Consider the following 241,636-nt stretch of genomic DNA (forward strand, 5'->3'; position numbering starts at 1 on the left):
TTGCAGGGAACTCCGAACCTTTGCCCGTCTCGTGAACGCCCTGGATGACGGACGAGAGCGTCGCTCGGTCCATCCTGAAATTCAACTTGGAGTCAACATCTAGGATTGTGGAGGTCTTCCAGAGATCAGCAGGGAAGGAGATCCGGGAGTCCGAAGCGAAAGCAGCCTCAAAGCAACCTTGGGAAGAACTTGGATCACTGGACAAATTGTTCTAAGCTGCCCTTTGTAGCTATTTTTTTTTTCTTTCTTTCTTAGAGGAAGCAAATCTACTTGGACTTCAAGCGTGTGCGTTGATGGTTGTTCTTAGGCTTTGCATATTTGGGCAACTATTTAGGGGTGTAGTGTTTTAAGGACAAAGCAGAATAAGCTTATCAGAAAAAAACCCATGTGAAGTGATAGTGCCGTGCCTTTTTTTCGGTTCTTTCGAAGACCCTTCCTTTCTGTTTTTTAAAAAATTCTGAATTATTATTTTTTTTAAAAAAAAACCCACCCACCCAGCCATCCCTTGTCTAGGCTGACACCAAAGTCCCTTCAGCGACCGAGTTCCACCGTGTGGAATGTGGGTTTCGTGTCCCGTCCCGTCCGTTCCCCCCAAATAATCCTTTCTGACTCACTCATCTATAGACCTGATTTTAATTTTCCTTCAGAAAAAAAAAGCAATATTACAGCAATATTTAGGATCGGTAACCATTGACTTGTTCATCACTTCAACAGGCGTCTGCTCTGTAAAAGCATCCTCGGCCTCTCTAGGAAAAACACAAATATACTTCGAATTCGTTCGGAGTGAGGGGGGCTTAGCATTTTGAGACAGACTTGGCAGGTTTGAAGCCTTCGACCTGGAACTTGGTAAAAATTGAAGCACAACCTCCAATTTTTTTTCTTTAAGCACAAAATTAGCCCGGGAGAAATCAAGGGGAGGCGTCTGGTTTCGTTCCGGGGATCCATTCCGGGGGATCGGCTGGCCCATTTGATGCTGTAGGGCAGCATTTCTCAAATCTTGGCCTTTTTTGGAGGGCTGGACTTCAATTCCCAGAATTCCCTCTAGCCAAAGCTGGCTAGGGGGAATTCTGGGAGTTGAAGTGCATCCATCTTTAAATGGCCAAGTTTAAAAACCCAGCCATTGGGGTAACTGCAATAAAAATTTGAGGAAGAGGCCATCGGCCCCAAACAGACTAGATCTCTTCTGCTCCGTTGGGAAAGTTTGGCCCAGCTTTTGGAAATAAGTTGCCCCAGCAACGATGTCCTCTCCGGCAGCTACAACCGGAGCGGCTCTTCAGCATCTGCAAGAAGAAATTAGTTCCATGAAATTAATGCCCACCAGATCTCATCGGGAAGCGGCAGGGGAACCACTTGAAATGGGGCGTCCCGGGAGAGGGCCCCCATCCTAATGGGGAGAGGTTGCTTCCCTTCATACTCAGCTCCAAGCCCTGGGAGAAGGAATCTGTGTCCCCATAGTGCTGGGCTAGTGGCTTTGGAGGGTGCTTCCCCACCCCACCCCCATGCGGTTTTACGCCCAACACAGTGGTGGCATTCCACCGGTTTGGCCTGGTTCTGCCGAGCCGGTAGCAGCGATGAACGGCGGAGACCGATCCGGTTTTCTCCGCCACTCGGCTGTCGGGCCCGCCTGGCTCCTATACTAAACTTTACGTCCTGCTTTTGAAGCGCAGCCGCTTTGTGTGGCACAGCAATGGCCACGTGGCAGCTGCTGAAGCGACGGAGCGGTGCAGGATTGCAGGAGGCGACTCAAAACGCCTCCGCACCAAGCCGCGCCCACCGAACCGGTGGTAGCAGTTTTCAAAACGCACCCCTGGCCCAATGGAGCACAAAATCCTGTTCTTCCGTTGGGAATTCCTTGTTCAATTTTTCACGAGCGGGAAGAGATCGCTCCAGCCTGACTTCCTTGCAAGCTGCGGGAGGAAATCCGTCGCCTCTCCCAGCTGACCATCGTGGGGACCTCGGGTGGAGTGGGAATGGGGGGGATCTAGCCCCAGGTCAGCCTTTCCTCCCCTCTTTGACCCCTGGAGGAAGACCCTCGGCCTGCTATGCCTTTCCACCCACCCTATCCACTCACAGCTGTCTGGATTGAGCTAGCAAGAACCGGGCCGGGCCGGACACATCTTACCGGCGTCCCCGTTGCCGACCCACCTTCGAAAGGGGCTTTCTTAACGTGCTATTTTGTAGCATCCCAGTTGCGCAGGCAGGGGCTGCCCTGGTGCCCGAGGCTGCTGATTTTGTGCAACGCTCCCCTCTCCCTCTTTAGAGGAGGGGTCTCCAGCCTTGACAACCTTAAGACTTGCCGAGGAACTCTGGGAGTTGAAGTCCACAAGTCTTAAACGTTGCCAAGGTTGGAGACCCCTGCTCTAGACTGCACAGGTAGCAAGAGATCTATTCCACGTGGGCTCAGAAGGGGACCAGGGTTTCCTTGTCACGTGGACTGAAGGCCAGGCCACCGAGCTGGTCTGGAGCTCCCAACTCTACTTCCCACTCTACTTGTGGCCACTTGGTGCAGATTGGGGGGGGCATCCTCCTCCTCTTGTTGGGAGGAGGTTGCTTCCCCTCTCCCCGACCCCGTTGTTGGGACCGAGCCTCTAAACCTAGTTCGGACATCCCCTCCATCTCTCCCTCCGCTTGCACAGTCTGTTGTGTTTCTCTCGCCCTTCGGGGTCTCTCCGACCGGCCGTGATCCGGGCGAACATGCGTTTCCCCAACCGGGCTCACCCTGCCCGCAGGAGGCCGCTATTCTCCTTCCTCTTCCCATGTCGCTGCCGCTTTCGTCCAATCTACTGTGTGGGTCCTTTCGAGGGAGGCTTTGTGAACGCTACTGTTTTTGTTTTGGTTTTTATTTTTAGGAAACAACTAGCTTTATCCGTTGAAAACGCAGGTCCCTTTGAAGAGACTTTGGTGAGATGTCGTCTTTTTTCGGGGTGGTGGGTGGTGGAGGGTGTTTCCCGCAATCTTTTACTCTCTGGAGACAAGTGCAATATGTGTGTGGTACGTTCTTTAGTGTATTTTTTAAGGAAACGAAGATTGAAAAGAGTTAAAAGGATATAGCCTTCACTTGGGGAAACCTGCACCAAGGTTGCCAAGGCCTCTTTTGGTGGGGAGGGCTCCCTTTGTAGTATTTACATGCCGGACTCTGTCAAAGCAATTGCAATGTATTAATGCAGAATAAAGAACTTGGACCTTCCTCTTTTTGGGGGGTGAGCTCTGTGACATCAGCTCCTGCTGTTCTGACCAAGGCTTCCTGAGACTAATTAAGCACACGGTTAGTTAATTCCAACGCTGGGAATTATGTTCATTCCCAGCCAGTAATGAGTCCCAATCAGTCCTTCGAGATAAGCACCCACCTTTCTCTCTTTTGAATTGCAGCCAACAACTAGAGTGCCAAATGAATTATAAAAAACCAACCGAAGCACAAAGTCTCAACAGAGCTTCAAGGTTGAATCTGAACAGAGCGAATGACTTTGCTTCCTGCAAAGGTTTCTCTACCTTTGCCTGTCATTTATATCTTATGGGAGAGCCAATCACCTCCAAACTTCAATCCCAAGTTGCCCCTTTTGTCTCAGCTGCTCTCGCCTTCTAGCAGCTCTGCGCACGTGCACAGTGGGAACAGGCTCCCCTGGGTCCTCAGCCCCGCTGCTGCCAGACTCCAAAGGCTCCAGAGTGAGCACACAACTCCCAGATGGTCCTGGCCCCATCTCTGCATTGGATGCAGGACCTTCATCTGAGTCCTCTCCAGACTCCCAGACTGGTCCCTGTTCTTCCCCACTATCCGATTCCACTGCCATCTGCACCGGCTGCCGGCGGACCACAACTGCTGTTTTGGGGCATCGGCAGCCTTTCTCTTACGGATCTTCAGGAGGCTGCTCACATAGGCAGGTGTAGTTATAAATCAAAAGTCCAGCAGCAGAAAGAACAGGTCGCCACCTTGATTCCAGGTACCTCCCAGGAGAGCTGGGAAGGCCCATCGCTGCAGTGGGTTGAGATTCTGACTTGCGAAGCAATAGCACTTGGACTTCTACGCCGTCTCGCCGTGCTTTTACAGCCCTCCTGCATTCTGACCACTGAGCCACCACGGCGCAAGCGATCTCACAAGCAAGTGCAAGTGCTACACCAGGATTTCTTTTCCAAGATTTTTCTTTTCTTTGGACTGTTCTCTGCAGCCAGTGTTCCCATTTACGATCTTTGCAGGCCTGCAAATCGAAGGAAAGCTGAATATTGTCAGCACAAATTCCAGGCTCCCTTAGCAACCACTTCATTTCACGTCCAAGTTGCCCGTTCCAATCGTGGTCACTCAGTTAGTGCCTCCTATTCTTCCTCTGAAGTTTTCCTTCCCTAGTTTGCTGTCCTAAGGGCAGCTTCTAGTGCTTCAAAGCTTGATGAGGTTTTGGTGTAGTTCAACCTATGCAGAATAGGAAGGAACCAGAGAATTATATAATTATTTTGCCAGGGCTTCGCTCTCCAAGCTTGTTCCAATTGAGTTTCTGAACATTTCATTACCAAACTAGGTAACATCAGCAGCAGGATTTTTCTTGTCCTGTTCTTAGCTTCTAAATGTCTGGTGTAATAACAACACATTATTATTTTTTTAATCAGAAGCCAAATGTTCAGTTTCCATTTTTTCTTCATTCTTCCCCTTGGATACCACAGGCTGCCAATAAGCAGATTGCAGCCTTCCTCCAGCCCAAACAACGGTGCAACTTAATCCCGTGTCAGTTTTAATTTCTATCTCGAGGATTATTGGACGGCATACGGAGCGCAAACAAGTCACTTTGCACGGTGCCATGGGAAAATAACGCTGGGGTTTTTGTTCTCTCTCTTGCGGCTAGAAATTCCATCTGTTGGGTGGCCTTGAGGTGGCAAATCGACTCAACAGGTTAAGATGCTGAGCTGATTTCATCAGAAGAGGCATTTTAAGGTGTATTTAGTGGCATTTAAGGGTAGTTGCAAAACATCTATCTCTTCTGTATTATGAGATAGAATAAATGACCAAAAATCAATTGGATGTAGTGATTAAAGCAGTGTTTTTCAACTTTAAGAGGGTGTGGACTTCAAGAATTCTGGAAGTTGAAATCCACTCCTCTTAAAGTTGCCAAAGTTGAAAAGCAGTGCCTTAGATAGCACCGTTCTGCAAAGCAACCTGTTTTATAATCAGTGCAGGATTTTTCACTCCATTTTGAACAACGTACAGCAGTGGGTTGCCCAGGCTTTTGTGATAAAGTATTATTTAAAAGGGGGGGATTCTGAGAGCCGAACCCATCTTTAAAAAGTTGCCACAGTTGAAACACACGGGTGAAGTCTCTAGCCTGGAAATCAGCAGATTTGTGAGTTTTAATACTCCCTTAGGCACCAAGCCAGCTGTTTGTTTCTTTCTCTCTCTCTCGTTCTCTCTGAAAGCAAAGGCAAACACTTCCAAAAATGCAGGAACTTGTTCAGGTCATTGCCAGCTATCAAGACTGGCTCTTAGACACACAAACACACACACACACACAAGTATAGAAATAGGCTGAGTCTGGAAAGGAAGCTTAGCGACAACCAATAGCCGCGTTCTCACACTGCATGAAGTCATCGCCTGGCTGGGTCAGTTTTGCCTGTTCTTCCGAATCGTGTTATTAACTTTTGCAAAGCACCACCCGTAAGAACGAACCTTAAAAAAGAGGAAAGAGATAGAAACAGAAGTGCAGAAAGAGAAAAGAAAAATGCACAATGTACCAAGAATGGCTTCTGGCTTCCTCCGAGCCTAGAATAAGCGTCAGCTATTTTGAGAAGGCTCTTGATTGTGGCTTTGTGCAATAGGTAAACCAGTGTGTGCGTGCACCACACGCACACAGCTGCAGTTGAATTATCATCCCTGAACAGGAAAGAGATCCTTGAGCTGAGGGTTGGGCTAGATGACCTACAAGGTCCCTTCCAACTCTGATTATCTGTTATCTCAACAGCAAGCTATGGGCAGCTGGGGAGGGTCGTGTGAATTGGCCAAATGTGTGAATTTGGCCAGAGGTGACTCTTCTCCCTTTGTGTCTGGGTGCAGCTGCCCCTCTGCTGGGCATCGCAACAGCCGGCTGGCCGCCTCAAGCTGGCCAATGGTCAGAAGAAGCCTCTGATCCTTTATCGCATGGGGATTACAAAGACCTCCTCTACTGAAGCAGATCCCTTCATGAAGCTTCATCCAGCTGGGCAGCTGGCAAAGTTCAGATGCGCCACTTGGACTGATGGCCAAAGAGGGGAAATTCTGGAGGTTTTGGTCCCAAGAGTTTGGATGGGACTCTCTTTCATTGGCACACTTTCTGGGCACCCAAAAGTTCCAACACAAGAAGGCCTCTTAATGTGTGTGTGTGTGTGTGTGTGATGACCGAGTGCGTGGCACAAAGGCAACACAGATAATCAGTACGAGTCCCTTTAGTACCTCCAACTTTGCCCCCAATGTCCTGGTTACCTTCTGGCTGGAGAAAAACTCTCCCAGGAACAGCCTTTGACTGCAGAGAATCAAGTCCAAAACATGGTCAACAGAAACTGTAACTTAAGTCCAATCAAGCCAAACTGAGGTAATTAGTTTGGCACGGCAGGAGCAAGAATTCCAGACGTGAAGGCACGGCAATAATACAACACGGTTGGGAAGACGTCAGGAACACAGATAAGCCACAACGATACAAGATAAAGTCACTTTTGCTCCCAACAGCTGCCGCAGTCATCATTCAGTTCTTATAAACTTTCATTCCCAGGTGTGGCAAATGAAGGGAATCAGGGCCCTTTCCTCCCCCATAAGCCACGCAACCCACGTTGCTCCCTTCTCCGTTCCTCCCTGCGTGCCCTAGGGTGAAGAGGGGGTGGGCCTGGGTCTTCCACTGAACTCCCTCTCCCTTGTTCTACCTCTTCCCTGCTCTGCCCAGCCGGACTGTGCCCTTCCCCCATTTCCTCCACAGCCAACGGAGCCACGCTCCCATTCCCTGTCAGCTGTTCGTCTTCCTCCTTGGATTCGGACTCCAATAGGGGCATGACTGTGTGTGTGTGTGTGTGTGTGTGTCAAGCCAGGGTGGGCTGATGTGCCCTCTGCCAATGATGGGCACCAAACAGCCCTCACGGGTAGCTCAAAAGCCCTTTTGGGCTCCTCCAGCAGCTGCCGCAAAGTCAAACTTTCACCAAGTGACAATCAGTGGAGCAGATGCATTGGCATGGCAACGGATGCAAGGAGACTGTGGGTATGTGCCCGTGATCACCTGGAATGGGGTGGGGGCTGCCATCCTCTCCCCCCCTTCCCCCCCCTACACACACAGGAAAGGCAGCCACAAATTGATCAGCCTGGATACTTCACGAACCTCACCCCTGCATGCCAACAAGAGCTCCAATACCATCCCCACAGGGCAGGGATCCCAGATGCCCCCCCCTCCCCCGAGGTCCTGGGTTCAACCTCGGCCTGCGGTCTTCTGCCCGAGCTGCAGAGCCTGACCCATCCGCAGCCTCCGGGGATCCTGAAGAGCAAAGACGGAATTTGCACCCAATGCCGGCTGGATGAATCCTGCTAACTGTAACTTGGCAACCAAGCTGGATAGCAAAAGAAAATTGGGGCATGAGATTTTTTTGGGGGAGGGGATCCCCCCCAGGACAGCCAGTGTCTCTTACAACTTCAATCTCCCCTCTGCAAATTGGCCCTCGGATTACAAAGCCCATAACTAACCCCTCCTCCCCGCAGGACCCGAGGTGCAGAGTTTAGCAGACTGGCCCGGGGAGGGCGGAGGTGCTGCTTCCATTGCTTTCCCCCCACCCCATGCAACTCCACCCCCTCAGCTGGTCTGGAGCATGGAGGGTCTTGGCTGCCGAGGAAGAATGACGTCATTAGCAGTAGCCATGGAAACCAGGTCCTACCCCCCTCCGCCCCCGATGGGAATCCTGTGGCTGGGCCTTTGGAAACCAGACACCAGTGCTGCAAATGCATTCTTCCTCCCCGCACACCCTACTTTTCCCAATCTGGCTTGGAAGGGAGCCAGCATCCACCGCCAGGCCTCCTTTGGGAGGGGGGGATTTCCTGCAGATTGGCAGGGGAGGGGCAGGGGGTCTTGGCTGGCTGGAGAGGAGCCGGTCCTTGACCTGGAAGGGCTGCCCAAGTTAGTGCAACCAAGCAGAGGGGGAGATGAAACAGGTGCTGAGTTCTCTACTGATGACCACCACCCCCACCTCAAAAAAATATAAATAAATCCAAAAATAAAGCCTTCCTGGTTTTGGCTCTTCCCCAGTCCAAAGGCCGGGATGTTGACCCCAAAGGAATCCTCTTGTTATGCCCCTGTTGGAGTCTGACTATGAGGGAGAGGTTGAGCAGCTGACAGGGAGTGGGAGTGTGGCTCCGGTGGCTGTGGAGGAAACTGGGGAAGGGCACAGGCCAGCATTCAGAAGAAGACCCAGGCCCATCCCCTCTTCATCCTAGGGCACGCAGGTAGAAACGGAGAAGGGAGAAATGTGAATGGAGTGGTCTATGGGGGAGGAAGGGGCCCTGATGCCCTTCATGGGCTGCAGCTGTGAGGACTGATTAAAGGATTGATTTATTTTGCTGGAGCTTCTTTGGATGGTGGTTCTGCCCGCTGGAACTCAGGCCTGGAGTCCAGATCTGGCAGTTTTTTTACGGAGGGCTTAGAGAAGGTTTTCTTAAGCTGGCGAAGAAAAGAACTCCACGTTGGTAGGTGAGGAAGAAACGCACTTGCAGGTGGCTAGGGACGATTTGTTTGTTTGTTTGCAGGAAATGACACTCCGCACAAATTCACTTGTGCGCTAGAGGCGGACGAGAAGTCACGTGTCTTCCAGATTCAGAATAACAGAGCTGGAAGGGACCTTGGAGGTCTTCTAGTCCAGCCTCCTGCTCGAGCAGGAGATCCTATACCATTCCAGACAAATGGCTGTTCAGTCTCTTCTTAAAAACCTCCAGTGATGGAGAAGGAAGGAAAACAGTATAACCGAATAACGGAGTTGGAAGGGACCTGGGAGGTTGTGATGACCCAGGGTGGGATACAAAAGCAACAAAGTCACAAAAACAGATGAAGTCCTTTTAATTCCTTCAACTTGGCTTCAAAGGTCCAATTACCATTGACTGGAGAAAAAACTCCCCCACAAACAGTTGCGCAAAAGGAAGAACTTCCGTTCAAACTCAAAATACATATAAATTATAAATAGAAAAAAAAAATAACACAACCCACACTGAAGCAATTGAGACAAGGCAAGATAAGGGCTTGAAGACGTCCACAGATATTGAAATACACACACTGGGAAGGATGCCAAAACTCAGATAAGAACGGAAAGACTACAATTATTTCACACTTTGCTTCCAGCACTGGGCCATGTGCAGTTTGTCCTTTTAAACAGTCCTCACAGCTGCAGCCCATGAAGGGGATCAGGACCCTTTCCTCCCCCGTAAGACCACGCCATTCATGTTTCTCCCTTATCTGCCCTAGGATGCAGAGGGGTCTTGCTCTGACTGCTCAGCTGGCCTCTGCCCTTCCCCAGTTTCCTCCACAACCTCCGGAGCCACATCTCCACTCTGTCCGCTGTTCCTCCTCTCCCTCAAAGTCAGATTTGAACCAGGGACATGACAGAGGTCTCCTAATCCAGCCGCCTGCTCAAGCAGACTGTTCCTTGGCCAATGGCTGTCCAATCTCTTCTTAAAAACTTCCAGTGATGGAGCACTGAAAGACGTTGCCCACCTCGTATTTAATTCCTCGGTGGTGGATTGCTAGGTGGTTAACGCACTTGGCTGTGGCCTGCCACACTTCATAAATATTGCCCACTGTTTAAAGTTGGACGCCTCTCGCCAAAATCCTCCGTGAAGCTTTTCGAAGCAACTTGAGCTTGTCTTTCTTCTTGACGGAATCAGCGCCGTCCTTAAAGCCCCTGGAAAAAGCTGCTGGCAAAGAGGAGGGGTGTGGGTGCTTTGATCCTGGGCAGGAACTGTTGGGGCGCTGGGATGTCTTGGCAAGCGGCTAAGCCTGCTTTTGACCAGCGCATGGTCAGGTTTGGAATGGGAAACCCACCAAATCAGCCGGTTGCCCATCTTGGCAGCGACGGAGGGGGCCTGCGTGCCAAGTGCATTGGCGGAACCGTTCGAGCAGCTGCGGCAGACAATTATCTGTCTATTTTCAGAAGATGCAGAGACCCAACCATTCGCAGACCGGAGCTAGAGCCAAAAAGGGAGGAAAGCAGGGAGGGAATTCTGGATCTTAGCAGCAATTTCTTAATCTAATCATAGTTTGGGGCTTCGGGATGATGTTGGTTCACGCCCCCCCATTGTATAAGCCAGTTGGGTCATTTTAAGTCACTTGAAAATCGGCTCGAGCTGTGATGATTTTCAGCTTTTCCCACCAGCCCCCCTCCTCACCCTCTTCTGCTCACCGCTGACTGCCTGGTAGGTCCCAAAAGCCATTGGGGGGGCGGGGGGGAGTGGGGAGAAGCGAGGAAGGGGTCCCGGAATTTAGCTCAAGCTTTCGGGGTGAACCTGATGCCCGATCTCTCTTAGGCAAAGCATTTTTTACAGCAAGAAAACTTGCAAAGAGTTTTTTTTTCTGCAGCCAGAAAAGTTGCATAGAATTTTTGTTTGCAGCCAGAAAAGTTGCAAAGAATTTTTGTTTGCAGCCAGAAAAGTTGCAAACAATTTTTATTTTTATTTTTGCAGCGAGGAAATATTTCATGCCCAGAGAACGGGGTAAGGTGCAGAGAGCAGAAGAGTACCTCGAAAAGATGCAGACTTCAACTCCCAGGATTCCCCCCGCCAGCTATAAACCAGCTAATTCTGGGAGTTGAAGACTACACAGCTTCAAGGTACCACGGTTGGGAATCTCTGCCTCTGAGGACACAAGGTCTCACAAGGTCTCTCTCGAGAATGAGAAGCCAACTTCCTTGCCACCCAGGCGAAACGGACGACTCATCGGACTGCAATTGTTAACTTTCCACTCAACAAAAATACGTGCAAATGCTCTCTTTGCCCCAGCTGGGTTTCCCAGAACAATGTCTTTCTATCCCGGACAGACTTGAGCAAAATTCACTTTTGAGGCCAGGTGAGATCAAGCAGGTGAGGTCGCCCCAAAGGACCAAACACACCAAAACGTCCTGCCATTTTAAGGTGGTTTTTTTTATGCTGGGCCTGCAAACTCAGGGAGCGAAGTTGGAAAAAGAGGCCTTTAGGTTTATAAAATGGTCACATCCTTGCAAGGGGAGATGAAGAGGTCGCCTTTAGGAATGTCAGGGGACCACAAAACAGTGAGGTGGTCGTTGTACCTAACACCCCCCCTCCCCCAAAAAACAACAACAACACACACACACAACCAGAATTAGAACTGAGTTAGACAAAAAGCTCAATTGATACGGTATGATACGAGACCATATTTACGGCTCTTTCCCAACGTGCATTGAATGAATCCATGTGGATCAGCACTGATAACATTCCTTAGTGGGGTCATGAAACGTCTGCAAGAAAACCACCCAGCTCAGAGAGCAGCAGAGACCCCCCAGTCTTCTTCCTCCTCCTCCTCCAACCCCAATTCTCCTAGCACTGATCATGTTCCCTAGCTGGGTCATGAAAAGTCTGCAAGAAAACCAGAAGGAGAACCCCAAGCACCCCACGGCCCATCTCCTCTTCTGCAAACCCTCCCCCACCTTGTCACACTGATGATGTTACTTAGCTGGGTCATGAAACGTTTGCAAGAAAACCACCAAGCTCAGAGAACGTCAAGGCCCCCTCGCACTGAATAATCTCATCCTTGGCCATGTTAATAATTGCAATGTGATAACAAGGACTCAGGTCTCCAGGTGTTCCTTGGGGGGAAGGTGGCATCCTGACCCTTCAGGCTGCCTATCTCTGCACCCAGAGGAACTTATTTGCAAGTCTTAACTCTTTTTTTGGCAGATGTGTAACTCTTTCCCCTTCTTGGGGGGGGGAGGGGCCATTCACTTCTATTTCTTTTTATTTCTACTGCTTAGACCTCCAAGTTTCCATCCTGCAAACAGCCCTTTCGTTTTCCCACGGTGAAACAACCTGTTCCATTTCTTCCACAATGCCAACTGGTTTTGGGTTTGTTTGTTTTTTGGCCTGCTGTAGGATCCGCACAAAACTCCACCAGGATGGATGTGTTAAATGGGAAGTGGGGGGACACACTAAGGCACCCCAGTCTTGCTTTCCTCCATGGGGATGGTGGTGGAAGGCCACACGGGGGACAGGAAAAGCCAGTTTTCTTTTTAATCAACACTGAAGTTTACAGACCCCGTACCGGGTGGGATGGAATGAAACGGGATTTCACAGCCAACAGTGGGGGGTGGTGAAGAAAGCGGAACAGCCAGCATTGGATGCCCACTCCCCAGATCCACAAACACAACCCGGCCAGATGTTTTCTTGACCAACCTGGCGAAGAGTCCAAAGGAAAATCCTTTTTAAAAAAGGTGGGGGTTTTTGTGGCGGGGGAAGAGCGGGGAAGAAAAGACGTCGGTGCTTTTGAAAACCAAAATGCACAATTTTTGGAAAGGGCAAATTATTTTGGCTCAGGCTGAGAACAAAGACCCTGTGTGTGTCTCTCTCTCTCACACACACACACACACAAAATGGAAGATGCATCCGGAGCTTTGTTCTTTCTCTTGCAGACCTTTAGCGGTGACCTGGCGAGGCGTCCGATGGAGGCGTTTGCTCTGGGTGGGGTGGGAGTGGGGCAAATAGATAGGCAGGGGGTGGGGAGGGTTGTGGGGTGTTTGGAAATGACCCCAGGCCCCCACAGCAGCCCTGCCCAGCCCAGCTCTGCTCTGCAGCCAGGAGTCCAGTTCTGCTCTTTTGGCTTCCTTAACCAGCATTAAAAATACCTGGTAAAATGTTTTCCCCCCTCTGTGTGTGTGTGTGTGTGTGTGTGTGTGTGTGTGTGTGTGTGTGTTTGTGAAAAGGAACCATTGGATCTTGTCGACAAAATGGGAAACCGTCACCAAGAGAGCAAGTTTTTCTTTCTTTCTTTCTTTCTTTCTTTCTTTCTTTCTTTCTTTCTTTCTTTCTTTCTTTCTTTCTTTCTTTTTCTTTTCTTTTCTTTTCTTTTCTTTTCTTTTCTTTTCTTTTCTTTTCTTTTCTTTTCTTGCTCTCCTAGGCCGGAACTCACAAGACTGGGGAGAGGATCCCAAAATCCGAAGAGGAGGCTGGGAGTGTCTCTTCTTCAACCCTTTCTAGGCTCCCGATTTCTTCCGTCCGAGTTTCGCCCGCCGAGGCTTCAAGATGGTGTAGTTCATGTAGTTTGTGTGCCGGTCGGAGAGGAAAGGAACGTAGAAAGCCCGGAACAACCTTGAGGATCTAAGAAGACGAAGAGAAGGTTTTGGATCGGGGGTGGGGTGGAGTCCCTTCCTTCAGGCAGCCGGGAGGGTCCTCCATCTTTGGCAGCTTGAAGTCTTGTGGACTTCAACTCCCAGAATTCCCCGCTCCTGGGGAATTCTGGGAGTTGAAGCCGGCAAGCCTTAAAGGGACAGGGACAGTTGATGCAAGGATGGTTTAGTGTTGACAGGGAAGCCGGATTTCAAGTGGGCTTGAGGTGAAGGAGGGCTGCTGACCTGCTGCCTTGGAAGCACTGGGGGTGGGTGGGAATTGGACGTGGGTGGAGGGCGGGGGAGGGCAGCTGGACCCCAGCTGGGACCCTCCCAGGCCTTCCTGATGCATTTCTCGGAGCCCAGCGAGAGCTGCCTTTGTGGCTCTCTTTGTGACGCCAGCCGGAGACTCTCGGCTGTCCCAGAAGCAGGAATCCGGCACAGGTGGAGGGATCCGGTCTCCCCCCCACCCCCGGAGGAGCTGAGCAGCCCTTGCAAGGAGGATGAAGGGCCCCCCTGAGGAGCTGCAGGGGAGTGGGGAGGGCATTCCCTCTTTCTGCATACTCCTCCGACCCCTTCCCTCCCTCCCTCCGTGTGTATTTCTCTCTTTCCCTTTCCTCTCCTCCCCTTCCTTCATCTCATTCTTCTTCCTTCTTTCTCTCATCTCCCTTTCTCTCTTCCTTTCCTCCCTCTCCTTCCTCCTCCTTTCTTCCTTCCCTCTTCCTTCCTCTCCTCCCTCCTTTCCTTTCCTCCTTTTTCCTCCTCCTCCTTTCTTCCTTCCCTCCATTCTTTTCACTTCTTCCTGCCTCTCCCCCTCCTTTCCTTCTCTCCTTTTTTCCTTCCCTCTTCCTTTCCCTTCTTCCTTCCTCTCCTCCCTCCTTTCCTTTCCTCCTTTTTCCTCTCTCTTCCTTCCTTCCTTCCATTTTTTTCTCTTCTTCCTGCCTCTCCCCCTCATTTCCTTCTCTTCCTTCCTTCCTCTCTCCATCCTTTCCTTTCCTTTTTCCTCCTCCTTCCTTCCTTCCCTCTTTTCATGTCCCTCCTTCCTCCCTCCCCCACTCCTCCTTTCCTTCCCTCCCTTCTCCATTCCTTTCCTTTCCTCTCCTCTCTTCCCATCCTCCCTCCCCTCTCTTTTTCCTTCCTTCCTTCCTTTCAATGGGGCTGCAAAGCACCAGCTGAGAAATGCCACCGGCCCCGGTGAACCAAGGACAGAAGACTGAACTGCCTTACGACAGATTTCCCTGGGGAAGAGGGGGGAAAGATTTGACCGTCTGTTCCCAACCTCCCTCCCGCTGCTCTCTCTCCCCAGGGGAATTCTCACCCTGCCTCTTCCCTTCTCCACCCCCTCACCCAGCAATTAGAGAGAGGGGTGGGAGGGGGAGGAAGGGGCTGCCAACCTCCGAGCCCCCCTCTCCTTCCTCTTAAGACTTCATTTTTCCCAGGACTCCTTTCACGGACAGACGGCACCCCCCTCTATTCCCTCCCCACCCACCCCCAGCAAGGGGAAAAAGGTGACCACAGATGGATGCAAATCCATAGATTCACTGGGTTAGGAGGGACCTTGGAGGTCTTCTAGTCCAACCCCTGACCTAGATGAGAAGGGATGGGATGGGGCGAACTCAGGGGTGACTGGGTTGCTACGGGTTCACACGGGTTCGGTTGATTCTCCAGCTAAGAATCTGTGCAGTTCGGCGAACCCGTAAATCTGGGGTCCCCAAACTTGGCAACCTTAAGACGGGTGGACTTCAAGTCCCAGAATTCTCCAGCCAGCTACGAAGTCCACAAGTCTTCAAGTGGCGACCTCTGCATTGGTGGACCTTCATAATCTAAACCAGGTTCGTCACCGTGGCATCAAATCCCACTGCGTGGATTATTTCATCCGCCCAATCAAACCCTGAACTTTGTCCATTTTAGATTGTTTCTACTGTTTAAGTCTTGTTTCTGAAGAGACCAATATTGCAAGTTGGGCAATTGGGTTTCGGGATCCGAGGTAAACATCCTTAAACCCGCATTTCAATGGAATTTTTATGGCCCTTTGGTCAATTGATTTCACCAGACCAAACTCTAAATATAAACTGATCTGGAATTCTGGCGGAGGAATTCTGGGAGTTGAAGTCCACGGGTCTTAAAAGTTGCGGGGTTTGGAGACCTCTGCCGTAAATCCCACCCCGGGCTGGCCCTGTCCGCACCTCCCCTCCCTGAGGTCCCCACGCAGCCCATTTCGGATGCCAGGTAAGTGCAGCGCCCGCATGGAGGCAGGAAATAGGCCGTGTTGTAAGGCCTCCGGAGCCCAGGGAAGGCTGTTTTCCCCCTCTCGGAGTCTCGAGAAAGGCCTCCGGAGTCTGGGGAGGGCTGTGGTTCAGGAGGCCAACTAGGCCCTGCCCACCATGGCCACGCCCACCAGAGAACCGGTTGCTGAATTTTTTGTAGCCCACCCCTGGGCGAACGCAATCACCCCACTCCAACCCCGAATCTCATTTGGCAAAGGGGTGGGGTGTGTAGAAAGCCTGGCATGCTGATGACCCACAGAGCTAGATCTCTAGCTGGGAGACCCAACCCTTCTTGGCTGCAAGATGGCAGCTGGTCTGACGTGACACCCACCCCATCGCCCAAGCTGGCGTCCGAGGTGCGTTTCCACCCACCAGGAGCCCGAGGGTTTCCCGGGCCAGCCTGGCCCTCGTGCCCTCTCACCTTAAGCTATCCAGGAAAGGCTTGTAAGCGATCGTGATCCACTCCTCCTTGTTAGCCGCGTACCTGGGCTCCCGGGGAGCTTCGTCGGGGCTGTCCAGATCCACCAGGTAGTGGCATTTGGAGAGGTCGAACTGCGGGAGGAAAGAGCCTCGGTGAGGGAGGGGTCTCTTTGGCTTCAGGAAGGCTGCTGGGCAGGGGGAGGGGGCTGCTGCTCTGAGCAAAGCTGCCCGAGCAGCAGGAAGAGGGCAGCTGGTCCCAGCCCTGCCAGAGGAACTCCTTCGGGCAAGACTGGTTTTCTTGCAGACGTTTCATGACCCAACTAGGTAACTTCATCAGCGCTGGAATGAATTAAACTGAAGAAGCTTCTTGAACTGACTGAACTGAACTAAATCCTTTATTGGCAAACAACAAAAAAAGGATTTATTAGGAGTGACCATGTCAGCATTACCTGGGTGCCGTCGACACTAAGACACATCCTTCATTTCTCCCTTAACCCTGGTCTTTCCCCCACTCCCTGGATGTATATTCTCCAATGGGACATATCCATAGCTCCCCAGTAATAATCTTGCGTGCCAACAGCTTCGGCTGCCTAGCAATTATCTGAAGCATTTAAGGAATGCACTGCTTTCTCCACTCCCTTTCTGCTGGCAACTGAAAAGACCAAAGAAGAGGGAGCCCCTTTTCGCTGGCAGGACGCTCAAGCCATCACAAAGCGCCCCCGACATGAGTGACGTCGAGCTGGCCACGCCCACCCGGGCCACATCCACCCCGGCCCACCGAGGTCAAACACAACGCCAATACGGCCCTCACTGAAATTGAGTTCGATACCCCTGCCCTAAGCCTACCGAGAGGGACAGAGCCCAGCAGTCAAACTGGCAAGACGTGGGCCCGCTTTTGCAGAGGGCAAGGTGCTACGCGAGAGACCGGCCCGGACGAATAGAAGACGGCTCCACTTACATATCTGGAAGGTTCTTCTTGGTTCTGATCATTCATGTTGGTGGGCACAAGGCGGGTGGCGCCCGGGCCTTTGGCAAACCGTTTGGGCAACTGGCCCCGGAATTCGGAGGCAATGAACTCGAGCTGCCAGCTGCGGGAAGGAAAGGGGGCATAGACGGTTTTATTAAGGGTGTTCCTGGGCTTTGAAGTGGGCAAGCACAAGATGGAGGCAGGCAGAGGGGTGGGGTGAGGGGTGGGGAAGGGCCGGCTGGCTGGTGGCAGGGGGGACCCTATTTGCCATGTGGGGCAAACGGGCAATGGAGCTGTGAGAAAGCAGCGAAGATGGGCACTTCTGCGTAAAATGCCAGTCTGGATTCTCTGCCCTTTTCTTCTTTCTCAGAAATGCAGCTCTGTCTTTCTACGGCTTCCTGCCTCCCTTGGCTTCGTGGCCCAGGCAGGGTCCCCTTTGTGCTGGCATGAGGGGTGCCCCCAGGCAGTCATCCAACTTCACTTTGGACCGGGAACTTACTTCTCCGGGAGGACGAAACTGCTGGGAAACCGATACCACTCCTTCCCGACACAGATGTGGACCGTCCTGCCTTCGGGCAAGGTGTGAATTGTGGGGTCAGTGGCAATTCTGTGGAACTCTGGGTACAGGTCTAGAGGCCCGTGGTAACCTAGGCAGCAAACGTAGCATTTGGGGGGGGAAAAAGAGGAGAAAAGTTGGCCACGGCTACTGAAAACCCCCTTAAAAATTAGCCGGTGTCCCCTTCAAATGCTTCTCCAACCAGATATGTTGAGGCAGAAAGTCCCAGAATTCCCCAAAGGCTCAAGGTTGGCTGAGGTGTCCAGGGAAGATACCGTCGCAACATCTGGGGAAGATCAGGCTGTGTGTCCGAACTCTTTTTTCACCTTTTAAGACAGGCAAGATTTCAACTCCCAGAATTCCCCAGCCAGAAGGCTGAAGCCATTGCTCAAGCTTGTTGCTTAGGGGATTCTGGGAGTTGAAGTCCACAAACTTCAGGTGATCAAGGCTGAAAGACACTTATCGAAGACCCCCCCTACACACACCCCTCCAAATTATGGACTCAACGTAGCTTAGAACTTTTCGGGGAGTCAGGATAGGCCTCTCTCCCTGCCCCCCAAAACCTATAGGGAATCAAGACTTAGAAAGCCATCTTAGACAAAGTCCTAGTCAATCATCATTGCTGAATGATGATTCCTAACCCCTCCCCCAAGAAGCTTGATTGTAATCTAGTGGATCGCTGCAGGAGTAAGGGTGGGGGTTGGGGAAGAGGAACCGATCCCTGCAGAAGAGCTACTGGTTAACTGCTCTGCGGGGTCAGAGAAGAATGGAAACCCAAGAATGGGACAACTTGCTTCAGCCAACTTGCTGGGTATAATTCACCATGGCCAACTCGCCATGGCCAAGTCAACATGACCAACTCACCATGGCCAACTCGCCATGGCCAACTCAACAAGACCAACTCAACAAGGCCAACTCCCTATGGGAAAACTCACTGCAGAACAATTTTAACTATTCTATTTCATGATTTGCAATAAATAAAAATTATTTTAATTTTTTGCCGTTCCCATTTCATTCTGCCCCTCCTTTTGCATCCTTTCTTTAATGAGTCTATTCCGCCAATCTCTTTGATATTAGTGTAACTGGCCGTGGCGAATGGTCGTTGACCCCAGGATGCCTCCTCGCCTTGCCTAAACCCACCTCTGAATAAAGCCACCGAGCGGGAGAAGGAGAGCAGGCCGAAGACCAGGACGGTGCCCAGCGCCAGCCAGTTGGAAGAGACGGTGTAATGCTCCAGACGGTACCGTTGGAAGACAAAGTGATAACATTTCTGGAGGGGGATGAGGGGGAAGAGAAAAACATGAGCGCTGGGGAATTCTGGGAGCTGAAGTCCATAAGTCTTAAAGTTGCCAAGTTAGGAGACCCTTGCTCAAAAGTAAGGCCGGGGTTGGCCTTCAAATAATTTAACAACCGGTTCTTTGCCCAACTGCTGAGCGGGCGTGGCCTAGTCAGCCTCCTGCATCACCCTGTTCGCCAAACTGGCCATAAAATTAACAACCGGTTCGCCTGAACCGGTGCAAACCGGTATAGCAGTCCACCCCTGAGAAAGATCCACCGGGAGAACCCCGCCCTGCCCATCCCTCCTCTCTTGCCCCTTGCCCCACATTGCTCCTGCCCCCAAAACGCACCTGGAGGGCCGAGAGCCCCACTGCTCCGCAGAGACAAATCAGGGGGTAGACGGGGTACAGAAACCTCTCCTCTTTGTGGGGCTGGCTGAAGAAGATCAGGAACCAGATGTACATGGGAGAAAGCGTCAGCCAGTACGGGCGGCCCAGGTTTTGGACTGGAAGAAGGGACAGTGGCAGATCAGTAGCGGAAGGAAAGAGCAACCTGGGTTGTTGTTCTTGTTTTGGGCAGAGTTGTAAAATGTCAGTGTGTGTCGTCTTAATGCTTTGGTTGTTTTTTTTTAATTTGTCTTTTTATAAGCTGTAAGCCGGACGGGGTTGCCTTATAAAAAATTGGATGAAATAAATAATAAGAAGAAATAAATGGAGCAGGAGGGTTCTTGGAGTGGATGGGACAGCCTTTTTTCCTGAACCAGGACGTTGAAGAAGGTCTTCTGCGCTTGGGAGGCTTCGCTCTTTGGAGGCAGGGGAAGAGGGGCTGGCCGAGTCTGCCCAGGGACTCTTCCCCATAACCCAGGTGTTGAGGTCTAAGGGGCTCACCACGAAACTTCTGCAGGAGGGTCTCCATCAGGCAGGTCAAGGGCAAAGCCAGCAAGGCCAGGATGAAGGCCACGTTGAAGTTCAGGAAGCCGTTGATGAAGTAGAAGGACCAGGGCTCCGTGCCTGCAAGGAAGGAAAGGAGAAAGAGGTCAGGACCTCCCCGGAGGCTCTATCCCAGCCAGTGTTGTGGCCGCCAGTGGCCGGTGGAGCTGGCGGTAGATTCGGACAATGAGGAGGAACATGGGCCAATCCTGGAGTCTGGGGAAGGCTCTGTATCAGAGGCAGAGATGGGACCAGAGCCATCCAACAGTTATCAGCTGCCTTCAGAGTCAGAGATCAGTGGGGAAGTAGAACAGCTGGAGCCTATTCCTGATGTACACATGCGCAGAGCTGTCAGGAGAAGAGAACACTTAAGGAATAAGGGTCGACTTGGGAGTAAAGGCACAGGTGGACGGTGAATGGCCCCTCCCTTAGGGAATAAAGAGGAACGAAAGGGGAATGGGGTTTGCAGGAGACCATTAGTTCGTTTAATTAGTGTGAAGATTTGTTCGTGCCTCTCAGAGACTCCTTGCCAAGTATCTTCTTGTACAGCGTTGCGCTTGGAAGCTATCGGCCTGGCAGCTCTCCAAGCCTGATAAGGACTGTGGTTGTAATCCACCCTTGAAAGACTGTTTGCCTGACTTTGCTGGATGTGAATGAGAGGAATTCACATTAGCCTAAATAAAAGGGATTTTGTCGGGATGATAAGTCTGCTTTGTGATTTTGGGAAGCCCAAGTCAGAACAGCCAGGAGTCTGCATGTGTGTGATACGATCGCCTTTTGTAACCACAGATGACTTCCAACATGCAAAGTTTTATTTCTATGGGGAAATAAAATCCGGGGAGAGGGGAGGAAGACCGTGTGACCACCCCACCACCGCTCCAAAACGCTTCCTCCTGCCCGCAGGTAGACTCACCGTAAAGGTCTGGCCCGTGTGGGGTGAAGACGTTATACAAGATGATGTTCAGAGGGGCTACCACCAGCTTCCCATAGTGGTAGCTATCGATGGCCACCATGGGCACCTTCGTGGAGAAACAAGCCACCCTTCAGAGCTTGGTCCTGCACTCTGGACCACATCATGCCAGCGTTTGGATTCCCCAGTTTGGAAAATGCAGGGTGGAACGGCTACTTTGCTTAGCGGAGGAAGGGCTGTTGTCCTCAAGGGCGAAGGGTGATGTAGAAGCCCGCCAGAAGCAAGGGTTGCCACGCTGACCTTGGAAGACTCACCAGAAACACCAGTAGAGACACCAAGGACCATTGCAGGAAACTCTTCCACCGTCTCTTCAGGACCAGCAAGTCGAAGGCAATTGGGAGGCTGCCCAATGGAAGACCGAGGGATGTTATTAGTGAAGGTGTTTAGCTCAATGTAATATACCTGATACTCCAATCAAGGAATTACCAGCTCAGTCAAATAGTAACCAACAGCCTACTCAAGGAAGCACCAAGGGGATTCCCACCAACACTGACAGAGCCAGCTACTAGTACATCAATAGAGCAAACCCCACTGCCTTCTAGCACTGATGATGTTACCTAGTTGGGTCGTGAAACGTCTGCAAGAAAATAACCAAGCTCAGAGAACAGCAAGAACTCCACAATCCTCCAACTTATTCCTCCCCTCCTCCTCCTCCTCCTCCTCTCCACAAAGCCTCCTCCCTTCTACCACTGATGATGTTACCTAGTTGGGTCATGAAACGTCTGCAAGAAAACCAAACTCGGGGAACACCAAGGAGCCCACAATTCTCCTCCTCCTCTCTTTCTCCTCCTCCTCCTCCACTCTTGCACACCCTCTTCTTTTCTAGCACTGCTGATATCACCTACTTAGAAAAATGGCGTTTGGGAAGCATCCTCCAATCCCAGTTCCCAAATGACCCTCCGGACCCGAGTTTTTCAACCCTGGCAACTTTCAGATGGGTGGACTTTCATTTCCCAGAATTCCCCCACCTTAAAGTCGCCAAGGTTGAGAAACACGCCTCTGGATGCTACTGTTCATTTCCTCCTATCCTGAACACTTCCTGAACCTCCCTCTTTCTGACCCCCTCTTACCCCAGCGCTGCGCTGAACGGCCAACCCACAATGGCTCCGGCGGCCACACCCAGGACTGCCAAGGATGTTCGGTCCATGTACCAGCCTGTCATGGCTACGACGGTACAATACATGCAGAAGCTGCTGGGAAGGAAGGCTGCAGAGAAGAAAACGCAGAATGTCAGAGTGTCTGCAGCGTGACTACTATTGTGAGACCAACCAGGAGCAAAACACAGCTCACACAGAGCCTTTGTCTTTTTAACGGCAGTTTATATACAAGACAGCTATATATATATTCATATACATGATAGGCAAATACCCGGCAATCAATCAATCTTCTTTACTCTGCGTGAAGAACCACAATGGAGACAGAACACAAGGGGAGACAGATACACCCTCTCATGACCTATCTTATATAGACAGCTTCTTAAAGTGGTAAAAACCTTGTGGGACCCATCCTCAGTCTTAAAGCGGCAATAACCACGATGATTCCTCCTCATTGCATCAGCCTTGTAACAGCCGGTCAGCTCTTAAATCACTTAGAGACTACAGTGGTTTACTTAATGACGGTGGCAAACAAGCTGTAGAATTGGGTGCGGTCTTGTCATGCCTTGCTTAAGAACGGCGCTGCCTAACGATGAATTTTTCCAGTTAGGCGATCGTCAGTTGAAAACCGGATGTACTTAATCGAACCGCAAAATTGGTCCCCCCCGGCCCCGGGTCCTTTCTTAGCTTACCTGAGGCCGAGCAGAACATCCCGGTGCTAAGAATCAAGAAAGCCAGCATAAGCCTGCTCACATGAAGCCCAAACTTCTTGCACACTGCCCTGGGAGACAGAGGAGAGAAAATGGAGCCTGTTTTAGGGGGGCGCCAAGCATTTCAGGATGGCTCACCTCGCCGAGATCTCCCAGCCTTGGAAAAGGCAGGCCAGGTATTCTGCACCAGCAGCTTCCGTTGTAGCTCAGGGACAGGACAGGTGTGCTGCTTGGGGAAGGCTCCGGAGCGGAAGGGAAAAGGGAGTGGAAGCGAGCGAAGTACCCCAGTGATCTAAAACTGTGCTAAGCTAAAACTAAGGGGCTGCCACAGAGAGGAGGGGGTCGATCTGTTTGCCGAAGCCCCTGAAGGCAGGACAAGAAGCAACGGGCGCAAACTAACCGAGGAGAGAAGCAGCCTAGAACTAAGGAGGAATTTCTTGACGGTTACAACAATTCATCAGTGGGATGATTTGCCTGCAAAAGCGGTGAATACTCCAAAACTGGAAGTTTTTAAGAAGAGATTGGATAATGATTTGTCTGAAATGATATAGGGTTTCCTGCCTAAGCAGGGGGCTGGACTAGAAGATCTCCAAGGTCCCTTCCAACTCTGCTATTCTGTTAAATTAAAACTGCTTCTGAGGTTACTGGATTTCAGAACTACTCAGAACTAACTAACCTCAACCAGAACTTACTATCTTGAGCCTTTCACACCTCACTCCATTCCTAAGAGGTCTGTAAGGAGGCGTGCATAAGCGCACCAGCGTGCCTACCGTCTCTGTCCTACTGTCCCCATTTATTCATACTCATTTATTATGTCTATGCTTATCCCTGTTTATACTTACACGCTTACATGTTATGTTCATGTTTTCTCATACAAGCTTGACAAACTAAATGAATAAATAAAATAAACAAACAAACAAGAGGGTCCTGGCTGATACTCACTTATAAAAATAAAGCTCGCAAACGCAACTCAGGAAGGCCAAAAGGCAGCGCAGGAAGTAGAAGATGAGGACCTAGGAAGAACAGCTCCCGTTACAAAATTTCTACAGACAGACAGTGGTTGTGTTCACAGAAACTGCAGAACGATAAAGCTACCAGGTTGTTGTTGTTGTTGTTTTTCAGTGTGATCCAGTTTGCCATTCGGTATGTCCGTTAGATTGACTAAATTATATTTTGATTAGACCTGGGTTGAGTAGGTCAGGGTGCAGAACTGCAGGCCTTGGGAGCTGCCTCCCTTCCATTAGGAGAACTCCCCCGCCAGCCTGAGCGTGGGGGTGTTGCCAACAAAGTCACAACTTCCCCCCAAAAAACACAGAGCCCAGCACGACAACACACAATGTTAAAAAAGGGGGCAACAGCTCGACCTGCTGTCCAGGAACACAAAAGAAAGGAAGGAGCAACCTCAGAGAGAGGGGACTGAAGACACAGCGGGCTTAAGAAAGAAAAATTAAGGCACAGAGGTAGTGCTTGACTTACGACCGGTCACTTAGCAACCGTTCAAACTTACGATGGACATTGAAAAGGGAATTATGACCTGCATTTGGGGCAACTGATACGTGACTCCAGTTCGTGTTACCTTGTTTGTTCGGAGCACTCTAGCATGGAAGAGGGCCGGCAGAGCATGGAGCCACAGGTACGCATAGGAGCGAATGGCATAAACCGGAGAATATTCCCACGTCTGGAATCCTTTGCCATAAACGAGGTAGTGCATCTATAAAAGCAACTCACAACAACAAAGATGCCCAATGTTTTGCTTTCTACAATGTATAGGCATACAAGGAAAAATACTAAGCAGTCAGCCAGGACTTCTCAAAGTGTCTATAGAGAGTCTCAATCATCCCGGTCAGGGATCCCCAAACTTGGCAACTTTAAGACTTGTGGACTTCAACTCCCAGAATTCTCCAGCCAGCTATGCTAGCCCTTGAGTGGGGTGTTCTGTTGTGGCTTCAAGTGGCTTCTACTGTACTGCCTTCAAATGGCTTCTAATGTATAGCATGATGTTGCCATAATGGTAATGGCTTCACAATGGCTTCCTCTGGTAAGGAGGAAAATCCAACATTAGAAACTACGTTTGTTCCGGGTTGCTGAAATCAGGGCTTTTCCTGTCTAATACAGGATTAGGATTAAATAAATACCAGGGCTACGCCAAGTTATCGGCTAGTATATGAATAAAAAACTTGACTTATGGGAGACATTTGGTGCCCTGATGACTGCCCTAAGAAGCTAATCTCGACAGGATCTGCGACCTGGTTTCAAAGGGTTCAAGACCTTTAAATCCAGCAAGTGATTAAAAGAGGCTGATGAAACCTTCGCTCTCCTGCAAGCTAATAAGAGGTATTATTACCACAGGCAAGGAGGATTTACTCACAGGCTCCCAGTAGTTGAAGGTTTCATCGCAGTCAGAGATGTTACTCAGCAGAGCTGCACAGAACCTGGCTGAGATTAGACACTTGAAAGCCGTTGATCCTTCAGGAGCCCAGACGTGGCCTGCTTTGGTTCCTGAGGACCTGACAGAAAAGCAAAGTGGCTGTTATTAACCCTGTAAATTAAGGAAGACGGAAAGCAAGGAGTGAAATGATGGAGAGGAAGAAAACGGTGCTGCTTGGACAGCTATCCTGGCTTTCGGACACAACGGAGCATCCAGAAAGGCCGATGGGAGAGAATCTAGAGGGCCAAATTGGGGCATTAAAGGCGTATAAGGCCAATCATGGGATGAAAATGCTCCCTTGGACCCGAACCTCACTCATTCTTTGCTTCAATGCTACCGAGAGCTTATTTTAAATCACGGCTCTTCAAACTTGGCAATTTGTGGACTTCAACTCCCAGAATCTCCCAGCAGTATGAAACTTGGGATTTCTGGCTGGGGAATCCTGGGACTTGAAGTCCACAAGTCTTAAAAGGTGCCGAGTTTGGAGATCCCCTGTTTCAAATCAATCCAATACTACCTGCATCAAGGTTTAAAACTGGCTTGTTCTAAAAAAGACCAAACCCTCCCCGTGTAGAAGAACCTGGTTAAAGGGGTGTGTGTGTATGTATATGCGTATGTATGTATGTATGTATACATATACACACACACACACATATATATATATACACGTATGTATATGTATGTGTATGTATATATGTATGCATGTGTGAAAATATGTGTATGTATGTATATACGTATGTGTATATGTGTACCTATGTATGTATGTGTATATGCGCGTGTGTGTGTGTGTGTGTGTGTGTGTGTGTGTGTGTGAGAGAGAGAGAGAGAGAGAGAGAGACAGACAGACAGACAGACAGACAGATCAAAAGTATGAATTATGGATGGGAGAATTTTTAAGATACCTTTCCTCTTGTTGATGTCAGAGGCTGGGCACCTTAAGGCTTGCCATTGAATGGATTAGATTTGAATTAAAAGGAGGTGCAATTCCTTTTAATTTAATTTCAATCCCATTCCTTCTCTCCCTCCCACCCAAATATGGGGGTCCTCCTTTCTGCCAGTATCTCCCCTCCCCATTTACCACCCCCCGGCCAGCCCATAATACCCTCGCCCCATTAACAGTACACGAAATGACAACCCGCTCCCCTTTCAAAGCCTGGGTTCTCAGAAGCGGGTGGGGGGGCAGTAAACTACAACTCCCATCAACCCTCAGTACCTTCACCCTTCTAATGGAAGGCTGAAGACACTGAGGGGTAATGGGAGTTGTAGTCCAGCCCTCCCGGAGCGCCCGCTGGGGCAGAAACCAGGCCGTCCCTTCCCGGCTCTCGGCCCCTACTCGGCTTTGTTCTCCTCGGCGGCCGGCTGCGGCGCAGGACCCTCGTCTCGCTGCCGGGCAGGCGCCGCCGAATCCCCACCGCCCCATCGAGGCCGCTGCCGGGCCCCCTTGGCTGCCATGCCGAGTGTGGGCAGGCGGCCGGGCTCGTGGCGCTCAGCGCGGGGACGCGACGCCGGCCGCCGCCATCCTCGGTGTGGGCACGGCGCAGGCGCAATTGCTCCTCCCCCCTTTCCTACATTTTTGCCCGCGCTGCGCTTTGGTGCAGCGACGGGCGACGTGGAAAAGGCACGAAGTCCCATAGGCCGGGCAGCAGGGCCTAGTGGGAAGAGCACCAATGTCATTTGCGTGTCTCTCCGTCCCTAAATTGCCTTCTCCGGGATTGGTTTTCTGCATGGGCACCCAACCCCCCACACCCATTGCAATGGCAAAGGACAACAATAATGTTGTTTCTGCAAGTTATTGCTATTGCTGCTGTTATGGCTGCAAAAATGTTACTGCCTTTATTTTAATAAGTCAATAAATAAATCTGCCCGTCGGGGAAAAACTGATGCTTTTATTTTATTTAAATTCCAGCTTTTATTATTTTGGGTAAATAACTCAAGGTGGCAAATATATTTTCTTTGATGTACACTGAGAGCATTTGCACAAAGACAAATTCCTTGTGTGTCCAACCACACTTGGCCAATAAACTATTCTATTCTCTATATTCCACACACCTCCCTCCTTTCCGCTGCCACTTTGCCCGCACCACCGGCCCCGCCAAGTCCTCCTCCTGGTCCCCCTACCTAACCATCACCCGGAGGCAACGCTGCAGTTCTTCCCTCAGCTCCTTCTGCATGGCTGCCGCCTGGGGGCGACCGAGCGCTTTGTCACACGACTGGTAAGTGAGCCTGTAGCACAGGCTGGTGGCGGGCGCTGTGCCCAGCCGCTGAAAACGGTCAAGCAGCCGCACAGACGCAACCGTGTCCAAAGACACATGCCTGGCAATGGCGTGAAACTGGACTTCACAGAACATTTCTGCCTCTGGAAGCCAGAAGCTGATGTCGTGGACGTAGCTCGGTGGATGGAGGGAAAAGCTCTGGAAAAGGCCTAAGCGGCCCCCTGAAAACTGGCTGCCAAAACGCTCGTCCGGAGTCCAGAGCATCCGCCAGTCAGAAATGCCACACGCGCACATGGCCAGAAGATCGAGGTTCAAGGAGATGCAAGCCATGTTTTGGTGAACGCTCGGAGGTCGCCAGCGAACGATGCTTATTGTCCCGACACGAAATTCCTTGGGGCCAGAATCAAAGCCCTGGCAGCTCACTGTCACGGCGTGTTTTGGGTTGAGCAGAAACAGTTCTGGAGAAGATAGAAAGGTCTTCTGCTCACTGCTTTCGGGCTCCTGGTTCAGAAAGGTCAACTTAACGTCAGATGACGGGAGTAAAGAGTTTAATGTGCCCACGAGGATCTCCATCAGGAGCTGTGCATCTTCTCCACCTTCCTTAAGGGCACAGATAAAGAGGGCCTCGTGAAAAACAGGAGGCACCTGAACAGAAATTTTACATTTTTTAAAAGCCAGTCCGCTGAGGGCCAACAGACTCTGAGGAGAAAAGTCTCTCTGTTTTACAATAGAATGAAGAAAAACCAACAGGGAAGGCCGAAGGTAATATTGTCCTAAGGTCCAACTCAAATCTTGATCAGTTCCAGGGTCATTTTTAGAAGCCGCAGACTTAATTTCAGGGTGACTTTTGGCAACAGGAATCACCCAAAAGGCGTCTGAGGTAGGAGAAGAAGGGTCTTTGAATACCAAGGGAAATGAAGAATTCACCTTCTGAACTGCGAATGATCTGCTGAGGCCATCGATTAGTTTTTCGTTTATGGTTCTGACAGGATGCTCCGAATTAATACCTAAGAAGTTCCTAGTTCAGATCATGGAAATATTTGGAAAAAAGAAGTGTTAAACAAGGCAAGCCACTAATCTCAAGATGTCGTGCTTTCAAAAAAACAGCAAATTATTGATGGAGCAGTAAATGTAAAAGGGTGTTACGATTTTTTTAGCCTATTACTTAGTATGATTCGAGTTTCTCAGTCCAAAAGGCATCTGGATACCAGAGGAAATGTAGACCCCGCCCTTAAATGCTCCATTTAAGAGCCCGCTCATCAGCCACGTTGATTACATTATGCAGAGATCAGACTCAAAGGACCTGGAAATTCTGCTGCATACCTGTTTATCTTATCTAGGAGCATCTGTGGAATTTGGCAGGACACGAATTCGCCTCCCAACTTCACTTTGCAAATCAAAGGTTGAGAATACAGAAATGGCGCGCTCCTGGTGAATATGTGATTCACAGCGCCTTCGATGCAGAAAGATTTATCCTGATTCCTAGGAAGAAAGCAAATGAATGAGTGCTTTTCATCTGTACAGTTGGCTGAACCAACTGAAAGCAGAACAATGGAATCCAAAATCCGGAAGGTAAATATTAGGCTGACTGAAACACCAGGCGAGATTCATGTTGAAAGGTATCAACAGAAGAACAATCCTCGTGAGACAAAGGAGCTGTAGTCCAACATAAGCAGAAAGAATTCAGTTAACAAAGGTTGTATAGGTCTGATTATTCCCAAAATTTATACAGAGTTTTATTAGAAATTTAATCTGTTCCTTCAATAAATTTGCCCCCACAAAGGCCTGAGAACCAACAGTCATATTTTTTTTCTGCTAGAGGTAATAGAAATTTAAATATGGGACGTATTAGTTTTATAAGAAATAAATTGTGTATGTGCAGTTCTCACCCACAGAATTTGCATGATGTTTCCCAAAAGAGACAGGAGCATTTGGTAAGAAGGCGCTTTCTTGGGCAACATCCAAGATGGCACCTGGCATACGATCGACCGCAGCTTACCTGTAGCCTGTACATTTATATCCACCGACATCTCTGATATCAAATGGCTCGATGCCACTCAAGATAAATCCTGCTTCTGCTGCCATCTCCACAACTTGCCAGCTGTTGTGCCACTCGCGCACCGGCTGGTCTGCAGGGGTGCCCCCTTGTCCTTTGCAAAGTGCCACGCGGACGTCTCCTTTCTCTGCCAGAACATCTGCACAGCTGGGACAAAGAAAAAAGAGGGGTACCATTGCCACACAGCCAATGTAGCAAGCTGTCTTTCTCAGTTTTCTTTTCTTTGTTTTAAGAAAAAGGAAAAACAGCTCTGTAAGGTCCAGACTCTCCCCTCTTCAGATGGTAAGAACGAACTTTTGAAAACTGGGTATTTCAAAAGGAATTCTTTATTGAAGACGGAAGAAAGCAAGTCAACATTCAAAGCAGGGTCTGATATCCTTCTGTGCATGCAGCTCAGACAAAGGGAGTTAGAACCCCTCCCCTTAGTCCGATGTGGATTTCGCCAATACGCAGAAGCAAACACGTTATTTTCCCCTCGTCTCTGAGAACGTAGCTAAGAAGAGATTCCCAGGAAGTTGGAATTGGAATTTATCTGGTCCCTTCTCCTCTTGCCATCTCTCTGAGGGGTGAGAAGTTTCCAGCCATCTGGGACGCCAGGCAATGGTTGACCTTGTGTAAAGGTCATACAGATTCAGTACAAGAGTTAGGATATTCATATTACATCAAAAAGAACTACTTGTATCAACCCTCCCTCCCCTTGTTCTTCCACTGAAGAATGACAGATACATGGATCTGACAAGCTCCAAAGGAGTCTTTTCAGCAGACTTCTGAAACATTGTTTTGCATAAAAATCTTTGTTGTTGGAGGAGCATGCAGGGATAGCAAGACCAAGAACCAAAGCCATAGAAATCCTCAATTATATTTCCTCTGCCCATACCATGTTCTATCCAGCAGCAATTTGCCCAAAGCTCTTAAGAGTAACAAAGATATTCCTGCTTGATTGATAAGTTCAAAAGGTAGCTCTATCTTCTTGGCATTTATATTTTGAGGCTTGTAATGCAAAATATAATGGTCTGGAAACAGTACGCAGCCTTGCTTTGTCTCACCTGCAGAAAAACTTGGCAAGAAGCTCCCTGTTCTTTTTTATTCCAGCCTTTTTTCCACAGTGAGGGAAATTGAAATAAATACGGTCAAAATTCCTCATAGCTGGCAAGAAGTATTCCTTCAGTTTTGTGCAGTTGACAGAAAAGTAGACTTCAGCACCTGGATTATTAAAAGAATAATAACGCACGGTGTAACAGTTGATTTTTCCCCCCAGGTAAACAAAATATAAGGACAACAAAAATGCAACAATACCGCTTGCCTCACACCTCACTTACCTTTGTCTCTCAGAAACTGTACATTAGATTTGGTGAAAGCTTGTTCAGATATAGACTCTTCACTACCGTAGCAGGTAGCAATAATATGAGTGTCACAGCCTCTTTCTTTGTACAGATGGACTGAGAAGGAAAAGTTTCCTTCTCCAACCAGGAGGAGACGTGCTTGTTGATGCTGCATGGAGGAAAATGGTCACCGTCAAAAGCCAGAGTTTGGGTTGTAGAAGACTTTAGGGGATTCTGCTCCTTTAGTCTCTGGCTCCTGAGGCAATCGGCTGGATCATTTTTGGAATATAAAATGAGGAGATGCAAGCTTCCAAATTCACTAGAGACTTTGTTCTATAGCAGAGAAGCAACCAAGCATCGCTCTGCGCCAGCCAGTATGGCTCATAGCAAGCAAACTGGGGAGCTGTGCCCCAAAACTTGCAGGAAGCACTTCAGGGTTCCTGCTGGATTAGAGAAAGATCCTGGTTCTCTGCAGAGACGACCTCCAAGGATGGTGCAGGAGTGAAACCAAGGAGGTGAACTGTCCCAGTCTAGGCTGCTTTTGCACAAGAAGCAATAGGTGGCAGCCAATCAAAGAGAAATCCAACCTGGAATTAAGCAGGGATTTCCTGAGAGCAAGAACAATTCGTCGAGGGAACAGCTTGCCTCCCAGAGTTGTGGTTGCTCCATGGCTGGAGGTTTTCAAGAGAAAAAAACTGGACAATTATTTATCCAGGATACGAGGTGGGGGAGGAGCGAAAATGGGCGGACTAGATGACCTCCAAGGTTCGTTCCAGCCCCATCAACCTACCATTTAATTCCACTGCTTTCTTTCAAATCACACCCTGGAGGTGGTATATTATTGTAATATATTATATTAATATATTATATAGTAGTATATTATGTTATATATTATATATTATTGTAATATATTGTAATATTATATTAATATATTATATTATTGTAATATATATTACATTAATATTCTTATCACTATTATATTCTGGATTCTTCGGGAGAGGAAAGAAAAGGACAGGTTGACGCCTGGCTGGGGATGATGGGTACGGCAAGGCTACAACAGCGCCCACACCCAGCAGGAGCAATAACGGCAGCTAATCTTCCCCCTTCCCAAATTGCCTTCTGACCAACCCCCCCCCACCCCCGCTTTTTTTTTAAATATAAAACAAATTCACGGAAAGAGGAGGGGAAAAAATATGATAAAAATATTTCCAAATTATCCTCCTAAACTTCCTCCTCCTCCTCCTCCTTCCTAGCCCCGCCCCTCCCACATGGCTCCGAAGCGCGGTCGAGCGTTTTTGACGTCACTTCCGGCGCGAGCGTCTGTCTCTCTCTCTCTCTCTCTCTCTCTCTCTCCTTCCTGTCGTGCAGCTTCTGCGGTTGCCATAGGAACGGCTCTCCTTTTTTCCCCACCCCCTCGCTCCCGCCCCGCCCCTTTCTGGGCTTTCCGAGGCTTTCTGGGCGGCGGGGGCGTCTTCGGCAGGTAGGAACCGGAGGGGGGGGGTCGGGGGGGGGTCGGGGGGCTGCAATTATTTCTTTTATTGCTGCTGTCAAGGTTGTTTTCGAGGTCGGTTGGGAGGGGACGGGGTTGAGACGGTAGCCTGGTGTGCGTGGAGCCTCCGTGTTCAGGAGCAGTCTATCGTCTTTTTTTTTTTTTTTCGCTTTTTTTTGGGTGGGTGGGAAATATGTATTTCGAGCGCAGCCTAGCTGGAGAGGAGAGAGCACATTTAGCTCAAAACGAGCCACCCGTGGAAGAAAACTCTGGCTTTTTTAAAAAAAGGGGGGTGGGTGGGAGGAGGAAACCTGAAAGATAAACAAATCTTTTTTTATTTAAAAAAAAAGAAGGAAGGAAGGAGAGAGGGAAGGAAATAAAGGAATAAAGAAGGGAATAAGGGAGGGAGGGAGGGAAGAAAAGAGAAGGGGCAGAGGGAGCGAGAGAAGGAAAGAAAGGAGGGAGGGAGGAAAAGAGAGAAGGAAGGAAATAAGGAAGGAGGGAACAAGGAAGGAAGGAAAAGAGGAGGAAGGAAAGAGAGAAAGAATAAAGGAAGTTAGGGAAAGAAAGAAAAAGAAAGAAAGAGGGAAAAGAAAGGAGGAGGAAGTAAGGGAGGGAGGAAAGAAAAAGCAGGAAGGGAGGGGATGGGGTTTTAGAGCCGGAAGGTACCTCTAGAGAGCATTTAGTCCACCCTTTTCCGAGCAATGGAGGGTGAGATGCAGGGTTTTTCTAAGGGGGTGCTTCTTATAGCACCCCAAGACCCTCTCGGTGTCTGCAAAATCGAAACAAGTTGCCAGTCTATATTAAAAAATATTACAACGTATGGGGAAAAAAACAACCATCGAAGTGTATCTTATTCCGAGTAAATTACACAGGTACTTTGAGCCACCCTCTGACTGAAGGGAGGGCAAGAAATCCGCTGTCTGGAGGTGCTTGTGGGACTTTTGTGCCCCCCCACCGCAACATCAAGAGGGGGCTGGCCCCCCACTGCCACCCCTCTCCTGCCCCCCCTCTCTTCCCACTCCCTACCTTGACCATGTTTATCCAGGGACAGCTAGAGACCACTTAGACATCTCTTCACTCATGGAGGAGGAGGAGGAGCAAGAGAAAGGCAACAAGACTTAAAATAACTTTATTGAATGTACACTAATCGGCATACATTACAATGAAATTCCATTGCATGCAGCTCTCAACCACCTCCAGTATACACTGCATAAACATTGTTGTGGTTCGCCGGCAGCCGGTGCAGACAGCAGCAGAATCGGGCAGTGGGGAAGAACTGGGACCAGTCCAGGAGTCTGGACTCGGACGAGAGTCCTGCATCTGATGCAGGGATGGGGCCAGGACCATCTGGGAGTGGGGTCCTTCGGAGCCCCGAGGCAGAGGAACAAGGGGATCCTGTTCCCAATGCGCATGTGCACAGAGCCGCTAGAAGGAGAGAGAAGCTGAAACAAAAGGGGCGATTCAGGAGTAAGGTTGGGAGGTGATTGCCCCTCCCATAAGGTATAAAGGACAGGCAAAGGTAGAGGAACCTTTGCAGGAAGCAACATCATTCGTTCGGTTCAGATTCATTCTTGAAACTCTTTGTACTTCAGTTGGTTTTTTTTTTTTCTAGTTCATTTGATACTTCTGCTATTGGCAGCACTTCACAGGAAAGAAAGGTGGGTGCTTATCTCGAGGGATTGTTTGAGATTCATTACCGGCCGGGAATGAAAACAATCCCCAGCGTTGCAATAAAACAAGACTTGTTTTTAAAATAAGCGTGTGCGTAATTACAGTTTAGGATGCCTTGGTCAGAACAAACATGACAAAAAAGCCCAAATAAATAAATTAAAAAACAACAACATGAAGACACAGCAGAAAAGTCCTGCCAGGCTGGTGGGCAAAGGGACCAAGTGACTTAGTGCCCACCTCCCTTGGCAAGATGCAGTTTGGAATAAAAGCCTCTCATCCCAACTTAGGATAGTGTCATCAAGCCCTCCCCAATGACCAGGAGATTACATCACAAACTAAGCAAATTGGGGGGGTAGAGGGGGGGTTGCCTGCCCCAGGTCCCCACCCTAGCAAGGCCCTGGGCACTTTTTAAAAATCCATTGATAGCTTTCGCACCCAGGTTTCTGAGGTGCGCCATTTTTCCCCCGAGATATTCCAATTGAGAAACGGGAAAAAGTAGCAAGGAAATGTGGGATTTGGACGAGACCAGCAGTAGCAGCATCACCACTACAACTTCGGACTCCGAGGTATTTCTGGCTGCTGAGTGTCCAGATTTCTTCCCATTCCAGGCTGAAGGATTGGGGACAGTTCCCTTATTCCTCTTTAATTATTCTCTTAGCCATCCATTTGCTAACCTGGATTAAAGTGACTCCCAAGCACTTGGACAGGGGACAAAATGCAGGTAGCCTTCAGCTTACAAGTTCGTTTAGCGGCCATTCGAAGTGCCAGCGGCACTGAAAAAGGGGACTTACGGCTGTTTCTCAAAGTTATGCCCTTTGCAGCTTCCCATGGATCACGTGATCAAAATTCGGATGCTTAACAAAGGACTCGTGCTTATGACGGTCGCTGCGTCCGAGGGTCACGCAGCGCCCTTTGATGACCTTATGACGAGTGAAGTCGATGGGGAAAGCCAGAATTAGCTTCACAGCCAGGTTACTAACTCATCAACTGTCCTGATTCACTTAACACTTGTGACAAGAAGAGTCACAAAGTGGAGCGATAAAACTCACTTATCCAATGTCTCTGTGATGACCCAAAAGGGCGTGGCACAAAGGCCACACAGTCAGATAATTGGTAGGAGTCCCTTTATTACCTCCAGCTTTGCCCCCAATATCCAGGTTACCTTCTGGCTGGAGAAAAACTCCCAAGAACAGCCTTTTGACTGCAGGGAATCAAGTCCAAAACATGGTCAACACAAACTGCAACTTTTAAGTCCAATCAAACCAAACTGAGGTAATTAGGCAGGAGGCAGGAGCAAGAATTCCAGACGTGAAGGCACGGCAATAACACAACACGGTTGGGAAGACGTCAGGAACACAGATAAGCCACAACGATTCAAGATAAAGTCACTTTTGCTCCCAACAGCTGCCGCAGTTAGCATTCAGTTCTTATAAACTTTCATTCCCAGGGAATCAGGGCCCTTTCCTCCCCCGTAAGCCACGCAACCCACGTTGCTCCCTTCTCCATTCCTCCCTGCGTGCCCTAGGATGAAGAGGGGGTGGGCCTGGGTCTTCCTCTGAACTCCCTCTCCCTTGCTCTCCCTCTTCCCTGCTCTGCCCAGCCGGACTTTGCCTTTCCCCAGTTTCCTCCACAGCCAATGGAGCCACGCTCCCTGTCAGCTGTTTGTCTTCCTCCTCGGATTCAGACTCCAACAGGGGCATGACAGTCTCACTTAACAATAGAAATTGGGAGGGTCATAAGTCATGGACTACCCTATACATGTTGGTTGCCTATCACTTGAGTTTAGTAGATCGTGTGACTGTTTGGTTGTAAATGCGAGGACCAGTCATACACCGCCTTTTGGGGGGGACGGGGCATTGTTGCAGCTTTGAACGGCTGTTAAACGAACATCTGTAAGTCAAGGACCGCTTGTAAGGGCTTTTTTGATTTGCCGTACAGCCCTTGGCCTGTTTTCCTGTCTCCCGCCAGGACATGTCCCTGTCGTGCTTCTTTAACCCGCTTCATGGCTGCTTGCTCCACGCCGATGGCCACGGGGAAGTCTGGACGGACTGGAACAGCACGTCCAAGTTCTTCCAGTATGGCTGGAGGTGCACCACCAACGAGGACATGTACGCCAACAAGACCCTCTTGGGGAACTGGAACGAGGAGCGTTACGACATCCAGAAGAGGAGGCAGCTCCAACCTCTCCCTTCCCAGGTCAGGCTGTCCTTGGGACAGGATTCTCTGCTCGCTCGGGCGCCACAAAAAACCGCAAATTATCCGGTGCTGTGGGGCTTTTCTATAATTCTTTCTTCCTTGGTGCTCTCTCAGCTTGGTTCTTTCCTTGCAGACATTTCATAATATGATCAGTGCCGGAAAGGAGGTGGGTTTGTGGAGAGGAAAAGAAGGAGGGAGGAAGAGGAGGATTAGGTTTTTATAATGTTATAATTTGCAAATCTCGGAAAGCCCAATTTTTAGAACTCACACAGGGCTGGATGAGATGCGCGTTCCTTCCTGGTCATAACTCTGCATACCCTGGAGGCAGGCAGCAGCATTGAACCTACCCAGCACTTGTTTCAAACCATGGTTTGTTGAATAATGTACCCTAAGTCATGACCTTTCAAAACTAGTGTAGGTGGCGTTCATGGATGACTCTCCTGCAAAACCCAGAAAATCCACATTAAGATTTTGTGCGGTGCGAGTTCTCTTTCAGCCTAACCTATCACCCGATGGGCATAAGAAAAGGTGGAGGAAAAAGCCAGCTCTCTGGGCCTCTTATGAGACATCGGGGTCGTTAAACAACGGCCACAGAGACCATCTTTAAACATCCCTGGGCCTGCACAGCCTCCGATCTACACGAAAAGTCGCTTTAAGATATCAAGGATTCTGAAAAATGTTGTGGAACACATTTCGCCTGTTATGAGCAGGAGGTTGGACTAGAAGACCTCCAAGGCCCCTTCCAACTGACCTATTCTGTTCTATTCTATTGTTTATTCTATTCTTATTTCAATTTAATTCAATTCAATTCATACTCTATTCTTAATTCTTTTCTATTCTAATTCAATTCTTACTTCAATTCAATTCTTCTGTTCTTAATTCTATTCTTAATCCTGTTCTATTCTTATTTATAGAGTAGAGTAGAGTAGAATAGAATAGAATAGAATAGGAATAGGAATAGGAATAGGATTCTTTATTGGCCAAGTGTGATTGGACACACAAGGAATTTGTCTCGGTGCAAATGAGTGTACACAAAAGAAAAGATTCTATTATTTCTCTTCTCTTCTTAATTCTCTTCTCTTCTTATTTCTATTCCATTCCATTAATATGTTATTGTTGCGTCTTAGTTCCTCTCTTCCATTCTGGGTTATTTTCATTGTCTCCCACCCTGCGTGCCCATTTTTTGGGGGCAGCAAACTGATTGAGCTTAGCCAGGCTGACTTCTGAGCTCAGGAATGTGGAGGGGATCGTGCCACGCTCCTCATTTCCCGCTGTGCTGGCTAAAGTCCCTGAGCCCCGGGGTTCGCTCTGGGGAGGAAGCCCCCCCACTGCTTGAAGGCTGGTCTGGGGTGAACCAAGGGGCCGTCTGAAAAAAGGGCGTGCACACTGACCCTGGGCTTTCCTTTGCAGTACACGCACTATTTCGAGTCCACGTACGCGTCCGACTATTCCAAGGAAAAGCCTCGCAGATTGAGAAGTAGGTGTACGAAACTAACACGCAGGAAGAAAACACGCAGCCGGGAGAAGCCAGGGCACCTGTATTTCCTCTCCCACCTCCAAAAGAATTCCTAGCAGGAGAATCGAAATGGGACAGATACAAGCCTTGGTAGCGTGTGAGCTGAGAGACCCTTCAAGGGTTCTCAGATCAGAGTCGATATCCCAAGCCAAGAGGCGGGAGGGGGCAGGGGTGCGATTCAGCTGGTGTAACAACCGGGTTGTGCAGCAAACTCTGCGTGTGAATCTGCTGAGCTTTGAAACCAGGGTATAAAGCACAGGCTAGAACTGGGGCAAGCGGGTAGGCCCAACAGCTGATCATCGGAGCTACCGGATCGCTCAAACCGGACCAAATCGGTAGAATCCCATCCCTGGGGAGGGGACCTTAGGAGCACCCCGGCACAATCAGTGAAACACGCCCAGGGGTGCAAGGGAGCCGTTGCTCCTCCCTTTTCCCAGCGTTTTTGGGGTTGGGGGATTCCAGTTAAGCCCCCCCTCCCCCTCAGGAGCCCAAATGCTTGGGCTGGCATAAGGGTCCAGGTGTGATTTTTTTTCCAAAGCCAGGAAGATACAAAAGCAGGCAGCCAACTACAGGCAGCCCTTGACTTATCGGCTGTCCGTTGAGTGACCGTCTGAAGTTACGATGGCACTGAAAAAAGGGGACTTACGACCGTTTTTCACCCTTACGACCGATGCAGCTTTCCCCACTGTCACGGGTACAACCTTGGCCACTGATCCATAGTTGTGACAGTTGCCATGTCCCGTGTGTGTGTGTGTGTGTGTGTGTGTGTGTGTGACATGATGCCCGTCTGACAAGCGAATTTGATGGGGAGCCCGTTTGGCTTAACAACCGTGTGACTAATTTAACACTGCGGTGATTCACTTAACAACAGCGGCAAGGAAGCTGATCAAATGGGGCAAAACTCACTTAACGTCTGTCTCGCTTACCAATAGCAATTTTGGGCTCAGTTGTGGTCGTAAGTCAAGGACTACCTGCATTGAAATTCTTGCAAAGCAGGGCATACTTATTGGCCTTTCAGGCTGTCCTTTTCCTTAGGGGGATTAGTTAGGGGGAGGTCCCCTTTCGTTAGGAGGACGCCAGGCCAGGGCTGCCTTGGGCTGTTGCAAAGGGAGCCCAGTGTGTGGGTTAAGTGTTGCAACACACCCACACACCCACACGCTTTGCTTTCCTGCCTTCCCCCGCCCTCTCTGTGCTCCTAGGGGTGACGCGAGAGCCTCACTGGTTCCCCGGACACCAGCCTGAGCTGGAGCCTCCTCCGATCAAGCCCACCGCTCGGTCGTGCTACATGATCGATTACGAGCCTCCGCACGGCAGGGCAGCCTGCTCCTTGGCCGAAGGGAAGCCCAAGGAGGCAGCGGAGGCGCCGCTGAAGCAGTAGGCCGCTGCTCCAGGATCTCCTGGGGCTGGAAAATCTCTGCCAGGGAGGGGTCTCCTCGCCCCACCACCAAGATTGGAAGCGTGGCGGATGGGCAGCCGTTCCTAAAATAAAAGAAATGCCCGCCAGGAGAGTCCCCGACCCCTTCGTGTTTCCGTTTCTGGTTCCTTCCTAGTTCTGTGTGTGACTCTCTTCGCGGTTCCACAGCTGGATTAATCCCTCCATTCAGGACCGAGCCTTAGCTAAGATTGACGCGGGCGATGAAGACTGAGGGGAGAAGCTGCCCCGCTGTTTATTTGTTACTAAAGAAACTCTCGTGCCTATCTTTGCACAGGGAAATAAAGAAAGAAGAATCGATTGGCCGTTTCGGTCCCGTGAAAAGCCTTTTTTCTTTGGTATTAAAAAAAAGGGGGGGTCTCTGGGGGTCTTTTTATTTCCTTGGTCCTGGGAGGAGGGCCGATTTTTCTTCCCGCATGACAGGGATGCTGCGCTCCGGGGTTCCCTTGAGTTTCCTTGGTCCGTTCACCGTCAGGACGCCATCCGAGGAGAGGGAGGAGGTGATAGTGAGCGGGTCCACGTCGGCTGGGATTCGGTACTTCCGGTTGAACTCGCGGGCGATGAAGCCATGTTTGTCCTTTGGGGAAGACAGGGAAAGGTAGAAAAGGCATGGCACGGTCAGTTTGGGAATCGTCCTGCCGGACCCTGTTTGGTCCAGTGGTGAAAGCGGCAGTCTAGAAACTAGGAGACTGGGAGTTCTAGTCCCGCTTTGGGCATGAAAGCCAGCTGGGTGACTTTGGGTCAATCACCGGGAGACGGTGAGTTCTAGTCCCACCTTAAGGACAGGAAAACCAGCTGGGTGACTTTGGGCAGATCACCAGGAGACGGTGAGTTCTAGTCCCACCTGAAGGACAGGAAAACCGGCTGGGTGACTTTGGGCAGATCACCAGGAGACGGTGAGTTCTAGTCCCACCTTAAGGACAGGAAAACTGGCTGGGTGACTTTGGGTCGATCACTGGGAGACAATGAGTTCTAGTCCCACCTTAAGGACAGGAAAACTGGCTGGGTGACTTTGGGCAGATCATCAGGAGACGGTGAGTTCTAGTCCTGTGTTAGGCATGAAAGCCAGATGGGTGACCTTGGGCCAGTCCCTCCTCCTCCTCTCAGCCCAACCCACCTCACAGGATGGTTGTTATGGGGGAAAATAGGAAGGAGTGTTAAGTATGTTCATTGCTCTGAAGTACTTCTAGAGTAATAAAGGCAGGATATAAATCTAATGAATAAATAGATAAACTAAGCCGCATCTTGCAGCGGAAAACTTCTCTGTTCAGCCTTCCAATTTATATCCAAAGAGGCAATTGGACTTTCTGGTTTTTCTTTGGTTTCCTGTGATTTCCCTTCCTCACCATCCAGCCAGATCTGAAGAAGCTTCTTGGATGAGAAGCGAAAGGTCTTCAAAGAAGAACCAGAAAGTCCACTTGTCTCTTGGGTAAAAAAAGCACCTTTGGGACAACCTGGAGAATCTCCATAAACACTTTCCAGTTTAGGTTCCTGGGTACCAGATGAAGAGCCATCCTCTCCCTGAGGACAAGCCACCCCGAAACAGCCTGGGCAAGTACTGATCTCGCGATTAACCTCGCCTCTGGCTGGTTTGAAACGAACGAATAAGGCCGTTAATTTGGCCTCCCTCCGTGCCCTGCTGTAGGCATCGTTTGGGGATCCCTCCAGATGCAGCTATTGTGGCTGGGCGACCTCTCCGGAGTCGCTTCGGAGGGTGAGGTGAGCGACGTGTAAACTTAATCCATTTCCCCCCCTCCTGTCGCTGCACCAAACGGGCCCATCCCCAGAGAGACCCACCTGGCGTTCCTGGTGCTTTCCCTGGACTTCAATCACATCTCCCCACACTTTGACCTTCAGCTCCTCAGGAGAGAAATGCTTCACGTCCAGGCTGACGGAAAACTTGTCGTCGTCCAGATGCATCTGATTGGCCAAACAGTTCGGGGTCAGGAAAGAAGGTTTCGTAGTTATCAGGAAGCCAGGAAATCCCAGGCACCAAACACTTCGGTGTCCTGTTGGACACCTCGTTGCAAACTTTGACCCCCCAAGTTACCATCAAAACATGTACAACATAAAAGATAATGGGTCTTTAGGCCCGTTGTCAGTTTTGCAAAATTTTGCATCTTGTGGAATTTGCTGCGTTGGGTTGGTTTTGCAAATACGTTTAATCAGATCAGTGCAAAAGGAGCGGGTACATTCTCATGACATCAGAAACTTGGCTTGCTTCATCTTTAGCTCACTTTTTTTTTTGTGGTTTTGCATGATGTGTGAACCCCGCCCGCATCTTTGGTTACTTAACAAACTTAGTCCAAATCCAGAAAACCCCAGATAACCCTTATTTCTGTGATTTCTCCAATGACCAATTGCATTCCAACTTTCCACATCTTTGAAGATTCTTGTTTTTATCATCCCCACTTTTTGATTTTTCCTTTATGAGGTCCAGTTTACTTGTTTATTCATTTAAAACATCTACATAGCCGCCCATCTGACAAACAACCCTGGGCGGCTCCCAAGCCCAGATTAAAAGACCTATAAAACCACAAGGAAGCTATAAAAATAAACCAGTCAAAACATTAACCCAACCTAAGATTGCAAGCAAGGTATGGCTTGTCTTTGGAGTGGAAAATACCCAGCTGTTTTAGCTGGTGGCATGGAAGGGAGCGATGCACCTGCCTGCCTCTGAACAGAAGAGACAGAAACCATGTTCATTACACAAAGAAGTGACTCCTCAGTACAACAGAAGAATTACTGCCTCCTGGTCATGGCCAGCTGGGATGGTGGAAATTGTGGGTGAGCCTGTCTCCACAGAAACTAACAGAGACACCCCAAATTAAGAGGCTTTCGCCATGGAGCCCCCACACCCTCAGTCTAACTGCAGGCAAACCTCACCGCAGCCAAGAGAGCAACCTACGTGGCTTGGGACCAGACTAGCTGAAGGACCATCTCTTCCCAGTTACGTCCATTGACCCATAAGGAACGGGGGAGGCAAGAGATGGTCTCTTTAAGGAGGTCCATCTGGTGGGACCAAGAAGAAGGGCCTTCTCTGTGGTGGCTCCTTCCCTGTGGAAGCGTCATCATTGTCATCCTTGCAGAAATATATTTGGCTTCGCTTTGGCACTCAAAGAGGCCCTGCAGATGTGGTTTTGCCATCACGCCTAGGGAGCTGGGGGTGGCATGGAGCCCCTCAAGTGGCTGGTCTGATCGTTGTCACTCTGTGTGTGTGTGTGTGTGCGTGTGGGTATGTGTGGGGTGGAGAGTTTATTGGGTTTCGTCTGGAGGTCTTGTAAGCTCCTGGAGTCAACCTGAGTGAGTTGGGGCCGCCGTATAAATTTTCTTCATGCAATAAATGCATAAGCGGTCAGCAGGTGACCTCCGTGGGCACCCTGGCATCAGCGCGAGGGGGAGGGTTACCTTGGGCAGTCCGTTGTCTATCCACCCGGCGTTCCGGAAGGCGAAGGGCCTCCCCAGGAAGGAGCCCAGGGGCCAGCCGCCTGCGAAGAGTTCGGACTCCACGAAGGGCTCCCCGAAATGCTGGCTGAAGACGGGGCTGGGCGAGGGGCCGGGGAAGAGCCGTCTGCGGAAGAAGGGGTGGTGGATGGTGACGTCCATCTCTCTCCCGTCCCCCCCAAGAAAGCGGGGTCCCCCGGTGGCAGTGCAGACGGGCGAGCCAAGCGCCTGGCTTTATATGCTTGCCCGGTGCCAGGCACTGCTGGCTAAATCCCTCCAAGCCATGAGGTCAGAGAGGCCTGATCCTGCTCTTCGGCTTGCGTCGGCCGGCCATTGGCTGAGGGGCTGGCAGAGGCGTCTCAGTGCCTGCATGGCGGACGGAAAAGAACACAGTGAAATTCTAGCTGGTCAGCAGAAACGGCTTCTCTTCCCACCCCACCCCCACCCGTCCTGTCTCTGGACAAGACAAGAAAAAAGAAAGGCTCAGCCAGCGTGATCCGCATTCCTGCTCCTTTGGTCACTGGCACGAATCCTGCCTTGACTATCTTTGTCTCGGAAAGAGTGCAGGGGAGCTGGCACCAGGCTGGCATTCGGTCATCTGGCCCACAACAGCCTCCTTCTCCTCCCGGGCTGAATGGCCAGGGGAAGAGACTCGGGACCTCACACCCTCCCCGGGGGGAGTTGAGTCATCTTGGCCCGAGGAAAGGAAGAGCTGCCGAGGGTGGCAGATGAGGTCACCCCCGTAACACGTGAGGATGATGGCCCTGGGGTTAGAGAAGGTAAGGGAAAGGGGGAAGAGAAAGGAAAGGAAGGGTCACCCTCCAAATATTTAACATCTGTTGTGAATGTCGCAGCAAAAGGGTAAACAATCAAGCGGTCTTGGGATGTTGCAAAGACTTTGGGTGGTAGTTAGACGTTGGGTTCAATGGATCCAAAACTATTTCCTTCCTTCCTTTCCTTTTCTTTCCTTACTTCCTTCACTTCCCTTCCTTTCCTTTCTTCCCTTCCTCTCTTCCCTTCCTTCCCTTCCTTCCTTCATTTCCTTCTATTTCCCTTCCTTCCTTCCCTTCCCTTCCTTTCTTCCTCCCTTCCTCCATTTTCCTTTCCTTCCTTCTCTTCCTTCCCTTTCCTTCTTCCCTTCCTTCCTTTCCTTTTTCTCTCTCCTTCCCTTCCCTTCCCTTCCCTTCCCTTCCCTTTCTTCCTTCAATTTTCCCTTCCTTCCTCTCCTTTTCTCCCTTCTTCTCTGACTGCCTTTCTTCTTCTCTCTTCCTTTCTTCCTTCCTCATTCCGCCCTCTTCCTCTTGCAGACCCCTGGCTTCACCAGAAGGCTTCGGACACAGCCTGGGTCATTTGTTTCGGCCTTGGGGACCGTGGAGAGGTTGTTTCCTCTACCTCACCCCTGAGCCAAATGTTGTTGTTGTTGTTTTTAATAGGACGGTGAGATAGAAGAGACGAATCATTTTTCCCACTGGGTTAAATTTAAACCTCTGTGCTCAGCTCCTACGTCAGGCTCCTGCCAGTCATGACGGCACCTCCCACTGAGTATGCCATGAATGTGGTTGGACCAGTTTCCCACGTCTCGCCTTCGTTTCCTCTTTCTTCACCCCCAACTACGTGGGGGTGTAAGCGCTGCCACGCCTTTTACCCCCGAGAGCCGAGAGTTCCTCCTTGCCGGATCTGGATTCATCCTTGCTGAGTCTGAATTACCCCGCATCGCAAGAACACCTTGATGCCAGGCGCTGAGAAGAGGCTGAATTAAATACGGCTTCCTTTGTCGTCAGATGCTGGCGGACTCAGAGCAATGGGCTCCACTCTGCAGCTCCCAGAGTAATTAGTAGTTCTTGGAAATAAGATCCTGGGATCACAAAGAAAGCGATGGGCATCTGAATAGAGGACCTGTCCATGGTTACTTGGAAATATGACCTGTTCCCTATGTCAGGACTCGCAACAAATCCACCACCGTTCAAATCATAAGTCTGTAGTCGCATCTCTCAGAATAAAAAAAAAATTGATTTATTAGGAGTGGCCATGTTGGTGTTAACTTGATGCAGCTGACACTAAAATACATCATTCATTTCCCCCTTGACCCTGGTCTTCCCCCCATCCCCTGGATGTATATTCTCCAATGGGACACATCCATAGCCAAGAGTCATCCATCATGCTCTCCAGTAACATTCTTGTGTGCCAAAATACTCCTTTGGTCTTTTATTCGCCATCCTAGTCGATTCCTGTCCTGGTGTTGTTTCATTCGACAAAGAACATCTGAGTAGGCCTGCATCCAGTCTCAGCAATAAATGGGCCTATTTATATGCAACGGTGAGGCCAATAAACACAATGTTGTGAAACTGTGAAAGGGTGGAGTGGACATTTAGCACCATTTGGTTAGCACTCTGAACATTTGAAAACCAAAACCAAAACCAAGAAGTTTCCAAAACTTTATGCAGGATAAGTTCCGAATTTACTTTTCAGGAGCCCTTTGAAATAAAGAAAGCTATGGTGTATTATTGAAAACTGTTATGGCAATAAAACCCTAAGATTATTCCTGGACAGGTAATAAAGTTTCCAGATGCAGTCACTGGCTGTCCGTAGTTGGGTGGGAGCAGTGAAGGTTTGCAGCCTGTAAGGAAGATTTATTTTTATTTATTTGTCAATTGCTTACAAGCAATAGGTATAAGTATAAACATGAGTAAGAATACAGGAAATAGGTACGAAGAAATGGGGACAATAGGACAGGGACGGTAGGCACCAAGACGTGGGAATCTTGACAAAAAAAGGGAATATTTTTGAAATATTTGAAATGCTGAAATATAGAACATCTGGAAGTGAATCAGATAGACATTTCTCTGATTCAGTGACATATAAGGAGGAGGAAGAGGAGGGAACGGTGGAGCCCCGTCAGGCTTGTAAAATTCTGCTATTACTGCCCATCTCATTACCGGTAAATGTAGCTTTCGCTTGCTTGTGACGTCAATTCCTTCTCCTCCGACTGCAGCAGAATTCAAGTGGGAGGAAAAACCTCATCGATCGCATTCATGCCACACACTAATTCCTAATCAGCAACAAACTAATGGTATAAGGGTAGCGCACAACACAACCACCTACCAGTCATAAGTAGTGGATGTGCGCTGTACCCAAGACTGAGATACGGTTAGTGTGTTGTTCCATGTGCCATACGTCCAGGATCTCTGGAGCTTTTCCGTGACAGCCGTGATCAGATGCCACCGAAGCCAGCCGAATGCCTGGTCTCTAGGGCAGAGGCAGCGGAGCAGAAGCAGCGGCAAAGTAGACAGATAGGCTCCAGTCTCCAATTTCACTGTGTGTAAACAAGGGGCATCTGTTACCCCAAAAGATGTGCAAGGAGTTTCTGGTTTCTGGGCACCAGCATCGGTTAAAATCCACAGAGTTTAAACACTGGTATTAAATAGGTTCCACATACGGATAGATAATATGACTAAGCTGTCGTTAGTATAGATTTAAATCTATACATTACACATTCCTTGGTTTATAGTGCTATCTCTACAAACACACACACACACCGCAACATTGCTTGTCAAATCTGGAAGGCTTTCTGCCGCCTCTTCCTTTTCTTCCATTCTCTTTTAGCTCTTCTATATTTTATGTATTTGCACGGATAGTAAGCTTGTTTCGAGTGGAGAGGCCTCGGCTGCTGTGCCAGAACACAATTCCCTTGTGAGGCCATCGTTGTGGCTTTGCACAAAGCCGCCATGGGTTGGGTTGGGTTTTTTAATTTCTTTGTTCCATGGTGTCTTCGGCCAATGGCGGTGAAGCGAGCCAGGGCTTCGGGCGATGGCCAAACCCAGCTCAGTCTCTCTGCAGGGCTACAGGTGGTGGTGCATGAAGCACGTGGGAAACCCGCCGTTGCGCGCATTTGGGAGGTCAGGTCTAGCGCGTTCGAGAAACCCTAAAGCCGTTTGATCAACGGACTGCATGATGCCAAGGAAGGAAACAGCCCAGCCTGTGCGGGATTGTCTGTCCCTCACCTCAAGTTGGGTGTGAAAGTACCCAGGGATTTTTGCACACTTCTGCGTGGGAAGAGCTCCCTAATTAAGCTTCATCCCCTTAACCAGGGGTGGGATGCAAATATTTTGACTACCGGTTCTGTGGGCATGGCTAGGTGGTCGTGGCCACCTGACTGGGTGGGTGTGCCTTTTTATTTTTTGCAGCATAAACCCCCTCCCCCACGCTCCATTTTTTTGGCCTCCTGGACTTCAGGCAAGCCTCCTCGGGAGCAAAAAACAGAGCGCAGCACACGCACACCCCGTGCACGCTCCTTTTTGCCTCCCGGGCATCAGGGAAGCCACCTGGGCGAAGCAGTAAGACAGCGAGGGGGATCCTGGCACAGCCGATTGTCAGGAGGAAAAAGAAATACCTCAAGGAGCGACTGGGCGGGGGAGAATGCCGTCAGCGATGTCGTGCATGCGCGATAAGGACTGACTAGGCGGGGAGGGGAGGAGCCGGCAGAGAGGGGCAGGGTCAGCCAGGGACACGATTTGCGGGTTCACTGAACTGCGCAGAATTGTAGCAACCGGTTCTATAGAACCGGTCCGAACCGGTAGAATTCCACCCCCTGCCCTTAACCTGGATGGTGGCAGCAACAACCCTAATGAGACCAGCCAGGCAGCATCTCAAGGCAGCTGCTGTCTGGTTTGAAATCCAGGAGTCACATGTGATCACCCCGTTTCCCCCAAGACGCTGCTGGTCCAAGAGGCTAGAAGCCACCCGACCCACAACGTCAGGGGCATCGCTCACCCCCAGTCGGTGTTCTCCTTGGGGAAGGAGGGTTTTTTTTTTTTGCAGAGCCACGAGCATCCGGCCCTCCCTGGGGGCTCAGCACGGCACGACCCCGCCTGTCTATTTCGGTCCATCTTTTTATCGCTTCCTCTCCCCACCCCAGTGGAATTTGCTTGATCCAAGGGTCCAGCTGGCCAGCTGCAAGCTTCCGAAGGAAGGCGTTGGAGAGCGAGGACATTCACGGCAGTTTTCTCACTATGGCTCAGCAACACAGCCTGCCCCACGCCTACCCCATGAGCCCGGAATGCGAGTTTGCTAACCCCAGCAAAATCTATGACCAGAATTTTGGAGAAGGTGAGTTGGGCAGGGACACCCTCTCTCAACCTTCCAGGTTGCAGGTTCCAGGTGTTTCCCGCTCTGGGATGGAGGGACCTTCCCGGAATAGTTAACCTGGGGTGCATTTCTCCCGCTCCCCATTCCAGTGTGCTAAAAAGTGCATCACGAGCCTCGTATGGCGGGAGTTGGATCTTTCCCAGGCCTTGGTTGTGTGGCTATGTAGACGAAAAGCGGGAGGTGATATTGGGCTCAGCAACCACTCTTATCGACTTATGGGCGATCCTATGTTTGGAAAGTTTGGGAAAGTTCTGGATCAGTTTGGGTTTATTTTTTTGGAGGAAGCCCTGCAGGGCATCCTACCACGGTCAGTGCTGTGTGTGTGTGTGTGTCTGTGTGTGTGTGTAGAGGGACAAATTTGGCAGGGAGGCAATGCTTCATTCTGGAGATCCCAGCCTTGTAAGGTGGGCCAGTTGTCCATCAGTAACTCTGTTTCGTAGGTGATTAGGACACACTTAGAAATTCCTTCTTTGCTGTAAAGTTTGTGGTTTTTTTTTTTTTTTATCACGCTGCCGGTTGTGTTTCACAGACTCATCGGATAGGGAAGCTTATCCTCCCTGCGTCTCTCGTCCCAAAGCTTCGCAAAGACGGAAGAGTTTTTCCAAGGGAAAGAGCTTGGCTTTGCCTTGATTCTTTGAAAGTTGGAAGGGTTCCCTTGAGGCCATTGAGCCCAACCCCTCCCCGCCGCTCAAGGCAGACAGACCCAAATGAAAATCTTTCCAACAGCTGGTCCTTTCTCTTCCACTTCTACAGGAAGGAGAGAACTCGCCGCTTTTGGTTCTCTCGTCGAATTCCTGAGGGGCCGGGAAGGTTGCTTGCCAGCCTGCCTTTCGGTGGTTAATTTGGATGCTTGTGGCAACGTTCTTTAATGATAGAGAGATTTGCTTTTCATTACTTGATTTTAGCTGCTGCCCAACTCCGGCCAGCTCACGATAGAGTAAAAATGCGATCGAAAGAGGAACGAAGTAAATAAAAGACCCAAAGTAAATAAAGGACGAAGGAAAATAAGTATTCTGAGAGCACGAGGGTGACGAAGATCTGTTTGCAAAGATTTAGATTTCTCCTTGGTGAGAAGCTAATAATAATCTCCATCTGGCTGTAGACAAGGAGATGTTTTTGCCCGGTTCTCCCCTCCCTGCCTTGTCCCTCCCCTTCCCTGGCACGAATTGAGCTGGTGGAATGCAGTCGGCTGGCACGAAGATGGAGCTTTTGGAGAGAAAACCAAAAACGCTGCTGCTGCTGCTGCTGCTGCTGGCAGGCGACTTTGGGAAGCCCACTTAAGCGCCCCGAAGCCCAGCTGGCACGCGAGGCTGAAACGCCCCTGGAAGGAATGCAGAGGCAGCCATCAGATCCGCCAGACACCCCCTGCTCCCAGCCCCATCGGGCAGCCTGCAGGGGATGGAGCTCTTCGCGTGAACCGGTGGAACAACTGTCTTGCACAAGCAGGGGGGGTGGGGGTGTCTTTTGTGCCCCAGCTAACCGTGCCAGGACCTCCCGGCGTATCCGGGATGGAGCCCACTTGGGGAAGAAGTTTCTCCTTAATTCCAGGTTGCTTCTCTCCTTGTTTAATTTCCATCCATGGCTTCTTGTTCTGCCTTCGGGCGCTTTGGAAAATTAGTTGACCCCGTCTTCTTTCATACCGCTTTCATACCGCTCCTTGTAACCTTCAGAAATTAAAATCCTTTGATTTCTCTCACGGGTTCCTCCCCCTGCTCAAAATTGCTTTCTCTCATCCCCCACTGCTTTTTCAGCCATAAAGTAATAAACAAACTATAACCCATAGAATATCTGTAGCTCAGGTCTGAAATGAGGGGTCCTTGGTGCACTGAGCTTGTTTTTTTTCTTTTCTTGCAGATGTTTCATGATCCAAGCACCATGCACTACACTGATAATGTTCCCTAGCTGGGTCGTGAAATGTCTGCAAGGAAACAACTGAGCTCAGAGAGCACCAAGATCCCCTTATAAACCATCATTTATGTTAAGCCACGACTCTTTGTTTCTTCTAGGCCTTTCCCCTGGAGACATTCTGGCTCCAACCTTGTACCACGGTTACTATATCAGGCCCAGGATTAACAAACAGCTGGAACGTGGGATTTCAGAGGTCACCCTCAATGAACACAAATTCCAGGTTTTCCTTGACGTCTGTCAGTTCACCCCCGATGAAATCGCCGTCCGCACTGTGGACAACCTCCTGGAGGTGACAGCCCAGCATCCTCAGAAGGTCGACCGACATGGATTCATCTCCCGTGAATTCACCCGGACCTACATCCTCCCCTTGGATGTCGATCCTTTCTCGGTCAAAGCTACCGTGACCCATGATGGCATCCTGAGCATTGAGGTCCGGCGGACGGGGAAGGCACTGAAGGCCAAAGTCAACGAGGTGGAAGTCACCTGGCAAGGACCACCTGAAAGGAAAGAAGGAAGTCCAGGAAAGACCTCAGATCCCTAAAACACCCTTCTAGGTAGGATGACCTGGTTTTGGGCTAGATTGAGTCGGTGAGAAAGTAGTCTTTCCTGGATGCGAAAAGGCCATATCCAGTTCTCCTTGGCCTCATCTCCTCCTCCCCAAATATCTAGGGCTTTCATTCCAAGAAGCTTTTCCCACAAGGTCTTCAGAGCTACAGCTTGCCTTTTCAGATGTCTTCTAACCCTCCTTTCATCAAAATATAATTCCCAGGATTGAGAGTGAAGGCCACTGCACCAGTTTGAAACCTGTGGTATGGGTAAACCAAATTCCTTTTCGTTTTTTTTCATTTTCAAGGGGGTGCCATAATTCCTACCCGTTTTTCTGCTCATGGGCCTCTTTAGGAGGATGGGAGTTGTCCGAAGCATTTGGAAGACCACTAGATTGGAGAAGATGGCACTCGCAATGTTGCTGGCATTAAGACCCTCTCAAATGGTTCAACCTTATTTTCCTTACTGAAGAATTAATCGGTTGCCCTGTTGAGATGGGCTTAGTTTAACAGTCCATCATAATTCTCTCCCTTTTTCAAAGGATCAGCCCTTTTTATTTCGGAATTCTGTAAAGCTTTATTTACCACCCTTTCTTTTGTTCTTGGCTGCTTTCACTCATCTGTTGATGATTAAATGAGATTTTAAAATAAAAATAAAGCAAAGAACCCGTTTCCAGAACTATTCATGAATCATAACTTGGAAGGGGAAATTAAATAAATAAATAAATGTAAACAGTTAAACACAGATACAATTTAAATCAAACCTTTATTATCAATGTACAACATGCGTACAATGAAATTCACCTAACTCTAGATTAGTTCGCTAAAATTTCCATCCAATAAACTTTTCCTATCATGCGACTATTGATAAAAAGCATTTTTTTCCTGTCTCTATTAACGATTAACTTTGATAAGCTGCATAATACGTATATTACTCGATACTGATTATGTTTAGCCGATCCAGTGAATCATAAGGGTTACAAATTAGTTATGTTCAGCCTACTAGGCTAAAATTTGGCTGGCAAGTTTGCCATTCCCTGCTTCAGCTGAAGAGTTTCTGGGTTCCTAAAGAAGTTTTAAGAGAGTATTATGCCTGTTGTTTCTCTTATAAGCTCCGATTTAAACATTTCTAAACCATTTCAAACCATGGTTCCTTGAAGACCAACAAGCCAGGGTCAAGCCATTCAGATATATATATGATGGTTTATCCTGCAAGTCCTTGGTCAGCATAGCTGTCCCTGCAGATGGAAGGGACCACATAGGCACAATTGTGCAATATGTATTAGACATCCAGATAATCCTTGACTTACAACCACAATTGAACCTTCTTGCTAAGCAAGACAGCTGTTAAGTCAATTTTGCTTTATCTTACGGCCATCCTTGCCATAGTTGTTAATCGAATCACTGCAATTATTCAGTTAATAACATTGTTGTGAAGTGAATCTGGCTTCCCCATTGACTTTGCTCGATCATGCGACCATGGGGAACGCCTGAACGGTCGTTAAGTGTGAAAAATGGTCATAAGTCACTTTTTTCAATGCCGTTTTAACCTCGAACGGCCACTAAACAAGTGGATCGAAAGCCAAGGATTACATCACTGTGGGAATTGTGTTTTTTGTGGGGCCTATGATCTTTGGGTTCGCACTTCCTGTGCCTCCCCATAAACCAGATTGTGATCTGGGGTTTTCTCTCCGTGTCGAGCGCATAGCAATCACAGACCCAAACTGTTGGAGCGACTTGGGGTTTTTGATGGTCTGGAGATTCAAAGGCCACTAGCTTATTTTCAGAGGGGGTGTGAACAATCTGCGGCTGGAGGGGCCCATCCAACTCACAGCTGTTTGTGTTTCAGTGCGATGAGAAAACAACCAGCCGTAAAGCCACAACCGGAAAGAAAGCACACCTGAGTTGCAGCCGCTGACCCACGGAATTCAGAAAGCTCATCCAATCACAACTCCGGCTGTGCAGAACCTGTCTGCAGTGCTGGATTCTAATTCTATTTGTGGTGCTTTATTTTAACATTTTTTTTAAAAAAAAAACTACCTTGTCCACTTTTGGACTTTCTGGGCGGGGGTTGAAGTGCGACGCTGATTGGAGCCCAAATGGACCTCTCTAATCATGGGAACATCTTCAGAAGAAGGTTTCCTGCTGGCTGTCAGAACCTCAAATGGGTTTTCACAAGTTTTAACAATCATCTAGGTCACCCTTGTTCCCTTTGATTCCAAGAGCAACACACTCGGTTTACCAGCTTTGTCCTGACAAAAATCTTGGCAGAGACAAATTGGAAAGACAAGGAAATTGGATCTCCAGAGAGTGAATGACAGGAGCCAGAATTTGGACCTGTTGTCTGTTGGTTGAAATTCAACGTGTTCCTGCTAAGAACGGCATTTGGGACAAGGCTAAACATTTGCGCCGCTGGTTAAACTATTCGCCATAAATTGGACTTTGCTTTCCCGAGGTCCCACGTCTTCCCGGACTCCAGACATTCCTGTGATCTGTTCTTCCACGGCTTGGCATAATGCCTTCTCCCATTGGCGCCCAATGATGGCTGACCTCTCATCTCCCACATGGACCTCCAGCCTCCACTCCACCCCCCCAAAAAAATCTCAGGGATTACCTTTGAATACCTGCACAAAAAGCACAAAAACGCACCCGAGGGCACTCTTCAGCGGGGGCTCTTTCTGTGCCCAGAGACATGTTATGAAAAGGGAATGTGATCCGGCAGCCAGGACTGGCTTGGTGGCTCAGGGAGGGGTGTGGGGAAGGAGTGTTGTTGAGAAAGCTTTTGTGTTTCTGCACTGGAGCTGAAAAGCGACTCCAGGGACACAAACCACAATGCCCCTGTCGGAGTCTGAATCCAGAGTCTGAATCCGAGGAGAAAGACAAACAGCTGATGAAGCGGCTCTGTTGGCTGTGGAGGAAACTGGGGAAGGGCAAAGTCCGGCTGGGCAGAGCAGGGAAGAGGTAGAACAAGGGAGAGGGAGGTCAGAGGAAGACCCAGGCCCATCCCCTCTTCATCCTAGGGCACGCAGGGAGGAACGGAGAAAAGAGCAACGTACGTTGTGTGGCTTACGGGGAAGGAAAGGGCCCTGATTCCCTTCATTAACCACACCTGAGAATGAGAGTTTAAAAGAGATGCATGCAGAGTGCGGCGTACGCTGGGACAAAACGTGAGTTTATCTTGTGTTCACTTCGGTTATCTGCATTCCTGGCATCTTCCTGGCATCATGTTAAGTTATTGCCGTGCCTTCACATCTGGAATTTCTGCTAGACTAATTACTTCATCTTGCCTTGATTGGATTTATAGTTACAGTTTTTGTTGACCATGTTTTAGACTTGATTCTCTGCAGCCCAAGGGTGTTCCTGGGAGAGTTTTTCTCCAGACCAGATGGTAACCAGGACATTGGGGGCAAAGATGGAGCTAATAAAGGGACTCCTACAGTTTATCTGATTGTGTTGCCTTTGTGCCACGCCCCTTTGGGTCATCACACAAACCCAGAGTAGGGACCGAGAGCAGCAGCCTTGCAAGACGTGGTTGTTGGGTTTGGTTTTCTTTTGGATTTTCCGGTCTGGCTCCATCGATTCCTTTGCTTCCTGCAAAGGTATCATCATCTTGGCCTGACCTTTATCCCTTATGGGAGGGGCGATCACCTCTCAGCCCTACTCCTGAGTCGCCCCTTTTGTCTCAGCTGCTTTTGCCTTCTAGCAGCTCTGTGCACACGCGCACTGGGAACAGGCTCCCTCTGTTCCTCTGCCTTGCTGCTGCTAGACTCCGGAGGCCCCAGAGTCAGCACCCCACTCCCAGATGGTCCTGGCCCCATCTCTGCATCGGATGCAGGACCCTCCTCCGAGTCCCCCCCAGACTGGTCCCCGTTCTTCACCACTGTCTGATTCCTCTGCCGTCTGCACCGGCTGCCGGCGAACCACAACAAATCCCAAGCGGGCAAGTTTGCATCCATTTATGTCAGGAGAAAGCCTCCCCCACCCCCCCACATCTCCTCTTGGGGTCTTCAGGACTTTCATGTCAAATTTTATTTTATAGATAGTCCTTGACTTAAGAACTGTCTGTTTAGTGGCCGTTTGAAGTTAGGACGGCACTGGAAAAAAGTGACTTACGACCGTCTTTTCACACTCATGTCTGTTGCGGCAGTAGTCTCTACGGTCACGTGACCAAAATTAGGACGCTTGGCAACTGGCTCATAATTATGAGGGTCGCAATATCGCCTTTTTGTGACCTTTTTGACAAACCAAGTCAGTGAGGGAAGCCGGATTTGTTTAAGAGCGGTATTCATGATTTAATGACTGCAATGTTTCACTTAGCAACCGCGGCAAGAAAGCTTGTCAAATGGGGTAACCCGCACTGAACGACTGTCTCGCTTAGCAACAGAAATTTGGGTCTCGGTTGTGGTGGTAAGTCGAGAAACTACCTGTATTTTATTCATTAATTAAATGTCTATGCCGCCCCTCTTGCCTAAAGGCAATCAATAAATCACCACTAGAAAACATTAAAATAATAAATGGTAGCAGTATTACTATTACTAAACCCAAGAGTGATGCGGTGGCCTAGAGGCAGAGCTCTTGCCTCACAATCAGGAGGCTGTGAGTTCGATCCTAGGTAGGAGGCAGATATTTCTCCCTCCGGGCACAATGGGAATATATCTGCCGAACAAAACTCCGTATTGGCAACAAGAAAGGGCATCCGGCCAGTAAACACTCGGCTCCATTCAGTTGCCCAGTCTTCACCCCTCCAGGGATTTATGGGGTCATAAAAAGTAGATGATGATTACTAAACACAACTGGTTTAAAATTGACAAATTTTAAGGGTAAACAACGCACAGGGGACAAGGTGGGGGGGGTCTTATCTCAGTCCGTTAACACCAACACCCCAACCCCATTGGGGTCCCAAACCAGTTGGCAGAGACAGGTCTTCATGCCCTTGCCAAAAGCCAAGGAGATGGGTGCAGATCTCACCTGGGGGGTGGGAGCACGATGTTCCAGAGCACATCTCCAAACCTTGGCAACTTTAAGCCTGGCGGACTTCAACTCCCAGAATAATTAACAAATTAATAATTAAATAAATCAATAATAAATTAAATAATCTGAGAATTGAAGTCCGCCAGGCTTAAAGTTGCCAAGGTTGGAGACCCCCCCATTCCAGAGGACGGGAGGAGGGGGGAAATGGATGTAAGTATTTTCCGATGTCTCCTCTGAGGTTTTGTCCCCCTGGCAGCTGCCCCCTCCTGTTAGAAAAGGGGTTGTCACTCAAGAAAGACACCCCGACAGGTGTCCGTCTTTCTCCTTCCACCTCTCCACCTCCTGCCAAATGACACAGGCTGGGCGCCTGGCAATGCGGGCCTCCTATCCAGGCTGTCTGGGTTGGGGGCTCCAGAGGAAGGGGCCACGTGTTGCGGCTGCCGTTCTCGGAAGGGCTGCCCTCCCCCCCTCCGGATTTAACAGCTGCTGCACGTATTGTAGGGAGCCGCAATCCAACAGGGCTGCCGCCCCCCTTGCAAAATGCAGCCTTTCCTGGCGGATGTCCTGTTTTTCTGCTTTCTTTGCGGATCTGGGGAAGGGGGGGTACGTAGGAGAGGATCTCCAGGGATCTGGAATGAAGCCCCCAGGAAGATCATCTGCTCGTGAAAAGCCAAGCGTAATACAGCCCCCTCCCCCCAAAAAAACCTCTGATTCCCCCTCCCCACTTAGAAAATCTTGCATTAGGAGAGGAAGTCATTAAGAAGATATTGGAATGTGCTGAAATGAGTGAACTGACATTTGAAACGAGAGAACAAGAAGATAAAACAATTTTATAAGATATGGGATTTATTTTATCATTGGTTAGAAAATAAAATATGCTAATGAAACATGTAGAATTTCACAATATAAGGAGAACAGAATTATACAGAATATCATATAAAGATGTATTATTATTGGGTGGATTTAGGATGATAATATGAATTGTTATATTATAAATCCATTTAAAACTTTGAATAACTTTGAATATAACATGAAGGAATAATAGTTTAGTCTAATAAATGAGTAATAATGATATTAATGTATACATATATATCTGATGGATAATATGAGAATCTATACAAACAATTGTAAGCAAGACTACGGAGAAGATGCACAAAAAATTTGTAACCAACCGACGTATGTGCGTAACTGGAAGATGGTTTTATGTTTTCTTTGTGTATGTTTGTCCAAAAGTTAAAAAACATTAATAAAAAAAGAGAAAATCTTGTATTGAGGAAATAAAATTTTGCCCATCAAAATGGGCACAGCGTCTTCCCCGGAAGAGTGCCAGCAGCACAGGGGTCCATCAAAGGGAAAGCAGGGCAAAAAAGTCAAAATGGCGTCCACCACCAGCGCCTCCAAAGCAACATGGCTTCAATGGCAGCATTGTTGGCCGCCATCTTGGCTTTTCGGTGGGCGCCCAAATCAGTACAGTCCCGAATCAGCTCTCCCAGTGGGAGGGACTTTCTGGGGGGAGAAGTCCCCCCCCCCCCCGGCTCTTTCCTTGCGACAGCCTAAAGGTTGTGGATGATGGGAATGGAATGACTGGGGGTGATGGGGCTGGATGCTGAAGCTGGAAAGGCTGTGGATGATGGGACAGGATGAGGATGCTGGAAATAAAAAGGTTGGGGATGCTGGGAGTGGAAAGGCTGTGGATGATGGGGCAGGAGGGGGATGCTGGGAGCAGAAAGGTTGGAGGGGATGGGAATGGAAAGGCTGTGCATGATGGGAATGGAAAGGTTGTGGTGGATGATGGGGCGGGAGAGGGATGTTGGGAGTGGAAAGGTTGTGCATGACGGGGCCAAATGCTAGAAGTGGAAAGGTTGTGCATGATGGGAATGGAAAGGTTGTGGATGATGGGGCGGGAGAGGGATGTTGGGAGTGGAAAGGTTGTGCATGATGGGAATGGAAAGGTTGGGGGTGATGGGACAGGATGAGGATGCTGGAAGCAAAAAGGCTGTGCATGAGGGGCAGAGTGCTGGAAAGGTTGGGGATGATGGGAGCAAAAAGGCTGTGGATGATGGGGCAGGAGGGGATGCTGGGAGCAGAAAGGTTGGAGGGGATGGGAATGGAAAGGCTGTGCATGATGGGAATGGAAAGGTTGGGGGTTGACGGGGCAAAATGCCAGAAGTGGAAAGGTTGTGGATGATGGGAATGGAAAAGTTGTGCATGATGGGACCGGATGAGGATGCTGGGAGCGAAAAGGCTGTGCATGAGGGGCAGAGTGCTGGAAAGGCTGGGGATGATGGGGCAGGAGGGGATGCTGGGAGCGGCTGCCGGCGGAGAGCGCTGCGGAGGAGGGTCTCCCCTGCCCGGGGCAACGCCCCCCACCCCACCCACCCACCCTCCCTCCCTCCCTCCCCGGCCCAGCCCGGCGCCCCCCGCGCCGCCAGCAGAGGGCGGCCGGGAAAGGCGACACCTCCGCCCGGCCCTCCGCCTCCTCCTCCTCCTCCTCCTGCCGCCGCTGCTGCTGCTGCTCGCCCGCGGCCGGGCTGCCATCCCGGGGCCAGGAAGCGGCGGGCGGCGCCATGGGGAACCGCTGCGGCTGCTGCGCCGGCCGGTGAGTCCCGGGGGGGGTGGGGGGGGGGAGAGGGAGACCCCCGCCCACCCCGACCCTCCCTCTGCCCATGCGCAGAGCGCCCCCCTCGCCCCGCCTGGGTGGGGGCTCAACGCGGCCGGGGAAGGACCGGGACCCGGGAGGGGGCGGGGGTGGGGTCGGCGGGGCCGTGGGGCGAGAGGGACCCTCCCCCCCCCTCCCGGGACGCCCCCTCTGCCGGCCCCGCCTCGAGCCGCGGAGGAGGATGGGCTTTGTAGTCCGAGCGCGATGGGCGAGGGGTGGAAGGAGGAGGAGGAGGAGCGGGTTTCTGGGAGCGGCTCTCGGGGCGGCGGGCGCTTCTCCCGGGCGCGCCCACTGCACACAAGGAGACACGTACAAGCGCACCAAACACCCGTACAAGCACAGCTACGAGCACACAGACCAACACACACACACATGCATGCAAACACAGGGACATACACATTCATACAAACACGCACAGAAAGAGACAAACACGCGCACACACGCACACACACACAAATAGACCCATACAAACACAGAGACAAACAAACAGACAAACCCAAATACACACCTACAGGCGCACACAGGCACAGCTACAAACACACAGACCAACACACACAAATACACATGCATGCAAACACAAACAGACACAAATTCACACAAACACACAGAGAAAGAAACACACACACACACAAATAGACCCATACAAACACAGACCCAGACCCAGAGAGAAACACACACACATACAAACACACAAACACCGAGTCATACAAACCCAAACCCAGAGGTTCTCTTGGGGCCGTTGCCCAGGAGAGAAACTTAAATGGGAGGGAGGGGGAATGGGGGGGGGGGCTTTACTCTCTTCCACCCCCCCTCCTGGGGGGGGTCAAATTTGGGATTTTAGCTTCCGGCCCCCCGGGGTCTCCCTCCAACCTTGGCAACCGTAAGGCTTGTGGACTTCAACTCCCAGAATTCCCCAGCCAGCTTCTCTGAAGTCCACAAGCCTTAAAGTTCTGGGAATTCTGGGAGTTGAGGTCCGCAAGTCTTACGGTTGCCCAGGATTTGGACACTCTTGCTTTAAGACTCTCTGGTTTTGGGGCCTTTCTATGTGTGTTTGTATGCGTGTGTGTGTCTGTGTGCGTGCTTGCTTCCTGGGGAAAGCGGAGCGGGAACTTCACTTCGCTTTTAGCTTCCTGGGAAAGGCGATCCAGCTGCTGGGGCCAAATTGGAAGAAACAGCGCCACCGAGGGGATATGCTGAGAAGCGTCGCACTGATTGGGGAAGGGGGTTTAATTCTGGCAATTAATCTTGGCTGGAGGGGGGGCTTTTCTTCCCTCTTTCCCATAGGCCTACCTGCAGCCCCCACCCCCCGAAAAATGACAGTGTTTTCCTTCGTCCTACGCGCACACACACACACACACACACACACACACACACGATCTATGCCAATCTGCTGAACGGTTCCTTTGGAAGCATCGGTTGTTTTTTTTTTTCCCCTTTTACATAAAAAATAAGAACTAGGTGCTTACAATGTTTATTTACGAAACTCATACGTCAAGATCAAGGTTGAATTTGGGGGGTTCCTTCTTACATCCCCAAGGTTGAACGTTGACCTAGAATAGCCTTTCTCCACTTCGGCTGCTTGGAGAGGGGTGCTGACTTCAACTCCCAGAATTCCCCAGCAACACCGCTGGCTGGGGAATTCTGGGACTTGAAGTCCACTCGTCTCCCAGCTGCGGAGGTTGGGGAAAGGATATATTTTGAGGTGGTGGGAGGGACTGAACAGGGCCGCCATCTATTTCTTTCCCTCCCCTACAAAGGGAAAAAGCGATCCGGGCCCTTTTAATTCTTTGCCCGAGATGCCAACGATGGAGGCGCCGATGATGGCCTTATCCACTCTGGTGCAAGGCCGAGCTATTTAAGGCGGCCTTGGCATCAGCCTTGGCTGCTGTTCCCTGTCTCTAAAGGGCAACCAGCTCTTTTGTCTTGCAGAGTGGATGAAAACATTCCTTAGTCAGTCCAAGTGGGGGTGGAGATGTCCCCGGAAGGGACAGAAATAGTGGGGAGCAGTGGTGGGATTCAAATCACTGAACCCCTGGTTCTCTGCCCTAATGATTTCTCCCAACAACTAGTTCACCAAACTGCTCAGAAAGTTAACAACCGGTTCTCCCCAACCGGTGTGAACCGGCTGAATCCCACCACTTGAGGGGAGGGGGTGTCTTGAATTCCCCCACCAAAGAAAGCTGCAGAGCATCTGTGTCCTGTTTCAAGAAGAGTTAATCCCTCTCCATGCTTGGAGAGCTGGAAAAAGGGGGGTCTTGGGGTCTCTTTGGGTCATCTGGGGATGATGGGTTTGTTGGTTGCTACGTCTGGATGTCCCTCACCCCCCTCAATGGTCCTTCTTTCAGGGAGGGAGCGATTGAGGCTACAGAGACTTTGCACTGGGTGTCTCTCCAGCGGAAAGTCATCCTGTTTTGACTCGCGGACCAGCTGCCCGTGGCATTTTACGGAGAAAGGAGGGTGGGGATGGGGGATTCCACCACAGTACCCTCCCTTTGCCATTCTCCTCCCCCCCCCAAAATATCCCGCTGTGGCTTTCCATAAGTCGCTGAAGTTCAGGTTGCTCCAATCTCTTGAAAGAGCCAAATCAGGAACTTCTCGTGTTCAAACGTTTGCCAGGTCAAGGTGGGGATGATGCCAACAGGTAGATTGAAGGCAGAGCCTGCATGTGGCAAGGAAGCTCAGGGCATCCCCTGTGGGGAGGGCGGGGAGAAAGATTTTCAAAGACCCTCCTAAACAGGAGCGCTGCAACCAGGAGGTGGGATTCGGCCGGTTTGGACCGGTTTGAGCGAGCCAGAGGTTAAATTTACATTTGGTTCGCCAAAACCGACTGGCTGGCCACGCCCGCCCATCCCGTCCCTCCCAGGAGTCTCCACATGGCCTGTTTTGGATGCAGGGAAGTGCAGGATCCGTGTAGAGGCTCTGTTAGGGGGGAAAACGGGCCTTCCGCAAGTTCCGGAAGTCCAGAAACGGGCCTGTTTCCAGCTTCCAGCGGCCCTCCGGAGCCTGGGACAGGCCGTTTTCGCCCTCCCAGAGGCCCGAGGGAAGCCTCGGGATTCTGGGGAAAGTCAAAAATGGCCCTCCTGGAAGTGCTGGTAGGCCACGCCCACAATGGCCACGCCCACCCAGCAAACGTTGGGATTTTGGAATCCCACCCCTAGCTGCAACTGGTCGCTATTTTGGGGGTCACAGAGAGCAGCACCAATGACAAGAAGGAGCAAGAAGTGTTGTAAAAAAAAGAAGTGTTGTATTTAAAGCTATCCCGTTTGAATGGCACGTCAGCAAGGACAGACCGGTTTTGGGCTAAGTAGAGCAAGGAGGTGAATTCCCTGCACTCTTGAATTCCTTACGGTGCAAGTTATCGGACCTCTCTTCTCTTTTTAATCTCATTTTCCTATTCCTGGGAAAGTGAAATGGAATTGAATGTGAAACTCCACAGGCAACTATTCAGAAAGCCACTCCTTTTACCATCCAGGCTGCTGCCAAGTCTCAGGACTTCACAATGTTAATAATGAGAGAGTGAATATTTTATAAGAGGCGGGGCAGCAGGAGCAAAGCCCAAAAGGGGAAGATTTAAAGGACAGGCAGGAGTTCTGAGTAATTAGTTCGTTTACACACACACACACACACACACACACACACACACCTATACCCCTATACACATACACATGTCTGTCTGTCTGTCTGTCTGTCTCTCTCTCTCTCTCTGTATGTGTATGTATATATATATATATATATATATATATATACGTACGTACGTACATACATACACACACACACACACACACACGTCTTTCCTCCAAAGTAAGACCAGGTCTTATATTAATTTTTGCTCTAAAAGACAGAGTAGGGCTTATTTTCTGGGAAATATGGTACTAAATGCATCCTCCTGTTTGATGATGTTAACTGGGGCTTATTTTTGGAGTAAGGCTTATGAAAAATCATGCTGGGACTCATTTTCCATCTAGGTCTTGTTTTGTAATAAACGGTGTGTGTGTGTTTGTGTGTCAGAATTTGAATAATCTCAGAATTCATTCGTGCCTCTTTCTCTCTTTTCTGAAATAGCAATTGCCCTTCGCTATTGAAGAGGTACAAAGAAAAACCAGGTGAGCAATAGAGGTGTATTTATTAATTGATCCCGTGCACAGGGCCCCAGTGAGTCTCGCTAGCCAGCATAAAAAGGCAACAAGGCAAGAAATCCATTGTGGTCACAGGTGGTGGAGGTGGCTGGACAGATGTGACAGGGATCTGGGAGAGGAGAATGCAGAAATATTCCAGGGCGAAGAAACATCTGAATTCAGCCTCTGCATAAGGCACCGTTTTCCTGAGAGTAAATACAAAAAAATAAATCCTGGGGGAGAAACTGGTTCTTGCAAAGCACCTTGGAGGAGAGTTTGCAAAGAAACAGGCAGAAAAATTCCAGCAATCTTGGGATCCTTCTGCTGGGCTGAACGTTGCCATGGGCACTGAAGTCCAGGACGCCTTGAGGTTTCATGGGAAACAGCCCACCAAGGGGATGAGTTGGGGGCCTGTTGGGTTAAAAATGTGCACAATGAAGGCTGCTGGCACTCAGCTGAGGATTACGACAACAGGATCACATTCATCTCCTCCACCATGAATTGCTGTTTCGAGTGGTTTTCTGTCTCTCTTTTTTTTTTTTTTGGTGTGGTTTTATTCCGCCCTGAGAATTTTAGTTGGGAGACAATTCTTTTATTTTTTGCTTAGAAACAAACGAGCAGCTAGCTAGGAGTTTGCATGCACGCAAAACAACCCCAATCCGTGGCTTGAAAACTCGCATGCTGAGAAGGCAGAAGAACAACCCACAACATAATTTTGCATAGTTTGTAATTGGTTAAAGATGTTTTTTTGAATCCCGAGGTCCTTGGTTTCAGGTGTCTGGGTCCAGGGGCAGTTAGAGATGAGCCTGGATTTAAATGCAGACATTCTTCTCCGGGTAATCTGTGGGGATTTCACTCTGTTCTCCTATTTTGCACCGATTTAACTGATTTCCCTAAATACGAAAACAGCCCCAGGCCCTTGGAATTTTCTCGTTCTATTCAGAGTCGTGATTTCAGGGGGCCGAGCGATGTCAATCCAGCAAATATCATCTTTTTCCTCCCCTTACAGATACAAGAATCAGTAAGCCGAGTTTACAGACCCCGGAAATCAACAAGGTAAATAAATTCCATTCTCAGGGAGGGGATTTCCTTTTTATTCCACGATTTTTTAACTGAACCATGATTTGCAGAATAAAAACATGTGAGGGAAAAAGAAAATACAGGTATCCTTGACTTGCAACAGTTCATTTAGTAACGTTTTAAAATTGCAGTGCCTCTGAAAAAAGGGAAGACCGTTTTGCATACTTAAAACCAATGCAATCGCACAATCAAAATTTGGACGCTGGGCAACGGGTTCCGGGGAATCAGGCAATTCCTCTTTTTTGTAAACCTCCCAACAAGCCATGTCAGTGGGGAATCTGGATTAGCTTAACAACCATGGCTATAAAGGTCGTAAAACGGGGCACAATTACACTTAACAAATGTCTCACTTAGCAACAGAAATCTGGGGCTCGATTGTGTCCGTGGGAAGGACTACCTGGAAGGGGAAGGGAAAGAAAATTTGTGGGGAAAGAGCAAGGAAACAAATGAGGAATGAGAAGAAAGGGAGAAAAGGAAAAGGAAGGTATAGCTTAGAAAGAAACAGCTCCGTATCTTTCTTACAGGGGCTTGAACTCCTCAACTTATGACCACAAAGGAGTGCAAAATTTCTGTTGTTTAATTCAATCCCTGTCCTATGGGGTACAAACTGTCTTTTTATGTAGCTTACCTTCCTGGAGGGCAGAGTTTCCCCCAATATTTTGTGCTTTTGCTAAAGAACGGAGAGCGAGTGCCGCTTAGATTTAAACTTCTTCCTAAAAGTTTGCTCTGAGCCTCAGTGATTTGATCTCTCTCTCCTTCTCTCTCCCTCTCTCTCCCCCTCCCTCTCTCTTCCTCTCTCTCTCTCCCTCCCTTTCTCTCTTTCCCTCCTTCTCTCTCCTCCTTTCCCTCCCTCTCTTTCTCCCTCCCCCTCTCTCTCCCTCCCTCTCCCTCTTTCTTTCCCTCCCTCTCTCTCCTTCTCTCTCCCCCCTCCCTCTCTCTCCCTCCCTCCCTCCTTCTCTCTCCCTCCCTCTCTCTCCCTCTCTCTCCCTCTTCCTCTCTCCCTCCCTCTCTCTCCCCTCCCTCTCTCTCCCTCCCTCTCTCCCTCCCTCTCTCCCTCTCTCTCCCTCTCTCCCTCCCTCACTCTCTCTCTCCCTCTCTCCCTCCCTTTCTCTCTTTCCCTCTCCCCCTCTCCCTCCCTCTCTCTCCCTCCCCCTCTCTCCCTCCCCTCTCCCTTCCTCTCTCCCTCTCTCTCCCCCTCTCTCCCTCCCTCTCTCCCTCCCTCTCTCTCCCTCCCCCTCTCTCTCCCTCCCCCTCTCCCTTCCTCTCTCCCTCTCTCTCCCCCTCTCTCCCTCCCTACCTCTCTCTCTCCCTCCCTCTCTCCCTCCCTCTCCCCCTCCCTCTCTCCCTCTCCCTTTCCCTCCCTCTCTCTCTCCCTCCCTCTCTCTCTCCCTCTGTCCCCCCTCTTTCTCTCCCCCAAGGGTCTTGAGGTGGCCCCCGTCTACGATGACGTCTCAGAGTTCCCGGTCTACGCCACGGTGAGCAAACCGAAGAACATGAAGCCGGATGAAAGCAGTGTGCATTATGCCGACATCCAGGTCTTCACCAAGCCCCGCGAACGCTCAGCCGGGGAGGTGAAAAACCTCCAGACGCAGAATGCGACGGAATACGCCACCCTCAATTTCTCCCGAGCCCCCCTGAAATACGACAACAAGAACGGGACTCTGGTATAAGTGCCAAAGAGGAAATTTCTGGAGGAAAATGACATCCAGGAACCGCAGGTGCTCAGTTGTTTCAGAAAAGGGGAAAACAACAACAACAACCACACACATACACAATCTGGATCGGGTCAGAATGGACTCTTGGAGGAAGAATGTTTTTTTCTTGAGGGTGGGGAGAAAATGAGCCCTTTGGACAATGGGAGGAGTGAGTAAGTTACAGAGGGAAAATGGCTTCTTGGATGGTGTGAGCAAGGAAGACAGCCAGCTGGAGGACGAAGCCCAGATGAAATATGGAATAAGCAACATGAAGAAAATCTCCTCCAAGCAATCGTTGCAGGATGTCTCTATATCAAGAGGGCTTGTTTTTGATCTAAAGGGGTGGGGGGAAATTACACTACAGAAAACTTTGGAGGGTGTCTTTTTGCTTGGACAGCCGTTTGCAGCAATTCCTGGGGCAGCGGACCTGTGAAATTTTGTGCGTCGTTGGAAATGTCCTTCCGTTGGTAGGGAAGACATGGGTTTTCTTTGTTCTGTGTAACCAGCGGACGATTCCTTTGGCAGCTCAGCTCGTGAGGAAACAAATGGTCCCTTTTTATCTCACGGAAGCACCTTGCCCAGAACAAAGAGATCCATGAAATTTTTCTACAAGAGGGGATTCCCAGCATAATTTCCACGCTGTGAAACAGATCCGGGAAAAAGACTTAATTATGATGTAAAAAAATTATGCAGATTCCCCACGTGCTAAAATTAGATTATTTTCAAGGAAAAGAAGGTCAGGGCCCCCCGCTCCTTAGAGTGTGTATCCTTGGAAGGAAGCGTTTTTTGGAAATTGTGTTGGGCGAGGACTTTGGCCAAAAAGGTGTGAAGAGCTGTCCTCTTTCTACATGGCGAGATCATTGACCTATCATTCTTTAAAGCAATGTTTCTCAGCTTTTAAGGCCATTTTAAGATGAGTGGGCTTCAACTCCCAGAACTCCCCAGCCAGTGTGTGGTTCAGACAACTGAATAAAGAATAACAGGAGTTAGGAGGAATCTTTAAGAGGTCTTCTAGTCCAACCCCCTAACCCTAACCCGAACCCTATCTATACCATTTCAGACAAACTGTTGTCCAATCTCTTCTTGAAAACCTCCAGTGTTGGAGCACCCACAGCTTCTGGTGGCAAGTAGTTCCAGTGGTTAATTATTCTCACTGTCAAGAAATTCCTCCTTAGTTCTGGATTGCTCCTGGCCTTGTTTGGTTCTTGTCCTGTTGCTTCTTGTCCTGCCAATAAATGATAGCGGTGAGAAGAGAGGTCAGCAGAGAAGGATGACCATTGAAGACACTTGACTCAAGCAAGACAAGGAGTAAATCTGGCGTCACTGTGCTTACAAAAAGACATAGGGATCCTTTGCATCGCTCCATCCCTTGTTAACCAGGCAAGGGTGAACTCGATACTCCCCAACTCCTCTAGGGCTGTGGGAGTACAGCTCTCCAATATTTGGGGGGCATTTAAATGGAGAACGATAGCCTAGTGGGTATAGTGGACTTGCAAAAGGACTTCTTAAATGTCAGAAGAGCGAAACAGCCCTAAAGGAATCCACCCTGGGCTCTCTTGCTTTACTGTTGGGTACACACTACTGTTGAACTTCAAAATATTGTCACAAATAAGTTGGTCTGTCGGGTTTGTTTGTCTGTGTGTTTTCACAGCTAGTGAAACTAGGAGTGGAAGGCAGGAAATTCACTTTCCACTTTCCTTTTGACTCTATTGAGTAAGTAAAGATTGGAGATAAACCTGCCTGCCTGCTGTGGAAAATATAGGGAGAAAAGCTTCTTTTATCTGCAGAATTTTTAGCTTGCAAAATGATTGACTTTGGCTAAAGAGGTTCCATATAGTTACCAGCTAATCCAATGTTTTGTGAAGAAGCACAAATAGACTGCCCTAAGTAACAGAGAAATTCACTTTTTTTTTAACAAGCACTAAATAGAAGAAACGTGATCCCCGATTTTGTTCCAAAAAAAAAAAGAGTTTGCCCCCAATAATTTATGTTTATTATTTGCACTGAATTTTATCAATCACAAAGGCACATTTTCTGTGTTTCCAAATCCTATTTATATTTATTGGACTGGAGTGAGATCAGATTAGAAATTGGGGTTGGATCTCTCAGTGCTCGTCCCGCTCAAATATTATTTTAAAAGGATCACCATGCTAGTCCTCAAGGCAGCGGAAAGAATCTAAAAGATACTATGAAGTGGGTTTTTTTTTTAATTTCTAAACTGTATTTATGACTTTAAAAGGTCTTCTCGGGATTTTGAATATTGAGATTCACAGTGACAGTAATTATATTTAATTTAAAAATAATTTGGTAAACACAGACAGCATTTCAGTGCAAAATATTGGAGAAGACAATATGTTCAGAGACGCTGAAGTATGAGGAGTCTCCCAACTTAAAATAAACTGGGGAATAAAATAAATGCCAGTTATTTTAATGTTCAAGTTATGTTTGGGCAGGAACATCTGTGTAAGCCAACAGCCTTTCAAAAACAGAACTCCAGTGTCAAATCTTTGGAAGCATCACACCTAAGTATGGGAATATTGTATGTTCTTTTTAAAGTATTAAATCCCACTTTAAAGTACCAGTTGCTGGTTGTTTTCAAGTTAATTTATGCAACACTTTTACAGATATAGCACAAAAATCTCCTTAAAAAAAAAAAAAAGAATTAGCACCTGCAAACCCTGTGAATTCTATGTGGATGCAGGCAGGCTGATCAACCTGTTCATTTTAGTTTTGGAGATGTAACCTTGCAATAATTATCCTTCAATATCAGGGTTAATTTTTAGCCAGCCTCACTGTTACGTTATGAATTGCTTAAGCGTATTTCAGCCTGGACGGATCTCATTCTGGCCACGAGAAAGTCCACGAGAATGGATGTGGGTGAAATGTTTTTCTAGAACTTCAGAAAGGAAGTTTATTTTATTTTTGGCCCGGTTGTGTGTTGTTGTTTTTTTGCTGGTGTATACTTTCACACATGCTTTTCATAGCGAACAATTCTTGATCTGTTTTCTCTTGCAAATAATTGGAGTAGCTGGACAGTGTCCATTGGTGAAATCATAATAAAATGGAGCAGTTACTCTGTTAAACATTATATGAAGGAAATGGATTCTGGGATCCTTTTCAGCAGCTGAGAAGCTGAAAAATGTTAAAATCTGTGCACCTCCTTTTTCTAATGATCAATATTTGTTCCACCAATAGTTTAATAACCTTAGAAGTCCTACTAAAAGGAAAATTTTCTGGAAAAAAAAAAGTCTGTGTCTTGAAAGGTCTGTTTTCTTCCTCCTTTCGGTGTTTAGAGAATTATCGGAGGTAGTTAATAATTTCCTAGCTCCTGGTTCATGAGCTGCACCTTTTATTACAGAAGAATAAATATTTTTTATAATTAACCTTGGAGGCTGTGTTGATTTTATTGTGGGGAAAAATGTCATCCTTCCCCTGGGTTTTCCTTCCTTTTTCTCATCAAGGTAGATTGCCCATCGGATTAACTCCTGACCTGGCTTTTCTCAGCAAGTTGCAAACAACTGCCTCCGTCTTTGTGTCTGTGTGCGTGCGTGCGTGTGAATGTGTGAGTGATCGCACCCTCCAAGTTCACATCCCAAGGACAGGCCATGCATCAAGCAAATTTCCAGCCGGGGTGTGAGTGTGTATATTTTATATTTATATTTGTAATTAATTTCCATCCGGCTCTCCATATAGCAACTCCGGGCAGCTTGCCATGCAACAAACACACACACACACATACAAAAAATACCAAACCTTAGCACAACTCAAATGACAGCAATGTGTGTGTGTGTGTTGGTTTTAATCTGGATTTAAAAATTCGACTTTCTACAAGAGGAAGCAGGGAGGGTGCGGTTTGCGATCCAGCCGCCAGGGGGAGCTGCGGCGGGCGTCTCCAAGGCAACGGGAACGCGCTGGGATGGCCGGCTGCTCCCGGGAGGCGATGCAACCCCGCCGGGCCAGGCCTGCTGCTGTGGCCGGCGGGAAGACCCCCGAGGTGGGTCTTGGGGTGGGGGAAAGCCCCCAGTATGGGGTCCCCGGGGTACATGGGGGGCCGGGGCCCCGAGCCTGGCCTCCCCCGGTCAGTCCCGGGGCTCCTCTTGCCGGGTCGGGCCGCTTTTCCAAGAGGGGAGGGGGAGGTTTGCTGGGTTGCAAAAGTTTGGGGCGGACTTTGCAACGTTGCAAAAAAATTGAGGAAGGGGCAGCAGGGAATATTGTAAAAAAAAAAATGGGGGGGCCACAGAAGGGACTTTGCAATGTTGCAAAAATTGGGGGGGCTCACCAGCAGGCGAGGGTTTTTTTTGCAAATAGTCACAAAGCTGTTGGACTTAAAAGGAGAAAGGAAGATGGTGGGTGGGCTCTTTTGGGAGAGTGGAAAGTTTGGTGGGTTTTTGTCACTTAGCAACATAAATTTTGGGCTCAATTGTGGTGGTAAGTTGAGGCTGACCTGGGTTTTATTATTTCCCCCCTCCAGATTTTTTTTTGGGGAGTGAATTTCAGTGCTGGTTTTCCAGTGGAATCCTGTGCAAATTGTCCCTGTGAATAATCCATGTGGAAAAGTGGATATTAGGAAAATATTAGGGAAATATTAATAGGAAAATATTAAGGATGACAGAGTCTTATTGGGGCACGTTTGTTCCTTCCAATTTATTTTTAATCCCCTGATAGAGAGCGTTTTAGCTCAGGAAAGCACCAGCCTTCCATGCCTCCAATTAAATGTAATTATGAATTATTAAACTGTTAAATTTAGTGCTTTCATATAAGCATGGAGAAGAGCCTGTGATAGATCAGGTTTATTAGTTAGGGTTTTAATTTATATATTGATATTCCCTTTCTGTAGAAAGCAGCACTTAAGTGAGGCTCCGTGCATAGAAAGAGCAAAAAGTCAGCGATAAGAAATTTAATAAGGCATAATATGTTCACTTTTACAGAGGCCATTTGGATTTGTTTTTTTACCCCCGATGGTGGAATATTAACTTAAAGGATGAAAAAGGAATACTGTATGCAGCAAATACATTAGCAAAAGTTAATTGATATGTTTTGACATTGAGGAGAAATTTTTCAGGGGCCTCCCATAATACTCTCAGAGGAACACTGAATGTTTTGTCAGTCTACAACCTGGATGTAAATATAAGAGCCCTTTGCCAGATTATCCTCCTCTACGTCCAAAATGGAGATAGGAATTTCCATTGATACCAGCATTTTTGCCATGGTTGTTCAGTGAATCACTGCAGTTGTTGAGCGGATCATGTTAAGTGAATCCAGCTTTTCCCATTGACTATATTTCTTAGGAAGCCAGCTAAAATTTATTATTATTATTATTATTATTATTATTATTATTATTATTATTATTATTATTATTATTAAATTTTACTGGTCACCCATTTATCACAGGATAACTCAGGGTGACTTACAATCATATAGCTAGAGTATATATATATATATATATATATATATATATATATATATATATATATATATATATATCAATATATAGATCTATATTGATAGATGTATATAGCAGTAGCTATTTATATATCTATATATAAATGGTATAGAGTCTCCTGCTTGATCAGGGGGCTGGACTAGAAGACCTCCAAGGTCCCTTCCAGCTCTATTCTGATTGAAATTAAATTTAAATTGAAACATCTAAATATAACTCATCTATAGGTAGATTTTTATATACGTGCGTATGGGTGTGTATGTGTTCCTGATGTTCTACCTCAGGGTTTCCCAACTTGCCAAGATATGTGGACTTCAACTCCCAGAGGTCTATGGGTGGAACAGGAATTCTGGGAGTTGAAGTCCATACATTTTTTTTAAATTGCCAAGTTGGGCAACCCTGTTCTACCAGCGTAGACCTGTTCTGCCAGCATAGACTATTGCAGTTCTCCTGCAACATCTGCTCTGCACACACCTGGTTTTTATTTTCTGGCAGGTGGCATAGACCGTTTGAAGTCTTTGAAGACGGAAAATGGACCTTGGCTTACTAGGAGATCTCTGCACCTTTGCTCATCCAGGTTTCTAAACGCCAGCATGGAGACCCCAGCTGAGGAAGGAAGCTCTGGTTATCCGTCACAGCCCAGAGAAACTTCAGTAAGTTTTCCAACAATTAATAAATGAAGTGTTTGAAGGATAATACTAATCATAAATTGATTGAACTGCTACGTTGCCCAAATCGCAACGACTGTGAGTACCTTGCAACCATCCAAGAAAGAAATTACAATAAAATTGACAAAAATAAAGATAAGATTACAGCTGGGACTCATCTGGGCCCTTAATTCCCATCGATTGAGGTCCTTGGTGCCTTGTTATGCTCAAAAGAGCCTCCCGTGCACCAAGTAGTCTATCTTTATAATGAGGGCAACCAATGAGATGTGTGCCCTTACCTTGCCTATGTATTGGTTAGGAGCAAAATACAGGTTGGTCTCACAAGGCAGCTCTGAAATACTTACACTCAGAGGATGCATGTTAGTTTTTAAAATATGCAGGTAAAAAAAATAGGAATGATAACCTGAATATACTGTGGCACAGATCGTGTTGGACAGGGAAATGAAGATATTTGGGGGCAGAAGAATTTATTTTATTAGAATTGGCCAGCAGAGGTCATTATCAACCAGGTGTAAATTTGTATTTTAGGTAGCTAAGAATTTCCTGCTGCAGTAAAACTGCTGCCTGCTTTCTTTAATTTCTGCTTATTTGAGGCTGCATTAACAGGTATCTCTGTGTAACCTTTACAGGAGTACTTTTAGCAGAATGTTTGAAGTTTATTTTTGGGATTGATAAGGTATTATTTGGAATAAAAAAATCGGTGCAACTCACTTGCAGACTGCCTTGCTTAACAGTGGAAATTCTGTTCCTAATTATGAATGTAAGTTGAAGGGTCTTCTGGGGGGGCTTCGCACTAGGACTGGAGTGTCATATTTTCATTTCTTCGATCACCCTGCCCATTCCTGTTGACAGCTGATCTCTTTCCTAAGCTGGCCTGAGCAGCTTTGCTCCAATGACCTCATTTATTATGATTTCTGGAGATGAATGAAAGGCGTTATTGTCCCTCTTGCAAGGCAGAGACAGAAGCAACTCTCTGGAAAAAAGTCTATTTTTTCCAAAAACAGACTCCGGTGATACCGTGCTCAGCAAATCCGGAGATCATTTTTCTCAGCTGCCCACCTCTTAAAACCAGTTTTCAGATTTCAGGGCTCGATCCAAGATTTCCTCTTAAGTGTTTTGAAATCTAAGCCTGGGCAAAAGAAACACCCTTTTGAAAGAATCAAAACAGGGGGGAAATTGGAATATCAATTTTTATAAGGGTGGTTTTCAGGAATCATGGAAGACAGGAATGTTACTTTTGAGGGGGATTTTTTCCCCTGTGGGTCTCAAATCAGCAGTAAATTTTATATACTGTGGTTCTGGATGGACACAGGTGGTCCTTAACTTATAACCAACTGTTCCAACTTACGACGGACTCTCCTAAAGCTACTTACAACCCGGTTTCAAAATTATGATATCTGGGTTTTCCCCCTGGTCTCATGACTGCAGTTTGGATGCTCAGCAACCAGTCCAACTTACGGCTGTTTGCACAATTACACAATTGTGATTAAATGATGTTTTTGCCTTGCACAATCTGCTCCATGGCAGATAATGGATTTACTTAACAACTAGCTGGGTACCCGTGCTTCGCTACGAAACTACTGTGATCGGGCTTAATTTTTGGGAAGGAAAATAAGGAGAAAAAAAAAATCTGCCTCTGCCTACCAGCATCCATCGGTATTCATCTGGCTAGCGTCCTGTCAGTGTGTGAGAAAGTTGAGGGCTATTTGGAAACTGAAACCGTATTTGCTGTGTCAGCAAGGAGACAGCGAGGAGCATGGGCGTGGCTTAGCTCAACTGTTCTGTACTAAAGCTGCTTGGTGCTCTGAAACTGAAACTCCTCTGCTTGTGTGTTTTGCATTTGGAAGAGATTTATTTTGCAGGTGGGGAGCGGGAGTAGAACTCCTCAGCGTCAGAGCGTTTTAATGATAATAATATAGGAAATACTCTAAATGCTCTGATGGTCATTTCGAAAAATCCTTTCTTAGTGAGCCCCTAGAAGCCAAGAAGAACATAAGGGCCAGATGTCAAGTTTGTAGATTTTGTGATGATGTGTGAGTGGTATTTTGCTTTTATATATATAGAATTGCTGTAAAAGATTGGATCTGGCCCTGCGGTCGGCCGCTGTATGACCGTCACAACTCCTAATCGCGGCACTCAATTAAGGTCGTAACTCAAGGACTGCTTCTTTGGAGCCTAAAATCCTCAAATCACAGTCCACCCATCAATATTGCTTAGCCTGCCCTGTTGCTTCTCTTTCCAATAGTTATACTGCAAATTCTTTCCGGTAGCAAACATCTGAGTGGGAATTTTGAAGGGTTTCAGAATTTATGGGAGGAAAAAAAAATAGCCATTTTTAAAAGCTAAGTGCTAAGAACGGGAGACAGCTGTCCCCGGTTTGCATTCAAAATTCCCTGGTGTCTTCCACTAATAAAGTCCAATTTGGTTTAATTAGCTACGGCTCCCCCCTCCCCCCCTCCCCGAGATTATAGGAGGAGGGGGCTTTTGACATGCTGCAGTTGTGAATGTTTCGCTATTGGGTTTTGTGGGCGTTTTGACCAGACAATAATAAACATCCTTTTTGTAATACTATGTAGGGAGATGTCCAAGAGTTGTAACTTTGGAAATGCTAAAAAGGTCGTGTGGAAAATTTTCGTTTTGGGTGCACTGAGACCTCCGAAGTTAAGAAGCGGAGATCTGACGTGTTTGTAACATTTTGGGAAGTCCAGCACTCAGGTGTCCGGACAGGTAAAGAAGGAAGATGCTTTGGTAAGGCCACACTTGGAATTCTGCATCCAGTTTTGGTCGCCACGGTGTAAAAAGGATGTTGAGACTCTAGAAAGAGTGCAGAGAAGAGCAACAAAGAGGATTGGGAGACTGGAGGCTAAAACATACGAAGAACGGTTGCAGGAACTGGGTATATCTGCTTTAATGAAAAGAAGGATTAGGGGAGTCTATCTGCATGATCATAAAACAGGCAAAAAAGTCCTAAAATAAGGTTGGTCACTTGGCTGACCTGTTTTACAACCATTATGATTTAACGACCATCATAGGCAGGTTCCATTATGGTCGTAACTCGAGGAATAATTACATTTATTGCAGGGGCATGGAGGGGGGTGTTAAAATATCAGGATGGTGGCCACAAGAGTGCCACTGAATCCCCGACCTTTTTCGGCAGGCGTTGCACATGTGCTGTCTGTAAAAAGGCACCGCACGATTCCACACCCTCGTTTTGATTTTTTGTTAACCCCGTCCTGCAAAATCCCCTCTTTTATTAGCTTTTATCTCATTTCTGTGCCCTTTTCTCTCTCTCAGAAAGCAGGTAAAGAAGACTGTTGGAGAACCATTAGTCCATTGACTTCATTGGGTCTTTCTTTGAAGCCGCCCTGAGTGGCTCAGACAGGAAAACAGAAAAACGTTTTCTTGGATTGGTTGATTGAGAAAAAAAAAAATTAAATGTATATAGTCAGCTCTGCAGACAGGATTATTGCGAGACTGACCTTGATAATTCCCCATCTGTTTCCCCAACAGCGTTGAGAGACCCCATCCCCCAGTAAAATAGTTTAAAAAAAATGGGATGCTTTTAAGAAAAGATTGGACAGCCACTTGTCTGAAATGGTATAGGTTTTCCCGCTTGAGCAGGGAGGTGGACTAGAAGACCTTCAAGGTCCCTTCCAACTCTATTGTACTGTATTCTAAAAAGAGAGACAAAAAATCTCTTCCAGAAAGAAGAGAGAGAAGCAAAGTCATTTAACTGTGGAGAACAAAAGTATCTTTGCACGATTCCATTTTTACTCATTGCTCCGAATATGGCTGAGATATTAACTGTGTCTTGCATTAACTATCCATCATCCCTTTGATGGTTGCCCCACTTTTGTGCAGATAAATAAATCAATATTCATTGGCACTGTATAATCTCCGCTCTGATCACCTGTTCAGCTCTGCTTTTTAAAACTCTAAAAAATATGCAGAAAAGACTTTTAAGAGGGCAACACAACTCACGACCTCAACGTTGCTGGAAGAACCCAGCTTCACGTAGCTTTCTGTAACTACTCTGTGACTTGGTGAACCGCAATTTTAAATTACGGGTTGGTTGTTTTTTTTTTTTTTTTTACCCCTTACTATCGTATATTAGTAATGTCCACCTTAAAAACAAAATGCAGGCACCATTTCTCATTGCTTGATTTCCGCCCCTATTTTACCTAGGAACGCCCCTTGGAACCGTGTAAAATTCAAACAACGCAGCTGTTTTTTTGGAGGGGATTGATTAACTTCGCTGAATGAGATTTTCCTGCAAGGCAATCCGAAGTTTGTGTTTATAAATGAAATGTGTGTTCTGCTCGGGCTAACTTTCAGCTTTTTCTTCCAGAGTTTCAACGTTGGAAATCCTGTTAACCTTTGGGTTCCTATATATATATATTTGGGTTCCTGTATATGTATATGTATATGTATATGTATATGTATATGTATATGTATATGTATATGTAATATTATATTATATTATACTATACTATACTATATTATATTATATATATGTGTGTGTGTGTGTATGTGTGTGTATGTATGTGTGTGTATGTGTGTATATATATATATGTGTGTGTGTGTATATGTGTATATATGTATGTATGTATGTGTGTGTGTGTGTATATATATATATATATATATATATATGTACGTACGTACGTATGTATGTATGTATATATGTATGTATGTATGCATTTCCCTTTTTTTAGCCAAGCACTTTGGACCCCCCCCTCCCCCTCCCCTCCCTTCCTCCCTTAAGTGCTCGCAGCTTCCTCGTGTCAAATGGAGAGAGAGGGAGGCTGGCATATTCTGGAAATATGTTGCAGATGTTTTTCCCGTCTTGTTCCTGGGACTTGCAGAAGGAGCAGTTCTGCGGGAACCGATCGGGAAGGCATCTCCCAAGCGGCTGCTCTCCTTGGAGCATGCCCAGTGCAAGCCTTGAGCAGGGGCCCAGGATCCCCTGTGCAGCGAGGGGCTGCCCCTAACGGACCCCGGGAGAGGTTGCCATCAGCTGTGCATCTTCGCCTCCGGGGGGAAGGAGGAAAACGGAGCGGGGATCTTCTCCAAGGCCGGAGGAGTTGCTCAGCGTGATCCAAGAACTCCATGCTTGGGGTGGGAAGGCGTTTGTGACAAAAATGCTTGCCTGCCTGGCCCGGGAAAAACTGGGGGATGTCGTGCAGGAGTGCTGCTCAGAGGTAAAGGATGCGGTTGCCTTGGTGCTCAGTTCCTCTGGGGTTGCGTGGGGGAGATGTGGGGTGCCGGGAGATGTTGGAGGGGGAAGAGGGGAGGTTTAGAGAGCCGGGGTGGAAATGCTGGTCAGTTTGGCCGGTGCTTTGCAAAGAATCATTTGTCTTGGTGGGATTTGAATTGGTGTTTCTCACACTTTACTAACTTTAAGAAGTGTGGACTTCAACTCCCAGAATTCTTTTGCTGTCTGGGGAGTTCTGGGAGTTGAAGTCCACACGTCTTAAAAATGGCTGAGATTGAAGGGAAAAAAAAAACTGGCTTAAATTAATTCACAGTTCGATGAATATGGGTGGTGGAACTGTACACTTTGCGGTGAAGTTTACTCCTGATGTTTGGAGCTTCTCATGAAAGCAGAAACCTGGTGTAAGAAGAGAATGGACAAGTTCTCCGCCGCGTTTTGATTCAGGATGACGTTGCTTAAAGTCTTCTTTTGTTTAAGCAGCATTTTAAAAAATGATATTATTCACTGATTTGTCTCAGTAACCTGAGTCAAGTTGGTCTTGTGAAGATGTGGTTGTCTTACTTGTTGGTGGCCAAAGCAAGTTTTGGAAGGGGTTGGGAATCCCATGTTATGTTTGCACGCCTGGTTGCCTGAAAGGACGTCCCGTCCAGTTCCTAGATATTTTGAGGTGGAATTGCATAGTCTACCCACAACAAAGGATCATAGTTTGATGTCAGGAATGTGTCTTTCCCAGAAATACAGAAAACATTGGAGTCCTAGCAAGATTGGAGAAGTCCAGGACTTGTCTGGAACTGTGCTTCATGATGTAGGTTGAAACACCAGGAGATCCAACTTTCAGTTGACTTTGTTTTCACCCATACTAAGAGCAGCTCATGGACCTCTTGATAAATCTTGGTTTGCAGGTTTCCGTGTTTTTTTTTTTTTTAATCCAATCCATGTATGCCCATCCTGTACTTTGGATACCACATGTTCATCCTTCACTTCACAGCAGATATCACCATTAGTCTGGCTTGTTTTGAAAACAATTTCCCTTCCTTTCCTTGTTGTAAGAGCTTCAAATATGGGTAGGAAATAGGATAAATATGTTCTGGTTAGCTTATTCCAGCTTTCAAAGCATGCTTCCTGTGGAGAGCTGAGGCTGCCATGACTTCAACTTTCTGACTTCCTGCTAGTTCCTTTAAAAATCCGCTCAAATCTTCAAAGCATTTGGACCCCATGTGGAGTTTTCTTTGGGTTCAGCACGAACCTCCTCGGGGTTTGGCGCTTGTATCTTCCCGTCTTCTCTTCAGCTGCTGGACATTCACGGGAGTGTCTGTTTTGCATTTTAAGCAATAATTGCAGTTGTATCATCCCAGCCCGTTTAGTTGGGTCCTAGAAATGTATGAGTTGGTAAGAAGGAACTCCATCAATCGCGGTGATGGGAATAAGTGCTTTTAAGTGTGTTGTACGGCAAGGAACATATGGCTGCTCCTCCAATAATCCTCGTCTTGTTTTCATTCATCCCAGCCAAAATGCATTTGGGCCCTGGAGAATTTGGCAGTCCATCTGCGGCTGGGCTCGGCGAGGCTGGTGGAGAAATTTCCTTTGTTTCTACTTCTTCCTGCCTTCTTTTTGGTCACTCTGGGCTCCCAGCCCATCCTTGTTCAACCATTGGGGGTGTGGGGGTGTCATGGGGTTAGAAGGGGGTTTGTTTTGTACCTCCAGAACGTGTTTTCAGGAGGAGGAGGAGGAGGGCAACCCCACATTCGATTGTGCTCAACATTTAGAAGAAGGAAGGGTGTCCAACCTTGGAAACTTTTAAGACTTGTGGATTTCCGGAAATCCTCAGCCAACAGGGAGATGCTTTAAGATGCACGGACTTCAACTCCCAGAAGTCCTGGCTGGCTGGGGAATTCTGGGAGTTGAAGTCCGCAAGTCTTAAAAGCTTTGCTAAGGTTGAGAGACCCTGCTGAAGGAAAGAGATGTAAACATGGTGGAACCTATTATTATTATTATTATTATTATTATTATTATTATTATTATTATTTTTTATTATTATTATACACCAGAGGTCTCCAACCGTGGCAACTTTAAGACTTGTGGACTTCAACTCCCAGAGTCTTAAAGTTGCCAAGGTTGGAGACCCCTGTTATATACAATGTATATTATTATTATTATTATTATTATTATTATTATTATTATTATTATTATTATTATTATTATTATTATTATTATATGGAAGTTTCTAATTTGGGCAGCCTGGAAGATGAAGGCTGAATTATGGAGCTGCTGATTGCCTTTATCACGATCTTGTGACTTGGAGAGTCATAAAAGGAAAAAGAAAGAATATTTTTTTCCTTGAAGGGAAAAAAAAAAAAAAGGCACCGGATGACAAACACGGGATGAAACAGACACTTAAATAGCCTTTTTTGTTTTACATTTTTTTTCTTTCTTTCTTTCTTTCTTTTTTTTAAAAGTTTTGGAATAGGTGGAGATTTCTGGGGGGGAGGGGGGAGAAAGGGCCCTTCTCCCCCTCCCCCCAATTTTTTTTTGGGGGGGGTAAAACTAGCTGGATGAAAACAGATGGGTGAGATGAGATTTATCACGGAGGAGAGGCTTTTGAATGAATGAAGTTGTCCTGTCTTTGGACATTTCGGTTTGTTTTGACCCCTGCGCTTCTACCGTATACCTTGGCCCGTTAAGAGTTGGCAGCCAATACTTTTAAATCAACGCATGAATATTTTGCAGGCAGAATTCAGCACAGATTGACGTAGGTTGGATACCCGAAAGCCTTTCTCGATGTTTTGGGTTGATGAAATACATATTATCGAAAAGATCCGATCGACAACGCTTAATGCCCCAGGGTCTGCCCAGTTTCCTAACGCGAACCCCAGGACTCCCATTTCCTAATCTATACCGGCTTCAGGGGGTTAATTGCTGAATTCAACAGCTGAACCTGATTTAAATCCTGCCCCCTGATTGTCTCTCCTTGGCAACGGGCAAAAAATCAGAGAGAAAAATGTGCCAGCTATTTTTAAATTTCCAGAACCTGTTGCTAGGCACTGCGGCGTACAAGGTGGTCTGGTTGAGCGGGGAGAAATGTCACTGGTGAAGAGAGAAGCTGAGATGGATGCCTGATGCTGTCTCCCCGCAGCCACGTGTGATGCTGCAAGGAACATAAGAACCAGAGTGGAGGATCGGCGCATGAATGCATCAAGGGAGCTTCCTTGTGGCTCTTCTTTGTTCTTTCTCTTAAGAATCGGTAGACCTATCACCAAGTTTGAAAACATTAACCAGACAGGCTGTGACCCATTAGGTCATTGTTTCCAAGGTGCATCCTTCTCTGTAGAGAGGAACAGCCTGGCCATGGGCAGGCCAAAAAGCAGTGGGGGCAGGAACGACTTCCGACTTCCCGCTGGCTTCCCCATTGACTTTCCGTAGGGGAAGCTGGCAGGGAACATTGGAGATTCCCTTCCCATCCCTGTAGGTAAAATTCCCTTCCCTGTAGGTAAGAAAGGAGGGGTGGAGAAAGAGCAAGGGATTGTGAGATTGGCTGGGAAACTGTCACAAAGCGTTGGAAAATGAAGATCACATGACCGTAGTCGCCAGTAGTCCCGAAGCAGCTACAACTTTGCATTGCTGGAGATAACAGTGAATCCACCAGAGGCGATCTCTTAAAGAGGAAGTTCAGTCTTCCGTCAGGTCATACCTGTGGTTTTCCATGCAAGGTTGGATGGATAACGAGTCTATTATAGAGACCGTGATGCCCAAAGTCGAGGTGGAACAGCAAGGAACAAAGAAAGGCTGGCAGAACATTCAGTAGACTACAAATCCTTGCTGTTTCCACATCCCATTGTACCTGCTTGGATTGATGAATATGTGGAAGATATGATTGGCTTTGTGTATTTAGGAGGAATTCCTTCCAAAACGTAAAAGAATAGCATGCAGATCTACTTCTTGGTAGGTTTCACCCCAAACAGATAACAACAGAAAATTAAAATATTGTAGGAGAAGGAATGGCAAGACCTGGAGGTGGAGTGAAAGGAGGAATCAGCCTAGAATCTCTACATAGCCACAAGCAAACTAAATCCAACCCTTGAGTGCCCTTGGCCCTTATCTAATCCTAACCAGGCACTGACCATTGGTTAAGAAGATTCCTGTGCATAGGCTTTTAGCAACAAATCAGTTTAATTGAACCTTCACTGGTGGACCTGGTCATAAGATGTTAACAGATAGATTAACAGAGTTGGAAGAGAGCTTGTAGGCCATCCAGTCCAACTTTTCACCCAAACAGGAGACCCTACACCATTCCTGACTGATGGCTGTCCAATCTCTTCTTGAAAGCTTCCAGTGATGAAGCTCCCACAACTTCTGAAGGCAACTTCTGTTCCATGGGTTGGTTGTTCTCACTGTCTCCTTATTTCCAGGTCAAATCTCTCCTTTATCAGTTTCCATCCATTATTCCTTGTTTGGCCTTCAGGTGGAAAACAGCTTGACCCCCTCCTCCTCTCTGTGGCAGCCCCTCAAATACTGGAAGATGCTCTCCTGTCTCCCCTGGACCTTCTCTTCCCTAGAGTAGCCAGGCCCAGTTCCTGCAACTGTTCATCGTAGGTTTCAGCCTCCAGTCCCCTCATCATCCTGGTTGCTCTTCTCTGCGCTCTTTCTAGAGTCTCAGCCTCTTTTTCATGCCTGACATATATTGGCCTAAAGGTATTAATAAGAACTTTAAAACCAGCTTTGCAGAAGAAGTCTTGTGGGAGAGTCATGGTCTCCCGCACGAAGAACCACAAGCCAACTTTTCGTTTTCAGTGATGGAAGTCCTGCAGAGGAATCTTCCCCCGGGAGGGGAAAAACGATGAGATCCAGACTAGACATAAGCTGACGTGACTCCTCTCTTCCTCGTCTGCCGAGGTCTCGGGTCGTATAATGTTCCTTATCTCCATTAATAATCTCCTATTACGGGTGTCCCCTCTTCCCTTTTATCCTTCTCGTTTTCCTCCGATTTCCATGCCGAGCCGAAGCAGAATGGAACATCTGGTCGCGGTTTAATGTACAAAAGAAATCCGTAATTAAAAATGTCAAGGAAGCAAGCAACTTTAAAACTAATTCATTAAAAATGCAAAGCAGAGGTTTCCATTCAGGGGCGAGCCCTCCGATGAAAAGCTTGCAAATTTGACCTGATTTGCCAGCAGACGGGAAGATCCCGGTAATTAAAGCTCTCAGACAAAAAGCAGGAATAGGCTGGGAGGGGTTGATTTTTTTTGTTTTGGTTTTTAAAATAGCAGCAGAAAAAAAGAACAAAGTAGAGATAATTGCAGCGCAAAAGGGGTACATTTGAGAAAGAAAAAAAAGCATAGAAATTGCTATAGGAAATAAAAAATTGAACAACACCCCCCCCTGTATAATATACTGCAACAGTTCTTAACAGTGGCAAGTCTATATATAGGTATCCAATGTAATTATTATTTTAGCGTGCATATATTTATATATATATAAAAGCAGAATACTACTCAAGTCATGGTGGCTTGCTTCCTTCCTTCCTTCCTTCCTTCCTTCCTTCCTTCCTTCCTTCCTTCCTTCCTTCCTTCCTTCCTTCCTTCCTTCCTTTTTTCCAGCAACAGCTGCAATCCTACATCACGTGGGTGAATTCACAGCTAAAGAAGAAGCCGGAAGTTCAACCGGTGCAGGATTTGAGGCGCGACCTCCGCGATGGCGTGGTCCTGGCGTCTCTCATTGAGATTGTGGGTGAGTGGCCTCATTGCAGAGATATTGGGATGGTTTTCCGGGGCTCAGACTCCTGGATTCAATCCGGATTAAGGGGGAGGAGTGGAGAAATGGGGCAGGAGAGAAGGGTACACATCCCTGTTCAGCTCCGGCCTGTTTGCAATGCTTACATTTCACTTAGACAGGGAAATTCTGGGAGTTGAAGTCCACAAGTCTTGAAGTTGCCAAGTTTGGGGACCTCTGCCCTAGGGCAAGAGGTTGTCCATATATTGTCCGCCCGCCAAACTCCATACTTTTAAGGTTTTAAGAGTTGCCCTGAAATTTTGCGGCTCCTCTTCTGCAGCTGGAGAGAAACTCCTTGGTGTGGAAGAGTCGCCTGCCAACCAGCAGGCCATGAAGGAGAATGTGGAGAAGGTCTTACAATTTGTGGCGTCCAAGAAGATCCGCATGCACCAGACCTCGGCCAAAGGTGAACCTCAACCGTAAGATGCTCACCTGGAAGGGCCTGCGCGCTGCTGTCCACCCTTGGCCTCCTCTTGCTGAAGAGAGTAGAACAGGGCTGCAAGAGAGGGAGAGAAAGTGAGAGAGAGAGAGAGAGAGAGAGAGAGAGCAACGAGAGAGAAGGAGAAGCGGGGAGGGAGATTGACAGGGAAAGGGGAGAGAGAGAGGGAAGAGGGAAGGAGGAAGAGGGAGGAGGAGGAGGAGGGAGGGAGAGAGGAGAAGGAGAGGGAGGGAGGAGGGGGAAAGGAGGGGGAAAGGGAGAAGGAAAGAGAGAGAGGAGAGGGGAAGGAGATTGATGGGGAGAGTGGGAAAGAGGGAGAGAGAGAGAGAGAGAGGGAAGAGGGAAGGAGGAGAAGGGAGGGAGAGAGAGGAGAAGGAGTGGGAGGAAGAGGGGAAAGGAGGGAGAGGGAGAAGGAAAGAGGGAGGGAAGGAGAGGGAAAAGGGGAAGGAGGAAGAGGGAAGGAGGAGGGGAGAAGGAGAAGGAGAGGAAGCAGGGGAGGGAGATGGAAAGAGAGAGAGGGAAAGAGGAAGAGAGAGGAAAGGAGGAAGAGGAGGAGGGGGGAGAGTAGAAGGAGTGGATGGGTTGGGGAAGTAGGGAGAAGGAGATGGAGAGAAGGAGAGAGAGGGGGGAAGGAGGAGGAGGGAGGGAGGAGGGGGAGAGAGAGGAGAAGGAGTAGGAGGGAGGGGGGAAGGAGGGAGAGAGGGAGAGAAAGAGGGAAGGAGGGAGAGGAGGGAAAGGGGAGGGAGAGGGAAAGAGAGCTTCAGACTCTTCCCCTCGGCCATCTCACGGCCGTTTTGCCTCGCGTCGTCTTTTCCAGACATCACGGATGGAAATCTGAAGTGTATCATGAGGTTGGTCCTTGCGCTGGCCGCTCACTTTAAGTCCGGACCCGGAAAAACCGCTCCGCCAAGACCTGCGGAGGAGACCCAGCCGGGGAGCCGAACCTGGCTGGCCCGTCACAGGCCTCGCTCGGCTGTGGCAGCTGCCCAGGAGGCGGTGGCCGCCCTAGCAGAAGCGCGCCAGGATGTCGCGGGAGTGGGCCGTGGTCACGCCCTCCAGCCGCACCCCAGGTACGTGCTCTCCTTGGGATGCTTCGATAGTTACACGTGGTTCTTGGCTGGGATTAGAACCGCTCCCTTAGCGCAGGGGTCTCCACTCTCGGCCACTTTAAGGCTTCTGGACTTCAACTCCCGGAATTCCTCAGCCAGCTTTGCCGGCGTCCTTCATTTCACAGTCGCCTTGCTTGGCAACAGAAATTCTGCTTCTGATTGTAGTTGTAAGTGGAGGACGACCCGTTGGTTTTTCAAAGGTTCAAAGGATGCTGTAAGTACCGGACTTTCCCCCCTTCAACCGAAAAGAATGAACTTCTGAAAGCGAGGTACTTCAAAAGGAATCCTTTATTGAAAGGAAGCGGTCCCGGTACTAGTCAGAGCAGAATCTAAGATGCTTCCGGGCACACAGTAATAGATAAAGGGAATTAGAACCCCTCCCCTTATTCTGAGGTGGATTTAGTCAAACAAAGCACCAACGTGTTAATTCTCCCCCCCACCCCCCTTTTCTGGGAAGGTATCTTAGAAAAGTTTCCCAGGGGGTATCTTTCAGAGCCGGAATTTTTACGGTCCCTTCTCCTCTTCCTATCTCTCCAAGAGGTGACAAGTTTCTAGGCATCTGGCTCCAGTCCTCCAGTTGTATATCGTGTGCAAGTTATACAGATTCAATATAAGATTTAAGATGTTCAGGTTACGTCAAAAAGGATTACTTGTACCAACTCCCCCCCCCCTTCTTCCATTGAAGAATGGCAGACACACAGATCTGACGGATGCAGAGGCGACGGCGTTTTGTCTGTCTCTTTTATTTCGGGCCGCTCTGGCCCTTCTCCTAATGGTGCTGTCCTTGCCTACAGAAACAGCCCCCTGCGCGGAGAGAATGAGCGGCCTCACTGGAGCGTCCGAGCGCTCGTCCAGCAGTATGAAGGCCAGCAGAGCAGCGGCCCTTCAGAGTCCTCGTCCTCCAGGTAAGAGATGCTTCGCTCCTTCCTCACCCCTGCAGGAACCTGCAGTAAGCTTTGAGAATAAGCGAGGCTACTCGCAGGCCCACCACGAGCTGCGCGGGCCATAGAATGGAACGGAGTAGAGTAGAGTAGAATGGAATGGAAACAGAACAGAACAGAACAGAAGAATAGAATAGAATAGAATAGAATAGAATAGAATAGAATAGAATAGAATAGAATAGAATAGAAGATAGGATAGGATAGGATAGGATAGGATAGGATAGAGGATAGGATAGGATAGGATAGAGGATAGGATAGAGGATAGGATGGGATGGGATAGGATAGGATAGAATAGAGGATAGGATAGGATAGGATAGGATAGAATAGAGGATAGGATAGGATAGGATAGGATAGGATAGGATAGGATAGGATAGAGGATAGGATGGGATGGGATGGGATAGGATAGGATAGAATAGAGGATAGGATAGGATAGGGTAGGGTAGGATAGGATAGGATAGAATAGAGGATAGGATGGGATAGGATGGGATGGGATAGGACAGGATAGGACAGGACAGGACAGGATAGGACAGGACAGGACAGAACAAGAGCAGAAGAGAAGAGAATTCTTTATTGGCCAAGTGTGATTGGACAGCAAGGAATTTGTCTTTGGTACATAAGTTCTCAGTGTACATAAGAAAAAATTAAACACATTCATCAAGAATTATACGTCTATTGCTCTAAGATACAAAGTGATAATCGTAGGTTACTATAGGCAATCAAACCATACTAGGACACAATCAATAAAATCGTTAGGATACAAGCGACAAAGTTACAGCCATATAGTCCTAAGTGGGAGGGGATGGGTGAAAGGAAGGGAAGATTAATAGTAATGCTTATTTTTAAAAAATTATACTAGGAAACAGTCAATAAAAATCATTAGATACAAGCACCATCTTCCTCTTCCTCCTCCTCCTTCTCCTCCTCTCCAGAAACCTCCCTCCCTTCCAGCACTGATAATGTTACCTAGTTGGGTTGTGAAACGTCTGCAAATCGTTTTTTTTTTGAAGTTCACAGAGCGCCAAGGAGCCCACTAGCCAACCCCGAGCTCCAGCTCTTTTCTTCCGTTGGTACTTTGCCTCTTGACTAAGCCTTACCTAAAGAAGGGGGACTGAGGGGCTTGTAAATGGACGGCGCATTTAAGATGGTTATCCGTGACAATCTCCTGGGAGATCAAGTGGATTAACACCTCCGCAAAAGAAGGTTTATCTTTTCTAGCACAGCCTGACCATCTCAGCTTCTCAGTTCATGGCCGGGCTGGAAATAAGTTGCGCGCTCCGTAAAGGCAGGGAAATAACCTCCCCACCCCCAGGGGGTGTGGGGCTGCTTTGCCCAAAAACACTTGTGTTTTGCTCCAGGTCTTCATAGAAGGGACCTTGTAGGTCATCTAGTCCAACCAAGCAGGAGACCCTACACCATTTCTGGCAGGTGGAAGTCCAATCTCTTCTTGAAAGCCTCCAGGGATGAAGCTCCCACAGCTTCCTAAGGCAACGTCTGTTCCATGGGTGGATTGTTCTCCCGGTCAGAAAATTCCTCCTTATTTCCAGGTTGAATTTCTCCTTCTTCAGTTTCCATGCATTTATTCCTTGTCTGGCCTTCGGGGGCTTTGGAGGATAGCTTGACCCCCTTCCTCCTCCTCTCTGGGGCAGCCCCTCAAATATTGGGACATTGCTCTCCTGTCTCCCCTGGTCCTTCTCTTCCCTAGACTAGCCCGGCCCGGTTCCTGCCACCGTTCATTTAGGAGCCCCGGGTTAAAGAGAGGCTCCCTTGACAGCTTCTCCTCTTCAGAGGAGCCCGAGAGGCTCCTCCCTGCACAGGAGCTCATTCAAACAGGCCAGGCTGCATTTCATGGCCATTAAAAGGGAGTGGTCCAGCCCCCCCTGCCCCCCCCAGCCTGGCTCCCATCCAGGTTGGATAATGACAATTTGCCCCCCACCGGCTGGCCGCTCGGCTGCTCTTAATTGGCAGCTCCTGCCTTCCTCAGTTTCCCTCCGTAACCCACCCGGCCAGCATCCCAGGGACGTGTCTTGCGATCCGAATAGACGAGAATAACAAGAGTTGGAAGGGACCTTGGAGGTCTTCTAGTCCAACCCCCTGCTTGGGCAGCAAACCCTGCACCACTTCAGACAAGCGGTTATCCAATCTCCTCCTCCTCCTCCTCCTCCTCCTCCTCCTCCTCCTCCTCCTCCTCCTCCTCCTCCTCCTCCTCCTCCTTGCACACCCCGTTCCTAGTACTGATGAAGTTACATAGTTGGGTCATGACATGTTTGCAAAACATCACCAAGCTCCAGAGAGCACCAAGGACCCCACAGTCGTCCTCCTCCTCCTCCTCCTCCTCCTCCTCCTCCTCTTCTCTTGGCAGGCAGAGGTGTGGATAGCCAACAGCTCCTAATGTCAGTCGTCATAAACTCTTTGGGATGGCCCGATCGAGGTTTCTTCAGACTGCCTTTCTTTGCCCCTCCTTTCTCCTTGAGAGGCCGGGGCGTTTCTCTCAGTCTGGCCCAACTGTTTCTCTTTGGTATTTTGTGTGTGTGTGTGTGTGTGTGTGTGTGTGTGTGTATTGTGTACCTTAGCAATGACCAGGGAAGGCAGTTGCCAGTGCTGAATAAGGAGAAGAGCATCACTGCCAGAGGCCGCGCATTTCCTGCCTCCCAGCCCAGAGCTCTGTCCAGCTGCAGAACATGGGGGGGCTTTGACTGGCTTGGGGGAAGCCCCCCCCCGCCCACACTCAGGAAGGATTAAGGGGATGTCTGGGGTGGGGGAGGGAGGACTGCAAAGCCCATTTCTGCCCCCCGAGGCTGCTTGGCTTCCGAGCATCGCCAGGCTTTTCAAACGGCGGCGACGGCATTGCATTCGCCTGCGGTGCGGGTCGCTCTATAACACAACAGGTCGGGGTGTGTGTGTGTGTGTGTGTGTGTGTGTCTGCAAAAGGCAGCCACCATGCTCCCTGGTCTCCCAAACGGTCCCCCCTTTTCTCTCTCTCCCCCGCCACAAGGAGAAGATAAGCCCGGCTCTGGCCAAGGAGCGGCTGGGAAGGGCGGCTCTGAAACGCAGAAGGAGCTCTGTCTGTTTTGTGCGGTGCGGGGGCTTTGAAACACACACACACACACACAGCAAAAATCCTTTGCATCTCAGGGACACAATGAAGGGGGGACACGCGCACACCCAGGGCATCCCTCCCCACCCTGCTATTCCACAGGGCGGCTTGTGCATGTTTTCCTGCCGTGAACCTCCCGGGGAAGGGGAGGCAGCGGTCGGTCGCGAGTGACTCACAGCAGCCCTGGCCAAATCCTGCTGCTTTTCCCAGGCAGCTCCCTCCCTCCTCCCCTCCCCTCCCTCCCCTCCCCTCCTCCCCTCCCTCGTCCACGGCTTAGACAACTCAAACGCGGCTGCCTCGCACAGCCCCAGTGACAGCAGAGCTGCGGGGGGGAGAAGAACACACACATACGTGTGTGGTGCACAGACACACACGCGCACGCACACAGACTTGCGGGCGTGTGCATTCCCACCTCGGGAGTGGAGCGGGGGCGGGGGGAGGCTGGCTCCCCGTCTCACCCCACGCGACCCACGGGGCCTCAATCCTCCGCCTGCGTTTGGGGAAGGGACTCGGCTGTCCGGGATGGGATGAGACGGAGACGCAGGCGGCCGGCTCTCTCTCTCTCTCTCTCTCTCTCTCTCTCTCGCTCTCCTGCCCGACGGAATTTGGAAAACAAAACGCAAAACATCACAACGTCCCAGCTGAGCTAAGAAACACCACCAGCCGCCCCGCGTCCCCCAGGGAGGCTGTTTCCCCGGAGGAGGAGGAGGAGGAGGAGGAGAAGCGGAAGAAGCAGCGGGGCCCTTGGGCACCTCTCCTGCTCGCCCACCTGGGCCCGGATCTTGGACCCACCTGGGCCAAAGGTTCCTGCCTCCGTTGGGCCCAGCCTCCCCCTGGCGCAGAAGCGGTGGGGGGCGCAGGAGGGGCAAGAGGGATGTGGCATGTGACGCCCCAGGCTCGGCCAGGCGACGGGGGCAGAGCCCCGTTTGGAACATGGGAGGAAGCCGGTGAAATGGTGAGCGCACGGGTGCCGTTCATGTGGGGAGGGGGCGAAGGAGGGGGGAGAACAGCCTGCGGGGGGCACGATGGCCGGGCGGTGGGGTGGGAGGGAGCAGGTCCCTTGTGAAAATCAGGCAGGGGTTTTGGGGGCTCGATGGTCTTTCCTTGACTTGCTTTTCCAAGATAATTTCAAAATTGGGGGGGCTGAGCTCCACTCCAGCTTGGGTGCAGCCCCTCACCCCCACAACAAGGACTTAAGCGGGGCAGTTCCTTAAGGCTGTCAATCGTGCTGAATTAGGTCTTATTTTATTTTTATTTGGGGCGGGGGGCTTTCTCTGCAGGTTTAGCACAGGATGATGAATTAGTTCTCTTCCCTCCAAGGCATAAATTGCAAAAGGTCCTTGCCTCTCTCTCTCTCCCCCCCCCGCCGTCCCCCCATCGAGACCCTGATGCTTTGCCTTCTCCACGGGAATTTAGTGGCCTGGGGAGTGGAGAGGGATGCCTGGAAGGGTTTATGAGCTTCTGGAGGGAGGGGGCCTTGGGGGAGGTCAGTGGTCGGTGGTGGTGCTGTCTGAAGTGGCATCTGGTCAAGTGGCCAGAGGTGGCAGCCGCTTCTCTAGTCTCTGGTCTGGCGAAAGGTGCGTTTTGAAGCCTTGTTGGGAATTGTCTCGGGGGGAATCGGCGTGGACCCTACTTGGGGAGGAGGGGATTTCTGGGGCACATGATGCCAGTCCTGCCCTTGGAGGACTCCTTGGTCGTTGGCTTCCTTGGCTTGGTGGGGTCACCTGGTGGAAGCCTCATCCCCACCTGGATCGCTGTGGCTGCAAGAGAAGGCAGCGGGTTGGGCGGGGATGAAGGTTGCGTATAATCCTTGATTGTTTCTTTCCTCATGAATGCAGAACTGTGCAGGGGGGGGAGAGGGGTGGCCTTTTGAAAATCTGGGTCCTCTTAGACTAGTCTAGGGGTCTCCAACCTTGGCAACTTTTAAGACGTGTGGACTTCAGCTCCCAGAATTCATCAGCCAACTGTGGCCATTTGAAGACGTGTGGACTTCAGCTCCCAGAATTCCTCAGCCAACTGTGGCCATTTGAAGACTTGTGGACTTCAGCCCCCAGAATTCCTCAGCCAACTGTGGCCATTTGAAGACGTGTGGACTTCAACTCCCAGAATTCCTCAGCCAACTGTGGCCATTTGAAGACGTGTGGACTTCAACTCCCAGAATTCCTCAGCCAACTGTGGCCATTTGAAGACTTGTGGACTTCAGCCCCAGAATTCCTCAGCCAACTGTGGCCATTTGAAGACGTGTGGACTTCAACTCCCAGAATTCCTCAGCCAACTGTGGCCATTTGAAGACGTGTGGACTTCAGCTCCCAGAATTCCTCAGCCAACTGTGGCCATTTGAAGACGTGTGGACTTCAGCTCCCAGAATTCCTCAGCCAACTGTGGCCATTTGAAGACTTGTGGACTTCAACTCCTAGAATTCCTCAGCCAACTGTGGCCATTTGAAGACGTGTGGACTTCAACTCCCAGAATTCCTCAGCCAACTGTGGCCATTTGAAGACGTGTGGACTTCAACTCCCAGAATTCCTCAGCCAACTGTGGCCATTTGAAGACGTGTGGACTTCAACTCCCAGAATTCCTCAGCCAACTGTGGCCATTTGAAGACGTGTGGACTTCAACTCCCAGAATTCCTCAGCCAACTGTGGCCATTTGAAGACGTGTGGACTTCAACTCCCAGAATTCCTCAGCCAACTGTGGCCATTTGAAGACGTGTGGACTTCAACTCCCAGAATTCCTCAGCCAACTGTGGCCATTTGAAGACTTGTGGACTTCAGCTCCCAGAATTCCTCAGCCAACTGTGGCCATTTGAAGACGTGTGGACTTCAACTCCCAGAATTCCTCAGCCAACTGTGGCCATTTGAAGGCGTGTGGACTTCAACTCCCAGAATTCCTCAGCCAACTGTGGCCATTTGAAGACGTGTGGACTTCAACTCCCAGAATTCCTCAGCCAACTGTGGCCATTTGAAGACGTGTGGACTTCAACTCCCAGAATTCCTCAGCCAACTGTGGCCATTTGAAGACGTGTGGACTTCAACTCCCAGAATTCCTCAGCCAACTGTGGCCATTTGAAGACGTGTGGACTTCAACTCCCAGAATTCCTCAGCCAACTGTGGCCATTTGAAGACGTGTGGACTTCAACTCCCAGAATTCCTCAGCCAACTGTGGCCATTTGAAGACGTGTGGACTTCAACTCCCAGAATTCCTCAGCCAACTGTGGCCATTTGAAGACGTGTGGACTTCAACTCCCAGAATTCCTCAGCCAACTGTGGCCATTTGAAGACGTGTGGACTTCAACTCCCAGAATTCCTCAGCCAACTGTGGCCATTTGAAGACTTGTGGACTTCAGCTCCCAGAATTCCTCAGCCAACTGTGGCCATTTGAAGACGTGTGGACTTCAACTCCCAGAATTCCTCAGCCAACTGTGGCCATTTGAAGACGTGTGGACTTCAACTCCCAGAATTCCTCAGCCAACTGTGGCCATTTGAAGACGTGTGGACTTCAACTCCCAGAATTCCTCAGCCAACTGTGGCCATTTGAAGACGTGTGGACTTCAGCTCCCAGAATTCCTCAGCCAACTGTGGCCATTTGAAGACGTGTGGACTTCAACTCCCAGAATTCCTCAGCCAACTGTGGCCATTTGAAGACGTGTGGACTTCAGCTCCCAGAATTCCTCAGCCAACTGTGGCCATTTGAAGACGTGTGGACTTCAACTCCCAGAATTCCTCAGCCAACTGTGGCCATTTGAAGACGTGTGGACTTCAACTCCCAGAACTCTGGGAGTTGAAGTCCACAAGTCTTAAAGTTGTCAAGGTTGGAGACCCCTGGACTAGGGGACATTGCCATGGCGTTGTTGCAGAAACAAAATCTTCCAGGTGTTTGCCTCTCCTAGCATTAAACTGAATAGAGCTGGAAGGGACCTTGGAGGTCTTCTAGTCCAGCCCCCTGTTCAAGCAGGAGACCCTCTACCATGTCAGATAAACGGCTGCCCGATCTCTTCTTTCAAAAACCCTCCAGTGACGGAGCACCCACAGCTTCTGGTGGCAAGCCATTCCACCGGTTAATCGTTCCTCCCTGTTTGGAAGCTTCTTCTTGATTCCAGGTTGCGTCTCTCCTTGACTGGTGTAAATTATAAATTAGTTTAGAACGAACCTTACTCGGCTGCCACTGGGTGTGAAAACCCACCTGCATAGCGTCTCTTGCTCCTTTAAGGGAAGGTGCCGTTGACCTGGGTGTCAGGTGTACTTTTGAGAATCCCTAAGATCGAAGGGGCGGGCTTGCGGGTTTGATTCGCACCCAGAGCTTCTTAGTTCCTGTTGCACTAAGATTGCCAGCCTGCAGGAAGGGGGAATCTCCAGGGCTCAGGGTCATGCTTCTGTCGGAGTCTGAGGAGGGAGACAAACAGCTGACAGGGCGTGGGAATGTGGCTCCGTTGGCGGTGGAGGAAACTGGGGAAGGGCAAAGTCCGGCTGGGCAGAGCAGGGGAGAGGTAGAACAAGGGAGAGGGAGTTCAGAGAAAGACCTAGGCCCACCCACTCTTCACCCTAGGGCACGCAGGGCGGAACGGAGAAGGGAGCAACGTGGGTTGCGTGGCTTATGGGGGAGGAAACGGCCCTGATTCCCTTCATTTGCCACACCTGGGAATGAAAGTTTATAAGAACTGAATGCTGACTGAGGCAGCAGTTGGGAGCAAAAGTGACTTTATCTTGAATCGTTGTGGCTTATCTGTGTTCCTGACGTCTTCCCAACCGTGTTGTGTTATTGCCGTGTCTTCACGTCTGGAATTCTTGCTCCTGCCTCCTGCCTAATTACCTCAGTTTGGTTTGATTGGACTTAAGTTACAGTTTGTGTTGACCATGTTTTGGACTTGATTCTCCGCAGTCAAAGGTTGTTCCTGGGAGAGTTTTTCTCCAGCCAGAAGGTAACCAGGACATTGGGGGGCAATGTTGGAGCTAATAAAAGGACTCCTACTGATCATCTGACTGTGTGGCCTTTGGGTCATCGCAGTCGGTGTGCAAAGGGCAAGACTGTGGCGTGGCGTACTAACAGCGTGGGAAACTGGGGGTAAACCACGGGAAGTGGCTGAGTTGCAGAAGAGATAACTTTCCGAACGGCGGGATTTGAACCCGGAAAAGCACGTCGCTTTTTCGTTCAGAATGGGGCGTCCCCCAAAACTGACTGACCCTCCTCACCCCCCCCAGGGGCTGTGTGTGAGATGCTTGGTATATATTGTCCTCGTGCGCGCGAGGAGGCCCACGGGCGACACCCGCTCCCACCCAGGCTCGGCCGTGGGACCCGAGGCTCGTCCCTCTCGGGAAGGCCGGGACGGTGAGCTGAGAAAGGGGCTCCATCTTCGTTTCCTGGTCTCCGTCGTCCGGCTAATCCCCTTTTTCTCCCCTTTATTTCCCTTTTGTCCCGGGTACCTTTGTTGCTCGCTCTGTCTGGGAAAATGGCACGTTAATTCTTGCTCACACTTGCGAGGGGGAATTCTTTGGGGATGCATTAAATGGGTCAGTGGCTTTTGGATGCCTTTCCCTGTTGCCTGGGAGATGCCGGCTGGGAGAATCTCCTTGGGTGGGTGGGTGGGGAGAGGGGTCAGGGTGGGATGCTCCTCTCTGGAGGAAGCCCCTTAAAAATACCGTGTGTCCCCCCCCCTCTCCTTTCTCTCTCTCTCTCTCTCTCTCTCTCCTTCTCCCTCCCTCCTTCTCCCTCTCTCTTCTTTTTCCTCTCTGCCTCTCTCTCTTTCCCTCTTTCCCCCTCTCCTCTCTTTCTCTTCCTCTCTCCCTTTCTCCCTCTCCTTCTTCCCCTCTCCCTCTTTCCCTCTCTCCTCCTCTTTCTCTTCCCCTCCCCCTCCCTCTACCCCTTTTCCGCTCTCCTGTCTTTTTCTCACTCTGTCTCTCCCTCTCTCTCCTCCCCCTTTCTCCTTCTCTCTCTCTCTCCCTCCCTCCCTCCCTCCTTCTCCCTCTCTCTTCCTTTTCCTCTCTGTCTCTCTTTCCCTCTTTCCCCCTCTCCTTCTCCCTTCCCTCCCTCTATCCCTTTCCCCCTCTCCTGTCTTTTCTCCCTCTGTCTCTCCCTCTCTCCTCCCCCTTTCTCCTTCTCTCTCTCCCTCCCTCCCTCCCTCCCTCCTTCTCCCTCTCTCTTCCTTTTCCTCTCTGTCTCTCTTTCTCTCTTTCCCCTCTCCTTCTCTCTTCCTCTCTCCCTTTCTCCCTCTCGTTCTTCCCCTCTCCCTCTTTCCCTCTCTCCTCCTCTTTCTCTTCCCCTCACCCTCCCTCTATCCCTTTCCCCCTCTCCTGTCTTTTTCTCCCTCTGTCTCTCCCTCTCTCTCCTCCCCTTTCTCCTTCTCTCTCTCTCCCTCCCTCCTTCTCCCTCTCTCTTCCATTTCCTCTCTGTCTCTCTTTCCCTCTTTCCCCCTCTCCTTCTCTCTTTCTCTTCCTCTCTCTCCTCCCCCTTTCTCCTTCTCTCTCTCTCTCTCCCTCTGTCCCTGGCTTTCTCTCCTCTCCCTCTCTCCCCCTCTCTTCTCTGTCCTTCTCTTCCTCTCTCTCTTCCTCTCTCTCTCTCTCTCTCTGTACGAGGAGAAGTAGAGATAGGATCAGAAATGGCTTTGCTAATCCAGCAAAGGGCAGGCCTGGGAGGAGGGGGCTTGAGTGACAGGCCTGAGCCCCTCGGAAGAAGCGGGCAGGAGGATCTCTTGGAAGATCCAGGGAAACAATGTATTCAAGCAGAATTGGCGCCCACCCCCCATGACGGTCTGTTTTGTGCCTCTGCCCCCCAGCCTCACCTCTCCCAGCCCTATCAACAGCGCCAAGAGTGAGTCGGGCAGCACCCCTTCCGGGGAGAAGGCGGGGTTTGACCTTGGCCACGACGAAGAGGGCGACGAAAAAGCAGGAACGAGGGCAGGTAAGGGAAAGGATCTTTCCACCTGGAGACTGGAGCAGGGTATCTTGCGGACTTCAACTCCCAGCATTCCTCCTCCAGTCATGTGAGCTCAGGAATTCTGGGAGTTGAAGTCCACAAGTCTTAAAGTTGCCAAGTTTGAAGACCCTGGGATTTGAGAGTTAAATCTGTCTATCTGTCCATCCATCCATCCATCATCCATCCATCCATCCAGCTATCATCTATATTACAAGTCCTCAAACTTGGCAACTTCAAGACTTATGGACTTCAACTCCCAGAATTCTCAGCCAGCTGGCTGGAGAATTCTGGGAGTTGAAGTCCACAAAGTCTTAAAGTTGCCAAGTTTGGGGACCCCTGATCTATATCATCTATCATCCATCCGTCCATCCATCCATCCTTTAAATTTACGTGGCTGCCCATCTCCAGTATGGGTGAATGGCTACTAAAGTCGGAAAAACAGTATTTAAAAAAAACATATAAAGGTCATATAGACACTAACCGACGCACTCGTCCCTCGTGAAGACTTTTTCCATCGTGTTTTCTGCTGCTGTTTCTTCCTTTGGGTAAGACCATGGACTGGCTGAATAAGGCAATCCGTTTAAAAAATGCTGAGGCTTCTTTAAAAGGGATCCTTCCTTGAATCTGGCAGCCTGCTTTTAAAAACAGATCCTGTCAATCACAAGAGCCTTTATTGCAACAGGATCTGAAGGCGTCTCCCAACACGTGAAGAGGCCTGATGTGGAACAGATGTGTCCCATTCCCCCCCTCCCCCCAAAAAAACCCCAGAAAAAGAATATTCAGAGCGTTGGTTTCTACTTAAAATATATATTTAATAATAATAAGGACCATGCAAATTCTTGTAATAGGTGATCAAGCCAGGCTAGGTTAGGGTGATGGGGACACTTCGGGGCCTGGGTTATGTTTTCCCAACTTGCAATCATCTGAAGATGTTTGTTTAGCTGTTTTGTAAATATTTTCTGCAAATATTTTTTTTCCCTGCACGCCTCAGAGATCAACCCAAGCGGCTAATCGCCTGTGCACGTTACATGTAGCCAACTTACTAAATTGTATTTCGTTAATATGGTACATTTTACTAATGTGATATCGCCCTTGGAGCCTCCGGGTATGTTAAAGGGGAAAAGGGAAGAGATTGGGAGGTTGGTGGTCAAAGAGATCGGACAGAGCAGGTTTCTCAGCCTCGGCCATTTTAAGGCAATGTGGACTTCAGTTCCCAGAACTCTGGGAAGCGCCGTGGAGAGTCGGGCTTTAAAATGAATACAAATGAAAATACAGGTGTTTAAGGAGTGAAGCAGAAATCTACTTTGTTTCTCTCTCTCTCTCTCTCTCTCTCTTGGCCTTCCTCTTCCTCCGCAGAAACCTGGGGCCACGCTTTCCCAGAGTTAGACCACAGATATGTCGTTGCCCACGTGGAAGAAAATGGTGGTCGGTTGCCCGTGGAATGGTCCCCCAAGTGTCCTGCCCCAAGCCTGGAGACTTCGTGGGAGGAGCATCTCCTGGAACAGCAGGATCACTTGGAGAAAGAAATGGAAGAAGCCAAAAGGATGATCTCTGGACTGCAGGTCCTTCCTTCCTTCCTTCCTTCCTTCCTTCCTTCCTTCCTTCCTTCCTTCCTTCCTTCCTCCCTCCCTCCCTCCCTCCCGCCTTCCTTCCTTCCTTCCTTCCTTCCTTCCTTCCTTCCTCTTCCCCTTCTTTTCCTTCCTTCCCTCCATCCTTCCTTCCCTTCTCCCTCCCACTTGTCTTTCTTTCCTTCCTTCCTTCCTTCCTTCCTTCCTTCCTTCCTTCCTTCCTTCCTTCCTTCCTTCCTTCTTTTCCTTCCTTCCTTCCTTCCTTCCTTCCTTCCCTTCCTTCCTTCCTTCCTTCCTTCTTCTTTTCCTTCTTTCCTTCCTTCCCTCCATCCTTCCTTCCTTCCCTTCTCCCTCCCTCCCTCCCACTTGTCTTTCTTTCCTTCCTTCCTTTCTTCCTTCCTCCCTCCCTCCCTCCCTTCTCTTTCCTTCCTTCCTTCCTTCCTTCCTTCCTTCCTTCCTTCCTTCCTTCCTTCCTTCCTTCCTTCCTTCCTTCCCTCCCTCCCTCCCTCCCTCCCTCCCTCCCTCCCTCCCTCTTTTCCTTCCTTCCTCCTTCCTTCCCTCCCATTCCCATTCCCATTCCCTCTCTCCCTCCCTTCCTCGGTCTCAGGCTTGGGGCCAGGGGGGCCCCCCTTGCAGGGCTTCTGCCTGCGGCTTCCCTCCCTCCTTCAGGAGGCGGAACCCCCTTTTATCTCCCTGGGTCCCCTGGAAGAAGGAGGCCGGTTTCCTCCTGGGTGGGGGGGGCTTCCACGGGGCTTCACCCCTTGTCCCCCTTCTTGCCCCGCCAGGCGCTGCTGCTGAACGGGTCCCTCCCCGAGGACGAGCAGGAACGCTCCCTGGGGCTGTGCGAGCAGGATGGTGCTCTGGAAGAGCAGCTGGTGAGCCTTTTCCTCCCCCCCTCCCGCCCCTCCCTGGCCCGGCTGGGGACGGAGGTGCTGGGCGGTAACAGCCCTCTTGGGTCTCCAGGTCATCATCCGGAGCCGCCTGGATCAGAGTCTGGAGGAGAACCAGGACCTGAAGGTGAGGAAAGGGGCGGCGGCGGCGGCTGCTTCCCAATGCACCTCGAGATACGTCCATAAGCGAGCCTGCCTGTTACGGTCAGAAATCCAGACCATCCTCAAATGACCAACCTGATTTTAGGGCTATTTTTTGGGGCGATGGTCTTCAAGCAGGTGTTGTAGTTGGTGAGGGTTCTGGACCTTCTTGGCATCCTCTGGCCTAAAGGGCGACCGGGGTTGGTTGCGTGGGTGGGCGGGCTAGAGTCAATGGATGCAAGCGGGAAGAGTTGAGGGGGTGGGGGGAGGCGGGAAAGGGGCCGAACCTCCCAATCCCTTTCTTTGGCTTCCCCGCAGAAGGAGCTGCAGAAATGCAAGCAGGAAAACCGAAACCTGCAGGGAGTCAAGGTGAGAGAGAGAACGTTGGCGTGTCAACGCTGCTTGCAAACCGAAAAGTGCATTCCGTAAATAGTTTTTCAAAGATAGTAACGAGGTGACCGAAGTTTCTGCCGTGCAAAATTCTAACTGGAGCGCATGATTGATGACTCTGGGCTATGGAGGTGTCCCGTTGGAGAATATGACTTAGGATACACCCAGGCGGTGGGGTGGGAAATGAGGATCAAGGATGACAATGAATTACGTGTCTCAGAGTCGGCTACACCCAGGCAGTGCCGGACATGTTAACTCCCAATAAATCCTTTTGAAGGTTTGGAAGTTTGGCTCGAGACTCAGCATTTAATTGGGGGGGGGGGTAACTGCTGGAATCCTGACACGGAGAAGATGGAGGTGGGATCAGGCCATTTGGGGGAGGGGAAGGGTCTCCAGAAGCCCTTGGGTGGCAAAATTAGAGGGGCGCGCTATAAATCTAAGAAACAATTAAATAACACGAGGTCGGGCTCATGGAACTTATTGGGGTCCGCTCTCTAAAAAGAAATCGTGCTAGAAAGAGATCGAAACGTCAGTTCAAGCCCCGAGAAGAGGTGCCACTCTGTAGCATTGATTATGGGGGTGCTTGGAGCCGGAAATGGGGTGTAGCCATTTATTATTTTTATTTTTGAAAGGATGCTTTGCAGCAGAGGCTGGCCCAGCAAGACACGGTGATGCTTCAGATAAAACCGGAGCTGCTGAGAGCAAATATGGAAAAGGAGGAATTGCACAGCCAGAATGTGAGCCTCTTTCTTGGCAGGGAGGGCGAGGGCTGCCCCCGCAGGGCCTAGGGACACGGGAGGGGTCTTGCCAGGGGGTCTCCGGTGGGAGGAGAGGGGGGAGCTGGGGAGGGAGGGGAGTGGGGAAGGGCAGCATGACCCCCGTGGCTGGGTCAGAAAGGCAGGTTTCAGATCTGTACCCACCTGCTTCAGCCCAGGACTGTCAGCCAAGGTCCCAACTCTGCTGTCATGCCCTTGTTGGAGTCTGACTCTGAGGGGGAGATTGAGCAGCTGACGGGGAGTGGGAGCGGGAGTGGGGCTCCGGTGGCTGTGGAGGAAACGGGGGAAGGGCACAGTCCGGCTGAACATTCGGAGGAAGACCCAGGGCCACCCCCTCTTCATCCTAGAGCATGCCGGGAGGAACGGAGAAGGGAGCAACATGGCCTACGGGAGAGAAAAGGGCCCTGATCCCTTTCATTAGTTGTAGCTGGGAGAACAAGATATAAGAAGGGCGTTTGCACAAAGCGTCTTGCTGGAAGCAAAGCGTGCATTTTCTTGGCCGAGGCCTATCTGGGTTTTGGCATCCTCCCAACTGCGGGTGCTGCGTTATCCTTTGAAAGTCTGCAATTTATCATCCTGGCCTGCTGTGTTAATTACTTCAGTGTGGTTTGTGTTGGCTTTTTTTTTTATTTCTAATTGTCTTTACTTTGGGTTCGGACTGCATTTCTTCCCTTCGTGGACCGTTTTCGGAAGAGTTTGATCTCCAGCCGAGGATGATTGAACATCGGGGGGGGGCCAAGTTGGAGGCATGAAAGGGAATTTATTCTACTTTTGTGGACTTGGTTATTTTTGTGTCATCACATCTGTGTTCGAATCTTGCTTCTGCAGGCTGATCTCCAGAGGAAAGTGGAAGAAAGGAACCGGCTTCTGGCGGAGTACAAGGTAAGGGGGTCTTCCTCCCCTCCGGGGCTTGTTGGTGTGGGAGCGTTCTTGGGAGCTGCTGGCTCCCAGGTAACCAGGAAGTCCTTCCCTCTCACCTTCCTGGGGTTTGGGACCGGGGAAAGCTCCCCACCAAGAGAGCCCAGAGACAGAAGTCATAAGCCTCTCGGCAGCTTCTTTCTTCATCGTCCACGGAGATTCTCAGTCCTCTAGGCCACGGATGTCCTAAAGGTGCTTTGTTTTTCTTCAAGTGGCAACTGGGTTTCTCTGGTTTCTTTCTTTGAAGACATTTCACTTCTCATCCAAGAAGCTTCATCCGCTCAGACTGGACGGTGGGGAAGGGAAGGATTTGTCTTCCTTGCAGACAGAACTGGTCATTTGCATCTTTTTAGAGGGTCGTTGAGGCCACTTGGAGGTTTATCTGTGTCCTCAGGGTCACCTGAGTGGTGCAAATGGTTCCTGTAGTCTGCAATTTTTTTTCCACTGGAAATCCTTTCCTATTCCTCCCCCACCCTTCCAAGGGTGTCCCTCCCAAACTGTACAGCTAAAAGTCCGTAGCAGACTCCAGGAACCAGGGGCACCACTCAGTTCGGCCCCGAGGACACAGATAAACCTCCAAGTGGCCTCAACGACCCTCTCAAAGGATGCAAATGACCAGTTCTGTCTTGCAAGGCGTATCGATCCTTCCATTTCCCCACCATCCCAGTCGGAGCCGATGAAGCTTCTTGGATGAGAAATTTTCCTTTGGGGCTCTTATTCCATCGTTCACATTCTGCTCTTCCCTGTCTTGGGATGGCACCCTCCTCTTCCAAGCATCTGGGGGGGCTGGCCAGGGAAGGACCCAAAGTGCAGCCCCCCCCAGACTGAGCCTCCCTCCCTCCCTCCCCTTCCAGAAAGAGCTAAGCCAGAAGGACCGGCTCCTGCATCAGCACCAGGCCAAGATGGAAGAGATGCTACACCAGCTCTCCGAGGCCGGGTATCAGCAGGTAGGGGGCTCCCCCCCCACCCCATCTCCCCGTGGCCTCCCCCCCCTCCAGCTGGGAGCGCCCTGGGCTGCTTTTGGGCCCCTCTGGATAGTCAGACGAGCGGCATAGCCGTGTCATAAACAGAAATAAATCCCATCGGCCTCTCTGCCTCTTCCCTCCCAGGCCGAGCTGGAAAAGGAGCTGCAGCACAGGGAACTTCTCCTGGCGCGCTGCCTGAAGAAGGACGTGGAAGAGGTATGCGGCGCTCCGGCGGGGTGCGAAATTGGGTCCCTGGTCCCTCTCGCTCGGCTTCTGGAAGGGCAGGTGTACAGGCCAGCCAAGGTGGCTTCAGTAGAGGAGAACATGTGTAGCTCGGGGTTGAAATGCGGGGCCCTTGGGGGGGTCCTCTGAGTCCGGTTCTCTCCTTGCAGACGTTTCATGACCCAGCTAGGTAACGTTATCAGTGCTAGAAGGGTTTGGGAGGAGGAGGACTGTGGGGTCCTTGGTGTTCTCTGAGCTTGGTGATTTCCTTGCAGGTGTTTCATTACCCAGCTGGGTAACATCATCAGTGCTAGAAGGGAGTGGGGAGGACTGTGGAGTTCTTGGTACTCTGAGCTTGGTGGTTTTCTTGCAGACGTGTTACCCAGCTAGGTAACATCACCAGTGCCGGAGGGAGTGGGGGTTTCTGGAGAGGAGGAGGAGCCAAGCTCAGAGAGCACAAAGGTCCCCTCCAAGAGGAGGTCAACTTTGAGTTCTTGGGGAGAGGAGGGACGTGGTGGACGGTTCGGGTTCCTCCCAGTTGGCAGGACAGGCAGAACAGACCAGCCCTACTCCTTCGAAAGCCGCCCTTTTCTCACGCTAGGCTACCTGAGGGGACAGACCCCGCTGGCCTGCCAGACATCGATGGCTCCTGAGCCGAGCTTGGGAAGGGTGGCTAGGTTTCCAGCTGGCCCTTCCCAGCCTTGCCAAACGGCTTCCCTTCCTCTCTTGCAAAGCAGGTGATCCTCTACGGCAACCACAACTCTCAGAGCAATGGGTTCCTCCAGTCCTTGGGGAAAGGAACGGCGTCTTCAACGCACAGAGGGGTACGCTCCCCTCGGGTTCCACGGCTTGGGGAGGGGGAGGGGGCTTTCCCCAGGGCTGGTTTTTACAGTGTTGGCCTGGTGGCATCCAGCCCACCCACCTCCCCCTGCTTCTGGGTCTCTCTCCTGCCAGGCCAGTGACCTGCAGCTGGTGCGCGAGGCCCTGCGTAGTCTGCGGAACAGCTTCAGCGGCCACGACCCCCAACACCACACCATTGATAGCCTGGAGCAGGGCATCTCCAGCCTGATGGACAGGTTGCACCGCATGGAGGTGCAGAAGAGGCAGGAGAAGAGGGTAAGGAGCCTCCGCTCCGAGGCGGCTTGGCCTTCCCCTCCCTTGAGGCACCCATAATTCCCCTTCCCGCGTTCTCAGGAGCAGCACCTCGCTCTGGGCTGAGGTAGGACGCATCTCCTTTAGCTCCGGTCCCACGGAGGTAGCCCCGAAGCCTGCTTGGAGGGCCACGCCCAAGAGAGTTTCTGCTCTTGGCTTCCGGGACTGGTCTGCCCGGCCGCTGGGTGGGTCCTCCGATGGACCTCTTCGTCTTCTCTCACCAGATCTCCCTCCCGCTGGAGCTGTGAGGGCAGCTCAGCTCCTGTCCTCAGGCAGGGTCTCCGCCTGAGAAGCTATAGACCCGTGATGGCGAACCCATGGCACACGCGCCAGAGGTGGCACGCAGACCCCTCTCTGTGAGCATGTGTGCCATTGCCAGCTGCTCTTCTGGTTTCTCGTGTGCATATGCGCACCAGCCGGCTGGTTTTCGTGGGTGTTGGAGTGCCTGAAAACGGCCCGAAAGACGGCCGAAAAACAAGCCGTTTTCCGGGCAGTTGCCAGCTGTTTTTTGGGCCATTTTCCAGCTGTTTATTGGGCCATTTTCCAGCTGTTTTTCCGGCTGTTTTCTGGGCCATTTTCCAGCTGTTTTTCTGGCCATTTACCGGGCAGTTTCTGGCCATTTTCTGGGCTGTTTTATGGCTGTTTTCTGGCCATTTTCTGGCTGTTTTCTGAGTGTTTTTCACATTGTTTCTGGGCATTTTGGGGGTTGTTTTCAGGCTGGTTTTCAGGATGTTTTCTGGGCCATTTTCAGACTGTTTTTTTGGCTGGAAAACAGCCTGAAAATGGCCCTGAAAATTACCCCCCAAATGCCCCCAAAACAGGCATGTGCGCACTGGCCAGCTGGTCTTTGGGTTTCCTGTGCTCCAGCACACGCCATGCACACGCATTCCAGTTTGGGCACCTGGTATCCGAAAGGTTAGCCATCACTTCTATAGACCTGGTGTTCTCCCTAGAAGGGCCCCTATTTCGCTCCGGTGGGGCTCCGAGCTGTGTGGATGTTACAACCCTACACGGTGCCTTGGTTTCGAGCAGAAGTCCTTCCATTGGGCCAACCCAGGTCTTCTCTCTCCAAAGGCCCCATCCATGTTGGGAGAACCTCTTGCGTTCCTGTCCTGGAAGGACCAGGCCAAATCCTGACCTAGCTGAAGTCTGGATTGAAAAGTCTGTTCAATCCAGACTTTTAGGAACTCGTCATTTGCAGGATTTTTTAATCCGCCTTTCGTTAGAGCTTCGGTGTAGCTGGGTGTAGCCTTCTAGGCTTCTCTAAAAGAACCACTTTTGGTTCAGGTAATGGGAAATAAAAGAGACGTGGTGGCTCAGTGGCTAAGATGCTGAGCTTGTCGATCAGAAAGGTCGGCAGTTCGGTGGTTCAAATCCCTAGCGCCGCGTAATGGAGTGAGCTCCCGTTACTCGTCCCAGCTTCTGCCAACCTAGCAATTCGAAAGCATGTCAAAAATGCAAGTAGAAAAATAGGGATCCCTTTGGTGGGAAGGGAACAGTGTTCCGTGCGCCTTCGGTGTTTAGTCATGCCGGCCACACGACCACGGAGACGTCTTCGGACGGCGCTGGCTCTTCTTTGGTTTTGAAACGGAGATGAGTACCGCCCCCGAGATCCGGGAACGATTCACATGGAAGAGTGTCCAAGAAGCCCACCCCTCATCCATCTGCTTCCTTTGCTCAGGTCCGAGGGAAATCGCCTGCAGGCCACGTGGGGAGCGAATATCGGGAATCTTGGCCTTCCAACTCCAGTGAGTGCAATTCGGAAGTTCTCGTTCTCCGGGACACGTCCGGCTTCGAGAGGCCCGTAGGCGAAGCTCCTGGGAATCGCCCCTTTTCGGGAAAATGGGGTGACTTTCCTGCCCTCCTCATTCGATTGGCCTCAGTTCTTCCTCTTGCCTGGATCCTGTTAGGATAGGAGAACAAAAAGGATCGGGCGCACCTCCGGATAGTAGGGCCTGTAGAAGAGGGGCCTCCAACCTTGGCAACTTTGGAATTATAACAGATGATTATCATCAAGGGTTAACATACCTAATATTGCACATCCTGATGGCAACGAGGATGGTGTATATGCCCAGCAATGGAAAAGTGAAAACACCCCTTCAGAAAAGGAGATATTAAAGAAAATATTAGTGTGCACAGAATTGGACAGATTAACGTTAGAATTAAAAAAAAAACAAAGGGGAGACAGAATACTGTGACACCTGGAAGAGATTTTATCAATGGCTGGAACTAAGAGGTGGGAGTTGGAACCTGAAATAACTAAGTTAAATCGACCCGGAATAAGACATTATATATATATTGGTCAAAAATAATTGTACAAGGCTAGCAATGCATAAGTAGCAATTTTTTTCTTTCACTTTGGTGTGTATGGCGGAGAAAACACCAGGATGGCCTCACTGTGCTCAATAAACCTATATGTAAACAATAAAAACATATATACATGCACAAATCTTAAAGTTGCCAAGGTTTAGAGACCCCTGCCCTAGAATACCTCATTACAAAAGTAACAGTAATAAATTGTATATACCATCCAGTGACTGTGAATGGTTTAAAAATGGTTAAAGCATTTCAAAAGAAGGAAACAACGTGAAACAATGTCCATTTATGAGTTTTCTTCTTTTAAATTTGAAAGTATTTTAAGTAGAACCTTACCTAGTCCAAAAGGGGGCTGCAACGTGGCTCTCTGAGAATAAGCTGCCATCTAGTGGTCCCGGGTGGCAATGCAGCCTTTGCGCATCCCAAGTGAAGGATATCTGTTTCGAATCCAGATGTTCCCCCCCCCCGTTCCCCATCCCCCCATTTCTTTTTTAAAAGATGCCACGTAAAAACCCACACTTTCTGCCCCCTCCAGTGGCTCATTTTGCAATTTTCTTTTTCAGCTCAGGGCACGGCGAGCCACAGAAGGGAAAGCTTTTCTGATCCATCTCTTAGTCTGTGGCGGGGAATAAATCTGACCTGTTGGATTAAGAAGGCTTTGGGGATGAAATCTGTGGCCGCCAGGAGAACGTGGGCCCTCTGCCCGGTGGCTCAGCCTGTCTCTCTTATTTGTCTGCAGAACTGCCTCATTCTCACAGCACGCCAGCCGTGAGCAGCAGCGCCTGCACCAAAGTGCTGTACTTCACCGATCGCTCCCTCACCCCCTTCATGGTCAGCATTCCAAAGAGGTAGGCCTGCATTCCTCCCCTTCCCCTTCCCCCAACCCTAGATCCTCTTTCTGGGACCCCAGAACTGGGGTGTCTCCAAGGGAATTCCCATCCCAGCAGGAAGGTTGACATCCAGCCTGGTGTTAGCATGCCCTGTTTGGTCCACCAGCAGCCTGCGGAGATGGCAGGAGAGTCGGACAGTGGGGAGGAACACGGGCCAGTGCTGGAGTCTGGGGAGGACTCGGACAAGGGTCCTGTATCCAATACAGAGATGGGGCCAGGGCTATCTGGGAGTTATGTGCTGATTCTGGAGCCTCCAGAATCTGACATCAGTAAGGCAAAGGAGCAGAGGGAGCCTATTCCCATTGCGCACATGCACAGAGCTGCCAGGGGCAAGAACAGTTAAGACAAAAGGGGCAACTCGGGAGTAAGGCTTGGAGGTGATTGGGTCCTCCGCTAAGACATAAAGGAGGAGCAAAGGGACAGGAGTCTTTGCAGGAAGCAATGTTGTTCGTACTGGTTGGTTTGAAACCTGAAGCTCTGTGTTGAATTTGTGCTGTTTGGCTTTGTATAACTAATTGGCAATTTAGTCTTTGGCAGCATTTCAAGGAAGATAAAGGTGGGTGCTTATCAGCCTTATCCCGAAGGACTTTGGCAGACTTCCGTGGGACTATTTACAAACTGTGTGAGACTCATTACGGGCTGTGAATGACTAAAATTCACAACCGTTGAAATGAAGAAAAAAAGGGTTTCGGGACTAATGTGTGTTTGTTAGTGTCTCCATAAGTTTGGGTCAGAACATGCCCCTTCCTCTCCTCTTGCGCTTTGCAGGTTAGGGGAAGTGACGCTAAGGGACTTCAAATCGGCGATCGACCGGGATGGGACACACCGGTACCACTTCAAAGCTCTGGATCCAGAGTTTGGGACGGTCAAAGAGGAGGTAAGGGCCTACCCGGCAGGCACGAGAACCAAGAACAACATGTGTAAATGTTCATTTAGTGACTGTTCGAATTTGCGGGAACGCTGGAAAAAGTGACGTACGACGATTTTTCAGACTTACAGCCGTTGAGGCATCCCCACAGTCATGTGATTTACATTTGGATGCTTGATAGCGGACTGACATTTATGGCGGTTGCAACGTCCCGGGGAAGGGATGACTTGATCCCCTTTTGCAACCTACTGACAAGCGAAGTCAACGGGGAAGCTGGATTCGCTTAACGACAGATGCTCCTCGCTTAACAAGGGCTGCGACTCACTTCACAGGCGTGGCGAGCAAGGTCATAAAATGGTGAAATTCTCTTAGCAACCGTCTCACTTAGCAACATAAGGTTTGGGCTCAATTGTGGGCCGTTGAGGACTGCCTGTGATTTCAAGACTGCCGTTCGCCAGGGGACAGAATCTTGCCAGACTAAAGCAGCCTCTGCATAATTATCTGATAAAGGCTGTGTGATGACCCAGGGTGGGATACAAAAGCCACAAAGTCACAAAAACAGGTGAAGCCCCTTTACTTCCTTCAACTTGGCTTTGAAGGTCCAATTATTGGCTGGAGAAAAAACTCCCCCCACAAACAGTTGCGCAAAAGGAAGAACTTCCGTTCGAACTCAAAATACATATAAATTATAAATAGAAAAAAAACCACACAACCCACACTGAAGCAATTAATTGAGACAAGGCGGGGTAAGGGCTTGAAGACGTCCACAGATATCGAAATACACACACTGGGAAGGACGCCAGAACTCAGATAAGAACAGACAGACTAGAAATATTTTCAGGCTTTGCTTCCAGCACTGGCCCATGTGCAGTTAGTCCTCACAGCTGCAGCCCGTGAAGGGGATCAAGGCCCTTTCCTCCCCCGTAGACCATGCCATTCATGTTTCTCCCTTATCCCATCCTCCCTGCGTGCCCTAGGATGAAGCGGGGATGGGCCTGGGTCTTCCTGTTCCTCCTCTCCCTCAGAGTCAGATTCTAACGGGCATGACACGCTGTGGAGGATTTAGGGAGGATCTTTTCTGGGGCAGCTCCTGCATAGCAACACAAAGTGATTTTTTCTTTATTCCTCCTTCCCCAAACTGAGCTCCAGAGTCTGTCCCCACAGCCCCCCATAGACCAGAATCTTTTGTATGGACTGCAGAAGTTGCCCCACAGGATGGGATGTTTTTTCTCCCTGGAGAAATGCTCGCGTTCGGCTCTCACCGGTGGAGCGAAAGCCAAGGGGCAGGGAAGTGTGGGCGTGTGTGTGCGTGCACATGTGTGCCCATGTGCATGTGTGAGCATGAGAAAAATCACACCCTGCAGGCCTGAAAAACAAGAACGTCCCAGTCAGCTAGAAAAGTGGGTCAGCTGTGTTTTTCCCTCCAGAGAGCTCCAGGGATGTGAGTTTTTAGTTCTCATTGGCTGGGTGCAGAAGTGTGGTGTGGTTTCTCAAGAATTGTGATGACACAACTCGACAACCTGTCCTAGGAATGCTGAAGAAGAGATTGCAGGCGGGTTTCCAGGTAGGTGCAGGTGGCCTTGGGCTGTTTCACGATCTTTTAATCAAGGCTGCTATGGTTTCTATGCTTTAATTGTACGCTGCCCAGAGTTGTTGCTCTGTGAGTGAAATGAGTACACGTCACGCTTGACTTACAATCACAATTGAGCCCAACACTTAGGTTGCTAAGTGAGACATTCGTTACTGAGTTTTGCGCCACATCTGTTTAAGTGAATCACTGCACTAGTTAAATTACAAACACCACTGTAAAGTGAATCCAGGCTTAAGTATCTGGATGTAAATCACATGACGCTGCAATGGTCATAAGTATGAAAAATGGTCATAAGTCACTTTTTCCAGTCCTGTTGTAACTCTGGTCACTTGAACAGGGGGGTTGGACTGGAAGACCTCAAAGGCCCCTTCCAGCTCTATTCAGATCGATTGACTAAATGAACTAGATCAAGGACTACCTGTGGTTTATAAATTGGATGGACCAACCAGTTTCTCTTAACTTTCACAACTTTAAGATGTGTGGTTTTCAACTCCCAGAGTTCCTCAGCCAACTGGGGAATTCTAGGAGTTGAAGTCCACACATTGTGATGACCTGGGGTGTGACACAAAAATAACCAAGTCACAAAAATAGAATAAAGTCCCTTTAATGCCTCCAACTTGGCCCCCCAATGTCCAATTATTCTCGGCAGGATATCAAACTCTTAAAATAGTTTACGGAGGGAGTAAATGCAGTCCACACCCAAAGTAAAGTTAATTCAAAATAAAAAAAACCAACACAAGCCACACTGAAGGAATTACTTCTGCAGGCAAGGATGATTAATTGCAGACTTCTACCAGATAATGCAGCAACCACGGTTGGGAGGAAGCCAAAACCCAGATAAGCTCCGACAAGAATAATGCACGCTTTGCTTCCAAACTGCCATGCGCAGTTTGTCCTTTTAACCAGTCCTCCCAGCTGCAACCCATGAAGGGGATCAGGGCCCCTTCCTCCCCCATAGACCACACCACTCACGTTTCTCCCTTATCTGCTCCTTCCTGCGTGCCCTAGGATGAAGAGGGGGTGGCCCTTTCTCTGAATGCCCATCCGGCCTGTGCCCTTCCCCAGTTTTCTCCATAACCACCTGAGCCACAGTCCCATTCCCTGTCAGTTGTTCCATCTCTCCCTCGGAGTCAGACTCCAACAGGGGCATGACACACATCTTAAAGTTGACAACATTGAAAAACATTGCTGTGGATGAGTGGGTGGGTGGATGGAGTGATGTTTCTCATTTTAAGATGTGTGGTCTACAACTCCCAGAACTCCCTAGCCAAGATTGAAAAATTGTTGTGGTTCGCTGGCAGCAGGTCCAGATGGCTGGGGTCTCGGAGAGCGAGGACTGAGATGAGGGGCCTGCGTGTGATGCAGGGATGGGGCCAGGACCATCAGGGAGTGAGGTGCTGCCTTCGGAGATTGTGGAGGCTGGCAGCAGTGAGGAAGAGGACCCCGAGGAGCCTGTGCCCAGTGTGTGCAGGGTTGCTCAAAGGAAGGAGCAGCTGCAGCAGCACGGGCGAATCGGGAGGAAGGCTGCAAGGTGATGGCCCCTCCCTTAAGAGATAAAAGCCAGCTGAGAAACCGGAGTTCTTTGCAGGAAGCAAAGACGTTTTTGCACTCAAGCCTTGTGGACATTCGGAATATCTTGGTTGGTGTTTGGAGACTCTTTGTGTTTGAAATATTTCTTAGTAACTTTATCTAGTATACTTGGCAGCCTTGCACCACCTTGGCAAGGCTCGTTCTTATCAGAGACAATTAGTTTGAAACAGCCTTTTAGCCGTGAAGGAACGGAATTCGTAAAGAATCATTAAAAGGTTTGGCTGTTACCTCCGTTTCGTGTTTGTTTCCTTGGAACAAGATTTGGGTCGGAAGAGAAATATTGCCGTGGATGGATGGATGGATGAATACTTTCCTTCTCTTTGCTTTCCATGTAGGTTTTCCATGATGATGATATCATTCCTGGCTGGGAAGGGAAGATTGTGGCTTGGGTGGAAGAGGACCATGGAGAGAACTAAAACCTTCGCTGTCGGCTGCTGGATGTGCCAGATACTCACCAAAAAAAAAAACCTCCCAAACCCTCACACAAATGTTGATACGTGTGATTTAAACTGCCAAAAGAAAAGGAACCACGATGAACTTGGGGCTTTGAGGAAGGAGGTCCCGCACGTTACAACCAAATACGGCCCCTTTTTCGGCCGTTCCATCACACTGCCTCTCTACTCGGTCAGGGACGGGCCCAAAAGACGTGACTTCCTGCTGCTTCTCGATCATCTGGAGAAGTTCAGTCAACGATGGGACAGTATCACGAGAAGATTTGCAGCGCATTTGTGATGGGCAAAGCTAGGAATTCTTTCCCAGCGCCGTTGTAGCTCTTGCCAGCCAATTTTCCCACATCAGGCACCAGCAAGATCTCCTCTGGAGACCCAGTGGTTTGTGGTCCAGATCAAAGAAGGTCCAGTCCACAACATTGAGTTGGAAGGTGCACGGATTGTTACATCTGCTTTTATTGTTTTGCATTCTGGTCTTGAAGCTTTTCCTTACTTTATTTTGTGTAAAATATTGTTACCCGTTGCTTCGCCGCCCAGGTTGCCCCTTCTGGCTTTGCCTGGGAAGAAGATCCTGACCTTCCCATCTCTGCTTTTCCAGGATTGCGTTGGCACCACACGATCTCCTCTGTCCTACTTTCCCTCCGGATGCTCTTTAATTAATTCATCCCCAGCAGCATCAGTGGGGGAAAGCTGACCTCTGGTTTCCCCGTAGCTTGATCTGAATTTGGCATTGATTTTTCTACTTAATGGCTAATTTCAGCCTGCCTTAATCAGCTGAGTTGGGTAGAGAAAAGGAGGGGTGTGTGAGAAACTTTCACAAAAACATTGCAGTTAAGATCCCTGGAAGATCTGTGAGAGAAAGCAAAGCTCCAGGCCCCTTTTTTCATGGTTTGATGGTATTATGTGCAACTCCAGCAACTGTCTTGTTCCTATTGTCCTGCTGGCTCCTCTGCTGACAGCAAGTAAGTCACCTGCCCTGTTTGGCCTCAACCAGAAATTAATTTTGGCCCTCCATGCTCGCCCCAATATCGGAGCCAAAACGAGTGGCTCAGCCCAGTGCAGACTGCAATGGTCGGCCTTTGGAAATCAGCCCTCTGGTGATCTTAGCTGCTCTGGAAGTTGTACGAATATTGCACCAGTCAGATTTCAAACATAAACAGCATAAACTTTACAGACAAGTGAGTTTGTACAGAGGTCGGAGATAAATGCACTAAGGGGTGAATTACTCATTCGTAGCTTTAGAGGGAAAACAACCCTGGACAGGTTTTGAGCATTTAAGGGGGGCTATTTCGATACACAAAGCGTTTTGTCGTTATTCTACACAAGCCTCAGTTCCTTAGGAATCAGGCAGGAGACCAGGGGTCGGATTCAACCGGTGTTACTACCGGTTCGGTCAGAGTGCGTTTTGCACGCTGCGCGCCCGTGTAAAACAATTGCAAAAAACACCAGCTGTGCCTGGGTGGGCACAGTGTTTGAAAATCCACTTCTTTCCTGCTTTTTCGACCTCAGCTGTGCTGCGGCAAAGCAGCCAAGTTGAAAAAGCAGGCAATAAAGGACAGCCAAGAGCCTGGGCAGGCGGGTGGGCCAGACGACCAAAAGGTTTTTCCCGTTTCGGTGTCCGCTGCCCTTCAGAGCTACGGGTTCTATAGAACCGGGCCGAACCAGGAGCATCCCACCCCTGCAGGAGACCCCAAGTCACCAGGTGTGAAGTCACCTAGGTAAGGTGTGTCTATAAGAGGCCATTGTGATGTCACATCACCTGCCCACCTGTGGGGTCTGTGATCACAGGGTTACTTTTTCCTTCTAAACTTCTCTTCGTGTTTTGTGCTCGAAAACGCTGAGTTCGGAGTTGGGAAGGAACCCATTTTGCACGTCTTGTGAAACCAAACATCCTGGCGCTGCTTGAATAAAAAATGGGGGCCCAGTGAAAGCCAGGATGAGGTTTGCTGTTCACCACTCCACCTTTCCTAACGTTGCAAACCTTGTGGCCACTAGTGTGCACCGGCCACCGGAAAGACCGATGTCCGTCCGTCTTCTGTGTCCTTGCAGGGAGGCTGAAGGTCAGTAAGAAATCGTGTCGTTGATCATTTTATAGATTTCCACACGTCTGTTGGGTAAAACTTGTTCCTGTTTCTTGGAATTTCTTTGTATTGCTTCACATCGTTGTTGAACAAGGACAGCGTGTATATTTTTATACCAGCGTTGAGTGCTGTTTTTTTCCTCTGTATATTTCTGAATATTGTATTTTATCCGTATTTCTAGGAAGTGCAGAAAGGCTTTAGATGGGCCTCTTGTGAAATGCCAACCCACCCGGTTTCCGTAATTAGCTTTATTTTGCTATGAAGGTATATCTGAAGTCCACAGCGGTCTTCTGTTGTACTTTTTTGTTCGTTGCAGATAGAAGATTTGTATGTTGTTTGTCCTAGTGTGTCCTCTGTGTACAGACAAAAGAACAGGCCTTTTGTATCTGCAGTTACAGTTTGAGTGTATCCTATTCGACAGGAACTTTAAAGTTGGCTTTTGAGAGAACAGTGGATGAGGGGATGTCATTCCTGGAAAAAAAAATACTTTTTTTTTTTGCGACTGGTTTGACTGTTGCATGAATTTAGTGGGTTGCAAAGAGATTGCATGGAATTACGGCTACTTAAAAAAAAGTTTATCATTTCAGCAAGAGATGTGCTTTAAAGTTAAAACTGTACATATTTTTTTAAAAAGAACATATTTTATTTAAATTTAATCAAGACATCTTTATCACAAGGGCTTTACCGCCAGACATGGGGACAAATAGAAGTGCAAGAGTGTTCTAGGACCAGTTTGGCATCTTTTATTTCCACAAAAACAATCTCCTTTTCTTTAACCTCGGTATCTCTGAACTTTGTCCCTGAAACAATATAAACCAGTGTTGCATTACCAGTTTCGGGATCATTTATTCTGCCTTGGCACCATCCCCGGCCTGTTTGCTCTTGAGATGGGTTGGATTGGAACCGGTCTTAACCCCAGGGCCAATCCTGGTTGGGGATGATGGGTTTTTTAATCCAGCAGGAGAGCAGGATTTGTACCTTTTTAACCTTTTTAACTTTTAAACCCTTGGCTACTTTTTAAGCCTTGGCCACTCCAGCCCCCAGAAAAGGAGCAGAGAAACCACCTTCACCAGGATGAAAAGCATGGAATTTTTCATTCAAGGGTTTTCTGACCTGTGACTCAAGATGCAAAGGGGGCGGGAATGATGTGGGGGAATTGAGTGTTTTTCCAGAGGGCAAGAAAGCAACAGGAAAGCAGCTTCCCGAGTCTCAACGTAGGATGTTGTTTCCTATACAGCGAATCCTTGACTTACAACAGTTCATTTAGTGACAAAATTACAACGGCAGACTTGTAATAGACCCCCCCCCCCCCAAACACAATTCCCCCAATTATGTATTCCTCGTCTAGTGGCCATTCGAAGTTAGAGCAGCATTGAAAAAGGCGACTTATGACCATTTTTTTTCACACGACTGGCAGCAGCATTCCCCAAATTCAGATTCTGGGTAACAGACTCCTACTTACGACGGCTGCAGGGTCCCAGGGATCATCTGGTCCCTTTTGTGACCACCTGACCAGCAAACTCTGGGGAAGGCAGATCTGCTCAACGACCGGGTTACTAAGTTAACGACTGCAGCGAATTCGCTTAATGACGGCTGGCAGACAGGTGGTATAACGGGGCAAAAACTCACCAATGCCTCGCTCCACGGCCGATTTTGGGCTAAATTGTGGTCCTAAGGTGAGGACTCCCTCCCTGCATCCCCGCGGCTCCTTAGAAAGAACTTTGAAAATGCGCTTCTCTTCCGAGAGAGCCGCGCAAGGTGCGCGCAAAACTCGCTCCTTGCCTGCCAACTTGCAGCCTGCACCACCGCCCATCCAAAGGGGAGCAAAGGGATACCCGATCCAAAGGATCCGCGCATTACTGGGGGGGGATATTTGGGGGGGCACGCAGAGGATGCCTGCTCTGGGGGGGCGAGAAAGGGGGCGCAGAGCCCACCGTGCGAAGAGGACCCCCCACCGCTCCTATTTCTTGCAGGGGAGCCCCTCCTTGCTTGCATCCGCATCGGGGTCCGGTGCAAAGCGGGGAAAGGGCTGCACCTGAGCCCGGCCTGCCCATCCAGGCCTCTCCCCCTAACACGAAGTCCACCCCGGCTTCCGACCCGCGCCCACCCCATCCCTTTTTTGGGGGGGGGGCGGATCTGCAGCAAGGGCACCTCCACCTGCAGCAGCAGTCCAGGCACGGAGGACTCTGGGCAGCAGAGCGCATGCGTGGCCGAGGGGGGACAGGTCGCCTGGGGTGAGGCCGCGCCGGCCGAAGCCCCGCCCCCCTTCCGCGCGGCTTGACGGCCCTTTTGCGGCACCGTCGCGCCCCGCCCCTTCCGCGCCGCACGGCACGCTGCTGCCCGTCCGCGGTGTGGGGGGGAGAAGGGAGGTCACCCGGCCGCCCTCCGCCTGACAGGACCGGGACGCCGCCGCCGCCGCCGCCTCGAGGCCCGGGAATGTGGCGGGTGCTGGCCAGGCGCTTGCTGGCGTGGCAGGGCGCGGCCCCGCGTGGGGCTCGGCTGCCGGGGGCGGAGGGGGCTGCCCGGGGCCGCGCCTGGGGATGCTGGGCCGCCGCCGCCGCCGGGGCCCCCTCCTGGGGGGGGAGAGGGGGAGGAGGGACCCCCGCCCCGCTGCTGCCGACCCCCCGCTGCGGCGCCCAGCCGGCCCCCCGCCGCCACTGGTGCAGCCTCCCGCCCCACCAGAAGGTGAGGGGTGCAGCCCCCTCCCTTTACCCCCCCCGGGGCTCCTCGTCTTCGGGTGGGGGGGGGCGGCTCTCGTGCAGGCTTCCCTCCGGGGGTGGGTGGGTCCCACGGGTGGTTTTGGGCCCAGGTCCAAATCCCCCTTCCCCAAAGCCTCCCTGGCCTTGGGGGCCCTGCGTGGCTGCTCCGGAGCCTGGCGATCTCCTGCAGGGGGAGAAGGGGCTGAGCCCCAGAGGAGAAACTGGGCAGCTCAGGGCTGAAGTCGGGGGGCGAGTCCTTGGTGGTCTCTGAGCTTGGAAAGGGGAGGAGGGGGGGTCTCGTCCCAGGGCCTCAAAACGTGGCAAGTTGAAGGCTCGTGGACTTCAACTCCCAGGATTCCTCAGGTAACAGGACTGGGGGGAGGAATCCTGGGGGTGGTTGAAGGCCACAAGTCTGCCAGCTGCCAAGTGTGAAGACCCCCCAACTCTAAGCAATGGGCACTAACCAAGGAGAGAAGCAACCTGGAGCTAAGGAGGAATTCCCTGCGAGTGAGGACAATTAACCAGGGGAACTACTTGCCACCAGAGGTCATGAGTGCTCCAACACTGGAAGATTTTAGAGAAGAGACTGGACAACCATTTGTCTGATATTGTATAGGGTTTCCTGCCTGAGGAGGGGGTTGGACTAGAAGACCTCCGAGGTCCCTTACAAGTCTGTTATCCCTCCCTCCCTTCCTTCCTTATCACCAAGGGATTTTAAAAGGGGATTGGAAAAAAATATTTGTCTGGAAAGGCATAGGGTCTCCTACTTGAGCTGGGGTTGGACTACAAGACCTCCAAGGTCCCTTCCAACTCTGTGATTCTTCCTTCCTTCCTTCCTTCCTTCCTTCCTTCCTTCCTTCCTTCCTTCCTTCCTTCCTTCCTTCCAATCTCTCCTTCCTTCCTTCCTTCCTTCCTTCCTTCCTTCCTTCCTTCCTTCCTTCCTTCCTTCCTTCCTTGCCTTTTCCCTTCCTTTCCTTTCCTTTCCTTTCCCATCATTGGAGGTTTTTAAGAAAAGGCCGGACAGCCATTTGTCTGGAATGGAACAGGGTTTCCCGCTTCAGCAGGGGGTTGGACTACAAGACCTCCAAGGCCCCTCCCAAGCTCTGTCCTCCTGTGGCCCTTAACCCCTTCTTCCCCCACAGGTGCCTTTGCCCGCCCTTTCCCCCACCATGCAGATGGGGACCATTGCGCGCTGGGAGAAGAAAGAGGGGGAGAAGATCAACGAGGGAGACCTGATCGCCGAGGTATTTGGGAAAGGGCAGAAGCGGATGGGCTGCCTGGGCATTTGGTCCTCGCTTGTCGCCTGTCTGGATGAGCAGCATGGCAGGGCAGAGCCTGCGGTTTTACTCGCCCGATGCTTGTTTCTTACTCTTCGTGGCTGAAATGGGAAGTAGAACTCGGCCAGGATGGGTTCAGCAGTTGTGAAACGTATTTCAGGGGAAATTGTGCGTGTGTGCGTGTGTGTGTGTTAAAGGTAGAGACGGACAAAGCAACTGTGGGGTTTGAGAGCCTGGAAGAATGCTACCTGGCCAAGATCCTGGTTCCCGAAGGAACGCGGGATGTTCCCATCGGATCCGTCATCTGCATCACCGTGGACAAGTGAGTCAGGCGGGGAAGGTTCCCTGCAGCTCTCGCTTCCTTCGTTTAGATCAGAGGTCTCCAACCATGGCAACTTTGAAGACTTGTGGACTTCAACTCCCAGAATTCTCCAGCTATGCTATGCTATGCTGGCTGGAGAATTCTGGGAATTGAAGTCCACAAGTCTTAAAGTTGCCATGGTTGGAGAGCCCTGGTTTAGATGGTTGCCCAGTTATTCCAGTTTAAAACCCACCACCGTTCCCTCCCTTTAAAGGTGCCCATCTTCCTATTCAGTTAATATTCTTTTTTCCGCCTCAAACGTTTCCTGGATCTCAGGTGGCCTTGGGTCCCACCTTCAGGCTTGAGTGGGTGGCTGGTGGCAGGGTTAGAGAGCAGCCACCCCTTGATTGTGGCTAAAGGTTCCTTCCTTCCTTTTAGGCCCGAGCTTATTGGCGCCTTCAAGGATTATACTTTGGATTCAGCAGCTGCCGCCCCACCGGCTTCAGTGCCACCTCCGCCTCCTCCAGCAGCTGCCCCCAAACCAGCAGCTCAGCCATCCAACCAAGTGCCAGGCAGCTCCTATCCTCCTCACATGCAGGTACGTCCCACTCCCCCTTGGCATTCTTTCCTCACCCACTTTTCTTATGGCACGTTTTGGCTTCAGACGCCCCCCATCACCTCCAGTCTCTGTGCCTGCTGGGAGCCTTTTCAGATCCCCCATAACCGGCCTGCCATGAGCCTCGTTTGCTGAGGCAGCAAGAGATCACCTGGGCTGTCGAGATGGATCTGAAGGCTTCGTGGAAACAGAGTGAACGGTTCCATTGTCCAGGCACGGATGGGACTTCCAGTATCTCTGGAGTGACTTCGATTCTGGCTGTGGAAATTGAAGCTCAGAATTTAAATGCGCTGGTTATATAATTAGAAAGTTCCTTTGCGTGATGCTCATGTCTCTCTCTCTCTCTCTCTCTCTCTCTCTCTCTCTCTCTCCTTCAGAGGAATTTCCTATCCAATTAATTGCCCGCAGTGCATTTTACTTTATTTATTCTTTAACACAGGCGAGAACGGCACATGTTGAGTAGCGGTAGTGCTGGATTTTGGCATGCCTATCAGTGCGGGGCTGCTTTTTTTCCTTCTCCTAGATTTTTCTACCTGCCCTCTCTCCTACGATGACCATGGGCACCGTTCAGAGGTGGGAAAAGAAAGTTGGCGAGAAGCTGAGCGAAGGAGATTTATTGGCAGAAATTGAGACGGACAAAGCCACAATAGGTGAGAATTTCTCCATCCCCCGCAACAAAATCTGCCAGGACAATATATGAAGCGTTACTCAACAGCCTTGGAGGGTTAGATATTTGCCCCAAATAAAATAAGTTCCAGATTCGTTTGTCTTGCGGGTGGCACCTCCATATTTTCCGATGGAACGGAGGGCCCGCCAATGGTTCTATTTGTTGGAATGCCTGATGACTTATTCCGCCTCCAAGCTTGGTCGAAGCCTCTCCTTTCCCTTCCACGCCGCTTATTTCTCCCTCCCCTTTGAAGGCTTTGAAGTGCAAGAAGAAGGTTACCTCGCGAAGATCTTGATAGCAGAAGGTACCAGAGATGTCCCCTTGGGAACCGCCCTCTGCATCATTGTGGAGAAGGAGTCCGACATTCCTGCTTTCGCAGACTACAGGGATGCTGGGATCGCCGATATCAAGCCTCCGGTGTCCCCACCGCCTCCGCCCCCAAGCCCTGTACGTACAACCTCCAGGGGGGGTGACCTGGGCGGGGGAAGCAGAGTCCGGGGGAGGCCCCGCTGATTTCTCAGAGCCCAGAGAGATTTCAGCTTCCGTTCCTCTTGGGAAAGAGAATTTCCTAGCTGGAAGTGGCCTCTAGACCTCCCTCCCTCCCTCCCTTTCAGCTTCCTCCTTTATCTTTCCTGCCTTCCTAAAAATTTATTGGTCACCCGTCTTACCACAAGGTAACTCTGGGCAGCTTATAATAATAAAAGATAATATATATATATAAAAAAACACAATACCCATAAATGTTATTTACAGCGGAAGTGCAGGACTGTTCCTACACCTTCTTTACCTAAAAAAAGAAATTCTCTTTGTAAAAGCTGCCTAATAAAAAGGATGTTTACCAGGATAAAGAAAACATTTGCATTCGGGTGGGGTTGAAGCTTCTGTTGGGCGGCAGGGAGACTTTGAGAGAGATTGGACCGAATACATTTAGCAAGCAGACTTTCGCTAGCCCTCGTGAGTTCAGACTCTGTGTGAACATAGCCCTGCCAGACTACCTACCATGTTTCCCTGAAAATAAGACTCTGTCTTATATGTTTTGCCACCCAAAAAAAGGCGCCAGGCCTTATTTTCAGTGATGTCCTCCACTGACTAACCTCACTTGTGCACATCGCCCCCGGCTTCCTTTCCGCTGTCAGGGGCCTTCAGGAACTACTTCTGCGGCTGGCAAGGCCTTCCTGAAGGCCTCTGCATCCCATAACTGAGCTCTGGGTCGATCCGGAGCTTTGTTCTCCGCTCCAGAAGCCTTCACGAAAGCCTGGCCAGCCTTGCCGGTTGCAGAAGAAATGGGCCAGCAAGGCAGGTGTTGGGGTGTGCCAGGCCTGGCTACAACTGTCCAAAGGTAAGGACAGATCCCCACCCTGGTTTGATTTTTTTCCCGTCCACTCTGGAGTGGGCAGGATCTTAATTAGGTCTTATTTTTTTTGGGGGGGGGGGGGTAGGGCTTATATTGGGTGCGGGTGTAAAATCAAGCTAGGACTCACTTTCAGGGTAGGTCGTATTTTCAGGGAAACAGGCTATATTGTGGACTAAAGAGGACTAATGCCACATCCTAGGTATATGTCCAGCAGAGTCAATAAACGTGGGACGGTGGAGAATTCCCAAAATTTGTCTATCTTACAAACTTGGCTGTCTTTTTATTTCTTAAGGCAGCGGCTGTTTCAGCCCAACCTGCGGCCTCTCCGGTCCAGGCTCCTGCACATAAAGGGAGGATAGTAGCGAGCCCTCTGGCCAGGAAACTGGCCACCGAGAAAGGAATCGATCTCTTGCAGGTGAAAGGTGAGGCATCTTTTCCAAGGCCGCGTCAGCCGTCCCGCTAAAAATGGTTTGGTTGCCTCTTGGGTGAGAGAGATTTTGTTTTCCCTTGCACGTCTCATCAGGTACAGGGCCAGATGGGCGGATCACCAAGAAGGACATAGACTCGTTCGTGCCATCTAAAGTTGCCCCGGTGAGTAGCCAGGTTGGCTCTTCAGTGTTGGAGCAGGAGCTTTTCCGCAGAGGATCCACCTAGGCTGGGATCTGATTTAGGAGGAAACGTCAAAAAATGTAGCTTTGCCTCGTATTCCTAGGGAAGGTTCCCCAGAAAAACATCAGCTTGTAAGGGAGGAGATGGAATTAAGCTGCCTTAAGCTGATGGATTTTGGGGGGAGAACCTTCCCTAGGAACACGAGGCAAACATACATTTTTCACCTTGCTTTCCAAAGGCTACCAAGTAGAGTAATAACGCTAGTAAACCTGCCAAGGATTTGCTTCCTGTATTTCGGCTACTCCGCCTGCTTTGAGAAGGCGTGGGAACCCGCGAAGGTTTGCAAACGGCAAGTCGAGGCTTGGCTAGGGCAACGGTCCGTTGGCTTTTTCTCCGTCATTGCCACCGCGGTGTCTTTTTTTTGGCTGCCCCTTCCCTAAATCTCCCCGGTTTGTTCTTCCTTTTCAACTGTACCGAGTTTCTTCGGCTGAAAGCTTTCCTTTAAGCGCCAGGCCCGGCCTCGAGGGACCGGATGAAGCAAAGGGAAGAGTCGGAAGCATCTTGTCGACTTGAGAAAATCAACAGCAGGGAGGGGGCTTGGCGGCAGCTTTAAAACTCTCCGGGAAAACCGTGGCGAATCCCAAGCTCTCCTTCCATTCCGCCAGCCGGCCTTTTGGCGCTCCTTCATTGGCGCTCCTTGTATTCCCACAGGCCCGGCCGGCAGAAGCAGCAGCCCCTCTGGCTGTGCCAGCTCCCACAGCTGCTCCCACAGGTGTCTTCACGGATATTCCCATTAGTAATATTCGAAAGGTAAGTCAACGCCCTTGGCACACCGCATGCCGCAGGCAAAAAGACAGATTGAATAGGGTTTAACCTTGGCCTCTGTACGCTGTGAATGGAAGCCCACCCATCTTACAATGGTCAAGGATTAGGCTAGGTTAGATTAGGTAGGGATAGACAGACAGACAGGTATAAAAGATAGATTAAATAGATCGCTATAATATAGATATAAAAGATAGATATGATAGATATAATAGATGTAAAAGAGATGGTACAGACAGATGAGAGAGGGAGAGAAAGAAAGAAAAAAGAAAGAAAAGAAAAAGAAAGAAAGAAAGAAAGAAAGAAAGAAAGAAAGAAAGAAAGAAAGAAAGAAAGAAAGAAAGAAAGAGAAATGGGAACTTTCCTTTGGAGTTGCTGATGGGGGACATTTGCATTCAAATGTCCCTCTGGACAGAGAAAGTTGGAGTAAGAACTAGCCAGAAATGATTAGACGAAGCTGAGACCAGGGACCAAGTATTTGGAGGACATTGTGACTAATAGTTGGGGATCTGCTTTTCTGGATATTTGAACTCCCAGCTTCAGTCTGGTCTACATTAAAGCAGTTAACTTCGTTTTTAAGTAATGTTGCCTCCTAATGCGCATCCTGCTCTCTTTATTCTTAGGTGATTGCCCAGCGTTTGATGCAGTCTAAGCAAACGGTACCTCACTATTATCTCTCTGTTGATGTAAACATGGGAGAAATATTAGTGCTGAGGAAAGAGCTCAACCAGGTAACTTAACAATTGGGACTTGTGCAGCAAACTGGATGTTTATGTGGCTCTGCCTCTCCATCCTTCCAATTAGCTGCGGATATTTCCTTAAGTTTGCATTTCTAGGATGCGGAGAATGTAAGGGAGATACTGTAATAAATACATTCGGGGCTAATTCCACAGGAAAACGCAAATTGTACAATTAGAAGGAAGTAACATTTAAACGTGATAAACCAAACTAAACCCCTGGGCTTTAAAGCAAAGCAGAAGCATTTCTTTCTAGAACTTGGCTTTGAGAAAAATATGCGTGTTCCGTTTGGAAAGCATGGAAACAGCAAAGTGTAGATGGAATCCCAGTTTCTTAGCTGGGTTATTCTGGCTGCACGACTGTTGTAGTTTTGGTGGCAATGGGACGACACACATCTGGCTGTTGGTTTTCTGGAGTTAAATGCCTTCCTGATACATGGACTTCAGTTCCCAGAATTCTCCAGCCAGCTGGGACAGTGCTGAAAAATCCTGGGAATTGAAGTCGGCTGGTTGTTCACGAAGGTTCTCCAGTTGGGAGAGAATAATTCTTTGGGAACTTTGCTCACTGATCAATTTGACCAGCATTTCTTCCCTTGGCTGTTCCTCTCCAGGAGATGCCACAGAATACCAAGCTCTCAGTCAACGACTTCATTATCAAAGCTTCAGCTCTGGCGTGTTTGAAGGTGCCTGAAGTGAATTCTTCATGGTTGGAAACAGTCATTAGGCAGTAAGTGTGACAGGTGGTCCAGGCAGGGGTGAAGGTTTGGCTCCTCCCAGAAGGCCAGTTAGACCATTGGGAATTTCAAGCAGCGTCTTGTCCTATGGTTTTGTGAGTGGTTGCGGATTCTATCCCCAACGGGGACCCTTTTTCTTGTCTTTCAGAAACCATGTAGTGGATGTAAGCGTGGCGGTCAGTACGCCAGCAGGGCTTATAACGCCAATTGTGTTTAATGCACACACCAAGGGGTTGGCCTCCATTAACCAAGATGTCGTGACGTTAGCCAGCAAAGCGCGGGAAGGCAAGCTTCGGCCCCAGGAGTTCCAGGTGAGGCCCCTTCGCTGGACCATCTCTGCCTTTGGGTGGTTCAAAGGAGATGTTTTGTAGGCCTGGCTACGACGCCTTTTGCCTTTCCTAGTTCACAACACCCAACGCCAGCGATTTGCGCCAGAGCCTTAAGGGGTGTGTCTGTCTCTCTGCAGGGAGGAACCTTCACCGTCTCCAATTTAGGAATGTATGGCATCAAGAACTTTTCGGCTATAATCAATCCACCGCAGGCTTGTATCTTGGCAGTTGGTGGCTCTGAGAAGAGGCTGGTGCCAGCAGACAATGAAAAAGGGTAAATGTTTTTCTTTTCTTTAAAAAAAATAGTTTCAGTGGGAAAATTAGCATCTGATGAAAAGTGGGTTATAGAGTGCCATGGTGGTGCAGTGGTTAGAGTGCAGAACTGCACGCTACTTCTGCTGACGGTCAGCTGCCTGCAATTTGGCAGTTCGAATCTCACCAGGCTCAAGGTTGACTCAGCCTTCCGTCCTTCTGAAGTGGGTAAAATGAGGACCCAGATTGTTAGGGGGCAAGAGGCTGACTCTGTAAACTGCTTAGAGAGGGCTGTAAAACCACTGTGAAGCGGTATATAAGTCTAAGGGCTATTGCTATTTATTTTCTCTCTTTCCCTTTCTTTCTTTCTTTCTTTCTTTCTTTCTTTCTTTCTTTCTTTCTTTCTTTCTTTCTTTTCTTTCTTACTTTCTCTCTCTCTCTCTCTTTTCCCTCTCTTTCCTTCCCCTCCCCCCCCTCTCTCTCCTTCCTTTACTGGTTTGATTTCTATTTCTTCCTCCCTCCCTAAGATTCACTCAGCCTTCCAGTTTTCTGAGGTGGGTAAAATGAGGACCCAGATTATTGGGGGCCAGAGGCTGACTCTGTAAACCGCTTAGAGAGGGCTGTAAAACCACTGTGAAGCGGTATATATAAGTGTGAGGGCTATTGCTATTTCTTATTTTGGCTACGAGAAAATACTAAAGGTAGCGTTCCCCTCCCCCCTTCCCCACAGGTTCGATGTGGCCAGTGTCATGTCTGTGACGCTCAGCTGTGACCACCGTGTAGTGGACGGGGCCGTGGGGGCCCAGTGGCTCGCGGAGTTCAAGAAGTTCCTGGAAAAACCGGCCACGATGCTGCTATAATGTCTCAAGGACTTTGGCGACCTAATCGCTTCATTCTAAAGAAGCTATTTATATATCGAAGGGTTAGACTTTTAAAGAGAAAAAAAAAATGTTTCCTTCTTTTATTTTTTTAAAAAAGTCTATCTATAAACAGCGGCTGGTGATTTTTGAATGACCAGTTAAGACAGATTTAAAGGCTCTGCAGGTGGCCTCCCGAAGCCCAAGTACAGCTACGCTATATCGTATTCAGTGGATGGATTTGCAAACTTTTCCCCAGTTGTGGGAAATAATCATGTGTTGTAATGCTTCTGATCACAACGGTGCAGGGTATCACAGCCTCCTCCTCCCCCTCCCCACCAGCTACCTGCCCCAGCCTTCATTTTCCATAAAACCAGGGATTTTAAGACGAAATAAGGGGGGAAAAAAATGAACCGTAGATTTGGGACAATTTAAATTTTCAGCAGAAAAAGGAATTAACCTTCCACATGTGTTTTAAATACTGCAGGGGAAAAAAAAAACACAGAGAAGATGCTATTGCTTGGAATAGAACAGAGCAGCTGACATGTCAATTTTGCAAAGTCCAACTGTAATTAGACTTTCTAGCAACAGGGAATCCTTTGAGCAGGCTGCAGGAGAAAATGAATGCTCAAGTCAGAGCAGCTAAACTGGACAGCCCTTTGGGACCCTTCCGATGATTTTGCCTTTTGTGAGTTTCCGTAATTCGAGCATGTGTTGTTTTGCTTCCTGTTCAGGCCAGTAAAAGCTCTTTTACTCAGTTGTTAAGGGAACTGGTGGAACTGGGTCAGTTAAAGATAGGAGTCCTTACAGGCTCCACCCGAGGTTCCTTCCTCCCCCTCTTAATGATCTAGGCTGGGCAGACGGGGGCTGTTGTCTTACCGAAAGGAATGTGAGGGCACAGGTCTGCCATTTAATGCAGGAATGTGTGTGTGTGTGGGGGGGGGACTTCCTACCACGTTTGAGGGTGCAGTTTTGTGGAATGTCCCATCGCACACGGGAAGCTGCTGTTTCCCCAGCAAAACGGGCTGTCTTTAAGCATGAAGCACTCCAGAAATTCCCCAGATCAGCCCGTATTGCAACCGCCTCCAGCAGTCTTGCGTTTGAAATGGGACGCTGACCTCGGAGTAACTGAAACGAGAACTTTCGCACGGCGCTAATCGTATGAAAAGAAGGGGAAAAAAAAAACAAAAAACTCCCGATGCCTTGTGATCAAGCGGCCCAACCAGAGGTGGATTAGTTGTGCTTGAATTCCACTGAAATCAGTAGAATAATTAGGCATAACCACTTAAAAGAGTCCCAAGAAATCCAGAACCAACCTTTGCAGGTTCTGACTGCTAACCTGGAATAGCTTTGCTTTCTTGTCCCGTTCCCCCCCCACACACACGCCAGGCTCAAGAGAAACAGGATGTCACAAGTCATAAATTTGTAAACATCTTTGCTGGAAATGAGATTTCTTCAAAACGGAGCCCAGCCACAGTTTTAATGGTGCCCTAGCTATACAGAGGCTCTAATGGGAAATGCCTGTCTTGCTTGTCAAGGGAAAAGCTCATTTTAAAAGGTGGATCATGTAACGGCTAAGTGGTGCAGCCCGAGCAGCTGAGTAGACTATTGACCGATACACCCCTGTGTTAAGTTGTACGTCACCACTTCATTCAACATTGTCTCTTGTCAATTTGCGCTACTGAATCCACTACAAATATATATATATATATATATATATATATACATGCAATTAAATATTTTTTTTTTTCTGAGAACCAATTTGTGGAGTTTGGTTGTAATTCAACCTGTGGTAAGAAAAGTGCTTTAAAACATCTTAATTTGGTTACAGATTGGCATTAAAAGTTTGATGTTCTTTGGACTGCTATTCCTTCTCCCGATTGCTAGTGTTTTTTTGGCTTAGCTGAGCGTAGACGTTGAATGTAAATTATTTGATGAGCAAATAATGAATAAAGTGGGATAACACTTCTTCGCAGCTCAAGCCTGGAAGGCCTTTGCTGTTAACTCTGGAGTCATTTTGAATATTTTTAGTGGTCAATTTTTTTTTTAATCCAAGTGAACCAAAAGGTGGGAAAGACTTCCTTTGCAATATTCAGCACCTGAACAAACCTTTTGCTAAGAAATCGTGTCCTTGTGTCCTCGGAGTAAAGCAAAAGTCAAGGTGGCAGCCGTAACCAGAGCAAAGTTAGGCCGATTTTTAGTTGAACACAACTTTAAACACACGGTTGCAGATGTAATCTTGAATGTTTTGTCCACACCTGCGGATACCACTTCTTTCTTTAAGCATTCTCCGAAGGTGTGTTCATGTTAAAATGGCAAAACAATGCGGGAGGCTTAAAAGAACAAGTTGGCTTTGGATTCAGAAGTGTCCCACCCATACGGTATTTATTTCCCCCGATTCTCCAAGAAAATAAGCTGAGCTCTAAGATTACAGGAAGTTCTCAGAACTGTTAAAAATAATTTAAATCCAGCAATGATTGAGAACCATAGCCTTTTTTCCCCCTTTATTGTTTTGGTTAATGGAGGAAACAAGATAACAGAGTTCATTTATTTGTTAATCTTTTACAGTAGAAACTATGCCTTCAGAACAACCCTCAAATGTTAAAGCGGGTACTTAGGGGTGCATTTTATCCTGGGTTTTTGCATCTCCAAAGGGCAGCAAGGATTGTAGCCTTAAAACTCAAGAGAAATAAAAAGCAGGCATGTAACCAACACACTTGTTACTAACCTGTGCAAAAGGCTGAATGGGAAGGGCTGGAAAGGAGAGCAAGTGAATCGAGAGAACGGGGGAGTATATTCCCACGCCGCATCAGCTGATCTCATTTCCCCTCGTGCACGGGCATTCTGATGTGCAAGACTCCTTCCTTCTTATAAAAAGTGGCTGATGTTGCTTCTTCGTCCACAGACGCTGGAAGATCCACCCGCAGTCTGTATTTTTCAAGGCACTCAACCAAGACATCATCCTGAAAAGAAGATGCAGGGAAGCACCTGAGATTCACAGGAATCTGCCTGGCAAAAGCCGGGGGGAGAAGGGAGCGAATAATACGCCATCTGTAGCTGCCCCTCACCTTAGACACGCTCAAATTACACTCGGACACACCGCAAACACCTGGCAGTTCAATCTTCAGCTCCACTTCTAAGGGTTTATCGTCTGCATCTTTCTTGGTGGTCATTTGGTAGGCAGGCTTAAGCCCCTCTGGCTTGTTTGTAGTGGAAATCTCTTCAATTAGACGCTTTTTGGAAGCTGCGGGGTTCTTTGCTGGTGGTAGAATAAGGCCACTGCTGTCTTTGGCCCTGAGGTTTCTCAGCTGGCTGAGGGTCACTTCTTGCCAAGAAGATTTTCAGACAGAAGAGTTTAGACAAGTAAGTAGAGTGCATTGCTACAGAACAAAAGCATCAGTTAACTTGCAACGGCACTTAGTAGATCACTTCACAGTGCCAAGTGGCGATGTTTTATAGATATTTTTATAGGTGTTTGTATTTTTTTTACATTTCTATACCACCCTCTCATAAGGAGATAACTAGAAACAAATTCAGGAAATAAAAATATTTCCCAATATTAATTGTCAGGCAGTTTTAAAAGGATGTTTTTCAATGCCTTATGAAAAGCTGGTGCAAAATACCTCTAGGAAGCAGCATATTCCTATAGTGGGGGCCCATGTCCCTCTTCTTCAGGGGATAAAATCCTCAGACGGTTCCCTTTAAAATATATAAAATGGGCGGGATAAGCCTTCCTCCCCGTCTTGAATGCTACTTGCCTTTGTTGGGATTCCTCTGGGACGCAGCCAAGGGGGGCTGTTCTCTTCTCAGGCTCTGCCTCATCCTTTCAAGGCTTCCTTTCAATTTAAATTTTGCCACGCTCCAGGATTGGGACAAAGTGACGTTGAAATGCTCCTCGGCGTACTTGAGTAACATGCGGATCAACAGATCCTTCTCCGGTGGGTTATCCTTGACTCGCTCAAGAACGGATGGACTGTATGCCACGTCAAGGATGCTGCAGATCTCTGCAAGAAAAGGAAACACAGTTTATTCTGCCCTCAAATGTATCCTGGCTTGAGTTTACCACTCGACCAGCTGAATCATGTATGTTTCATTCCTGATATCCTATTGCTATCCATGCCCAATATGTTTTTGAAGGGACAAAGCAATATAATTCCTCAAATCATTTTGTAGAAGTTACTGCAGTAGGCTCAGGTTACCTGAGATTTTGTAATGGGGATTACCTGAATTATCTGATAGCGTCTCCATTTTGCCAGCGCTCAACAGAATTGGCTCCGAGGGTGACTTGGGAGCTGGGATCCTACTCCAACTGCACAGATTTATGAACAGGCAGGTTTTGGTAGGTTCCTATGAGGAAAGCACAAAACAAAATAAAATAACCTTAAAACCATTACATGATTTATTAAAAGAGACACGTTCATTTAATTAACAATCGGATATTCACTTCAAGCAATCTCTCTTCTACTGCTCTTTTTGACTGAAAAGATGATGGTGCATCTGGAATATTTTCACTGTCTTATCAATGCCTGATGCAAACAAAGAGGGCACTTATCAAATGCACTTATCAAATGTACACCCCCTGTGTTATTTTCAAGTCAAAAGAAGTCTATGGAAATTCTCAGTCCTCCAGGTCACAGTTGTCCCAAAAGTGCTTTTTTCAGGAGGCAACTGGACTTTCTGGTTTTTCTTTGAAGAAGTTTCGCTTCTCATCCAAGAAGATTCTTCAGCTCCGACTGGATGGTGGAGAAGGGAAAGATCTAAAAGGATGCAAATGACCAGCTGTCTGCAAGGAATATAAATCCTTCCATTCCCTTCCATCTAGTCCAGGGGTCCTCAAACTTGGCAATTTACTTGTGGACTTCAACTCCCAGAATTCTCCAGCCATCAAAGCTGGCTGGAGAATTCTGGGAGTTGAAGTCCACAAGTCTTAAAGTTACCAAGTGTAGAGACCTCTGATCTAGTCAGAGCTGAAGAAGTTTCTTGGATGAGAAGCTAAATGTCTTTTTTAAAAAACCCCAGAAAATCAATTTGCCCCTTGAATAAGCACCTTTGGGACAAGTCAAAGGAAGGTTTGGCATTCTGCTAAGAGGAGAAACAGTATTTGGCTCTTTGTTTCTTTGCTGTTGCTCTACTGAATGTTGTCATACCAAAATGCAGGTCTTCAGGCACAGACATGGCTCCGGGGGAGCATAATGCTGCTTTGCTTCCTTGAGTTGCTGTTGCATGAAGTGGCAATAACTTTTAGGGTTGTTCTCGGCCATGTCATCCAGCATCGTCCACAGCTGAGTTGCTTTGGTCAGCATCTCCTCGGAGCTGCACAGACCTTCCATGGCTGTTCCTCAGTGGCAAAAGGATCCTTCTGCCGTCCCAGACAAGTGAAACTATTTCAATCCGAAGGTCTTCGGTGATGCTGCAGGACCACTCTGGCTGGTATTAAACCTTAACTGGATAAAGAGAAAAACAGATGTCTTTTCAGAAGTTTGAACCTAGAAAGGCTTTCTTCATTAGCTCCTAACATCACGAATGAGTTTGGCTAGTCCGGTTGTGTTGTTCTGGCAAGCTGCCTAGTCGAGTTAAAAACCCAGCTGGATTGTACAGAAATGGCAGCTTTATTTTTCCCCTCGGACTCTACTATACGTGGTACTACCCGTAGTAAGAATGTCATGAAATAAAACACAAACACCACCACTGATCCTCTGAAAGGCAACCGTGATGGAAAAAGTGATCGAGGCCAGTCAGATACAGCAGAATCCACTCGATTTGTCTCCAAAGGGGCAGCGATGGAGGGTCTCTGCTGACGGGCTGGGGGCTGTCCTCTTTCCCATCCAGCCAAGGTGCAATGGGACAATTTTTTTGGGGGTGGGGGCAATGCTTTTCAGTCTTGGCACCTTTAGGAGGGGCAAAACTTCCAACTTTGGGGGGTTCTGGGCATTGAGGTCCAGCCCTCTTAAAGGTGCCAAGGTGACCCGGAGCTTTGGAAGGCTTCCCTTGAGCATCATTCGGGGCTCCAGGTCTGGTGCCCCCCCACTTGCCAGGGCTTTGTGCAGCCCCCGCCCCCTCCTGGCAGGGATGCGCCCGCGGGCCGCCTGTTGAAAAAGGAAAGGCGGAAACGGAAAGAAGCCCCGACTGGATGGTCTCTTTGGAGCCCTTTTCTCTGGCGGCCCCTGGGAGGCAAAGGGGACGTGAGACCCCCACGGAGGACCCTCCATGCCCTCGCCCCAGCAGGATGGGGTTGCCCTCCCAAGGTCTCGGCCCTGGAAGCGAAGGCCCACGAGCGGGGGGGGGGACGGACTTCCAACCCCATCATCCTCAGCCGAAGGTGCGGCAGGTGCAACGAACCCCACATTACCGGCGGGGCGCCCGGGTTAGAGCAACACGATGGAACCCCACCCCTTGGTCGCCGTTGCCAGGCGGCCGCCGGTCGTCATGGCAACCCCCGGAAGCGGCCCTGCCGGAAGTGGCTCCGTGGCCTTCCGCCGGCCGGCTCGCTCGCTCGGCCGCGCTCGCGGGTTCCGGGCTAGCCACGGTGGCGGAGGGAAGCCAGGCCAGGCGCGCTCCCGTCCCGGGTCCGGCGCGGAGGGCGAGGGAAGTGGCGGCGGCGGCGGCCAGGCGGGGACGGAGAGGCGGCCCCCGTCCCCCCTCGGGTGTCCCGCCCGCCAACCCTGCGAGGTAGGTCAGAGCCGAAGCCCCCAAGGCCGGCTCCGTCGCGCGGCGGCCCGCCAGGCTGGCCGGGGGTCGAGGCGCCGAACCGGTCAGGGGGTCCCTCGGCTGGGCCTGCCCGCCTTTCCCTTCCTTTGTTTTGCTTTCTTTCCTCCCTTTTTCTCTTCTTTTTTCCTTCTTCCCTCCTTTTCCCTCCTTTTCCTTTCTTCCTGTCCTTCCTTTCCTCCGCCCTCCTTTCCTCTCCTTTCTCTTCCCCATTCCTTCCTTTCTTCTCTCCTTCTTTCCTTCTTTCTGCCCTTCCCCTTCCTTCCTTCCTGGCCTTCTTCCTCTTCTCCATTCCTTCCTTTCCCTTCTCCCTCTTTCCTTCCTTTCCCTTCTTTTCCTGGCTTCCTGTCCTTCCTGTTTCTTCCCTGTACTTTATTTATTTTACTTTATTTATTTTTTATTTTATTTATTTTGATTTGTCAATCACTTACAAGATAATAGGTATAAGTATATACATAGTTATGAATACTTGAAATGGGTACATGTAAGAAAAATAAAATAAACAACAGAACAGGGATGGTAGGCACCTTGGTGCGCTTATGCACACCTTCCTTTCCTCCTCCTTTCCTTCCTTATCGTTTCCTTGCTTCCTTCCCTCTCCTACCTCCTCTCCTCTCCTTCCTCCCTCACCTCCCACTTTCCTTCCTTCCAGGGCATTTTTTTGGCCACCTGGTTGGTGTGGAAAAGATGTCCCGCGTCCCTTTGGGAAAAGTCCTTTTGCGGAATGTCATTCGCCACACAGACGCCCACAACAAGGTAAGGGGCCGGTTTCCTCCCCAGGGGTCCTGTACGCAGAGCAGCCTGGCTTCCACCTTTCCCCAGTGGCTTTATATATTTATTTATTCGTTTTGTTGCCTGTCTCAGATTCAGGAAGAGTCTGAAATGTGGAAAATACGCGAGATGGAGAAGCAGAGCCAAGAGATACACTGGGGCAAACAGGAGAGGACTCTTCTGGACAGCTCCAGGTGGGATTTCAACAAAGCCCCGTTGCTCCCAAACAGCTGGCAAGGCCTGCCTGCACCCTCTTCTTGCTTGGGTCTTCTCTGCGTTTGCTTCCTTTTGTGAGAGGCTGAAGGCTCAGCATAGGCTCACTTTGAATGTGCACTAATCGGCATGCATTAACAATTGAAATTCCGTTGCATGCAGCTCTTCCAAGGGTTTCCACCTCTTGGCCCTGCCTTGCGGTCCAAGCTAATTGGCCTGCTTGCTTTGTCCCCGAAAACAGAAGCGAGTCCGGCCATTTCAGCCCTCAAGCCTTAGTGAAACAGGGGAAAGGTAGAACTCCTCTTTTCCTAAAGACGGTATCTTTTAGAAAACAGTAGAGCTGCCTGCGGGTCAAAAGGTGGCAGTCCTGCCTTAAGGGAAGAATGCCAAAGTTTAGGGAGAAGGTTTTTAGTTCAGCCAAAGTGGTGAAACTGGTCCCTTGGCTTATGCAGCTGGGTAGCCTGCCGGATCACTGGGCGGGGGCTGGGGAGGTCAGTGTGGTGGATCTTGTTTCCGACTCCTCTGGCTGGAGCAGCTTTCCTCGCAAAGCTCACCAGCCCATCTCCCTTGGTCTCTGCAGCAGCCGGATGCGTAGCGATGGCTTTGATGAGGACAGCCAGCAGGCCTCCTGGAGGACGAGGAACATGCCGGTTATGGCAGTGACCCTTGAAGATGACCTTCGACACGCCCGCTATTGGAACAAGAAGCTCTACGAATGCGAAGCTAACATGCCTGACAGGTATGACTGTCCCATAAGTGGGAGGTTTGCAATTTAAAACCCTCATGGCTATCATTAAGTGTTGTACCTGATGATTCTTGACGAATGTATCTTTTCTTTTGTGTGCACTGAGAGCATTTGCACCAAGACGGATTCCTTGTGTGTCCAATCACACTTGGCCAATAAAAAGAGTTCTTAAAAAAAAAAAGCAGGCCTTTCTTCCAGTGACTTTTCTGCATGAAGAGGCTCTGTGTAATTTTCACATGCTTATTCCCTTTTTTTTTTTTTTTTTTACAGATGGGGTCACAGTGGCTACAAGGAGCTGTATCCAGAAGAATTTGATACAGACAGGTAAAAGCTTTAAAATACCAAAATCCTAAATGGTTTCCTTTGGACATTAGAATAGTTCAGGCTTTAGATTCATGCATTCTGCCTCCTCTTTACACGGTACCATCAAAAAGTTTTGCTCCTATACCAAATATAATTTCCCCACTGCATTCTGGAGGAAAATTGGTTAGTTCCATTGATCCAACCTCTGGTTTATGGTTTTCACTAATTTAAATTTCTACATAGAGCAGCACGTGAGTTCATGGACATTTTCTTATCCAGGCAAAGCCTCGCTGAACCGTCTCTTTGATTACTAGGATAGCTTAAAAAATGCACGACAAATGGCTTGTCAAAGTTTACTTCACGTCATTTCATCCAATAGGGTCCCCAGTTTTGAGAAACTGAACTGAAAGAAATGTCACCATGAAATGTTAATCGGGCTTAAACATTTGCAGTCCTGGCTCCACTAAAATATTAGGAAAGTTGTTTTTTTTTTAAAAAAAAAAACACAATTGTTGCTTTTGGTCAGTTTTTTTTTTTAAACTTTTTCAGAGAAGGATCCCAGAAGTGAAACCCATCCTGGTTGTCATGCCCCTGTTGGAGTCTGACTCTGAGGGAGAGATGGAACAGCTGACAGGGAGTGGGAGTGTGGCTCCGGTGGTTATGGAGGAAACTGGGGAAGGGCACAGGCCAGATGGGCATTCAGAGGAAGGCCCAGGCCCACCCCCTCTTCATCCTAGGGCATGCAGGGAGGAGAGGATAAGGGAGAAACGTGCGTGGCATGGTCTACGGGGGAGGAAGGGGCCCTGATCCCCTTCATGAACTGCAGCTGTGAGGACTTAAGGACAAACTGCGCATGGCCCAGTGCTGGAAGCAAAGCGTGTATTATTCTTGTCAGAGCTTATCTGTGTTTTGACTTCCTCCCAACTGTGGTTGCTGTGTTATCTGGTAGAAGTCTGCAATTAATCATCCTTGGCTGCTGTAGTAATTCCTTCAGTGTGGTTTGTGTTGGGTTTTTTATTTCAAATTAACTTTACTTTGGGTGCAGACTGCATTTACTCCCTCTGCAAACTCTTTTCTTTAAGAGTTTGATTTCCAGCCGAGGATAATTGGACATTGGGGCCAAGCTGGAGGCATTAAAGGGACTTTATTCTACTTTTGTGACTTGGTTATTTTTGTGTCACGCCCCGGGTCATCACACTGGTTGTGTTTTGCAGTGACCGGGAACCCGACCGAGAACAAAACTCCGTGAACGGCAAAAGAAAATCCCAGTCGGGCAAGCCAAGCTCCGCGAAGCTGCACAAAAGGAAGAAGGCCAAGAAGTCGCACAAGAAGAAGCAGAAGAAGAAATCTCACAAGAAGAAGAAGAAGAAGAAACGCGAGGCGGGGGCGGCATCTTCCCAGGAGTCCGAGGGCTCGGAGGGGGAGCCCCCCAAGAGGAACAAGAAGAAGCGCCACAAGAAGGACAAGCGGGCCCCAGAGGGGCCTCCCGCCTCGTCCTCAGATCCAGGCAGCGGCTCCAGCAAAGCCGGCAGCTGCCTCTCCAGCCGCTCTGGGGACAGTGACTCAGAGGAGCCGGCCAGGAAGAGGCGGAAACGCCAGGCGTCCCTGTCCGAAAGAGCCGGAGACAGGGCGCCGGAGAAGCGCAGCAAGAGGAACTGGAAAGTAGCGGCTGACGAGAACTCCGAGGACAGCTCAGAGGAGGATTAGAACCCGGCTCCAGGACAGCGCTTCCTCTCCCCACCTCCCCCCAAAGGCCCAGCTCTGCTTGGAACAAACTTGGATTTGGTTCCGCTGGCAGGGGCAGGGGGCGGTGCGAGTTTCCCTTGGACCAGAGAGGAAAACAAAAGGCTTGGATTCCTTTGGCCTGGCTTGGGATTCTAGCTGGACAGTCCCTTTTGTTCCCCATCAGGATGGACCTTCCAATTTCTAATTTCTACTCTCAAAGGCAGCCGGAACACTGGGTGGTTTAGTCCCCCGCTTTGCCTTTGACAAAAATCACCTGGAGTTTTAATTTTTAATTGCCCAAGACTTGCAGATGGGTTGCAATTAAAAGCACGAGGGAGAGAAGGGTGGTGGTGCTCCCCAAGCAGGTAGGCAGGCCTCGCTCTCCACTTTGAACCGTGTCCTCAACTGTAGAGGTAAGGGGGCAAAGGCTGGCTCAGAATAAACCCAAACAGACCCCACCGCAGCCTCAGGGTCGACTAAGTAGTCACCTTGTGAAGAAGCGCCTCTCCATACCCGGAAGAATGCAGGTCATCCTATCCATTCACGTGCCGTTGGGGGACTAGATCTCGTTTCGGCTGGCTGAGTCCTCTTCTTAAATTACCTCTTGCTGCCAGAAATTCCAGAGAAAACGCAGCGAGCCCTCGGCTTCTTGTAGCCATTAATAGGGTGAGCAACAAGAGAGGACCCATCTTTGTGTACGGTGCCTAATTAAGAGCCACGTTAAGGGTGGGATTTTGTTTGTTTTTGATAAAACTATCCGTGGCTTTCTAATGCCAGTTTTAAGTAGCTGTGGATGGAGGACTCACAAAAGAACATTCCCAGGAAAGAGCCCAAATCACACCTGTCTCCTACCTCCCCAGACAACTGCAGTTCTGCAAGAGAGACTGAAATATGAGGGAAGCCTTGAGATTAACAAAACAGATTTTGCTAAATATGCCTTTACTCATCAAAAATATACTGAGCAGATTTGTTGAACCTAACACCTAGCAGTTCTCTATTGCTGGCCATCCCCCTTCACCAAGTTTTGGAAAATACTCACTTCAGCCTTCTGCCAGTTTTGTATTTAACACCGTTTTTCCTCCCCTGGTCTCCCCGCACAACGGTCTAACATAAAACGTCTGGAATGAATGACCCTGTTCTAAAATGTAGAATAATAAGCTGGGCTTTTTTTTTCTCGTCCTTTGTGTACAGGGATATAAAAAGTATTTTTGGAAATAATTGTTGCTATGAGAAGCAAAGCCATTGAAATTATTTCTATGAAAAAATAATATTTTTATACATACAAAACACTGGCATGAGTTGATTTAAATGGTCTGCAGAAATAAACAGTGTTGACTTTAGCCAAAAATCAGGCCGCCTTTGACTGCATTTCTGATTTGTGGGAGCAAAGGTTCTTGGGTTACACTTGAAGTGTGTCTGGCATAGAAAAAGACAAATCTAAGCGGATAAGAAATTCCACAGAGAGGCAAAGTTGGATTATTTTTTTCTATTTTTACTTTTCCAAAAGAGAGCATTTGGCTTGCTACTCTGAGTGAAAACAGCAGGTTCCTCTGTGCAGCTTTCTAGGCCAAAGTGCTGTTGTCTAGTCTGTTGTGTGGATTTAGTTTGTGTGGTTAGTTGATGGTGCATTGTGCAAAGCCAGACAACCAGATTTATTGAAGAAACCATTTTTCATTTAATGATGGATATTTTGTACAAACACCGCCGTATTTGGATAAAATAAATGTTTGATTGATCTCCCAGTAAAGGAGAATAAATTACATTTTTCTCGTACAGATATTAACGGCAGCTTCGGATCCAGCCAAATTGCTCTATGCACAGCATTACTGGACGGAATCTTTACACCCCCTTGTGAAGAAACGGAACTATTGCACTCCTTTAATTGGAAAAGTGAGCATGTTTAACACCATCTGGGTGCCTTCACTCCTATTCTCCTGCCCGGGCAGGAAAGTAGCGCAGCGCCGTCACAGTGAGTCCACTTTTGCTGATTGAGTCGGGCATTTCCTCCACCAAGCCCCCTTCCTTGGCCGCCTTTGGAAGGGCCCCCACCCCAGAGCTTGCTGGGGGCCCTGGTCAGTGGCCGCCCTTCTGCATGAGCTGTGCAAAGCGGTTGGTGACGGACAAGGTGGTGTCGATGAAGCGGTTGACGCAGTTGGCCAGGCAGGTCTCTGTCCGGGAGTCGAGCTTGGAGCCGGGCTTGTCCACGCACTTCTCCCAGCAGGCCTCCATGAAGGTGTGGACCTGGAAGGGGGGAGCCAAGCAAGGGGGGGCTCAGCCCCCAAGCCCTCCTGTCTTCCCACCCTTCCTCAAGCCCCCCCCAAGTTTGCCTGCCCGCTCCAGTCGTCGTGACCCCTCCCCCATTCTGGCCCCAGTCTCCTTCCCGTTCTCCCATTCTAGCCCCCCATACCCGCCTGCCCCTCCCCTATTCTGCCCCCCCATATTGCTCCCCCAGGCCCTCCTGCCCCTCCCCACCCTGGCCCCAGTCTCCCCCTCTCCCTTTCTAGCCCCCCATACCTGCCTGCCCCTCCCCTATTCTGCCCCCCAGGCCCTCCTGCTCCTCCCCTTTCTGGCCCCAGTCTCCTTCCCCCTCTCCCATTCTAGCCCCCCATACCCGCCTGCCCTCCCCCATATTGCCCCCCAGGCCCTCCTGCCCCTCCCCCATTCTGGCCCCAGTCTCCTTCCCCTCTCCCATTCTAGCCCCCCATACCCGCCTGCCCCTCCCCCATATTGCCCCCCAGGCCCTCCTGCCCCTCCCCATTCTGGCCCCAGTCTCCTTCCCCTCTCCCATTCTAGCCCCCCATACCCGCCTGCCCCTCCCCCATATTGCCCCCCAGGACCTCTTGCCCCTCCCCGTTCTTGTCCCCCCCAGGCCTCCTGTCCCTTCCCCTCCTGCTCCCCTCCCCTTCTGGGCCTCCCTCCCGCCCCAGGGAGGAGAAACGGGAGAAGGGTCTCTCTGCCGGCCGGCCCCTCCTCCTCCTCCTCCCCGGCGCACCTGGGCCGTGAGGCGCGCCCGCTGCTCCTCGGCCGCCACCATCCGCTGCAGCTCCGCCACCTCGGCCTCTTGGCCCAGCTCGGCCGCCATGAGGAGAAGAGGCGAAGAGCCCTCGGCCGGAAGTCCCGCCTCCTCGGCCTCCGCTTCCGGCCGGTGCCCTTGCGCGGCGGGGGCAAGATGGCGGCGGCGCTGCGGCTGTGGCGGGCCGGGCTGGGCGGCCGTCCGGCGTCCGGTGAGTGGGGGATTCGCCCGAGGCCTCCTTTCCGAGGGAGTCCGCACGGGGCCCGGACTCCCGGTCGGAAGGGCCCCCTGGGTCGCCGCTGCCTTTGCCCGCTTCCCTTCCTTCGCGGCTGTCCTCCCGGCTGGGAAGCGCAGCGTCGCCCTTGAGCGGAGACACGCGTCCGGCGGCACGTGTGAATGGCTGCACGGGCCTTCCCCGTTTTAAATTTAAGCCCCGCTCCCCCGGGGAAGCCTCTGAAACCCTTGGCAGGCGCCTTGCCTTGCCCAAAGTGGGGAGGATGGACGTAGGGATGGGCGGGAGCGCTGGGACACCCGGGGGATTCGCCCTCGGTGCAGAAGCTCTCAGGGCGGACACAACAGCCCAGCGGATGGGCGTCACGCATCCTCAGTCATACCCGCAATCTTTAACCGCATAAGATAACGGGAGATAAATCAGAAGGTGCCAATAGGAGAAGACAGCAGGAAAGAATGCCAGGAATCTGCCGGAAGTTTCTCTCGTGTGTGTAGACAGACAGACAGACAGACACACAGACACAGGGAATCCATAGGGTGGGGGCAGAGAGAGACCACCTTGGCAAACAAAATCTTAGGTGCACTTTCCCATCAATTAACAATGTGTGAAGAGGCCTACTCTGTGGGGTTGCAATGCTCCCAGCATCACTAAAAAACTGGAATTTGATGGATAGCGCTGTAGAGAACAACTAGACACAAGGAGAGTTTTTTCCTCGAAAGTCACCATCGCTCTGCTAAACAAAGGATTCCCTCAACACTGTCCAACTATTTACAAAGTCTGCCCTGCTATTACTATTAATCTACTCATCACTCCTTATCACCCATCCCTTCCCACTTGTGACTGTATGACTAACTGTGTCTCTTGTATCCTTATGATTTATATTGACTTTCCTAGTATGATTTGATTGCTTATTGTACCCTTTGACTATTATTAAGTGATGATTCTTGACGAATGTATCTTTTCTTTTATGTACACTGAGAGCATTGGCACCAAAGCCAAATTCCTTGTGTGTCCATTGTGATTGTGTGTTTTCATAATGTGTAATAGGCATTAGTGGGATCTGGAGATCAAAATGGCCTTATTTACAAAATGAGATACCTCTGTTCTGCTTGCAGTTGTCTTGCACAAGTATCTCTTGGCTAGACCAGTGGCTGCCTTGTTTAGACCAATTGAGGACTTTCATCATCGTCGTCATCATCATCAGATGCGCAAATTTCACACATCTCCCAGGAGTTTGGGTAAGGTCTGGGTTTGGGTAGTTCCTTTTCGTGCGTGTCATGCTTAGTCTCATGATTCGTTGACGCCTGTCTCAGAGGGTGGGAAAAGAAAGAGGAACTTTCTAAAACAACGTCATTGTTCTTTTCTGAACAATTTCCCTGAAGGTTATGGATTCCAATCAATTCAATGAAAAAAAAAATATCACAATTTCCCATTCTTTGCGGCAAAAAGAAGTTATGCTCGTGTCTCTTCTGTTTGAGTCATGGCTGCATTCAATTGAACAATTGAATTCAAAATTGGTTTTGCTGCTTGGGATATTACAAGGTTGTAACGAGGTTGTAAATATGTGCAATGCTCTCCCTCTCTTGTGATGTAATTGTTTAATGATTGGACAAGCAACGCTATAGTTTGTCCAATTCTCGATTACTCTGGGTGGCTCATAGCAGTCAAAGTACAATAAAACCAATAAAGGATTAAAGAAAGATAAAAGTGGTCCATGCAAATGAAGTTTTACTCTCGCCTGCAAAAGGCTGGGTTCAAGAACCCGGCCTTTGTGTGTTTTCGAGCCAAGAGGAGAGCGGGAGCCATTTAGATCTTGGGGGAAGGAAGCTTGTGCCAGAGATTTAAACCAGAGGCCTTTTGTCCAGCAGTGCTAAGCAAGGTGCCTTGGCTCACAGTATCGATTCTCAGAAATCTCAAACGTTACTTTCTTTTACTGTAAAGAAATTTTTAAAAAGCAAGTTTCTACTCCCCATGACCGTGGAAATAGGTTTGGACCCCTACAGGAAAAGGCTTTGATATTCAGAAGGCCACGTTTCTTTGGAAGGCTGCCCGCTGCCCTTTCCTGAGCTCCAGTTGAGGTCCTTTGCCAAAACGCTCTAGAGCAGAGATCTCCAACCTCGGCCACTTTAAGACTTATGGACTTCAACTCCCGCAAGTCTTTTTTTTTTTTTGCAATATTTTTTTTTATTTTTATATTTTTAAAACATCTCTTTCAGTGAACAATGTTTTTACACTTCAATACAAACATGACCTTAGTATATATTTATGCTTCACATTCAATTCTATATCATATCATTACTTCCGTCTTCCCATAAATTTTCTCCAATATTCTTGTTTTCTTTACACTTATTAAATCCATTTATATCTTAACTTAATTCCTCTTTCTTTAAATATTCTCACGTCTTGTTTTATAGTCTAATATGCTTATTTTTTTTCTAAATTCATTATACCATTATGCTTTTATCTACCATTTGCAATTTTGTCGCGTACTTCTTCAGTAAGTTTCATCTTAAATCTAATAATTCCAAAAGTTTCCCCCTTTAATTACCAATTAGAGCATACCACCCCTTTGTCTTATACATTCCTCAATTTGTTCCCCTTTAATCCACAATCAAAATTTATCATAAAATAATCACTTTATAATTATCACATTCTGGTTTAATAACAATAATCTCCTAACTACTATATCATTCACATACATACATACATACATACATATATATATATATATATATATATATATATATATATATATATTTTAAGCTGGATCCCACAAGTCTTAAAAGCGGCCAAGGTTAGAGACCCCTGCTCTAGAGGGTCCCTCTTTTGCTTGTTCGTTGATGTTTCTGCCAGCTACCCACAAGCCCAAACAAGATACAGGTTGTCCTCAAGTTACAACAGGTTGCTTAGCAACCTTTGAAAGTTACGACCAATGACCCAGATTTGAAGTTCTGACAGTCTGGCATGTTTCTTTTTGGGGTCCATTTTGAAAGTCGGGTGGGGTGGGGGAATGGAACTTCTTGATTTGCTGCATAAAATTATCCTCAAATTTATTTGATGCGGTTCAAGACGCACCCTGAGCAGCTTACCACAAGGTAAAATGCATCCCTTTCCTCTCCATCCTTTGAGCGCTGCTCCTAGCTCTCAAAGCAAGCCGTTGCTCGGGCATTAAAACGCTGCCTCTGCCTGCAGCTGGTTCAAAGGCCGCCTCTCTCCATTGGACCAGTGAGCGAGCAGTCAGCATCCTCCTGCTTGGACTCCTGCCAGCAGCCTATCTGTATCCTGGAGCAGCTGTGGATTACTCCCTGGCAGCAACCCTCACACTCCATGGGCACTGGTAAGTCCGCCCCACCCAAATTTGGAAGGGGGGGGGAAACCCCTTTAAAAAAGTAGTGGATAAGACTGGAAAGATCGCTTTTGTTCCCACTTCTGTTTAACCAAACTTCAGTAAGACAAACACATTTTTGTCTGGGGTTGTAATTATTTTCCCTTCTGCCCTACGAAACAATTCTGCTTGGTACCGTCTCGTGGCAATCAGGAAATGCTGTGCTTGAGGAATTTGGGGGTGTCCTCCTCCTTTGGGTAAAGGTGTGTGTGTGTGTGTAAGGGGGAGGAAAAATCTCTGTCGGGCAGCCTCTTTCGGGTCCCCCCTTCAGGCTGCTCCCTGCCCAACGAGCAAGAATTTAGGCCTTGGAAAGAGGAGTTGTTAGGAGAAAAACCTTGCAGGCCAGCCCTTCCCCAGGAGGGTTATTGAACTAACATTCTGTCCTGTGCTAAGTGGGTTCCTGGAAAGGGTCATGTCCTTTTTTGTGGCTGGCAAGAAAGTTTTTGCGCTTCTTGGGAAGTGAGAAAATCACTCCGTTGGATTGTTGCCATGTTTTGAAGCCTGGCCTTACCAAAAAGTGGGTTAAAGGCTTCAAAAACAAGTGGTTTTATGTTTCTGCTTTCCTTCCTCGTGGGTTTCCCTCCCTTGTTTTGGGAAAGCTCTTCTTTCTTTTACAAAAGTAGTTCCCACCCTTGAGAAATCTTTTCTCCCCGCCCAGAAAAATAAAGTTTTTTTTCCTCTTTGGCTCCCTTCGATCATTTTAATTTCCTTGTTTGTGACCCGCATTGGAAGAGGGGCTTTTGGTGTCTTCCTGCCAGGCTGTTCATCTGAGGACTTGGAGGCAGATGGTGTCTTGCGGGCCAACAGGATTTGACCCCCACGGGAGGCTCAGGGCAGCCAGCCCAACCACAAACTGCTTACTCCGAGCATTTCTAACATTCATGTGGAATCTGGCTGCCTGTAGTGAAAAGAGACTTGAGCTTTGCTGGCTGGGGAACTCTCGGAGTTGAAGTCCTGCAGGCTTAAAGTTGCTAAGGTTGGAGACCCCCGTCCTAAAGGAGAACCAAGACAATGTTGGGCTCCATTTTCTAACTCTCATCCTGTCCCCTCCCTCAGTCATTTTCTAGAGGTTAAACGTGACTGGTTTGTCCAATATCCCACATAGGACTTAAGCTTCTAGTCCCCGGTCTTCCTCCTTGTGGCACTTCTCAGCATTCTTTCTACTTCTGCCTGAATCCTCTTTACAGAGCAAACGAACAAAAGAGGGCACAATCCCCGGATTTAAGGACGGTCCCCTCCTGTGATTTAGAAATGCAATCCCAAATGACCTTCTTGTAGATGCCTCGCACAGCTCCCTGGATTTCTGTGCCACTTGCATAATTTCCTTCCCATTCTCGGATGACTGGCACTTACATGTCCTCATTGTTTATATTCATACCGTCTGTTCTTATAGCAGGGAAAATCCCAGCTTTTTTTCAACAAAGGGTTTTTTCCCTGTCCTTAAACTAATTATTTGATATATTTTGGTATTTCCAATCATATAAGTTTATTGGCTGCCCAACAGTCTTGTTCCCCGCTTCAGTGTAACTTTTGCGTGTTGTTTGTTTGTTAAGCCACCTGGGTGACTTTGGGCCAGTTCTAAACCCACCCGCTCACCTCAGCCGACCCACCTGACAGGGTTGTTGTTGGTACTTAGAGGAGAATCCCTCCTCTCCCATCACCATTCAGGCCCTGTAAAAATGCTGAACTCTCAAAGCCCCAAAACAACTCCCTTAATTGAGAAAATAGAATTAGAATAGAATAGAATAGAATAGAATAGAATAGAATAGAATAGAATAACAGAGTTGGAAGGGACCCTGGGGGTCTTCTAGTCCAACCCCTGCTTAGGCAGGAAACCCTATACTACTTCAGACAAATGGTTATCCAATCTCTTTTTAAAATCTTCCAGTGTTGGAGCATTCACAACTTCTGGAGGCAAGTTGTTCCACTGATTAATTGTTCTCACTGTCAGGAAATTCCTCCTTAGTTCTAAGTTGCTTCTCTCCTTGATTAGTTTCCATCCATTATTCCTTGTCCTGCCTTCAGGTGCTTTGGAGAATAGCTTGACTCCCTCTTCTTTGGGGCAGCCCCTCAAATATTGGAATGCTGCTATCATGTCACTCCTAGTCCTTCTTTTCATAAACTAGACATACCCAATTCCAGCAGCCATTCCTTACACGTTTTAGCTGCCAGCCCCCTAATCCTTTTGGTTGCTCTTCTCTGCACTCTTTCTAGAGTCTCAACGTCCTTTTTTTTAAGATCATGGCGACCAAAACTGGATGCAGGATTCCAAGTGTGGCCTTACCAAGCCGTTATAATGGATCAGATAGGGCTGAGTTGGGTGGAAATTGGGGTGCGGCCACATCTGGAGGGCATCAGGCCTCCCTGGAGTTGAGTTAAAGCTTCTGAGAAGTTGTGAACTTTTCAGCCCTCCGTTGAAGGAGTAGGCCAAAATCAAATGAAACAACCTTTGGGGAAGTGGGAATACATTCTTCCACATTGTGGTTTCTCGCGGACGGCTGAGTAATCAGCAAAGCGACTGAGCTAAGCCCATTCTAGCTCGACTCAGTCCAGCTTGAAAAGCTTTGGGAGGATTTGAAAAGTGTGTCCTTCAGCCAGCTTCCTGTTTTTCTTTCTCTCCCTTCCCTGCAGGGGCCTGGGGCAACTTATAACTGACTATGTCCACGGAAAGACCTCCATTAAACTGGCCAACGCTGGCCACTTCCTGCTTTCGGCGGTCACCTTTGCCGGCCTCTGCTACTTCAACTACCACGACGTGGGCATCTGCAGGGCGGTGGCGATGCTGTGGAGCCTCTGATGCCCGCCCACAAGAGTCCAGCAGCCGTTCACCGCTGCCTCTGCTGCTTTACGTTATTAACTGAGTCTTTGGGGGGGGGTGAGAACAACCGAGTGCGTGCCCTGCATGCAGCAGGACGGCTGGTGGGAAGCGCCCGTGGCCATGTCCACGGCTGTTGCCATTCAGAAGATCTCTCGCAAAGGCGAGAAGGAGACCCGAACCAAGCGAGAATCAGGGGAAAGCATCCGGGCAAAAGCTTTGTTATTAGGTTGGGAGCTTCTGCAGATGGGACACCCCCACCCCACCCCCAAGACCGCAGGCTGAGCTCAGCATCATTTCACGTTGATATCCCGTCTCGAGTTTCTGGCTGTCTTGTTGCAATGAATGACAGTGTGTACATGGCATCTTGCACAATGCAAAAGGGGAATCTAAACTCTGTACAATAAAGGATTTTTGGAACCCACAGATGTGTGTGAGTCTGAAATCCATTCCGTTGCCTCTGGAGGCGTCAGGTTTTGTGGGGCAGATTTAAGAGCTGCACTTCATTTGGATGATTGAGGAGAGTTGAGGAGGGGGAAAGTACACCCTTCATTTAAATGTCTCACATTGTTAAAAAAAAAAAAAAAGGTTTTGGATATATTTATACCCTGGCCTCTCAAACCAACAGAATGATGAAAAAAAAAAAAGCCTTGATACAAGTTTAAAACTCATTAAAAAAATAGACCACTGGGAGGTTTGGAAAAACCACCCTGTTTACGCACGGACTTGCAGACGTTAAAACCAAGAATGAAAGTTCCTCTTAAAAAAAATCTGATTGTGGTTTAAGTGGAGCATTACAGCTCATTCTGATCCCTTATCAGCGTGAAGGTAAAACGTCTGAAACACAAATCATGTATGCATTTGGGTCACAGAGTTGCCTCTTGCCCAAAGCCAGTCCAGCTTCTGCGCCTCCTTCATGAGGTTGAATTTAGCATAGGCCGGGTACCCGATGACTGATACGGAGCTTAGAAACGATGCCTTTTCCATCGTAAGATCTAGAAACTTGCTTTAGAAATAAAACAGATTTCCAGAATCTGCCAATATGGTTATCCTAAGGTTCACCCTTCTCTTTTCTCTTGTGTTCTCTGATTTCTCCCACCCAAAATTGGTTTGGCTTTTTTGACACCGAGATTGCAACTGGATTGTCTTTTTGCTACAGGCCAGAAAAAAATCTCAATCTTCGTTTAGAAAGAGATTGTGATTTTGACCTTGGCCGTTAGATCTTGGCCTTTCAAGGGAAAAAACCCCCTCTCTTGTCTTTTGGTACCCTTCCTTTGTGTGGAGTGAAGGGTCAGATGGTGGAATGTATGTACAGAGGAGGCTCTGGGGATCAGAGGAAGTGGAGATAGGACCCAGGTATGGATGGAATGGGCATGAGAGTGAGGAATATGAATTCTGAGAAAGCGTTTTCTCTCGTCTTCATTTCTGTGCCTTAAGCAGCCTGGCTCCTTCCTGTCCCTCTCTACAGAAGGAGGGGGAGTTGGGGGTGCTGTCTCACACAAAGATTTAAAACTTTTTACTTTTCTCTGCGGAAGGAGGGGGGTCGCCGAGGGGGGAGCTACCTTGAGCTGCTCTGCAATAGGAAAGGAGTTGGAACCGCACATTCTTAGCGAGGCAGAAATCAGCACCTTAAACCACTAGCCAGGATATTAGGGGCAAGAATAGTTGCTCCACAAACCACATAGCTGACACAGGAAACTAGGACGCTTTGCAAGAGACCCGTGACCTGGGGTGAAACACAGGTGATGCGATATTTAGCTATATAGGGGGCTGAGATCTAAATAACCAATCAATATTAACTGTTATGCATGCACTATTACGGGAAGGGCAAAGGGCCGAATGCGACCACCCCTTGACTATAAAAATTGCTGCAAGATTCTCATCAGGGCCCCTGGTTAGCTTTTGAGCCAGGGTCTTTATATCTTGGTACCAAAATAAAAGCATAATTTTGTACACTTTTGTGTCCGATGACTTTTTGGCTTCGACATCAAGCAAAAGCCCAGTTTTGGGGACAACAGGAGTGATTTTCTGATTGCAATATGGGAGTTTCCCTGCATTTTGAAATGTATTTATAAATAGTGGGCTAAAAGAACATATCATTTGAATAGAGGAAAAAATACAGTTATTAATAAACTTATGCACAGCTAGAATCGGTTATCAAGATGATATATCCAGGATAGTTTTTTAAACAATGGGAAACCTAAACTTTCCAAATCATAGATCTGTGCCAGTGGACAAACTTCTTCGGACCATAATTTCTGTAGCTAAAAGCAGTTGCTAAATGAGTTGCACCCTGTTTTATGACCTACAAAAATACTTGCAAGAAATAACAAAACTTTTGGATTGATTTTTTTAGTTATTATTAAAAATATAACATCTCAATTTAAAAAAAGACTCAGCCTAGATAAAGTTTGAAATGCTGACATTCCATTAGATTTGTCTTGCATTTTTTGTTTGGCTATTGTCTAGTTTTTTAATTTCTTTTTTGGTAATTGATTGAGATTCCTTGCAAAGCCGTGGATATCTGGGTGGCTTTTCTAGTGCAATTATTTATCCCACCCAATTTTAGATACTGTTAATTAGACAAATCCACGGATCAGTTTTCCAAATATTTAGCAGGGAAAGTGAGCAATTGTATAATATGTTCTAGAGGCTAAATCAACCATTCCTTTACACTACATTTTACTTGGGTTTCCTTGTCAGAGGAGCGTAGCGTGGTGGAGCTTGGTGGATTCATCCACTTCATCTGCTGGTTCTACCTTCTTGACCACCAGGACGGTCTCAGAGCTACCTTTGACACTCTCAAAGGCCAGGAAATAGCCACGTTCCAGAGCAGATTCGAACTTGTAAAATTGCCGGCTGCCACCCGAAAACCGTGTTTTGATAAAGATGATGTTGCTGGTGTCTCCTTCGATGTTTTTGGGAATTGTCCCTTCCTGAAATGGAGACCAAACAACCCTGAAAGGGATCCCCAGGAAGAGGCACTTACTAGAAAGACCCCTAGCCCCCTAGGACGTCCCACCCACCCGCCCCTTGTGAAAGGTCTCAAAGAGAGCCCAGGATTGAGCTAAAGAGCTGACTGGCTGCTGTAGTTGTTCAATGAGAGAGAAGCTGCTTTCTATTTAAATCAATTCTGCACTTTTGTTAATTTAGTTTTGTTCTAAAAGGTGCTTTGTTCAAAAGGCAACTAGACTTTGTTTTTTCTTGAAGAAGTTTCACTTCTCATCCAAGAAACTTCAGTTCAGTTCTGAAGAAGCTTCTTGGATGAGAAGTGAAACGTCTTCACGGGGAAACGAAGTCCAGCTGCCTTTTGAGAAAGCACCTTTGGGACAAGGTCATGACCTGGATGACTGAGAATCTCAATAGACGTTTAATTTAGCTTTGTTTTAAACCACATCCACGCAACCAATTTGGGCCTCTTATATTCCTAGTGGGTGGACGGACAATTAATTCGGAGGAACTAGAACAGTGACCCATCAGCCAGTATCCACTAAGCAAGATTTCCACTTTATTTGCAGAAATTGTTTGGTTAGAGTAATCCAGAATTCACCCGGTGCATGATCCGAACTCTTAACCGTAATGAATATGAACTATAGTTTGGCACTACCTCTGAGTCAGTCTTAATAAACATGATAAGAACGTCCTTATATAAGATTAAAGTCTATTTAATTCTTTTTAAACTCAGGTTTTGCAGATGCATCCAAGCTATCTGAGAACTTTTTAAGAACTGGCTATCTTAAGAAACACAGTCCTCTCTCTCTTTCTTTGCTGTAACCAAGGCTAGCAGTGAAATTATAGTCAGGCTATAATCTTCCTTTCTTTTTTTTTTGCATTCTGGACAAAGGAGATTATCAATGTTGCAATTCAGAAAAGATAAATACGCTGTTTTAAACAGTTAACGGGGTGTCATGAAGGTGTTTCTGAATAATTTCTGTACAGATAGTCCTCAACTCAAAACAGTTCATTTAGTGACCATTTGAAGTTAATGGCACTAAAAAAAGTGACTTATGGTCACTTTTTTTCACACTTACGACTGATCATGGGACAAAATGTATTTAACGAATGCCTTGCTTCGCAACAGAAATTTTGGGCTCAATTGTGATACCGTAGTAAGCCGAGGACACCCTGTATAGCTGTAGCGTTTTTATTTTTAAAACAATTTATAGCAAGGACTGTAGCCAGCCTCGGGAAGCAAAGTCAGCAATAATTATACCATCCAGATAAGGAACATCTAAGATAACAATAAACAATGAAAACCAGTCAATTAGCCTCTCAGCCCAACTCCAATTAACAGTAGCGTACCTTAAAATTCACCCTCATTTTGCTTTCCTTTTTCTCCACACACATGTGGTAAATCTGGTTGTTAAATTCCACTGTGAAGGCCACACACAGTCCCTTTGGCTTGGTGTCTTGGTAACTGTGGATGTCAAATCTGATTCCTGATACTGCAGGTAAGAGAGCAAGATGTTAGAACAGAATAGAATGGAATGGAAATGTAAATAAAATAGAATAATAACTTTATTGTCACTTTGAATGTACACTGATCGGCATACATTGAAATGAAATTTTGTTGCATTTCAGCTCTCAAAGAGTCTCCACCTCCAATATACACTACATAAACATGACAAAATAAGTAAATAAATAAATATAAAATTATACATGTACCCACATATATTATGTGACACAGAGAAACAACACAGTCTAGTTTGGATGTATATATATGTACATGGCGAAAAATATAAATCTTGCGAGTTTTCCAGACGGATGGCACAAGGGAACAAAAGCTGTTCCAGAATCTGGTAGTCCTGCTAGAAATAGAAAGGTTGGATTTCTTCTTGTGAGGGTCTAGCAGTAGATAAAATAACCTCAAACTTGGCTATCGCTTTTTCCTGTGGTTGTCTGTAAGGAAGGTTTCTTCCAAAATTACTCAGTGCACGCATCAGGCAATCTTAAAAGCTCAGTGCAGTTTTTTTAAAAAAATCATTTGACTAGAGGGCTTGTTAAGACTTGCCATAAATGATCAGAAAATGACTGGAAGAAGGCAACCCATAAAATTTCAAAAAATTTTGTGGCTCATTTCGATATTAGGAATTGCCTTGACAATCTATGAGAAAACAGGTTTCACTCAGGAACCCTGCCTGTTCCAGTAATATAGTCTTATGATGCATAAAAAAATAATTTCCTAATATAATTCTTTATCCCCATCTGATTCTCAGTCCTGATTGCAACCTGCTTCTCCTCTTCTCCAAGTTCTTTTCCTGGGGCATGAAACAGGAGAAAAACAATGAAAATAGAGTGAGACCCTTTTAATTTGTTCAGACATTCGGAGGTGCAAAACCACTACTGTACCGTTCCTAATTTCCTGGTCTGTTCTGCGTTCAAATACCGCAGGGAAATCTTCGTCAATTGGGCGTGCTATGAGGATGTGATTATTAGGACTTCTGAAGACTTGGGCAGGTTCACATTTTCCTGACATTCTCCAGCTGTCTGTTTCTAAAACTTAGAAGAAGATGATAAATCTGATGTCAGAACAGGGAGCACATTATCTCTTCTAGAATGTATCTGAACACTATTTTTTTAAAAAAATATAAATATATACTGTATATAGCAATAACACTTAGACTTATATACAGTTTCACAGTGCTTTACAGTCCGCTCTAAGCAGTTTACAGAGTTAGCATCTTTCCCCCAATATGTAATGTATATTAATAGATAATAGATAATCAGAGTTGGAAGGGACCTTGTAGGTCATCTAGTCCAACCCCCTGCCCAAGCAGGAGACCCTACACCATTTCTGACAAACGGCAGTCCAATCTCTTCTTGAAAGTCTCAAGTGATGAAGCTCCCACAACTTCTGAAGGCAATTTCTGTTCCATTGGTTGATTGTTCTCACTGTCAGAAAATTCCTCCTTGTTTCCAGGTTAAATCTCTCCTTGTTCAGTATCCATTATTCCTTGTCTGACCTTCAGGTGTTTTGGAGAATAGCTTGACTCCCTCCTCCTCTCTGGGGCAGCCCCTCAAATATTGGAAGACTGCTATCCTGTCTCCCCTGATCCTTCTCTTCACTAGACTAGTCAAGCCCAGTTCCTGCAACCGTTCATTGTATGTTTTAGCCTCCAGTCCCCTAATCATCCTGGTTGCTCTTCTCTGCACTCTGCACAGTCTCAAGAGTATAACACACACATACACACACCGTAACTTCTTTCTTTATCTTTGAAAAGAATCATATTTTAAATAGGAAAAAATGCAGAGAAGAAATCAAATATCTTATATCACCAAATTAAATCATAATTTGGTGACCTTATACATTTCAATGAGTCTGTAATTTTTTATAGTGAAGCAATTAAAAATGGAGAAAGGTCTTTGCAGTTCATGAAATTAACTTAAAGATCCCCCATTCAGTAAAGCCATAATAGAAGCAAGCATGTAAAGTAAATATATTGTTTGGATGTACAGATTGGGCACAGAGTCCCATTCGGCTTTTTGGCCTGTTTCTAATAGTTTCTCTTGATTTTTAAGCAGCCGTTTACATCCAGTCTTTGACGTCATATTAAATCCAGAATGAATTTTAATTCAATCCTGACAATTCACTGATTTGCTTTCTTTTGTTCTCCTCGCTGTATGAATAATCCATATTAATAAATAATCCACACTATAATCACATTGCACCCTGATGTTAAGGTTGATTAGTAAAACGTGTGATTCTCCCCAATGAATAATTACAAAATTGCAGATAAAAGCTGATGGGGGGGCGGAACGGCTGCGCACATTTTGTCGTTTCATTATGGAGTTGATACTATGATACATGCTATGATATGTCTGCAAACTTGGCCACTTTAAGACTTGTAGACTTCAACTCTTGGCTGGGGAATTCTGGGAATTGAAGCCCGCAAGTCTTAAAATGGCCCCATTTGCAGATACCCCCTGCTACAGTGCTAACCTTATGAAATAGCCATTAGAAAGAAAAGTGGCACATTTTTTTTTTTTAAAGCCAGCGTTTCAGGTTCAGAGAGGCGTTTGCACTGCTTACCTTGTGCTTTGTTTCAGCAGCAGCAGCAGCAGCAGGCAAGAGGGAGAGAAAGAAAATATGATAATCATTATCTAAATCCAGGCAGAGGATCATCCTGCCCTCCCATTCTCTGCTGCCGGGAATAAAATGGGGTCCGCAGCTGTAGGCTTCCTTCCTTCCTTCCTTCCTCAGTGCCGGCGGCTCTGGCTCTAGAGAAATTCCCCGGCTGGAGCTGGGAGAGTTGCAAAGAGCCTCACCCTGCAGGCGGGAATTCTTTTGTGGCTGCAGACTGTGGTGCCCGCAGGCAGAGCTTCCTCATGGCAGGGCAGGAGCAAGCCCTGGGCTCAGCGGGGAAATCCCCCCACCCCCCCACCCCCATCCAAGGGGGGAAAGAGAGCAGCCAGGTGGCCTGTTGGAGGCCCCCCAAGAATTACCTTGGAAATAGAGGTTGCCACCTTGGTCCAAAATCACCGGCAGCATCTGGATCATATCGCTGCCCATCTTTGCTCTCTGGGGAAGAAGGAGGAGATCTTAAGGACTTCGTCTTATTTGATGGATTCGCTCAATGGGAATTGAATAGGTTTTATTTGGCGCCTGGGCGGCGAGGAGGAGGAGGAGGAGGCGGCGGCGGCGAGGGGCAGAAGCCCAGAGCTTCCTGCTGGCCATCTCCAGGCGTGGCACCCTGGCATGCCGCGCTCCAGCTCCTCCCGCCTGCCCAGGGGATGCTGGCAAACCGGTTCTCCGGGTAGGGCTGGGATGCTTCCCGCGCTCGCCGCTCGCCCCCTCGCCGGGCAGCGGGGCAGAGCTGGGAGGAGGGCTCGGGCTGCCCGGGGGTCCCCCGCTGCCTGCCCGGGGATGGGATGGGTGGGCGCCGCCGCAGCCCTCCGCCCCGCGGCCCCTCCGCTTCCCCGGCCGAGGAACCCACCTGCCTGCGCGGCGTCCGGAGCTGGGAGTGCGGGCGGGGAGCGGCGGAGACGGCCGGGAAGCGCGGGCGCCCCGCCTCTGCCCGTCCCCCTGGCCCCGAAGGGCGACCCGCCCAGGGCTTTCCCCGAGGGCGAGGACGGGGACCGCGACGCGGCCGCTCCTTTCCCACGCCCGGCCCGGGATGCTGGCTTGGCTGGGGCGCAGAGCTCCGCGGGGAGAGACGGCGCTCGGCTCGGCGGAGACGGGCAGCGCCCAGAGTCCTTTCTGCAGCCCCGGGAAACACCCCCCGCCCCGAATAAGCGCGGGGAGAAGGGGGGGAGGGGGCCAGCCCTGTCCGAAAATCAGCCGGGGGGAGGGAGGAGGAGGAGGAAGAGCGAGGGCTCAGCTCCTGCAAGAAGAAGAAGAAGAAGAAGAAGAAGATGGGGGCGAGCCGAGCTGGACCCCCAGCGCTGCCCCGGCCCCGGGCTCTGGCAGGACCCAGGCTGACAGGTGCATCCATGCCCCGAGGGAGGCGAGGGTGGGGCGGGGACGCAGCAGAGAAAGCCAGGAAAACCCAGCCCGCCCCCCCCCCCCAGGAGTGCCTTGCGAGGGAAGCCGTGCCGGGGAAGGCGCTTCCTCCTGGTTGGGCTAGTAGTTCCTCCACCTGGGAGGGAGGGAGGGAGGGAGGTGTGTGTGGGTGTGTGTGTGTGTGGAAACCAAGGGGTCGAGGCGGAGGGGCGCGCACTCCAGGATGGCGGGGTGGGGGTGCTGGTTGCTCCTTCCTTGACAGGGGGGAGGGGGGGAGAAGGGAAGCGGGTGGGGCTGGGCCGACCCCCCCCCCCAGTGGCATCTTTAAGACCCGTGGGCCTCCCGGGATCGGCCCGGCCAACCTGGGGGCTTGGGGGCTTCTGGGGTTTGAAGTCCACAGGTCTTAAAGTTGCTCTACCGAGTCCAAAGGAGGAATTGGCAGGAAGGGAGGGAAGGCTGTGATGGGCAGGTTTCCCCTCCAGGGGGAAGACTTGCACCCCGAATCAGAGGGCTGTACCTTTAGAAGACACACACACACACCACACACACACACACACACACACACACACACACACACCTGCCTTAAGTTCAGTATAGGGGAGTAACGGCTTGCCTGGGATGGGACGTTTATTTCCTTTAAGGTAACACTTGAGTTTCTATTTGTGGGAAGTCTTGGGTGTCCCTTAGAAAACAGCTTTGCCCATCTGAATGTACAGATGGATCAGAGCAGAGCCTGCTTAAAGCCCCCGGCGCGCACTACGCTTTCTAAATTTGGTGGCAGAAAATGTGCAAGTAAATAACCCACCCCCCAAAAAAGAGAGTTTGGAATGGCACAGATTCCCTCTCTGAGGGACCCCAAGGGAGAAAGCACTGTTCTGCCCACAAAGGCGCCTGTCTGTTTCATTCCTGCAAACGCCACCTTCTCCAGGAATGCAAGGACCCCATCGTCCTACCTAGCCTTTCTTAAATACCTGGTTCTGGATTTAGACCCCATACTTTATTTTACAGCCTGCTCAAACTCTTTTTTTTTTCTCCTGACTCTCTGGTTGAGTAATATCAGTGGAATCGTACTAGGTTGTTTTGCTTTAAAGTATTGTGACACTTGAACCTATTTTGACTTCTGTATTTTGTGATTTCCCATTCTTCTGACACATTTCTTTCCGGCAGGGTTGCTTTGCCTCTTTTCCTGAATGCAGGGTGGTGCGGCTGACCCTCTACCACTAGGGTCCTTGTGAAATAATTTGGAAAACTCTTCTAGATCTTTCCTTGCCCCATAAGCCTCTTAAAGACCACTTGGGCTGGTGGCAGGGAGGTTAATAAACTGTTATGGGTCCCAGGGGCCGGTAACAGCTACTCACAGCTTGCTGCCTTGGCAAAACGGGACCAGGAGCCCTTGGTAGTGCCTGAGTAGAGGTCTTCTTTTGAGTGGAGATCTGGGGGGAGGGAAGAGGTGTGGAGCAGGGCTGAAACGCCTTGGTGTACCCAACTGGTTGCCCTCCAAGGAAGATCTCCATCTCCCTATAGACCTTGGGTTCTCATTAGAGTTTCAGGCCTGATTCGTAGCATTTTAAGAAAGGCAATAAGAACATTTTAGCATGGCATCCGTGCCTCCTTTGTAACTTTAGAAAACTGAACTTTGGGCTGAATCTTTTCCATTCAACCAAAGCCGTTTTCCTTTGACGTCCAAAAAAATCCCCCCAGCCTTTTCAGCGATCAGATCTTAGGGTGGAAATTCTGATGTCCTTAGATTGCAAGCATTGAAGAAACAAACCCAGAGAGGGAAAGGAAGAGAGGCAACATATTTATAGCATGTCTGTCCTTTTGCGTACAAACCATGTCAAGGTCTTCTATTATTTGGTGTGTGGCTTTCTGACACATCGCAAAAAGACTCAATGTGAAACCTTCCAACTCTGGGATTTTAAAAGACTTGTTTGGTGCAAGAGCTGTGGCACCAAACTCTTAATCAGGATTAAGCCTGACCAAGATCAGCACCTGCCCTGGGATTCTCCAGGATCGAAAGCCGGCATAAGGGTTGCTTCCCCACATGAGAGACCTCTCCTGCTTCTAAGACTCCTTAAGTCAAAGTTTCTCAACCTTGGGCACTTTAAAGAGGGGGGTGAGGGCCACAGAGGATGGACTTCGTAATACTTGAAACATGGTTTTTGTAATACTGGCTAATTACCATGGTTTTTCTGGTATTTTAAATTTGCTTTTTTGATTGTATTGCTAATAATTTCCCATTAGCCTTAACCTTCAAGAAAAAGCCTCTCTTTCAGGAACCAGGACTGGCAGGAGAGCATTCAATACATGGCAGATAACAGTTTTGTTTTTAGCTGCTAAACAAAGAAAATAGTCAAGCCACCCTTGAGAAGCACTGAGAATGTATATTACCAGATTAATGTTTTTCCTTTGCAAATGTTACTTTTGTTGTTAGTCAGAACACAATGCTCTTTTCTATGACTAAGCTGTAATTCTTGTTGATGTAACTGAACAGATGACTATTTCTAAACCAATCAAACTTTTTGCTTTGAAGTTCTTTGTTGCACTAACTCTAAAAGTGAATATAATCCCTTTCTCAGGGTTCCCCCTTTTCATAGGGAGAATACATTTACTCTAATAAATTGCTTTTAAATGCTCTTCCAACCTGGTTGCTTATTGGAAGAGATAAACCAAGGTATGGCCAGATCAACTAATGAACTTACCCTTGTTCACTAGAGAATTGAAAGGAAACAAATCAACACTCACCAAATTTCTTTTGAACAAACTTCATCTGGATGGACGACTGTTCTGTCTCCTTCAGGGCCCCTATAATGAATGATCTTCCTTTTGCATCACTGGCTGCAGTTTCCTAAACCTCAGATAAAAATCACAGAGTAAAAAGAAATCAGTTTGAAGCTTTTCCATTGATAGTAATCTGCAGTACAAAAGAGAACTGGCTGAAGATTCGGCTGACTCACCAATTTTGATGGACAAATCTGGCCCTCAGTTCTACCTCGGTTTGACAACAGCTAAAAGCGAAACTCTTATCTGGAATGTGTTGAATGCTCTCCTCCCAGCCCTGGTTCCAGAAAGAGAGGCTTTTTCCTTGAAAGTTAAGTTTGGGGAAATTAGAAATAGAATGAATGAGCTGGAAGTTAGTTTGCTTTATTGTCATTGCATCTTGTGCAATGAAATTAAATGCCATCTTCAGTGTACACTATAACTATAAAATTAAAACACAAACACACATCCTTTGCATTCTATACAATTGAATTGAAAACCCCTGATATTGCATTAATATTGCCCCACAGTAGAATTCAATAGAGTTCCTGCCCTGGGATAGAACCTGTTTTTCAGCCTATTTGTCCTTGTTTTTATTATCCTGTAGGGTATGTCAGATGGTAATAGTTCAAAAAAAAAAAAAAGGGTGAGGCCAGGATGAGATGGATCTTTGAGAATGTTTTGAACTTTCTTAAGGCAGCGGGAGCTATAAAGCTCTTCCAAAGAGGGGAGAGGGCAACCCATGATCCTCTGGGCAATGACGTTAACCCTCTGGAGCACTGCCCTATCTGCCACTGTGCAATTGGCAGATAGGGCCATTTTTTTCCTTTCTCCAAAAGTTTTTTATTTTTTATTTACAATAAATCCATCTTTCATTTAAACGGTGTGTTGACTGGGTACATATATCTTGTGCTAACAATTATAGTTAGTACTTTTCTTACCAATATAACAATAATCACATTTCCTTTATCAGTCCTTGTCTCTTACATCTGTTATCTCTGTAACAATCTTCACTTATTTCTTTAGGACCTAGAGGTCTTCTAGTCCACCCCCCCCGCCCTGCTCAAGCAGGAGAACCTATACCAGGGGTCAGGGAACTTTTTTACCTCTTAAACCCCCAAAAATTTATAAACGCAGGCGTTACCCCTCCCGGCCTCTCCCCCTCCCCAGCCACCTCAGGCTGCTGACACATAATTTGGAGGTCGAGGCGGGAGGAGGTGCCCCCCCCCCCCCCCGCGGCTGGGAAGAAGGCGGGATAGCTCGCTCCAGGGAATGAAATGTCACCAGGCTCCCCGAGGGCTTCTGGGAATTTTCTCAGGGCCAAGGCGGCAGTTGCAGGTGCCTCTTCGCTTCCTGTGTGCCTGGCAGTGATGAGAGGCTTCGGGGAGGGAGCCGGGCTGGCTGGCTAGTTGGCAGGCAGGCAGGGCCTGGGGGCGAGGAAGCGGGAAGGGAGGATGATATTTGGGAGCCACGGTGACACAAACTGCGCACGAAAAGCGTGCGGTCATCGCAGCGCGGGGGAAAGCGTCCCTTTTCCCAAAATGCTCTGCCCTATGCCAGAAGCTCGCCTTCCCCTAAAAAACGGGCGGCGCGGCTCTTGCAGAATCTAGCCTGGAGTCATTTCCGACCCAGGAAACAAGGGTGGGGTGGAGGGGATAAATTTGCCTCAAGGGTGTTTTAATAACTGCTGCTATGCCGATAGTTCCGCCATTGGCCAGCGCAACCTCCTCATTACCCCCAGATTTTCACTTTTACCCCATTTGGGGTAATTTACCCCTGTTCCCTGACCACTGACCTATACCATTTCATCTAAGTGACTGTCCAATCTCTTCTTAAAAACTTCCAGTGATGAAGCACAGACAACTTCTGGAGGCAACTTTTGTTCCACTTGTTAACTGTCATCCCTGTTAGGAAATTTCTCCTTAATTCCAGGTTGCTCCTGAAGGATCAGATGCTGGAATGTATGTACAGAGGAGGCCCTGGGGATCAGAGGAAGGGTCATATGTGGAGATAGGACCCAGGTATGGATGGAATGGGCCTGAGAGTGAGGAATATGAATTCTGAGAAAGCATTTTCTCTTGTCTTCATTTCTGTGCCTTAAGCAGCCTGGCTCCTTCCTGTCCCTCTCTACAGAAGGAGGGGGAGTGGGGGGGGGGGTGCTGTCTCACACAGAGATTTAAAACTGTTTTTACATTTCTCTGCAGAAGGAGGGGGGTCGCCGAGGGGGGAGCTACCTTGAGTTGCTCTGCAATAGGAAAGGAGTTGGAACCGCACATTCTTAGCGAGGCAGAAATCAGCACCTTAAACCACTAGCCAGGATATTAGGGGCAAGAATAGTTGCCCCACAAACCACATAGCTGACACAGGAAACTAGGACGCTTTGCAAGAGACCCGTGACCTGGGGATATTTAGCTATATAGGGGGCTGAGATCCAAATAACCAATCAATATTAACTGTTATGCATGCACTATTACGGGAAGGGCAAAGGGCCGAACGCGACCACCCCTTGATTATAAAAATTGCTATAAGATTCTCATCAGGGCCCCTGGTTAGCTTTTGAGCCAGGGCCTTTATATCTTGGTACCAAAATAAAAGCATAATTTTGTACCACACTTTTGTGACCGGTGACTTTATCGGCTTCGACACCAAGCAAGAGCCCAGTTTTGGGGGACAAAACCTGCAGTCCTATGTATGCATTTTTTATAATCAGCTATACAATTGAAAAAGCAAATTTAAAATACAAGAAACCCCACGTTAACTAGCCAGTGCAATAGTATTACAAAAGCCATGTTTTGAGTATTACAGAGTCCAGTTTCTGTGGACTTCAGTTCCCAGAATTCTTCAGCCAGCTATGCCATGCTGTGAAATCCTGGGAGTTGAAGTCCATCCCATGACTTGGGAAACACTATTTTAGGGGATGGATTTGAACATAATTTGGTGGGAGTTGCAGTTCTGAGATTTGAAATCCACAAATCTTAAAAAGAAAAGAAATCACAACGTTGAGAAAGCCCGCTTTAGAAAGACGCCCTGCTGGGCATCTCCTACCCAGCGTCCTCCCGGAGCGACTCGTGACATTTCCCGCCAAAATCCACCCCCCTCCATACACTCCTCCTCCTCCTCCTCCCAGCGCGAGACGCCGCTTAACCGTCGCCCGGCGGGGCGGGATGGCGCATGCGCACTAGCGTCGCCCCAAGGGCCTCAGGGCGTCGGAGGGCTCGGCCTCGATCGTGTGAGGCGCGTTCCCGCCGACTCTTTTCCCCGGACACGTGTACTGTTGGTTTCACACGGCCGAATTCGTCCCCCTCAGGGGATTCCCGCGGATCTAAAGTCCCACACACACCCCCAGCCCAGCTGGACCCGGACTGGGCTCAGCAGGGGCTACTCGGACCCCCGAGGGGCGATTTGGGGACAAGAAAACCCGCGAAAGGTTGGGGGGCGGGCGGGCTGCGGAGTCCCATCATCCACAGCCGAGGCATTTATAACGCCAGGGCTTATTTTGGGTTGGTGAGGGTCAAACGAGCCCCCCCCCCGGCTCCCCCCCCCTTTTGCCAGGGATGGCTTTGGAATTACATATATGTACAGACCTTACATATATTTTATTACAATGCTATACTATAGTTCATTTGAATTTTTAATTTAAAGGATTTTTGACTCCCGTAGGACTCTGGGCAGCCAACAGCTAGGAATCAAACGCATATTTATTAAAAAGGCATAAAAGAGGAAATAGTCATTCGGAGGGCATTCTGGGAAACAGCCTCCTAAAGACAGCCCTGCTAGGGCAGGTGGGGTTGCTCTGCCTTTATTTTATTAAATTACATTTCTATGCCATGCATCTATCTAGAGCTTCACCCTCTGCCCTGCACTGGGCTGCCCGTTTCCCACAAATCTTGCCTTGTGGTTGCTTCTGCAAACCACCATTCCTGGCACTAGGGTGGGTCTGGATGGAAGCCCTGCATTTCTGCCCAGCTTCCCTTTGCTAGAGGATGGTCAATCTGCAAAGTGGAGCGATGGTGTGACCCTAAACCTGCTGAGAATTAAACCCTTTGGGTGGAATTTGACAACTATCACAATGCCATTAACGTTGCATTATCAGAGGAACACCGATTCCTGACCACAAAGCTAGGATTTCCCACTTAGGTTGCATAAAGTGGTGGCAAAATCGAATTTTCACAGGCTGTCTTTAGGTGCAAGATATTGTGTCCTCTTTTCAGACAGGTGTTCATGTGTGTGTGGTTTATTTTTTATTGCGTCAGGAGAGCCTGGCAATCTTAGGATGTTCTTAACACTCGGGGTTGTTTGTGCTGAATTCCACAGATTTCTTTACCCACAAATAATGACCTTGTACTTTGTAATCAGGTAACAATGGCTACCGTTGTAAAGTCAGATGAACACAAAAATAAGCGTAAAAAGGAAGCAAAGGTGAGTTTCAACTAGGTAGCATTATCATTGTTTAAATTGCAGTAATTTCCTTTCTGCTTGTGTTCTGTTTATTTAAGTGAAAAGTATGGCATGGCTGGGGAAATCCATGGATGTTATTTTTTTTTAAACTGTCAACTCTTTTTCTCTTTATAGAATGAAACTTCAGGAACTGCACAATTGGGTTTTTTTGAAAAAAATGATCCCATTCCTGAAAGCTCCCAGAAATTTCATAAAACCGATACTTTGGAAACCATTTTAAAGGGTATTATTTTGAAAAGAATAGTAGCCATTCTTTTTGCTTACATTTACACCCAAATTTTAATTAAATATTTATATTAACAGATACAGGCAAAGAAATCAATGCTCTATTATCAAAGTATGCACAAATTTTGAGGCAAGTAAATTATTTTACTTTTGACAGTTTAAACTTTCTTGAACACGTATTCAGCTGTTGATGTAACTGATATTTCCGAAATTGTGTTTTAGTCCTTTTTATTTACTAAGAAGCAAAAATAAACCAACTGTTCGCCCATTGTAACAAAATGCTTTCAGCTAGAAAAACAGATTTAAAATATATAGCAAGATCCAAAGTTATTTAGTGTCTGTTTTCTGAACCAGTGTACTCTTAACTATGTACATTGCGTTGGTAAAATTCGGTTAAGTTGTTTTGCTGCTTTGTTTTTGTCAGCAGTGTGCATAGGGGAATACTATCTTGTAATAACTCTCAGTGTATCTTTCATGTCTGCCCTGGCTATTTGGAAGACCCTGGAGCTGTTTTAGGAGGTGTAGGGAGCTTCAGATATGAGCAGAAAAAAGAAAAAGCTCCATTGTTTAAGTGGACTGTCACAAAAATGAATTTTACCCAAAGTGTTCAAAGCAAAACAGCAAACTCCCCACATACTGATACAACAAGTAAGCACTTTATATAAGCAGGACACCACTATATATACCGCAAGTTCAATATCTTCTAACTAAAGTTTTATATTTATGTGAGGAAATACTCTCCCACAATATGTATTTAATAGCTTACCTTCACGATTTTAAACTGCTTGACAACAACTGAAAACATCGATACAAATTTTAGTTTTGCATGTAGCAGTTTAAACTATAGGTGTTTCTTTTCTTCCTTTTTATGACTAAAGTGAGAGAGCAGCAATGGATGCTTCGTATGTAGAGGAGCTTGAAGGAATCCTGAAAGAAGCTTGTTCTGTAGAACATCACCTGAAGTTGAAAAGGGAGAATCTGAGGCACAGTTTTGCAGCAATTGCAGGCCCTCTACAAAATGAAGAGGGTGCATCTGGCAAATGATTTAAGGATGCGCTTACTTGTTCTGTACTATGGGAGAGGGGGAGCCTTTTAACTTCCATGACATTTGTACTTCCTTTTTTATTGATTCAGAGAATAGTTCATAATTTCAAATCTGTATAACTTAGGAGCCTCAGTAGTTCTAATTCAATTATAATTAAGATGCTGGTTTAAAACAGTTATGTAGGACTGCTTTTCTATGGAAAGGCTTATTAACCTTTCTTTGAATGACAGAATGGAGAAAAATCTGGTGAGCTTTATCTAAAGCATATCATTTCAGTAAGGAAGGCAATACTATGAACTTGAGTTATTTTGACAGCTATCCAAACTACATTTGATTTTCCTAGGAAAATGTTATGTGGTTGAGTCACAGTGAAATCTTGGCATATAAACCTTTAATTTTGGCTGGGTTGTATATGTTATACTTTGATATAAGACTAAAAACTTGTTTTCACTAAATAGTTTTAGAAAGTGATGTTTTTCTTTCCTTATATTTTATTATTTTGTTCTTTTTCCCTTTGGAAAAAGAATTCTATTTTATAATGTTGATTACTTGAAATGAAAATAAAAGAGAAAGGAAGAAAATAGTAATAATGTTCTTATTTTGCTTGTGCATTATAGATTTTGTCCCAAAATAAATCATGATTTTATGTTAATTTTATGGGATAATTACTTTATACATATGTATAGGTTTTATGATTAAACTGTTCATTATGTTTTCCACCTCCAACGTGGTTCTTTTGTTTTTCATTGCTTTTGAACATCTAACTGCTACTTTTCTTTCCATAAACTGTTTTCATTGGTTAGTGGGTTAGGGTTGAACATTATTTAAACTTAAACCTGCAATATCTGATCAGAATAATAATTCCTTATCTTCAAATCTTTCCCATCTTCTTGTTAAAGTAAAGCATCCCTAATAGATCAAAAACAGCCTTCAATTTTGTCTGGTCAGTTTCAAGACCAGGTTTAAAATCGGTTTCACATTGAATACTTTTGTTGTCATGTCTGGCGCATTGGTAAGAAAAGGAGTATTTTAATAACTGTCCTCTTTGTGAATGGTCACTAATCACAGTAGTGGCTGAGAGGTGGCTGTATCCATGCTAGCAACATCAGGCGAGAAGCCCCCTCAGCTTCTTTTGAGCAATGATCCAAGCCTCTCATCTTGTGCACCCAGACGTGGATCAAAACAAACAGAAGGTTGGTCTCCCAATATAAACACATCTTCCAAAGCATTGCTTAATATTTGCTTGGTCCTCATCACACTTTGCTCATACTTTTGCTTGTAGGAAAATGATTAATTTGGAAGGGGTTAGGCTACTTTTAGAATTGTGCCAGAATAATTGAAGCATTGTTTCTTTGGACCTGCAAGATAGGAATAATACAAAATCATGGAGATATTATTGATGTGTGCCATTGATCTATGGCTCTAGAGCCTGCGCGTAAAGAAGACTATGGCTGAATCAGATGTAATTACCAATATTTAGCAGCTACTGCAGACAAGAAAGCTGCTGAAGGATAGAATCCTTAGCATATGATGCTTTTAATTTGGTAAAATGTATGCTGCTTTGAACTTCAGAAGAAAAGTATAAATCTAGCAGAAAAACTTTTGCCCTTAGTTGATTAATGTCTCTGTTGTGAGGTTTGGCTGTAATAAACATGGAGAAGAACAGTGTAGGCTGAGGGAAAGTTTAGGAAGAATAAAAAAAAATGAAGAATTGTGGGCAAGAAGTTAGTTCCTGTTGATCTTGATCTGTTCTAAATTGCTAGCAAGAGCCCTGGGCAAAAGGAGACTGCAACTTGCAAACTCAAACATTTTTCTCCTCCATGCTCTGCTTTTACATGCTCTGCTTTTACATGCTCTGCTTGCCTGGAGGAATGCATTGGCACTTCAGAAGGAAGCTGCTTTTACATGCTCTGCTTGCGTGGAGGAATGCATTGGCACTTCAGAAGCAAACGACTCAGAAGGGCTTTGATTTCCCTGGGGGAGTGGGGGGGGGGAGACAGAAGTTCCCTGGTTTAGGACAGTAGACCAAAATACTCATCAGGTAGCTGGCTGAGTTCTTCGGGAACTCTCACCCACCAACTGAACTGGTTTCCCTGCAGTTTTGTTCAAAAGTGACATCAAAATGCCAACTAGTCAACTGCGCTTTAGTGCCCTGGACGTACCCAGCCTGGATAGTTAATTGAATATGATAGATTAATTCAATAGCACGTGATGCACTATGAAGCAAGCAGATGTCTTAATCATGTGAGGTTTTGCAATTTAGATCTGCTATAATTCTGTTTCTTCCCCCCCCCCCCCGAAAAACGATTTGTTCAAACTTGATATGAGAGGTTTGTGCCCTCCTGTTTCTGCCAGTTTAATGCCGCCTTGTCTCCTAGCCTTGTTCAGTCCTGAAAGGGGGAGGCAGGCTTTTATTGTGAAACGCTGTGCTAAGCCAACAGATACTCCATCAGTGCCCTGCGTCTCTATTTGCGGCTTGCTATTTTCTCCCAGCGCAGCATTGTGAAAATGCTTTTCCTCCTCGCTTCCTTCACCGGCTTCCTGCTTCAGAAGGCAATCCTCGCTCTTGCGTCTTTGCTGCAATATATCCCAGGTAAGAATGTTTCCTTCCCATCTCCTGCTAATGGCAGTTTTTTTAAAAAAAGCTCTGAGCCATGTAAGATCCACAGAGATCTTATTGGGGTTGGGACCGGTTAGGAGGCAAATCCTGATGCTTACAAGCTAAAGGCTGATTGAGTTTGAATTGTGAGGATTCATGCAATCTTCTCGGAATAATATGCAAATTATCAACATGCTTTCCCTTTGGCCTGGGTTTTTATTTTATATAATGACCCGGGGCGTGGCACAAAGGTAACACAGTCAGATAAGCAATAAGAGTCGCTTTATTACCTCCAGCTTTGCCCCCACTGTGCTGGTTACCTTCTGGCTGGAGAAGAACTCTCCCAGGAACAGCCTTTGACTGCAGAGAATTAAGTCCGAAACATGGTCAGCACAAACTGTAACTATAAATCCAGTCAAGCCAAACTGAGGTAATTAGTTTGGCAGGGCAGGAGCAGGAATTTCAGACTTGAAAGCACGGCAAAACTCACAGATAAGTCACGTGTCATGTCTGTTCCCAAAACATCTTGCTGCACTCAGCTTCCTCTTTTATATACTGTTCCCAGCTGCAGCTAATGAAGGGAATCAGGGCCCTGTCCTCCCCCGTAAGCCACGCAACCCACGTTACTCTCCGTTCATCCCTGCGTGCCCTAGGATGAAGAGGGGGTGGGCCTGGGTCTTCCTCTGAACTCCCTCTCATTCTCCCTCTCTCCTGCTCTGCCCAGCCAGACTTTGCCCTTCCCCAGTTTCTTCCACAGCCAACGGAGCCACACTCCCACTCCCTGTCAGATGTTTGTCTTCCTCCTCCAATTCAGACTCTGACGGGCATGACATTTTATTTTTTTTCATTTCCCAATTGATCTGACAGCCTTGGAATGATTTTTTTCAGGATCAGCCAGGAAAGGAGGGTGTAAACCAGGAATGTTCTTTCCACAGCTAGTTGGGTATGCAAGAACGTTAGTCTTTGTACAGAGGGAATTGTTCCAAGTACGAAGTTAATCTTTAGTGAGATTCATAGCCTTTGGGGCTGGTTGAGTCCGAACCAAGAATCCAGGAACTGTTCAGGTAGCGCCGGAGGATATAAGCTGTTCCAAGTAGGGTGGTTTTTTTTGTAGAATCATGGAATTCAAGTCTGATAAATTCAGAATTTCCAAATAGCGAGGTAGCCCTTTAGGTGTTGCTCTAAGGGCTCCAATCACAATTGGGATAACACACGATTATTTTTTCCAAAGTTGCTCAACTTCAATTTGTAAGTCCCGATACTTTGTGATTTTTTGCTTGCTACGTGTCTACAATCTGTGCATCACCAGGTATTGCAATGTCAATGAACCAACCCTTTTTCTTTTTAACTATTGTTGAAAATATTATTATTATGACAGAGACACAGCAAACGAGATAACTGTGCTGGGTTTCGTATCACAAATCACTATTTGAACACTTCCCAAGTGTTTAGGACTGTGATAAACACTTGGGAAGTGTTTTACTAGTGATTTGTGATACGAAACCCAGCATGGTTATCTCATTTGCTGTGTATACTGTCATAATAATAATATTTCATCATCATCATTTTTATTATTTTTATTATTATTTTTATATTATTATTATTTTTTATTATTATTTTTTATTATTATTTTTATTATTTTTATTATTATTTATTATTATTATTATTATTATTATTATTATTATTATTATTATTATTATTATTATTATTATTATTATTATTATTATTATTATTATTATTGGAGAAGGGATATTTCATCATGGTAGTGATCCAAAAAGCAGGATTAAACAATGTGGTTTGATTTTTAATTTAATTGTCAGCCTTTGTCAGCTTTATCATTTGAACTCCTTGTTTTTTTTGGTTCTCCAAACCAAAGATTTCTAAAAATGGTTGCATTTTCTTCTAAACTAAAGTCTGAAAAAAATACTCTGTTTTTATGACATTAGCACTTTATGGGGCAAGAGGGGGCAGAGACAGAATTCCACTCCCAAGAATTTCAGATATTAAAGCAATATCTGGACATGTCAATTCAAATTCAATTCAGATCTGACTTCGTAGGAATGAAGGAAAGAGCTGGTAAGCAGGATCAGATCAAATTAGCTTTTCAGAAGTCATCGTTAATTTCTTCTCTCTTTTGCCCCCCTTTTTCTTTTTGAACCTTTCAATTCCCTCCTAGTTCTCTTAACCCTGCTAGACATAATAAATGAATTCTGATTGAATTGGTGACACTCATTCTGAAAGGCAGAGACCAGCCTTGGACATCTCTTTTTCCTCTCTGGTCAACACCCCATAAAAAAGGAGAATTGCCACAAACCCTTTTTTGAACCCAGGTGCAAATAGAGCTGTGGATAGAAGCGCTCCTGGGGAGATGATGGAACTTAATGCACCACTTCCAGAGCATGCATGTGTATTTTTGGATGTTAACCCCTTTGCTTGGTTTGTCTTTGCAGGGATAAAGAGTTTGGTGTCCAAACAGAAAGCACCAGTTACTCATAGCCACAAGCAGGGCTTAGAATACATCTCGCCATTATTCTCCACCGTACAAGAAACATCTCAAGCGATCCAAGTAGAACTCCAAGGGCAGATTCCCAAATGGTTGAAAGGAAAGCTATTGAGGAACGGGCCAGGAAAGTTTGAGTTCGGACCAGATAAGTACGCTTATTTCAATTGCTATGGATGCTGCTGTCTGCTCTGCTAAGGATTAAAAAGCCAATAGATAATTTTATTCTGGTCTGCAGTCTTGATCAACTTTCTCCAGTCATGTACTTCAGTAATTTGACCCATCAGTTGTGTCTTAGGTAGAAAGAATCCTTGAGTACACATTTTCTTGATTTAAGGGAGATATAATGACAACGAAGGACATGGAGAAAGCTGATTTAGTAATAAACTTTTTTGAGGGGAGGGTTGCCTTCTTTAGAAATAACCCTTTTAACAATTCGAAAGTAACAGCTTTGCAAGAATTAGTCTTTAAAACCTGAGGTACACTTTGTGTGCACCTGTATACTGAAAGGGGCACTTTTTGTCAGCTAAGTGGATGCTTGGAACAGGTAGGGGTAAGCTTTGCACATGGCTTTGTCTTCCTCTAAGCCGGATTTGTCTTCTCCAAATGAAGGTACAACCACTGGTTTGATGGCATGGCACTCCTGCATAAGTTTGAAATTGAGGGTGGGGTGGTGAAATACAGCAGCAGGTTTCTCCGGAGTGATTGTTACCTGACCAATAGCAAGAACAACCGCATCATGATCACTGAATTTGGCACCTTGGCCATACCAGATCCTTGCAAGAACATTTTTGAGCGCTTCATGTCAAAGTTTGACTTGTCAAGTAAGTATCATTTTTGGATCAGTTTTTTTTTTTTTTTTGTAAGAAAAGGGGGGAGGGGGAAAACTTCTGGACAAAGTTGGTTTTCCAACTCTGTCCTTGGCAATTTCACAGAAATTGGCTTTAAGAAAAGGCACAGCAGAACAGACTAAGTCCATTTGTGACTACGTAGAAGTTCTAGTGACTCCGCGCCCAGTTCTGCCACTCCTCCTTCTACACTTTCAGTCTTTTGATCCTGGCAACTTAGTGACAATGGAAATGTTTTCTGTGTTGAATTTATGACAATCCAGTGAGGTGAATTTTGTATTGCAGAAAATACAGACAACTGCGTTGTGAATTTTGTGGTCATCAAAGGTGACTATTTTGTCAGCACAGAGACCAGTCAAATGCACAAAGTGGATCTAGACACACTTGAATCAAAGGAGAAGGTAAAGCAATGGAGCAGGCTACCTGGCATTGAGTTAGCTTACTACCTAAATCTGGATTGACAGGCAGTTTTTCAGGAGCTGTGGAGATACTGAGGATTTAATCTGGATCTTCTACAAATGTTGTCTCCAGGTTCATGAGTAGATACGCCCTTGTGGAACAGTTGCTGGGAAACCTAATTGGGAAAGAGTAGTTGCCCTCATCCTACTAGTCACGGCCATCCTGCAAAACAGTTTTTAGACTCAGAAAGAGGACCATGTTCCACAATGATTTGTTGGGATCAGCTTCCCCTACTCTGGTTCTGTCCAGATGCAATGACCTCTCAGCTGGTGTGGGAATTCTGAGAGCTTCAGTTCTATCTGGAAGGTGTCCAACTCAGGTAAGAAGACCTGCCTGCCGTCTTTATCCTTGCAGGTGAACTGGAGAAAATACGTTGCGGTGAATGGAGCCACAGCTCACCCCCACTATGATCCAGATGGAACAGTCTACAACATGGGCAACTCTTACGGGAAACATGGTAAGACAAACAGAAATATCTGACCAGCATTTTAATGTCTGGAATTAGATACTAATCTCAGGATATGGTTTTGACTTCATTGGTGAGTATGCCTCCTTTCTAACCAAACCAGGCCCTTCTTGGCTTTTCATGCCAAACTGACAGTTACTTAACATCAAAGATGATACAAGTATTTTTCCAATGAGTAGACGCATAGGCTTTGAGTCAGATGCTACAGCCCTTTTAACGGGATCAGAGGACCTGGAAAACCTGAAGCGACATCTGATGGCTCATATGTCTGAATTTTACACTGAAGGTGAAGTGGCTGTGGATTTCTCTGACAGTGCATGATCTCAGTGGTCTCCCCTTCCAAATCTTGGATGGGTGCTGCCCATACCCCAATTCCAAATTCAATTATTGCAGTTCCCAAGAGCCAGGCTTTCTCTCTTACAGGCTCCAACTATAACATCATCCGTGTTCCTCCCCAGACGTCTCAGCCGAGTGACTCCAGCCTGCAGGGCGCAGAGGTGTTGTGCACCATTCAGCCAGAGAACAGAATGAAGCCAGCCTATTATCACAGTTTTGGTGAGAGGACCATCCTCCTTTTGGCCATCACCATCTTTACTAGAAATGCCAGAAAGAGGCAGCTGGAGTTGCAAAAGTGAAATGGTGAAAAGTGGGCCAATAATTTGGAATGCCACTGATGTGATCTGTCACGCAACCTGAATAAAATCAAGTAGAACAGGAAACGTAATAGGAAATATTAAATTAATGAAATTCATTGCTCCAAGCCATGAATGATTTACCAGAGCAGTTCATATAAAAACAATGTAACATCTTTTGCTAGCTGGTGGCCATAACAAATTGAAATTGAAATCATGCCCTGAAAGATGCTTTAAAAACAATGTCAGTGAAACTATGAAGCAGAACAAAAAATTGTTGGCTCCTGGCTGTACCCCAATTGCTGGCCTTCCATTGGAAGCTAGAAGGGGGATTGTGTAAATGAAGTCTGGCAATTCCTTTTTTTGAAAAAAAATGATGATTAAAAAAAAGCACAGCAATTTCTAAGGAGGTGGTGTAGCAGCACCCTAAGGCATTACCTTCACCGAGTGTTAAATTGAATAATTTGAAATTACTGGCCGTTATGGTGAATAATCTGAAATTGTTTTGGCAACAAAGGATGGAGCTGGCAGGTAGAAAGATAAAGCAAGGTTGTTGTTGGAAAAGTCCACGTAATTAGATGGAAGAATCGGAATCAGCTCTTCACGAAAAGAAGTGGCCCAACTCTTCTTCTGTTTCTAGGAATGAGTGAAAACTACGTGATTTTTATTGAGCAGCCCGTCCAAATAAAGTTATGGGAAGTCATGACAGCCCGTTTTTCTGGGAAATGCTTTCTGGATGCACTGACTTGGGAGCCTCAGCTAAACACTCGCTTTTACGTCGTGAACAAGCACACGGGGCAGGTAGGTCGCCTGTTTGGTTGGACCCGGTAACTTCCTGATATGCCTTCTCTGGAGTCTGCAGGGCCGGGCAGACGAGACTGTTGCTCTTCTCATCCTGGGTGGTAGAAGGTATCAACGAGCAAACCAAAGTTTTCCCCAGATTATTTTGGGGGTGGCAGCTCCCAGAATGCCTCTATGCTATTGGCCAGAGTGGCTGAGAATGGTGGGGGAGTTGAGCTCCTGAGATCTTTGGAGAATGTCAGATTAGGAAAGATGACTTCTAAACTTTTTTGCTTTGCCCTCTGTTAAAATCCTTTCAAGAATCAGCCTGGTACATAAGGAAAGATTTTAAAGAAGTTGTGCCCAGGGCCGATTGTTTGGGTGTCCCCGAAGAGCAGGAATTCACCCCCACGCCTTCCCCTCTTGTCGCAGACCTTACCTGTGCAGTACCATAGCAAGGCCTTCTGCTACTTCCATCAAATCAACGCCTTTGAGGACCAGGGGTGCATTGTCCTGGATCTCTGCTGTTTCGATGATGGGAACGTTTTTGACATCTTCCGACTGCAGAACCTCCACAAGGCTGGAGAAGCCCTTGACCAGGTACCGCTGCTCTGCCCTCCCCTCCACCTTGTGGGCACTGAGAGGGAGCTTCATCTTGCAGGCCAGCTTGGTATCTCCCAGGGGTGCTCCAGTCCTCGACACGGGTGGGATTCTGAGGGGAAGGAACACAGGGAGGCGGAGAAGTTCTCTTCCCCGCTTGGCTGTCCTGCTCTTCATCTCTGTGGCGTGATCACAGAACGTGGATCTGTTTCTCTGTGCAATGGCTTTTTTCGTTGTCTTGGCAGACCTATAACCTGTTCCCAAAGCCATTTCCACGACGCTTTGTTCTCCCCATCACGGTGAGCTCCAAGGCGTCTGTGGGGCAGAACCTTAACCCTTTGTCCTACACATTGGCAGAAGCCGTGAAGGAGGCGGATGGGAAGGTAGGCAATTTGTGTCTGTGTCTCTGTGTGCGTAATTTAGAAAGAATGAAAGCATTCCATTTTTTCTTGTTATCCTTTGGAAATCTCACCCTCCTGCAACAGACTTGGCGGCTAGACTTGGGAAAAATAGTGGGAGTTCCATAAATGGGACCATTTTCCCCCAAAGACTAACTGAATGAAGCTGTGGAGAACTTGGATCGAAGGTATCGTGGGTTGAAGCTTAAACTCATCCAAAGAAGGCTCTTGATCTGGGACGCTCAAGAGCCTTGCGGCGAGGTAGAGCTCATTTCATACAAGAAAGTTAAGAACGTACACCCGAAGTTTGGAAGTCGATCCCTCTCTCCCTGCTCATGGTAAACTTGCTTGCTTCCAAGAGACTCGCCTCCCCACCTTATCAATTGCTCTTCAAACCGAGATTTTAAGGTTGTTCGGAGAGGTGGTGGTGGGTTAACTACCTTCATGCAAAGGTAAGTCAGCCACCGGGTGTGATTAGGTTGCAGAACTGAGCAGGGGTTGGATCAACGGCCTTGCCATCGCTCAGGTTTTGTGCCAGCGGTGCAAGGGATACGCAGAGCTGCAGGGAAGAGGTGGCATTTTCTAACAGAGAGAGAGAGAAAAAACACTCCCCTCTTTGCAAGATGCCGTTACTCCCAAGGAGGTGGAGATGGAACTGAAGGCCTGAAGGACCACGGCAGTAATTCTGCAATTCAACTAAAAAGGAAAGCCTTTTCAGAAAAAATAGCGTGTTGCCTCCAGAGGATGAGACCATCTAGGGGTAGTCCTTGACTTACAACCGTTCCTTTATCGACTGTTCAAAGTCACGACGATGCTGAAAAAAGTGACTTATGACCAATCCTTGCAATTATGACCATCGCAGCAATCCTCAGTCACATGATCAAAATTTGGATGCTTTATGGAGATTGCCGCATCTCCGGTCACGTGATTGTCATTTGTGACCTTCCCAGCCAGTTTCCAACAAACTCTGTCCGTATGGGGAGGCTTACTTAACAACCATGTGATTCACTTAAGAACTGCAGTGATTTGCTTAAGAACCGGGGTAAAAAAGGCCATAATATTGGGCATGGCTTACTTAATAACCACCTTAGCGATGGAAATTCTGGTCCTAATCCTGGTTGTAATTTGAGGACTACCTGTACGCTTCGAGTGGCAGGGCCCCAAAACAGAAAGTATTGGGTGCCAGGAAAGGCTCCTGGAGAAACTTTGCAAGTTCAAGTAGTAGATGGATAAGGATTCTACAACGTGATTGATTCCACACTGACTTTTCTAGATCTGGTGCACACCTGAAAGTCTGCACAACGAGGACCTCAAAGAAGCCGGAGGGCTGGAATTCCCTCAGATCAATTATGCACATTACTCTGGGAAAAAATATCGTTATTTCTATGGCTGCGGCTTCGGTCATGTCATTGGAGACTGCTTGATCAAGGTTGATACAGAAACCAAGGAGATGAAGGTGAGAAGGGCCCAGCGATGCTCTTCTGGTTGTTGTTACTGGTGTGGTGGGGATGGAATTCCACCTCGAAAGCTCCTGAGAAAAATACCCTTCTGTGCCCTTCGCTTTGTCCACCAGATTTGGCGCGAGAAAGGGATGTATCCTTCTGAGCCGATATTTGTGCCGGAACCGGATTCTTCAGGGACAGAAGACAAGGGAGTGATCCTCTCGGTGGTGCTCACCCCCAAGCAGGTAACTTAGGCCTCGTGGCAGAGGTCAAGGTCTACTCTTTGAATAGTCCTTTTCGATGGCTGAAAATGGATTTTTCTTGTGAACGCTGCAGGACATCTGGGGTTTCCAAATGCTGGGATTTTTTGGAGCATGTAAAAGCGAACATGATTTACTTTTCTTCTCTAGACCCCCAAAAGAGCAGAGGAAACAGATGCTTTGCACGGGGAGGCACCACTAATATATCCCTCTTTCTTTCAGAACGAAGGCAGCTTCCTTCTTGTTCTGGATGCACAGAATTTCACCGAACTGGGCCGCACTAAAATCCCTGTCCAGATCCCCTACGGCTTCCATGGTGGCTTTGTCCCCAACAAAAATGCCCCCTGCTGAGACAGCAGAGATTCGGGGACGTGCCCCGTGATATCCAAAATGCTGTGGACAAATTTCTTCTTCTAGATGTGCCTTAATTTCCTAGGCTACCCAATTGGGCTCTGCTTTGATGGACAGAGAAATAGCCGTTTTTCTCACCTAAGTCAAGTTTTCGAATGCAAAGCAAGACTTCATGATGTGATGCCTATTGATCAGTAGGAAGTGATAATAAATTAATCAGAATAGAGCTGGAAGGGACCTTGGAGGTCATCTATCCAGTCCAACCCCTGCTCAAGAAGGAGACCCTATATAATTTCATACAAGTGGCTGTCCAGTCTCTTTGTAAAAACCTCCAGTGATGAAGAACCCACAATTTCTGGAGGCAAGTTGTTCCACCGGATAATTGTTTTCCCTGTCAGGAAGTTTCTCCTTAATTCCAGGTTGCTTCTCTCCTTGAGTAGTTTCCATCCGCTGTTTCTTGTCCTGCCTTATTACTTATTGTGCTTATTACTCACATACTGCCCATATATACAAGCTTTTTTAAAAAAAAATTTAAAAGAGGCTTTGCTAAACATAGAACAGAATAAATTCTTAATTTTTCTATTAATTGGTTTAATTTACGATGGGATGTAGTCTGGATTCCCAGGAGGGAGAGACTGCATCCCAGATGGCAAAGAGGTAGCGGGGCTTGGAAAGTTTGGTGGAGGGTTAAAACAGCTCCTTCCTAGCGATTTCCAGAATTTATCTGCAGTTACGCAGATAGCTACTTTAGTCTGGCAAGAGCCTGTTTATAAGGGAAGAATAATAAAGGAACTCAACTCTTGAATAACTCCACGTGTCATTCTTGGCCCTTGTAGCCCAACTATCAGGTTTGAACTGGCGCAGAGCCCTTCAGACACTGTTGAGAAATCTTGGCAATCATATCAGATATTTTTTTTCCTCTTTGTACAGGGGGCATCTCAGTCCATTAACCCTTGGCTCAATACAAGCTGTAGCTGACTCACCCTTGAGGTCCCACCTTTGAGAAGTTCTTTGAGCCCATTTCTCTGCGAGAGTGGCCGTTCTTCATAATTGGGAGAATCCACCCCTTTCTCAATCCCCACTCTTGGGCTGACCATCTAAGGGGCAGAGAGCATGCAGAGGTCTTTCGCTTATCAAGGCTTCCCTGGCTCTGCCCACCACAGATAGGCGAGGCTTCTTACAAAGAACTCGAACCCAATTCCAACCAACAATCCCAATTCCTTCCCCCACCCCAGGAGGTGTCACAAGTAAGCGCCTCGATTTCACCTTCTCCCTTCCACGCTCAAGCTTTTGAGATGGACCAAAACAGCTGCTTATTCTCTTAACCAGGGCTGGGCTCAGGATAAGCAATAGAGCCAGGGGTCTCCAACCTTGGCAACTTCAAGACTTGTGGACTTCAACTCCCAGAATTCCTCAGCCAGCTTTGCTGGCTGAGGGATTCTGGGAGTTGAAGTCCACAAGTCTTGAAGTTGCCAAGATTGGAGACCGCTGCAACAGACGGTCCCGGCCACTTTCTCATCGCATCCAGAAACTACTAAGAGATCAAGGTGAGACATTGAAGATTGGGAAGCAGTTGCCAACCAGCACATGGGAAGCCCAAGTGAGGATCACTGAGGCTTCCCAACAGCATCAAACTCTCTGATCAGAAATGGCCTTGAAAGCATTGAAGAATATAAATGAATCATTGCAGAACAATGAGGACATCTGGAAGTTCCAAAGATGTTCTGATTAAGTTTGACACCTCAGAACAAGACTTACTTAAATGCACTTTCCCCTACAATTCTGTTCCTTCCCCAGCCCACTGCGTCCACCCAATGAGGGTTTGGAAACGAACACCCTTCTGTGTGGAAAATCTCTGGTGCCAAGAATGTCCTGGCACAGGCCAGGAATTCAGTCATAAGCTGAGTAGACTTCCTGATGGGAAGATCTATTGAACAGACTAGTAATAGTTCTCCTTCTTGGCAAGTGGAAGATGTGTTGTCTTCAACTCCCACAATCGGATCCTGGAATTCTGAACTCCGGGCGGCTCCCAATCGAAAGTTAACACAGCGCACAAAAAGCCCTATTAAAAACGATTAAAAACCCATTAACAATATTAAAACAACAAAAACAAAGGAGGCATCTTATCTTACCCAGTGTTTGCATTTACACTAATGGCAGAGGAAGGGAGCAAAGAGGGGAGGAAGGTGCCAGGGAAAGTAGGGGAGGGGTCCAAAGCCCTTCTTCGCTCTGTAAACTGATTGCGCTCTTGTCAGTTTCAGGCACTGCTTGTTAACTTGGCTGGGGCTTTGCAGGGAAGCTCAGATGCAGGACTGAAAAGCCCCGACAATATTGGACTTTGAATGCCACATACAAAAATAATAATAAAAAAAGAGGGCTTGTCCGCCTTGGCCGGACACCTGGTCACTCAAGCTAGCTCTCTCTTGCCCCTTTGGCAACCTGGCCTCTGCCCAGGGCTGGAGAGGTCCTGCGGGTGGGCCGAAAGCTCGCTGCAAACCCGCCCCCCCCCCGCCCACAAGGGAGGGAGGAGCAGCCATGCCAGCTGCAGGGAGGGCCGCCTTTCGCACCGGCTTCTCCCGGGCTCGTGCCAAAGCCCCGGGCATCCCCTGCCACGTGCTCGGCCCCGCCTCCTTTCCCAGGCCCAGGCAGAGGGGCGGGGCCGAGGCTTCGGAGCGTCTCTCTCTCTCTCTCTCTCCCACCCCCTCCGCCCTCCCTCCTCGCGCACGCGCGGTGGCGCCCGAAAAAGAGAGAGAGCGAGAGAGCGAGGGCCCGTTGCCATGGCGCCACGGGCCCGGGTCTCGCGCTGCGCGGCCTTCAGCGCCTCCCACCGGCTGCACAGGTGAGCGGGGGCGTTGTTTGGGGGTGGGCGGGGGTGGAGCGAGAGAGGAGGAAGAAAGGGCTCCTGAGCGCGTGCAGAGCGCCAGGGACCTCCGGCCGGCCGGGAAGGGCGTTCCCGTGTGTGTGTGTGTGTGTGTGTGTGTGTGTGTGTGTTGGTGGGTGGGCGCAGATGGCACAGCGGCCATGGTATCTTTCCCCCCACCTCCAAAAACTTGGGGTGGCTGTTCTTATGCCTGTTTTTTTTAAAGAATTGGGAACCCCCCTCCCTCCCTCCCTTCTCCCCTCCCCCAGGCGGCTCAGCGCAGCCCTTGAACCCCGTAAAGGGAGGAGCAGCCCTGCCCACTAGGCACCCCGACCCTCTGCCCCACCCACAAGCCCCCATGCTTGCAGAAGAGCAGGCAGGAAGGGCCCGGTGCTGCCCCCGCCCAGGTTTCTTTATGCAATCCGAAAGTGGGAAGGGACCTTGGAGGTCATCTAGTCTGTCCTCCCCGCCAGGGCAGGGTCCCTCTGAGCATTCCAGGTCAAGGGCTGGGCCACCTGGGCTCGAACCCCTCCCTCTCCTCCATCAGCAGTCTTCAAACAGGCAGGGTGTGCCCCCCCGCACCTCCAGCTCCAGGTCAGGAAATCCCTCCTTATCTGCCTTGGGATCTCCCTGGGCTTATGCTTCCTCGTGCAGGGATCCGGTCCTGCCTTGGGACCCTCTGGAAAGCCAGCCCAGCTCCCTCTTCCGCCCCTCTGGCTTGCTTTGGGCCCCTCTGTGGGGTCTCTGGGTTGGGGGTCCCCGCTGATGAAGCTCAGCCGGTCCAGTGGGTGAAGCCCAGCCAGGGACAGTGCTGTGGAGTGTCCACCCTTCCAAGGTGATCCAGACCATTGTACCAGGCGTGGCTACCATTGTTAAGACCCCGGGGTCTCCAACCTTGGCAGCTTCATGACTGGTGGACTTCAACTCCCAGAATTCGTCAGCCAGCATGTGTTGGCTGAGGGAGTTGAAGTCCACCAGTCGTAAAGTTGCCAAGGTTGGAGACCCCTGGTTATGAATAGAATAGAATAGAATAGAATAGAATAGAATAGAATAGAATAGAATAGAATAGAATAGAATAGAATAGAATAGAATAGAATAACAGAGTTGGAAGATAGAATAGGAGAGAATAGAATAGAATAGGAGATAATAGAATAGAATAGTTGAGTCAAATAGAATAGTTGAGTAGAATAGAGAATAGAGAATGGAATAGAATAGAATAGAGTAGAATAACAGAGTTGGAAGATAGAATAGAAGAGAATAGGAGATAATAGAATAGAATAGAGTAGGAGAGAATAGAGTAGAATAGAATAGAATAGAAGTAGAATAGAATAGAATAGAATAGAAAGGAGAGAATAGGAGAGAATAGAATAGAGTAGAGTAGAATAGAATAGTTGAGTAGAATAGAGAATAGAATAAGAATAGAATAGAATAGAATAGAATAGAATAGAATAGAGTAAGAGTTGGAAGGGACCTTGGAGATCTTCTAGTCCAACCCCCTGCTTAGGCAGAAAACCCTATACCATTTCAGACTACAATTCTTCCTTCCGCCTTCTCTGCAGCCCATTCCTGAGCGATGAAGAAAACCGGAAACTTTTTGGGAAATGTAACAACCCCAATGGCCATGGCCACAACTATAAAGGTGAGAAGGGAGCGCCTCCGTCTCTAAAACCAAGAGAAACAGGGTGTGTGTGTGTGGGGGGGGGGGAACCTGATGCCCCATCATCCACAGAGTGATGAACCTTTGGGAGGAAAGCTCACTCACCCTATGAAAACTGCATCCCTGGGACAGACTTCATGTGTGCATGAATGTGCAATTATTCATTTTGCACACCCGCTGAAGCCCACTAGCTTTTATCCATTGCTGTCAAAACACCATCAGTAATGAATGGCATATGGCAAATTGCAACCATTGCCAATTAATTGCTAGAAGGGTTACCTGAACAATTTTGTTATGTTGGCTAGTTAATTGTCTGTGGAGATGCTCAGTCCTCCAGGTCACGGTTGTCCCAAAGGTGCTTTTTTCAGGAGGCAACTGGACTTTCTGGTTTTTCTTTTGAAGACGTTTCGCTTCTCATCCCAGAAGCTTCTTCAGCTCTGAGTGGGTGGTGGGGAAGGGAAGGATTTATACTCCTTGCAGATAGTTGGTCATTTGTATCCTTTTAATCGTATTTATGATGATGAATATGACGATCATGTGATCACTTTTTGTGATTTTCTGATAAGCAAAGTCAATAGGGAAGCCGGATTTATTTTATAACTGTGCCACTAACTTAACAGTTGCGATGATTCACAACATCTCTGGCAAGAAAAGGCGTAAAATGAGGCAACAGAAATTTTGCTATCACTTGTGGTCGTAAGTCGAGAACTACCCGTGTAATGGAAAACAGGAAGCTTTGTTAAATTCCTGGCGGAAGTTATCCATCTGGTGTATTAATGTATTTATCTCCTTTGCTGATTATCTTAATGTGAAATCAACATCGCAATCTGATATTTCCTTCTTGCTCCTTTTCATTTCTTCTAGTGGAAGTGACTGTGCAAGGAGAGGTAAGTGATTTTGTTCAGATTTTAAACATTTGTATTTTCTTTCTATTTTTCCCCCAATAAGTTTATTAAGGATTATACAAGTGAAATGCATACATTTACAGAATAAAGAAATAACGTTTTAATTTTTTTATATTAAAGTGCAGAAAAAGAAACAAATAGATAAATCTGCCTCTTTCACTCCCCAGCAAGTTTAATTAATAGTAACAGCTTAACACTAGCTTTTCAAATATGGCCAAAAATCTCTTCATTCCATATCTCACTCCACTTCCTATAAACTCATCTCTAGATCCTTATCTTTTCTCTATTAAACAGCAAAAGGGTTATCAGAAATAACAAATAATTACCAATCATAGCTATTACACACACTCTTGAATCTTTCCTTTTGCATTTTCTTTTCTAGATCAATCCTCTTACAGGGATGGTGATCAACCTGACAGACCTCAAAGCCTACATGGAGGTAAGGGAGCTCTTTTCATCCCAGGGGTTGCCAGCAGAGATGAGCCCTGCGTGTGAATTTAATGGGTCTTGGCCAAGCAGTTGGGGAATCCACTGTAGGAATTGAGGCACACCAGGAAGTCCGGAGTGCGGCTTGACAACTTTAGCTTCTTCCTACGTGTGGATAGAGGACAAGAAGGGGAGATCATAACCCTCCCAATGAAAGCGGCAAGATAGATTGTTTTCTTGCCTCTTAAGATCTCACTGGTGGATGTAGAGGGGGAATTTTTTTACCCAAGTAGGAAACACTCAAGAAAAGGCTACAGGTTGATTTCACTTCCCTGCAAAAATGCCGGAGGAGCTCTTGACTCGTGCCGTCAAATATTTATCTGCTGCGCGAGGCAGGTCGCCCAACGAGTCTGATTAACTTTGCAGTGAGTGTCTTTCAAGGAGCTAAATGCCTCCCATCTCTGCCTTGTAGCAAGCAATAACGGAACCTCTGGATCACAAGAATCTGGATAAAGACGTCCCCTACTTTGCAGGGGTTGTCAGGTAGGTAAATTCTCTATTCCCAGGCCTGTTTTCTGATCTTGAACTTGGGATACAGAGTGATTTTGAGTTGTTGTTTTTTTTTCTTCTCTTACAGGACCCTGAATTGCCTAAATTATTCAGGGACATTTAAAGTAACATCAGGAGTGTGTGTGTTGGGGGGAAGCTTGTAAACTAGGATTGCTCTCATCCCCACCACCCCTACCCCCAGAAAGACTCCCTGCTAGATAAGGGGATTTCCCCTGCCAGTGGCAAGGAGGTCTAGAAACTTGTTTTTGTTTTTGTTTTTCCAAAATCAATGTTCTGCACTGTCGGGGGAAATCAAAACTGATGTGTGTGCTTCGTTCTGCCGGTTCAGCCATTCCCAACCTAAGGATCTTGGAAGGTGTTTTGAAGCTAGGATTTAGAATTCCAGCCACCTCAGCACACTCAACTGTGCAGGAATCTGAGGAAGGAAACACCATAGCTCCAGAAGGAGGTTTTCCCCTCTGGTGCAGCCACGGTGCAGGTGATAAAAAAAAAATATATATCACTAACAAGACAACGCAATTAATTCTCAAGAGTTTTTCCCTGTCTCTCCAGTACTACTGAAAACGTTGCTGTGTTCATCTGGGACAGCCTCCAGAAGTGCCTTCCTACCGGAGCCCTTTATAAGGTCAAAGTGCACGAAACCGAGAAGAACGTGGTGGTTTACAAGGGAGAGGGGGCGCCTTCCGAGAAGTTGGGGTGAGCTTGGGGTGGCCATTGTGCCGTGATTGAACAGCTCCAACTCGGCCAGTCTGTCGATCCTCCATCCATCCCCCACATCCACGTATTGTTGGACTTGTGAGTGTAAATGTTGATCTGTTTGCTAAAGCATCACGGGCCTGAGTTGATACGAAACAGATGTTTTATGCAGCTGGGTGGCATCAAACCTCCCTGCCCTGCAAGCATTCCAGCGCGATCCGAGAGTTAAGCAAAACAGCGATTCCTCCTCCATTACTGTCTTGTTCCCGTTTCAAGAGAAAGTCTTGGCTTTTTCTCCAGGATGAATGTAAATCCCAAAATCCAGGGCTTTCTTTTTTTTTTTTTTGAATACAGGAGGGACTTTGCCTGGTTCCAGGCAGCTTGCAGGAAGTCCTCGGCCTCCGGCCACGACGGAGCCCAACATTTCTGTTGTTAGGTGAGATGGCTTGTGAAGTGAATTTTGCCCCATTTTACAATCTTTCTTGCCACAGTTGGTAAGTGAATCGCTGTAGTTGTTACATTAGTAACCCGGTTGTTAAGTGAATCTGGCTTCCCCATGGACTTTGCTGGTCCAGATGGTCACAAGAGGAGATCACGTGACCCCAGGACTCTGCAACCGTCATAAATATGAGTCAGAGGCCACGTGTCTGCATTTTGGTCATAAGCGTGAAAAACTCAATTTTTTTCAGCGCCGTTGTAACTTTCAGAAGTCACATTTTTTCAGTGCCATTGTAACTTTGGTCACTAAATGAACTGCTGTAAGTCAAGGACTTCCTGTATATTTCCCTTTCTTGACTACCTAGTTTTTTTTAAAAAAAAAAACTGGAGAGGTGGGGAATTTATTTGCTGTGTAATTGAGCCAATTACTATAGTTAATCTCATTCCCGTACTCTTTTTTTTTTTAATACAAGTTATCGTGGCTGTTCAGTGGCTAAGCCATGCCCCATTTTTTGTGAGCCCGTGGACCACAGCATACCGGCCCCCTGCCCTCCTTCTCCACTGTCTCCTGGAATTTGGCCAGATTCATGGTCATGGTGTCAATGACACACTCTGCCCTCCTCATCCTCCCTCGTCCCGTTCTCCTTGTGACTTCCCTCTTTCCCAAGATGGCGGTCTCATTTCATGCAAGAATATTAGTTTCAAAGTTCCGGCTCTCGGTTTTCCCACAAACCCAGTAAACATCCCTCAACAAGTCCCCCCTTGTTTCATCTTGGGCTCGTCTGGATGTCCTGATTTTACCCCATTTTTAAAAAGGACATCCTCAACTTCTTAGATTACATATCCAGGTGATTTTTTTGGGGAAGCAGTAGGAAGATGTCTGCCTGCTGCCTTCTGCCTTCTGGATTTTTATTTTTATTTTTAACTTCTAATCTAGGCAACAATCCTTGGACTTCCTGGCAGTGGCTCATCAAAGTGCCAGCCAGGGCTGACTAATTTTGGGAGGAAGGGGGTGCAAAGAGTCACCATTGACCTGACGCAGCCCCCTTCAGAAGAGAATGGTCGAATATGTAAGCTCTCCCTAATCAAGTGTTGTATAAACATTATGGGTGAATGTGATTTCCGCTGGGGTGTAATTTCCCTTGGTCAGTTGTCATTAAAGGCCTGAATTTTGCACCTAAATTTTGAACTGTTTTCTTTTAGACAAAGCAGGAGTATCTACTTACAGATGTGACGGCCAGGATTTTAGATCAGCCTTCCTCAAAACCCATCACTCCATTCGCCAAAAAGGCTGGGAGGATTATCAGTATTGTACATATATTGTTCCATGGTGAAACGTTCTGTTTTAAGTGTTGGGGTCATTAACTTAGGAGCCCTGGCCCCAAGTGCCGCTGCTACCCCTGGTGCTTCCAGCGTCCCCTCTAGTTCCTCCTCCAGGCCCTGTTACTTCTCCAGCTTCTCACCCTCTTCCTTCTTGACCATGCTGTCAATCAGCATCACTACACCTGTCCCCACCACTGACATCTGACCCTTGCCTACGCCCACGATATCTGGTTGGTGGATCTGGATCTGGGATTCCTACAGGACTCTAATCCTCTTACACTCCGCAATATCCTGTGGGGTCTGGGCTTAAGAGGGTCTGAGCTCATATACCGTGCAGGTACCCATGTCCTCACTGCCCCCCCTCCCTCAAAAACCATCACAGATGACCAGCTCTTTCCCATTACACTTGTCAGTTACGGGGGAATTCTTTGAGTGGTCAAGGCAGCAGCCTTGCATGCACAAGTCCAGTCCTGCCCTGTTCACGATGGCTTCCGAGCGGCCTTTCCATACACTCTGCTTGTCCTTCTGCCGAAGCTGCTGCTGCTTTCACTTTTACTTTTTCTACTTTTTACTTTTACTTTTTCTACTTTTTACTTTTACTTTTTCTACTTTTTACTTTTACCTTTTACCTTTACCTTTTACCTTTTACTTTTACCTTTTACCTTTTACTTTTACTTTACTCTACTCTACTTTAGTTTACTTTACTGTCATTGTATCTAGTACAACGAAATTAAATACCATCTTCAGGGTACATTATGACTATGAAAATAAACACACACATACACATCCTTCACATTCTACACATTGAATTGAAAACCCCTGATATCGCATTAATGTTGCACTATACAGTAGAATTCAATAGAGTTACTGCCCTGGGATAGAAGCTGTTTTTCAGCCTATTTGTCCTTGTTTTTATTATTATCTTGTACCGTCTGCCAGATGGTAATAATTTTAAAAAAAAGGGGGGTGGTTCCCAGGATGAGATGGATCTTTGAGGATGTTTTGAACTTTCTTAAGGCAGCGGGAGCTATAAGGCTCTTCCAAAGAGGGGAGAGGGCAACCCATGATCCTCTGGGCAATGATGTTCACCCTCTGGAGCGCTTTCCTATCTGCCCCTGTGCAATTGGCAAACCAGACAGAGGTGCAGTAAGTTAAGATACTCTCTACAGTGCAGCGGTAGAAGCTCACCAGCAGTTTTCCATTCAGTTGTTGTTTTCTGAGAAGCCTCAGGTGGTATAATCTCTGCTGGGCCCTTTTGACCAGGGCTGCAATGTGAGCCCCCAGGTCAGGTCCTCTTTTAGGGTAACACCTGGCCACTTGCTCCCCTCAGTCTCCACTGATAAGCCAGGGCTGGATGTCGGATCTGTTCCTTCTATAGTCCACTACAAGCTCCTTGGTCTTCTTGGTGTTGAGGACCAAGTTATCGTCTCCACACCACGAAAGCAACCCTTGGTCCACCTCATCTCGGTAGGCAGACTCATTCACCCCCCCAAGATGTGGGGCTGACGGAGTAATTTCCCCCTCCTCTGGCGTGAGAAGATCAGCCACACAGCCAAATGGGAGACCAGAGTTGTTTTTATGGGCGGATAAGCAAGCGGGGTCAGTTTTGCTTTGTAAAATCATTTTATTGTGTATGCTTTACAAGGGGGCAAAAAATAAATAAATTGCCCTTCGCTTCATTCCGTTTAGGCTGAGATGGAACAAAATCTCATTAGCACGGTACAAAGAAGGAGCGGGTCAGCCTCCTAGCGTTGGACAATGGTTATCAACATGAAAGGAAGGCAGGACACGGGGCGCGTATGTGTGCGCATGGCTGTCTGTGTAATAAGGCAGAGCTGTGTGGCTAAACAATGCGTTAGGGGAGTAAATCTGGGGAAGTGGCCTTTTGGCCTTAAGCTCCCTCCTGTCCCCTTCACCCCCATGCCCAGTCTAGAGAAAAGAAGGACCAGGGGTGACAGGATAGCAGTATTCCAATATTTGAGGGGCTGCCACAGAAAAGAGGAAGGGGCCAACTTATTTCCCAAGGCAGGACAAGAAACGATGGATGGAAACTAATCGAGGAGCGATGCGACCTGGGAATAAGGAGAAATTGCCTGATAGAACCCTTAACCTCTGGAACAGCTTGTCTAGACGTTGTGGGTGCTCCATCAACTGGAGGTTTGGAGACTGGACAGCCACTGAAATGGTATAGGGTCTCCTGCTTGAGTCAGGGGTTGGACTAGAAGACCTCCAAGGACCCTTCCAGCTCTGTTCTGATTGTTTGATCGATTGACTGCCCAACTCCTTTTGGAATTCATAAGTTCCATTGCCCTTAACATGGTTGGTGTTCGGTTTTGTTTATCCAACACCCATCAGCAAAAACTCCGGCCCATCAAGCTATCATGCTAATAATCCTGGCATTATAAGACCGTCCAGTTAAATGTGTGGGACAGGCGTCTTACCGAAGGTTTGTGACAGAATTTTACAACGATGAGGGGTATTTCGCCTCCCCTCGCCCCGTGCTTTGCAACCTACTAGGTCCCGGTGCTCTGCACCTAGCCATCGAGCATGAGCCATGATACATGTACAGATGCGTGTTAGCAAAAGCGGCTATTGAAGTTCCTTGAAGCCGTTAACTTCAACTTGGCGGGGTCTTCTTGTGGGGGGCGGGGGTGCCAGTCTGTCAGACAGAAAAGACTTCATCAGTGATTAATAGACAGATAGAGATAAAAGCACATTTACGCCCCATTCAAAAGCCGAGAAAGAAACTGACAAGGTCACATCATCTCCAGCAACCAACACCTAGATAAGCGGGGATGAACTCTGGACAAAGGGAAAGATACGGTATGCAAAGAACTACCGAGGACGAAAAGCGAACACCTACCAAAACGGGCAGGGTAAGCTACCATATATGAACAGAGCAAATTGTGAATTTCGTTGTACACTGTATGTGCGTACAATGACAATAAAGAATTCAATTCAACCCCCCACACTTCCTTGCACGGATGAGGCTACCTAATCAGGTAATGAAACATCTGCAAAGAAAACAATCCAGACCGCCTCAAGAACTCCAAAGAACGCTTACAAATACTCCGGGATTCTCACCTGTGCTCCCTGTCTGTCATTGGCAAGGGGAGGTGGGTTACTTGCCCTTAAAAACAACGAAGTTTTTTTCTGATTCGTAGATCTTCACTTTATAGAGACACCCCGCGGGAAGGATTTTTTCCATGCTGTTCCAGATGTACACGGCCAGGTTTTCCGTCGAGCTGAAGAAGAGCAGACGGAGGGAGGAGAAAAGGGGGCTCAGAAGCTATTCAGTTGCTCTATGCCCCCCCCGCCCCGCCCCGGTTGCTTTTGGCTACTCTTTGGCCAGGGGGATCAGGTCCACTATGCCCAAAGATGGCATCCCGTGGGTGTGAGCGATTTGCTACCACTTGTGGCCTGTAGGCCGCCGGCCCTTCCCACAGCCAAATCAGGAGGAGGAGGAGGAGGAGGAGGTGGTGGTGGTAGGAGCCAGGGTCAGCATCAAGGGGGAAACTCCAGGTGGGAAGAGGGAATGGAACTGACACAGAGAGAGACAGAGGTGGAACCTGGGCCGTTTGTCAGCCCTCAGATGGAGAGTCAACAGCCCCCAAGTCTGGAGGTGGCTGATGAGGAAGAGGAGGAACAGCCAGGCCCAGTGCTTGATGCGTGGATGTGCAGAAGGCAGAGGAGAGGAGAGCAGTGGAAATCTATGGGCCGGGCCTTGGGACGGAAGAGTCACCGCTGCTGTGAAGCCCCACCCTACCTCTGGGGATAAAAGGCAGGGGTGGAGGTGAATAGGTGTGGCAGACAACTATTCATCTTCTGGCCGAGGGAGCCTGAGAGAGAAACTTTTTGCTGGGGCTCTTAAAGGAATTGTTGAGTTCACTTTAGAGGGTTTGTTGTGCTTGGAGATTTGATGACCCAAAGGGGCGTGGGCACAAAAGCAACTAAGTCACAAAAGCAGGTAAAGTCCCTTTAATTCCTCCAACTTGGCCCCCAATGTCCAGTTGTCATCGGCTGGAGAAAAAAAATTCCCCAAGAACAGCTTTTAAAGGGAAGAAATTCAGTCTGAACCCCAAAGTACATCTAAATTATAAATAAAAACCAACACAAACCACGCTGCAGCAATGAACGAGGCAGGGCAGGATAAGGGATTGCAGAAGTCAAAAGATAACAAAACACACACAGTTGGGAGGACGGCAGAACCCAGATAAGACATGACAAACAAAGATAATGCACGCTTTGGCTTCCAGCAAGGCGCTGTGCGCAAACGCCCTTTATATCCTGCTTTCCCAGCTGCAGCTAATGAAGGGAATGAGGGCCCTTTCCTCACCCGTAACCCACGTTGCTCCCTTCTCTGTTCCTCCCCGCGTGCCCTAGGATGAAGAGGGGGTGACCCTGGGTCTTCCTCTGTGCCCTTCCCCGGTTTCCTCCACAGCCACTGGAGCCACACTCCCACTTCCTGTCAGCTGTTCCTCCTCGGAGTCAGACTCCAACAGGGGCAGGACAGAAGAGCTGGGTCGGAACCACACTCCATCTTTTCCCAGCTACTACCTTGTAGCATTGGCAAAATAGTCCACATCCACGTCCAGGTTCTTGTGATCAAGAGGCTCGAAGATGGCCGTCTGAGGACAAAAGCATAAAAAAGTGGCCTTTTGTTTTCCCCAAGGTGCACATTTTCCACGTTCAAGAGGCATTAAGTGCTAAAAATAATACAGGTGAGATAAAAATAAAGAAATTGGTGCCCGGAACATTAATTCAGATAGTCCTCGACCCCAGTGGAGCCCCACCCAAAAAATTTCTGTTGTCAAGTGAGACATTTGTTAAGTGAGAGTTTGCCCCCTTTTACGACCTCTCTTGCCACAGTCGTTAAGTGAATCACTGCAGTGAGGAACCCCATTGTTAAGTGAATCTGGCTTGTCAGAAGGACGCAAAAGGGGATCCCGTGACCCAGGAAAACAGCAACGGTCCTAACTATGAACAAGCGGCCAAGCGTCTGAATCGTGTGACGATGGGGATACTGCAATGGTCGTAACTCTGGAAAAACGGTCACAAGTCACTTTTTACGGTGCCGTTAACTTTGGATAGTCACTAAATGAACTGCTGTAAGTCAAGGACTATCTGGAGATGGGGAAAGGAGAAATACAAAAGCCTGCCTGTCGGATTCATGTTTTGCTTGTCGATTTTCCCCCAAACCAACTCTTTTTAAAGCCTGTTTCTCCCCCCCAGGAAATCATAGATCATAGAATAATAAGAGTTGGAAGAGACCTTGGAGGTCATCTAGTCCAACCCCCTGCTCGAGCAGGAGAGTCTGTTCCAAATATTATAAAACAGATGCTCCTGCACCCAGGGGAACCCCTGTCCCCGCCTGTCCCACCTTAGCAAACGCTTCCGACAGAAGCGCGCAAACAGAGATTTCGTTCCGGCACCGAATCATGTTAGTGTAAGCGGTTAAAGCGCCAGGCTAGAAAGTGGGAGGTCCCGAGTTCAAGTCCTGCCCCAACCCATGAAAGCCAGCTGGCTGACTTCGGGCCAGTCCCCCCTCCCCCCTCAACCCAACCCACCTCACAAGATGGTTGTGGTGGGGAAAAATAAGAGGACGAAGGCACGTTGGATACGTTCGCTGGGTAAATATAATAATAATAATTTGTAAATATAATATTAATAAATGCGGGATACAAATGAAAGTTACCTCCATGTATTCCTGCAGCTTGCAAATGTTCATCAACATGCCACTGATGGGGTCAATCTGCAGGGGAAAACGGTCTTTTTAACAGAAAGAAAAAGGTCCACGGGGAAACCAAAATGCACAACCCCGAAGTAACTGGAAAGGGAGCGTCTCTCGGAGGCCGTGAGCCACCCCGCGGGGTGTGTGCCTTCTCCCCAACTCTCTTCCATCTTTATCCCCACTTCCCCTTGGAGCATTTAAAGTCCTCGTTATGCGTGGGGAAAGAAGCTCCTTTCTCCCACTTTGGCTGGCTTTTTTAAAAAAATTTCCCCTAATGGGAAAAAGTAGACTTGCAAAGAACTTCCTTTGCTGTGATGATGATGATCCCACCCACAGGGAGCATCCGAAAGAGAGCGCGTGGCAGAACCACCATAGTTGCCGCCACGTACCACTAGATGCCAGTTCTTAGTGGGGGGGCGGGAAGAAAATTTCCTCGGTGGGGGAAAGGCATCACGTGGCGAAAAGGCTGCGGCTGGAAAATCGAATGAAGCGGCCCAAGGATGTCAACAAAGGGGCTGAACCGGAGGATGCTGAGGCCAATCCCATGAGAGATGGAGTCCTGCCCAGCTGCTGCCCATCCTTAAGAAATAGAAGACCTCTACTCACCTTTCCACGTATAGTGACCGTCACTGTGTGGCAGAGGAAGGAAGAGAAAAGAAAATACGTGTCAGTTGTTAGCTGCAATCCTGGTTTTGCACCTCAAGGGGGAAGCAGAACGTCGAAGAAGCCAGGCGGTGGCAAGAGATGGAAGAGAGGAATTGCCGCGTTCCCAAACCAGACCTGTCTCCCTCCCCCCCCCACGCAGCTCCCCATCAGGGAAATGGGTTCAGGGATTCATGCCCCCAAAGGCCAAGCTGTCCTCTGCTCCGGTCCTCAACCGTGTCCAGCACCTTGGTAGTTGTGTCCGTGGGTGTGATTGCATTTCCCAAAGGTGATCACGTTTTCATCTTTGCTCAGATGTTTGCTGAAAGACAGTGAGGAGGAGAGGAGGAGAAAGAATTAACTGAGGAAGAGAAGCCAAGCCGCGTTTCAGTAGAAAGAGGGAAGCCAGAGAGGTTTTTTTTTTATTTCTACAAGACGCAACTTGGACTCCCTGGTTCGTCTTTGAAGACATTTCGCTTCTCATCCAAGAAGCTTCTTCAGCTCTGGCTGGATGGTGGAGAAGGATTTCTCCTTGCAGACAGCTGGTCATTTGCATTTTTTTTAGAGAGTGGTTGAGGCCACTTGGAGGTTGGTCTATGTCCACAGGATCATCTAAGTGGTGCAAATGGGTGTGGAGCCTTCTTGGAATTGTTGAAAGAACTGTGTTGTGGAGTGGAGATAGATGGATCCCTCCCCCTCTGTTGAGGGTCCTCCAAGTGGCCTCAGTGGCTCTCTAAAAGGATGCAAATGACCAGCTGTCTGCAAGGAGCATAACTCCTTCCCTTCCCCACCATCCAGTCGGAGCTGAAGAAGCTTCTTGGATGAGAAGAGAATCACCTTCAAAGAAAAAACAAGGAAGTCCAGTTGCCTCTTGAAACAAAAGCACCTTTGGGACAACCAGGACCTGGAGGGTGGAGGATCTCCATAGACAATTAGAAAGAGGGAAGGTATCTTTGCAGTGAGAGATCTAATCCTGGCAGCTGACCCCAAAGCCAAGCCAGTAATACTTTTAAGTACTGAAGATGATCCCTTTCTGGAAATGTCATTGACCGGCGGGTGGACAGAAGAACGTAGGGTTTCAGATTCACCCAGTGTTTCTTCAACAACTTGGCTGGACTTCAACTCCCCAGAATTCCCTGGCCAGTTGAAGCCCACACATCTTAGAATTGCTCAGGTGGAGAAACACTGACCTACTGGGATACTTGCAAGGGTCTCTGTGGACATTTGAAATAAATAAATAAAAAAGATTTGGAATTGAGGAGGGGGATAAAGAGCTCACCTTAGATCAGTGCTCTCCAACCTTGGCCGCTCGAAGGCTTGCGGATTTCAACTCCCAGAATTCCTCAGCCAGTTTGCTTCAAGTCTTCAAGTGGCCAAGGTTGGAGAACCCTGCCTTAGAGACCTTCTTGCAAGTTGCGTATTAAGTTTCCCCGTAGCTTATTTCCTTTCAGGTGTTTGGGATCTCCCCATCTAGTTTTATTTCCTCGCTCAGTTAATCTGAACGGTCCTACTTTGCAAATAGTTTATGTCCTTCTCTATTATAGGTGAAGACTGGTTGGATAACACTACTGCGAGCTGGATCTCTCATCCTACCTGTGCCCCTATGAGGTATATTTTATATATCTTTTCTAATCTAGAAAAGATTCTGGACAGGCCTGTTCATCTGAAAACTCTTTCCAGAAGTCTCTCTGTTCTTCCAGATTTCTCCTGCTTGGGAGTTGTCTTCTGAATAGGGTGAGCCTCTCTCTCTCTCTCCCTCTCTGTTAAACTTTAGTTGGGATTGTCTTGCATTTTCCTTCATTGGACAAATATTCCTTATTTCTTCCCACCCAAGAGGCTACTATCTTTTTATTACTGGTCCCAGCTCCTGTGCCCTTAATAGCAAGCACGAACCGACGAACATACATATTTCCTTGCCCTTTAAAGACAGCATCATTTGGCAACGGTTCCTCAGTTTCATGCTGACTTAGAGGTAGCTCTTCCTTTCTTTTGCCTTCTTTCTGCTTTTTCTTAAAGCTCTCTCTGCACATAATGTTCCGTTCAAGGTATTTTATAGGCATGACTCGTAGAGCAGAGGTGCCCACAATGTCAGGACGGCTGGCTGGGGAATTCTGGGAATTGAAGTCTACAGGTCTTTGTAGCCAATGTTGGAAACACCTGCCATAATACGTTCTGGCTGGGGGGGAATTCTAGAGATTGAAGTCCACGGTCTTCAAGCGGCCAAGGTTGGACATCCCTGCCCAAGAGAATTTATTCCTTTCATTGACTTTCTTCCTCCCTCTTGACTTTGCTCATTGACTATATCAGTCAACGTATTCAGTCCTAATTTGATTGTTTCTAATTTACTGACTTAAGTCACTATTGGGTGGGTTTGCATAGCAACCCAAGTCAGAAAACTTTCATTCACCAGTCACAACATCTAGGCTTGTACAACATTGTCAGCCAAATCCCAACAAACACATGGTCTTGAATGTTCTGCCCCAATTGGAAAACCACCAATTTTGTCCATGGAGCAAACTGCTGATGATTGAGGCATGACTCTTAACCATCTGCACGAAGCGTGTGGAGGAAAAAATGGATTATTTTTTTGAATGTATACGGGCTCCTATCTCAAGCACAGGACACCACGAGACTACGGTGACTGACAAAGTTTTAAAAGAGCATAAGCACAACACAACAGAATCACAAATGGCATAAATAAGTAACAGCACATTCTCAACAGTTAATCAGCCAAACGATGGACCCACCTACACTATCAAGATCCCCATCAGGCTTGATTACAAAACCAGGTCTTTAGGCTGGTTAATTTCATTGCTCCAAACCCACGTATCTCATCTCCCTTTAAAGACTAAGTCACAACTTCAGGACTGAAATGAATTGAATACATTGGCATACACCATAATCCATCGAAAGGTTCATCAGCCTATAAAGTACCAGAAGAAGACCCTTGGTTTCACGTAGATGTGCTGTAGCCCTCTCAGGAACTGGAGGAGAAAGGCAAGGGGTAAGAATGGGACATAAAACCCATCCGCTTTTACGAAATGAATGTCACAAGTGGACCTCTTCTCCGAAGTTTGTGAAGGAGATAGTTAACTATAAATGGTATAGGATCCCCTAGAAGACCTCCAATGTCCTTTCCCAACCCTTCTCTTCTACGTCCTAAATAGTTGGACGTTCCTATCCTTTGATAAAAGGTTGGTTGAGGTTTGCCTTTCATCTCTGCAGTGGTTCTTTGCCCAACTCCAGCCCTGGGCAGTTTGGATGGGGGCCGAGAAACCAAGCCAGAGGTAGCCTGTGTGCTACCTTCTCAAGGTTCAGTTCTTCCCCACCCACGGTGGGCCTTTTGGTAACCCTTACCTGCTCAGTCTGTGGGCAGCTGCAAAAGTGATGGTGCGGGATAGGAAAATAATCTTGTCTTCCATCTTCCTTTCGGGAGCTCATCTGACAGGAGAAACTGTGCTCCAGGGCTGGTTTAAATAAGCCCACCAACTCTCATGTGACCAAGATCTGACTTGCAAAAAGAACTGGTCTTAAGGTGCGTGATCTCTGGTTGTGCCTTCCCCACATCCAGCAGTTAATTCAGCATATCTCCTGGTCTCCGAACGCTGGGCGAAAGGCAACTTTTATCTTAAATTTGGGAATTAGCTAAGGTTCGCCAAAGGCAAGGCGAGTTTAGCTGAATTCCTGCTGCATGCCAACCTCTCGTTCAACTCGAAGTGTTTTAAGAAGCCCTGCTTGACTCATCTTTGGGCTGAAATGTTTGAAAAAGGAGACAGAGTTTGGGCTTTCTGCACATACTCAAGGGCTTCCTTCTCGGATAGGGTCACGCGCCTTGGTGCTGTCGGAGCATTCTGCGTGCCCAAAGAAGAGGTTTATTACGCTAGCAATGCCAACAGATGAATATGGATGATTAGATGGGGCACTACCAGAAGTTGTTTATTCCAGATGGGCCTTCACTGCTTTGTATGGAAAGATTATAAAATCAGCTTTACGTTCGACCACTGTATCTGCATTTATTTTCTGTAGCCAGGAAAAGGTTAAGGCATGCAACATTCTTAACAGTGTTTTGCAGTTTCCTAGGCAACCAGAACATAAGAAAACCAAGCGCGTGTTCCTTTTCAAACTTGGAGGAAGGAAAAATACTCTTCAATATTTCTCTCTCGGACGAATAGTTCGTCCATATCTCAGGCACCCAGTATTGGCAATGGAAAAAAAATCCCGCTCCATAATCTCTTCTGAGAAAGCTTCATATCGCGAGGAATGCTAGGCACCAGCGACTGAAGGAGATTCCTGGAGGAACTTAGTTAGCTCATAGAGACTGACCAATTACCTAGATCTGAGCTAGATTTGAATTGGAAAAAAGAATCTCCCTCAGTCTAAGGATCTCTTGTGGCCTTGTTAGCAAAAGGGTCTACTCTAGAAGAAGTGACAGGGAGTATCCTTTAAATCTGAAAGCCACAAATAGCAATAACACTGGCACTTAGACTTATATACCATTCCCTAATGCTTTACAGCACTCTCTGAGATGTTTACAGAGTCTGCCTGTTGCCCCCAACAATTTTACCAAACTCGGAAGGATGGGAACTTTTGTCAACTTTGACCAGTCAGGATCGAACTCCTGGCAATGGGCAGAGTTACCTTGCAATACTGCATTCTAGCCACTGAGCCACCATGGCTGGAAAAGAAGTGGACCAGTCCTACCATTGGGCAGTTTCCTCAAGCAACAGATTGGGCACACCAAGGCTCTGGAGATGGAAATAATAAACCTTGGAAGTTTCATTTTTGCCTACGGTGACAAGTTATCGTTCAAATAAAAAAAAAAAAAACCTGGCGAGGTTCATTCTGTCTGAAGCTGAAGCTCTGGATCATTGTTGGCCAGACAAGAACATGTGGATAGTCTACAACAGGGTCGAGCATAATCTTGGGTGGCTTGTTTTCGAGGCCTCCCCGAACAAGTCTTCTAAATATTTCCTCCTCCTCCGTCTTCCTCTTTCTCTCAGTCTCATGCCTAGTTGGTGTTCATTGTGAACAAGATGCTCTCAAGTCCCAGTCACTCGAACCCAAGTCCCTCGGTTTCCAGCCTCATGACCAACCTGAAAGCGCAACCAGACATCAGCTGTTTTCTTTAAAAAGGACAACCTCAGCCACCCCTTCTGTTGAAAAAAGTAGGTTTGCGGCAGTCAGACAGGTATTTTTATGCTCGCGGCATAAAAGGGTCACTTGGTGGAAAGTCTACTGGGTCATCCCCACCCCAGTTTTCATGGAATTCATCTCCTTTTATTGGGGTTGGCCTTTTGAAGATTTTTGGGTCCAGAGAAGACAAGAACCTCTCATTCAGGACCCCTTCCATTGGACAAAACGATAAGCCCCAGGCTTGGAGGAGCGGACGGGAAAACAGAAGGGGTCAGCAGGGACGTCCAAGGGAACTGCTGTAATTAAAGAAAACAATATGCCCAGTTTTGCTTTTACTTGGGATCTTCTTCTAAACTTCATGCTCTAGAGAGAAAAACAGTGAAATTAGGACTTTGGGATTTGCTGATTAGTTGGTTGTTACAGAGATGGCTACTCTATAGCAAGTATGCACAAGTAAAAAGTCAAGGTGATAATTGGACTACTTTCATTCTGCTGCGCTGAAAAGAGTTGGAAGTTAATGCTCTCTTTTCTCCTTCCTTTACCCCAGGCTTCTTCCCCTGTTTCCCTTGTATCTTCATTTTCATTTTTTATTTCATTCTTGGTGTTCTGATGTGGCAGGGCTACGTGGTCCCCGTTAGTGATATGCCAACCAGAGGTATGTGAGTCACTACTCAGAGCAGATTCTCCTCGGGGACAGGACTGAGATATAAGTTGTGGGTGGGTGGGCTTTGGGGAACACATCCTGGGAACCACCCCAGCAGCTTGGAATACTTTGAGAGAAGGAAGCGATGTGGCGACCAGCCTTTCGGCCCCATCCCTTCCCTCTTTTCCGTCTGCATTGCAAGCAGCAAGCAGGTGGCTCTTGAAAATTTCAGGAAGGATCTCTTTGGGCTTGAAGGTGCACCTGGAGGCCCATCAAGACAATCAAGCTCGCAACAAAACGCTTATCTTTTGTGCTGTTATCAGTTGGGTGCTTCCAGTTGGGGAGTTCCTCACCACGTCGACATTTCTATCTTTTCCATCTCAGCCAGTTTTCTGAGGAGAGGAATTCGCGATGGCAGCAATGATAACTGTCGTCAACATCTACTGTGGAGGACTAGAATTTGAGAAAAGTTCCAGGTAGGAGATAAACAATTTAATTTTGTCAGGAGCTCACATTCACCTCTCCTTTCCCTCCCCACCCTTCAAAGAAAAATGATTTTTATCAAGTCGCTGAAGGAGAATGGGAGATAAATGACACAGACATGTTTGCACTTTTAAAGGACATGCTGTACCGAGAAGGCTTGATAATAAAGCAAGCAGGGCTGGAACTGGAAAAGGCAGTCCGTGGTATAATTGGGAATGATGCTGTCTGCAAATGGCCAGGAACCGGTTGTTGGTTCTTCTTTGGCCAGTGAAAGTAGACGCTTACAAAATAATAATTGATTTATTCCAGGGACCATGCGGAAGAATTTCATTCTGGTTGTTTTTTTCCATGCCCTTGTTACAATCTTGAACGTTACTTATTAATCACATTTATATGGCTGCCCATCACAGAAAGTGATTTACAACCCAAGCAGTGTCATGAGGGCCGAAGGACGTGGTGGATTGTGGAGTATTGGGCAGCCGGGTGGATAAAAAATCCTCTATAACGTTAGCCAGAGACCCCTTCGTGAAGACACAAGATTTAAAAAACAGAAAGATGGATAGGGAGTTCTGTCTGGGTTTAGGAGAACTCACCACGGGGCTGTTCACCATGGGACGAGAGTGACCCTGATATCGAAGAAATGACGGGATAGAATCATTAAAGAAAGGAGGCAGAAGGAAGGACAAAATGAAACGAGAACGACAAAAAAAATCAAAATAACCTTTTGATTAGTTTAAGTAATTAAATTGAATTTTGAATTGTCCCGCAGTGAGTTTGTTGTGGCAAGTTGCTCATTCCATTCTGCCTTTCCTACCAAGGGAAGCCGCATGCTTGAAAAGGCAGAAGAACCTGTTGGGCTAATGGAGAAAGAAGAGAATGTTGAGCAACCCGACTGGTCTCACTCCCAAGTCCTGGAGAAACTCCTGGATGAAGGAGTCTAGGACCCCTGTTCCAACCACTGGAGACCACGGTCTTCTTCAATTCCAAGTTGAGGTTAAAACTAAAGGCCCCATTTGCTCAAACACCTGGAAACAAAACCCCCCAAAACTCTCATTGATTAAAGATTATATAGAATCTACAGTCACTTCATGGACACACACCCAGAATCCACTCAGGGGAAACCTACTAGACCAGAGGTCTCCAAAGTTGGCAACTTTAAAGACTTGTGGACTTCAACTTGTGGACTTCAAGTTGAAGCCCACCAGTCTTAAAATGGCCAAGTTTGGGGACCCCTGGACTAGACGTTTGAGCTTGGCTGAAAGCCAACTCTGAGGATCCCCGTGACGATGTGTGTTTCTTGGGGTAGGAGTGATTGCTGGTGAAGAGAGAGAGAGAGAGAGAGAGAGAGAGAGAGAGAGATCTCTTCATGATGGGAGGATGAGGGTGGAGGAAGGGTTTGAAGCCACGTTTGAGCAACTCGGGAGAGGGAATTGAGCAAGGAGGAGGAACAGCAGAGGATTAGCAGCTGGCAATCCTGGGATCTAGCCAGTCTAGGAGCTGTGTGCTTGTGTGTTAGTGTTGACCTAGATTTTGCAATACGGCTTTGCTATTTACCTTTCTGGTCACACTCTCCATTGTGAGAAAGAGGCCGAACCTCTGGAGAGAAACTCGTTCATTCAGTTTGCTCCTTTGGCTCGAGGGGGATGTGTGTGTGTGTGGGGGGGAATCCCTGCCACTCCATGCCTGAAATCGAGCAGCTCCCTGTGGTTTAGAAAGCGAGTAATGAACCCCGCTTCTCATTCCCATCTGGCAGCAGTGAATTCTACATTAGCACAAACCAGCAGTGTTGGGGATGAGTCTTAGCTGAAGGCGCACACTGCAGATTGAGGGGCATGGCTGTTTTCGCCCGCACCCACCCCTGCCTACCAGGAGGTAGCTTTGCAGGAGGCATCTCTGCAAAGGCAGAACTACAAGGAGCAGTCGGGGAAAAAAGCTGGGAGCAATCCCTGCGTATCTTGGCATGTTGACAGGTCCCCTCTAGAGCGGACTTTGGACACAGGAAAGGATGGAGGCAGGGGTGGGATTCTACCAGTTCTCACCTATTCGCTAGAACCGGTTGTTAACATTCTAAGCAGTTTGGAGAACTGGTTGTTGGAAGAAATTACTGGCCTAATCCTGTAAGGAAGGCAGGAAGGAAACATTCTGGTGTTGCTTACAGAAACTGCCTCTCTGTTAACCCTTATTACATTCTTGGCAGGACTAGACTTCCTGTCTCTGGAACTTCTCTGGAGTTTTTTCCCCTTCCTTTGCTGGTACTTTGCTTGTGTGGAGGGACCATTGAAAGTTACAATGGCACTGAAAAAAGCGGCTTATGACCATTTTTCACACTTACGACTCTTGCAGCATCCCCACAATTATGAGAGGCCAGGCGAGGAGATGCGTGTCTCGATGTGAGTGATCTTGAGTTGGCCGCGCCCAGCCAATAACATGACCACCAAGACACGCCCACCCAGTCACATGACCACCAAGCCATGCCCACCACCTAAGCCACACCCATGGAACCGGTGGTTAAAAATTTGAATCCCACCCCTGGATGGAGGGAACCACTAAAGGGAGAATTAGAATATAGAACATGGAATAACAGTCGGAAGGGACCTTGGAGGTGTTCTCGTCCAACCTCTTGTTCAGGCAGGAAATCTTATACCATTTCAGTCTCTTCTTTAAAACCTCCAGTGATGAAAACACCCACAGCTTCTGGAGCCACGTCCTTCACGGATTGATTGTCCCCACCGTCAGGAAATGTCTCCTTCATTCTAGGTTGATTCTCTCCTTGGTTAGTGTCCATCTGTTGCTTCTTGTCCTGCCTTCTGGTGCTTTGGAAAATAGGTTGGCCGCCATGTTCTTTGTGGCAGCCCCCCTCAAATGCTGGAATATGCTGCTGTCACCTAACACCTAGTCCTCCTTCTAATTAAATAGCCAAATCCTGCAACTGTCCTTTGTATATTTTAGCCCTCTGTCTCCTAACCCTTCTTGTTGCTCTTCTCTGCACTCTTTCTAGAGTCTCAATATCTCTTTTTATATGGTGGTGACCAGGCTTGGGATGCAGGAGAAAGAAACTCCTCATAAGCCGGCCTCTTTGGGGTATAAATGGAGCCAAGAGAAACTTGTTTAGGTGTTCCAACTGTTATCTCTCCTTGCCCCAATACGGAGTAGATTCTTGCAATCCTTGCTCTGCCAGTTCCTTGGCCTTCCCTAGTTTGAAGGGGTGGCATAATCTTGGTTTCTCTCTGCTTTACCTGCTGCTAAATGAAACCAAGGCAGGCTTACTTTGACCTTCTTTCTCGTTCTTCCCTCTTTCTCAAGACTTATCGCTTACTCCTTCTTCGTCTCATCCCTGAAACTCTTCTAGAAATGCTTCTTCTATCTGCTCAAAAGCTGCGATTGCTCAATTTGTTGGCACTCTGAGCTGCAAACATGCGGTCTCTGATTTTGATCTGCGAGCAGAAAGCCAGTGAGGGCAGACACACAATAGAACGACAACCAATGTGGGATATGGTTTAAACCCAGTGCGTGCTCATGAGAACCTTCTCTTACTCGGGTAAACAAATCAGAGCTTACTCTCTGTGCATCTCCTCCTTAAGAGAAAACAAATCAATAAGTCAATTCCCTTAAAAGGACCGTGTGTACAAAGACTAATTGGTTGGTATTAACCTTGCTTGTTGCCTTTTCTTTTCTTTTTTTGGGGGGGTCAGTAAGCACGCAGAAACCGAGTTAATGCTGGAAGCAGATCCAGTGTGTTGCGCAAATGCAGCCCTGCTTAAGGAAGACAGACTGGTGTTCCTTCTCCCACAGTCTCCACCACATAGACAAGACCTCCATCCATGCTACTGCTTCTCTGAAGTGCTGATGGCCTCATTATACCCCCTCCCCAAATTCTGCTCCAAAAGAAGTGGCTGGAATTGCGTCCCATTGATGTCAAGCAGCATGAAGCAACCATCCTTTTTCGTACTTCTTTTACAAGAGCCTTTTACACAGGGTCTGCCCACCCTTTGGTGGATCACAGCTGCAATCAGACTCAGTGGGTTTGGTTCGTGAAGACTGGTTGGTAATGTTTTCTTTCCAGAATGGGAGGCTCTTCAGTTGGTGAGATCTGGATTGGCAGCACACATTAATACAATTGAGCAAGTCCAGAGGTGTGTCACGAGAAGAGTCCTCCACTCGTAGTAGAACACCTTATGCTACCAGGCTTAAAATTTTGGACCTGGACAACCTAGAACTACGCCTCCCACTGTCTGACCTAAGCTTAGTACACAAAATTGTCTGCTACAACCTCCTACCTGTCAGTGGCTACTTCAGCTTCAACTGCAACAAACACACGTGCAAACAATAGCTACAAACTCAAAGTAAACCGCTCCAAACTCAATTGCAGAAAATACGACTTCAGCCATAGAGTGGTCAGCGCCTAGAACTCACTCCCTGACTCTGTGGTTACAAACCCCCAAACACTTTAACCTTAAACTGTCTACTGTGGATCTCACCCCATTCCTAAGAGGTCTGTAAGGGGGTTTGCATAAGTGCACCAGCGTGCCTACCATCCCTTCCCTTCTGTTCCCATTTATTCCTACTCATTTATTTTATATATACTTATATCTGTTTATACATATATGGTTATATGTTATGTTCATACCTGTTTTCTCATGCATGCTTGACAAACTAAATAAAGGAAATAAAATAAATAAATTTTGGAGGACAAAGGAGCAGAGGCTATACTAGGGGATTGTGGGAGGGCCAGTTTTGATGCATTGGCCACCCACCATCCATGGAGCCAAAGCAGGAGGTGGAATGACCAACCTGGAGAAGCCATCTCTGGGGGCATTGATCTTCTGGCCACCGTTCCGGGTTCTTGCCCTCCCTGTCCTTTGGGCACTCTTTGTCGCCTTAAGATACACAACACCCCTGGCCTCCATTCCGATCGTGTGCGCCAAGCAAGGGGAACTCGGCCCACTTATGGCTTCCCATAATTCATGCCTGGACGCTATAAATAGAAAAGGAAGGATTTAAACATTTATGTCTTGCTTTCTGGGAAAAAAGTCACATTCATGAGCGCTCGCCTGGAGAAATATAAATCGGGGAGGGGGGGAAAAGAGAGAGAGAGAGAGAGAAGATCAGGGAAGGAAAGGAGCGGCGTGAAAGCTAACGCATGAAAAGAACGGCAACCCGGTGCGAACCCCAGCACGGAGGCCCTTTGCAGAGTTTTGGGACGACGTGCGTCTTCTGCTAACTTGTCCGTTTCGCCGAGTCTTTGAAAAGTGGGCTCTTCAATTGCAGCACCTAGGGACGTTTTCCTAGCAAAGTGACAACAAGATGAAATATGGCCAGAGAAACAGGCTGCCCGTGTTTTGTTATCTTGGCTGCTGCACATTTGGGTTCTTAGTGCCGGGGTGCTTGTAAAAGCCATAGTTGTTGATGTTCAGTTCACTGGCGAGTGACTAATTGGAGCCAGCTGACTAGGAAGGAGGCCTCCCAAATCAAACATGGTGCTTCAGACAAGATATTATGGGTATTAAGTCAGGCTGCTGCTTTTGGCAGGGATCGTTTGGCGCGGAAGGGGCCGATTTGGTTCCCCCAACAAGATGTTTCTGACTTGCATTTCACACAGGGGCACATGGTTTAGAACAAAACAGCCTGGCCCAATCGGAAGCCTTTTTTGGCGTGTTGAAAGGCATTTCCCAGAATTCCCCAGTCAGCACGGCCAAAGGGGGTTGAAGGGTGATGCGGAATAAGCCCAGCACAGTGTTTTTCAGGCTTGGCCACTTTAAGACACGTGGACTTCAACTCCCAGAACTCTACAGCCAGCCATGCTGACTGGGGAATTCTGGGAGTTGAAGTCCAGGTCTTAAAGTGGCCCAGACTGAGGAACTTAGTGGTATCTTCTGCGGTGAGGTTCTACAGCCCCTCTGGCATCCATCAAAAAACGTTGCGTATGAAAATTGGAAGCCAAACCGTCAGACCGCCTCCTCTAAACTCTACCTCTGCTCTTTCCAAATGTATTTCTCAAACTATTTACAAGCCTTATCAATGTTTTGCAGAGTGGACCTTGGACGACTAGCAGAAAAGAGCAAAGGCAAATCCCAGCCAGAGAACAATTTCCAAATTAGACTAGGAGCAAAAAAGGGGAAAAGTTTCTCATTGCACTCAAAGACTCTTGGAGAGGTGGCCTTGTTTACTGAAAGACGTATTAAAAGTTTTAAAAACTTGATTGGACAAATTTGTGGCCGAGGTGATTCAGCAGCTTATCCTCTGGGCAGGGATGGGCTGATCATGGAAAGGGGGTTATCATTATGCTTTGTGGCAGGAGATGGTCCAAGAAATGGGACAACAGAGCCCCTTAGCCGGGAAAGAGGCTTTGGAACCCCTTAAAGACTAACTTCAATGTACAATCAAGAGCATCGAACAAAGAAGTGCTTTGTCGTTTGCAAAAGCTAGGGAATTCTGGGACTTGAAGTCCACACCTCTAACAGTGGCCAATTTTGAGAAGCCCTGATCTCAGGCATGGTGGTTTGAATGCTAGCGCTCTCCAAATCAAGGCAATTGCTTCAAAGGAAATGTTGCACAGGATGGGAGAATTAGGGGTCCTTGGTACGGTCTGAACTTGGTTGTTTTCTTGCAGGAGTTTCATTACCCAACTAGGTAACATCATCAGTATTAGAAAGGAGTGGGGTTTGCAAAGAGGAGGAAGAGGAGAAGGAGGACGAAGGCTGTGGGGTCCTTGGTGGTCTCTGAGCTTAGGTATTTTCTTGCAGATGTTTCATTACCCAACTAGGTAACCATCATCAGTGCTAGAAGGGAGCGGGATTTGCTCTGAGTTTATATTCTAGTGGTTTGTCCTGTCAGTGATAGTTGGGTGGTTTTAGAAGTTATGTGGTTGCGTTGTTTACTGTTGGCTTGTTTGGCAGTTTCTCATTTGGGAGCATTGGTTACTTGATTGTTATTTAATTGTTATTGTCATTTGATTGTTACTTGATGTTAATCTCGGGGTTAATCTAGGTTCATCTGATCGCTGGTCTTGGTTTGGACCATTGCCTTGGTCATTTTGTCCCCCTTTTTGGCTTGTTGGGTGTCTCTTTTGCATAGCCTATAGATATTGGTTGTGTCTACGTGCCTGAATAATGATTGGCTCAGAGTGATTGGCTTCTAGACATTCTCCAGCGTTTGGGCACTGGACTTGGTTAAGTCTGTCCATAGGTCGCAAAATTAAAGAGTTTTCATCAGGCCTTCGGACTGCTAGTTGGTTGTTCATGGATGCCAGTTTTCTGCCTGTTTGTTCTACGCAGTGGCAGAATTAAAATGAATTATATCCAGGTTCAATTTCAGAAGCAGAAAAGCTCCTTTGTGTCCTGGAGCAGAACCAGGGGTTTCCTCCCCACTGATGAGCTGCTGACATGAAAGCAAGGGCATTTGGGGTTAATTTGCATCCCGCAAGTCATTGCAGTTACGGACGCCTTCATTAAAATGGATCCTGTGTTTGGCCAGGCAATAAAATACGGTTGTTATTTGGCAAGATTAGATGCATGTCAACATCGACTGGGTGGGCCAGGGATTCTGGCTGAAACTGGCTTGCCAGAGTCATTAGCAAAAAAAAAAAAAGCAGGGAGAAGCCTCGGGGAAGAAAGAAAAGCCACTGAAAGTCATTTCGGTGCATTTGAACGGAGGAATAATTCAAAAGGGGTGTGGGGAGAGAATTCGTTAGTTCTGATTGTTTTTCTTCGTGTGACCTTGAGAAATGGACAGCGTGGGTGAAATCGGGCTCCAGATGCATTCTTTTTCTAACCAACTGCTTTGGTTGGACTTTTGGAACCAGGATTCTGTAGGTCAGAGTTCTCCAAACTTGGCAACTTTAAGACTTGCGGACTTCAGTTCTGGGAGTTGAAGTCCACAAGTCTTAAAGTTGCCAAATTTGGGGGCTCCTGCCCTAGGTGTTTAGGTTACTTGGAGGATGGCTCGTGAGAAGTGTAGGCTAACGCAATTGGAGTTCATCAGGTGGGAATTAGGGGTAGGCCAAGGTTTCCAATCTTGGCCATTGTAAATTATGTGGATTTCAACTCCCAGAATTCCCCAGCCAGCTGTGCTGGCTGGGGAATTCTGGGAGTTGAAGTCCACACATCTTAAAAAATTGCAAGGTTGGAAAACACTGCACTGGATTGTAAATAAGATGAGAACTTAAGCTTTGGAGGACCCAATGTTCAGCTAGAGAAGGTCCCAAGTTCTGGCTAACCATCGGTCTCCTTTGCTGGTGTGGGAATTCTGGGAGTTGAAGTCCACACAACTTTTGAGTTGCCACTGCTGAGAAACACTGCCCTAGAGACTGAAGTTGGTCGTGCCATCGCTCCCCGAACCTCCCAACACCAGAGACCACAATTTGCACCAGATCTTATGAATATATTTTATTGGCTTCGGAAAGCACAGTGGAGTTTCAAAATACGTTTCCCAAAAGATACAGTATGTACAACAACAGCAAACAAATTCAGTAACACGCACAGAACTTTTGAAAGTCCAACATCAGGACTCCGAGCTTCCAAAATCCTTCTTCTCTTCTCTTTTTTCTTCTTACCTCCTTCAATTTTATTTTAAAAAAATCTCAAGACAGATTTCGGACACATAGTAAGTAATAGTAGCTGCGAGCAGCTCCCCAAGTTATTTTGGGAGAAAAGAAAAAGGCCGTTTTCTTTATAAACACAGGAGAACGCCTTACCAGCAGGGGATTTAAATAGCAAAAAGGCTAGGGACAAAAACAGAGAGGGAATCTTTCCAGTCTCAGAGTTGTGAAGTCCAGATGGTCGGTTGGACCAGAGATGAAAAGAGAGACAATTTAGCTTGAGAATTTTTCAAATGTGTATTTCGGTTGGCAGTCAAGCACAGCCGTCCAGGACAAGCCTTCGAGCAGTTGTGCGGTCCCATCGGTCTGTTACAAAATGCTTCGGTCAGCATCTTTGCAGGACTGGTGGTGGTGGGAAGAATATCGGTTCCAGTTTGTGACAGTATGACTATCCAGGCCTCGAATGCCCTCGTCTGCCTCCCGTCCCTCTCCGAAATCAAACCCTGGAATTCTCCTTTCAATGGAGAATAGAGACACTCTTTTGCAAGAGGAAGCTCTGGAGGGGAGAGGTCTTATTTTTTAAAGAGCGCTTTTGCCTAGATTGTAATCAAATACATTTAAAACAACAGCTGCCTCTTAGCATTTTTGGGTCCCGGAACGGTCTTAGTGTTAGGTGAATAGACAATCTGTCTCTGCGCAGCTGAATTGGGGCAGCCATTGGTTGACATTTGAGTTCACTGCTATGTTTTGAAGCCAGAGACTCTGTTGCAAACACAACAGAGGCTGGATTCCCCCTCCTTCCCCCAATTACCATACAGTAGGACAGGGGTGTCAAACTCAAGGCCCGTGGGTTGGATTGTAGTCACATACATTTAAAACAGCAGCTGCCTCTGTGCTTAGATCTGGCCCGCAGGACCACCCTGGAAACAATGAAGAACCAGCCCGTGGCGACTCTGCCAGCAAAAAGGGAGCTCATCAGGGCTGCACGTGGCTCCCCCAAGCTCCGTTTTCACTGGCAGAGGGTTGGCAGCCGTTGCAGCTGGAAACGGAGCTCGGGAAGGCCACGTGTGGCCCTCCCAAGCTCCGTTTCGTTGCAGGAAGCTGTCGCAGCCGGAAGCAGAGCTCAGGAGCCCATTTTCGCTGGCAGAGCACTTGGGCCCCTACAGGCAACTCCGACACGAGTGACGTTGAGCTGGCCCCGTCCACCCCGGGCCCCCTGAGGTCAAATACAACGCTGATGCAGCCCTCGATGCAATGGAGTTTAATACCCCTGCAGTAGGACATTTCTCTTTGGATTGAGGCAAGACAGACGCCGAAGTGGGTTCTGGTATGGGCCTCTGAGTTCAGCGGAAAAGAGAGATTGGGAAGGGGGCCGGGGAAGGAAGGGGGATTTTGCAGGAGGGATATTTGGTTCCCAAGAAAACCAGTCCATTAGTTCTCAAATTCTGGTGGTGCACAAAGATGGACAGGGGCTCCTGATAACCTGGGGCCAGAGCTTAAGCCAGGAGCTTGTATCCCAGAGAGATGGAAAGAAACTGAAGCATGGCGAGAAGGCACGAGCTGGCTTGGGTCACCGAGACCGAACTGTGCGGACCTTTGGTGGATGGATGGGAAGGCGCTAAATTATGGTGGAAGGAGGTGGCGTTGATGTGGTGGTGACCATCACTCGGGTGGCTCAGAAGAGTCGGATTTCCGGTGCTGCTGGTTGGCCGGGCGACGGAAGACGATGGCATTGAGCTGGCCCCGCCTGGAAGGAAAAACGGAAGCCAGGTTAGATGAGCCCTTTTGCTGATGGAGGAAGGGGAAGTCCTGTGATGCCAACCCAAGCAGCTTGAGAAGACCCTCACAAGGGGCATCAGTTTGAGGCGAGATGGAAGCTCTGTCTGGTTTTGAGGTGCTCTGGAGCTTCAGTGGCAACCCTACTCCTGCCATCTTGACTGTTTTGATGGCCTTTTAAAAACGCACCTGCCTCCCAAGCTTTCTCAGGGAAGGAGAGCACCTGGGCACATCTTTTGTCTGACCTCCTGAGCATCTCTGGAGTTTGAGGCTGGATGCTAAGAGGATGTGGCTTACAGTCACCGTGATGTTGGGTCTGCTTCCACTGAATTACATTCTAGCGTTGCTCAGTGCTTTGAATCGTCCTCACCCCAAAACCAAACCATTGTTGCAAAATATTCCCAAGCTGTTTTTCCCAAGAACATGCTAAAATTACCTTTTGCCAAAGTCCTGGTCTGGAGCAGGGTGGTTCCATTGGCAAAAGTGACGAAGGCTCTGTTTGGAAACAGACAAGCAGAAAACAGACATTGAGAAAAGGAGAGAAGCTGGAAACTTCCACAGGAAGTCGATTCCTTTTTAAAATTTTCTTTTTGCGCAGAATTTAGGAAAGCAAGAAGCACCATTTAACTTCATTTTCAAATGTCTGGCTTCCTATCATGGCACCAGAATGAGGCAGAATGGTTTAGGAGAGCGAGCTTGATCCTGACCAATGTTCAGTTATCTGTAGGATTCGTACAAGACATTTCCTGGTGATCGGAACCACGGCATTAAAATGCTGATTAATCATAAGAGGAAGGGAACAATTCCATAGCTGGCAGGTGGTTTAAGCTAGTCTTGGATGGATGGGTGGATGGATGGAAGGAAGGAAGGAAGGAAGGAAGGAAGGAAGGAAGGAAGGAAGGAAGGAAGGAAGGAAGGAAGGAAGGAAGAAGAGATATAGGAATGAGGAAGGAGGGAGGGAAAGAGGGATGGAGGGAGGGAAGGAGATGGGAATGGAAGGAAGGAATAGAGAATGAGGAAGGAAGGAAGGAAGGAAGGAAGGAAGGAAGGAAGGAAGGAAGGAAGGAAGGAAGGAAGGAAGGAAGGAAGGAAGGAGAAACATAGGAACGAGGAAGGAGGGAGGGAAGGAGATGGGAATGGAAGGAAGGAAATGGGAATTGAAGGAGGGAGGGAAGGAAGGAAGGAAAGAATGGAGAATGAGGAAAAAAGGAAGGATTGATTCACCACCTCTGCCAGGGAACTGGATGAAAAACACCCAGTAGATCGTTGGAGATGCTGAAGGGCCAGAATGGCCACCCTTGAGAAGCTGACAAGAACAGTCCAAAGAGGTGATGGGCCTGTCTTCAGCTTGTGGCTCTTGTAAGAAGAAATGCTTCCCTGCCATGTGAAAGTTTTATTTAGCACTTGGGGCTGAAAAATCGGTCTCTGTGTTTTAGTCTCAGCCCTTGAGACTTCCGTCTTTCAGACTCACTTTCCTCACAGGATTATGGCAAAGACTAAAAAAAAACAGTGTGCGGAAATGTATTTGCGTGCCTCCTGACTCCTTTAACGACAGAGCATCTGAGCATGTGAAGCCCACGGTCTCCTTCACCGCCCCCTCTCCAGGACCCTCACCTTATTTCTGCCGATCCAACGTTGAGGTTGCTTGAGGAAATCCAGCGGGTCCGGATGGCGGACCCTGAGATGTTTTTCTTCATGATGGTCTCCGAGGGGCCGCAACGGACCAGCCACTTCTCCTCTTCCCACAGCCCCTCACCGCTGTTGTCCGAAGGCACCGTTTGCAAGATCACAGAAGAGGCGTTTTCTGCACCAGAGATCGATACTGCCAAGGAAAGGAGGAAGCAGAAGGAGTTTTTATTTGGGGAAAGAAATGCCTTGAGTTGGAGATGAGGTGCCGGAGGAAAATTCCAGGCGGCCTAAGGAATCCAACCTGTCCTTAGATCTCCAGCATTCCGCTGTGGGCTACCTCTGACTCACGAGGTGGGGCTCAGCCCAGGTTGCGTTTCGACCGAGCGTGGCTGGCATTAAAGGGCGAGTTGTGAAATGGGGGAAACACCCATGAGAACCAAGAACAGGCCGAGCGTTTCGTAGCTGGCCTCAGTGTTCAGTTCTGCAATAGGGGCATAAGCCAGCCAACCTGCCTCAGCGCTCTTTGGGAACCTCCTTCTCCTTACTATCCCAATCTTCCAGCTCTCTTCTGAGGGAGAAGAAGGGTGCTTTGGAATGGATCTAGCAACGTACACTTGTCCTCTCCAATAGCTAACCATTTTTTTTTTTGCCCTGGAAAAGCCTAGACATTTTTCTAGACCAGGAGCTGTTCTTCTATAATTCCAGACAACCTGCCACGCTGTAATTTCTCCTTTTACAGATCGTACAATGAATTCTGCAGTTGCTGGAAAGCCCTTGCCTATCCCCCCGCCAGGTTAACGTTCCTGACCGTGAGAAAAATCAACCCAGTTGCCTTCAGAAATCCTGGATACTCCCTCACTGGAGGCTTTTAAGAAGAAACCGGACAGCCATTTGTCCGGCGTGGTTGAGCAGGGGGTTGGACCAGAAGACCTCTGGGATCTCCTTCCCCTCTGCTCCCCGAGGCACTGCAAGCCTCAAACGCCACTCGGGGCAGGCTAAATTCTGGAAAGGTTCTTCTTCTTTTTTAAAAAATAAAAATATTGGAATGATTCTTCTAGGAATTCTCTGAAGAGCCGCTGGAGAAGAAGGAAGGAAATGGGAATTGAAGGAAGGAAGGGAGAGAGGGAGGGTGGAAGGGAGGAAGGAAAACAGCATAATAGAATCACAGAGTTTGAAGGGACCCCAGACCATTCCAGACAAATAGGTGTCCAATCTCTTCTTTAAAAGCTCTGGTAGGTAGGAAGGTAGGTAGGTAGGTAGGTAGGAAGGAAGGAAGGAAGGAAGGAAGGAAGGAAGGAAGGAAGGAAGGAAGGAAGGAAGGAAGGAAGGAAGGAAGGAAGGAAAGAAGGAAGGAAGGAAGGAAGATAGCAGTAGACTTATATACTGCTTCACAGTACTGTCTAAGCAGGAAGGAAGGAAGGGAGGATTCACCACTCACACCCCGGAATATGATGAAAAACATCCAGTCGATCACCTGAGATACTGAATCGTAAGGCGGATACTGAGAGGAAGAGCTGAAATAACGGCGAGAGAACTTTACGTGCCAAAGGACGAAAGGCAAGGCAGGATAGAGAGGCCGCAGATGTGAAATAGGCACATACCTGTATAGACGTTATTGGGCGTATAATCGCGGGGCTCCACGTCCAGCCGGAAGGAGCCCCGTGGCACCGTCTTCCGGACCACCTCGCAGGGGGGCTGTTGGCAGAAAGCCGGCCAAACCAGCAGAGCCCCCAGCAAGAAGAGGGGCGTGGTGAGCTTGAGCCAAGCCATCTTTTCCAAGTCTTCTCCTTCCTTCTCTTCTGGCCTCCTCTTCCTCTTCTTCCTCCTCTGCTCCTCCGTAGGCTTCCCCTGGTCTGCCCTGGAAAACTTTGGCAGGCGGGCCATCAGCCAAGCTCTTATATACTCTGTAGGTTGCACATTCCTTCCCTCTCACACCCTCCCCGGTGGGAGGTTTCCGATGGTGACACATTGGGGTGCTTTACCTGCCCGGGTTGTTGCTGAACGAAACTCACCTGACCTAGGAGAGCGTGGGGAGCCCTCTCCCCCCCTGGGGGGTGGGGGTGGGGGGGGAAGGGGAGGGGGCAAGTAATGACGGCTGAGATTGCCTCCCGGGCGTGGCCTTTGGAAGGGAGAAGAGCAGCTTCCTCAGCTTGTCCTCCCAAGCAACCCAGCTGGTTTTTTTCCCCCCCACCAAGAGTTTCTATTTTGGTTTCTGTATCTGGGTCTGCATCTCCAGAGTGGAAAGATCTCCAGATGGATGGGGAAATCCAGCCCCGTTTTTCTTGCCTCCTCCCAGGGGAAGGGAGAATATTTGCCAAGGAACATAGCCAGGGGGGTCTTCCAGGAGTCTGGAGGAATTCCATAGAAGCAGCTCTTCTTTCCCCCACAATTTACACATTTTTATTCTTTGCTAGCCACAGGCAAAGTTTACTGCAGGGGTCCCCAAACTTGACAACTTTAAGACTGGTGGACTTCAACTCCCAGAATTCTCCAGCCAGCTGTGCTGGCTGGAGAATTCTGGGAGTTGAAATCCACCAGTCTTAAAGTTGCCAAGTTTGGAGACCTTTGGTTTACTCCCTTGGGGGCTTCTAGCCTCACCCGTCCCGAAAGCGAAATGCAAAGTTGAGATTCCATCGTGAAAAAGGCTTACCTTTTGGGCATGCTAAACACACACATATCATCATCATCATTAGGGGAATTAAAAAAAAGTCTCATGCCTGATAAGGATCCTTAAAGGCTCGCATTCCTTAAAATCAGGCAATTCCGATAGAACAATCTCCTTCGGGGTTAAAAAGCCAACCAGGGAAGACAATGGAACAAGTGTGTCACTACGCAAGAAGTTATTTGCACTGCAAATTCCCTTTGCTTGCAAGCCTTCGGCCTTCGGGAAGGGGAACGACTCGGCCTGCCCCAATTCTCCTTTCATGCCTGGGAGGTTCAGGCCGCTTTTGATTGCTTTTCCAGGCCAGTTGCTCTCCAGCTCCTATCAAGCCCAACACGGGTGCTGTAGTCCCCCCTGCCAAAAAATCTGGACGTCAAGGTTGCAGGAGATTGGATCGGTCCAGGGTGCTGCAATGAAGCCAAGTTGGTTGGACCGGGCTGATGTTCAAACGTTGCGGTGCCTTTCGGAAATAATCTTAGTGACTGGAAGTGCTTTATGGAGTTGTTGTTGAAAAGAGAAATAAATAACTTGGGATTTGTGGGTCTGATGGTTAGCATAGCGGGAGAAGGGATGAGAGAGAGAGAGAGAGAGAGAGAGAGGCAGGCATTTATAACTGGTGTAAAGAAAACTGAACCATCCTGACTTTCCTCCCTCCCATTTTTTTCCTTCCTTCCTTCCTTCCTTCCTTCCTTCCTTCCTTCCTTCCTTCCTTCCTTCCTTCCTTCCTTCCCTCCCTCCCTCCCTCCCTCCCCCCTCCCTTCCCTTCCCTTCCCTTTCTTTCCTCCCTCCCTCATTTCATTTCATTTCAAATCTGTAAAAAATGTCTTTTAACATTTTTTTTTCACAGTAAAGGAAAGCCCCTTCGCCTATCATTGATACTTTGACCCATTCGGTCTGGGCATTTGGATGCAGTCACCTACGAATAAAAGGCCGTCCTTTTCAAGAAGGAAATCTTACTTCAGTCCAACCTTCAATGTAAAGAGATGTTGTCAGAGGCTTTCAGGGGTATGTGAAGCCTCGGGGCATTTTCCAAAATTAAAACAGCAAAGAAGCACTCCGTTCCTTCGTCCGGTCTCAAGTCTCTTAAAATTTGCAAGCAGAAAAGTGTCCCTGCGAGGGGAGGGAAAAGAAACCCTTTTAAGACCCCACCAAGAGGGAGGACATTTCTTGCACCTGTGAGAGAAACGGATCCCTTATCCTTCCATACAAACTCACCAGAATTCATTTTCTGAGTTGAAATCCTTCTGCCTTCCGGCTGGCCTCTGTTTATAGACGAGATTTGTCTGCTGCCTGACATCTAACAGGGTTTGGGGTGGCTTGCAGAAATTAATTACGCAGTAAAATGCAGGAAAAAAACAAAAGTCATATCATAATTCATGAAAATCGTGAAATCCAAAATCCATTTCCCCAAATGAGGCAGTACTACAAATGAGCTGAAATTTATAATGACTTCTCCCCTCCCCCACAATAATGACAGCAGATATCGGAGTAATCAGGAGTTCTATTTTTTTTTTTTAAAAAAAGAATGTTTTAAGTGTGGAGTGTTAGGTTTTTCTGTGCTTGTTTTAGGATTGTAAGGTTCCTTCCACCCGGAGGGATGATAAAATATATTCTCTGCCAAAGAAATTCAACTTCCACATTAGCTCATCTCTCTCTCTCTCTCTCTCTCTCTCCCTCCCTCCCTCCCTCTCCCTCATTTTCTTCCCCTCTGCACTGCGCTTGTGTAATATATATATATATATAATCTCATATATATCACAGTTTATGAATATTCCGTATTTTCTAGAGAGGAAAACTGGAACTGGCTTGAAATTTCCATGACATCACCGCAGTTTACATGTGGGCTGGATGAATGCCAGGTGTCAGCCGTACAATCAATGATCAGCTACGTGTTGGAACCTGCCCTTAAAACCAGGTTTGGGCTTTGATGGATGCAAAAGATAAAAGCCCAAATATGGCGGCAGACTTTTGGATCTGTGGGCCGCTGGATTGGCAGGAAGCAACTCCCGGGACTCGTAGAGTAGCCATGACTTCCTCCCAGGTGTAAATTTAATCCCCTTCTGGCTGTCCCTTGAGGTGGGCCATTGATATTTGCGCTCTCTCCAGTCCGTTTCTGCAATCTGCCAAAAGCCCGTTCATGACACACCGCTGAGACTCTGCTCTGTGCCATGACAACCAAGCCTGGAGGTGGATTGCGGCATCTCAGGTGAGTCAAGGGTCGAAGAAGACTCCTTGCCTTCTCCCGGTGGAAACCCTGTTGCTTCAACATTCCTGCTCTTGAGTAGGCAGAGATTTGACTTCCTGTGCTTATGTGGGCCTGAGTTTGTTTTTTTCCACTGAAGCGGATCCAGACAACGGCCAGCCCAGGAGGCTTCATGGAGGGAAGGTCTTGAGATCCAAGGGGGAGGTAAATTGATAGTCCCACCTGCTCCAGGAGAGAACAAAGCACCAACTCTCTTGTTTTCATCGATCTGCTTGTTCCCGCCAGGCTGCTAGAAGAAACCCGGGGTAAGCTATAGGTCGGAGAAGAAGCGGTAGACCTGCACACGTTTGATTTCCTTCACTTCTGTGCGACTTCCGTTGGGCCGTGTCTTGGCTAGCTAGTCCAGGGGATAACTACTTATTTATTTATTTGTAAAAGGTATGGGTTTCCCATCTTACCACAAGACAACTTATCAGCTATTTGAACAGAACAAAATAAGAAAAACCAGTCTTCAAAGAAAAACCAGAAGGTCCAGTTTGCCTCGCAGGAAAAACAAAAAAACAAAAACACTTTTGGGACAACAGAAGAAGAGAATATCGGAGTTGGAAGGGACCTTAGACAGAGGTGGCATTCAGCAGGTTCTGACCAGTTCCGGAGAACCAGTAGTAGAAATTTTGAGTAGTTCAGACAACCAGTAGCAGAAATATTGAGTAGTTTGGAATACCACTTCTGACTGGCCCCACCAACTCCATCTATTCTCTGCCTCCCGAGTCCCAGCTGATTGGCTGGGTCTTCTTTTGTTGCCCTGTACAGGAGAACGGAGCTGGAAAGCAGGTTAGCGGGGTGAGGAGAGAATGGGGAGTATCCTTCCCACGCCACGCCCACCAAGCCACATCCACAGAGCCGGTAGTTCTTTGAATTCCACCACTGGCTTTAGAGATCTTCTAATCCAACGCTCTGCTCAAGCAGGAAACCCTGTGCTATTTCAGACAGCTGGTTGTTTAATCTCTTCTTAAAAACCTCCACTGATGGGGCGCCCACAACTTCTGGAAGCAAGCAGTTCCGCTGGTTAATTGTTCTGACTAATTCCTCCTTAGTTCTAGGTTGCTTCTCTCCCTGATTAGCGTCCATCCGTTGTTTCTTGTCCTGCCCTCTGGTGCTTTGGAGAATAGCTTGACCTCTTCTTCTTTGTAGTGACCTCTTACCAAGATGCCAATCTGATGGTTTTTTCCCCCAACCTTGTTCTTTTAGTATTTGGACAAAATAAGAGCAGTAGAACAGGAGGAAGTGGAAGTAGAAACCCACGGATCGTTACGGGCCTTTAACTTGGCATTTTCCATATCTGTTATAATTTCATCCTGCCTCCAGACCATGCAGACTTGGGTGGGAGTGTCTAGACCGACAAGATGAGTCCAAGTGGCTAATCAACCAGTAACACAACCTGACATAAATTCCTTGGGTTTTAAGACATAAGACATAAGAATTTATTTGTCATTACACTCGCAAGCGGGTGCAACGAAATGAGGTGCTCTTCCACAAGTAAAGCTGGACAACACCATTGAAAGAAAAATAAAACTAAACACAACAGACCATACAATAATCTCTATACAGTTTAAAAATGTAAATACCCCATTACTCTCAGCCATTAAATTCCACAAAAATCTTATGACCCTGCATTCAAACTCAAAACTGCACTTGGATAAAAACTGTTCTTAAATCTAGTCGTCCTTGTTCTTAATACCCTGAATCTCCTTCTCGATGGTAATAGTTCAAAGAGCTGAGACAGAACTTGTGTTAAACGCCGCCTGCAATTGCATTGGATGTAAAGACACAATATAGTAGGGATATGTGGATGGACATCGCCTGAGCACAGAATATCTGGGAATGTCGTATCTCCTATTGCCAATGAAAGGAAGAGCGATGCCTGTTTTGGCAGAGAAGGAAATCATCCATTCATCATACTTCCTTGAGAGCCACCCTTCATTCCAAGATCAGCCGCTCAGAGCTGTTCTCCTCTTCCTTCATAGTCCCCATTAGCTGATGAACGGACAGAGAGACGAAATCCACCCGCCTTCGAATGTTTCCAGGTTGACAAACATTGCATTAAGCTAATTATTGATTGACTGATTGAGGGCTGGGCGTGATCCTTAAATGATAGGGAAGTAGAAACCTGCCAGATGTTCTCGTTCGTCCATGCCTCCCCCACCTAATTGATGGGAGACTCAACTTGGAGGAGGTGGAACAGGTTGGCGAAAGAGGGCAGGCGAGACCAGGCTCCTCTGGCACCGGGCAAAGGAGGCAGCTGCGATTCCGATCCAGTTCTCGGGGCAGTCCTGATGTTGCAGCCTCTGCCCCACTCCTCATGGAATTGGAAAGTGCTTGGAGCAAGAGGGAAGGCCGGGGCAGGCAGGCAGGCAGGAGGGGAGGGGAATTGGAAAGGAAGTGTTCTGACCAAGGTTTCCTGAGACCGTAATTAAGCACACGCTTAGTTAAAACAACTCTTGTTTTATTTCAGTGCTGGGAATTATCTTCATTCCCAGCCAGTAATGAGTCCCAAACAGTCCCTTGAGATAAGCACCCACCTTTCTTTCCTTTGAATTGCTGCCAACAACTAGAGTGCCAAATGAACTATGAAAAAAACAACCAAAGTACAAAGTCCACACAGTTTCAAGGATTAATCCGAACAGAATGAACGACTTTGCTTCCTGCAAAGGTTTCATCACCTTTGCCTGTCCTTTATACCATATGGGAGGAGCAATCACCTCCAAGCCTTACTTTCGAGTCACCCCTTTTGTCTCAGTTGCTCTTGCCTTCTAGCAGCTCTGTGCATATGCTCACTGAGAACAGGCTCCCCTGGTTCCTCTGCCTCGCTGCTGCCAGACTTTGGAGGCTCCGAAGGCAGCTCCCAACTCCCAGATGGTCCTGGCCCATATCTGCATCGGATGCAGGACCATCTAATTCTGTTCTGGATGAAACCGAACAGAATTAGATGAGAGATTGGAGGAAGTTCCCCTGCTTTGTATCCCTGGGGATGGAAAGATTCCCCTTGTTGCGATTGAGGTTCTGATATGCAAACTATTAACAACAACAACTTCCACCTCCTCCTCCTCCTCCTCCTCCCCTCCTCCTCCCCCCTCTTCTCTCTCTGTCTTCTTCTTCTTCTTCTTCTTCTTCTTCTTCTTCTTCTTCTTCTTCTTCTTCTTCTTCTTCTTCTTCTTCTTCTTCTCTTCCTTCTCCTTCTCCTTCTCCTTCTTCCCTTCTCCTTCCTTCTCCTTCTTCTCCCCTCCTCCTCCCCCCCTCCTCCTTCTTCTTCTGCCATATCCACCATCCTATTTTGATCAACAGCCACACGAAAAAAGGGCTTCTGAGTTTTGCCCAAAGCAGTCCCTTAGATTTTGAAGCCACAATGTTCTTCTTCTGCCTGGACCTCATCTGCCTTCAATCTTCCCTTGAGAGGATTAAGTGAAGGATGCTGTATTTTTCCGGGTGTCGCATCGCATGTCCAGAATATTCTAACTTTCGCTTTTTTAATGGTTTCGATGATTTCTCTTGGCTTTCCCAGGTGGCTAATCCCCTCCTCGTTTCTGATTCTGTCAACCCAGCTTATACGTAACAGCCATCTTGTAAATCCACATTTCAAATGCTTCTAGTCTCTTGCAAGTGACTTTCTATCGGAGACCAACCCTCTGCTCCGTAGAGCAGGATAGAAAAGATGTAGCATCTGACCAGCCTGATTTTCAATCTTAGGCTTAATGTCCTGACTGCAGAAGACTATTAAACATGTTGTGCAAAATTGTCCAAATGTGCGTTTTCTGATTTCCTAGGACAGAGGTCTTCAAGCTTGACGGCTTTAAGACTTGTGGACTTCAACTCCCAGAATTCCTCTTCCAATCATGTTAGCTCAGGAATTCTGGGAGTTGAAGCCCACAAGTCTTAAAGCTGCCAAGTTTGAAGACCCTTGCTCTAGAAGATTTGCATGAGGCAACGCCTGAGGCGATCTCCTGGATAGTTGAGTTGAACATCCAGTTATGAGGCCACTGCCATATCCCTCTAGAAGTGTTGTATATAATTGTGTCTGTGTGTGTATGTTTCCTCCTGGAGTGTACTCACCACAAACTAAACAATAAGCCAAGAAAGGCAATGAAGAATGAAAGAATACATTGGCTGAGGGTGCTCAGAGAAGACCCATATCAAGGTCCAGATGTTGGGTTCCTCTGAACCTTTACGGGGTCCTTCTTTTCTCTCCAAGTCAAGGACTTGATGCCAGCCTTGTGCCAGCTGATGCCATGCTGTGGGTGGAGGAGGAGGAAGGATCCTGTGGGCCAAATGGAGTCTTTAAAGGAGAGATAACAGCAACATTATTCCGAAGGAGAAATAAATTCACTCATTATCCCTTCGTAATGACGGCTCTGCTTCTAATTGATGAGCATATTTAGAGCCTGCTTTGTAGATCCTGTCAGAGAGGTGCCCAACCCACTGACAATAATCGTCTTAATTAACGATTAGAATAAGAGCAATAGAAGTATTGCCCCAGAAGAATGTCCACTGAAGAAGCAATCGTGTCCCCTCATCAATTCTCTTTTATTTCCAACAGTAATTTTGGGCCGAACAATTCGGGTTAAAAACACTTCCAGCCTCCACATCTGCATCTGAATTAGGGTTCTTTTGTTAAGGTTTTCCTTGAGATGGCGGGGTGGGGGGGGGGAAGGTAAAATTAAGAAAGATGGATGCACCAGGAAATCCCAAGGCAATATGCATTTGTCAAATTCCCTAATGTACTTTAATTGTAGGACTTTTTATTCCACATCCTGTCGTATTATTGATTTATTGTTGCTAAGTTTTATCTGTTGTCCTTCTCTAGCAATATCTCTTCTGTGAATTATAGCAATGCTTGCCTTGAGCAAAGATGAACCTGAATGTAGAGTTTTTAAACTTTTTCCAACAGCGGAGCACGCATGGGTTTTTAATGTTGCCCCGTTGAATCCTTTTTTAAGTTTGAAACTTCACGGGCTGTGCCATAATCAAGGTAGTTGTACCGACAGAAGAGAAAATTTTTGTTATTCAAGGTTGAATTATGGGGTCCTTGCTGCTGTCTGAGCTTGAATGTTTTCTTGCAGATGTTTCATTACCAAACTACTAACAACATTAGCATTGATGGCGTCATCTAGTTGGGTAACAAAATGTCTGCAAGAAAATAACCAAGCTCAGAGAGTATCAAGGACCTCACGAGGTGGAAATGCTGAGAAGATAGTCCCAATTACCTACAACGGACCATATGACTCATATTCCACTTGTGTTCTCTAAAATGGGTCAGGGCAAGAGAACACAATTCTTCAGCCCAAGATGTTGTCTGTTCTTCTAGAGCAGAGGTCTCCAAACTTGGCAACTTTAAGACTTGTGGACTTCAACTCCCAGAATTCTTTGTGAAACGATTTGTGAGGGCACCTAAGTAGGAAAATCTCAAATTTTTCTTAAACCTCCGGACCAACTTCATTTCCTTTTGCTGTTTTCTTTGCCATCTGCTGGGCATTCAGTTTACTGCAATGCAATTTTAATTATTTAGGGCAGAGTTTTTCAAATGTGACGATTTTAAGATGTCTGGATCTCGACTTGAAATCTTAAAAGTTGTCAGGTTTGAAAAACGCTGATTGAAGGGGAGAGAGAATGAAGAAGTTGTTGGTTTGGGGAAGTACAATGCTGATCATGACCCAAATCCCTTGTGTTAAATTTTGCAGCACGATTCTTTCAAATCTGAAACTTGTACTTCCATCAGTGAAAAAAGCAACAGAATGCTGAAAGAGACATTGATAGAGTACAGTTTCAACAATGCTGTACATTTAAAGATGTCTTTGAGTTCCCCCTCCTCCTCCAGCTTACTTTATTTCTGGCTAATTCTTGGAACAAACCTTGAAGGCTTTCAGTAAGACAATGAACCAACCACAGAAGGGATCCTTGTTGCTAAAATATGGAGCTTCTTCCACGATACCATCAGAAATACTGACGTGAGCTATAATTTGGTTGACAAGACTGTTGTGTCAACAATGACACTTGATAGTGGAATGTTTGTGTGTACAATGGCGTGGAGTTTGGGAGAGAAATTGTTCAAGAATATGAAGAAGATGCTCCTTATTCAAGTCAACCTTGACACCCACTAAACTGGATAGCCAACCATCTCCTTGCTAACAAGATGGAGGAGTTTGCCTTGATTTTCTTAGGGATGTGATCTTGACTTCCCAGCCTAGTCACCTTTTATTTATTACTGATTTATGTCTCAATTGATTAAAATTCCAAAACCACTTGACAGTTGAAGCTGTAGGGGCTGCACAGAATATAACATATTAAAAAAGCACATGAAATAAAAATCTACCAATAAAATGCAAAACAACAACCATACCATACCAATAATAGACAATTTCAAGACGATCCTTCAAAGAAAAATAAAACAATGTGAGTTAAAATGCCATTGAAATAACTAGAAATCAGTCGAAGCTTTACTTCTGGGGGAAGTCTCTGTAACTGTGGAACAGCTACATTTGTGGGATTTTCTGGTAGTTTCTCACCTCCGTAGAAACCAGGGCCAGCTGTGTTTGGCTTCTGAGGAGACAGAGAGATACCCAATCCTAAATCCCTAGCTTTCAACATAGGGCAGCCTATTATCTTAAAATGAAAAGGAACAACTCCAGACCGTTTTCATGGAACAATATCAAAGTGCTTCGTCTTCGATTTATTTAATGCTCTTTTATTTAACTTCCCAGTCCAGCCCACCATTCTGGCATCGTCTCCTGCTCTAACTCGATCAGCCCCTGCTTAGCTTTCTTGGGAGCAACCGAGGATGTTGGCTCCTTGAAAAACATCCCAGAAGAAGGGATGGCATGCGTAGCATTGCCAAGAAAAGACAAGGCGGTCCCGGAGCGAACGCCAGGAGATCAGCTGCTGCTTTGTTTGAACGACATACTTTAAGAAAAAGGAAAAAAGGAGGCCAACTCATGGGGAATCACCTCGAGAACATTTGTTTTTCTCCTTTTGACCAGTTCAGCCTTGCCGTCAATGAAGGTTTGCAGCCATGGCAACCGCAGTTCAATGAAGGGAAAGCCGAGGATCAGATTGAAGGGTGGGGATAGAAACGGGAGGAAAACTGTATAATGGGAGAGATGGATCCTTGGCATCTTGGTTTGAAAACTTGACGATGAATCACCCCTAGTTCCCACCCCTGTCTGTTGTCACAGCTGGTTTGATAATGGTCCCCGAGCAAGCACCAACGGAGGCAGGAACCTGCCGGGTTCTCTGATGTGCTAGAATGGGTAGAGGATGCCAAGTAGAGGCTGCAGGGATGCTGCTCCATTGCCATGGCAACCCCTTCTCGTGATGCAGCCGCTAAAGCATCACAGAGCCTGCCAAGAGAAAGAGAGAAAGAGAGAGAGAGAGACCCACAGAGAAAACCCTGAACAGAAAACCACAGCTCTAGAAATGCTGCTACAACTGACTTCATTCTTTCCACTTAAATCTGCTTATTGCAGGCAGGAGTGTCTCATGTTCACCAAGGCAAACCTGAGGAACATTCCTGCCTCGCAGCCCAGAAGAAGTTGATAATAACCGAGAGGATGACGAGCAGCTTTATCACAAGGCTCTGCTTTCCCCCCCAGGATGAGAGTTATGCAAATAGTTGAACTTTGGGACTGAAATGTATTCTTCCTTGAAGGCATCTCGAGTTTGCATGTCTGCTGAACTGCCACGTTGGAAATCAAATTGAAAAAACAAAACAAAAAAACATTTACAGCTGGGATCAGAGTCAGCGTAGAATTCCCCTCCATGAGTCAAACAAGCTCTGGAGTCACTCGGCTGCCAGTCAACACCCATCTCATGTGGTCCACCTCCGGTTTATAGTGCTGTCATCGGGTGCAGCTAAGTGGTTGACACAGACCGTTCCTAGCCTTATCTTACTTACCTCTCGTTCTGCTGGAATCAGTAAATCTGGTTTTTTTTTTTGGAGGGGGGGAGGAGATTAATTCTGTAAAAGCAATGGATTGGGTGGAACATGGGAAGATGAAATTCTAGACCTAGACAACCTAGAACTACGACGCCTTTGATCCGAACTAAGTATAGTACATAAAATCATACATTGCAATGTCCTACCTGTCAATGAATACTTCAGCTTCAACCATAACAATACAAGAGCACACAATAAATCCAAACTCAAGGTTAGTCGCACCAAACTTGATTGCAGGAAATACAACTTCAGCCACAGAGTGGTCAATGTCTGGAATCCTCTACCTGACCCTGTGGTTTCTTTCCCACACCCCAAAAACTTTAACCTTAGACTGTCTACTATTGACCTCGCCCCTTTCCTAAGAGGTTTGTAGGGGGCGTGCATAAGCGCACCAACGTGCCTACCGTCCCTGTCCTATTGTTTCTTTTTTATTCGTATCCATTTCATGTATTCATAACCATGCTTATACTTATACCTGTTATCTTATAATCGCTTGACAAAATAAATACATAAATAAAGATACAAGGATGCACAGAACATTGGTTAACATAGTTCTGAAGAAGCTTCTTGGATGAGAAGAGAAACGTTTTCAAAGGGAAAAAAACCCAAGCAAGTCCAGTTGGATTTTTTTTGAAAAATACCTTGGGGAGGATCATGACCTGGATAATTGAAAATCTCCATAGATATTGGTTAACGTAGGAATAAAGGGAAGAAATGGATTTTTTATTGACTGTGCAAGAACGATTTATATCCTAAGTTGGTCCTAAATTGTTCCTGATGGGAAGCTTCTCCAAGACTTTGAGATCCCTCAGAGCAGCTCTTGGCCACCAATATCCTCAAATCCTTCCTGCTATTCTCTCTTGCTGATGGAATACAATCTGGGAAGAGATGTTTTCCTTCTTTGATGGGCTGTCCCATCACTCAAGGATCACCCAGGAAGAATGTGGTTTTAGCTAATTCTTATCCCACTTGCTGACCTCTCTCAGATTAAGATGGAACTGCTGAGTAAATGAACACAACTGCACTTCCAATGCATGTCACGACACCTGTGTGCAATTAATCAAGTGTGTGCGTGTGAAGACCCAGGATTAATTACACATCAAACTTGTATTAAAATAATGAGAGGGAGGTTATTCATAGCGTTTAGCAAACTGTCGGCTATTATTCATTCTTAGGGATGACACTGTTTAGCAAAGAAAAAGAAAGGGAGTGAAGGAAGGAAGATAAAGGCTGAGGGAGGGAGCAAGGGAGGGAGGAAAGGAGGAAGGAAGAAGAGGGAAGGGAGGAAAGAGGAAAAGGAAAAAAGGAAAGAGGAAAAAGAGGAAGGGGATGACTGAATTTATTGGGTTCAGTTTCAATACTTCTGTCTCTCTATCTCAGCTTTTATAGAGAGGCTGCTGCAATTGTTTTAAGGCTAGTAATGGTCTAAGTAACAGGAATTAGAGAAAGGCCAGCTTTTAATTTGGAAATCAAATGGAAATTTGATGGATTTCATGAACCGAATCTGTTTACCAAACCCAGTGGGGTTTTAATGAATCTAGTGATTGAGTTTGGATTGATCCATGCGTCCAAGTCAAACAAGGCCAATTCCTGTATCAAGTTATCCGTCCAAATTAGATCAACCGAATCCCATCTTCATTTCACAACTCCAATTTGAACATTCAGAGAACACAAAAGATGTTGTTCTTCAGGGCAGAATACTGGCACAGCTAAATAGGAGCTTGAGAAGACATAACATTAAAAAACAACAACAACACCACCATTGCACATTTATTTTTTACAACAGGGAAATGCAATTCCCGCTCCCCTCCAAGTTTCCAAAGCGAAACATTTCTACATTTTGCTGCACCGTGTCATTGTCAGTTTTGATCAATAGCCTTGTGAGAAGGTAGTGAAAAGTTTCCCCAGACCAGCATCCGTCGTGAGTTACGAACACAAGTCCTTCAAAGTCTTAGCCCTTCAAATTCTCTTGGTTCCCCCTTGTTCTCCCCTCATGGCCTGCTGGACCCGAGAGCTTGCCTTCTTTGGGGTTCGTTTTCCACCATAGGGTTTATTCCTCCTTCTCCCCTGAACCTGCCTGGATCTGGCAAGGTCGAAATCTGACGAGGTTAAAAGTCTTTTCTGGAACTTGGCCCCCAATTCCTAGATCCTGTACCCCAACTCCACATGGGGGTGCTCCATTCTGGTGATTAGATAAAATCCCACCTCCGTCCGTGCATGCATCGATCCTTTCATCTATTTTGTTGTTAATGTTCTCCTTTTAATGCTTGATGCTTTCATATTTATATCTTCTTAATTACATATATTATTTATGACACCACAAGGTGCCCGGAAGTTGCTCGATAGTGAGAAGAGTGCCATGTACATTAAACAAGCAAACAAACGAACAAACCCCCTTCTGTGGAGCTCTCTGCAATGTTGCAATTTCCTCGGGATGCTTTCTTATTCACTGTCTTCTTCCCTTTGCAACGGAAAAAAACCCCGTAATGCTATTATCAAAAGTTGATTTCCTCTTGTCTTTCCGCATTAGCTGGATGGGATGAACAAAGGAAAAGATGGCACCCAGGACCACAACCTAAGCCCACCCTCCCACCACGGCTTTTTACGTGCCTGGCATCAAACAGGTTGTGTTTACCCTAATTTTACCAAAACGTTTCACTTGCTTGAATATTTTACTCGCAATAGCAATGGTGGCGGTGGAGAGGTTTCTGCCTACAGGCATAGCTGGGATGGAAGCTACAGGGGATCAGTCCTTTGCACGCATGTCTTCTGACTGTGAGCCTAGTTCAGAATGGCCCAGTAACAGCGTTGGAAGGGATCTTGGAGATCATTTAGTCTAACCCTCTTCTCAAGCAGGAGACCTTATACCATTTCAGACTACAGAAACCATTTGCACCACCACCTGAAGACACAGATAAACCCCCAAGTGGCCTCAACAACCCTCTAAAAGGATGCAAATGACCAGTTCTGTCTGCAAGGAGTATAAATCCTTCCCTTCCCCACCACCCTGTCAGAGCTGAAGACGCTTCTTGGATGAGAAGAGAAACATCTTCAAAAGGGACAACCAGAAAGTCCAGCTGCCTCCTGAAAAAGGACCCAGAGGACGGAGAATCTCATAGACTTTTACCATTTCAGACCAAGGATGGTCCAATCTCTTCTTAAAAGCCTCCTGTGATGGAAGACCCCACAACCTCTGGAGCTAAGTTGCTCCATTGATGAATTGTTCTCACCGTTAGGAAATTCCTCCTTAGTTTCAGGTTGCTTCTCTCCTTGATTAGTTTACATCCATTTCTAGAAGAATATATCTGCAAAGGAGTACAAGAATAATTTTGGCTGAATAATCTTTGCCATTTGCTTCCGTTAGTTGTTTATTTATTTGATTCCTTTACAGTTGTACTCTCCAATATCATCTGCAATTTTTGCTTCAGAGAAAAGGAGAGCCCTGTTTTCTTTCACAGACAATTTTCTTTGGTTTAGTTCCCCTCCTCCTTCCTTGTTTTTCTCTCTCTCTATCATGGCTTTTTTCTCTCCTTCCATCCTGGCTTCCGCCAGCTTCTCTGGGGTTTGCATACCCCGTGCAATTCCCCCCTCCCCCCACCCCTCCCCCAGGATTTATAGGAAGTTTTACCATAAATTGCACCAAAGTTGTGGAATTTATATTGCTCAAGGCAACCCATGAAATAAATCACTCTATAATTTATATCGATGAACTCTGATCGTGGAGTCGGGGAGATATCGCTGGAAAATCAATCTGCAAGGTTCATAAAAGCAGAGGCTGACCTGAGTCCTGTAGTATTTCAGCAGGAAGGGAAAAAATACAATATGAGGGCAATTTACATGAGGAAGGAAGACTACTGCCTGAAGTTGATGCCCCAAGGAATAAACCGTACTTCCTTTTTATTATTATTATTATTATTTCCACCTGCTGCTACAGATGCATATCGGCGGGAGACAGAAATGAAAGAAAATGAAGCAATTCAGCCTCCTCCCCAGGTTGCCTTCCCGACTTTTCTTTGAGGCCACTTTCTCTCCACAACCTTCTGCCTTAGTTGCACCTTTCCGTGTCGCAAAACCTCCGCTCTGCGTTTGTACGTTGTCCTGTGCGAACCAAATACAAAACGCTGTGAGCATCTGCCTTGTGGATCGTCTCAAATTTCAACCTCCGACCTCGGTTGCTATTCTCATTTGAGGATCTCACCTTGCAGATATTTGCCGGACCCGCTGAAGGATGCTTTGCAGTTTCTATTTCTAACTCCCCAAAGTTCCTCCTCGCTGTGCCATTGACGTGCTGGTAGCCATTTTGGCTTCCTTTTGCATTTCAGATGCTTCTCTCTCCAGCTTTCTTGGATCTTTGGGGAGGAAGCAAGGATCTTGAGCTCCTTAGTTAGCCCTTGACTGTCCAGCTTGATGGACCTTTTCTTCGTCCATCAAGCAGGCCCTGGCTGGGGAGAGATGGCTGCTGGGAATATGGGCCAGGGGAGCTTTGGACATGAGGTCCCACACAGGACTTCTTTGGACAGAAGCAGTGGTGGGGTTCACATTTTTTTTTACTACCAGTTCTGTGGCCATGGCTTGGTGGGCGTGGCTTGGTGGGCGTGGCAAGGGAAGGTTGCTGCAAAATCCCCCTTCCCTCCCCACCCCGCTAAGCTGCTTTCCAGCTCCGTTCTCCTGTGCAGGGCAACCAAAGGAGACCCAGCCGATCAGCTATGAGTGGGGCTTGGTGGCCGTGGTGTGGCTTGGTGGGCGTGTCAGAGGTGGGTGTGGCAGGGGAAGGATATACTGCAAAATCCTCTTTCCCTCCCCACACGACTAACCCGCTTTCCAGCTCCGTTCTCCTGTGCAGGGCAACCAAAGGAGACCCAGCCGATCATCTGGGACTCAATGGGAGGCAGAAAAGAGGTGGGGTTGGTGGGGCCAGTCAGAGGTGGGATTGGCCATTTCTCTGAACTACTCAAAATTCCCGCTACCAGTGGTTCTCCAGAACTGGCTGAACACCACCTCTGCAGTGAAGGCATCTGAGAGATATTGTGGCCATCGCTTTCCTGCTCGCTGTGAGAAGGCAAGTGTGGCTTCGTTTCCCTCTGGACATGAAGCACCCTCAGGAAAGGAGAGCACCTGCCTTGGCTTCATCTTGTTATCATCTCCCCATCCATCCCGTATCTGCTGAGTAGGAGGGAACTTGGCCTCTCCATGGCCAAGTTACAATTCCAGGTGGCTGCACCAAGGAATTGATCTTTCCAGACTTGGCAACTTCAAGGCTTGTGGACTTCAACTGCCAGACCTTTCAGTCCAAGACCTCCAAAGTCTCTTCCAGCCGCAGGATTTTTATCCCAAAGGTGCTTCTTCAAATAGCAACTGGACTTTGTGTTTCCTTGAAGACATTTAGCTCCTTAGAAGCTTCTGGGATGAGAAGCAGAAAGTCTTCTACGAAAAACACAAGTCCAGTTGCCTCTTCAAGAATCGTCTTTGGGAACAACCATGATCTGGATGACTAAGAATCTCCACAGATCTATGATGCTATGTTCTACTTTCTCTCTCTCTGGCTCACCCCGTTTCACTTCTCTCTGGGAAACAGAGCTGGAGGAAGACCTCACAAGCATCAAAGAAAGAAACCTCTCACCTCCCCAAGTCCTACAAGACTGGACGGCTTCTGTCTCCAAAGAATCCATTGTGGTGTTGCCGCTAAGAGGAGCTAAGTTTGCCCAAAGAAAAGGGAGTCCATTATCTCTCCTGCAAATAATGTAGTTTGAGCCTTTCTCTCTCCTGTTTTCTTCCTGCCAGCTTGATCGCTGGAGGGGTAGATGATGTAAACCCTTCTCAAACTACAATTTGCTTGTGCTTTGAGTCTGGTCAAAAGAGCCTTGTAATAGAATATTCAGGATATTCACCATCCTGTAGCAAGTTCATATTCTCTACCTCCAATTTCTGAACAGTGGGTGAAGATGGGTTGTTTCTTTTTTGAGGGTGGGGGGGAGGATTGTGTTTAAACCTTGCAACAGGGGCATCCATGGCAGCCTAAGGAGAAACAAGGTGTAAATGGGGTGCTTGTTGGACACCACAACATCTCTTCCCATCCATCCGTGGGAACTTTAATTGCAATGAAATGAAATGAAATTGTTCAGAGTTTTTCGCAGCGATAATTCAGCACCAGAAAAGCAAACACAGGTGGCTGATGCTTCGTTTAACACAACCTTCTTTATAAACATAATAAGTAGATTTTACAAACCAGTTGTAGAGTTCTCCAACATGGAGCAAACTCAGACAGAAACACGTTGCAAGTTCAGAGCAGAGCTCCAGTCTTCAGCAAGCAAGTCAGTTTCTCTTTTACTTTAGTTCAGCAGGCAAGGAAGAGGAGAGAAGCGGTTTCCTTTTCAATAGACGGACTCAGAGCTCAACATGGCTTCAGAGCTGCGGAGCTTAACATAGAGCCACGCCTAGGCTACTTCCAGTTTCAGTTTCCAAACAGTCCTCATTGGCTGACTTAGTCGCTATGCCTATTCATTGTCTGATCTTGTTTCCAGGCGCTATTCCAGTTCATGAATTTACTGACAAAAGCCACGTCCAGCCTTGAGAAGCTGAATTTGGAAGCCTCCTTCTTAATGCAATCCATTGGTTTGGCTTTTAATGGAATCTCTGATTCAAAGCTTTGACCGCCCCCCCCCCGCCTTTTTTTCCTGAATATTATGGGGTGCTTCTAGGGTTTGGGGTCCTGGGTGAGGGGTCCTCCCTTCCTTTCTCCTCCTGGCCTTTTCGCTCCTCCCCCAACACTTTCTCCTCCCCACAACTTTCTTCAAGACGCACACGGGGCTGAATGTGAAGGCCTTTTAGTTGTTTTAGCTGTTTTAGCTTGGCTGGCTGGGGAATTCTGGGAGTTGAAGTCCACAAGTCTTAAAGTCACCAAGTTTGAAGAGCTCCGTTCTACCCCAGAGCTGGACAATATACCACACTATTTGTCTCTTGAAAAACACAATCCCTACGACAATGAATTGCCTTCCGGCAGGAATTGTTGGATTAAAAACACTTGTTCCTGCTAGGCATTTTTAATATTTATTTAATCAGCTTCCTTGGTGAGAGTTTCTTTCTGGTGAATTAACGTGCGTATTGAGAACATCTACAATAAAGGCGCCTCCGCCACATCGAAAACGTTACATCCATTTCTCCTTGCAGCCCCTCAAATTAATTTCATGAGTCTAGGTGAGTAAGTAACGTTTGGAAATGAACCGCAAATATACCCATTCTTTTTGGGAAGGAAGATCCCCATGGAAACAGCCATAACAGAAACGGCTCTTCGGTTATTGAAGAGCGTCAAAACTTAGTGCAATTAACTTAAAGCATTAGGTGGGACGATCGCTTGATTAAACCAAGCAAATGAAAAAGAAAACCAAATATATAAATCACGTTGAGCTCCCCTAAAATTATTCTCCCCCCACCCAGGCATGTGTGTCTACACATGCATACAATGTTCTCCTTGGATTTTTAAGCACAATTCCAGGTTCTGTTTTGGGAAACGCGATCCCTGGGAAATCAACCCTTGTGGTGCTCTAAATGAATGCAAACAAACCAGAAAGTTCATATAGTGCAAAGTGCTAATTTAGCTTCTTGTTTGGAACAGCTAGCGAACCTCTCTTATTCCAAACCATTCTACCCCTGGGTCATTAAAAAGGGTGTCAGGAAGCACGAACAGAATAAAGCTGCCCCATTGTTTTTTTTAACTTTGAAAACATTTTGCTCCTCATCCAGAAGCGAAGAAGCTTCTTAAATGAGAAGTGAAATGTCTTCAAGGGAAAAAAAAGCAAAGAAATCCCAGTTGCCTTTTGAAGAGCCCCTTTGGGACGTCTAAGTTCAATATTCCAACCGGAGGAAGTCAACCAGATTCTCTGCAGTGCTCACAAGCAGGAGGAGAGAGAGAGAGAGAGAGAGAGAGAGAGGGAGAGGGAGAGAGAGAGAGAGAGAGAGAGAGAGAGAGAGAGAGAGAGAGAGAGAGACTGTTTTAAAATAAAATAAAATGGAAATATTTCTCTCTCTCTCTTTCTCCCGATATTGTTCCTCTGGAAATAGTGTTTGGAGGTGGGTTGCTCCTAATCTGGAGATAATATTGAGCCTTCATGACTGATTGCCTTGCTAGACCTGTCTTCCAGGACTGGATCTAATCCTCTTTAAAAGCCTTCCAAGTTAGCAGCCACATCCCAATTTTATGGTAATGAATTCCACTGGTTAATTATGCATGACGTAAAGAAATTCTTTTGCCTGTCCTAAATATTTGGATCAATGTCATAAGCGAAAGCAACAGAGAATTTATTTTATTTATTTATTTTATTTTGTCAAGTGGTTATAAGATAACAGGTATAAGTATAAACATGGTTATGAATATATGAAATGGATGCATATAAGAAAAATAAAAAGAAACAATAAGACAGGGACAGTAGGCACGTTGGTGCACTTATGCTATATCACTACAGACCTCTTAGGAAAGGGGTGAGGTCACTAGTGGATAGTCTGAGGTTAAAGTTTTTGGGGTTTGGGGAAGAAACCATAGAGTCAGGTAGAGGATTCCAGACATTGACCACTCTGTTGCTGAAGTCGTATTTCCTGCAATCAAGTTTGGTGTGGTTAACCTTGAGTTTGTATCTATTGTTTGCTCTTGTGTTGTTATGATTAAAGCTGAAGTATTCATTGACAGGTAGGACATTGCAATGTATAATTTTATGTACTATACTTAGATCGGACTGAAGGCGGCGTAATTCAAGGTTTCCTAGGTCTAGAATTTCAAGTCTGGTGGCATAAGGTATTCTACAACGAGTAGAGGAGCGGAGAACTCTTCTTGTGAAATATTTCTGGATTTTCCCAGCTGTGCTAATATCAGATATGTAATGTGGGTTCCAGACTGATGAGCTGTATTCGAGTGTTGGTCTAGCAAATGTTTCGTATGCTCTAGTTAGTAGTGTGATATTACCAGAGAAAAAGCTACGTAGGGTTAGGTTAACAACTCTTAATGCCTTTTTGGCTATGTAGTTACAGTGGGCTCTAGCACTTAGGTCATTTGAGATGAAAACTCCAAGGTCCTTGACAGAGTTTGGAGCTTTCCATGGCCTTCTGGTTGTTGTTTTCTTCCCAACAGTCCTGGGGTTGGTTACCTCCTATCCATGTACTAACCTCAGGAACATCAAGATGGTTTTGGCTTTTGCTATGAAGTACAATATTTTGCAAGAACAAAGCTTACCTCTCCCCAAGGAATTGGATTAATTAGGAAGACAGTGATAAAAAATACTGCTCACTTCCAGTCGAGTTCCTGTGGCAGTTGGATTGACCTTGCAAACGAGAGAGATTTAGCATGATAGCTTCCATGGAAACTTCAGAGAGGCCAGGCTAGAGCTTCTGGCTGGAAGAATTCTTCTCTTCCCTTCCCTTCCCTTCTCTTCTCTTCTCTTCTCTTCTCTTCTCTTCTCTTCTCTTCTCTTCTCTTCTCTTCTCTTCTCTCCTCTCCTCTCCTCTCCTCTCCTCTCCTCTCCTCTCCTCTCCTCTTTCCTCCTCCTTCTCTTCCACTTCTCTTCGCTTTCTCTTCTCTTCCCTCCCTCTCCCCTCTTCTCTCTCCTGTTCCTTCTCCTCTCCTCCCCTCCCTCCTCGCCTTTTATTTATATGCCACCTATCTCACCATCACGCAACTCCAAGCGGCTTATAACATCACAAAAACAAAAATATGGAACGTTAAAACACGGAATGCTAAAAGTTAACCCCCCTCCCACCCCGGTGCCCCCTTTTCTTCCTTGCCCAGTTGGAGAAAGGCGTCTGGGACGGGTTCCTCTCCTTGCTTCTAAACCCTGGAGTGGGACCAAGGCCCCAACCTACCAAAGGGCAGGCATGCAGCAGGAAGCGCTCGTAAGCTGCAAAAGGATCTGCAAGGGAGTGGTGGGGGAGAGAGTTTGCCTAGAGGATTCCCCCCCCACCCTGAACCCTTTTAAGCCCCCCTCCCCAGCCCAACAGTTGTCAGGGAACTGAAGAGCCATTTTCTTATTAACTTTTCAGCGCCAGCCCTGCCAGGGAAATGCTGCAGAGGAGACATAAATTATGCACGAAAGGCACCCGGCTACCATCCAAGTGACTTGCAGCAGACCATGGGCTCCAGCGGGAGACGCTTTTTAAGTGGGAGGGGAGAAGCAAAGTCGATCTCTTTCCTTGCTCTTTTTTTTTGCTTCCCCTCCCCCTGCTGTTTAACAACCCCCCACCCCCCAGCAATACTCAGCTTTTACCCTGAACACCAGAAGCCACCCGTGGAGTTACAGCCCTTTTGATTCCAGAAGCTGCTGTTGATGCATGCTCAGGAGCAGGGGTCACCAACCTTTTGGACCACAGGGACCACCACACTCCTAATTTTAAACACCACGAACCAGAGAAAATCCCCCAAAAAAGTCTGTGGAATAGTCATCAGATCCAGAAAAGATGCAATGAATGATGGAACAAAAAGAAGGAAATTCTACAGTTCTTTGAAGTTACACCAGGGAATGGAGAAGATCTCATTCCTATCCAGCTTTTGACCTGAAGGAGAAAGGACTGTAGACTAAGCTCCAACAAGAATAGCAGCTGCAGTAGATATATGGAAGGCGAAGAATCCTGAATAACTCCAATGTCCTGGAAATCCAGACTGGGAAGGACTGAGGACCCACACTCTTGCCTTTGTTTTTTCCAGGAAAAAAATAATCACAGTGCCCTTTCTTTTTTTGCGGGGCACCTGATGCTTCCTTGTGTGTCACACCTCCCTTGTCAAAAACAAGTTTCTTCTGCTCTGTGAGAGCATCACGGCTCTTTGATGAGTTGGTTTCCAAGGCAACCTTTCCGAAGATGAACATTGCTGGGAGACTAACAGAGAATGTCTCAATTTGTCCCCAGGAGTTGAGGATCACAATGGCATCAACGTGTTGCCATCGATGGCCTGGGCTTCCCTGGAGATGGGGCCTCTTCTCAGCCGAGCAAATAACAAAGAAAAGACCCTGGATACCCTCTTTTCATAGGCAAAACATAGATGCTCATGCCACAAGGATACCTAGGGTGGCTTTGCCAACCCTTTGTGGTTGGGTTGATCTCAAACTGAGCCATCATTTCTCCTGGAGCAACCCTAACCCTTCCTTCAATTATCTTTAAGTCTAATGTTAACTAGCGTATGGAGACATCAAATCACAAATTTTCATCCTTTTTTCCCCTCATCAGAGGCCTGTTTTCAAGGGATAGTGGTCCAGAAAATGTTTTAGACCAGGGCTCTCCAATCTTAGCAACTTTAAGACTGGTGGACATCAACTCCCAGAATTCCTGAGCTCACATGACTGGAGGAGGAACTCTGGGAGTTGAAGTCCACAAGTCTTAAAGTTGCTAAGGTTGGAGATCCCAGTTTTAGACAACCCTACCATTATGGGATGGCTTCAAAGGGCAAGAAGGGAACCTTGCAAAGGGAGAGGAATAATTCAGGGTAGTCCCAAAGCCTCTCGGCTGTTTGCTGAACGCAGAATAGCCCAAAGTTCTTCCAATTTCATTCAGGTTCCACTTACATTGTTAGATTTTGTATTACTGTTTTCCGTTGCTTGTATGGCAAGAGATTGTAAATACGCTGTTGGCCTAAGAGGAAGATGGATGAGGTAGGAGAAGACCTTTTAGCTAAGCAGAGATGTCCAGAGGGAAGAACCAATGGCCTTTTCACACAAGAAGAAAACAGATACTTCCACTGGAAATTAATCTCACATCTTTAAGGAGGGCAGATTTCTGCTAAGCGGCGATGACTATTTTAATGTCCAATTTGTTTGTGTATTTCTTTATTCTGAGTTTCTGAGTGTTGTTGTTGCTAGAAGCAAAAACTCATCGAGTAAAAAAAATCCTGTGGACAAAGTGCCACTTAAGGAGCAAAAGATCCGTTATTTTATATCTCTAGCCTGACTTTCTCTTTTCTCAGTTGACTCCCCGGGTCGGGTAAATTCTGCTTTAAGCTCTTTCCACTGCTATCTCTTTGCTGCTCCTCCCTCTCAGCCTGTCCACCCCAAATAACATCTTCCTTTAAATACAACTGAACAAGAAAGGCTGAACGATTTTCTTTGATAACTCATGAATCAGGGGGAGCTTTCTCCAGGGAAGACAAAGCCACCGTGGGAGGCCACACAATCTAGTACTCTGCCAGCCCTAATTCTCTCCTTCTCTCCCTCCCTCGTCCTACCGAGCTTTGGAAAGATGTAGAACTCACAGAGCATGAAGGACTGATTGATCGGACATCCCCTGGCAGGCGGCCTTGTCTTGTGTCCCGAAAGGCAACCCACCAAAATTCTTAACTAAAAATGGAGATCACCCTGTTTCCCCGAAAATATGACCTACCCTGAAAGTAAGTCCTAGCTTGATTTTTACACATGCTCCCGACCCCACAATATAAGCCCCAATTAAGACCCCACCCACTCCAGAGTGCACAGGTAAAAATTAAACTGGAGTGGGGATGGGGGGGTGGGGGTGGAGCTGCCCTACTACTTACCTTTGGACAGTTGTAGCCAGGCCTCACATACCCCGACACCTGCCTTGCCAGCCCATTTCTTCTGTAGCTTTCCGAAGGCCTCTGTAGCTGATAACAAAGCTCTGGATCGATCCAGAGTTGTTAGCTGTTACTAGGAGCGAAAAGGAGGCTGGGGGTGATGCGCACACAGGTGTTGTGGTTCGCTGGCAGCAGGTGCGGACGGCTGGGGTCTCGGAGAGCGAGGACTCAGATGAGGGGCCTGCGTGTGATGCAGGGATGGGGCCAGGACCATCAGGGAGTGGAGTGCTGCTTTCGGGAAGTGTAGAGGCTGGCAGTAGTTATGAAGAGGTTCCCGAGGAGCCTGTGTCCAGTGCGTGTGTGCGCAGGACTGCTAGAAGGAAAGAGCACCTGCAGCAACACAGGCGACTCGGGAGTAAGGCTGCAAGGTAATGGCCCCTCCCATAAGGGATAAAAGCCAGCTGAGAAACCAGAATTCTTTTCAGGAAGCAAAGAAGTTTTTGCACTCAAACCTTGTGGGTGTTTTGAATATCTTGGTTGGTTTTTGGAGACTCTTTGTGTTTGAAATATTTCTTAGTAACTTTATGTAGTGTTCTTGCCAGCCTTGCACAAACTTGGCAAGGCTCGTTCTTATCAGAGACAATTAGTTTGAAAGAGCCTTTTAACCGGGAAGGAACGGAATTTGTAAAGAATCATTAAAAGGTTTTGCTGTTACTTCTGTTTCCTGGAACAAGGTTTGGGTCAGAACAACAAGTAAGGTTAGTCAGTGGATGATGTCCCTGAAAATAAGACCTGGTGCCTTTTTTGGTGGCTAGACAGGGTCTTATTTTCGGAGAAACACGGTAGGCATTGGTTTTTTGCTCATCAGCAGAAAATTACACGAAGCAGCAGTGGTGGAATCATTGAAGGGAATGTTTTTCTTCCGTAGGATCTACCTACTTCCTCCAAGGAACTCAGGGTGACCATTTTTTTCCTCCAGAGAATTGTAACTACAACCAGGAGTTCAGGCTGGAACTCTACTGCCAAGGTCTTTTTGGCTGCTGGAGCTACAAAAGGGGATGTTTTTGTGTGTTGTGATATCAGAACAAGATGTCAACGAGTGGACCGGCTAGTAAAAGACTTCTGGTTACAGAAGAAACTTGGAGAGGGATTTATTTCTAAGAAAGGCCTCAGGAACATTAATTTTCTTGGCTCTTGCCAACTGGATCCATCATTTTTAATGTGACAACCCACAGCAGGGCTTTCTTGTGGGAGACCAGCAGTTGTCACCCAGGTTACTTTATCATAAGATATTTTCTTTTTTATGCAGGGAGGCCAAAGAGGAAGAAAGGAAGGAACGGAGGAAGATAAATCCCAGGGCCAAGGACAAAAAGAGCATTAGAAATGACAGGTGAAATCCATTCCAATCGAATTAGGCGGCAGGTGCTGTGGGATCCTTTTGGAGATACAGGGTGAAATGATTGGGCCCTCCTGAAAATAATTAAGCTCTTTCCCTCCGATCGGGCATCGCAGGAAATCCAATATTCGGTCTAATGGGTCTTGATGAATTAGACCCGGCATGCTTTCATTCATCCCTTCTCAAACCAGGTTGCACGAGCTTCCACCTCCCCCAGCAGGGTTACTACTCCGCTACAGAGCAGCTACTACAGCTGGAAGTGGGGGCGGGAGAGGGTGGAGGAAAGGTTTTAAACCTGGTGACCGGAGGGCCGGTCCATGCTCCAGGGTGCCAAAACCACAAGGGGGAAGAGGAACCCCAACTCTTAATCGGAGGGTGCATTCCACCTTGTGCAAACACAGAGGCCACCCGAGATGTTGATCTATTATAAATAGCTCATGTTCTTCAGGCAAAAGTGAAAAACCCCTCCTGCTTCCGGAACTGGTGCATCGGAGCCAGAAGAGATGATAACACCAGGAGGTTCTCTCTATGGCTCTGAGCAACACCAAGCATGGTTTGAAGACTACTGACCCTTGATCTTCCATCTTCAAGGCAGCAACTGGGATCCGTTGATTTGCTGCTTCTGGACACTGAAATTTGTATTATACTGAGATGATAGATAGATAGATATAGATATATAGATAGTAGATAGATAGATAGATAGATAGATAGATAGATAGATAGATAGATAGATAGACAGAGATCGAGACAGACAGACAGAGATAGAGATAGAGGTGGATAGATGATAGATATCTATATAATAGGTGATAGATAGATAGACAGACAGAGTTAGATACAGAGACAGAGAGACAGAAAGAAGGCAGACAGAGATAGAGATGGATAGATAGACAGATAGACAGATAGACAGACACAGATAGAGATAGAGACAGAGAGAGACAGAAATAGATGGATATATGATAGATAGACAGATAGATAGATAAAAGTGAAGCATTATTATTCCATTCTTCAATCCCAAAAGTCTTCCAAAGTTGCTTGCAATTGATAAAAGTCTGGGGTGGAGTTGCAGAAGGGAAAAGGAGAAGGGTAAAACAGAAGTTGGGAAGGTAATTATAGGTTATTTAACAACGGTTATAGTTTTGGGTGAACGGATGCCTCAGACGGGCTGAGGTCTTGTCTTATCTCCTCCTGCCATGGCAAGAGGTCTGGAGTAACAGATGGAGTAACAATTCCCTGGTGCCCCAAATTCTCTCTCTCCTTCCCAGTCTTTGCTCAGAGACATTCTGTCTGAGACATTTTCCCTTCCATGCTTCAGTCTTCTTTCCTGCAACTGAGGAATAAGTCAAGGTGATCGAAGATGTGTCTTACGACCAATGTGACTTGGTTGACTTGGTTGATGTCCACCATGGTGGGACGTGAGCCTGTCTGTTGGTTCCTCCATGGATATTATGAGAAGTTTGAAGTGAAGTGAAGAAAGGCCAACCCAACTCCTATCGTTGACCATATTGTTTCATTAAGCCATTTCTCGCCTAACTGGTGTTCCCACACATTGCAGAGGGCCAGTCTAGATGATGCCAGGGATCCCTTCCCAGTCTACAGTTCTATCATTCTGCTTTGAATAAATTCATGCTTGCTTCTTGGAAAACAACATCTTGAATTGAGGGGATTAAAAAAAAAAACCTGTTTTCCCCATAAACACAAACACACACGCAGTGACATTTTATTTTTTTGCGCTCCTTTGGGAGAAATGAGGTGTTGTTTTCTTATTTCTTTTTTGCCTTCTTCATCTCCTCCTTGATGCGAAAGTGCTAAATCATCCACTTAGTAAACAGCGAAGGCCCGAGCCTTTGTTTCTTAGCCATCCCCTGTTTTTTGGCACCTTTTGAACAAATCTGGGGATATTGATTCCGCAAATGCCCACAGCGCTTTCCCCACATCCTGGGGAAGGAGGAGAGATCTAATATCTACCAGATCCAGATTTTGGAAAACAAGTGAGCTGTCAATCATTCATCCCGAAGATGTTGCCCATCTTCGTTCAATCATAGTGAAACCGCAGGGCCATTTTCACTGCTCAAAAATCCAGAAGCCTAGGAGAGGTATTTTGTATCTTGAAAAAAAACCCCATTTTCTCTTCCGTCTCCAATATTTTTCTCACCTGTTTATGTGCCGCTGTGAGGTAGAAGCCGCAATTCAAATGCCTCAATGGGAGCTTTAGATTATATGCTCCTTCGCTGTCAAATAACCAATATTTCCTCGCTTTTGTTTGTCTTGGAGAAAAGGGGAAAAGATAAAATAGCTGAATGAAGGTAGCACTACAGACAAGCAGACTTCCTTCTCTCTTGAAAGCTGGCGGAAAGCTCAATCCATGCATTGAATCCCCCTTTATTTTTCTCCTCACAACAAACCTGTGAGGTAGGTTGGAACTGAGACTGTAAGATTGATTAGAGGTGGTCAGGTGAACTTGGCAATTGAGAAAGCTTTGAACCTGAATTGTCAAAGTTCAACATTCACCTTGACTTCAAATGACTCCTCAGTCAACAAGGTGAACATATGCTAGTGTTCTTTTCTCTTTCTCACCTGAATCTACCTGACGGATGTTTTGAGGATCAAAAAAGACCACCTTGTAGAAGCCATGGAAAGGCTAGAACTGCAATGAATGAATTTGGGAAGATCCTTCATTGTAGACCAAGGGTCTTTGAACTTGGCAGGTTTAAGACTTGTAGACTTCAACTCCCAGAATTTCTGAGCTAACATGACTGGAGGAGGAATTCTGGGAGTTGAAGTCCACAAGTCTTAAAGCTGTCAAGTTTGAAGACCCCTGTTGTAGACCAATATGGTCAGACATGACTCCTAGAAGATGAAGAAGGTCTCTCTGCTCTTGGTGGCTCTTCCTGAAGTCTTCTGATGACACCTGTGCTATGTGTGTGTGTGTGTGCCTTCTTCAAGTGGGCCATTCATCTCTGCTAGAGGCAGCCCAAGCTGAAATCCTTCAAAGAACCATTCTGGTTGGGGAATTCTGGGAGTTGAAGTCCACACGTCTTGAGATGGCCAAGGTTTCATTAGCTCATCCATGAAGCATCTGCAGGGAAAGGGGACATTAAAAAAAAAAGATGGCTGCCCTAATTGGCAATGAGGATCCACAATGGAGGGCTGTCCAAGAAGTCAAGATGGCGGCCAGAGCCGCTTGATCAAGGACCCACCCTTTTTAATGCAAATGAACACCCCCCCCTCAAGACTCAAGGCTCAGATCATGCAACAGTGGCTGAAATCTGGACATTTTTTGAACCCCTTCTTCTCCTCAACATTAACTTCTAAACAAATTGCAATGAGGTACATTAAACAGGGCTTGCTATCAGGTAGTGTCAGCTTCCCCTAATTTGCCAATTAAAAGCATATAGAGAAAGCGTCTGTGGCATTCTGAGTTACTATTAAGTTGCAGTTGTTGTCACAACACATAAATTTGCACTCCAGATGGTGCAAGGCTCCTTTGACACTTCTTGCATGTTCAGCTATGTGACTCTAAGGGAAGAACAGGAGGCATCTCAAAGGGCAAGGTGCATCATGGGCCGTGAACTGCTATCTTCCCATGAGTTGGAGGCATTAACCACCTCCTCCTCCTCCTCCTCCTCCTCCTCCTCCTCCTCCTCCTCCTCCTCCGAACAGGTTTATTTGCCAAGAGTAAATATTGTACGTCGGTGGAAAAGCCTAAAGATGTTATATATCAATTTTCTCTTCCGTTTCAGGATGCGCCATCAATATAAAAAGTCTGTAACATCCGTTATCAAACAAGGATTTGCTGGTCTGCAGGATGCAGCATTAAACTCAGAGAGGTTGGGCTAATGACAGGAAGTCCATTTCATTGTAATGAATTGTTTCTTATAGAGCACCATAAAGCACACAAGTTATTTATCACTTCACCAACCGAGAGATGGTGTGGAAAAATTTTCTCCCAAGAGGTGATAAGATAGGAAGCCAAACTGTTGACCTATCGCTGTCAAGAATCGGGCCTTTTGGTGAACATGTCCTCATGTTATCTATCTCAACAATTCCACAACAAATCAACAGAGAAGAGCAACCAGGATGATTAGGGGACTGGGGACTAAGGCATATGAAGAACGGTTACACGAACTGGGCATGGCTAGTTTAGTAAAGAGAAGGACCAGGGGAGACATGAGACAATCTTCCAATATTTGAGGGGCTGCCCCAGAGAGAGGAGGGGGACTAGCTATTCTCCAAAGTACCCAAAGGCCAGACAAGGAATAATGGATGGAAACTGAACAAGCAGAGATTCAACCTGGAAACAAGGAGAAACTTTCTGACAGTGAGAACCATCAACCAATGGAACAGAAGTTGCCCTTGGAGGTTCTGGGAGCGCCATCACTTGAGGCTTTCGAGAAGAGATTGGACTGCCATTTGTCAGAAATGGTGTAGGGTTTCTCGCTTGGGTGGGGGGTTGGACTAGATGACCTGTAAGGTCCCTTCCAACTCTGATTATCTGTTATCTGTTAACCTCTTGTCTCCTCACCTATATACTCCAGGAGTGTAATATTTTGGGGGGACTTTGATAGCCAGAAGATATCAGATCAAATCTCTGGATTGGGCCATTAAAAATCTCACTCTGAACATCTCTAAAACTTACCACACCATTCCCACTCCCCATCGTTCATAAGACAGTGGGATGCTGCCCTCAGCTTGTTTCACTTCGGTAGACCTGGAGATGCTGAGAAGACACCAGAAACAAGAAAAACAGAATTGGAAGGGATCTTGGAGGTCTTCTAGTCCAGCCTCAAGCAGGAGCCCCTCTAGGATTTCAGACAAATGGCTGTCCAGTCTTTTCTTTCTTTTCTTCAGTGATGGAGGACCCACAACTTCTGGAGGCAAGTTGTTCCAAAGGTTAATCGTTCTCACTGTCAAGAAATTTCTCTTAGTTCTAGGTTCCTTCTCTCCTTGATAAGTTTCCACCCTTTGCTTCTTGTCCCTCAATGCTCTGTCTCTCTACTTACTAAGAGCAGAATGCAAATAATAATAATAATAATAAAAAGTAATAATAATCCCCTCCGTGTCCTGTTCCTCAGCTAATCCTCCAGCTTGGAGGAACAAAAATCCACTTCACCCAAAGAAAAGAAACACAAACTCCAAGTTTTCAGTTCAGGTTGGATGCATTTGATTGGATATTTGCAAATCTCTCCGTCTCTGTGGTTACCTGAGCAGTTGCTAAGAAGGCAAACAGCTTGCAAAGAGAAGTGTCCCCTTAGGTTTACCGAAGGAGGCTTGCGCAAACTGGGATGGTAAATGAGACCATCATGTCAGCAATTTTTTTTTGCAATAAGGACTTTGTTTCCAACATACTTGTAACCGTGGTTTGCAGAGTCTGGAGTAAACAAAGGGAGAGAAATAGTCCACACAAAGCCTACACACAGGCAGACTGGTGGATTGATAGATTTTGTGCCATCAATTTGTTGATTCCTAGTGGCCCCAAAGGTAGATGTTCCCCAGGGGTGGGATTCCAATTTTTTAACAACTGGTTCTGTGGGCGTGGCTTAGTTGGTGGGCGTGGCTTGGTGATCATGCTATTGGCTGGGTGTGGCCAACTCAACATCACTCACATCGAGGCACGCATCTCCTCACCTGGCCTCTCATGACTGTGGGGATGCTGCCACAGTCGTAAGTGTGAAAAATGGTCATAAGTCACTTTTTTCAGTGCCATTGTAACTTTGAATGCTCACTCCACACAAGCAAAGTACCAGCAAAGGAGGGGAAAAGAAACTCCAGACAAGTTCCAGAGACAGGAAGTGTAGACCTTCCAAGAATGTAATAAGGGTTAATGGAGAGGCAGTTTATGTAAGCAACACCAGAATGTTTCCTTCCTGCCTTCCTTACAGGATTAGGCCAGGAATTTCTTCTAACAACCAGTTCTCCGAACTGCTTAGAATATTAGAGAATAGGTGTGAACTGGTAGAATCCCACCCCTGATGTTCCCCATGGTGAGCTGTCTGCAACCTGATCCTTCATCATGTCTTCCAAAGGCGACTCCATGAATACTTTTCTGTCTTCCCTTCCGCCTTTCCCAGCATCAGAATGTGAGCAAGACGGTGCTTCAACACTGGAAGTTTTTAAGAAGAGATCAACCGTTTGTCTGAAATGGTACAAGGTTTCCTGCTTGAGTGGAGGGTTGGACTAGAAGACCTCCAAGGTCCTTTCCAACTCTTTGATTCTGTTATGTTGTTATCCTCTCCTCTCCTCTCCTCTCCTCTCCTCTCCTCTCCTCTCCTCTCCTCTCCTCTCCTCTCCTTTCCTTTGTCTGTTCCTTCCCCATCACTGGAAGTTTTTAAGAAGAGATTTGTCTGATATGGTCTCGAGTCTCCTGTTTGAGCAGGGAGTTGGACTAGAAGACCTCCAAGGTGCCTCCCAACTCCGTGATTCTGTTAAGTAGCAGGAAAACAGCCTTGTGTTCCGGAACCCCGATGGAGGTGAAACCAGGGTTATTGGCTGCAAGATTCAGCGCTGTGATTCATTCAACAATCACTACCAAAATGCGACCACAATTCCCTTAACAACTGGCTTGCTTAGCAATGGAAATTCTAGTTCCCTTTGTCGTCATAAGTCGAGGACTCTTTGAAACACAATTTTTGGAACAGAATCCGATGATGCCGTTGACACTTGCTACCTGGAACAATTAGCAGAGCTCAGGTTGGCTGAGCCGAATGACCCTTCACTCCGGCAAATGGGCTCATCCACCGCTGAGTAATTGAGCACGGCTGGAAACTTTCAACAATGAAAGACTATTAAAAAAAAAGAAAAAAAAGTACCGCCAGTGTTCAATTCCATGACAACTTGAGTTTTTTCTCCCAAAGAGTCGCAGTTGTTGTTTTCTTTGAGAAAGGAGGCAAAAATGAAAAGTTGCTTGTGTTTTCTCTGGCTAAGTGCCACTTTTCTGCAATTTGGAGGAAAAACAGCTTTGCGGAGGTGCTTCTGTTCTGGAGATCTTGGTGAGTTCTGTCCTTTTCATCCTGGGGAGAATATGTTGCTTGCAAAAACCTCGTGGGGAAAATCAAGTTGTCCTCCTCACTCTAAACCCATAAAGAAAACGATGACTTATGGCGGGAATAAAAATGACCAAGCGGGGTGCTTTGGGGCAGAAGAACTTTGCGGTTTAGGTCCTTTGGGAAATGAAAAAGGAAGCCAGCGCTACATGAATCAGAAGGACTGGAAGAAAATAAGGCAGATACATCTCCCTTCGCTTTTTTAAGGACCCAGTAGGATGATAAAATCTGATCCATGGCTTTTGGAGGGATGTTGATTAACCTGGTGCACAGATGTTCAGATTGCCGAGGAACTAACAAAAGGGAAATATTTGTGGCTCAGGGTTGAAAAAAGTGGCCCTCAGCGCTCTCTGAGCTTGGTTGTTGACATATTTTTCATGACCCAACTAGGTAACATCATCAGTGCTAGAAGAAAGTTGGGTTGGAGGAGGAGGAGGAGGACTCTAGGGTTCTTGGTGCTCTCTGGCCTGGCTTGTTTTCTTGCAGATGTTTCATGACCCAACTAGGTAACATCATCAATGCTAGAAGGGAGTGGGTTTTGAGGAGGACAAGGATGACTTTAGGGTTCTTAGTGCAATCTGAGTTTGGTTGTTTTCCTGCAGACATTTCATGACCCAACTAGGTAACATTTTCAGCTAGAATGGAGGAGTAGGAGTAGGAGAAGTGGGATGGGATCCTTGGTACACGAATGACCTTACCTAGTTGGGTAATGAATCTTCTTCAAGAAAACCACCGAGCTCAGAGAGCACCAAAGGCCTCTCATGTCAAGGCACATGAAAGAGTGCATGTTAAGATGCAATCTCCATTCCTCTCATTCCCTCTAAGGTTCAGGGTTGGCAGTTTCTACAGGAGAGTGCTCCAGGATGCCCAACCAGATCCTGCCCCAGGAGGAGCTGAGGTCATATCTGGATGCAAAGAAGGACAGTGAGGAAGACTGGGATCCTGGGAACGAAACCCTTAGGAGGTAGGGTTAGAGGCGAAGACTATGGAGTGGAGAAAAGGGCAACATTTTTCAAAGAGTCATAAAGAAGAAGGCCAAGATCTTTTCATGGTCATCTCAAAGTGCAGGGTATGGAATGTTTATAGTCCTCTTTAATGGATTCTCATTATGGTTTGCATTAATGGGTTGCCATTTTAAGGTGTCGATGAAGGCTCAAGTAGAAACTTGCTTAACAAGGTGGAAACTAAGCCAGGAGGAGGGAAAGATGCTGAGAAGGCACAAAATAGCTGGATGGGAATGAAACTGGCATCCCTGTCTATTCTGAGAAATTGGGAGGTGGGGGTGGAGGGGGGAACACAACTGGGAGGGCCAAGGAGAACTCAAATGCATGAAGTCCTGGAAAAGGCATGGACCACTCCCTGGTCAAAGAAAAGCTAGCAATCAGAGCTCCACAGACCTACCTGCCAATAAAATCCCTCTACGAGATTATTGATGCATTACTTTATTTATCAATTCAAATTTATGTAGCTTATCCAAGGTAACCCTGGACAGTACAAAACAAATGACCAACTGTGACCAGAGAGGAGCGACAATTTTTACAGACATGTTCCTTCTGTTGATGGTCAACATTTGCTTGCTTCAAGACCTTCTCCCAACAGGCAAGAAGGCTGAAGATGATTTCCACACGAGAATCTCACCCAAGAGGAGAGAGGGAATTTGAGAAACCTAGTCGTAGAAGGAGTTGTTGATGTGATCCAACATCACATCTGCTTTCAAGGCGTCCATCCAAGGATGTCTCACTCTGTCCTTCAGAAACTCTATCAAACCATCATTAGGAAGTTTTCCCCAACATTCAGACGGATTCTCTCTTCCCATAATTTAAGACTACCATTCCATGACAGCTAGTCCTGCCTTTACAACTACAACTGAGCCCAACATTTCTGTTGCTAAGTGTGACAGTTGTCCGTGGGTTTGGTCCCATTTTTATGACCATGCTTGTCACTATTATTAAGTGAGTTACGAGCAGTGGTTAAGTTAAAAACAGAGCTGTGAGGTAAATCTGGCTTCCCCATGGCATTTGCTTGTCAGAAAAGGGGATCGCATGTCCCGGGGACATGACGACCATCGTAAATATGAGCCAGTTGCCAACATCTGAATTTTGATCATAGGACCGGGGTGTGTGTGCTTCAATGATTGCATGAAAAACAGTCATAAATCCCTTTTTCTTCAAGGCTGTTGAAAATTTGGTCACTAAATGAACTGTTGTAAGTCGAGGACTACATCCCCAGGGAAAGCACCTACCTCTAGTTAACAGATTTAGTCTCCAAACAGTGTGTCCAACCTGCTTTCGGGTTCAATAAAGAAGGCTATTCAGTAAGCTAAATATTAGACCAATGCCAAGTCTGATACAATACTTCTTTTATTGTTCCATTATAGATAGAAAATTGCCCAATACAAAAAGATTATTAAATATAAATGTGTTATTGATTTATATAGAAAATTGCTTAATATAAATGCGCTATCGATCTTCTGTTTCCCCGTTCACACTTACTGTTGCAAGACAGATTATCCTTAGAGCATTATTGATATTGCGGATTGGTACAATAGTTCCACGCTGGAGCATGGGAATTTCTCTCATGTTTTTCTATAGCTGTGGCTATAATCGTGTCTACTCGATGAGGTGTGGGCTTCTTCTTCTCCAATTCTCCAGCTGCCGAATTTCAATGGCCTACTTCTTGAATGCTGGAGGCAAGTTTTTTCTGCTATAAGAAATGAGAGTGTGATGACTCAGGGTATAATACAAATGTAACAAAATCCAAAACGTAAATAAATGTGCTTTAATGCCTCCAACTTGGCCCCACTGTTCAATAATTCTCAGTTGGAGATAAAATGTATTCAAAAATAGTCTTCAAAAGAAAGCAACGCAATCCAAACTTAATGAGCAGATACAGGTGAAATAAAAAATGAAAACAAACTACAATGAAGGAAATTCCACAATGGACTAGGATAAATATTTACCAACTTCAAGGAGATAACAAGGCACAGTCTGTTGGAAGGACACCAACCAAGATAACTTCAGCCCAAAAGAACACACACTTTGCTTCTGGCAAAGCTGTGTTTTAACCGTCTCTCTTATATACTATTATCCCCAGCTGCAACCAATGAGGGGGATCATGGCCGCTTCCCCTCTCATAAGCCAAGTTGCTTCCTTCTCTGTTCCTCCCTGCATGTCCTAGGATGAAGAGGGAATGGGCCTGGTTCTTCCTCTGACTGCCCAGCCAGCCTCTGCCCTTCCCCAGCCTCCTCCACAACCTCTGGAGTCACACCACTCCCTGTCGGCTGTTCCTCCTCCCCCTCAGAGTCAGTCTCCATCAGGGGGTGTCCTCATTTTGGTTTCACCGGGATCTGATGGATGGCATCGAAGAGTTCGTAAGGAGCTGGCAGATGTCATCTCAGAACCATTGGACTGTATCTTTCAAAGATCCTGGAATTACCAGAGGATTGGAAAAGAGTGAAGATAAATCAGTGAAATGCTGGAAATGCCAACAAACACCTGGCACATATTACCATATGTGGTGAACAAGTAATGAAGCTGAAAAATATTGGAAAAAAAATATGCTCATGGCTAGAGGAAATGATACAACAACGTATTGACTTAAAATCAGAAATATTTCTGTTGGGGATCTTACCTGAAACTTATAGTACAGAAAATGTATAACATGTGATAACTGCAGCAGAATTGTATTTGCTCAAAATTGGAAAAAGGAGCAGACTCCTCCTGAAGAGAATGTGATTAGGAAAATATTAGAATGTGCAGAAATGAATAGATTAACCCTTGTAATTAAAGAGAGAGAGAGAGCAAACTGAATATTATAAGGAATGGGAACTATTCTATCAAGGGTTAGAGGAAAAAATATGAGAGCTAGATATAATTAATGGATTAGTTAAGAACGACAATAGATATTTTTTGTTGATATAAATAAGCTAAAATGAAAGATAAAGAGATAGTGATATTAATAAGTATAATAAGATAAGTCTAGAGAATACTATGTAATGAATATGATTGTAAACATTAACTGTATTGCACAAAATATTGGTAACCAGACGACGTGTCGTCAAATGGAAGAAGATATGTTTGTAATAAAAAGAAAATTAAAAATTAAAAAAAAGGAGAAGAGCTGAGGCGATCCCCATCTTCAAAAAAAGGAAGGGGAAAAAAATAGATCCAGGAAATTACAGACCAATCAGTCTGACATCAATACGTGGGATACATT

The 241,636-nt window shown here is 47.6% G+C and overlaps 17 protein-coding genes and 2 long non-coding RNA genes across 32 annotated transcripts; 10 read left to right on the top strand and 9 right to left on the bottom strand.

Moving 5' to 3' along the window:
* Window positions 1-12,197: 12,197 nt before the first annotated feature.
* On the bottom strand, window positions 12,198-27,095 carry ALG9 (ALG9 alpha-1,2-mannosyltransferase). 3 transcript variants are annotated; one of them, XM_087939211.1, is made up of 15 exons: window positions 27,040-27,095; window positions 24,862-25,000; window positions 24,070-24,216; window positions 23,436-23,506; window positions 22,476-22,564; window positions 21,760-21,895; window positions 20,944-21,031; window positions 20,633-20,738; window positions 19,678-19,800; window positions 19,141-19,295; window positions 18,653-18,782; window positions 17,456-17,603; window positions 16,948-17,077; window positions 15,991-16,121; window positions 12,198-13,294 (listed from the first exon to the last, which is right to left on the bottom strand). In XM_087939211.1, the coding sequence occupies exons 3-15, from the start codon at window positions 24,202-24,204 to the stop codon at window positions 13,171-13,173; spliced, it is 1,566 nt and encodes a 521-aa protein (XP_087795337.1). In that variant the 5' UTR covers window positions 24,205-24,216; window positions 24,862-25,000; window positions 27,040-27,095; the 3' UTR covers window positions 12,198-13,170. The 3 variants fall into 3 exon arrangements, with proteins under 3 accessions (XP_087795337.1, XP_026564780.2, XP_087795336.1); XM_026708995.2 differs by lacking the exon at window positions 27,040-27,095 and adding an exon at window positions 26,255-26,473 and having other exon boundaries at window positions 24,070-24,204; XM_087939210.1 differs by lacking the exon at window positions 27,040-27,095 and adding an exon at window positions 26,255-26,458.
* On the bottom strand, window positions 27,036-31,348 carry FDXACB1 (ferredoxin-fold anticodon binding domain containing 1). The gene is made up of 5 exons (XM_087939212.1): window positions 30,510-31,348; window positions 30,237-30,393; window positions 29,134-29,337; window positions 28,458-28,616; window positions 27,036-28,152 (listed from the first exon to the last, which is right to left on the bottom strand). Exons 1-5 carry the CDS (start codon window positions 30,685-30,687, stop codon window positions 27,036-27,038), a joined length of 1,815 nt encoding a protein of 604 aa, XP_087795338.1. The 5' UTR covers window positions 30,688-31,348.
* Window positions 31,349-31,868: 520 nt separating this feature from the next.
* Window positions 31,869-39,124, top strand: CFAP68 (cilia and flagella associated protein 68). Of its 3 annotated transcripts, XM_087939215.1 has the most exons (5): window positions 31,881-31,992; window positions 33,617-33,662; window positions 35,644-35,871; window positions 37,282-37,348; window positions 38,587-39,124. In XM_087939215.1, the coding sequence occupies exons 3-5, from the start codon at window positions 35,647-35,649 to the stop codon at window positions 38,763-38,765; spliced, it is 471 nt and encodes a 156-aa protein (XP_087795341.1). In that variant the 5' UTR covers window positions 31,881-31,992; window positions 33,617-33,662; window positions 35,644-35,646; the 3' UTR covers window positions 38,766-39,124. The 3 variants fall into 3 exon arrangements, with proteins under 3 accessions (XP_026564912.1, XP_087795341.1, XP_087795342.1); XM_026709127.2 differs by lacking the exon at window positions 33,617-33,662 and having other exon boundaries at window positions 31,869-31,992; XM_087939216.1 differs by lacking the exons at window positions 31,881-31,992; window positions 33,617-33,662 and adding an exon at window positions 34,167-34,241 and having other exon boundaries at window positions 35,614-35,871.
* Window positions 39,027-45,475, bottom strand: CRYAB (crystallin alpha B). Of its 2 annotated transcripts, XM_087939214.1 has the most exons (4): window positions 45,366-45,475; window positions 42,228-42,629; window positions 40,617-40,739; window positions 39,027-39,396 (listed from the first exon to the last, which is right to left on the bottom strand). In XM_087939214.1, the coding sequence occupies exons 2-4, from the start codon at window positions 42,423-42,425 to the stop codon at window positions 39,193-39,195; spliced, it is 525 nt and encodes a 174-aa protein (XP_087795340.1). In that variant the 5' UTR covers window positions 42,426-42,629; window positions 45,366-45,475; the 3' UTR covers window positions 39,027-39,192. The 2 variants fall into 2 exon arrangements, with proteins under 2 accessions (XP_087795340.1, XP_026564911.1); XM_026709126.2 differs by lacking the exon at window positions 45,366-45,475 and having other exon boundaries at window positions 42,228-42,643.
* LOC148125073 (uncharacterized) lies at window positions 42,766-44,821 on the top strand. Its single transcript, XR_015744697.1, has 2 exons — window positions 42,766-43,042; window positions 43,697-44,821. It is a non-coding gene; the product is annotated as an uncharacterized LOC148125073 (long non-coding RNA).
* A 1,524-nt stretch (window positions 45,476-46,999) lies between the features above and the next one.
* On the top strand, window positions 47,000-53,308 carry HSPB2 (heat shock protein family B (small) member 2). 2 transcript variants are annotated; one of them, XM_087939213.1, is made up of 3 exons: window positions 47,161-47,369; window positions 49,415-49,870; window positions 51,711-53,308. In XM_087939213.1, exons 1-2 carry the CDS (start codon window positions 47,273-47,275, stop codon window positions 49,855-49,857), a joined length of 540 nt encoding a protein of 179 aa, XP_087795339.1. In that variant the 5' UTR covers window positions 47,161-47,272; the 3' UTR covers window positions 49,858-49,870; window positions 51,711-53,308. The 2 variants fall into 2 exon arrangements, with proteins under 2 accessions (XP_026564913.1, XP_087795339.1); XM_026709128.2 differs by lacking the exon at window positions 51,711-53,308 and having other exon boundaries at window positions 47,000-47,369; window positions 49,415-50,527.
* Window positions 53,309-57,240: 3,932 nt separating this feature from the next.
* Window positions 57,241-67,768, top strand: C9H11orf52 (chromosome 9 C11orf52 homolog). The gene is made up of 4 exons (XM_026724069.2): window positions 57,241-57,431; window positions 61,554-61,594; window positions 62,616-62,662; window positions 64,105-67,768. Exons 1-4 carry the CDS (start codon window positions 57,400-57,402, stop codon window positions 64,354-64,356), a joined length of 372 nt encoding a protein of 123 aa, XP_026579854.1. The 5' UTR covers window positions 57,241-57,399; the 3' UTR covers window positions 64,357-67,768.
* Window positions 67,769-68,297: 529 nt separating this feature from the next.
* DIXDC1 (DIX domain containing 1) lies at window positions 68,298-110,216 on the top strand. 5 transcript variants are annotated; one of them, XM_087939223.1, is made up of 21 exons: window positions 68,298-68,374; window positions 70,316-70,473; window positions 81,295-81,424; window positions 81,747-81,872; window positions 82,723-82,975; window positions 83,809-83,919; window positions 93,819-93,943; window positions 95,315-95,520; window positions 96,312-96,401; window positions 96,490-96,543; window positions 96,876-96,926; window positions 97,580-97,684; window positions 98,552-98,605; window positions 99,496-99,588; window positions 99,751-99,822; window positions 100,563-100,652; window positions 100,783-100,944; window positions 102,662-102,728; window positions 104,036-104,144; window positions 104,955-105,063; window positions 108,571-110,216. In XM_087939223.1, exons 2-21 carry the CDS (start codon window positions 70,414-70,416, stop codon window positions 108,649-108,651), a joined length of 2,148 nt encoding a protein of 715 aa, XP_087795349.1. In that variant the 5' UTR covers window positions 68,298-68,374; window positions 70,316-70,413; the 3' UTR covers window positions 108,652-110,216. The 5 variants fall into 5 exon arrangements, with proteins under 5 accessions (XP_087795349.1, XP_087795346.1, XP_087795345.1 ...); XM_087939220.1 differs by lacking the exons at window positions 68,298-68,374; window positions 70,316-70,473 and adding an exon at window positions 75,243-75,686 and having other exon boundaries at window positions 100,566-100,652; window positions 108,571-108,791; XM_087939219.1 differs by lacking the exons at window positions 68,298-68,374; window positions 70,316-70,473 and adding an exon at window positions 75,262-75,686.
* Window positions 102,195-112,941, bottom strand: LOC148125074 (uncharacterized). Its single transcript, XR_015744698.1, has 2 exons — window positions 112,228-112,941; window positions 102,195-102,883 (listed from the first exon to the last, which is right to left on the bottom strand). It is a non-coding gene; the product is annotated as an uncharacterized LOC148125074 (long non-coding RNA).
* Window positions 112,942-113,098: 157 nt separating this feature from the next.
* On the top strand, window positions 113,099-123,886 carry DLAT (dihydrolipoamide S-acetyltransferase). Its single transcript, XM_026709125.2, has 14 exons — window positions 113,099-113,450; window positions 114,607-114,708; window positions 114,939-115,063; window positions 115,481-115,640; window positions 116,182-116,308; window positions 116,579-116,772; window positions 117,972-118,101; window positions 118,203-118,270; window positions 119,000-119,098; window positions 119,734-119,841; window positions 120,459-120,574; window positions 120,730-120,892; window positions 121,048-121,184; window positions 121,893-123,886. The coding sequence occupies exons 1-14, from the start codon at window positions 113,202-113,204 to the stop codon at window positions 122,020-122,022; spliced, it is 1,908 nt and encodes a 635-aa protein (XP_026564910.1). The 5' UTR covers window positions 113,099-113,201; the 3' UTR covers window positions 122,023-123,886.
* Window positions 123,887-124,191: 305 nt separating this feature from the next.
* Window positions 124,192-128,478, bottom strand: PIH1D2 (PIH1 domain containing 2). 2 transcript variants are annotated; one of them, XM_026709129.2, is made up of 6 exons: window positions 128,369-128,478; window positions 127,167-127,463; window positions 126,243-126,366; window positions 125,778-126,023; window positions 125,088-125,344; window positions 124,192-124,982 (listed from the first exon to the last, which is right to left on the bottom strand). In XM_026709129.2, exons 2-6 carry the CDS (start codon window positions 127,347-127,349, stop codon window positions 124,839-124,841), a joined length of 954 nt encoding a protein of 317 aa, XP_026564914.1. In that variant the 5' UTR covers window positions 127,350-127,463; window positions 128,369-128,478; the 3' UTR covers window positions 124,192-124,838. The 2 variants fall into 2 exon arrangements, with proteins under 2 accessions (XP_026564914.1, XP_087795350.1); XM_087939224.1 differs by having other exon boundaries at window positions 124,694-124,982; window positions 125,088-125,341; window positions 128,369-128,450.
* Window positions 128,479-128,514: 36 nt separating this feature from the next.
* On the top strand, window positions 128,515-133,829 carry NKAPD1 (NKAP domain containing 1). Its single transcript, XM_026709205.2, has 6 exons — window positions 128,515-128,688; window positions 129,377-129,480; window positions 129,589-129,689; window positions 130,289-130,447; window positions 130,724-130,777; window positions 131,971-133,829. Exons 2-6 carry the CDS (start codon window positions 129,412-129,414, stop codon window positions 132,461-132,463), a joined length of 876 nt encoding a protein of 291 aa, XP_026564990.1. The 5' UTR covers window positions 128,515-128,688; window positions 129,377-129,411; the 3' UTR covers window positions 132,464-133,829.
* A 303-nt stretch (window positions 133,830-134,132) lies between these two features.
* Window positions 134,133-135,605, bottom strand: TIMM8B (translocase of inner mitochondrial membrane 8 homolog B). Its single transcript, XM_026709211.2, has 2 exons — window positions 135,474-135,605; window positions 134,133-134,722 (listed from the first exon to the last, which is right to left on the bottom strand). The coding sequence occupies exons 1-2, from the start codon at window positions 135,561-135,563 to the stop codon at window positions 134,555-134,557; spliced, it is 258 nt and encodes an 85-aa protein (XP_026564996.1). The 5' UTR covers window positions 135,564-135,605; the 3' UTR covers window positions 134,133-134,554.
* SDHD (succinate dehydrogenase complex subunit D) lies at window positions 135,575-142,350 on the top strand. Its single transcript, XM_026709209.2, has 4 exons — window positions 135,575-135,705; window positions 136,842-136,964; window positions 138,919-139,063; window positions 141,743-142,350. Exons 1-4 carry the CDS (start codon window positions 135,651-135,653, stop codon window positions 141,906-141,908), a joined length of 489 nt encoding a protein of 162 aa, XP_026564994.1. The 5' UTR covers window positions 135,575-135,650; the 3' UTR covers window positions 141,909-142,350.
* A 1,919-nt stretch (window positions 142,351-144,269) lies between these two features.
* Window positions 144,270-150,629, bottom strand: LOC113441947 (uncharacterized). Its single transcript, XM_087939227.1, has 5 exons — window positions 149,861-150,629; window positions 149,354-149,445; window positions 147,276-147,415; window positions 146,229-146,371; window positions 144,270-144,862 (listed from the first exon to the last, which is right to left on the bottom strand). The coding sequence occupies exons 1-5, from the start codon at window positions 150,356-150,358 to the stop codon at window positions 144,626-144,628; spliced, it is 1,110 nt and encodes a 369-aa protein (XP_087795353.1). The 5' UTR covers window positions 150,359-150,629; the 3' UTR covers window positions 144,270-144,625.
* A 10,122-nt stretch (window positions 150,630-160,751) lies between these two features.
* On the top strand, window positions 160,752-170,997 carry BCO2 (beta-carotene oxygenase 2). Of its 2 annotated transcripts, none has more exons than XM_087939225.1 (12): window positions 160,752-161,447; window positions 163,904-164,105; window positions 164,566-164,777; window positions 165,087-165,202; window positions 165,615-165,717; window positions 166,150-166,281; window positions 166,999-167,159; window positions 167,571-167,738; window positions 167,984-168,121; window positions 169,410-169,592; window positions 169,710-169,823; window positions 170,061-170,997. In XM_087939225.1, the coding sequence occupies exons 1-12, from the start codon at window positions 161,363-161,365 to the stop codon at window positions 170,187-170,189; spliced, it is 1,743 nt and encodes a 580-aa protein (XP_087795351.1). In that variant the 5' UTR covers window positions 160,752-161,362; the 3' UTR covers window positions 170,190-170,997. The 2 variants fall into 2 exon arrangements, with proteins under 2 accessions (XP_087795351.1, XP_087795352.1); XM_087939226.1 differs by lacking the exon at window positions 160,752-161,447 and adding an exon at window positions 162,207-162,701.
* Window positions 170,998-172,921: 1,924 nt separating this feature from the next.
* On the top strand, window positions 172,922-178,923 carry PTS (6-pyruvoyltetrahydropterin synthase). Of its 2 annotated transcripts, XM_087939228.1 has the most exons (8): window positions 172,922-173,028; window positions 174,609-174,688; window positions 175,571-175,593; window positions 175,994-176,050; window positions 176,510-176,580; window positions 177,160-177,303; window positions 177,658-177,739; window positions 178,679-178,923. In XM_087939228.1, the coding sequence occupies exons 1-7, from the start codon at window positions 172,967-172,969 to the stop codon at window positions 177,737-177,739; spliced, it is 519 nt and encodes a 172-aa protein (XP_087795354.1). In that variant the 5' UTR covers window positions 172,922-172,966; the 3' UTR covers window positions 178,679-178,923. The 2 variants fall into 2 exon arrangements, with proteins under 2 accessions (XP_087795354.1, XP_026564995.2); XM_026709210.2 differs by lacking the exon at window positions 178,679-178,923 and having other exon boundaries at window positions 177,658-178,110.
* Window positions 178,924-182,116: 3,193 nt separating this feature from the next.
* Window positions 182,117-188,932, bottom strand: LOC113441817 (6-pyruvoyl tetrahydrobiopterin synthase-like). The gene is made up of 6 exons (XM_026708997.2): window positions 188,795-188,932; window positions 185,686-185,759; window positions 185,402-185,424; window positions 184,760-184,816; window positions 183,622-183,692; window positions 182,117-182,309 (listed from the first exon to the last, which is right to left on the bottom strand). The coding sequence occupies exons 1-6, from the start codon at window positions 188,857-188,859 to the stop codon at window positions 182,186-182,188; spliced, it is 414 nt and encodes a 137-aa protein (XP_026564782.1). The 5' UTR covers window positions 188,860-188,932; the 3' UTR covers window positions 182,117-182,185.
* Window positions 188,933-200,065: 11,133 nt separating this feature from the next.
* On the bottom strand, window positions 200,066-205,513 carry LOC113441863 (placenta-expressed transcript 1 protein-like). The gene is made up of 4 exons (XM_026709074.2): window positions 205,239-205,513; window positions 203,623-203,830; window positions 202,445-202,503; window positions 200,066-201,979 (listed from the first exon to the last, which is right to left on the bottom strand). Exons 1-4 carry the CDS (start codon window positions 205,405-205,407, stop codon window positions 201,729-201,731), a joined length of 687 nt encoding a protein of 228 aa, XP_026564859.2. The 5' UTR covers window positions 205,408-205,513; the 3' UTR covers window positions 200,066-201,728.
* Window positions 205,514-241,636: the final 36,123 nt, after the last annotated feature.

Source organism: Pseudonaja textilis, chromosome 9 (assembly GCF_049901715.1).
Source record: "Pseudonaja textilis isolate UNSWEBS1 chromosome 9, rPseTex1.2, whole genome shotgun sequence".
Lineage (NCBI taxonomy): Eukaryota > Metazoa > Chordata > Lepidosauria > Squamata > Elapidae > Pseudonaja > Pseudonaja textilis.

Coding starts and splice junctions, on each gene's coding strand:
- LOC113441863 (XM_026709074.2), bottom strand. CDS start 205,407: ATGGCTTGGCTCAAGCTCACCACGCCCCTCTTCTTGCTGGGGGCTCTG. Junction 203,831..205,238: donor GCCCAATAACGTCTATACAG/GTATGTGCCTAT, acceptor TTTCCTTGGCAG/TATCGATCTCTGGTGCAGAA. Junction 202,504..203,622: donor GTTGGATCGGCAGAAATAAG/GTGAGGGTCCTG, acceptor GTTTCCAAACAG/AGCCTTCGTCACTTTTGCCA.
- DIXDC1 (XM_087939223.1), top strand. CDS start 70,414: ATGGAGACCCCAGCTGAGGAAGGAAGCTCTGGTTATCCGTCACAGCCC. Junction 97,685..98,551: donor AGGAATTGCACAGCCAGAAT/GTGAGCCTCTTT, acceptor TTGCTTCTGCAG/GCTGATCTCCAGAGGAAAGT. Junction 102,729..104,035: donor ATCTTGGCCTTCCAACTCCA/GTGAGTGCAATT, acceptor ATTTGTCTGCAG/AACTGCCTCATTCTCACAGC.
- LOC113441817 (XM_026708997.2), bottom strand. CDS start 188,859: ATGGAAGACAAGATTATTTTCCTATCCCGCACCATCACTTTTGCAGCT. Junction 185,425..185,685: donor CCACGGACACAACTACCAAG/GTGCTGGACACG, acceptor TCTGCCACACAG/TGACGGTCACTATACGTGGA. Junction 184,817..185,401: donor CGGTCACTATACGTGGAAAG/GTGAGTAGAGGT, acceptor TTTCCCCTGCAG/ATTGACCCCATCAGTGGCAT.
- DLAT (XM_026709125.2), top strand. CDS start 113,202: ATGTGGCGGGTGCTGGCCAGGCGCTTGCTGGCGTGGCAGGGCGCGGCC. Junction 115,641..116,181: donor CCTATCCTCCTCACATGCAG/GTACGTCCCACT, acceptor TCCTTCTCCTAG/ATTTTTCTACCTGCCCTCTC. Junction 120,893..121,047: donor TTCGGCCCCAGGAGTTCCAG/GTGAGGCCCCTT, acceptor GTCTCTCTGCAG/GGAGGAACCTTCACCGTCTC.
- ALG9 (XM_026708995.2), bottom strand. CDS start 26,373: ATGGCAGCCAAGGGGGCCCGGCAGCGGCCTCGATGGGGCGGTGGGGAT. Junction 24,205..24,861: donor CCTTCAACTACTGGGAGCCT/GTGAGTAAATCC, acceptor TTGCTTTTATAG/ATGCACTACCTCGTTTATGG. Junction 19,296..19,677: donor CCTCCTGCAGAAGTTTCGTG/GTGAGCCCCTTA, acceptor CCCTTCTTCCAG/TCCAAAACCTGGGCCGCCCG.
- HSPB2 (XM_026709128.2), top strand. CDS start 47,273: ATGGCTCAGCAACACAGCCTGCCCCACGCCTACCCCATGAGCCCGGAA. Junction 47,370..49,414: donor TGACCAGAATTTTGGAGAAG/GTGAGTTGGGCA, acceptor TGTTTCTTCTAG/GCCTTTCCCCTGGAGACATT.
- CRYAB (XM_087939214.1), bottom strand. CDS start 42,425: ATGGACGTCACCATCCACCACCCCTTCTTCCGCAGACGGCTCTTCCCC. Junction 40,740..42,227: donor TAGACAACGGACTGCCCAAG/GTAACCCTCCCC, acceptor TTGGCCAATCAG/ATGCATCTGGACGACGACAA. Junction 39,397..40,616: donor GAAAGCACCAGGAACGCCAG/GTGGGTCTCTCT, acceptor TCTTCCCCAAAG/GACAAACATGGCTTCATCGC.
- PTS (XM_087939228.1), top strand. CDS start 172,967: ATGGCGCCACGGGCCCGGGTCTCGCGCTGCGCGGCCTTCAGCGCCTCC. Junction 174,689..175,570: donor CCATGGCCACAACTATAAAG/GTGAGAAGGGAG, acceptor CATTTCTTCTAG/TGGAAGTGACTGTGCAAGGA. Junction 176,581..177,159: donor TACTTTGCAGGGGTTGTCAG/GTAGGTAAATTC, acceptor CTGTCTCTCCAG/TACTACTGAAAACGTTGCTG.
- PIH1D2 (XM_026709129.2), bottom strand. CDS start 127,349: ATGGAAGGTCTGTGCAGCTCCGAGGAGATGCTGACCAAAGCAACTCAG. Junction 126,024..126,242: donor GACGCTATCAGATAATTCAG/GTAATCCCCATT, acceptor CTTTTCTTGCAG/AGATCTGCAGCATCCTTGAC. Junction 125,345..125,777: donor CCAGAGGAATCCCAACAAAG/GCAAGTAGCATT, acceptor CTTCTTGGCAAG/AAGTGACCCTCAGCCAGCTG.
- NKAPD1 (XM_026709205.2), top strand. CDS start 129,412: ATGTCCCGCGTCCCTTTGGGAAAAGTCCTTTTGCGGAATGTCATTCGC. Junction 129,690..130,288: donor ACTCTTCTGGACAGCTCCAG/GTGGGATTTCAA, acceptor TGGTCTCTGCAG/CAGCCGGATGCGTAGCGATG. Junction 130,448..130,723: donor GAAGCTAACATGCCTGACAG/GTATGACTGTCC, acceptor TTTTTTTTACAG/ATGGGGTCACAGTGGCTACA.
- CFAP68 (XM_087939216.1), top strand. CDS start 34,182: ATGTGGGATTTGGACGAGACCAGCAGTAGCAGCATCACCACTACAACT. Junction 35,872..37,281: donor TCCAACCTCTCCCTTCCCAG/GTCAGGCTGTCC, acceptor TTTCCTTTGCAG/TACACGCACTATTTCGAGTC. Junction 37,349..38,586: donor AAAGCCTCGCAGATTGAGAA/GTAGGTGTACGA, acceptor CTGTGCTCCTAG/GGGTGACGCGAGAGCCTCAC.
- FDXACB1 (XM_087939212.1), bottom strand. CDS start 30,687: ATGCAGCATCAACAAGCACGTCTCCTCCTGGTTGGAGAAGGAAACTTT. Junction 29,338..30,236: donor CTTGCCAAGTTTTTCTGCAG/GTGAGACAAAGC, acceptor TCTTTGTCCCAG/CTGTGCAGATGTTCTGGCAG. Junction 28,153..28,457: donor CTCCTAGATAAGATAAACAG/GTATGCAGCAGA, acceptor GATCTGAACTAG/GAACTTCTTAGGTATTAATT.
- SDHD (XM_026709209.2), top strand. CDS start 135,651: ATGGCGGCGGCGCTGCGGCTGTGGCGGGCCGGGCTGGGCGGCCGTCCG. Junction 135,706..136,841: donor GGGCGGCCGTCCGGCGTCCG/GTGAGTGGGGGA, acceptor TTCTGCTTGCAG/TTGTCTTGCACAAGTATCTC. Junction 139,064..141,742: donor CTCACACTCCATGGGCACTG/GTAAGTCCGCCC, acceptor CCTTCCCTGCAG/GGGCCTGGGGCAACTTATAA.
- C9H11orf52 (XM_026724069.2), top strand. CDS start 57,400: ATGGGGAACCGCTGCGGCTGCTGCGCCGGCCG. Junction 61,595..62,615: donor GAGGTACAAAGAAAAACCAG/GTGAGCAATAGA, acceptor CTCCCCTTACAG/ATACAAGAATCAGTAAGCCG. Junction 62,663..64,104: donor AGACCCCGGAAATCAACAAG/GTAAATAAATTC, acceptor CTCTCCCCCAAG/GGTCTTGAGGTGGCCCCCGT.
- BCO2 (XM_087939225.1), top strand. CDS start 161,363: ATGCTTTTCCTCCTCGCTTCCTTCACCGGCTTCCTGCTTCAGAAGGCA. Junction 164,106..164,565: donor TTTGAGTTCGGACCAGATAA/GTACGCTTATTT, acceptor CTCCAAATGAAG/GTACAACCACTGGTTTGATG. Junction 165,203..165,614: donor CACTTGAATCAAAGGAGAAG/GTAAAGCAATGG, acceptor TTATCCTTGCAG/GTGAACTGGAGAAAATACGT.
- LOC113441947 (XM_087939227.1), bottom strand. CDS start 150,358: ATGGATGCACCTGTCAGCCTGGGTCCTGCCAGAGCCCGGGGCCGGGGC. Junction 149,446..149,860: donor TCCGGACGCCGCGCAGGCAG/GTGGGTTCCTCG, acceptor CTTCTTCCCCAG/AGAGCAAAGATGGGCAGCGA. Junction 147,416..149,353: donor CAAGGTAATTCTTGGGGGGC/CTCCAACAGGCC, acceptor AGTTTTAGAAAC/AGACAGCTGGAGAATGTCAG.
- TIMM8B (XM_026709211.2), bottom strand. CDS start 135,563: ATGGCGGCCGAGCTGGGCCAAGAGGCCGAGGTGGCGGAGCTGCAGCGG. Junction 134,723..135,473: donor GGGCGCGCCTCACGGCCCAG/GTGCGCCGGGGA, acceptor CCCCCCTTCCAG/GTCCACACCTTCATGGAGGC.